Genomic DNA, 288,358 nt, shown 5'->3' on the forward strand with positions numbered 1-288,358 from the left:
CAATAAGGGAGTTTTGGCGAGAAGAATAGGCTTTTCATGCATGTGATCAGATCGTATTTTATTATAAACAACCAACATTCGATAGAGATTTCAGAATAAATATACTTTTCTTTCGATTAGAGATGTTAGGCTGTTCGCGTTTGACCTTGTTTACGAGCATATGCAAAGAATGGATGAAGATTCCGCTTCCATTATCCTTCATCGGTTAAATAAACAACTACGTTTGAGGATTAATTGATAGAATTAAGATTAGATGCGATTGGCTTCTTTATTTCGTATCATGGACCTGAGAGAAGAATTTGGATTAGCTAAAGTGATAAATGCTAACGTCATTTGCTGCAATGGTCCAAAATGCGGAGACGGCTGCAAGATAAAACGATCACGTTTCACGCTTCTAAAATGTATACATTTTTAATTTTACTCGGAAATTATAGTCTATCCAATGCAGTTTGACAGTAGGTAACAAACGTAACCACAAGCACACAAATTACATTTTAGTGAATACAACTGATCCATTTGAGTTTTTACATACGTAGTATATTTCTGCGCTGTGAAAATTAAGATTGTGAATTGAATAAATCAAGGATTCATTCGGTTTTGTCTACATAGATCTGTGAGGTCCCAGCTCTTTTATAGTTGCCACTGGCCTCTTCTGGAATACTGCTCAATCGCATGGAACGTTCCAACATACATTCATTTTAGAAGGGCCTTGTTATTCATCGTTCAGGCTGAATTGAGGGAATGAAAGACCATCTCTACATTCTTGACGTACTTTCACAGGCTATGTTTATTTATGCATTTGGGTTCCTCTGCTGAGATCGATCATGATACCTTATGCCGAAATGTCCGATCCAGAGTTTCCATTTATGATGTACCAGAATAAATAAATTGGAAGCTCAACGTAAATAATTTACGATAGTTTTAAGTTAGAGGGCCCGAGTTTCCGACAAGATAGGAACGCGGCATTACTTGTCAGGGGTAGCTCGCTTGCTACTAGGGAAAATGCATATGAATGCCCTTGTAATTACGACAAGGAAACTCGGGTATACTCTCATGGACAACGATCCTGGCCGCGATTTCGGCCGTCAATGTTGGATTTCTTATTGCGTTCACTCGGAACACGTGAACGGTCCAAGACATTCCTCCGATCAATCCGACATGACGTGAACGCGGCAGCCATTAGAGAGATGCTGTAGCGCACGTCAACCTTACCAAGTGTATTTCTATAGTCTGAAAAAGCTCATCAGAATAATTACACAACTAATAAAATAATTTCACACTAGTTTCCAAGTTATTTCCACCCTCTTATAAACCGATAGGTTGATTTCTATAGAACGTTATTGGGAAGTTGGATTCCTGTAGAGAAGATAACCTTTGTTCCGTGGTCCGTGCAACACAAAGGCTGTCTTCAATACTATATTGTGTACTAGCGAGGAACAGGCTACATCGACCAATAGTCATGTCACATGACCTTTGGTCACTTAACCATAGCGCCAAACCAAGCAATAGGCCCTGGAACTCTCCCCACTCAGAGCTGAAATGTGGCAGGGAAGAACTTACAACATTAGTAGTTTTAATCATATTAATAAACAAATCATTGCAGTCATTGTACCATATGACATTTTCATGTTGGGGTAGAAATGTAATTTACAAAAAAATGAAAGTATAATAGGGTCAAATAAAAAAATTACTTCACTTGGTCAGGAGTAATTTTTAATGGTCTCCTTGGTTTTAAAACAGGAACAAATTGTTGTGTAACACCGGAAGGTATCAAAGTGCTAACACAAAATAAAAAATGGATGCAGCCATGGTGTTTTGCATGGTCTCTTTAACACAAAGGAGAAAAAAAAATGTTTTCAGCATAACTGTTACATGCATGTCATGTCAGTTCCATTTAAATAATAAGACCATTCCATATTTATTAAGACTTCAGAGCCATTTACGGTCCCAAATGGCATCACATGCTCACAAAATACTATTCATTTTTGCTTAAGTAATGAACAATGAGTTGTTTTAACAGAAACATATCCTAGGCATCTGGTTGTCCAATGCTTAAATCTGTAAGGGCAAGAATGTATAATTTCTTTATGTAGTTAACTGCTACTCCAGCTTAGATATTTATACTGATTAGGTAGAAGTTATAGCTAGACATCTTTTAGATTACATCGTAGAGAAAGATAACACATTTACCCTCAAAGCAGTTTTAAAAATGACACAAAACATTTCACTTGTGTAAACCATTAATAATCAGCAAGAGTACCTGTGCAAGCATCAAGCCCGGCAGCTTATTTTAACCCATACAATGAGTTCCTCACACTTATTTTTACGCCAAACCCCCAAGTCCAGGAATTATAACTCAGAGCAAGCCGAGTCGACCTTATCCTTTTTTGCAAGAACAGAAAATGGAGAAAAAAAAACTCCAAAACAAATGTAAAAAAAAAACAACAGTGATTGTGCGAAATGTTGATGGCATGCCACCGATTATATATGGCCTGGACGGATGCACATAAAAGCAATGGACGGCCATGACGTCAGTATGTAGTGTTATCATTTCTAAGGGGCAGGGTCTTTGGGGAAGAATGTCGCATACATACATGTGTATACATATACACATTAGTTTACACATCGACGCAATGGTAAAGTTGTCAGTAAAGCTCTCCTTACTGACAAGCAGTAACTTTCACAGGAAGATCCTACATCTAAAAAGGATTATTACATTTATATATTTTGCTGCTTGAATTACAATAACAGTATTTAACAAACACCAAAACACTAGGTTCTATCCTTGATTTTTTTTTTTCAATACACCAAATCATATTTTAATTTGGGAGTCAGAATTATGGGATGCCATGAACTTCCAGCTTCATAAAAATTGGATACCATTCTCTCATACAGTAATGGTCATCCCTCTTAAATAGCTTAACTGTTCAAACTGGCTTCAAAATTGTCGGTTTGAGTAACCAGTCCCTTCCTCTCGACATGAGCAACTCTAAACACATCTCTTCTCCAGTCAGTGGCTCAGACAGGGAACAGAAAAAAAATGGCTGAATGTTCACCTTGGTGGTTGGGTCATGTCTGGTTGTTTTACTCTTTTTTTCATTTTTTATTTTAAGTTGTTGCGTTTGCATGCTGAGACCCTTCTGCTGTTAGGGGGATGCTGCCCTCTGCTGGTTGCCTCTGTGGCATTGCACAGCCCTGCACCTCCACAGCTGGTTTAGTCCCTCAGAGCAGCTTCAGACTTCCAGTGACATTGTTCACCATCTCCTCCTCCCCAACGATTGCCAGGACAGTGCGTGAGCCGGCTTCCACCTGACAAAAAGCCGGAGGTCATAGAATTTAGATTGCGTGGGGATAGGAATAGGTTGCCCTCGCAAAAAAAGGTGGGTGGGAAACCAAGGAAGACTAGGCATGACATTTATTGACATAACTCATTAATTTGCTATTAAAATGAGAAGTTTACACAAAATCCAGAAACTCCCAAGCGATTGCTTATATTGAAACTAGTTCAGTGGAGTTTCCCCTCTCTCCTTGTAGTGCTGTCCTTAAAACTAGGGATGCACGATATATCGGTATCAGCCGATATTAGCTAAAAATGTAAATATCGGTCGATGTCTAGTTTAAACGCCCCGATGTGCAAAACCATTATCAAAGCTGACGTGCATACCTATATAACGTAGGTACATGACACAATGACGGCACGTAAAATGTTGCGCTATACATGCAACACACCATTCTTAAACTAGCCCACAATGTCTGCTGTGTGGATCGAGCAGTCACAAGTCGAGCAGTCATTTGAAAGAGTAAAAAAATAATAATCTGCGATACAACTCAAAGGCCAAACCCATTAAAGCCAAGATAATGGAATTCATTGCCCTTGACAATCAACCGTTCTCTGTCGTGGGTGATGTCTTTCGCCGACTGGCGAAGCACCGGTACACAACCAAGTGCGCTATTCTTCAGATGTTGCCCTACCGGAGTTAAACAGTAATAGCGTCATTGCTATTCGCTTCATGACATACATACTATGAAACGCCATTTGGGTCTTTGCTTGTCAAAAAATATACAGTAGCACTGTCAAAGCTGTACAAAAAAAGTCTGCAAACAAGCAAACACCGGCCACGAACGACGTGTTTACAATACTGCGTTGGTAATGAAGCATAATTTGTTCGACCGCAACTTCTGGGGTAGCTAGCTTTAGCTTGGTACCTAGCTAGCATCAATACAACCAGCCTGAAAACAATGACCAGTAGAACCTGCAGTCATTTTCATTATTCTTAGCAATGATAGGAATCCTTGTGAGTATTAGCTAGGTTGCCACTTGTTGTTCGCCTATTGAAATTGAACTTAATGAAAAGAAATAGCTAGCCAGCTACTTTACACTGTTGCCCAAAGCTAACGTTATAAGCAGCCAGCTCGCTTCATCTGGCTAGCGAGGCTCGACCACACCGGGTTTTGTGTTATGAAGCTAGCCACAATAAGGATTAGCCACAATAGTGGACTTTGTGGATAGTGTCACAGATGGGTCCGACCACCACTGATCAAATAAGAATGGTCTTATAAATTAGGGATATTTTAGATGACAGCTAACTAACTACAGCTACTGAAACAGATTGTCATTTTGCTATGTTTTTAGGGAAGAACATTGTTTGCATCCATGAGCATCCTTTTTTTTTAATGACCAGCACTGTAGGTGCGCGAGACAACTTGACCAGCATCATAGCATACATATCAATGAATCGTTGTGACATATGAAATATGAGTGAGTGTAATCAATGTGTAATAACTACATAAAAAAAATGTATGAACCCGTTAAATTATTATGTGACATGCAGTCATATTCAGGTCCAAACACGTCCAATAGTGTTATTTGACACGTCCAATAGTGTTAAACAGTATATTTTTTTGACACGCAAAGACCCAAACGGCGTTGAATATCAATCCTGGTTGAGAATGAAACGACTGAACAACGAAACAGCACAGCAACTAAGTGAAAGAAATAGGTTTTGATTGTTTTACTGGTAATGGGGACATATGTAATTGCCAACAAAATAACTTTTTGGTCAGTGTGTGTGTAAACTTTATTTAACCAGGCAAGTCAGTTAAGAACAAACTCTTATTTACAATGATGGCCTACCCCAGCCAAACACGGATGACGCTGGGCCAATTGTGCGCCGCCCTATGGGACTCCCAATCACGGTCGGATGTGATACAGCCTGGATTCGAACCAGGGACTGTAGTGATGCTGAGTACGTGTGTGTGTTTTAACTATACTAGAATGCTTAAAAAGGCCGCAATGCTCCAAAAAAATATATCGGTATCGGGTTTTTGGCAAGGAAAATATTGGATATCGACCAAAAATGTCATATCGGTGCATCATTACTTGAAACAGCTGCATAAACAGGTCACATGACTCCTGACGTTGCTGGATGCAGACCTCACTCTGCTCGGTTGCCAGGGAATTCATGACTCAGAAATCCGTGAAGTGTGGACAAATTTGTTTTATTGAAAGCTTATGGGCAGAATGAGCCATTTGTCAGAAGTACTAACGGTTTTGAGTCAGGAAATGTGTACTTTACCAACTAAAACATTTGCGATTACTTAAAATAATTATAATGCAGCCGACTGCCACAGCAGCAGAGATGGGTAACAGCACATGGGCGCTCTCTGGGGTAACAGGAGCAGTTTGCGGCCCTAAATCTGGCCTCCTGTAAAAAATGTAATCTGTATTCCCCCCAAAAAACGAATTGGAGACGCACCCCTGTTCCAGCTGGGCCAAATGGACAGTTATCTAACGAGTTATTAGCCTAGATAAGCAATCATTCAATGAAGTTAAGTTGATCATAAACCTGATCAGGACTGTTTGTGGGTTTATGTTTTCACATTAGCCCAAAACACTATATAGCCTATGTTGATTTATCACAATGTTTTTGGGATATTCTATCCTGCAATGCAAGGTGACAATGTCCATCGTCTCTCGAAGTAGCAGGGTCTCCCCCACAAGGGCGCACATGTGCAGTTGTTACTCATTTCCGCTGCTGTGGCAGTTGGCTCCATAAAATAATCGCAAATGTTTTAGGTGGAAAAGTACACATTTCCTCACTCAAAACCGATTTCTGTATAAAGAATTCACTGGCAACGAAGCAGAGCGAGGCCTGCATCCAGCAACGTCACGAGACACGTGACCCATTTTTGCAGCTGTTTCAGTACAGCAGTCCAGGGAGAGATGAAATTATATTTGTCACATGCTCTGAATACCATGAAATGCTTGCTTACAAGACCTTAACCAACAATGCAGTTAAGAAAAGAAAGTTGAGAAAATACTTACTAAGTTAGAATAAAATAATCACTTGACTTTCTGGATTTTGGGTCAACGTCTAATTTATGCAGATTATTATATTTAACCTGTTGGGTCTAGGGGGCAGCATTTGCACGTCTGGATAAAAAAAATGTACCCGATTTAATCTGGTTACTAATCCTACCCAGTAACTAGAATATGCATATACTTATTATATATGGATAGAAAACACTCTAAAGTTTCCAAAACTGTTTGAATGGTGTCTGTGAGTATAACAGAACTCATTTGGCAGGCAAAACCCTGAGACATTTTCTGACAGGAAGTGGATACCTGATGTGTTGTATTGAGTTTAAACCTATCCCATTGAAAAACACAGGGGTTTAGGAATATTTTGGCACTTCCTATTGCTTCCACTAGATGTCACCAGCCTTTACAAAGTGTTTTGAGTCTTCTGGAGGGAGATCTGACCGAACAAGAGCCATGGAACGGTGATGTCCCATTAGACACCTGGCGCGCTACTTCATGTTGGGTACCCTCGTTCCAATACGTTATAAAAGGCTATGCATTCGTCCACCTTGAATATTATTCATGTTCTGGTTAAAAAAGGCCCTAATGATTTATGCTATACAACGTTTGACATGTTTGAACGAACGGAAATATATTTTTTCCCCTCGTTCATGACGAGAAGTCCGGCTGGCTTACATCATGTGCTAACGAGACGGAGATTTTTGGACATAAATGATGAGCTTTTTTGAACAAAACTACATTCGTTATGGACCTGTGATACCTGGAAGTGACATCTGATGAAGAGAATCAAAGGTAATGGATTATTTACATAGTATTTTCGATTTTAGATCTCCCCAACATGACGTCTAGTCTGTATCGCAACGCGTATTTTTCTGGGCACAGTGCTCAGATTATTGCAAAGTGTGATTTCCCAGTAAGGTTATTTTTAAATCTGGCAAGTTGATTGCGTTCAAAAGATGTAAATCTATAATTCTTTAAATGACAATATAATATTTTACCAATGTTTTCTAATTTTAATTATTTAATTTGTGACGCTGACTTGACTGCCGGTTATTGGAGGGAAACGATTTCCTCAACATCAATGCCATAGTAAAACGCTGTTTTTGTATATAAATATGAACTTGATAGAACTAAAAATGCATGCATTGTCTAACATAATGTCCTAGGAGTGTCATCTGATGGAGATTGTAAAAGGTTAGTGTATCATTTTAGCTGGTTTTATGGTTTTGGTGACCCTGTCTTTGACTTGACAAAACATTACACACAACTCTTGTAAATGTACTGTCCTAACATACTCTAAATTTATGCTTTCGCCGTAAAACCTTTTTGAAATCGTAAAACGTGGTTAGATTAAGGAGATGTTTATCTTTCAAATGGTGTAACATAGTTGTATTTTTGAAAAATTTGAATTTTGACATTTATTTGGATTCAAATTTGCCGCTCTTGAAATGCACCTGCTGTTGATGGAGTGCACCACGGGTGGCACGCTAGCGTCCCACCTAGCCCCAAGAGGTTAACGCTGGAAGTGTATTTTTCCCCTTGTCATCTACAGAAAATTGTGAACATAAATCTCTTGTAATATCAGTCATTCTTTTCTCACTTTGTGTGAACTTCTGTGGTAGTGTAAAACGACCTTACCTAATCATTATGTATCAACACATTATCAGGGGCACTGCAACCTGTTTTAACAAGGCAATGTTTGCCAAGGTTGGCATATGTCAACAAAAGCAAGCTATGTGTGGACATCTGTCAACCAGCAGTTGACCTATTCAGTGTTTATGTACAGCTTATAACATGTTATGGGGTGCCCTTCATAGACTATTGACCATTTTTAATTGGCTGTTGCAATCTTTGTCAACAAGTTCATTCATTTGTTTTTAAGTCTTAGTGAACGCATCCGTCCCTCAAGTGTCATTTAACAGTTTCACTTTGCAATGGTTTTGTATCAAAGTGTGAAACGCTTACCTACCTAAATCACAGTCGTCATTAAGACATGTTAAACTAGGCGAACACGGCCCGCCCTGCCAAATCGTTCTCTTCAAATAATGCCTTCTGAACAACAGGCAGCCACAGCAGTGTCAACAGTACAGTCTATGGCATTGGCAGCCCTACTGATAGTCAAACTCAATACTAATAATGGCTGTGCGTGTCCCTGTAAGCAGGTGCTACTGACTTACGTGGAACCGTAATGGTGGTGTGTGCACCTGTGGAACCATAATTGTGGCACATGTGCCTGTAAACAGGTGCAGCAGTGTAGCCGCAATGGAGGCGCATGTCTCACCTGGGTGCGTCCGGCATCCTGGACCAGGTATGTGGGCAGGCTAAGGCTCATGGCCAGGGCCTGCAGCTCCAAAAGGTGGGCCATGTTGGTCCCCTGCACCACCACCTTCTTCGCCCTGCACACCACACAAACACACATGTCCTTCTGTGCATACTGTAGAACAGCCAGATGGTGGCATTGCCATTACCAAACATCATTATGGTGTTTTAAAAGAGTCTGGCTGTCTTTATCTGATCAGCAGTATGAAGTCTCAACTAATGCCCTAATGAGGAAGTGGCCCAGTCCTTACCCGCCATGGTCCCACTTCCAGGCCATCTCCCTCCAGCTATTCTTCTCCTGCAGGGCCTGGTAGAGCCCCACGGCTGCGTGGCCCACCTGCGCAGCCAGCTATACAACAAACACTTTCAGTTAGAAGAAATAATTTTTTTTTTTTTTTTTAACACATTAGCAATATGGGATTTTTTTGTGCACCTGGTTCACACAAACTACACCAAAACAAGCATACTAGCTCAACAAAACATCACATTCCAACCCTTTTTCTTAAAGCTCAGACACACCGGGGCCTCCCGAGTGGCGCAGCCGTCTAAGGCACTGCATCGCCGTGCTAGAGCCGTCACCACAGACCCGGCTTTGATCCCGGGCGGCATCATAACCGGCCGTGATTGGGAGTCCCATAGGTCGGCGCAAAATTGATCTAGCGTCGTCCGGCTTAGGGGAGGGTTTGGCTGGGCTTTACTTGGCTCATCGCGCTCTAGCAACTCCTTGTGGTGGGCCGGGCACCTGCAGGCTAACCTCGGTCATCAGTTGAACAGTGTTTCCTCCTACACATTGGTGCGGCTGGCTTCCAGGTTAAATGGGCAGGTGTTAAGAAGCGCAGTTTGGCGGGTAATGTTTCGGAGGACGCATGACTTGACCTTTGCCTCCCAAGCCCGTTGGGGAGTTGCAAAGACCTTAAAGTTGTCAGCCAGTCAAGCGACTTAACTACCTAGCAATTTTAACTAGAAAGATGACAAAATAACTTAATTCACTCTCCATAACTCCATACCACCAGTGCCAGCCCATAGCCAAATGTTTAGCTAGCTAGCGCAACATAGCTAGTGACACTGCAGTAACAGGCAGCTGTTTCATGGAAACTAGCTAATTGTGATTTAATTATGTCAATACTAGCTACAGTGGTTAACTAGCTTGGATGAAGTATTTAGTGTTGTGTGCAATGCATCTGTGCACTTAACTAGCTACCATTCCCATAGACAACATTGCATATGAAGTATGACTGGCTCATCCAAGAATTTAAGACAAAAATGCCCTCTTTTTCCTTTTTGTTGTCACTCCAGTTGGCTACCCCACGTCGGGGATTGTGCTTTCCGATTGGCTCAAAGTCAAGTTGTTGGCCACGGACGAGCATTGCGAAGTAGAAGCGCTAAGTTCGTCACGCAGCAGGTACCGCTTTTGTTCTAGCAAGAGAAGGAACGGCCTCCCACTGTGATAAGTAGCTATCCGCAGTCAGACGGTGTTTCATGCTTTACACTGACCTTTCCCACACCCATGGCCAGGTCCATGTTCACCACAAACACCATCTTGAACATGAGGTCGTCGTCTCCTTCCTCCTGAGGGGACGAGAAAGCGAGAACGAGAGACATTCAGGGTGGGCTCAGACATGATACAGGAGAGGTAATGTACCAACTTGTACCTGTGCAAACTAAGGCTAGCTTATGGGCACCTCATTCTCCAGCTTGTTAAAGTAGTACATGGCAGCCTCCTCAGCAGACACGTTTCGGGTGTGCAAGAGTGCCTGTGGAGGAGTAGACATGGAAAATGTCAAAAAATAAGGACTTTGAATAGATCTGTATTGGGTGGATTAGCAAAGTCAATCATAAGTACAGCACTCCTTAGTCATTATGAATGCATTAGTAAGTAGAGAAAGATATTTCATTAGCGAACAGAGATTATCAAAAAGGAAATTTGCACAATATACTGCAGATCATCTCTCAGGAAATGTAAGAGAACCTCTATACAGTAATTAACCCACTTGCTTAGCAGCCTCCTCAGGGATGTCCAGCTCTCGCAGCTGCTGCAGGTACACAGGGTTGACCTCCTGAGAGCCAGAGCCTGGGCCCGTCTGCTGTTGCTCGGAGGGCTCCATAGTTAGCTGGAGCAGGACCACATTGGATTAAAGTTAGTTTAATACGTTGCGGCATTAAAATAAATAAATATGTACAGTACATTGTTGCATATTTCTTCATTTTACATTTTAGTCATTTAGCAGACGCTCTTATCCAGAGCGACTTACATCTTCAACAGTTATGTTGTGTAGCAACAAGTAGCTGGGTCTTGATCCCAAATTAACTGAAGACTGGCACCATGTAAAAGTGTGTACTTTCAGTGCCTGTCTTTCCTGTGCACCATGAATTATGGTAGATTAGCTACTATTATGACAACACCCTAGCAATCTAAATACACTCAACACAAATATAAAACGCAGCATGTGAAGTGTTGGTCCCATGTTTCATAAGCTGAATTAAAAGATCCCAGAAATGTTCCATGCGCACAAAAAGCTTCTCAAATGTTGTGCACAAATGTGTTTACAGCGTGCAATTGGCATGCTGACTGCAGGAATGTCCACCAGAGCTGTTGCCAGAGAACTTTGTTAATTTCTCTACCATAAGCCGCCTCAAACGTTATTTTAGAGAATTTGGCAGTACGTCCAACCGGCCTCACAACCGCAGACCACGTGTAACCATGCCAGCCCAGGACCTCCACATCCGGCTTCTTCACCTGCAGGATCGTCTGAAACCAGCCACCCAGTCAGCTGATGAGACTGTGGGTTTGCACAACCAAATAATTTCTGCACAAACTGTCAGAAACAGTCTCAGGGAAGCTCATCTGAGTGCTTATCATCCTCCCCAGGGTCTTGAACTGACTTTAGTGGACAAATGCTCAACTTCGATGGCCACTAGCACACTGGAGAAGTGTGCTCTTCATGGGTAAATCCCAGTTTCAACTGTACCAGCAGAAAGCAGACAGCATGTATGGGGTGGTGTGGGAGAGTGGTTTGCTGATGTCAATGTTGTTAACAGAGTGCCTCATGGTGGCAGTGGGGTTACGATATAGGATTGCATTGTATCGATGGCAATTTGAATGCACAGAGATACCGTGACGGCCATTCATCCTCCACCATCATTTCACGTTTCAGCATGATAATGCACTGCCCCATGTGGCAAGGATCTGTACACAATTCCTGGAAGCTGAAAATGTCCATGGCCTGCATACTCACCAGACATGTCCTCCATTGAGCATGTTTGGGATGCTCTGGATCGACATGTATGACAGCGTGTTCCAGTTCCCGCCAGTATCCAGCAACTTCACACAGCCATTGAAGAGGAGTGGGACAACATTCCACAGGGCACAATCAACAGCCTGATCAACTCTATGTGAAGATGATTTGCGCTGCATGAGGCACATAGTGGTCACACCAAATACCGACTGATTCTGATCCACGCCCGTACTTTGTTTTAAAGGTATCTATTCCCAGTCATGTGAAATCCATAGATAAGGGCCTAATATATTTATTTAAATTGACTGATTTCCTTATATGAACTGTAAATCTGTGAAATTGTTGCAGATTGGTTTATTTTTTTGTTCAGTTAAGGATCTAGCTAGCAGACTGGCCTAAAGGGCAGACATTGACAGCTAGTTAGGCATTGACACACCTCGAAGCTAGTTAACAAAGTGCTCTTACCAGTAGTTTACTGATATCCTAGTTAACTACCTAAATCATAATTATGTTGATATCACAATTACAGTGATAACCTAATTAGATACATAACCGTTAGATATCTGTCTATCTGTAAGCTACGTTAGGTAGTTAGCCATTTAGCTACTCTGTCTCGGTAATTGACAACGGTTAGGGTTAGCTAATTTCATATCATGACGGAACAAATTCTCAAAGTGGCAACTCGATTGTGGGATGGCAGCTAGGTAGTTAGTTATTTAACGATGACCACAAGACGGTAGCTAGTTTGTTAGTTAATGCCAAATAGAAAACAAACCGTAGCTAAAATAGCCAAGCTAAATTAACTAGCAGGCATTAAAAAATATTATTGAACAGTACGTTAGCTAACAGCTGATTGCATTTGCTATCTTGTAACATATTTTGTTTGCTAGCTATGTATTATTTGATTTCCCTGCAAGCTCTTAACGTAGCTAACTAGGCAATGTAGCTAGCTTACTGTAAAGATTGCGCCAGCCACTCCTACCTGCGTTGCGTAGCTAGCTTGTTAGCTACAATCCTTTGAATTAGTGGGATGGGAGTGCTTGCTTGCAAACCAATATCCACTCTCGCCTTTCACTGCGATGAAGCCAGGTTGTTGACTGCAGGTGACTTGTTCATGAAAAGATGGGCGTGTTGTGGTTTCACGTCTTTACACCATTTTGGGCAAGGTTCGCTCTTTTCGTTGTACGGTACCGGATTGCGTCAGTATTAAAGTCCCCCTCACATCCGGTTCTACAAAAAGTATGGATCGTGTGAAACAAGAGCATCAATTATTTCCTCCGTCAGAAATGTCTAAACGTTTCGTAACGAAACTTCGTTGAAGTAGTTTCCCATGCATGTTGCTTGGGAACATGTTGACCGCCCTCACTGATTTATGTTGCATATGGTGTGTGAAGAAATGAGGTAGAGATTATTTCTGGTTCATGACCAACTAAGTGAAAGGACACTGCTTTTGTCAGATTATACTTTTTGTAAAATAAAAAATCAGTTATTGTCATGACGTCTTCCATTCCACATTTCCTCGCACTGGTCTGAAAACAATATGGTGGATGTCTACCAATTTGCTCTCGTATACTGCTCCAAGTATTTAATGTCAGTGTTGACAAAGAAGAAACAAGTAATATACAAATTCCCTTCACTTTAAATCTACTCCATATGAGACAGATGTAGACAAACACAATATGATTTTACAAATACTTTATTACCTCACCCTATGTAGGAATTTACACTCTTATTAAACTGCAGGTTAAGTTGCTACAAGTTACATTATTCAATCATTATATACAACTATATTAACAGACAAAATAAAAATCAACCTTAAAAAGTGCTCCTTGCAGAGCCTGCTCTACATAGCTGAATTTATACAGCCTAACAATAGTTTTCCTTCAAATGACCACCACCTGCTCTCTTCACCATTATTAGGCTTCATACATAATACTAGTCTACATTGAAAGCGTATGACAATACAAATTGTCCATTGAAAAATAGTGTGATGTTAACCAATAAGCTACTATGACTCGTTTATGCTGTGCAATCTAGGGACAATGGCGGTGAACAGGAAAATGCATCAAACTGGAGAACCCACACAATAGCATGCAACGCATAAACTACATACACTTTCATCTCTTCAAAATTATTATCAAAATAGGAGGACAAAACTGACCATTTGATTGGGTTTTACAGTTAAATGACCAATCTGCTGACTCATTGTCAGCCTCTTATTGGTCACTACTCACTAGAAAGCCAACAGTGCACCTGCCAACAGTGCACCCTGTAGCTCAGTTGGTAGAGCATGGTGTTTGCAACGCCAGGGTTGTGGGTTCGATTCCCAAGATGGGCCAGCACAGAAAAAAAATAAATGTATGGAATTGTATGAAATGTATGCATTCACTACTGTAAGTCGCTCTGGATAAGAGCGTCTGCTAAAATTACTAAAATGTTAAAAAATAAAGATATAGCCTACCACATGGGTTGTGTCAAATGTCTTCATCAGTTATGTGTCGTTAACATACATGCAACACCTCCCCAATTGGTGTGATAACGTTCTTGGTACAAATATTTAATCACAACTTCAAACCATCAAGCTCTGTGGGATAGAATGATTAGTCTAGGGGTCCGTCCCAAATGGCACCCTATTTCCTACATAAGGCTCTAGTCAAAAGTAGTGCACTATATATAGGGACTAGGGTGCCATTTGGGATACGCAGTAGTGTAATAGAGAATGCAGAGGTGAGCAAATTATGAATAACACAACCCATGGGTAAATCATAAGAAAACGAGTTTCAGTAAAGTTCAGAAATGGCAATGTAGTTATAATTCTAATACTTAATCAAACGTTGCAAAATGTGACTAGGTCAAAGTATCTTCTGTGAAACTTCATGGACAGTTAATACAGCAGTGTTAGAGAACAAGTTCAACAAACGTAGGAGCTGTCACCATCTTGTGTTCAATAGAATAACTGCAATACACATATCAACGGAGCAGTTGCCAATTGTCAGATAAATAGGCTACCTCACAACAGCACAAACGGAGATAACATGGTTCAATAGACTTTTCTTGGTTGAAAACAAAAAGATATGTTAAAAATGTACAACACGGAAAGCTGTATGAACGTACACCATAAAATACTGTATGACACATGTTTTAAATATATACAATTCTACAGTTGAGATTTGTTTGTTTAATCTCTGATCTAGTGTCCCTCCAGTGACTGTTACCCTTTAAAAACATCAAAACATTCACACGGTCACCTATTTACAGTACCTTTTGAAAAGACTGCTTCTTTGCGTTCAGTACCATTCTTTCTTTAGTCCTGCAGAGAGCGAGCTGCAGCCTCTTTCCGAGAGCTGTTCATTTCAACTCTGACATTATCATCTTTCTCCCATTCAATACCATAAAGAGGAACACAGATTTGTATGGACTTGGGAGCTACCTGAAAAAGTGGAATGGCAATAATTACACATTTTAAAAAAACATTAAAAAACAGAAGTCGTCTCAAGAGTGTCATGATTGAGAACTCTGGTGTGTGTGTGTGTGTGTGTGTGTGTGTGTGTGTGTGTGTGTGTGTGTGTGTGTGTGTGTGTGTGTGTGTCTGTGTCTGTGTGTGTGTGGTAAACTCCAAAAGATACTACGTGTACTTATGATTTGGACGGATATGGAACAAAGCTACTGTTTTGACATAAAGAGAGTCAGAGGGAGAGAGCAATCTGGTTTAACCTAGCAGACAAACCGCGAAACACAAGAAAAAGCTTCAGGGTTAAAGAAATAAGAGGATAACTTGAGTTTTCAGGTGAGTAAGAGGAGGTAGAGAGCACCGATAACTATAAGACTCAAGCCCCTAGGAAAGGTACTGTATGCAACTGCATTAATTGGTGACAATGTAATATCTAGAGAATGGTTATTAAATGCTAATAAAACTTTTCACTCCACATTTCATGTGGAAAGGGATGTTGAGTCTTGATTGCGGGGAAAAACCAGAATGGTCCCTTCCATCTCTCGCTCACACTTGCTCTCCATCTAGCTACAACCACCATTTTGATAGACATAACAGACTTCCTTTCATTCATTCATTCATATGAGACTTCAGATTGTTGACTTCAGCACGTTTCCATTGACACATCATGTCACGTCTGGATCTCCCAAGCCCCTTCTTCTAGTTCCACAGAGAGTTCTACAAGAGATGCAGATGCCACAACGTGGTCCAACTCAGGGCTGAAGGGTGAACGGGTGGAACATACAAACAAAGGCTCCTCGTCTGTTTGTGTGTGTGTCTCCCTTTACCTTTCCTCCTGTCTTGTCCACAGTGGACAGTCTACCACCACCTCTAGAGAGTTTCATGTGTTCAGCAGCCCAATACACCACATCCCCTTTTCAAACCCCTGGGTGACTGTTGTGTGTGAACAACAGTCACTCATTGCTCCTTAATGTGGAAAAGGGGTGGGGTGTTTGGGGTCCTTACCCCTAGAACCATACTTCCCCTCTTCTGACAGGAGGGGGATTGTGTTAATCTGTCTACTGGTCCGGTCTGTCCACCCTCCTAACCCACCCCCTTTGAGTTTCCCTCCCCCACTCCTGTGGGTGTCTTAATGTGATCCCCTCTGCCGGCGTGGTCTTGGTCAGTGGTTTCACTGTCACAAGTCAGTGACTTTGTTCTCTACGGCTGCAGCGATCTGCTGGAGCCGGCAGCCCAGCTGCATCTTTTGGGCCGTGCTGTCCTCTTCTAGGGCCCCGATGATCTGAGAGAGAGCGAGGAAGGGATGGAGAGGGATGAAGAGAGAGAGAGAGAGAGTTAGATGGAGGGAGAGACGGAGCTGGAGTGAGTGGAGTGAGAGACAGATGTAAGGTAAACCAAAGACACAGCTCTGATGTGTCATTCCATCCAACCACACAAGAGATAATGAAAACTCACCTGGTCATAGTACTTGTTGATGTACTTGTACAACTCGTGCAGGGCAACAAGGTAATTCAACTCGCCTGAGTAATTCTGGAAAAAAACAAAAAACATTTTCACTTAAAGTCACAACAAATAAATAATACGCACCCACTTAAATGTGCTAATAGAGGTTCCATTAAAGCTGGTTCTATTAACAATAGGATGTATTTAAAGTGTTCTAGGCATACATTGCTTTAAAGTATAGGCCCACTCTGAAAAGTCCAAAGTTTTACAGCTTGTGCTGAATGAATGATCACTAGATCAGCTATATTCACGGTAATAGGGGTGACAGTAATAAAAAAAAAAAAAAAATTTTAAAATGAGATACAAACTGCAATTTGTAACTTTTTGGGCGACCCAACCAAATTCACATAGAAATGTGAGTTATAGATAGGTCACTCTCATTGAAAGCAAGTCTAAGAACCAGTATATCTGTTCTAAGTGCGCTATTTCTATGCTTCCCATTCTTCCATTTCATTTTTCAAACAGCTGAAAATAAAATATTTTTTTGGTTATGGAAAATATATTTCACAGCTGTTTAGATGGTACAATGAGTATCTACACTATACTTGCTTGTTTTGTGAAATAAACTTAAATTAGGCAAACTATTGGAATATTAGCAACGAGGAAATGGCAAAGCGATTTCTGCATAGTGCACCTTAAACAATAGGACAAAGTACCAGGGGATGGAACCAAAATTATTTTCCAATTGTGTTGTTCAGAACAGAACCATTATTTTTTTGGTTATGTTCCACTGTTCCGACCTGCAAAATAAAGTTCTGAACCGGTTTAAACCCCCCAAAATGTAACGGTTTATAGTTCCTTTCTGTTCCTTTTTAAACCTCTGAAATCGTCAACTTTAAAAAAACCATTTATCTCGATTATTAAATTACTTCAATCTTCAGTGAGGATAGAGCAGCTTGTTATGGAGCGGGCAAGCTATAGCCTAGTTCTTTACAGTGCCTTCAGAAAGTAATGTATTCATACTCCTTGACTTATTCCACATTTTGTTACATATTCAAAATGAATTAAATAGCTTTTTTTTCACACATCTTCACACAATAACCCATAATGACAAAGTGAAAACATGTTTTTAGACATTTTTCTAAATTTATTGAAACTGAAGTACAAAAATCTCATTTACATAACTATTCACAGGTGCATCCAATTTCCTTTGATCATCCTTGAGACTTCACTACAACTTGATTGGAGTCCACCTGTGGCCAATGGCCAATTCAATTATTTGGAAATGATTTAAATAGAAACAGACCTGTCTATATAAGGTCCCACAGCTGACAGTGCCTGTCAGAGCAGAAACTATACCATGAAGTCCAAGGAACTGTACATAGATCTCCGGGATAGAATTATGAGGAGGCATATATCTGGGGATGGGCATAAAACAATTTCTAGAGTGTTGAAAGTTTCTGAGAGCACAGTGGTCTCCATCATTGGGAAATATAAAAAATATGAAACTACCCACTCAGCTGTCTGATCAAACTGAGCCACCGGGCAAGAAGGACCTTTGGTCAGGGAGGTGACCAAGAACACAATGACCACTCTGACAGAACTACAGAGTTCCTTGGCTGAGCTGGGAGAACCTGCCAGAAGGACTATAGTCTCTACAGCACTTCACCAATCTGGGCTTTATGGGAGAGTGGGCAGACGGAAGACACTCCTGAGAAAAAGGCACATGGTAGCATGCCGGGAGTTTGCAAAAAGGCACATGAAAGACTCAGATCATAAGGCACACGATTCTGTGGTCTGATGAGACAAAAATTGAACTCTCTAGCCTGAATGCAAAGAGCTATGTCTGGAGAAAACCAGGCACAGCTCATCACCCGTCTAACACCATCCCTACCGTGAAGCATGGTAGGTGGCAGCATCTTGCTATGAGGATGCTTTTCAGCAGCAGGGACTGGGAGACAGGTAAGGATAGAGGAAACAATGAATGGAGCCAAATACAGGCAAATCCTTGATGAGAACCTGCTTCAGAGTGCAAAGACCTTAAACTGGGGCAAAGATTTACATTCCAACAGGACAATGACCAAGCATACAGCCAAAGGAATGGTGGAATGGCATCAGAACAGGAATGTGAAAGTCCTTGAGTGGCCCAGCCAAAGCCCAGAATTGAATCCCATTGAAAATCTGTGGAAAGACTTGAAGATTGCTGTTCACCGCCGCTCCCCATCTAATTTAAGAGCTTGAGAAAAATTGCAAGGAAGAATGGGCGAAAACCCCCAAATCCAGATGTGCAAAGCTGATAGACATACCCAAGACGACTCAAATCTGTAATCGCCGCCAAAGGTGCTTCTACAAAATGTATTGAGTCAGGAGTGTAAATACTGCAAAAAATTCTAAAAACATGTTTTCATTTTGTCATTATGGGGTATTGTGTGTAGATTGGTGAGAAAAAAAAATATATTGAATGTCATTGACCTTCCGAGAGTTGGTTTAATGTTGGACCAAGCTTGTGTGTGCAGAGCGGCACCAGAATTAAAAACGTCTTACCTTTTTGTAGTTAATTCAATGTGAAACGTGATAACTATAGTATCCTTAACTAGCATTGAAAAAGTTAATCCATTCTTGTCTAATTAAAAATCTCCTTAATTTCTGAATCACACTTGTAAAGTCAATGGCCTACAGTAACCTACGCTTCGGAGGGGGAGGGGCAGGTAGTCTACACACTGGCAAAGATTTTTAGCTGGCAGGAAGACACTGGAATACGTTTCTGAGTGACATAGTGAGGCGCTTTGTTGCAGGACTGAAAAAAATGCCCTGAACGTAAAAGAACGTTCTTAACCGGTTCCAATGCTTTTAAAATAACGGTTCTCTTCCAGAACTTTCGTTCCCTGAACTTGATCCAACCCCTGAAAATAACCAATTAAAAGAATAGTAAACTCAAATGTAATTTTTTTTTTGGATTCATCAATAAATGTCAAGTTGAAGGTAGAGCACTTTTAGTAGAGTGCAAAAACTGTGACGATGATGCGTTTGAGTGAACAGTGTTTTACTGAATGAATAAAGTGAAGTAAAAGACCAACCCTGGATAGTTCTGCTAGAGCGGAGTTCATCTCCTGGTCACTGGCAGAGATGGTCTGTCTGATGTCAGCGTAGTACCTTTCCACCATCTGCTTGTAACGGGGGATATCTCTGGCATAAAGCAGTTTGTTTATTGGTGAATCCTAGAGAGAGACAGAGAACGTGAGGGTGAGAGAGATTACCAGTTGTAAAGAATCACCTCCACAGTTTCCCATGGCCCAGTCAACTCCTCCCCAGACGGGTTGGGTTAAATGTGGAACACACATTTCAGTCGTACAACTGACCAGGTATCCCCATTCCTTTCCCCCCTCTCGCTCACCCTGCCCAGTTTATGCTCTGAGGTGGTGCAGGAGTCCATGAAGGTCTGGGAGATGACCGTTAGCACGGCGTCCACGTGGTCCGAGGGCTGGACGTCAAAGATAAACTGGGGGTTCTTTACAATGTTGATCCAGAACCTCAGGGGCAAGCTGGACGGAGGGAATGAGGGAGGGAAAGGGAGTTACATGTATGGATAAGAACTGTTATGTTCATATGTTACATATATCATCCAACCACATTATAACGTAAACACACATACACGCATGCAAGGACACAGACGTGGATGGTCTCAGGAATCTGTGTGTGTGTGTGTGTGTGTGTGTGTGAGTGTGTACCTGTTGGTCTTCTAGATGTGGAAGGAATCAGGATGTGTGTGTGTGAGTGTGTACCTGTTGGTCTTCTAGATGTGGAAGGAATCAGGATGTGTGTGTGTGAGTGTGTACCTGTTGGTCTTCTAGATGTGGAAGGAATCAGGATGTGTGTGTGTGTGTGAGTGTGTACCTGTTGGTCTTCTAGATGTGGAAGGAATCAGGATGTGTGTGTGTGTACCTGTTGGTCTTCTAGATGTGGAAGGAATCAGGATGTGTGTGTGTGTGTGTGAGTGTGTACCTGTTGGTCTTCTAGATGTGGAAGGAATCAGGATGTGTGTGTGTGTGTGAGTGTGTACCTGTTGGTCTTCTAGATGTGGAAGGAATCAGGATGTGTGTGTGTGTGTGAGTGTGTACCTGTTGGTCTTCTAGATGTGGAAGGAATCAGGATGTGTGTGTGTGTGTGTGTGTACCTGTTGGTGTTCTAGATGTGGAAGTAATCAGGATGTGTGTGTGTGTGTGAGTGTGTACCTGTTGGTCTTCTAGATGTGGAAGGAATCAGGATGTGTGTGTGTGTGTGTGTACCTGTTGGTCTTCTAGATGTGGAAGGAATCAGGATGTGTGTGTGTGAGTGTGTACCTGTTGGTCTTCTAGATGTGGAAGGAATCAGGATGTGTGTGTGTGTGAGTGTGTACCTGTTGGTCTTCTAGATGTGGAAGGAATCAGGATGTGTGTGTGTGTGAGTGTGTACCTGTTGGTCTTCTAGATGTGGAAGGAATCAGGATGTGTGTGTGTGAGTGTGTACCTGTTGGTCTTCTAGATGTGGAAGGAATCAGGATGTGTGTGTGTGTGTGTACCTGTTGGTCTTCTAGATGTGGAAGGAATCAGGATGTGTGTGTGTGTGTGCGCATGTGCGCATGTATCCATGTACATGCATGTGTTTGTCTGTGTGTTTGCTTGTACACACTCGTGAGTGTGTGTGTGTGTGTGTGTACCTGTTGGTCTTCCAGATGTGGATGGTCTCAGGGTCGGTGTGTGTGTGTGTGTGTGTGTGTGTGTGTGTGTGTGTACCTGTTGGTCTTCCAGATGTGGATGGTCTCAGGGTCGGTGTGTGTGTGTGTGTGTGTGTGTGTGTGTGTGTGTGTGTGTGTGTGTGTGTGTGTACCTGTTGGTCTTCCAGATGTGGATGGTCTCAGGGTCGGTGATGGCGTGGTGCTGCGCCTGGTCGTCCAGCAGGTCAAAGAAGTACTTGACGGCCAGCGGAACGGGACGACTGGTGGACAGGATCACCGTGAACAGGTCGTCCACAAACTTCTGCAGAGTGCCCTGTGGAGGGAGAAGGTTAGGGGTTTTGCGCAGTTTTGAAAGTCAATGTGGGAGTGTATGTGTGTAGTAATAATTCATTATAATTTGAGGGGTGATTATGTTTGTCCTGTTACACACTTGTGGAAATGAGTTCTCCAACCCAGAGACACCCGGAGGGAGTGGGGTCACAGCCAGGGTCACAAGTACCCAGAGACACCCGGAGGGAGTGGGGTCACAGCCAGGGTCACAAGTACCCAGAGACACCCGGAGGGAGTGGGGTCACAGCCAGGGTCACAAGTACCCAGAGACACCCGGAGGGAGTGGGGTCACAGCCAGGGTCACAAGTACCCAGAGACACCCGGAGGGAGTGGGGTCACAGCCAGGGTCACAAGTACCCAGAGACACCCGGAGGGAGTGGGGTCACAGCCAGGGTCACAAGTGTCCAGCGCCCCTGGAGAAATTGGGGTCAAGTGCCTTGCTCAGGGCACAGCGACAGATGTTTCACCTTGTCGGCTCTGGTATTCAAACCAGTGACCTATCAGTTACTGGTCTAACCTCCAGGCTACCTGCCGTGTGTGTGTGTCTACAGTATCTGCCGGGCGTGTGTGTGGGTCCAGTATCTACCTTCATGGAGAGCAGACGTGTGAGGTAGATCTCTGGTATTGCCTTGGCCCTCTCCCTCACGCTGCCGCGGCGGTGCTTGGGTAGCTCAGGCTCCTCGCCGGCCTTGACCAGGTGCCACAGCCTCACCCCGCCCTCGTCTGCATCCTCCAGCATGGGCGTCTCTGAACGGGGGAGGAGGACAGAAGAAAGGAGAAAGGGCCATTTAAAATGTTACATTATTTGACATATTTCACAAAAGTGAACATTTCAGTCAACGTTTCAGCCTAGTGGCCTTTCTCAAGATGAGATGCATCCATACTTATTCTACAAAAACTGGAACAACAAGACATTTCCCAGAGAGAGTGGAACTAAAATGCAAGTGCAACTCACTTTCACCTGCCACGTAGTCGTGGTTGTCGTGGTGGATGTGTTTGCTGTGGCGCGGGACCAAAGCCACTGTCGCGCCATCTGCAACCTGAAACACAACCACAACAGTGTTAGACATCTCTCATGAATACAATACAGATGCACTATGAAGGCTTATGAATGCTTTGTGAATGCTTATGAAGGGTTAATGAAGTGTAATACCATTAATAAAGGCTTAGAAACATGAATTAGATACAATCTTAAAACCACTCTGAATGCTTTACGGAGTGTTATAAACTCTTTATAAAGCTTTACGACTGCTCGATGTGGGTGCAGACCTTGTAGTGTTGGAGTGTGTTGAGGCGTTTCCAATTGCCCTGGACAATAGACGTCAGGTCTTCATCAGACAGGATCAGATGACCTGCTACACCAGACCTCCACTCTGAAACACACACAGTATGTTAGACAGGCCTATACACAGAATGTTAGACAGGCCTATACACAGAATGTTAGACAGGCCTATACACAGAATGTTAGACAGGCCTATACACAGAATGTTAGACAGGCCTATACACAGAATGTTAGACAGGCCTATACACAGAATGTTAGACAGGCCTATACACAGAATGTTAGACAGGCCTATACACAGAATGTTAGACAGGCCTATACACAGAATGTTAGACAGGCCTATACACAGAATGAAACAGAACACTATTATAATACACTATACATCACTTTAGGCTCAGTCACTACCAAGTAACATTCATCAGATCCGGTGAGTGAGTGAGTGAGTGAGTGAGTGAGTGAGTGAGGGAGAGGTACGCGTCGGCGTGAAAGTGTGTGTGTGTGTGTATGTCTGTGAGCGTCTGCATGCACATCTTCCCAGAGGTGGGACCAAGTTACTATTATTCAAGTCACAAGGTTCGAGTCTCAAGTCAAGTCCACGTCGTGCATTCTAACAGCAAGTCAAGTCCACGTCGTGCATTCTAACAGCAAGTCACGTCCACGTCGTGCATTCTAACAGCAAGTCACGTCCACGTCGTGCATTCTAACAGCAAGTCAAGTCCACGTCGTGCATTCTAACAGCAAGTCACGTCCACGTCGTGCATTCTAACAGCAAGTCAAGTCCACGTCGTGCATTCTAACAGCAAGTCAAGTCCACGTTGTGCATTCTAACAGCAAGTCAAGTCCACGTCGTGCATTCTAACAGCAAGTCACGTCCACGTCGTGCATTCTAACAGCAAGTCAAGTCCACGTCGTGCATTCTAACAGCAAGTCACGTCCACGTCGTGCATTCTAACAGCAAGTCAAGTCCACGTCGTGCATTCTAACAGCAAGTCACGTCCACGTCGTGCATTCTAACAGCAAGTCACGTCCACGTCGTGCATTCTAACAGCAAGTCACGTCCACGTCGTGCATTCTAACAGCAAGTCAAGTCCACGTCGTGCATTCTAACAGCAAGTCACGTCCACGTCGTGCATTCTAACAGCAAGTCACGTCCACGTCGTGCATTCTAACAGCAAGTCACGTCCACGTCGTGCATTCTAACAGCAAGTCACGTCCACTTCGTGCATTCTAACAGCAAGTCAAGTCCACGTCGTGCATTCTAACAGCAAGTCACGTCCACGTCGTGCATTCTAACAGCAAGTCACGTCCACGTCGTGCATTCTAACAGCAAGTCAAGTCCACGTCGTGCATTCTAACAGCAAGTCAAGTCCACGTCGTGCATTCTAACAGCAAGTCACGTCCACGTCGTGCATTCTAACAGCAAGTCACGTCCACGTCGTGCATTCTAACAGCAAGTCACGTCCACGTCGTGCATTCTAACAGCAAGTCACGTCCACGTCGTGCATTCTAACAGCAAGTCACGTCCACGTCGTGCATTCTAACAGCAAGTCAAGTCCACGTCGTGCATTCTAACAGCAAGTCACGTCCACGTCGTGCATTCTAACAGCAAGTCAAGTCCACGTCGTGCATTCTAACAGCAAGTCACGTCCACGTCGTGCATTCTAACAGCAAGTCACGTCCACGTCGTGCATTCTAACAGCAAGTCACGTCCACGTCGTGCATTCTAACAGCAAGTCACGTCCACGTCGTGCATTCTAACAGCAAGTCACGTCCACGTCGTGCATTCTAACAGCAAGTCACGTCCACGTCGTGCATTCTAACAGCAAGTCACGTCCACGTCGTGCATTCTAACAGCAAGTCACGTCCACGTCGTGCATTCTAACAGCAAGTCACGTCCACGTCGTGCATTCTAACAGCAAGTCAAGTCCACGTCGTGCATTCTAACAGCAAGTCAAGTCCACGTCGTGCATTCTAACAGCAAGTCACGTCCACGTCGTGCATTCTATTAGCAAGTCACGTCCACGTCGTGCATTCTAACAGCAAGTCACGTCCACGTCGTGCATTCTAACAGCAAGTCACGTCCACGTCGTGCATTCTAACAGCAAGTCACGTCCACGTCGTGCATTCTAACAGCAAGTCACGTCCACGTCGTGCATTCTAACAGCAAGTCACGTCCACGTCGTGCATTCTAACAGCAAGTCACGTCCACGTCGTGCATTCTAACAGCAAGTCACGTCCACGTCGTGCATTCTAACAGCAAGTCACGTCCACGTCGTGCATTCTAACAGCAAGTCACGTCCACGTCGTGCATTCTAACAGCAAGTCACGTCCACGTCGTGCATTCTAACAGCAAGTCACGTCCACGTCGTGCATTCTAACAGCAAGTCACGTCCACGTCGTGCATTCTAACAGCAAGTCACGTCCACGTCGTGCATTCTAACAGCAAGTCACGTCCACGTCGTGCATTCTAACAGCAAGTCAAGTCCACGTCGTGCATTCTAACAGCAAGTCAAGTCCACGTCGTGCATTCTAACAGCAAGTCACGTCCACGTCGTGCATTCTAACAGCAAGTCAAGTCCACGTCGTGCATTCTAACAGCAAGTCACGTCCACGTCGTGCATTCTATTAGCAAGTCACGTCCACGTCGTGCATTCTAACAGCAAGTCACGTCCACGTCGTGCATTCTAACAGCAAGTCACGTCCACGTCGTGCATTCTAACAGCAAGTCACGTCCACGTCGTGCATTCTAACAGCAAGTCACGTCCACGTCGTGCATTCTAACAGCAAGTCACGTCCACGTCGTGCATTCTAACAGCAAGTCAAGTCCACGTCGTGCATTCTAACAGCAAGTCACGTCCACGTCGTGCATTCTAACAGCAAGTCAAGTCCACGTCGTGCATTCTAACAGCAAGTCAAGTCCACGTCGTGCATTCTAACAGCAAGTCAAGTCCACGTCGTGCATTCTAACAGCAAGTCACGTCCACGTCGTGCATTCTAACAGCAAGTCACGTCCAGTCTTCAAGTTGTCAAGTCAAGTAAAAATATTAATCTTTAAGTCAAATTTTCACGTCAAGTGAAAAACTAAATCCATACATGCAATAACTTGTTCAACTCCAAATCTTTGTCTATTTATTGAGGCTACCAGACATCCCTTTTCATGATTTTGTCTTCTCTAATTGTAAAATATGAACCATGTCGCTGGCACAAGGCAGGTTAATTTACAGGTCTTGATCCAATGGTGAATGTACCATATCATACCAAATATACATGGGAAATAGCCCAAAATAAATATCCTCTGTACCAGGCTTATTAACCAGTCCTATCTGAACGGACACAGGTAGTGGGCAAGACTGTACAGCCTCCCCTTGTGAAACCACATGGAATCTGTCTAACAGGAGCTCCAACAGGTAGGCCTACATAATAACATTATTATTAGAATATTACAAACACTTGGCCCCCAGGACCATAGAATTACACAATTGGCAAATACAACCAGTAAACAGGTTCTACAATGTAAAAGGCAATTTCTACATTGGTACAGTCGGCTTAATCACATATAATTATTTATAATGATATTTCTTTCAGCACGCATTATTTTCTGTTATTCTGACTCCAAAGAGATCTACTGTGTGTACTGAGGCCGTGCGCTCCTATTACGCACAACCAAAATGACAGAGACACACGGAACTCCGACAGAACACGGGAAATATCAACAAAGGAAACCATACATTGAATTAAATAAACAGAACTTCTACCTCATGAGTCTTGCGAACGTTCATGTGTGCTTTAAACATCGCGCCCACTCAGAGCAGGGTAAGAAATGTTTGGCTAAATTAAAATGCATCGTAGGCCTATTAGACATGAAACAGAAATGTCCACATGTTGCAAGAGGTACGGGGATGAAATGATGAATCGCTAGTAGTTATTTTAGTATTAAATGGAATATAGATTTACCACATAGGGCCTGTGCATTTAGCAAAAGCAAACATTTGAACAAGAGAAAAAAGCAATCTCCACTGGTGGGAGTTTGGAGAGCATCTTCCCACAGTAGGCTTATAATTCATTTTAACAACAAATTCCAAATGCTAGCTTAAGTTAATTCTACATTTCAAGTAATTATTACATACCAAAAGAGCTTTAAGGCCTATGCAAGTAATTGTTGCCCCATTACTGGTGAGCTTGCAAAGTAAACAGTTAATATTATTGATCGCCAAACAATTTTTGGAGCTGCATATTTATTTATTATGGCAATCCTCTCTCCCTACAATTTGAAGTTTGAGCTTCACCCGATCCAATAGCTGTACAGAAAATCAGCAATCTGTTTGCTAGCTCACCCGACCTGTGTTGATTGACAGTTTGCTGGTCCAATCAGAGCGCAGAGTGTGCATTTCACTAACCTATCTGTTGCAACTTGCATGTTTTTTTTTTTTACAAGGGCGATGCTGTGGCACCTGTCTCTGGTTGCGTGTAGAGTAATGCCACAAAATGAGTGACAAAACATTACAAAACCTGGAGAGATAATTTCAAGTCATCAGCTTCAAGTTAAAGTCGAGTACCAGGTCTTGAGGCTTCAAGTCCAAGTCAAGTCATTTTATTTTCTATCAAGTCGAGTCTCGAGTCATCAAATTTATGACTCGAGTCCGACTCGAGTCCAAGTCATCTGACTCGAGTCCACAACTCTGCATCTTCCTGTGTGTGTGTTCCTCACCCAGGTCCAGAGAGTCTGTGTGTGTGTGTGTGTGTGTGTGTGTTCCTCACCCAGGTCCAGAGAGTCTGTGTGTGTGTGTGTGTGTGTGTTCCTCACCCAGGTCCAGAGAGTCTGTGTGTGTGTGTGTGTGTGTGTGTGTGTGTGTGTGTGTGTGTGTGTGTGTGTGTGTTCCTCACCCAGGTCCAGAGAGTCTGTGTGTGTGTGTGTGTGTGTGTGTGTGTGTGTGTGTGTTCCTCACCCAGGTCCAGAGAGTCTGTGTGTGTGTGTGTGTGTGTGTGTGTGTGTGTGTGTGTGTGTGTGTGTTCCTCACCCAGGTCCAGAGAGTCTGTGTGTGTGTGTGTGTGTGTGTGTGTGTGTGTTCCTCACCCAGGTCCAGAGAGTCTGTGTGTGGCCGGTGGGAGAAGGAGGTGCCCTTGTAGACCTGGTCCAGGAGTTTCTCCTTCACCTGGGTGATGGTGTCTATATCCAGCACCTTGGAAGGAAGCAGCTGCATCTCATTCACCCCCCCACCCTGCATCAACACGTTCAGGGTCTGGGAGAGAGGGGGGGGGGGGGATGATGAGCTTTCAATCACTCACTAAACACACGTCCCTGGATGGTCTTTACATCTATTTATCTCTGGTTTGTGTGGTTAGACTGAGTCCCGCTTGTGAACCAACACTGGACTTTTCCCCCCTTACCAGCTCTGACTTAGCTGATAACTACTGTAGGAATTGAGGAAAAATGTACTCACTATGACTGAGATATGTGGTTGTCTCACTTAGCTATCTTAAGATAAATGCACTAACTGTAAGTCGCTCTGGATAAGAGCGTCCGCTAAATGACTCAAATGTAAAAAAGAACGTGTATGAGTTGTGTCTGAACGTGTGAATGTGTGTGTTTGTCTTTGTGTGTCCGTATGAGTGTGTGGATCCTCACCAGGGTCTTGTACTCAACATCCTCTCGGAGCAGACGGTTGTCGTTGAGCGTGTATTTGGCCTTGCCCGTCACAGCGTCCACCGGCCCCTTGTCCACCTGGTGCTTGATAGCTCTGAACAACATGTAGAGAGACTCGCCTGCAGAGTCCTGGAGAGAGGGGGAGACAACAACAGTTAGCATCATGCTAGCGAAACAGGTAAACAGTCAGTATAATGCTAACAAATCAGGTAAACAGTCAGCATAATACTAACAAATCAGGTAAACAGTCAGCATAATGCTAACAAATCAGGTAAACAGTCAGCATAATGCTAACAAATCAGGTAAACAGTCAGTATAATGCTAACAAATCAGGTAAACAGTCAGCATAATGCTAACAAATCAGGTAAACAGTCAGCATAATACTAACAAATCAGGTAAACAGTCAGCATAATACTAACAAATCAGGTAAACAGTCAGCATAATACTAACAAATCAGGTAAACAGTCAGCATAATGCTAACAAATCAGGTAAACAGTCAGCATAATACTAACAAATCAGGTAAACAGTCAGCATAATGCTAACAAATCAGGTAAACAGTCAGCATAATGCTAACAAATCAGGTAAACAGTCAGCATAATACTAACAAATGTATGTAAACAGTCAGCATAATACTAACAAATGTATGTAAACAGTCAGCATAATACTAACAAATGTATGTAAACAGTCAGCATAATACTAACAAATCAGGTAAACAGTCAGCATAATACTAACAAATCAGGTAAACAGTCAGCATAATACTAACAAATCAGGTAAACAGTCAGCATAATGCTAACAAATCAGGTAAACAGTCAGCATAATACTAACAAATCAGGTAAACAGTCAGCATAATACTAACAAATCAGGTAAACAGTCAGCATAATGCTAACAAATCAGGTAAACAGTCAGCATAATGCTAACAAATCAGGTAAACAGTCAGCATAATACTAACAAATGTATGTAAACAGTCAGCATAATACTAACAAATGTATGTAAACAGTCAGCATAATACTAACAAATGTATGTAAACAGTCAGCATAATACTAACAAATCAGGTAAACAGTCAGCATAATACTAACAAATCAGGTAAACAGTCAGCATAATACTAACAAATCAGGTAAACAGTCAGCATAATACTAACAAATCAGGTAAACAGTCAGCATAATACTAACAAATGTATGTAAACAGTTGGCATCATGATAACCAATCCGGTAAACAATTAGCATCATGCTAACAATCATTGTCCTGGGAAAGACGAGGAGACATGACATTTACCAACATGCTAAAAATGTATTCCTCCATTTTGCCTGCTAATGAATGCTAATGCTAGTAGCCATTTTGACCCAGGTAAGATAGCAAAGTCTGCATAAAACTGGCATGGACAACATAGCCAAGATTTACAACGCTGGAATAAAGCCTAGAGCTAGTCGGAATTCTTTCAAAGTGCATCCTTCCTTCCTTGAAGTCATTACTGAACAGGTGAAAGCCATGTGCTGGCGTCCTTTCATTTCTGTCCAAGTGGCTAAACAGTGATCACTTCCAGGATGTACTCGGTCCTGACACGACTCATGTGGAACACAGCGAGGGACAGCTGTGACATACTGCTCTGGATAAGAATACTAGAAATACAATATTCGCACAGAAAGGGGTTGAGCTTTGATTGGTTCTCTTAAACGCTTTTTTCTGTCCTTAGAGGTTTGGACCTCACTTTGTTTGGATGTGAAAGTCTAACAGTTGTATTAGAAGGGGTGCGGTGCCCTTGGGGTCAGTTTGTGGTTGTACATGTGGGTGTTGGAGTGACAAATACACAGAGGAGAACCAAATCAGTAAAAAAAGAACAGCCCTTTTCATTAACCAACATTTCGTGCCATCAACATCAAGGAACCTTTCCAGACTCTGAAGTCAGGAAGACTGAGATTGGTGTCAGCCAGACGAATCGTTTCCTCCTCTGTGTGGAAGTAATTCCTGTGGACCGACTCACCCTGAGGAACGCATAGAGGCTGATGGACATCCAGTTGGTCAGCAACTTCTCCACCACTGTCTCCGTTCTGTAAAGCAAAAAATCACTTACACATATTGTCTCTCCTACACACAATGACCTGCACCCCCCCACACACCCTGACCTACACCCCCCCCACACACACCCTGACCTGCACCCCCCCACACACTCTGACATACAACCCCGCACACACACCCTGACCTACAACCCCCCACACACACCCTGACCTACACCCCCCCACACACCCTGACCTACAACCCCCCACACACACCCTGACCTACACCCCCCCCACACACACCCTGACCTACACCCCCCCCACACACACCCTGACCTACACCCCCCCCCCACACACCCTGACCTACAACCCCCCACACACACCCTGACCTACACCCCTCCACACACACACACACACCCTGACCTGCACCCCTCCACACACACACACACACCCTGACCTGCACCCCCCCACACACACACACACCCTGACCTGCACCCCCACCACACACCCTGACCTGCACCCCCCCACACACCCTGACCTACAACCCCCCACACACACCCTGACCTGCACCCCCCCCACACACCCTGACCTACACCCCCCCCCACACCCTGACCTACACCCCCCCCCACACACACACCCTGACCTGCACCCCCCCACCCACACACACCCTGACCTGCACCCCCCCACCCACACACACCCTGACCTGCACCCCCCCACCCACACACACCCTGACCTGCACCCCCCCACACACACACACACCCTGACCTGCACCCCCCCACACACCCTGACCTGCACCCCCCCCACACACACCCTGACCTACACCCCCCCACACACACCCTGACCTGCACCCCCCCCACACACACCCTGACCTACACCCCCCCACACACACCCTGACCTACAACCCCCCACACACACCCTGACCTACACCTCCCCCACACCCTGACCTACACCCCCCCCACACACACACACCCTGACCTGCACCCCCCCCACACACACACCCTGACCTGCACCCCCCCCCACACACACCCTGACCTGCACCCCCCCCCACACACATCCTGACCTGCACCCCCCACACACCCTGACCTACACCCCCCCCACACACCCTGACCTGCACCCCCCCACACACCCTGACCTACACCCCCCCCCCCCACACCCTGACCTACACCCCCCCCACACACACCCTGACCTGCACCCCCCCACACACCCTGACCTACACCCCCCCACACACCCTGACCTACAACCCCCCACACACACCCTGACCTACACCCCCCCACACACCCTGACCTACAACCCCCCACACAAACCCTTACCTACACCCCCCCACACACACCCTGACCTGCACCCCTCCACACACACCCTGACCTACACCCCCCCACACACCCTGACCTACAACCCCCCACACAAACCCTTACCTACAACCCCCCACACACACCCTGACCTGCACCCCTCCACACACACACACACCCTGACCTGCACCCCCCCACACACACACACACACCCTGACCTGCACCCCCCCACACACACACACACCCTGACCTGCACCCCCACCACACACCCTGACCTGCACCCCCCCACACACCCTGACCTACAACCCCCCACACACACCCTGACCTACACCCCCCCCACACACCCTGACCTACACCCCCCCCCACACACCCTGACCTACACCCCCCCACACACCCTGACCTGCACCCCCCCACACACCCTGACCTACACCCCCCCCACACCCTGACCTACACCCCCCCACACCCTGACCTGCACCCCCCCACCCACACACACCCTGACCTGCACCCCCCCACCCACACACACCCTGACCTGCACCCCCCCCCCCACACACACCCTGACCTGCACCCCCCCCCACACACACCCTGACCTGCACCCCCCCCACACACCCTGACCTGCACCCCCCCACCCACACACACCCTGACCTACACCCCCCCACACACCCTGACCTACACCCCCCCCCCCACACACCCTGACCTGCACCCCCCCCACACACACACACACCCTGACCTGCACCCCCCCACACACCCTGACCTGCACCCCCCCCACACACCCTGACCTGCACCCCCCCACACACCCTGACCTACACCCCCCCACACTCCCTGACCTACACCCCCCCCACACACACACCCTGACCTACACCCCCCCACACCCTGACCTACACCCCCCCCCACACACACACACACCCTGACCTGCACCCCCCCCCACACACACACCCTGACCTGCACCCCCCCCCACACACACACCCTGACCTGCACCCCCCCCCACACACACACCCTGACCTACACCCCCCCCACACACACACCCTGACCTGCACCCCCCCACACACTCTGACCTACACCCCCCCCCCACACCCTGACCTACACCCCCCCCACACACACACCCTGACCTACACCCCCCCACCCACACACACCCTGACCTGCACCCCCCCACCCACACACACCCTGACCTGCACCCCCCCACCCACACACACCCTGACCTGCACCCCCCCACCCACACACACCCTGACCTGCACCCCCCCCCCACACACACCCTGACCTGCACCCCCCCCCCCCACACACACCCTGACCTACACCCCCCCACACACACCCTGACCTACACCCCCCCCCACACCCTGACCTACACCCCCCCCACACACCCTGACCTGCACCCCCACACACACCCTGACCTACACCCCCCCACACACCCCCCCCACACACACCCTGACCTACACCCCCCCACACACACCCTGACCTACACCCCCCCACACACACCCTGACCTACACCCCACACACACACACCCTGACCTACACCCCCCCCCACACACACACACCCTGACCTACACCCCCCACACCCTCTCCATCCCTTCCTATCTTACCTCCGCAGCATGAGTTTAGGGTTCTTGACCACGTACTGCTCCACCAGGTCATTGAGCAGGGTCTTGAGGATGTCTGTGAAGTACTCCAGTTTACCATGCAGCGCTACCGTCAGGAGAGAGGCCACGTAGGCCCGGTCCCTTGGTGAGAACGTCCGCTGGCTCTCTAGAGTATGGATGAACTGGTAGGGAGGTGGAAGAGGAACAACAGAGTGAGAGATAAAAATGAACAGCTAAATATCTCTCCCATTATATTTCAACCAGGGGAGGCTGGTGTAGTGAAGAGGATGGTTCCCCTCCATTATATTTCAACCAGGGGAGGCTGGTGTAGTGAAGAGGATGGTTCCCCTCCATTATATTTCAACCAGGGGAGGCTGGTGTAGCGAAGAGGATGGTTCCCCTCCATTATATTTCAACCATGGGAGGCTGGTGTAGTGAAGAGGATGGTTCCCCTCCATTATATTTCAACCAGGGGAGGCTGGTGTAGTGAAGAGGATGGTTCCCCTCCATTATATTTCAACCAGGGGAGGAAGGTGTAGTGAAGAGGATGGTTCCCCTCCATTATATTTCAACCAGGGGAGGCTGGTGTAGTGAAGAGGATGGTTCCCCTCCATTATATTTCAACCAGGGGAGGCTGGTGTAGTGAAGAGGATGGTTCCCCTCCATTATATTTCAACCAGGGGAGGCTGGTGTAGTGAAGAGGATGGTTCCCCTCCATTATATTTCAACCATGGGAGGCTGGTGTAGTGAAGAGGATGGTTCCCCTCCATTATATTTCAACCAGGGGAGGCTGGTGTAGTGAAGAGGATGGTTCCCCTCCATTATATTTCAACCAGGGGAGGCTGGTGTAGTGAAGAGGATGGTTCCCCTCCATTATATTTCAACCATGGGAGGCTGGTGTAGCGAAGAGGATGGTTCCCCTCCATTATATTTCAACCAGGGGAGGCTGGTGTAGCGAAGAGGATGGTTCCCCTCCATTATATTTCAACCAGGGGAGGCTGGTGTAGTGAAGAGGATGGTTCCCCTCTGTAATTTCAGTAACAAACAAAAAACGTATTGAGGAATCCCCCTTGTTATAAAATTATACCTGTGTCTATTATAGGCTACCGCTACACAGTTTCAAAACCATAGAAATATAATCCATAGAATGGGCTTGGAACCTCTAATTCTGGTAATTTGACTGGTAAACTCATGGGTGCATTTGCAATGGCTAACTGGTATTGTGATGAGATCTGATGCTGGATTGCCATGGTACAATATGATGCTAACTAATGTGGCTCATGCAATGCAATGTATTTTTTGTAATGTCAGTTGAGTTGACTCAACAAATCACAGCACAGATTGATGGGTACGTTTCCTGCTTTTACTTCCTGCTTTGCTCCTATGGGTACACCAGTCCACCCATTTTGCCATCATTGACTTGGGAGGCCTTTTCTATGGATTCTATTTCTATGGTTCGAACCCTCCCGAGTGGCGCAGCGGTCTAAGGCCTGCATCTCAGTGCAAGAGGCGTCACTACAGTCCCTGGTTCGATTCCAGGCTGGATCACATGCGGCCGTGATTGGGAGTCCCATGGGGCGGCGCACAATTTGCCCAGTGTCGTCCGTGTTTGGCCAGGGTAGGCCGTCATTGTAAATAAGAATTTGTTCTTAACTGACTTGCCTAGTTAAAGGTTAAATAAATAAAAAATACATGTTTAGTATTGCCAGGTGAGGTCAGCTACCAATATTCTTCAATGCATTCATACCTTGCCTGCTTTCCTTCAAAAAAACTTGTCTAAATCAAACTTGTTTTAGACTATCAAGAGTCCAATAACATAGTAAGAATCGGTTCTTTCGCCAATCGTCATCACTGCCCCCCTACCTTAGTGAGGAAGAGTTTGCTGTTGAGCAGGTTAGAGAGCTGCACCAGGCCCTGCTCCACTGTGGCCCGCCGACTCTCCTGCACGTCCAGATCCCTCCGCAGGGGCGACTCGCGGTGGCCCGGGAAAAAGATCCGCTCGGCGTAGCGCCGGTAGTCCAGGAAGGGGATGCCCGAGCCCACCAGGTCACTGGACATGTCCATCATCTCCGTCATCAGGTCTAGGGGAGCAGGGTCAGGAGTTCAAAGGTTAAGGGGGTGTAACTTCTTATTTTTTTTATTAACCCACCCCCCCTATTCAGAGGACACATATCTTGTTGGTTTTTTTACAGCTTTTGTGCTACATTTTACATTCATGGTACTTTTATATATAATCACATAATACATTACCAAACATAAGCTCATTAATGCTGTCGTTCTGCCCCTGAACAAGGCAGTTAACCCACAGTTCCTAGGCCGTTCTTAATGTTCTTAACTGACTTGCCTAGTTAAATAAAAGGTTAAATAAAGAATAAAATAAATAAAAAATAAAATCCCAACTCTCAGTCACTCTCAGCCCATCCCACCTATCATCATAGACCACCCTCATTTGGTTTCCATGTGCCATGTATTTTTCAATTGTGCTGTGATGTTTTACATACATGTTGAACCTTTCTAATAGTATAGAATCCACATGAAACATTTTCCTACGACTATTATTACATTATTTATTGACTGACTATGGCTTTCCAAATCGACCAACACTGCTATATGTAAGGTTCATTTTAAGTTAATGTTGTGATTTTTTAACCATTCCTGAACCTTGTCTTCCCTGTGGCTCAGTTGGCAGAGCATGGCGTTTGCAACACCAGCATGGTGTGTGCAACGCCAGGGTTGTGGGTTCGATTCCCACGGGGGGCCAGTACAAAAAAAAAAAATGCATGGTATGAAATGTATGCATTCACTACTGTAAGTTGCTCTGGATAAGAGCGTCTGCTAAATGACTAAAAATAATAATAATAATTTAAAAAAGAACCTGTAACCAGAAACAAGCTACATAGGGGCAATAACAGTATAAATGATCTAGTGATTCTGTCTCTTCGCAGCAAATCTACAGAGCTAAGATTGTTGTATGCCCCATAAATATATATTGCCACCATTCTGTTGGTGGCAAGAATTGTGTAAAATAATTTAAATTGAAACACTAAGTGTTGAATCAAGTGTTTTTTGTACCAGTTCATAAACCATGTGACATGGAATCGGTACATCGAAAATCTCTTCCCATTTATTTTGCAACCTGTATGGTGCAGCTGTCAACATTTTTTCCTCAAATGAAACTGGTACATTTTTCTATTTATGCCAGTTCCTTTCAGCCAGTTTGTATCTTTAATATATGGCAGGCAAACAAGTTCTCTACCTGCTCCCTTTTCCCCCTGCCTCCTCCATTTTTGTGGTAATGCTGCAAACAGTTGGTTGTAAGATTGGATTGAGCAGACATTCCCATATATTTTCCATAGCTGCATGTGACATAAATCCTCCCTTTATATTCATAATATAATTAATAAATATAATCCAATTGAAGATTTTTTTCCATAAATAATGCATTTTTATTTATCAGTATATTTGAGTTTGACCATAACATTTGTTCTATCTTTTCTGGAGGATAAAACTGAAATTGTAACCAGCTTTGTATAGCTTGTTAAAGAAAGGGCGATACTTTCAACAAAATGTAATTTCAATTAGCCCGAAATGAGGTGTAATCTGTATAAAAGAAAAAAGGCAATTTTTAAACAAAGGATGAGCCTTTCTTAATAATCTACCGGATAACTATTTTGGGTTTAAGTATAATTTATGTATGAGTGAAGCGTTTAGTGAGAGATTTAAAGCTTTAATATTTAATCATTTTACTCCCCCAAAATCATATTCATTATATAAATTAGGCACGTTTAATTTTGTCTGGCTTAGCATTCCAAATAAAATGAAATATTTTTAGCTCATATGATTTTTAAAAACGAGTTGTCTGGAGTAGGTAGTGCCATTAGTAAGTAAGTAAACTGTGATAAGACCAAAGACTTAATCAATGTGATTTTTCCATAAAAAGAGAAGTATTTATCTATTTAGAATAGGATCTTAACTATTTTTGCAAACATTCTATTGAAATTGATTGTGGTAAGTTCATTTATATTTTTTGAGATGTGAATACCAAGTTTGTCTAACTTCACCATCCGCCCATTTTAATTGGTAAACTACAACGTAGTGTAAACACTTTTTTTAATGATCCAATACGTAATATGACACACTTGTCATAATTAGGTTTTAGTCCAGAGAGGCTAGAAAAGTTATCAAGATCTTCAATGAGACTGTGTAGGGATCCAGATTGCGGACTTAAAAAAACTTGAATCATTGGCATACATTGACACTTTTGTTTTTATCCCCTGGATTTCTAACCCCTTGATGTTCTTGTTGGATCTAATTTTAATAGCAAGCATTTCAATGGCCATAATAAATAAATATGGAGACAACGGACAGCCTTGTTTTACTCCTCTTAAAAGCTCAATACTTTCTGAGAAGTAACAATTATTTACTATTTTACATCTGGGGTTGCTGTACATAACTTAAACCATTGTATAAGAGATTTACCGAAATGAAAGTAATGAAGGCATTTATATATAAATTCTAGTAGTACTTTAACGCCTTTTCAAAATCTGCTATAAAGACCAGGCCTGGTATCTTTGGTGTTTCATAGTGTTCAATTGTTTCAAGTAATTCTCGTATATTATCGCCAATATATTGTCCATGTAAAAAACCTGTCTGATTAGGATGAACAATATCTGGTAAAACCTTGTTCATTCCATGTGCTATGCATTTCGCCAGGATTTTCACATCACAACCTTGAAGTGTAAAAGGCGTCCAGTTTTTTTTAAATGGACTGGATCCTTAAACTTACCACCTGGATCCTGTTTTAGTAGTAATGAAATCAGACCTTCTTGTTGAGTACCTGAAACGCTACCATTTGCATAAGACTGAGTACATCAAAAAAAGGTCTGAAATCTCTCTACTGGTATATCATCAAGCCCTGGTGTTGTTCCAGACTGAAAATATTTAATTGCCTAAAAAAAGTTCCTCTTCTGTAAGTTGGCCTTCACACAGGTCTTTCTGTAAATTTGTTACATTTTACATTATTATTATTATTATTATTATTATTATTATTATTATTATTAGGAAAGAAATATTCCACTTAACATCATTCAGTGTAAATGGAGGAGCTTAAAATATTTTGCTTCCTCTTTCAAAATAGAATTTGGTGAATCATGGTTGACTCCATTTGTAATGAGTTTATGTAAATTCTTTTTGGTAGCATTTCTATGTTGAAGATTCACAATTTTCCATCCAATTTGCTTTATTTTTGTAATACATTATACTTGATTGTTCTTGAATAAATACCTCCAATTCCTTTTGTTTTTCCTCTAACCTATGTTGTGCCTCTACAGTTCAGTTTCCATTACCATCTACCTACACTGTTACTTCCTCTATTTCCTTTATTAGTCTAATCTCTTTTAACCTAAACCGCTTTTGTTTTAATTATGAGTATTGTATTGTATGGCCTCTAAAAATACATTTAAAAGTGTCCCATACAAGGGGGTGTGACCTTGCTCGGAACATGTGCCAATCAAAAAAGGTCTGACTTTTATTTGTTTTGTTTATTTGGATCCCCGTTAGCTTTTGCAGAAGCATAAAATCCAATAAAATTGTATTTGTCGCATGCTTAGGAAACAACAGGTGTTCCCAACAATGCAGAGAGAAAAATAGAAAAATAATAGAAAGATAATAAGAGGAGGAATAAATACAACAATAAATAAACAGGAATAGTTACAAGAGCAGCTACTTTCTGTGGTCCAATAAACTAAACATGACAAGTAACAAAGCACTGATACACAAGGACAGTCACACACATTTTAAATAAAACGATATACAAACAATACAACTAAAAACAATAAAACAAAAAAGTATGTGTGTGTTAGAGAGTGTCTGTGTGTGTCCACTCACAGTCCCCGCCACTCCAGTGAAAGTCAGTGGAGAAAAGAGGCCCCTTAAAAAGGCTATACTTTTGGATTTTAAGCTAAAGGGTCAACTAAATGAACAGATATATTGTCCAGAAGTTACCTCATTGGACAGAAAGGGGCACACACTCCCCCCCACAACCATGAGAAACATCCCTCGGGGTGCTCGACTCATGGTTTTTAATGTTGTCAATGTTATTGTAGAGCCAGGTTTCCACACTTTGGTCTGGACAATAAAGTTTATTATAGTCCAACTGAACGATGGACTGCTGACGTTGAAACTAGATGATGAGAATTGTGTTATTGCTTCAAAAGCAATGAATGTTGACATTGGGCGAGGAGTGGGGCCAAAATTAAACTTGTTATTGTCAGAAGCCCACTGAGTGGAATTTGAAGACATTTTATACGCACAGGGATTATATGATGAGATCATTTTATTAAAAAAGTTAAAAAACAAAATGGATCCATCCGCGTCAAGGATAAATAAACACACAGGGGGTTCTCAAGCATCTCGTTTTTCTATTTTTCCTAGCTTCTAGCAGAGTTCTATCAGGGTTCACAAACTGAAAGGATTGGATATTCTAGCAGAGTTCTATCAGAGTTCACAAACTGAAAGGATTGGATATTCTAGCAGAGTTCTATCAGAGTTCACAAACTGAAAGGATTGGATATTCTAGCAGAGTTCACAAACTGAAAGGATTGGATATTCTAGCAGAGTTCTATCAGGGTTCACAAACTGAAAGGATTGGATATTCTAGCAGAGTTCTATCAGGGTTCACAAACTGAAAGGATTGGATATTCTAGCAGAGTTCTATCAGAGTTCACAAACTGAAAGGATTGGATATTCTAGCAGAGTTCTATCAGAGTTCACAAACTGAAAGGATTGGATATTCTAGCAGAGTTCACAAACTGAAAGGATTGGATATTCTAGCAGAGTTCTATCAGGGTTCACAAACTGAAAGGATTGGATATTCTAGCAGAGTTCTATCAGGGTTCACAAACTGAAAGGATTGGATATTCTAGCAGAGTTCTATCAGGGTTCACAAACTGAAAGGATTGGATAGGTGAGAAATATAGAAAGATCCTGCTACTCTCCTATTGGGGGGTTAGTAATATATTAAAATGTCTCTCTTCCCATGTCTCTCCTATTGGGGGGTTAGTAATATATTAAAATGTCTCTCTTCCCATGTCTCTCCTATAGGGGGGTTAGTAATATATTAAAATGTCTCTTCCCATGTCTCTCCTATTGGGGGGTTAGTAATATATTAAAATGTCTCTCTTCCCATGTCTCTCCTATTGGGGGGTTAGTAATATATTAAAATGTCTCTCTTCCCATGTCTCTCCTATTGGGGGGTTAGTAATATATTAAAATGTCTCTTCCCATTTCTCTCCTATTGGGGGGTTAGTAATATATTAAAATGTCTCTCTTCCCATGTCTCTCCTATTGGGGGGTTAGTAATATATTAAAATGTCTCTCTTCCCATGTCTCTCCTATAGGGGGGTTAGTAATATATTAAAATGTCTCTTCCCATGTCTCTCCTATTGGGGGGTTAGTAATATATTAAAATGTCTCTCTTCCCATGTCTCTCCTATAGGGGGGTTAGTAATATATTAAAATGTCTCTTCCCATGTCTCTCCTATTGGGGGGTTAGTAATATATTAAAATGTCTCTTCCCATGTCTCTCCTATTGGGGGGTTAGTAATATATTAAAATGTCTCTTCCCATGTCTCTCCTATTGGGGGGGGGGGGGGGGTTAGTAATATATTAAAATGTCTCTTCCCATGTCTCTCCTATTGGGGGGGGGGGGGGGGTTAGTAATATATTAAAATGTCTCTTCCCATGTCTCTCCTATTGGGGGGGGGGGGGGGGTTAGTAATATATTAAAATGTCTCTTCCCATGTCTCTCCTATTGGGGGGTTAGTAATATATTAAAATGTCTCTTCCCATGTCTCTCCTATTGGGGGGTTAGTAATATATTAAAATGTCTCTTCCCATGTCTCTCCTATTGGGGGGGGGGGGGGGTTAGTAATATATTAAAATGTCTCTCTTCCCATGTCTCTCCTATAGGGGGGTTAGTAATATATTAAAATGTCTCTTCCCATGTCTCTCCTATTGGGGGGTTAGTAATATATTAAAATGTCTCTCTTCCCATGTCTCTCCTATTGGGGGGTTAGTAATATATTAAAATGTCTCTTCCCATGTCTCTCCTATTGGGGGGGGGGGGGTTAGTAATATATTAAAATGTCTCTCTTCCCATGTCTCTCCTATTGGGGGGTTAGTAATATATTAAAATGTCTCTTCCCATGTCTCTCCTATTGGGGGGTTAGTAATATATTAAAATGTCTCTCTTCCCATGTCTCTCCTATTGGGGGGTTAGTAATATATTAAAATGTCTCTTCCCATGTCTCTCCTATTGGGGGGTTAGTAATATATTAAAATGTCTCTCTTCCCATGTCTCTCCTATTGGGGGGTTAGTAATATATTAAAATGTCTCTTCCCATGTCTCTCCTATTGGGGGGTTAGTAATATATTAAAATGTCTCTTCCCATGTCTCTCCTATTGGGGGGTTAGTAATATATTAAAATGTCTCTCTTCCCATGTCTCTCCTATTGGGGGGGGGGGGGGGGGGTTAGTAATATATTAAAATGTCTCTCTTCCCATGTCTCTCCTATTGGGGGGTTAGTAATATATTAAAATGTCTCTTCCCATGTCTCTCCTATTGGGGGGGGTTAGTAATATATTAAAATGTCTCTTCCCATGTCTCTCCTATTGGGGGGGGGGGTTAGTAATATATTAAAATGTCTCTTCCCATGTCTCTCCTATTGGGGGGTTAGTAATATATTAAAATGTCTCTCTTCCCATGTCTCTCCTATTGGGGGGTTAGTAATATATTAAAATGTCTCTCTTCCCATGTCTCTCCTATAGGGGGGTTAGTAATATATTAAAATGTCTCTCTTCCCATGTCTCTCCTATTGGGGGGTTAGTAATATATTAAAATGTCTCTCTTCCCATGTCTCTCCTATTGGGGGGTTAGTAATATATTAAAATGTCTCTTCCCATGTCTCTCCTATTGGGGGGTTAGTAATATATTAAAATGTCTCTCTTCCCATGTCTCTCCTATTGGGGGGTTAGTAATATATTAAAATGTCTCTCTTCCCATGTCTCTCCTATTGGGGGGTTAGTAATATATTAAAATGTCTCTCTTCCCATGTCTCTCCTATAGGGGGGTTAGTAATATATTAAAATGTCTCTCTTCCCATGTCTCTCCTATTGGGGGGTTAGTAATATATTAAAATGTCTCTCTTCCCATGTCTCTCCTATTGGGGGGTTAGTAATATATTAAAATGTCTCTTCCCATGTCTCTCCTATTGGGGGGTTAGTAATATATTAAAATGTCTCTCTTCCCATGTCTCTCCTATTGGGGGGTTAGTAATATATTAAAATGTCTCTCTTCCCATGTCTCTCCTATTGGGGGGTTAGTAATATATTAAAATGTCTCTCTTCCCATGTCTCTCCTATTGGGGGGGGGGGGGGGGGGGGGGGTTAGTAATATATTAAAATGTCTCTTCCCATTTCTCTCCTATTGGGGGGGGGGGGGGGGGTTAGTAATATATTAAAATGTCTCTCTTCCCATGTCTCTCCTATTGGGGGGTTAGTAATATATTAAAATGTCTCTTCCCATGTCTCTCCTATTGGGGGGTTAGTAATATATTAAAATGTCTCTTCCCATGTCTCTCCTATTGGGGGGTTAGTAATATATTAAAATGTCTCTCTTCCCATGTCTCTCCTATTGGGGGGTTAGTAATATATTAAAATGTCTCTTCCCATGTCTCTCCTATTGGGGGGGGGGGGTTAGTAATATATTAAAATGTCTCTCTTCCCATGTCTCTCCTATTGGGGGGTTAGTAATATATTAAAATGTCTCTTCCCATGTCTCTCCTATTGGGGGGGGGGGGGTTAGTAATATATTAAAATGTCTCTTCCCATGTCTCTCCTATTGGGGGGGGGGGGGTTAGTAATATATTAAAATGTCTCTTCCCATGTCTCTCCTATTGGGGGGTTAGTAATATATTAAAATGTCTCTTCCCATGTCTCTCCTATTGGGGGGTTAGTAATATATTAAAATGTCTCTTCCCATGTCTCTCCTATTGGGGGGTTAGTAATATATTAAAATGTCTCTCTTCCCATGTCTCTCCTATTGGGGGGTTAGTAATATATTAAAATGTCTCTTCCCATGTCTCTCCTATTGGGGGGTTAGTAATATATTAAAATGTCTCTCTTCCCATGTCTCTCCTATTGGGGGGTTAGTAATATATTAAAATGTCTCTTCCCATGTCTCTCCTATAGGGGGGTTAGTAATATATTAAAATGTCTCTCTTCCCATGTCTCTCCTATTGGGGGGTTAGTAATATATTAAAATGTCTCTCTTCCCATGTCTCTCCTATTGGGGGGGGGGGGTTAGTAATATATTAAAATGTCTCTTCCCATGTCTCTCCTATTGGGGGGGGGGGGGTTAGTAATATATTAAAATGTCTCTCTTCCCATGTCTCTCCTATTGGGGGGTTAGTAATATATTAAAATGTCTCTCTTCCCATGTCTCTCCTATTGGGGGGTTAGTAATATATTAAAATGTCTCTTCCCATGTCTCTCCTATTGGGGGGTTAGTAATATATTAAAATGTCTCTCTTCCCATGTCTCTCCTATTGGGGGGTTAGTAATATATTAAAATGTCTCTCTTCCCATGTCTCTCCTATTGGGGGGTTAGTAATATATTAAAATGTCTCTCTTCCCATGTCTCTCCTATTGGGGGGTTAGTAATATATTAAAATGTCTCTCTTCCCATGTCTCTCCTATTGGGGGGTTAGTAATATATTAAAATGTCTCTTCCCATGTCTCTCCTATTGGGGGGTTAGTAATATATTAAAATGTCTCTTCCCATGTCTCTCCTATTGGGGGGTTAGTAATATATTAAAATGTCTCTCTTCCCATGTCTCTCCTATTGGGGGGGGGGGGGGGGGGGGTTAGTAATATATTAAAATGTCTCTTCCCATGTCTCTCCTATTGGGGGGGGGGGGGGGTTAGTAATATATTAAAATGTCTCTTCCCATGTCTCTCCTATTGGGGGGGGGGGGGTTAGTAATATATTAAAATGTCTCTTCCCATGTCTCTCCTATTGGGGGGGGGGGGGGGGTTAGTAATATATTGAAATGTCTCTCTTCCCATGTCTCTTCCTCCCTCATATCACATTTCTCTGTCTCTTTCGGGGAGATTCAGGTGTGTTAGTGCTGGGCTGGAACAAAATCCTGTACACTGTACCTCCAGGACCAGAAGTGCCCAACCACTGTTCTATTTAGACTGTCTGCTGTGGTGTGTGACTGAACTGGGAACTCTTTCTTGTCACTTCTCTGACAATATACCACGGTCTCTCTCTATATCCCTTGAACTCTGCCTGTGGGGGAGAAGGTTGGTGCATTGAAATATAATGCATCTGCTTGTACCTCCTAGTTATGGGAACCCTCAATGTGGCCATTGCCTTGAATGGGGATGTGGGTTCTAGTAATTCTATTTTTATGGATTAGTTAGTGTTGGGGTCTGACCTGTGAACTCCTTCTTGCAGCGGTCTCTCACACTGGTTTCCAGGTTCTCCAGTTGGATCTGAACCTTCTTGTAGTCCTTCAGAGCCTGTTTACTCTTCCTCCTGTTAACATGCACACACACACACACACACACACTAGAACTGTACTCACATCCCAAGATACAGAAGGTTCACGTAAACAAATACCTGTGCACACACACATACCTGTAGATGAGCACTATGATGAGGACAATGAGGGCTAGGATGGAGGCCCCCACACCCACTCCTACCTGGGCCTCCAGGGGGAAGGTGGACAGGCTGAGGATGTCGTACTGCACCGTGCCCAGGGAGAAGTTCAGGTTGCCCATGTGGACCTGGAACACACACAGACAAATCTGCTATGGCGCTAGAGTGTACAAGCTGGGGTTAGGGTTAATTAGCCTCAAATGGGGTGAGGGAGCCAATTGAGACTACTGAGATGTGTCAACCGTGCTTTTATCAGAAAACCTTACTGTCGACTCAGTCCTCCCATTTTTATTTCCTCAATGTCTCTCTCTCTCTCTCAAAGCGCATTGGAGGACAAGGTCCGAGGGAGGGACCTTGGATCCTCTCCTCCAATGCGGCTTGAGAGAGAAGTGAGAAACGGAGGAAACAAGGTTTTTAGACACAGCCCTATTGTGTTGGAATGAATGCTCTTGTCTATCTTGTGTACTGTAATGTGTATGTTTGTCCTCGGGACAGTGCGTACAGGAACAGAACTGCAGAGGCGGAGGTGGACTCACGGTGAACTCGGGCAGCGTGTCGGCACCCTCACGTTTCCTGCCACTGCTGGGGGGTCCCGGGAAGGGCTGCTGGGGTGGGGGCTCGCAGTACAGGTGGTTCCTGGTCAGGGTCTTCACAGCACACACCCCCTCCCCCACCAACACCACCACCTCCTCTTTAGAGATGGCCAGGTCCAAGTTCTCACCCTAGGGAGGGGGGAGAGAGACATAGAAAGAGATAGAAAGATGGGGAGTATGAGATGAAAAGAGGGCGAAAGAGAGAGAAGATATTACCACATTGAGCATCATGCTGGAATTAAAACTTCTGTATTCCTTTTCTTTGGAACATTCCTCTACTTCCCCAACGTGCAGGTCTATCTTTCATGGGAGTCTAGCCTTCCACTAAACAGACAGGGGGATAGAATAAAAGCGTTTTACTGGCGACTGCAACTTTCAGCTGCAAGGTCTTCCAGTTGAGTGGAAAGTCTTGCAATAAAATATAGAAATAAGACATAATTTCCATTCTATCCCCTTGTTTTGGCTTTATAGTAGTAGCTAGCGGGTAATGCTAACCTCCAGCTGTCAACTGAACATGCTGTTAGCCTGAAGCTGGCTAGCCTCCAGCAGCTTATTTATCAAGTTGAGAGAGTAGCAGCTAGCGGATAATGCTAACCTCCAGCAGCTTATTTAACAAGTTGAGAGAGTAGCAGCTAGCGGATAATGCTAACCTCCAGCAGCTTATTTAGCAAGTTGAGAGAGTAACAGCTAGCGGATAATGCTAACCTCCAGCAGCTTATTTAAAAGTTGAGAGAGTAGCAGCTAGCGGATAATGCTAACCTCCAGCAGCTTATTTAATAAGTTGAGAGAGTAGCACCTAGTGGATAATGCTAACCTCCAGCAGCTTATTTAACAAGTTGAGAGAGTAGCAGCTAGCGGATAATGCTAACCTCCAGCAGCTTATTTAGCAAGTTGAGAGAGTAACAGCTAGCGGATAATGCTAACCTCCAGCAGCTTATTTAAAAGTTGAGAGAGTAGCAGCTAGCGGATAATGCTAACCTCCAGCAGCTTATTTAACAAGTTGAGAGAGTAGCAGCTAGCGGATAATGCTAACCTCCAGCAGCTTATTTAACAAGTTGAGAGAGTAGCAGCTAGCGGATAATGCTAACCTCCAGCAGCTTATTTAACAAGTTGAGAGAGTAGCAGCTAGCGGATAATGCTAACCTCCAGCAGCTTATTTAACAAGTTGAGAGAGTAGCACCTAGTGGATAATGCTAACCTCCAGCAGCTTATTTAACAAGTTGAGAGAGTAGCAGCTAGCGGCTAACGCTAACCTCCAGCTGAATAAAGCTTCCTGGGTTGTAGCGGTAGGGCTTGAGGGGCTCCTGCTGGTTGAGCGGGTGCAGCACGGGGTTAGGCTCGTAGCTGAAGGCCCCCTGGGGGCTGACGGCACCAAACGGGAAGCGCAGGTTGTCCAGGAGGAAGGCCACGTCCACCTGCGAGCCCCACACAGAGGGCTCCACTGCCGGGCTCCGGCACAGGATCAGACTGGACGAGTTGACCTCGCAACGCTCCATGTACTGGTGGAGGGAGATAGAGAAGAGGGGGAGGGGTAAATCAATCCCTCAATCAAATGCATTTATAAAGCACTTTTTACATCAGCAGTTGTCACAAAGCACTTTTAAATATCCCAAGAATGAGGGCAGCAGGGCAGAAACTACTAGTCTGTTCAACCTCTCTTTCGTATCGTCCGAGATTCCTAAAAATTGGAAAGCTGCCACGGTCATCCCCCTCTTCAAAGGAGGTGACACTAGACCCAAACTGTTACAGACCTATATCCATCCTGCCCTGCCTTTCCAAAGTCTTCGAAAGCCAAGTTAAGAAACAGATCACTGACTTTTTCGAATCCCACCGTACCTTCTCCACTGTGCAATCCAGTTTCCGAGCTGGTCACGGGTGCACCTTAGCCACTCAAGGTCCTAAACAATATCATAACCGCAATAGGTAAAAGACAGTACTGTGCAGCCGTCTTCATCGACCTGGCCAAGGCTTTCGACTGTCAATCACCGTATTCTTATCGGCAGACTCAACAGCCTTGGTTTCTCTGATGATTGCCTCGCCTGCATCACTAACTACTTCTCAGATAGAGTTCAGTGTGTCAAATCGGAGGGCCTGTTGCCCGGACCTCTGGCAGTCTCTATGGGGGTACCACATGGTTCAATTCTCGGGCCGACTCTTTTCTCTGTATACATCAATGATGTCGCTCTTGCTGCGGGTGATTCCTTGATCCACCTCTACGCAGACGACACCATTCTGTATACATCTGGCCCTTCTTTGGACACTGTGTTAACAAACCTCCAAACAAGCTTCAATGCCATACAACACTCCTTCCGTGGCCTCCAACTGCTCTTAAACGCTAGTAAAACTAAATGCATGCTTTTCAACCGATCGCTGCACGCACCCGCCCACCCGACTAGCGTCACTACTCTGGACGGTTCTGACTTAGAATATGTGGACAACTACAAATACCTAGGTGTCTGGCCAGACTGTAAACTCTCCTTCCAGACTCATATTAAGCATCTCCAATCCAAAATGAAATCTAGAATTGGCTTCCTATTTCGCAACAAAGCCTCCTTCACTCACGCTGCCAAACATACCCTCGTAAAACTGACTATCCTACCGATCCTAGATCATTTACAAAATAGCCTCCAACACTCTACTCAGCAAACTGGATTCAGTCTATAACAGTGCCATCCGTATTGTTACCAAAGCCCCATATACTACCCACCACTGCGACCTGTATGCTCTCGTCAGCTGGCCCTCGCTACATATTCGTCACCAGACCCACTGGCTCCAGGTCATCTATAAGTCTTTGCTAGGTAAAGCTCCACCTTCTCAACTCACTGGTCATCATAACAACACCCACCCGTAGCACGCGCTCCAGCAGGTATATTTCACTGGTTGTCCCCAAAGCCAACACCTCCTTTGGCAGCCTTTCCTTCCAGTTCTCTGCTGCCAATGACTGGAACGAATTGCATAAATTGCTGAAGTTGGAGACTTATATCTCCCTCACTAATTTCAACAGCTTACCGATCGCTGCAGCTGTACACAGCCCATCTGTAAACTTTTTTTTCTCTTTTGCACACCAGTATTTGTACTTGCACATCATCATCTGCACATCTATCACTCCAGTGTTAATCTGCTAAATTATAATCTCTTCGCTACTATGGCCTATTTATTGCCTTACCTCCTTCCACACACTGTATATAGATTTTTCTGTTGTTATTGACTGTACTTTTGTTTATCCCATGTGTAACTCTGTGTTGTTTGTGTCGCACTGCTTTGCTTTATCTTGGCCAGGTCGCAGTTGTAAATGAGAACTTGTTCTCAACTGGCCTACCTGGTTAAATAAAGGTGAAATAAAAAAATATTTAAAAAAAGTTACAATATTACTCCTTAGAATAGATTCTACAAAATACAGGAGAAAGATACATTTCATCTATACAGTCCTGAAACACAATCACCACCCAGTCCCCTTCCCCCACCACCCAGTCCCCTTCCCCCACCACCCAGTCCCCTTCCCTTACCACCCAGTCCCCTTCCCTCACCACCCAGTCCCCTTCCCCCACCACCCAGTCCCCTTCCCCCACCACTCAGTCCCCTTCCCCCACCACCCAGTCCCCTTCCCTCACCACCCAGTCCCCTTCCCCCACCACCCAGTCCCCTTCCCCCACCACCCAGTCCCCTTCCCTCACCACCCAGTCCCCTTCCCCCACCACCCAGTCCCCTTCCCCCACCACCCAGTCCCCTTCCCTCACCACCCAGTCCCCTTCCCTCACCACCCAGTCTCCTTCCCCCACCACCCAGTCTCCTTCCCCCACCACCCAGTCTCCTTCCCCCACCACACACTCTACTTCCCCCACCACACACTCTCCTTCCCCCACCACACACTCTCCTTCCCCCACCACACACTCTCCTTCCCTCACCACACACTCTCCTTCCCTCACCACACACCTGTATGATAGAGCAGACTGGGTCCCCAGGGCAGTTGGGCTCCGGTACGATCCTGCGATGCCTCCACAGCACCTTGTCCTCCATCTCATGCTCCCTTTCTCCTCCACTCCTCCTCCTCCTTCTCCTCTGGGGGATGGACTCCCAGGGGAACACAGTGACCAACATGTTAGGTTGCTGTACCACATCCAGGTTGTGACCCGACACGAAGATCAGACGGCCACCGCTATACACAGAGAGGGGAGGAAATGTCACAAACCCATAGAAATACAATTACTACAACAAAAAGGTTGTGGCCTAACACAAAGAGCAGACACCCACCTTTACACACACAGAGAGGGAGGAGATGTGTCACAACACCTGTATGAGTGGGCCAGGGACACTGAATTTAGGCTTAAAAATCCTTCTTTAACCTGTGTCCTCCACTTCATCTACACTGATTGAAGTGGATTTAACAAGTGACATCAATAAGTGATCATAGCTTTCACCTGGATTCACCTGGTCAGCCTGTCATGGAAAGAGCAGTTCTTAATGTTTTGTTCACTCAGTGTACCATTTGTATGTATGAGTGGGGCCAGGGACTCTTAGATGGACCAGACAGACACCGCTACACACAGAGATAAGGAGGACAATGTTTCATCATGAATGTAGAAATATAACTACTAGAATGGTAATTCCCATTCAAGTTAATGTTCTGTGATGGTCAGCCTGCGGCCATATTGAGTGTCCACTCGAGTGTTTCAGCCCAGTGGGGTCAAGTCCACTCAACTTCACATCATTTTTATCAAGACGTTCCCTTAAGCGAAGTTCACGTAAACCAACTTCAGTTCACTTCAAGTGACGCATCTATAGATCTGTAAGAGGTTACACACACACACACACACACACACACACACCTGAGGAAGCTCTTGGCGGGCGCGGCCTGGGTGATGTTGGGGTTGGGGGTAAAGCGGTAGGCTGAATCGTGAAGGTGGCGCTGGCTGTTGCCATAGTGAAGCGTCACGCGGTGATCGCCAGTCCTGTTGCTGCTGCCCGTCACACACACCACACTGTCATCCTGGGCCTCTGATAAACTGGGGAGGAGGAGAGGAGAGGAGGGGGGAGAGAGGAGGGGGGGAGGAGAGAAGAGGAGGGGGGGAGAGGAGGGGGAAGGAGAGAAGAGGAGGGGGGGAGGAGAGAAGAGGAGGGGGGAGAGAAGAGGGGTGGGGAGGAGAGGAGGGGAGAGGAGAGAAGAGGAGGGGGGAGAGAAGGGGTGGGGAGGAGAGAAGAGGAGGGGGGAGAGGAGGGGGGGAGGAGAGAAGAGGAGGGGGGAGAGAGGAGGGGGGAGGAAAGAAGAGGAGGGGGGAGGAGGGAGGAGAGGAGGGGGGAGGAGAGAAGAGGAGGGGGGGAGGAGGGAGGAGAGGAGGGGGGAGGAGAGAAGAGGAGGGGGGAGGGGGGAGGAGAGAAGAGGAGGGGGGAGGAGAGAAGAGGAGGGAGGAGGGGGAGGAGAGAAGAGGAGGGGGGAGGAGAGAAGAGGAGGGGAGGAGAGAAGAGGAGGGGGGAGGAGAGAAGAGGAGGGGGAGGAGAGAAGAGGAGGGGGGAGGAGAGAAGAGAAGGGAGGAGGAGAGAAGAGTGAGAGTAGTAGAAAACAGCAGTACAGCACAGTGAACAGGATCATGTATCTGTCTCTCTCTTTATGTGTGTTCATGAGTGACTTTCATAATCACTCACATGACACATCGCACTCCTCCCACGGTGACAGTGATGTCAGAGGGGTGTCCCGTGAGCAGGTTCCTCCCAGTGATGGTCAGGGACGTGCCCCCCGCCTTGGGACCCCTCTGGGGGGACACCTCCATCACAAACGGATCCTGGTAGCTGAACCTCTGGCTGGAGAGGCCAAACTCTCCCCCGCTCACTTCTACTGATACTTGGCCCGTCTTCTCTCCCCCGCTGGCTTTGGTCTTACACACAATCCTACAGAGGACACACACACACACAGATATAGGATAATTATGAATCATAGTAATCACACACATGTCGACCCCCTCCCCCACCTAACACAGAGACACACACCATGGCGCCAGGTAGTCTAGTGGTTAGAGCGTTGGACTAGTAACCAAAAGGTTGCTAGATGGAATCCCTGAGCTGACAAGGTAATAGTTTGTTGTTCTGCCCTGATCAAGCCAGTTAACCCACTGTTCCCCGGGTGGTGAAGACATGGGTGTAGATTAAGGCAGCCCCCCGCACCTCTCTGATTCAGAGGGGTTGGGTTAAATGCAGAAAACACATTTCAGTTGTACAACTGACTAGGTACCCCCCTTTCCCTTTCACAGTCCATACCTGGAGGAGACCTCGTAGAGGTGGGGGATGACAGAGCAGGAAACCCCGGCCACAGTGACAGAGTGCAGGATGTCCTCAGCCTTCTGGCCCAGGTTGGACCCTGAGATGGTCAGAACGGTTCCCCCCTCCACCAGTCCAGACAGGGGCTCAATCTAACACAGACGTATAAAACACACAATAAGACTACAATAGTAATTCCAGAGTTATATCTCTATAAATGATTCTGGTTCATTCCATTAAGTTAAGCCATAAATATTGTAGTGAAAACCAACTAAGAGAATTGCATCTGTCACACTTATGTCATTATGACACTATGTCAAGTGTTAAAAAGTGTTGTGTGTTAATACAATGATAGAGTTCTTGACGGGGGGCACGGTACTCACGGCATGGATGACGGGGGCGGGGCAGGTCTGTTCAATGGGCTCGCTGCAGGAGTCTCCGTACAGACAGGTGGACTGGTCCCCTCCACACCACACACAGCCATACTTCTGGTCCGCCGTGTGACACCGGCTACAGTCAGAACGCCCCACCGAACAGTTGTACAGAGTCACTAGAAGGGACAGGAAGAGAGAGTTATAGAGACTGTGAGAGAGATAGCGTGACTTAGAGTTTACAGTATGTTGAATGAGTGTAGAGTTAAACATTAAGCAACAATAGTCATTTAGAGAGCGAGAGAACAGTCAGAGAAAGAGAAAGTTAATACAGTCAAAGAGAGAGAGATAACAGTCATAGAGAGACAATACATTCATTAAAATAGAGAGATAACAGTCAGAGTGTGAGCGAGAACAGTCATTAAAAGAGAGATAATACAGTCATAGAGAGAGACAATACATTCATTAAAATAGAGAGTTAACAGTCAGAGAGTGAACGAGAACAGTCATTAAAAGAGATAATACAGTCATAGAGAGAGACAATACATTCATTAAAATAGAGAGTTAACAGTCAGAGTGTGAGCGAGAACAGTCATTAAAAGAGAGATAATACAGTCATAGAGAGAGACAATACATTCATTAAAATAGAGAGTTAACAGTCAGAGAGTGAACGAGAACAGTCATTAAAAGAGAGATTACAGTCAGAGAGAGCGAGATAAGTCAGAGAGAGAGATAATACAGTCATTGAGAGAGAGAGAAAATACCGTCATTAAAAGAGAGAGTTAACAGAGAGAGAGATAGCGAGAGATAATACAGTCATAGAGAGAGATAAGTCATTGAGAGAGAGAGAATGAGATAATACAGTGTCATGACGTTGCCCTCTTTGGGTACAGCGAGCACCATCCCCCTCTCCCTCTCTATACCCTTTCACCAGGCTCTGTAAGAGAGGTCGTAAATTCCTATGAGGAGATCCTCTCCTCATTGCCACAGTATAGAGAGAGAGTGAGTTTCATAGAGAGGACAAAGGAATTTCTTCCACCTCACAGAACTGGAGGTCCGAACAGTATTTATGTTCTGGAGAAGGTATAAAAGATCGGTGAAGAATCCAGCTACGAACTGGTCCGTTTGGTACAATTTTGTGACACTCATGAGAGACAATACGGCCACATTACCATAACGCTGTTTATACAATAGCCTCAGCTATGAGGCGTACATCTAATTGTTGTATAAAATAAATGATTGGGGATGGAACTGTTTGTGAAATTGTGTAATGTGATTTTGGACTGTTTAATGAAGGAAACTCCAATTCCCTTTGGAGTTTAACTAAATCAGAGGACCGCCCATGAGCACAGTTATGGTCTGGCGTCATGGGACAGGCCCTTTTCTGCTCTTCCGAATAAAACCCCCACCTAGGTTTTCTATCACCAGACCAGCTTACCTCGATAACGAGAGGGCCAAGGTTTGAGAGGAGACCAGCTTACCTCGATAACGAGTGGGCCAAGGTTTGAGACCATGCATTTCTCTTGATGAACTTTTAACCATACCATGTGGTTAAACTCTTAGACTATCGATTCCGACAGAATAAGAACAAGTCTGATATTAATTACTAGTCTGCAGCTAGGAATTCGGTATCATTGAATGCAAAGACCGACAACCGCCGAAACAGCTATTCTATAACGACATGAATGAACGTTACTCTGAACTATCCATTCTAACCACGACAGAGAGAGAGAGAGGGCGGACAGACTCTCCAACAGAAACAAACTTTTCAGCAGAGATCCCGACGACACACTGAGCGTAAATATATATATTGACTGCAATTGTTCCCGAATGAGTGAGCGTTCATGTGCAAAGGATTAGCATTTCAATTGCTATAATTATCAACTCTGTAGTGCCTTCTCAGCTGACCCCCACTCCCCTTTTGTCTAACAAGTCGCCATGCCGGTTTAGCCCACTAGGGCACATTCTCCTATCATTTCTTTGTAACCATATCTACTGTTTGTTATGCATTTCTGTGAATTACTTGGTAAGTAAATAAATTATTTTAAGACAATTGATGTATGGATGACTCATAGTGAAGACTGGGTTCGTGCAGATAACCAACAATTTACGACGTTTGGAATGAGACTAACGTTAGGTAAATAATAATTCATTAATTTGAAGACTAATTGATCAGATCTTAAAATATCTGAAAGTTATATTAGGAAAATTACAACTTTGTAATCTGAATATTTTCCTTGGTGCCCCGACTTCCTAGTTAATTACAGTTACATGATTAATCAGTTTGATCACGTAATAATAACTACAGAGAGTTATTTGATAAATAGGTCTTCAGTTTTAATGATGCCAAAGACACAACAGTCATTGAGAGAGAGAGAGATAATACAGTCATTGAGAGAGAGAGAGAGAGAGAGAGAGATAATACAGTCATTGAGAGAGAGGGAGAGAGAATACAGTCATTGAGAGAGAGAGAGAGAGAGAGAGAGAGAGAGAGAGAGAGAGAGAGATAATACAGTCATTGAGAGAGAGAGAGATAATACAGTCATTGAGAGAGAGATAATACAGTCATTGAGAGAGAGAGAGAGAGATAATACAGTCATTGAGAGAGAGATAATACAGTCATTGAGAGAGAGAGAGTTAGAGATAATACAGTCATTGAGAGAGAGAGAGAGAGATAATACAGTCATTGAGAGAGAGAGAGAGAGAGAGATAATACAGTCATTGAGAGAGAGAGAGAGATAATACAGTCATTGAGAGAGAGAGAGAGAGATAATACAGTCATTGAGAGAGAGAGAGAGAGATAATACAGTCATTGAGAGAGAGAGAGAGAGATAATACAGTCACTGAGAGAGAGAGAGAGAGAGAGAGAGAGATAATACAGTCATTGAGAGAGAGAGAGATACAGTCATTGAGAGAGAGAGAGATACAGTCATCATCAGAGAGAGAGAGAGAGAAATACAGTCATTCAGAGAGAGAGAGAGAAAATACAGTCATTGAGAGAGAGAGAGAGAAAATACAGTCATTGAGAGAGAGAGAGAGAGAGAGAGAGAGAGAGAGATAATACAGTCATTGAGAGAGAGAGAGAGAGAGAGAGAGAGAGAGAGAGAGAGAGATATAATACAGTCATTGAGAGAGAGAGAGAGAGAGAGAGAGAGAGAGATAATAGTCATTGAGAGAGAGAGAGAGAGAGAGAGATAATACAGTCATTGAGAGAGAGAGAGAGATAATACAGTCATTGAGAGAGAGAGAGAGAGAGAGAGATAATACAGTCATTGAGAGAGAGAGAGAGAGAGAGAGAGAGAGAGAGAGAGAGATAATACAGTCATTGAGAGAGAGAGAGAGAGAGAGATAATACAGTCATTGAGAGAGAGAGAGAGATAATACAGTCATTGAGAGAGAGAGAGAGAGAGATAATACAGTCATTGAGATTGAGAGAGAGAGAGAGAGAGATAATACAGTCATTGAGAGAGAGAGAGAGAGAAAATACAGTCATTGAGAGAGAGAGAAATACAGTCATTGAGAGAGAGAGAGATACAGTCATTCAGAGAGAGAGAGAAAATACAGTCATTGAGAGAGAGAGAGAGAGAAAGAGAGAGAGAAAAGACAGTCATTGAGAGAGAGAGAGAGAAAGAGAGAGAAAATACAGTCATTGAGAGAGAGAGAGAGAGAGAAAGAGAGAGAGATAATACAGTCATTGAGAGAGAGAGAGAGAGAGAGAGAGATAATACAGTCATTGAGAGAGAGAGAGAGAGAGAGAGAGAGAGAGATAATACAGTCATTGAGAGAGAGAGAGAGAGAGAGAGAGAGAGATAATACAGTCAGAGAGAGAGAGAGAGAGATAATACAGTCATTGAGAGAGAGAGAGAGAGAGAGATAATACAGTCATAGAGAGAGAGAGAGAGAGAGAGAGAGAGAGATAATACAGTCATTGAGAGAGAGAGAGAGAGAGAGAGAGAGAGAGAGATAATACAGTCATTGAGAGAGAGATAATACAGTCATTGAGAGAGAGAGAGATAATACAGTCATTGAGAGAGAGAGAGAGAGAGAGAGAGAGAATACAGTCATTGAGAGAGAGCGATAACAGTCATTGCGAGAGAGAGATAATACAGTCATTGAGAGAGAGATAATACAGTCATTGAGAGAGAGAGATTATACAGTCATTGAGAGAGAGAGAGAGAATACAGTCATTGAGAGAGAGAGAGAATACAGTCATTGAGAGAGAGAGAGAGAATACAGTCATTGAGAGAGAGAGAGAGAATACAGTCATTGAGAGAGAGAGAGAGAATACAGTCATTGAGAGAGAGAGAGAGAATACAGTCATTGAGAGAGAGAGAGAGAGAGAGAATACAGTCATTGAGAGAGAGAGAGAGAGAGAGAATACAGTCATTGAGAGAGAGAGAGAGAGAGAGAGAGAGAGAGAATACAGTCATTGCGAGAGAGAGATAATACAGTCATTGAGAGAGAGAGAGAGAGAGAGAGAGAATACAGTCATTGAGAGAGAGAGAGAGAGATAATACAGTCATTGAGAGAGAGAGAGAGAGAGATAATACAGTCATTGAGAGAGAGAGATAATACAGTCATTGAGAGAGAGAGATAATACAGTCATTGAGAGAGAGAGAGATAATACAGTCATTGAGAGAGAGAGAGAGATAATACAGTCATTGAGAGAGAGAGAGAGATAATACAGTCATTGAGAGAGAGAGAGAGATAATACAGTCATTGAGAGAGAGAGAGAGATAATACAGTCATTGAGAGAGAGAGAGAGAGAGAGAGAGATAATACAGTCATTGAGAGAGAGAGAGAGGGAGAGAGAGAGAGAGAGAGAGAGAGAGAGAGAGAGAGAGAAAATACAGTCAGAGAGAGAGAGAGAAAATACAGTCATTGAGAGAGAGAGAGAGAGAGAATACAGTCATTGAGAGAGAGAGAGAGAGAGAATACAGTCATTGAGAGAGAGAGAATACAGTCATTGAGAGAGAGAGAGAGAGAGAGAGAATACAGTCATTGAGAGAGAGAGAGAATACAGTCATTGAGAGAGAGAGAGAATACAGTCATTGAGAGAGAGAGAGAGAGAGAGAGAGAATACAGTCATTGAGAGAGAGCGATAACAGTCATTGCAAGAGAGAGATAATACAGTCATTGCGAGAGAGAGATAATACAGTCATTGCGAGAGAGATAATACAGTCATTGCGAGAGAGAGATAATACAGTCATTGTGGGAGAGATAATACAGTCATTGAGAGATAACCTGTCTGGGCGAGTCAACAGCCAGTGGAATCGCGTGGCGCGAAATACAAATACCTCAAAAATGCTATAACTTCAATTTCTCAAACATATGACTATTTTACACCATTTTAAAGACAAGACTCTCGTTAATCTAACCACATTGTCCGATTTCAAAAAGGCTTTACAGCGAAAGCAAAACATTAGATTATGTCAGGAGAGTACCCTGCCAAAAATAATCACACAGCCATTTTCAAAGCAAGCATATGTCACTAAAACCAAAACCACAGCTAAATGCAGCACTAACCTTTGATCTTCATCAGATGACACTCCTAGGACATTATGTTATACAATACATGCATGTTTTGTTCAATCAAGTTCATATTTATATCAAAAACCAGCTTTTTACATTAACATGTGATGTTCAGAACTAGCATACCCACCGAAAACTTCCGGTGAATTTACTAAATTACTCACGATAAACGTTCACAAAATACATAACAATTATTTTAAGAATTATAGATACAGAACTCCTTTATGCAATCGCGGTGTCAGATATTAAAATAGCTTTCCGGCGAAAGCACATTTTGCAATATTCTGAGTGCATAGCCCGTCCATCACGGCTAGCTAATTTGACACCCACCAAGTTTGGGACAACCTAAACTCAGAATTACTATTATAAAAATTGGATTACCTTTGCTGTTCTTCGTCAGAATGCATTCCCAGGACTTCTACTTCAACAACAAATGTTGTTTTGGTTCCAAATAATCCATAGTTATATTAAAATAGCTCCGTTTTGTTCATGCGTTCAGGTCACTATCCGAAGGGTGATGCGCGAGCGCATTTCGTGACAAAAAAAATCAAAATATTCCATTACCGTACTTCGAAACATGTCAAACACTGTTTAAAATCAATTGTTATGCTATTTTTCTCGTAAAATAGCGATAATATTCCGAACGGGCAACATTGTATTCATTCAAAGGCTGAAAGAAAAAAATTGAGAATTCTCATGAACGCGCATCTCCAGTGTCACTGTCCCCAGCCTGACCACTCACAAAATCTCCTGCCGTTCTTCGCCCAGAGACAGGAGACACGTCATTCCACTTTCTGGCGCCTTCTGAAAGCCAATGGAAGCCTTAGAAAATGTCACGTTACAGCAGAGATGCTGTATTTTCAATAGAGATGCAACAGAAGGAAAACAAATTGTCAGACAGGGCACTTCCTGTATAGAATCTTCTCAGGTTTTGGCCTGCCATATGACTTCTGTTATAGTCACAGACACCATTCAAACAGTTTTAGAAACTTTACAGTGTTTTCTATCCAAATCTACTAATTATATGCATATTCTCGTTTCTGGGCAAGAGTAGTAACCAGTTTAAATCGGGTTCGTTTTTTATCCGGCCCTGCAAATACTGCCCCCTAGCCCCAACAGGATAATACAGTCATTGAGGGAGAGAGATAGAGAAGCTCATAGAAAACAGAATGCTCTGCGTGTAAACAAATCACACTTGTGCTATCCGTGTCGTTGGGGAATGGTGTGAAAACTGAAAAGGTGAGAACAGTCTCTTGGGACAATATGCCATATGTCTGATACAGAAGCTTAAAAGAAAAACATGGAAAACCTTGTTATGGCTGAGAGCAACAACACAGCTGTCTGGGCTGGCTGCAGCTGTTCCCCAGCACTGTGGGTCTGGGACTCACCGTACAGGTCATGAGAGCTGTCCACGTGGAAGGTGTCCCGCCTCTTTACATACACCATGGCGTTGTACTCATCCACTGGAGCGGAGTAGGAATACTGCGGCGAGAAGTAGAGTTGTTAAAGTTTTCACAGACACTTGAATTGAGTACTAAAGTTTCCACAGAAACTGTCAGTGAGTTGGATGTGATAGTCTGACCTGGTGCAGCTGACAGGTGATGTCAAAGAGAGACGGGTTAGTCTCATCCATTTCCACATAGGCGTCTACCACCACCGTCTGCCCCTCGATCACAAACACACACTCGTAGTCCAGGTCTGTGTCCTGCACACACATTGGACCAGGTTACAACAGAATCAAATGCATTGTTTTTCTTTCTAGTTCCTGAATCCTGCAGTTTTCCTCGACCATAGTGTAGACACCCAGGTGGTGTGTGTGACTGAGCACATGTGTTACCTGGAACAGGTGGAGGTTTCTGGCGAGTAGTGTGATCTTCCTCGCCACTCGGACTGGTAACAGATGAGAACCCTGGACCTTCTCCACACAGGGGCAGGCAGACGAGCCCCACCTCACATAGGAGCCCTCGTCCCCCTACACACACAGCACTGTTAGATAAATACACGTACACATTCACAACGACACACTCCAACCAACACAAGGTATCGCAATTTTCTGTTTCTCTCATCAACCCATAAACTATTGGCTGTTATACATATTAATGAGGTCCTAAGCTTCTTCATGTAATACTACTGTTAAAATGGCCTATCAAATAATAAAACGGATCAAAACATTAACCAAAAGACAACTGCTCCAGTTTTTGCTCTCGCAGCCATTTTTTCGGATCGATTTCCAAAAGCAATGTCAACCATGTCAACGAAAGCAAAACACGGTGAGGAAAAGCAATGGGATAAGGGGAGAGCTGTGATTCTGACAACTGGTGTCAGAAGTGGGATTCTAGAGCTGTGTCCAGTTAAGAGCTGGAAGCACGGTGGCCGTCGAAGCTTCGGATGAATTTCCAACTCACCGGCAGGAAGGTGTCGGACGAGTCATACTGGTAGTCCAGCTCTGAGTCGGCGTCCAGGAGCTGGGGATAGGCCGAGCCCGAAAGGAAGTGGTCAGCGGCCTCTCCATCCCCTGACAGCACGCTGGCGGCCGAAAACGTGGTGGATGTGTCGTTCTCTACCGCCGTGTCCTCCACTTCCTCCCTGGGCCAGAGAAGCACTTCTGGCTCAGGACCATGGCCCTCGGTGTCGGTGGGGTGGAGGTGGTCTAGCGGGAGTGGGGAGGGGGCCTCTGTCAGGTCCAGGTGGAAGGGGAGATCTGAGTCGACCGGTTCCCCCAGGGGGAAGGGGGCTGGGAGAGGGTAGCTGACGGGTGTGGACTGGACCTCCATGGGGGGCTCCGCCAGACTCAGGGCCTTGTCCAGTTCCTGAGGGGGGGATGCAGTAACCACTTCCAACGGGGATGTCTTGGGCGGGAACGCCAGGGGGATTAGAGTGGCGAGATCATCGGATGGCTGCCCGTCTTCGGTCATAACCGTCGCCACCTCAGTTTCCGCGTCAAGCTCCACGTTGCCAGGGGTAACCACGGGGCTTCCAGTTTCACTTTCAGCCTCTGCAACAAGCTCTTCTGCGGTTGTTTGCTCCTTTTCCTCACTGGTTGTGGTCTCAGGTATGGGCGTTGTAGCTTCGGCTAACGTTGTAGGGGGAAGAATGGTGGGGGCCTCAGTCGGCATAGCAGGGTTGGGCGGTGTAGTCGGCTCCGGTGTGGTGGTTGTAGACAGGGTTGTTGTTGTAGGCTCCTGGGCGGTAGCTATGGTGGTAGGGGCTTTGATTGATGTAGTCGTGGCGATAGTTGTTGTGGTAGGTGTAGGGGGTGCTGCTGTTGTAGTTGTTGGGGTTGTTGTTGTAGTTGTCGGGGGTACGGTTGTTGGGGCCACTGTTGTGGACGGGGAAGTCGTTGTTATAGTAACGGCTTTGGTTGTGGGAGGAGCCGGGGTGGGGAGTTTGAACTGGGTGGTGGAAGGGTGGGGGTAAAGGGGGAAGACATGGGGGAGAGGGTGAGACAGAAATAAACAAACAAACGACTAAAGAAAACTGATCAAATAAACAAACTCATAAGTTGACTGAAAAACCCAAATCAGATGTGAAACGTCTCCTATACGTTGCCAGTATTACCATCAATGATGACAACTAATGCACTTGGTTGGCGACAGGCAAAATGGAGATGATCGTTAGTTATATTGGATGTTTGTTTTGGGACATGAGGTGCAGTGAAAATAAGTGTCTGGTTATTAATGGCTCCCAACATTCTGTTTTGCCACGTTAGAGACCGTCTTTTCCTCAACCATCTACAATGGATTGGCCCCAAACAGCCTAGATTTACCATGCCATACTAGGGTGCATTAGGTGGACCAAACTCTACAGCGAACGATATAGCGAGTGTGGGCAACATTCCTCTCTTTTCTTCTGTCTTGACCTCAAGTGCAACATGCTTTCGATCTCGAGCTAACTGACCATTGTCGCAAGGTGTGTGACTTACGTGTTCATTATAGATGATAACCCCCTCGTCACAGGTGGGCTTGTGGGTACAGGTGTGCTGGTGGACACACCAGTTGCAGCCCCAGCGACTCAACACACAACCACGGCAACTAGGAGGAGAAATAGAGGGAGGGGGGTAGAGAAAGAGAGGGGGGGATTGGGATAAGAGAGATAGGGAAAGAGAGGAGGAGAGAGTAAGAGGGGGTGGAGAGAAAAAGAAAGGGAGAGGGTATTGAAAGAAACAGAAAGGCTGTTAGAAAATACAAATGGGAGGAGGGGAGAGCAAGCTTGGCACACAGGGTAATCCAATTTCTGGCAATCTAGGACAAGTGGTAAAAAGGGTCATGTAATTGAATCTAGTGGCGGGTTCCTTATTGAAGTGCTCTGAACAAGGTGCCAGGAAAGGAAAGGAGAAAGGTAATTGAGTGAGTGCATGTGCAAACACCATAGAGATGTCACTGCCCATGCAATCATAGTCTTTTGTGGTCAAGTGTCCACTCTATGCATCTCTATGGCTAACACAGCCAAATGGATGCAGTTAATAAAGGTATTACAAGATATTATAGCTTGACAAGTCACTCCTATGGCCAGATATTCCACTTCTGCCTTCTGAGAATTCGTAGGTGAGTGAGTAAACCCCTTCTACCATCAGTCCTACTAGCCAACGCGCAATCATTGGATAACAAAATGGATGAGCTCCGATCAAGGATATCCTACCAACAAGACATTAAAAACTGTGATATCTTATGTTTCACCGAGTCGTGGCTGAACGACATGGATAACATACAGCTGGCTGGGTTTTCGGTTCATCGGCAAGATAGAACAGCTGTCTCTGCCACAAGGGGTGGCAGTCTGTGTCTATTTGTAAAAAACAGCTGGTGCACGAAGTCTCAAGGTTTTGCTCGCCTGAGGTAGAATATCTGATGATAAGCTGTAGACCACACTTTTCACCAAGATAGTTTTCATCTATATTTTTTGTAGCGGTCTATTTACCTGCTTACAAGCAAAAACTAAAGCAGCACTATTTTGCTAGCACAGACTGGAATATGTTCCAGAATAAATGCATAGATGAAGTCATCCCCACAGTGATCGTACGTACATACCCCAACCAGAAGCCATGGATTACAGGCAACATCCGCACTGAGCTAAAGGTTAGAGCTGCCGCTTTCAAGGAGCGGGACTCTAACCCGGACGCTTATAAGATATCTCGCTATGCCCTCCGACAAACCATCAAACAGGCAAAACAGGACTAAGATTGAGTCGTACTACACCGGCTCCGACGCTCGCCAGATGTGGTAGGGCTTGCAAACTATTGTGGACTAAAGAAGGGAAGCACAGCCGCGAGCTGCCCAGTGACACAAACCTACCAGATGATCTAAATTACTTCTATGCTCGCTTCAAGGCAAGCAACACTGAAGCATGAATGAGAGCATCAGCTGTCCTGGACGACTGTGTGATCACACACTGTGTAGCCGATGTGAGTAAGACCTTTAAACAGGTCAACATTCACAAGGCTGCAGGGCCAGACGGATTACCAGGACGTGTAGTTCGAGCATGCGCTGAACAACTGGCAAGTATCTTCACTGACATTTTCAACCTCTCCCTGTCCGAGTCTGTAATACCAACATGTTTTAAGCAGACCAGCATAGTCCCTGTGCCCAAGAACACTATGTAACCTGCCTAAATGTCTACCGCCCCGTAGCACTCACATCTGTAGCCATGAAGTGCTTTGAAAGGCTGGTCATGGCTCACATCAACACCATCCCAGAAACCCTAGACCCACTCCAATTTGCATACTGCCCCAAAAGATCCACAAATGATGCAATCTCTATTGCACTCCACACTGCCCTTTCCCACCTGGACAAAAAGAATGCTAATCATTGACTACAGCTCAGAGTTCAACACCATAGTGCCCTCAAAGCTCATCACTAAACTAAGGACCCTGGGACTAAAGTGGTGATCCTAACTGCCCAAAGACAGGGAATTTTTACTAGGATTAAATGCCAAGAATTGTGAAAAACTGAGTTTAAATGTATTTGGCTAAGGTGTATGTAAACTTCCACTGTACATATTACCTTGACTAACCGGTGCCCCTTCACATTGACTCTGTACCGGAACCCTCTGTATATAGCCTCGCTACTGTTATTTTATTGTTGCTCCTTAATTATAATTATTTATTTTTTAAAACTGCATTGTTATTTAAGGGTAAGCATTTCACTGTAAGGTGTACACCTCTTGTATTCGGCACATGTGAGAAATAACATTTGATTTGATCACCAGCTGTATCCCAGAGAGAGAGCGAGCGAGACACAGAGAGAGAGAGCGAGCGAGACACAGAGAGAGAGAGCGAGCGAGACACAGAGAGAGAGAGCGAGCGAGACACAGACAGAGAGAGCGAGCGAGACACAGACAGAGAGCGAGCGAGACACAGACAGAGAGCGAGCGAGACACAGACAGAGAGCGAGCGAGACACAGACAGAGAGCGAGCGAGACACAGACAGAGAGCGAGCGAGACACAGACAGAGAGCGAGCGAGACACAGACAGAGAGCGAGCGAGACACAGACAGAGAGCGAGCGAGACACAGACAGAGAGCGAGCGAGACACAGAGAGCGAGCGAGCGAGACACAGAGAGCGAGCGAGCGAGACAGAGAGCGAGCGAGCGAGACAGAGAGCGAGCGAGCCAGACAGACAGAGAGCGAGCCAGACAGACAGAGAGCGAGCCAGACAGACAGAGAGCGAGCCAGACAGACAGAGAGCGAGCCAGACAGACAGAGAGCGAGCCAGACAGACAGAGAGCGAGCCAGACAGACAGAGTGCGAGCCAGACAGACAGAGTGCGAGCCAGACAGACAGAGAGCGAGCCAGACAGACAGAGTGCGAGCCAGACAGACAGAGTGCGAGCCAGACAGACAGAGTGCGAGCCAGACAGACAGAGTGCGAGCCAGACAGACAGAGTGCGAGCCAGACAGACAGAGTGCGAGCCAGACAGACAGAGTGCGAGCCAGACAGACAGAGTGCGAGCCAGACAGACAGAGTGCGAGCCAGACAGACAGAGTGCGAGCCAGACAGACAGAGTGCGAGCCAGACAGACAGAGTGCGAGCCAGACAGACAGAGTGCGAGCCAGACAGACAGAGTGCGAGCCAGACAGACAGAGTGCGAGCCAGACAGACAGAGTGCGAGCGAGACAGTGCGAGCGAGACAGTGCGAGCGAGACAGTGCGAGCGAGACAGTGCGAGCGAAACAGTGCGAGCGAAACAGTGCGAGACAGACGGAGTGCGAGCGAGACAGACGGAGTGCGAGCGAGACAGACGGAGTGCGAGCGAGACAGGCGGAGTGCGAGCGAGACAGACGGAGTGCGAGCGAGACAGACGGAGTGCGAGCGAGACAGACGGAGTGCGAGCGAGACAGACGGAGTGCGAGCGAGACAGACGGAGTGCGAGCGAGACAGACGGAGTGCGAGCGAGACAGACAGAGTGCGAGCGAGACAAACGGAGTGCGAGCGAGACAGACGGAGTGCGAGCGAGACAGACGGAGTGCGAGCGAGACAGACGGAGTGCGAGCGAGACAGACGGAGTGCGAGCGAGACAGACGGAGAGCGAGCGAGACAGACGGAGCGAGCGAGCGAGCGAGCGAGACAGACGGAGCGAGCGAGCGAGCCAGACGGAGCGAGCGAGCGAGCGAGCCAGACGGAGCGAGCGAGCGAGCGAGCCAGACAGAGCGAGCGAGCCAGACAGAGCGAGCGAGCGAGCCAGACAGAGCGAGCGAGCGAGCCAGACAGAGCGAGCGAGCCAGACAGAGCGAGCGAGCCAGACAGAGCGAGCGAGCGAGCCAGACAGAGCGAGCGAGCCAGACAGAGCGAGCGAGCGAGCCAGACAGAGCGAGCCAGACAGACAGAGCGAGCGAGCCAGAGCGAGCGAGCCAGACAGAGCGAGCCAGACAGAGCGAGCGAGCCAGACAGAGCGAGCGAGCCAGACAGAGCGAGCGAGCCAGACAGAGCGAGCGAGCCAGACAGAGCGAGCGAGCCAGACAGAGCGAGCGAGCCAGACAGAGCGAGCGAGCCAGAGCGAGCGAGCCAGAGCGAGCCAGACAGAGCGAGCCAGACAGAGCGAGCCAGACAGACAGAGCGAGCGAGCGAGCCAGACAGAGCGAGCCAGACAGAGCGAGCCAGACAGAGCGAGCCAGACAGACGGCGAGCCGCGAGCGAGCCCAGACACGAGCGAGCCAGACAGAGCGAGCCAGACAGAGCGAGCGAGCGAGCCAGACAGAGCGAGCCAGACAGAGCGAGCGAGCCAGACAGAGCGAGCGAGCCAGACAGAGCGAGCCAGACAGAGCGAGCGAGCGAGCCAGACAGAGCGAGCCAGACAGAGCGAGCGAGTGAGCCAGACAGAGCGAGCGAGCCAGACAGAGCGAGCGAGCGAGCCAGACAGAGCGAGCGAGCCAGACAGGGCGAGCGAGCCAGACAGGGCGAGCGAGCCAGACAGACAGAGCGAGCGAGCCAGACAGAGCGAGCGAGCGAGAGAGCGAGCGAGCCAGACAGAGCGAGCGAGCCAGAGCGAGCGAGCGAGCGAGCCAGACAGAGCGAGCCAGACAGAGCGAGCCAGACAGAGCGAGCGAGCGAGCCAGACAGAGCGAGCGAGCCAGACAGAGCGAGCGAGCCAGACAGAGCGAGCGAGCCAGACAGACAGAGCGAGCGAGCCAGACAGACAGAGTGAGCCAGACAGACAGAGTGAGCCAGACAGACAGAGCGAGCCAGACAGACAGAGCGAGCGAGCGAGCCAGACAGACAGAGCGAGCGAGCCAGACAGACAGAGCGAGCCAGACAGACAGAGCGAGAGAGACAGACAGAGCGAGCCAGACAGACAGAGCGAGCCAGACAGACAGAGCGAGCCAGACAGACAGAGCGAGAGAGACAGACAGAGAGAGCGAGACAGACAGAGCGAGCGAGACAGACAGACAGACAGACAGAGCGAGCCAGACAGACAGACAGACAGAGCGAGCCAGACAGACAGACAGACAGAGCGAGCCAGACAGACAGACAGAGCCAGACAGAGCGAGCCAGACAGACAGAGCGAGCCAGCCAGACAGACAGAGCGAGCGAGCCAGCAGACAGACAGAGAGAGCCAGACAGACAGAGCGAGCCAGACAGACAGAGCGAGCCAGACAGACAGACAGAGCGAGCCAGACAGACAGAGCGAGCCAGACAGACAGACAGACAGAGCGAGCCAGACAGACAGACAGACAGAGCGAGCCAGACAGACAGACAGAGCGAGCCAGACAGACAGACAGACAGAGCCAGACAGACAGAGCGAGCGAGCCAGCCAGACAGAGCGAGCGAGCGAGCCAGACAGACAGAGCGAGCGAGACAGACAGACAGAGAGAGCGAGACAGACAGACAGAGAGAGCGAGACAGACAGAGAGAGCGAGCGAGACCCAGACAGACAGACAGAGCGAGCGAGCCAGACAGACAGACAGAGCCAGACAGACAGACAGAGCCAGACAGACAGACAGAGAGAGCGAGCGAGCGAGCGAGCCAGACAGACAGACAGACAGAGCGAGCCAGACAGACAGACAGAGCAAGCCAGACAGACAGAGCGAGCCAGACAGACAGAGACAGACATGTGACATGTGAGAAATAAAATTAGATTTGATCACCAGCTGTATCCCAGAGAGAGAGCGAGCGAGACACAGACAGAGAGTGAGCGAGACACAGACAGAGAGCGAGCGAGACACAGACAGAGAGCGAGCGAGACACAGACAGAGAGCGAGCGAAACACAGACAGAGAGCGAGCGAGACACAGACAGAGAGCGAGCGAGACACAGACAGAGAGCGAGCGAGACAGAGAGCGAGCGAGACAGAGAGCGAGCGAGAAAGAGCGAGCGAGCCAGACAGAGCGAGCGAGCCAGAGCGAGCGAGCGAGCCAGAGCGAGCGAGCCAGACAGAGCGAGCGAGCGAGCCAGACAGAGCGAGCGAGCCAGACAGATCGAGCGAGCCAGAGCAAGCGAGCCAGACAGAGCGAGCGAGCCAGACAGAGCGAGCGAGCGAGCGAGCCAGACAGAGCGAGCGAGCGAGCCAGACAGAGCGAGCGAGCGAGCCAGACAGAGCGAGCGAGCCAGACAGAGCGAGCGAGCCAGACAGAGCGAGCGAGCCAGACAGAGCGAGCGAGCGAGCCAGAGCGAGCGAGCCAGACAGAGCGAGCGAGCCAGAGCGAGCGTGCGAGCCAGACAGAGCGAGCGAGCCAGAGCGAGCGAGCCAGACAGAGCGAGCCAGACAGAGCGAGCGAGCCAGACAGAGCGAGCCAGACAGACAGAGCGAGCGAGCCAGACAGAGCGAGCCAGAGCGAGCCAGACAGAGCGAGCCAGACAGAGCAAGCCAGACAGAGCGAGCCAGACAGAGCGAGCGAGCGAGCCAGACAGAGCGAGCCAGACAGAGCGAGCGAGCGAGCCAGACAGAGCAAGCGAGCCAGACAGAGCGAGCCAGACAGAGCGAGCGAGCGAGCGAGCCAGACAGAGCGAGCGAGCGAGCCAGACAGAGCGAGCCAGACAGAGCGAGCGAGTGAGCCAGACAGAGCGAGCGAGCGAGCCAGACAGAGCGAGCGAGCGAGCCAGACAGAGCGAGCGAGCGAGCCAGACAGAGCGAGCGAGCGAGCCAGACAGAGCGAGCGAGCCAGACAGAGCGAGCGAGCCAGACAGAGCGAGCGCGCGAGCCAGACAGAGCGAGCGAGACAGACAGACAGACAGAGAGAGCGAGACAGACAGAGAGAGCGAGCGAGACCCAGACAGACAGACAGAGCGAGCGAGCCAGACAGCGCGGCCGCGACAGACAGAGCCAGACAGACAGACGGAGAGCGGCGAGCGAGCCAGACAGACAGCAGCAGAGCGAGCCAGACAGACAGACAGAGCGAGCCAGACAGACAGACAGACAGAGCGAGCCAGACAGACAGAGCGAGCCAGACAGACAGAGACAGACATGTGACATGTGAGAAATAAAATTTGATTTGATCACCAGCTGTATCCCAGAGAGAGAGCGAGCGAGACACAGACAGAGAGTGAGCGAGACACAGACAGAGAGCGAGCGAGACACAGACAGAGAGCGAGCGAGACACAGACAGAGAGCGAGCGAAACACAGACAGAGAGCGAGCGAGACACAGACAGAGAGCGAGCGAGACAGAGAGCGAGCGAGACAGAGAGCGAGCGAGAAAGAGCGAGCGAGCCAGACAGAGCGAGCGAGCCAGACAGAGCGAGCGAGCCAGAGCGAGCGAGCCAGACAGAGCGAGCGAGCCAGACAGAGCGAGCGAGCCAGACAGAGCGAGCGAGCCAGACAGATCGAGCGAGCCAGAGCGAGCGAGCCAGACAGAGCGAGCGAGCCAGAGCGAGCGAGCGAGCGAGCCAGACAGAGCGAGCGAGCCAGACAGAGCGAGCGAGCCAGACAGAGCGAGCGAGCGAGCCAGACAGATCGAGCGAGCCAGAGCGAGCGAGCCAGACAGAGCGAGCGAGCCAGACAGAGCGAGCGAGCGAGCGAGCCAGACAGAGCGAGCGAGCGAGCGAGCCAGACAGAGCGAGCGAGCGAGCCAGACAGAGCGAGCGAGCGAGCCAGACAGAGCGAGCGAGCCAGACAGAGCGAGCGAGCGAGCCAGAGCGAGCGAGCCAGACAGAGCGAGCGAGCCAGCGTGCGAGCCAGACAGAGCGAGCGAGCCAGAGCGAGCGAGCCAGACAGAGCGAGCCAGACAGAGCGAGCGAGCCAGACAGAGCGAGCCAGACAGACAGAGCGAGCGAGCCAGACAGAGCGAGCCAGAGCGAGCCAGACAGAGCGAGCCAGACAGAGCGAGCGAGCGAGCCAGACAGAGCGAGCGAGCCAGACAGAGCAAGCGAGCCAGACAGAGCGAGCCAGACAGAGCGAGCCAGACAGAGCGAGCCAGACAGAGCGGGACAGACAGAGCGAGCGAGCGAGCGAGCCAGACAGAGCGAGCGAGCGAGCCAGACAGAGCGAGCCAGACAGAGCGAGCGAGTGAGCCAGACAGAGCGAGCGAGCGAGCCAGACAGAGCGAGCGAGCGAGCCAGACAGAGCGAGCGAGCGAGCCAGACAGAGCGAGCGAGCCAGACAGAGCGAGCGAGCGAGCCAGACAGAGCGAGCGAGCGAGCCAGACAGAGCGAGCGAGCCAGACAGAGCGAGCGAGCGAGCCAGACAGAGCGAGCGAGCGAGCCAGACAGAGCGAGCCAGACAGAGCGAGCGAGCGAGCGAGCCAGACAGAGCGAGCCAGACAGAGCGAGCGAGCGAGCCAGACAGAGCGAGCCAGACAGAGCGAGCCAGACAGAGCGAGCGAGCGAGCCAGACAGAGCCAGACAGAGCGAGCGAGCGAGCCAGACAGAGCGAGCGAGCCAGACAGAGCGAGCGAGCCAGACAGACAGAGCGAGCCAGACAGACAGAGCGAGCCAGACAGACAGAGCGAGCCAGACAGAGCGAGCGAGCCAGACAGACAGAGCGAGCGAGCCAGACAGACAGAGCGAGCGAGCCAGACAGACAGAGCGAGCCAGACAGACAGAGCGAGAGAGACAGACAGAGAGAGCCAGACAGACAGAGCGAGCCAGACAGACAGAGCGAGCCAGACAGACAGAGCGAGAGAGACAGACAGAGAGAGCGAGACAGACAGAGCGAGCGAGACAGACAGACAGACAGACAGACAGACAGAGCGAGCCAGACAGACAGACAGAGCGAGCCAGACAGACAGACAGAGCCAGACAGAGCGAGCCAGACAGACAGAGCGAGCCAGCCAGACAGACAGAGCGAGCGAGCCAGCAGACAGACAGAGAGAGCCAGACAGATAGAGCGAGCCAGACAGACAGAGCGAGCCAGACAGACAGAGCGAGCCAGACAGACATACAGAGCGAGCCAGACAGACAGAGCGAGCCAGACAGACAGAGACAGAGCGAGCCAGACAGACAGAGCGAGCCAGACAGACAGAGACAGAGCGAGCCAGACAGACAGAGCGAGCCAGCCAGCCAGACAGAGCGAGCGAGCGAGCCAGACAGAGCGAGCGAGCGAGCCAGACAGACAGAGCGAGCGAGACAGACAGACAGAGAGAGCGAGACAGACAGACAGAGAGAGCGAGACAGACAGACAGAGAGAGCGAGACCCAGACAGACAGAGAGAGCGAGACCCAGACAGACAGACAGAGCGAGCGAGCCAGACAGACAGACAGAGCCAGACAGACAGACAGAGCCAGACAGACAGACAGAGAGAGCGAGCGAGCGAGTGAGCGAGCCAGACAGACAGACAGACAGACAGAGCGAGCCAGACAGACAGACAGAGCGAGCCAGACAGACAGAGACAGAGCGAGCCAGACAGACAGAGCGAGCCAGACAGACAGAGACAGACATGTGACATGTGAGAAATAAAATTTGATTTGATCACCAGCTGTATCCCAGAGAGAGAGCGAGCGAGACACAGACAGAGAGTGAGCGAGACACAGACAGAGAGCGAGCGAGACACAGACAGAGAGCGAGCGAGACACAGACAGAGAGCGAGCGAGACACAGACAGAGAGCGAGCGAGACAGAGAGCGAGCGAGCGAGACAGAGAGCGAGCGAGCGAGACAGAGAGCGAGCGAGCGAGACAGAGAGCGAGCGAGACAGAGAGCGAGCGAGACAGAGTGCGAGCGAGACAGAGAGCGAGCGAGACAGAGAGCGAGCCAGACAGACAGAGTGCGAGCCAGACAGACAGAGTGCGAGCCAGACAGACAGAGTGCGAGCCAGACAGACAGTGCGAGCGAGACAGTGCGAGCGAGACAGTGCGAGCGAGACAGTGCGAGCGAGACAGACGGAGTGCGAGCGAGACAGACGGAGTGCGAGCGAGCCAGACGGAGCGAGCGAGCCAGACGGAGCGAGCGAGCCAGACGGAGCGAGCGAGCCAGATGGAGCGAGCGAGCGAGCGAGCCAGACGGAGCGAGCGAGCCAGACGGAGCCAGACCGAGCGAGCCAGCCAGCCAGCCAGACAGCCAGCCAGACAGACAGAGCGAGCCAGACAGAGACAGAGCGAGCCAGACAGACAGAGCGAGCCAGACAGACAGCCAGAGCCAGACAGCCAGCCAGACCGAGCCAGCCAGCCAGCCAGCCAGACAGACAGACAGCCAGCCAGACCGAGACAGACAGACAGACAGACAGACAGACAGACAGACAGACAGACAGACAGACAGACAGACAGACAGAGCGAGCCAGACAGAGCGAGCCAGACAGAGCGAGAGAGCGAGACAGACAGACAGAGAGAGCCAGACAGACAGAGCGAGCCAGCCAGCCAGCCAGACCGAGCGCGCAGCCAGCCAGCCAGCCAGCCAGCCAGACAGACAGACAGACAGACAGACAGAGCCAGACAGAGTGAGCCAGACAGACAGAGCGAGCCAGACAGACAGAGTGAGCCAGACAGACAGAGCGAGCCAGACAGACAGAGCGAGCCAGACAGACAGAGCGAGCCAGACAGACAGAGCGAGCCAGACAGACAGAGCGAGCCAGCCAGACACAGAGCGAGCGAGCCAGCAGACAGACAGAGCGAGCGAGCCAGACAGAGCGAGAGAGCGAGACAGACAGACAGAGAGAGCCAGACAGACAGACAGAGAGAGCCAGACAGACAGACAGAGCGAGCCAGACAGACAGAGCGAGCCAGACAGACAGAGCCAGACAGACAGAGCGAGCCAGACAGACAGAGCGAGCCAGACAGACAGAGCGAGCCAGACAGAGCGAGCCAGACAGAGCGAGCCAGACAGACAGAGCGAGCCAGCCAGACAACAGAGCGAGCCAGCCAGACAGACAGAGCGAGCGAGACAGACAGACAGAGAGAGCGAGACCCAGACAGACAGACAGAGCGAGCGAGACAGACAGACAGACAGAGCCAGACAGACAGACAGACAGAGCGAGCCAGACAGACAGACAGACAGACAGACAGAGCGAGCCAGACAGACAGACAGAGCGAGCCAGACAGACAGACAGACAGAGCGAGCCAGACAGACAGAGCGAGCCAGCCAGACAGACAGAGCGAGCGAGCGAGCCAGACAGAGCGAGCGAGCCAGACAGAGCGAGACAGACAGACAGAGAGAGCGAGACAGACAGACAGAGAGAGCGAGACAGACAGACAGAGAGAGCGAGACAGACAGACAGAGAGAGCGAGACCGACAGACAGAGAGAGCGAGACCGACAGACAGAGAGAGCGAGACCGACAGACAGAGAGAGCGAGACAAACAGACAGAGAGAGCGAGACAGACAGACAGAGAGAGCGAGACAGACAGACAGAGAGAGCGAGACAGACAGACAGAGAGAACGAGCGAGACAGACAGACAGAGAGAACGAGCGAGACAGACAGACAGAGAGCGAGCCAGACAGAGAGCGAGCCAGACAGACAGAGAGCGAGCCAGACAGACAGACAGAGAGCGAGCCAGACAGACAGAGAGCGAGCCAGACAGACAGAGAGCGAGCCAGACAGACAGAGAGCGAGCCAGACAGACAGAGAGCGAGCCAGACAGAGAGACAGAGAGCGAGACAGACAGAGAGACAGAGAGCGAGACAGACAGAGAGACAGAGAGCGAGACAGACAGACAGAGAGCGAGCCAGACAGACAGAGAGCGAGCCAGACAGAGAGACAGAGAGCGAGCCAGACAGAGAGACAGAGAGCGAGACAGACAGACAGAGAGAGCCAGACAGACAGACAGAGAGAGCCAGACAGACAGACAGAGAGAGCCAGACAGACAGAGCGAGCCAGACAGACAGAGCGAGCCAGACAGACAGAGCGAGCCAGACAGAGCGAGCCAGCCAGACAACAGAGCGAGCGAGCCAGACAGACAGAGCGAGACAGACAGACAGACAGAGAGAGCGAGACCCAGACAGACAGACAGAGCGAGCGAGCGAGACAGACAGACAGAGCCAGACAGACAGACAGACAGAGCGAGCCAGACAGACAGAGCGAGCCAGACAGACAGACAGACAGACAGACAGAGCGAGCCAGACAGACAGACAGAGCGAGCCAGACAGACAGACAGAGCGAGCCAGACAGACAGAGCGAGCCAGCCAGACAGACAGAGCGAGCGAGCGAGCGAGCCAGACAGAGCGAGACAGACAGACAGAGCGAGACAGACAGACAGAGAGAGCGAGACAGACAGACAGAGAGAGCGAGACAGACAGACAGAGAGAGCGAGACAGACAGACAGAGAGAGCGAGACCGACAGACAGAGAGAGCGAGACAAACAGACAGAGAGAGCGAGACAGACAGACAGACAGAGAGAGCGAGACAGACAGACAGAGAGAGCGAGACAGACAGACAGAGAGAACGAGCGAGCCAGACAGAGAGCGAGCCAGACAGACAGAGAGCGAGCCAGACAGACAGAGAGCGAGCCAGACAGACAGAGAGCGAGCCAGACAGACAGAGAGCGAGCCAGACAGACAGAGAGCGAGCCAGACAGACAGAGAGCGAGCCAGACAGAGAGACAGAGAGCGAGACAGACAGACAGAGAGCGAGCGAGACAGACAGAGCGAGCGAGACAGACAGACAGAGCGAGCGAGCCAGACAGAGCGAGAGAGCGAGACAGACAGAGCGAGAGAGCGAGACAGACAGACAGACAGAGCCGCAGACAGAGCGAGCCAGCGAGCCAGACAGAGCGAGCCAGACAGACAGAGCGAGCCAGCCAGACAACAGAGCGAGCGAGCCAGACAGACAGAGCGAGCGAGACAGACAGACAGAGAGAGCGAGACAGACAGACAGAGAGAGCGAGACCCAGACAGACAGACAGAGCGAGCGAGCCAGACAGAGCGAGCGAGCGAGCGAGCGAGCCAGACAGAGCGAGCGAGCGAGCGAGCGAGCCAGACAGAGCGAGCCAGACAGACAGACAGAGCCAGACAGACAGACAGACAGAGCGAGCCAGACAGACAGACAGACAGAGCGAGCCAGACAGACAGACAGACAGAGCGAGCCAGACAGACAGACAGACAGAGCGAGCCAGACAGACAGAGCGAGCCAGCCAGACAGACAGAGAGAGCGAGACAGACAGACAGAGAGAACGAGCGAGACAGACAGACAGAGAGCGAGCCAGACAGAGAGACAGAGAGCGAGACAGACAGACAGAGAGCGAGCGAGACAGACAGACAGAGCGAGCGAGACAGACAGACAGAGCGAGCGAGACAGACAGACAGAGCGAGCGAGACAGACAGACAGAGCGAGCGAGCCAGACAGACAGACAGAGAGAGCCAGACAGACAGACAGAGAGAGCCAGACAGACAGAGCGAGCCAGCCAGCCAGCCAGCCAGCCAGCCAGCCAGCCAGCCAGCCAGCCAGAGCCAGAGCCAGACAGCCAGACAGACAGAGCGAGCCAGACAGACAGAGCGAGCCAGACAGACAGAGCGAGCCAGACAGACAGAGCGAGCCAGACAGACAGAGCGAGCCAGACAGACAGACAGAGCGAGCGAGCCAGACAGACAGAGCGAGCGAGCCAGACAGACAGAGCGAGCGAGCCAGACAGACAGAGCGAGCGAGCCAGACAGACAGAGCGAGCGAGCCAGCAGACAGACAGAGCGAGCGAGCCAGCAGACAGACAGAGCGAGCGAGCCAGACAGAGCGAGAGAGCGAGACAGACAGACAGAGAGAGCCAGACAGACAGAGAGAGCCAGACAGAGCGAGCCAGACAGACAGAGCGAGCGAGCGAGCGAGACAGACAGAGCGAGACAGACAGACAGAGCGAGCGAGACAGACAGACAGAGAGAGCGAGACAGACAGACAGAGAGAGCGAGACAGACAGACAGAGAGAGCGAGACCCAGACAGACAGAGCGAGCGAGCCAGACAGACAGACAGAGCGAGCCAGACAGACAGACAGAGCCAGACAGACAGACAGACAGAGCGAGCCAGACAGACAGACAGACAGAGCGAGCCAGACAGACAGACAGACAGAGCGAGCCAGACAGACAGACAGACAGAGCGAGCCAGACAGACAGAGCGAGCCAGCCAGACAGACAGAGAGAGCGAGACAGACAGACAGAGAGAACGAGCGAGACAGACAGACAGAGAGCGAGCCAGACAGAGAGACAGAGAGCGAGACAGACAGACAGAGAGCGAGCGAGACAGACAGACAGAGCGAGCGGCAGACAGACAGAGCGAGCGAGCGCAGCGAGCGAGCGAGACAGACAGACAGAGCGAGCGAGCCAGACAGACAGACAGAGAGAGCCAGACAGACAGACAGAGAGAGCCAGACAGACAGAGCGAGCCAGCCAGCCAGCCAGCCAGCCAGCCAGCCAGCCAGAGCCAGAGCCAGACAGCCAGACAGAGCGAGCCAGACAGACAGAGCGAGCCAGACAGACAGAGCGAGCCAGACAGACAGAGCGAGCGAGCCAGACAGACAGAGCGAGCGAGCCAGACAGACAGAGCGAGCGAGCCAGACAGACAGAGCGAGCGAGCCAGACAGACAGAGCGAGCCAGACAGACAGAGCGAGCGAGCCAGACAGACAGAGCGAGCGAGCCAGCAGACAGACAGAGCGAGCGAGCCAGCAGACAGACAGAGCGAGCGAGCCAGCAGACAGACAGAGCGAGCGAGCCAGACAGAGCGAGAGAGCGAGACAGACAGACAGAGAGAGCCAGACAGACAGACAGAGAGAGCCAGACAGACAGAGAGAGCCAGACAGACAGAGAGAGCCAGACAGAGCGAGCCAGACAGACAGAGCGAGCGAGCGAGCGAGACAGACAGAGCGAGACAGACAGACAGAGCGAGCGAGACAGACAGAGAGAGCGAGACAGACAGAGAGAGCGAGACAGACAGAGAGAGCGAGACAGACAGAGAGAGCGAGACAGACAGACAGAGAGAGCGAGACAGACAGACAGAGAGAGCGAGACCCAGACAGACAGAGCGAGCGAGCGAGCGAGCGAGCCAGACAGAGCGAGCGAGCGAGCGAGCGAGCCAGACAGAGCGAGCGAGCGAGCGAGCGAGCGAGCCAGACAGACAGAGCCAGACAGACAGAGCCAGACAGACAGACAGACAGACAGACAGACAGCAGCAGAGAGAGAGAGAGAGAGAGAGAGAGAGAGAGAGAGAGAGAGAGAGAGAGAGAGAGAGAGAGAGAGAGAGAGAGAGAGAGAGAGAGAGAGAGAGAGAGAGAGCGAGCAAGCCAGACAGACAGACAGACAGACAGAGCGAGCCAGACAGACAGAGCGAGCCAGACAGACAGACAGAGCGAGCCAGACAGACAGACAGAGCGAGCCAGACAGACAGACAGAGCGAGCGAGCCAGACAGAGACAGACAGACAGAGCGAGCGAGCCAGACAGAGACAGACAGACAGAGCGAGAGAGCCAGACAGACAGAGCGAGCGAGCCAGCAGACAGACAGAGCGAGCGAGCCAGCAGACAGACAGAGCGAGCGAGCCAGACAGACAGACAGAGCGAGCGAGCCAGACAGACAGAGAGAGCGAGACAGACAGACAGACAGAGAGAGCGAGACAGACAGACAGACAGAGAGAGCGAGACAGACAGACAGACAGACAGAGAGAGCGAGACAGACTGACAGACAGACAGAGAGAGCGAGACAGACAGACAGACAGAGAGAGCGAGACAGACAGACAGACAGAGAGAGCGAGACAGACAGACAGACAGACAGACAGAGAGAGCGAGACAGACAGACAGACAGAGAGAGCGAGACAGACAGACAGACAGAGAGAGCGAGACAGACAGACAGACAGAGAGAGCGAGACAGACAGACAGACAGAGAGAGCGAGACAGACAGACAGACAGAGAGAGCGAGACAGACAGACAGAGAGAGCGAGACAGACAGACAGACAGAGAGAGCGAGACAGACAGACAGACAGAGAGAGCGAGACAGACAGACAGACAGAGAGAGCGAGACAGACAGACAGACAGAGAGAGCGAGACAGACAGACAGACAGAGAGAGCGAGACAGACAGACAGACAGAGAGAGCGAGACAGACAGACAGACAGAGAGAGCGAGACAGACAGACAGACAGAGAGAGCGAGACAGACAGACAGACAGAGAGAGCGAGACAGACAGACAGACAGAGAGAACGAGCGAGACAGACAGACAGAGAGCGAGCGAGACAGACAGAGCGAGCGAGACAGACAGAGCGAGCGAGACAGACAGAGCGAGCGAGACAGACAGAGCGAGCGAGACAGACAGAGCGAGCGAGACAGACAGAGCGAGCGAGCGAGACAGACAGAGCGAGCGAGACAGACAGAGCGAGCGAGACAGACAGACAGACAGAGCGAGCGAGACAGACAGAGCGAGCGAGACAGACAGACAGACAGAGCGAGCGAGACAGACAGACAGAGCGAGCGAGACAGACAGAGCGAGCGAGACAGAGCGAGCGAGACAGACAGACAGAGCGAGCGAGCCAGACAGACAGACAGACAGACAGAGCGAGCGAGACAGACAGACAGAGCGAGCGAGCGAGACAGACAGACAGAGCGAGCGAGCGAGACAGACAGACAGACAGACAGACAGACAGAGCGAGCGAGACAGACAGAGCGAGCGAGACAGACAAAGTGAGCGAGCGAGCGAGCCAGACAGAGCGAGCGAGCGAGACAGACAGACAGAGCGAGACAGACAGACAGAGCGAGACAGACAGAGACAGACAGAGCGAGCGAGCCAGAGCGAGCCAGAGAGCGAGCCAGAGCGAGCCAGAGAGCGAGCCAGAGAGCGAGCCAGAAAAATTGTGAGAATGTAAAATAGGGAGAGAGAGTCCTAAAGAGAGCAGAGAGGAGAGAAAGAGATAGGGAGAGAGAGTCCTAAAGAGAGCAGAGAGGAGAGAAAGAGATAGGGAGAGAGTCCTAAAGAGAGCAGAGAGGAGAGAAAGAGATAGGGAGAGAGTCCTAAAGAGAGCAGAGAGGAGAGAAAGAGATAGGGAGAGAGTCCTAAAGAGAGCAGAGAGGAGAGAAAGAGATAGGGAGAGAGAGTCCTAAAGAGAGCAGAGAGGAGAGAAAGAGATAGGGAGAGAGAGTCCTAAAGAGAGCAGAGAGGAGAGAAAGAGATAGGGAGAGAGAGTCCTAAAGAGAGCAGAGAGGAGAGAAAGAGATAGGGAGAGAGAGTCCTAAAGAGAGCAGAGAGGAGAGAAAGAGATAGGGAGAGAGCGAGAGTGGGTAACAGAGGGAGAGATAGGTTAACTCACGGGACGCTCCCAGACAGCTGCTTGACGGCAGTACAGTCGTAGAAGGTGAACTCTGTCGCCGTGACGACCACGTCACCGAAGCGCAGGGACAGGGTGACCGTGACAAAATCTGAGGAGAGAGAGAAACGGAGAGAATGAGAAAAGAGAAAAACAATAAATCATATGAAATGTTACGTCTTACCTCCTTAGGATCCCTACCCAACACAGTGCCAAGCCTTCTAAAAAGAATATGTGAAAATATTTGTCTTATGAAGATTTGAAAATGAGTGTGAGACTTGACCATGTCTGTATGTCTGAAAAAAAGCACTGTTGTTCAGAACAGTTTGAGGAGGTCGAGAACAGGAGAGTGATGGGTTGTGTCCCAAATGGCACCTTATTCCCTATGGGCCCTGGTCAACAGTAGTACACTACAGTACCTTCTGAAAGTATTCAGACCCCTTGACCCTTTCCACATTTTATTACATTACAGTAATCTACACACAATACCCCATAATGACAAAGCGAAAACAGATGTTTAAACATTTCTGCAAAAAACAAAAATACCTTATTTACATAAGTATTCAGACCCTTTGTTATGAGACTTGAAATTGAGGTCAGGTGCATCCTGTTTCCATTGATCATCCTTGAGATGTTTCTACAACTTGATTGGAGGCCACCTGTGGTAAATTTCAATTGATTGGACATGATTTGGAATTCACACACCTGTCTATATAAGGTCCCACAGTTGACAGTGCATGTCAGAGCAAAAACAAAGCCATGAGGTTGAAGGAATTGTCCATAGAGCTCTGAGACAGGATTGTGTCGAGGCACAGATCTGAGGAAGGGTACCAAAACATTTCTGCAGAATTGAAGGTCCCCAAGAACACAGTGGCCTCCATCATTCTTAAATGGAAGAAGTTTGAACCACCAAGACTCATCCTAGAGCTGGCTGCCCGGCCAAACTGAGCAACAGGGGAGAAGGACCTTGGTCAGGGAGGTGACCAAGAACCTGATGGTCACTCTGACAGAGCTCTGGAGTTCCTCTGTGGAGATGGGAGAACCTTCCAGAAGGACAACCATCTCTGCAGCACTCCACCAATCAGGCCTTTATGGTAGAGTGGCCAGACGGAAGACACTGGTCAGTTAAAGGCACATGACAGCCCGCTTGGAGTTTGACAAAAGGCACCTAAAGACTCTCAGACCATGAGAAACAAGATTCTCTGGTCTGATGAAACCAAGATTGAACTCTTTGGCCTGAATGCCAAGTGTCACGTCTGGAGGAAACCTGGCACCATCCCATGGAGAAAAGTACAGAGAGATCCTTAATGAAAACCTCCAGAGCACTCAGGACCTCAGACTGGGGAGAAGGTTCACCTTCCAACAGGACAACAACCCTAAGCACACAGCCAAGACAACGCAGTAGTGGCTTCTGGACAAGTCTCTGAATGTCCTTGAGTGGCCCAGCCAGAGCCCGGACTTGAACCCGATCGAACATCTCTAGAGAGACCTGAAAATAGCTGTGCAGCAACGCTCCCCATCCAACCTGACAGAGCTTGAGAGGATCTGCAGAGAAGAATGGGAGAAACTCCCGAAATACAGGTGTGCCAAGCTTGTAGCGTCATACCCAAGAAGACTCAAGGCTGTAATCGCTGGCAAAGATGCTTCAACAAAGTAAAGGGTCTGAATACGTATGTAAATGTATATATATATATAAAAACTTTTTAACTGTTTTTGCTTCGTCATTATGGGGTATTGTTTGCAGATTGATGAGGGAAAAAACCATTTCATTTTAGAATAAGGTTGTAACCTAACAAAATGTGGAAAAAGTTAAGGGGTCTGAAAACTTTCCAAAGGAACTGTATAGGGTGCTGTATGTAGGGAATAGGGTGCCATTTGGGATATAAACAGAGTGTTCTTTGCCGAGTTGAGAGACATAACAGAGTTGTAATGAAATCCATCTGCAGCTACAAAGCCTAAACAGCCCAAAGTGAAGAATTCAGGTCTGTTGAACTCACTGTGTGAGCAACACTGACAGAGACACACATGTACCTTGGCATAGATGCTACAAGTGTCTGGAACTCTAGGTGAGGGATGCGACACCATTCTTCTAGGGGAAATTCTTATTCTTGGGTTGAGATCTGGTGACTGATACAGCCATGGCATATGGTTTACATCATTTTCATGCTCATCAAAGCATTCAGTGATCACTTGTACCCTTTGGATGGGGGAGTTGTCATCCTATGGGGGCATAGCCATTGTAGCCAAAATATAATGGCAAAATAATGGGCTGCCTGGCATTTTGCTTAATTAACTCAGGAACCACACCTGTGTGGAAACATCTGCTTTCAATATACTTTGTCTCCCTCATTTAGTCAAGTGTTTCCTTTATTCTGGCAGTTACCTGTACCCTCACTTGCCAAGTACACACACTTAGCACTCATTTGTACACATAAAAAGTATTTTTCCTTGGAGCTGGGTTACTGTATGCAATTAGATTTTATCAATTCACAATCTTGACGTTTTAAGGTGATCTTCCTTGTTTTAATCACCCTAATTGTAAGTCGCTCTAGATAAGAGAATCTTAACTAGACTTAAACCGACTTAACGTCTTGACTTAATTGTTGAGACCATGAACTAAACCATGATAACATCCCATGACTGGACTCGTTACTCCTGAGATTCTATCCGAACCATCTGCAGATCATACAAACGCCCACACGCTCGCACAAACGCACAGATCTCCCTGTAATACATGTGGGATCAGTGCAAGTCTCTCTCTATTCACTAATAACCCCAGGCAGATGGGCCTAACTACCTAACCCTCACGTTAACAACCTAACCCTCACGTTAACAACCTAACCCTCACGTTAACAACCTAACCCTCACGTTAACAACCTAACCCTCACGTTAACTACCTAACCCTCACGTTAACTACCTAACCCTCACGTTAACAACCTAACCCTCACGTTAACTACCTAACCCTCACGTTAACAACCTAACCCTCACGTTAACAACCTAACCCTCACGTTAACTACCTAACCCTCACGTTAACAACCTAACCCTCACGTTAACTACCTAACCCTCACGTTAACAACCTAACCCTCACGTTAACTACCTAACCCTCACGTTAACAACCTAACCCTCACGTTAACAACCTAACCCTCACGTTAACTACCTAACCCTCACGTTAACTACCTAACCCTCACGTTAACTACCTAACCCTCACGTTAACTACCTAACCCTCACGTTAACTACCTAACCCTCACGTTAACTACCTAACCCTCACGTTAACTACCTAACCCTCACGTTAACTACCTAACCCTCACGTTAACTACCTAACCCTCACGTTAACAACCTAACCCTCACGTTAACTACCTAACCCTCACGTTAACTACCTAACCCTCACGTTAACTACCTAACCCTCACGTTAACTACCTAACCCTCACGTTAACTACCTAACCCTCACGTTAACTACCTAACCCTCACGTTAACTACCTAACCCTCACGTTAACTACCTAACCCTCACGTTAACTACCTAACCCTCACGTTAACTACCTAACCCTCACGTTAACTACCTAACCCTCACGTTAACTACCTAACCCTCACGTTAACTACCTAACCCTCACGTTAACAACCTAACCCTCACGTTAACTACCTAACCCTCACGTTAACTACCTAACCCTCACGTTAACTACCTAACCCTCACGTTAACTACCTAACCCTCACGTTAACTACCTAACCCTCACGTTAACTACCTAACCCTCACGTTAACTACCTAACCCTCACGTTAACAACCTAACCCTCACGTTAACTACCTAACCCTCACGTTAACTACCTAACCCTCACGTTAACTACCTAACCCTCACGTTAACTACCTAACCCTCACGTTAACAACCTAACCCTCACGTTAACAACCTAACCCTCACGTTAACTACCTAACCCTCACGTTAACTACCTAACCCTCACGTTAACTACCTAACCCTCACGTTAACTACCTAACCCTCACGTTAACTACCTAACCCTCACGTTAACTACCTAACCCTCACGTTAACTACCTAACCCTCACGTTAACTACCTAACCCTCACGTTAACTACCTAGCCCTCACGTTAACTACCTAACCCTCACGTTAACTACCTAACCCTCACGTTAACTACCTAACCCTCACGTTAACTACCTAACCCTCACGTTAACTACCTAACCCTCACGTTAACTACCTAACCCTCACGTTAACTACCTAACCCTCACGTTAACTACCTAACCCTCACGTTAACTACCTAACCCTCACGTTAACTACCTAACCCTCACGTTAACTACCTAGCCCTCACGTTAACTACCTAACCCTCACGTTAACGTTAACTACCTAACCCTCACGTTAACGTTAACTACCTAACCCTCACGTTAACGTTAACTACCTAACCCTCACGTTAACTACCTAACCCTCACGTTAACTACCTAGCCCTCACGTTAACTACCTAGCCCTCACGTTAACTACCTAGCCCTCACGTTAACTACCTAGCCCTCACGTTAACTACCTAGCCCTCACGTTAACTACCTAGCCCTCACGTTAACTACCTAGCCCTCACGTTAACTACCTAGCCCTCACGTTAACTACCTAGCCCTCACGTTAACTACCTAGCCCTCACGTTAACTACCTAACCCTCACGTTAACAACCTAACCCTCACGTTAACAACCTAACCCTCACGTTAACAACCTAACCCTCACGTTAACAACCTAACCCTCACGTTAACTACCTAACCCTCACGTTAACTACCTAACCCTCACGTTAACTACCTAACCCTCACGTTAACTACCTAACCCTCACGTTAACTACCTAACCCTCACGTTAACTACCTAACCCTCACGTTAACTACCTAACCCTCACGTTAACTACCTAACCCTCACGTTAACTACCTAACCCTCACGTTAACTACCTAACCCTCACGTTAACTACCTAACCCTCACGTTAACTACCTAACCCTCACGTTAACTACCTAACCCTCACGTTAACTACCTAACCCTCACGTTAACTACCTAACCCTCACGTTAACAACCTAACCCTCACGTTAACTACCTAACCCTCACGTTAACTACCTAACCCTCACGTTAACTACCTAACCCTCCGACGTTAACTACCTAACCCTCACGTTAACTACCTAACCCTCACGTTAACTACCTAACCCTCACGTTAACTACCTAGCCCTCACGTTAACTACCTAACCCTCACGTTAACTACCTAACCCTCACGTTAACTACCTAACCCTCACGTTAACAACCTAACCCTCACGTTAACTACCTAACCCTCACGTTAACGTTAACTACCTAACCCTCACGTTAACTACCTAACCCTCACGTTAACTACCTAACCCTCACGTTAACTACCTAGCCCTCACGTTAACTACCTAACCCTCACGTTAACTACCTAACCCTCACGTTAACAACCTAACCCTCACGTTAACAACCTAACCCTCACGTTAACAACCTAACCCTCACGTTAACTACCTAACCCTCACGTTAACTACCTAACCCTCACGTTAACTACCTAACCCTCACGTTAACTACCTAACCCTCACGTTAACTACCTAACCCTCACGTTAACAACCTAAGCCTCACGTTAACAACCTAACCCTCACGTTAACTACCTAACCCTCACGTTAACAACCTAACCCTCACGTTAACTACCTAACCCTCACGTTAACTACCTAACCCTCACGTTAACAACCTAACCCTCACGTTAACTACCTAACCCTCACGTTAACAACCTAACCCTCACGTTAACTACCTAACCCTCACGTTAACAACCTAACCCTCACGGCCTGAGAACCACAACAAACCTCCTCTCTTCAGGAATCATTTTCATGGGAACCAGGGAGACAGATGGGGGGGTGAGAGATGGGGGGGAGACAGATGGGGGGGTGAGAGATGGGGGGGAGACAGATGGGGGGGTGAGAGATGGGGGGGGTGAGAGATGGGGGGGTGAGAGATGGGGGGGTGAGAGATGGGGGGGTGAGAGATGGGGGGTGAGAGATGGGGGGTGAGAGATGGGGGGTGAGAGAAAAAAGTGGATGGAGGGAGGGAAGAAAGGGGGACAAGATAGGAGTTCACTAGTGCGTGTGCATGAACAGTTAATGTCCATAATGCATCAGAAATGACTAACCAAAACAAATCGATTGCTCCAAGCATACAACGAAACTAAACCGCACTATCCCAGGCCAAACCAAACCGCACTATCCCAGGCCAAACCATACCATGCTTTCCCAGGCCAAACCATACCATGATTTCCCAGGCCAAACCATACCATGATTTCCCAGGCCCAAAGATAGAAGCCTGCATGAAACACACGTGATGAATGAGTTGAATGATGAGCTCGCCAGGCTGGCGGACATGGAGATTACTCCCTGCAGTGTAAACTGGGAGACAAAGAGGATTGGGATCCAACATACATCTGCTCTGTAAGGACACTGTACCTACTGCTGCCTGTATAACACAACACACACTTTAACGAACTACTGAGAGACAGGTCCTTACGTTTAACACTTCATTAAAATGATGACGTGTGCCCCTGTGCGTGCGTGTGTATAAACAGTATAGAGAAGCAAGTTCCATGCCTAGTACCCATCTTGCCCCCTTGGAACTCACCTTGTCCAGGGGGCCCAGTCAGCACCCTGTGGGGGTCAGGGGAGAGGCAGGTGACCCCAATGTCTGTGACTGTGGCAGGACTCTCAGAGTTGTGAAAGAAACAGGAGTACGACTTGTCCTCTTCTAGGACGGCCAGGCCCAGGACTGAGAGAGAGATCTGAGGGAGGTAGGGAGAAGATGTAAGAGAGAGAGAGAGCGAGAACGAGCTGGCTCAGATCTGCAAGGAGAATGTATATGATAACCATCTCTGATCTCCTGTGACACTGGACGTAAAACAAGCAAACACTGCCAGCCAGGATCCAGCCAGGATCCAGCCAGGCTAAAACTAACCCTCACACAGTGTGAACATGAAGGAACAACCCTGTATAAAAGCATGTGCTCACATACCCATGTACTTGAACACACACGCATGCACGCACACACACATACGCACAGACACACGAACACACAGACATACACTTCTCTTCTCCTGCCGGCTGATGTTCGAGGGGCTGAGGGAGTGGATGGTGAGGCACTGCTGCTTCATGTCGAAGCTCCACAGCCACTGGCCTGCCTGGGCCCCGCGTGAACACTGAGCCTGCAGGCCACACCTACATACCAACATGTTAATATCATCTCACATACTGAAACATACATTACCATCGCCCAGACACAATACATGATCATACTATACTTTATTGATACTAACATATTATTATACACTCAGTGGCCAGTTTATTAGGTACGCCACTACGTTCACAGAAATCATTACGTGGCCATGGCTTGCTTTATAAAGCTTTGAGCATGGTATGATCGTTGGTGCCAGGCAAGCAGGTTCCAGTATCTCAGAAACGTCTGGCCTCCTGGGCTTTTCACACACAACAGTGTCTAGAGTTTACAGAGAAAGGTGCAACAAACAAAAACATCCAGTCAGTGGCAGTCCTGTGGGAGAAAACAGCTGGTTGATCAAAGAGATCGAAGGAGAATGGCAAGAATCGTGCAAGCTAACAGGTGGGCCACAAACAGGCAAATTATGGCACAGAGCGACACCTCAGAACGCACAACTAGTCAGTCGTTGTCAGGGATGGGCTATTGCAGCAGACGACAACATCAGGTTCCACTCCTATCAGCTAAAAATAAGAAGCGGCTCCAATGGGCACATGATCCCCAACACTGGACAACTGAGGAGTGGAAACACATCGCCTGGTCCAACGAATCCAGGTTTCTGTGGCTTCAAGCTGAAGGCAGAATCAGGACTTGGCGTAAGCAGCATGAGTCCATGACTCCATCCTGCTTGTTAACGGTACAGGCTGGTGGCGGTGGTGTAATGGTGTGGGGAATGCTTTCCTGGCTCATGTTAGGTCCCTTGATACCAATTGAGCAATGTTGCGATTCCCAAAGAATTCAGGCTGTTCTGGAGGCAAATGTGGGTCCGACCCGGTACTTGATAGATACCTAATAAACTGGTCACTGAGTGTAAATCATAATGTATACATACATTATATTATCATACAATAATAGATGCATCATTACATTCACTATAGATACAAAAGTTGCTGACAGGTGTATGAAATCGAGCACACAGCCATGAAATCGCCATAGGAAAAATTTGGCAGTAGAATGGCCTTACTGAAGAGCTCCGTGACTTTCAACAAGTCAGTTCGTCACATTTCTGCCCTGCTAGAGCTGCCCCGGTCAACTGAAAGTGCTGATTTGAGAAGTGGAAACATCAAGGAGCAACAACAGCTCAGCCGCAAAGTGGTATGCCACACAAGTTCACAGAACGGGACTGCCGAGTTCCAAACTGCCTCTGGAAGCAACGTCAGCACAATAACTGTTTGTCGGGAGCTTCATGAAATGGGTTTCCGTGACTGAGCAGCCACACACAAGCCACAAGCACCATGTACAATGCCAGGCATCGGCTGGAGTGGTGTAAAGCTCGCCGCCATTCGACTCTGCAGCAGTGGAAACGCATTCTCTGGAGTGATGAATCACGCTTCACCATCTGGCAGTCCGACGGACGAATCTGGGCTTGGCGGATGGTAGGAGAACGCTACCTGCCCCGATGCATAGTGCCAACTGTAAAGTTTGGTGGAGGAGGAATAAATGGTCTGTGGCTGGTTTTCATGTTTTCTGGCTAGGCCCCTTAGTTCCAGTGAAGGGAAATCTTAACGATGTAGCATTCAATGACATTCTCAACGATTCTGTGTTTCCAACTTTGTGGAAACAGTTTGGAGAAAGCCCTTTCCTGTTTCAGCACATAAAGCAAGGTCCATACAGAAATTGTTTGTCAAGGTTCGTGTGGAAGAACTTGACTGGCCTGCACAGAGCCCTGACCTCAACGAATACCTTTGAGATTAATTGCAACGCTGACTGCGAGCCAGGCCTAATCACACAACATCAGTGCCCAACCTCACTAACGCACGTGGCTGAATGGAAGTAAGTCCCCGTAGCAATGTTCCAACATCTAGTGGAAAGCCTTCCCAGAAGAGAGGAGGCTGGTATACCAACTCCATATTTTGGTAATGTTGTGTACATACAATGTACTATCAGCATAGCATACTGTTACAGAAATAGTACATACTTAGAATACACTGAGTGTACAAAACATAAGGAACACCTTCCTAATATTTAGTTGCATCCCCTTTAGCCCTCAGAACAGCCTCAATTCGTCTGGACATGGACTCGACAAGGTGTCGAAAGCGTTCCACAGGGATGCTGGCCTGTGTTAACTGCAATGCTTCCCACAGTTGGCTGGATGTCCTTTGGATGGTAGACCATTCTTAATACACACGGGAAACTGTTGAGTGTGAAAAACCCAGCAGCATTGCAGCTCTTGACACAAACAGGTGTGCCTGGCACCAACTACCATACCACCTTCAAAGGCACAATATTTGGCATTGCCCATTTACCCTCTGAATGGCACACATACACAATCCATGTCTCAAATGTCTCCTCCCCTTCATCTACACTGATTTGAAATTGATTTAACAAGTGACATCAATAAGGGATCATATCTTTCACCTGGATTCACCTGGTCAGCCTATGTCATGGTATGAGCAGGTGTTCTTAATATTTTGTACACTCAGTGTATATTATTATTATGTCATAATGTAATGGATACATAATTGTCTTTACATCATACCACTATAGCACAGGAGGGGGAGAGAGGGGGGAACAGAGGGAGGGAGAGGGGAAATGGAGAGTCCGAGGGAGGTAGAATGGGAGGAGTAGAGGGGGCAGAAGGAAGTACGAGAAAGGAGGAAGAATGGGAGGAGGAGGAAGAGGAGGAAGAGAAGAGCAACAGGGGAATCAGGGCCAAAGGGGTGATGGGAGAAATATACATTGACTGACTTTCCTTGTTTTTTAATGAGACATCCTGATTGGTTTGAAATGGAGAAGAAAATAGGAAAATGTGAAAGGAAGACAGAAATAACAGAGAGAGCGGAGGGCGAGACCGGTGGTCAAGGTGCAGGACAAAAAGGGAGAGGGAGACATGAGGGGGAAACGAGGGGGATGAGGGAGAGAGGAACAGATGGTAGTAATCCTGCTGAGTAAACAACTAACTGAAGCTTTTAAGATGACTTGGCAAAGATTCTGGTCAGAACAAGGAGCTGTGCCAGCATTCTGTTGTTGTTGCTGGGCCGATGACTTCCTAGTATGTTGTTGCTGGGCCAATGACTTCCTAGTATGTTGTTGCTGGGCCAATGACTTCCTAGTATGTTGTTGCTGGGCCAATGACTTCCTAGTATGTTGTTGCTGGGCCAATGACTTCCTAGTATGTTGTTGCTGGGCCAATGACTTCCTAGTATGTTGTTGCTGGGCCAATGACTTCCTAGTATGTTGTTGCTGGGCCAATGACTTCCTAGTATGTTGTTGCTGGGCCAATGACTTCCTAGTATGTTGTTGCTGGGCCAATGACTTCCTAGTATGTTGTTGCTGGGCCAATGACTTCCTAGTATGTTGTTGCTGGGCCAATGACTTCCTAGTATGTTGTTGCGGGCCAATGACTTCCTAGTATGTTGTTGCTGGGCCAATGACTTCCTAGTATGTTGTTGCTGGGCCAATGACTTCCTAGTATGTTGTTGCTGGGCCAATGACTTCCTAGTATGCTGTTGCTGGGCCAATGACTTCCTAGTATGTTGTTGCTGGGCCAATGACTTCCTAGTATGTTGTTGCTGGGCCAATGACTTCCTAGTATGTTGTTGCTGGGCCAATGACTTCCTAGTATGTTGTTGCTGGGCCAATGACTTCCTAGTATGTTGTTGCTGGGCCAATTACTTCCTAGTATGTTGTTTATGTGCTTAGTTGTGAGTGTATGGAGAAAAGCCTGGGTTTGGCTACTGTAGCTACTACTCAAACGATTGCCCACTTAAATAAAAGTTCAATAAAATTAAAAGATGCACTTTGCAGAAATCGCTCTGCCATATCCTGGTTGTTAAAATTCTAATAGTTTGCCTAATTTCAGTTTATGTGACAAAACATGCAATGTATAGTGTAGAGAATCATTCTACCATCTAAACCGCTGTGAAATATATTTTCCATAACCAACAATATTGTATTTTCAGCTGTTTGAAGCTGGTGTACAAAACCGAAAGTTAAAGACGCAAAAACTAAACTTAAAAAACAGAAAGCATTGAAATAGCACACATAGAACAGACCTACTGCTTCTTATACGTGCTTTTAATGAGAATAAACAATCGATAACTCACTTTTCTATGTGAATTTTGTCAGGTCGCCCAAAAAGTTACATATTGTACATTAGCCTTAAAACATGAGCAATACCTACGACTATCTACTGTATTTGACATAATTTCTCACATACGCCAGCATGAGAGGTACCACAAACACCTTCTCTGACTGCGTTGTGCCCAGCCATAATATCTAGGGCCCTGAGTTTTCCTAGGCCACAACTGACCAGGGAAACCTCTGGCTCTAGTTTGATATGTTGACCCTTTAACCAGGGCCAGGGTTGGGCGGATTACTAAATGTAATTGGTTACTGATTACATATGACTTGACAATAAAAGTAATTAGTTAGCTAATCCATTGGATTACTCAGAGTGAGTGGCTTACCTCCCCTCCAGGACACACCATCCACAGTAGGGGTCGTGGGCAGACAGACAGGCTTGGCAGTCCAGGTGTTCGTGGCACTCAGCCACTGGCCTCTTCTGGAGCTATGGCCCCAACAAAACAACAGGCAATATTCAGTCATTATGTGCAACGCATGGTAAACAATGAGACCCATTTCGGACACAGAACTATTGCCCAAAACTGTTGCCACTTACCTGATAGATAAAAGGATTGGATAGAAATAAAGCAATGTGGTGAAAATGTTGCAGAGTCTATGAGGACTTTGCATGGAGCCATTACTATAAACTGAACCTGGTCTCAATAGAGCCGTGGACGACTTGACCACTGTGCCGGTGTGAAGGGAAGAAATTAAAGTTGTTGTGTTGGTAGTGTACTGTTGGTGTCAGAAGTGGGATTCATGTGTGACAAACTGCCAATGAGCAGAGGAGTTGGCAGGATAGCACCAACAAACAGATCTAGGACCAGGCTAGTGTACTGTACCATGGTGGACGTCATGATGAAAAGATGCTCCTCAGACTGATCCAGGAGCAGGTCAGAGCTGATGGCCGCGTTGGCCTGGATGGAGATGACGGCGTACTCCTCCACCTCACCGTTAGGGCCCAGAAACACCTGGAAAACAAACATTCAAATAGTTAAAAAACCTATTAGGTACATTTCATTAAAGCAAACAGATAAAGGAGTACAGAACTAGGGTCACTCGTATGAAAAGAAAACATGCACACATTGCTCCAATAGGGTTAGCCAACTTTAGGGAATTGTAAAGTGGGATAATTATTTTAATTTTATTTAACCTTTATTTAACTAGGCAAGTCAGTTAAAAACAAATTCTTATTTACAATGACGGCCTACACTGGCCAAACCCAGACCATACTGGGCCAAATTGTGCACTACCCTATGGGACTCCCACTCACGGCCGGTTGTGATACAGCCTCGATTCGAACCAGGGTGTCTGTAGTGATGCCTCTAGCACTGAGACGCAGTGCCTTAGACCGCTGCGCCACTTGGGAGCCCAATCATTAGCGAGGATCGCTACAATATTATAGAATCTATAGATTCTATTTGTAAAAATGTATCAGAAACTCTATTTGAGTGTGTTATATAAAATGTTTCAATTGCAACACCTACAAATGATCCCTTATCAGAAACATCTGTTTAATTTGTTTTCCCAAATACCCACTCAACATACTCCTAGTTCTAGAATTCACCAGCCAGGGAGACAAATAGCATGGTCAGTTCAATTTAGCCACTAGGAACAACAATCATGCTACATAGAATTACGTTGGTGTTTGAGTTTAAATGGTAAAACATCATCAGTCCTGAAAGCATAGAAAGATGGACGGTTCTGTTTGGATGATTTGGGATGCCAATCTAAATGTTTGTCTTGAGAAGGTCAACTGGCTACACAGTATTAGTTTGTGGCAATTAGATGTTGTTCACTCAGTCATCTCCCTCACTCTCTCTTTCCAATATGGGTTTATTTTTTATTTTCATTTGACCTTTATTTAACTAGGCAAGACAGTTAAGAACAAATTCTTATTTTCAATGACGGGGACAGATTTTTACCTTGTCAGCTCGGGGATTCAATCTTGCAACCTTTCGGTTACTAGTCCAACGCACTAACCACTAGGCTACCTGCAGCCCGTGTGTGTGTGTGTGTGTGTGTGTGTGTGTGTGTGTGTGTGTGTGTGTGTGTGTGAGAGAGAGAGCCTACACGTGTGCGCGCATGCAACTGTTGCAATATTATTTCAATCCGTATGTATATTTCTTCAAAATACGCAGAGATTTGCCTTGGCATTCCATGAAAAGAAAGTCCAATACAATGTGTCGAAGCCCAACGCTTTCTCCCCTTTGAAGAGGGAGAATCTAATTTAAAATATGTTTCATGTCTGGCAACCCGTCTGGCCTGTCTGTTCTGTGGAGTTACCATGTTAGGGGACTAATAGTTCTTTAGTGTGGGCTAAATGGCTGTTATAAAGAGCCTGGACAGTCTAAGCCTTTGACGAACGCTGGAATAAAAAATAAAAAAAATAAAACAGCTGGGTGATTCTCACGAAACCAGTTTTAAAAGGTCCGCAGCAAATTCAGTTACAAAACCATGATGCATCTGCAAAAATCAACTATCATTCTGAAGACTAAGATGTCTAGTTTTTGGGAAAGTATCTTATTTTACACAGAATTGTGTACATTTTCACCCCAAATTCTCATTACCGAAATGCCTTCGGATTAAATTCTCGGGTTACGTTTTACAAATTTACGTTAGGTTTTTCTAACTAATTTCAATAAAACACAAAATATTTTGGTATAGTTTCATGTTCCTGTAAAATAAAAAAATAAATGTATTTACCCATGATGCATTCAAATAATCAAAGCTTGATGAGTTGGTTATTTGAATAAACTGTGTAGTGCTAGATCAAAAACCAAAATGTGCACTAAATACCTCTTTCACTGCTAATTCACCTAGCAGGTGTCAGTCATGTGCAGACCTTGGTTCAAATACATGGGTATTTAGGTATTTGTTATTTAAAATATTTCCATTCTTTTTCTTTTTTTCAAATAATGTGGTGCCGAATAAACTACTTCATTTAAAAGTATTAGAAAATATTTAATTAATTTCCTATTAATAGCTTACTATTTGAAACTATTTTCAAATACATTATTTCAAATACCCCTAGGACCAAACAGACCAGGGTTCAAATGCATGGGAGTATTTGATATTTTTTTAATGAAAAATACACTTGTCGATGTATTTGAGTATTTTCAAATACATGCCAATACTTTTTGTAAGTGTATTCCCAAATACATCCCAATACATATATTTTTTGAATCTACGTAACAATACTTAGTAATTGAAATAGTATTTGAACCAGCTCTGATCATGTGCTGTAATATGCTACATCCCAGAGGCATACTGTATATAGTCTGGGACTACAGTAAGGAGGACAGTAGCAACAATGAGTGACAGAGTCATCATACACGCATCTGGTGACCGTGACATTCACACAATTCGGTAGTGTGTATGCATGTGTGTATGTGTGTATGTGTGCGTGTATGTGTGTATGTGTGTATGCGTGCATACGTATGTGTGTGTATGCATATGTATGTATGCATGCATGATAGTCTATGGAAAGAGAATAGGGCATTCTATTTAGAACTCTGCTGTCTTTGCCATCTATTTGCCAGTCAGTGATGACTGTGCCCTGAACACACACTGTGTGAGACTCAAACACAAAACCCTGAGTCATGGAGTCCTAGTTAGCCAGACATCATGAAGAATGGCCCCATTGGCCAGTGGTGTTGTTATGTGGTCAGTGTGTAAAAATATTGTTAAAGGGTGTCATTGTGCTCCCTGCTCTGCTCCACCCCAGTCACAACCGCAATGCAGCCATTGACAAAAATGAAACAAAGTGCAAATTGTTAGCGCTAGTCACTACTCCCAGTGAGAGTCTGGGAGTGAGAGAACTCGCTGTTACTAAGAACTCGCTATGCCTAAATACTCTGATACGGCGTCCTTGTCTTCGCTGACAGTTGAACGGACTGGATGGATTTAAACTACTGAGATGTCCCCTATGAGCCCCCGCCACATCACCCACTCAAATTCCCATGTCTGGGTGATATAAACTCAACCCTTGGCACTAATGCATTTCAAGACCATATTTGAAGTGGGTTGTTTTTGTATTTTCCCAAGCCCTCTATGTTTAGCACTACCATGTTATGTTAACCCAAGGCCTCTGTATGTATCACTACCATGTTATGTTAACCCAAGGCCTCTGTATGTGTCACTACCATGTTATGTTAACCCAAGGCCTCTGTATGTATCACTACCATGTTATGTTAACCCAAGGCCTCTGTATGTGTCACTCCCATGTTATGTTAACCCAAGGCCTCTGTATGTGTCACTACCATGTTATGTTAACCCAAGGCCTCTGTATGTGTCACTCCCATGTTATGTTAACCCAAGGCCTCTGTATGTGTCACTCCCATGTTATGTTAACCCAAGGCCTCTGTATGTATCACTACCATGTTATGTTAACCCAAGGCCTCTGTATGTGTCACTCCCATGTTATGTTAACCCAAGGCCTCTGTATGTGTCACTACCATGTTATGTTAACCCAAGGCCTCTGTATGTGTCACTCCCATGTTATGTTAACCCAAGGCCTCTGTATGTGTCACTCCCATGTTATGTTAACCCAAGGCCTCTGTATGTATCACTACCATGTTATGTTAACCCAAGGCCTCTGTATGTATCACTACCATGTTATGTTAACCCAAGGCCTCTGTATGTATCACTACCATGTTATGTTAACCCAAGGCCTCTGTATGTATCACTACCATGCTATGTTAACCCAAGCCCTCTATGTTTAGCACTACCATGTTATGTTAACCCAAGCCCTCTATGTTTAGCACTACCATGTTATGTTAACCCAAAGGTGTGTTATCCCCCTCTTTTCCACCTCTCTTATTTACACAGGGTGTCGTCTACATCAGAGGCCGGTACAGGGTGTCGTCTACATCGGAGGCCGGTACAGGGTGTCGTCTACATCGGAGGTCGGTACAGGGTGTCGTCTACATCGGAGGCCGGTACAGGGTGTCGTCTACATCGGAGGCCGGTACAGGGTGTCGTCTACATCGGAGGCCGGTACAGGGTGTCGTCTACATCGGAGGCCGGTACAGGGTGTCGTCTACATCGGAGGCCGGTACAGGGTGTCGTCTACATCGGAGGACGGTACAGGGTGTCGTCTACATCGGAGGCCGGTACAGGGTGTCGTCTACATCGGAGGCCAGTACAGGGTGTCGTCTACATCGGAGGACGGTACAGGGTGTCGTCTACATCGGAGGCCGGTACAGGGTGTCGTCTACATCGGAGGCCGGTACAGGGTGTCGTCTACATCGGAGGCCGGTACAGGGTGTCGTCTACATCGGAGGACGGTACAGAGTGTCGTCTACATCGGAGGACGGTACAGGGTGTCGTCTACATCGCAGGACGGTACAGGGTGTCGTCTACATCAGAGGACGGTACAGGGTGTCGTCTACATCGGAGGCCGGTACAGGGTGTCGTCTACATCGGAGGACGGTACAGGGTGTCGTCTACATCGGAGGCCGGTACAGGGTGTCGTCTACATCGGAGGACGGTACAGGGTGTCGTCTACATCGCAGGACGGTACAGGGTGTCGTCTACATCGCAGGACGGTACAGGGTGTCGTCTACATCGGAGGACGGTACAGGGTGTCGTCTACATCAGAGGACGGTACAGGGTGTCGTCTACATCGCAGGACGGTACAGGGTGTCGTCTACATCGGAGGACGGTACAGGGTGTCGTCTACATCAGAGGACGGTACAGGGTGTCGTCTACATCGCAGGACGGTACAGGGTGTCGTCTACATCGGAGGACGGTACAGGGTGTCGTCTACATCGCAGGACGGTACAGGGTGTCGTCTACATCGCAGGACGGTACAGGGTGTCGTCTACATCGGAGGACGGTACAGGGTGTCGTCTACATCGGAGGACGGTACAGGGTGTCGTCTACATCGGAGGACGGTACAGGGTGTCGTCTACATCGGAGGACGGTACAGGGTGTCGTCTACATCGCAGGACGGTACAGGGTGTCGTCTACATCGGAGGACGGTACAGGGTGTCGTCTACATCGCAGGACGGTACAGGGTGTCGTCTATATCTGAGGCTGGTACAAGGTGTTGTCTATATCTGAGGCTGGTACAGTGGATGTAGGAATATCCCTCCTAGTGTGTATGATTAATAATAGTGTCAGTCTACGCTGCCCTTCTATCAGTGCACTGGTTGATGTTGGACCAACGCTGCCTTTCTCTGTTGTGGTTTACAAACAATACAGTAATACGTCTTACGAAACAGGACAAAAAAGAAAGAAAGCAAGCGGTGAAAAAAATATATAAGAACAGCCAAAGAAAAGAGAGAAAGAGCAGATTTCTCATTGTCCATAACAGTACAAGTGTTATCTGGCACATCCAGGGAAAAGCAGATGCATTAGTTAGTTACCTGGTCCAGTTGGTCCGGTTTGCTCTAGCTATTATTTCTGGAATGTTGACTTCAGTCTGCGCTACTATGGAAGGGTAAAATGTCTGATCTCTTGCATATGTACTTGTTTGTCTGTCTGGCTAGTTTTCTGTGAATATCTGTCTAGGTCTACGTAGGGGCTGAGGTTATTCAGGGCTGATCAAAGGCTCACTTAATGCAATGGAATGTACTGAAATGTACCGTATACAAAATGTACTGTATAACATACAAGACACAGAAACAACCAGCAGAGAACATGTCCAGCCAGGTCCTGTTTTGAAGGTGTACAACATATTGAGGACACCTTCCTAATATTGAGTTGCTCCCCCATTTGCCCTCAAAACAGCCTCAATTCGTCTGGACATGGACTCTACAAGGTGTCGAAAGCGTTCCACAGGGATGCTGGCCCATTTTGACTCCAATGCTTCCTACAGTTGTGTCAAGTTGGCTTATTGTCCTTTGGGTGGTGGACCATTCTTAATACACACAGGAAACTGTTGACCGTGAAAAACACAGCAGCTTTGCAGTTCTTGACACAAACCAGTGCGCCTGGCACCTACTACCATACCCCGTTCAAAGGCGCTTACATTTTTTGTCTTGCCCATTCACCCTCTGAATGGCACACATCACAATCCATGTCTCAATTTTCTCAAGGCATAAAAATCCTTCTTTAACCTGTCTCCTCACCTTCACCTACACTGATTGAAGTGGATTTAATAGGTGACATCCATAAGCGATCACAGCTTTCACCTGGATTCACCTGGTCAGTCTACATCATGGAATGAGCAGGTGTCCTTAATGTTTTGTACACTCAATATAAATCGCTCCATTAGTTTTATCATCGCGATTGTCTCTACCTTGCGCAGGTTTCCCTTGGAATCCCCCAGGAAGGCGATTGTATGTCCCGCCCTCACGCTGACGGCCACAGCGGTGAGACGGGCGGTTGGGCTGTCCAATATGGGCTCGGCTTCCACAGCCACCCGGCTGGCCATTGGACTGGGGGTGTGGTCTGAACCACATGGGTAGGCATCCAGGGTGTTCTATAGTTCAAGAGGGAAATAATTAGAAAATTGATTTAATTTAGAGATGTATGGACACAATTTATTAAAGTAGGTGCAATTTATCAACTTCATTATGATAAATATTACCAGCTTATGAGTTCCTGCAACAAAAACAATAGGGGTCAAGTAATAAACATTGGGATCCAACACTGTTGATAGGTATGTGTGTTGATGGTTTTATGTGGTGTTGGTGTATTGTTACTATTTGTAACAGAGTTTATGTTCACGGAACTAGAGCTAGCCTAGCATTAGCACATCTCCCATCCCTCCATCTTCCTCCCTCTCACACACACACCCCCTCTATCCATCTCCCTCCCACACACACACACACACACACACACACACACACACACACACACACACACACCCTCTATCTATCTCCCTCCCTCACACACACACACACACACACACACACACACACACCCTCCCTCCCTCCCTCCCTCTCACACACCCACTCCATTTATCTCCCTCCCTCCCTCTCACACACCCACTCCATTTATCTCCCTCTCACATACCCATCCTTCTATCCATCCATCCTTCTATCCATCCATCCATCCATCTCCCGCCCTCTCACACACCCACTCCATTTATCTCCCTCTCACACACCCATCCATCCATCTATCCATCCATCCAGCCATCCATCTCCCTCCCTCTCACACACACACCCTCCCGCCCTCTCACACACCCACTCCATTTATCTCCCTCCCTCCCTCTCACACACCCATCCATCCATCTATCCATCCAGCCATCTATCCATCCAGCCATCTATCCATCCATCTCCCTCCCTCTCACACACCCACTCCATCCTTCTATCCATCCATCTATCTATCTCCCTCCCAATTAAATTCAAGTGGCTTTATTGGCATGGGAAACATATGTTAACATTGCCAAAGCAAGTGAAGTAGATAATAAACAAAAGTGAAATAAACAATAAAAATGAACAGTAAACATTACACACAGTTCCAAAAGAATAAAGACAATACAAATGTCATATTATGTATATATACAGTGTTGTAACAAATGTACAAATGGTTAAAGTCCCAAAAGGAAAATAAATTAGCATAAATATGGGTTGTATTTACAACCATAAAGGGCAATGGGTTCTATAACTGATTCAAGTATTTTTAGCCAGATCCTAATTGGTATGTTGAAGTTAATGTTCCTTTTGATGGCATAGAATGCCCTTCTTGCCTTGTCTCAGATCGTTCACAGCTTTGTGGAAGTTACCTGTGGTGGTGATGTTTAGGCCTCCCTCTCACACACCCACTCCGTCTCTCTCACACACACACGTTTCTCCTCATTTCCTCTCTCTTCCTCCCTGTCCCGTCTGCTTCCCTGTTGCAATCTCCCTCGTTCCGGTCTCAGCGGTGGGTGACTTCATCCATCCTTGTCAGTCCTGGTTAAATGTGGCCCTCTCACTAAGGCTAATGTTACGATCGATTCCCCCCCTTACAATCCTATTACATTATCCTACTGTGTCCTAAATGGCACCCTATTCCCTTTGTAGTGCACTACTTTTGGAAGGGCCCATAGGGCTCTGGTCAAAAACAGTGCAATAAATAGGGAATAGGGTGCCATTTGGGACACAGCCCCACCAAACTAATGTTCCCCGACCCCATCGGAAGGTAAACAGCATTCAGGGGTCAGAGGTTAAGACCTCTTCTGTGTCCTCTATGGGGTGTATCATTAAATACACTGTGGCTCAGTGCCCACCCACTGAAGTCGGAGCGGTAGTCGTACACACACACACACACACACAACGGGGTCATTACGAGAAAGTCATCTAATTTAATTCCACAAATAGAAGGATTACATTTGTCCGTACTAAAATATCAAATTCAATTTCATTGAATTTCTAACATGGAGGTCACGTCGCAGAAGCTGAATGACCCTGGAAGCAACCAATCTAGTAGTAGAATTACAGTAAATCCTAAAGACATTCTGACTTGGTAAGAAACAACATCTTTATCGGTATATGTAGATTAAACGCAGTTCCACTAATTTACAGTCCCCTATTTGCCTGGTAACTTAAGATGGTGACAGCATACATGGTATATTATCATCACTTCATAATAGTCTAATTCTACCACTAGATTTAAGTAGCTTTATGTATCAATTGCATGCCATGTAATTTCCTAATAATTTGTCCTGTCCAGGTGAACAGGACAAATACATAAAGCAGGAGCAGACGATAAAACAAGGATCAGGCTGCTTACCATTTGGCCTCCAAATAGTTACAAAATGTTAGATTTTTAGAAGCAAGCACTGGAAGGTACCCACTGTTGCCTCATGACCTCCTCATACTAGGTAGCCTAAATAGCAGCAATAAAAGGATTGTAAACTAAAGTGCTAAAATTAGGCAAGCAGTGTTCAAATACTATTCTAAATCATTTCCAATACTTCACCGAGGCTCGATTGGAACTAATAGAATAGTCGCAAAACGGCAAACCCTGTCCATCTGGCACTTCAGACAGGTTAAAGCAAACGCTAAAAGATTTAGAAAGATTTCAAACACAATTTGAACCCAGGACTGAATAAAATAAGGACCTGGCAAGTCAATCTACTCACCGACGGCAGGTTGGCGCAGTTGGATTTGACTTCGTACTCGATGTAGGCCGCCTCCCCCCCTCCCTCGGCACGACCGAACTGTGTGTAGCACAGGTCCCTGGTGGAGTTGATCCTGTGGTCCAGATCGTCCAGGTTAAACATGCAGAGAGCCGAGTCCTCACTGGGCCGATGGGTGGAGAACACCCCCAGGAGCACCTCGGCTTGCCCAGCTTCGCCCCCACTGCCCCTGGGTGGTAGACCAAGGCGGACAGCCTGGAGCAGGTTGTAGCTCTTACCGGCCGCCGAGCGACAGGCCAGAGGAACTTCCACGTACGAGTAGTAGGCCTGGTCATCCAGGCAGATGCGCGACACGTAGGTACGGTACTCGCGCGACTGGGACTTAAGGTCACGCCGGTAGAAAAGGAAGTAGACGTGCTGGCGCTGGGCAAAGGAGGCCACGAAGTGGTGGTCGTACTCCGAGAGGCGGCCCGCCACCGATAGCTTTGCAGTTTCTTCGTAGGAAAAGATGGGCTCCTGGGCTAGGTTGCGCGTGGAGATAGGTGGGTGGCTGCTGGTGTAGCCGCGACCCACAAAGAGCACGGGCTGGCGGTCAGGGCGGGAGCGCACCACCAGGCCCACCGTGCTCACGTTGGGGTGGTTGGCTGCCACGTACTGCGTGTCCACAGGCCGCTCGGCTGAGAACAGCACTGTACCCACAGAGTCTAAACTCCGCTTCTGGCAGATGCCCTGGTTGATGCTGCCACATGTGATCAGTTCCATAGAGTAGGGGTCCACCAGCAGGAGCTTGTTGTGATTGCTGGTGGGCCGCGCCTGTGGGCAGTTGCCCTCGGTGACGGGTGGCAGGCACTCACGGCTGTCCGTCACGGGTCCGGTGTCGAACTGGAGCTCGGCGGTCAGGTGGCGGTCCAGCTGGAAGAGGCGGTCCTGCGCCCCCACGTAGACACGTCCCACCACAGGGTCCGGGTGCAGGGTCATGTGCTCAAAGAGGGTGTCGTTGCGGGTAAAGGTGGGGTAGGGGGAGGAGGCCCAGGCCAGGCCATAGGAGGGCCAGCCAGCAGCTAGCAGCAGCAACAGTACTGGGGCTATCACCGGGACAGAGAAACCACGTCGCACCTTCCCCGGAGCCATGGCAACCAATCTGGCAACCCAGGAGAGAAAGCAAGGGATTCACACACACTTTACAACCTAGATAGATAACATACAGTATATAGATATGAGAAACATGAATATTCACGTCATTTAACTTCAAGTCACTAATGGTAAACTATACATTTATGAACAAAACAAGCCACCAAATATACTGATAAACTACATCTTATACCTAGATTAATGAATCAGAAAAATTTTCCCTCACCATTTGTTTCCAACAATGTGTTACAGAGGCATGTCACCCCTTGACCTCCCAGCAGCTTGGTTTGGTTAAAAACACCTCTCCTATGGCACCAATCTGTAAAACAAAGAGACAAATGGTTAATATCTCTGTAAACCAAGGAACACCAGTTCCAAGTGCAATTCGAAACCAATAACGCACTTTTACCACATAAAATGGTACAATCAAGCCACACATAAAAAAACATTTCCCCCGTCAGCGCATTTTCATGACAAATTGGGGAAAAGTCCAAATTACCCCCAATATCACAAAAACACCCACTGCATTGTGTACTTTGCATTGCCCAAACACCTCGTGTTAGCAACAAGTGTTAACACCAACACTAGAGTTAGCATGCTTCTTACTGAACAAATCCCTTCCTAATGCAAACACAAACGTAATGCAGAAATAATTAGTCATTTAATCCTGCTCCCGAAGTTACACACGTGACCAACCAGGGTTCGTCTCCAGCGCTTTACCTGAATGAATGATCCTAAAGCCTAGACGTCTTGGGTAAATCTCATGTCTCATTCCAAACCACCTCTATCACAATACTATAGTTGTGCACTGTGTGTTGTCTTGATAGTCTGTTTGACTAAATGGAGATCATTGGAAGGCATTCCCATTGAAATGCAAGTCAGACCTGCCTTTGCTCAGCAACATCGTTTTCACTGGCCTGGGAAGCCCTTCTTAGCACAAGCCAGGTCAAGTAGTGTCACACAGAGAACTTTCAGTACACCTACTTTCAGCCCTCCCCATTGCTAGGCTACGAGGCAAAAACACTTCATTTGAGCACAGTCACTAACACCCCTGGACACTTTCACCACAGTCATTCCTGGCACCAACAGACAGTCTGTCTTAAATGGCACACTATTCCCCATTTACCATAGGGCACTGGTCAAAAGTAGTGCACTATATAGGGAATAGGGTGCCATTTGGGACACATCCTCTCTCCACTTCTCCCTCTCCACTAACTGACGGCACCAGAGGCAAAGTCTCTCTTGATTGATGCCTTAGTTAGTGAAAATTACCAGAACATTCAAAACATGCAATCCAAACATTGAGTCGGGATTCGGAAGGAAGATAAGAGACTGACAAACACGAGCCAAAATACAGACCCTCCCCTTTGACCTGGCGAAAGAACAACAAGAACCACAATAGAACCAATAGAATTGCTGTAGAAGAACAAACCCTGCCCACCTGGCACTCCAGGCAGGCTAAAGCAAACGCTAAAAGTATTTGAAAGATTTCATATGGCATTTGAGTCCAGGCTTGTTTGTGGGCGTGACTCTTGTTTGACTTGGAAATTACTTCCTTTTCCTGAAGCAATAATCCAATCAGGCTAAACTTAATTCCAAGTTTTTTTGATATACGGGAACAGATGAATGGAGTGGTGATTAAATTCTGGTAGTCAGATATCGAAATCTGATTTCCGCTCCAGGGGAAGTGATTTTTTTTGTCTTTAGCCGGCGGGTTAGGTATCACTGTGTGAAAGGAGAGAGGTGAGGAATTGTGTGCTTGTAATTGGTTTATCTGTAATGTTTCATTCACCTTAGTGTAACGGAGTATTCCTTTCCCCTCTGTCTCTCTGCTGAATAGAGTGGACACAGAAGCTAATGCACTAGATTCCTTGTTGCGGGTAAAGGTGGGGTAGGGGGAGGAGGCCCAGGCCAGGCCATAGGAGGGCCAGCCAGCGGCTGGCAGCAGCAACAGTGCTGGAGCTGTCACCGGGACAGAGAAACCACACCACACCATCCCCGGAGGCATGGCAACCAATCTGGCAACCCAGGAGAGAAAGCAAGGGATTCACACACACTTCACAACCTAGATAGACAACATCTCAGAAGACCTAAGACTAAGAATTGTTGACTTGCATAAAGCTGGAAAGGGTTACAAAAGTATCTCTAAAAACCTTGATGTTCAGCAGTCCACATTAATACAAATTGTCTTGCTACTCTCCCTAGGAGATGCCATCCTGCAAAGATGACTGCAAGAGCACAGCGCAGAATGCTCATTGAGGTTAAGAAGAATCCTAGAGTGTCAGCTAAAGACTTCCAGAAATCTCTGGAACATGTTAACATCTTGGTTGATGAATCCACGATACGGAAGAAGCCACTGCTGTCCAAAAACAACAACATTGCTGCAAGTCTGAAGTTTGCAAAAGTGCACCTGGATGTTCCACAGCGCTACTGGCAAAATATTCAGTGGACAGATGAAACTACAGTTGAGTTGTTTGGAAGGAACACACAACACTATGTGGAGAAAAAAAGGCACAGCACACCAACATCAAAACATCATGGTTTGGAGCTGCTTTGCTGCCTCAGGGCCTGGACAGCTTGCTATCATCTATGGAAAAATGAATTCCCAAGTTTATCAAGACATTTTGCAGGAGAATGTAAGGCTTTCTGTCCGCCAAATGAAGCTCAACAGAAGTTGGGTGATGCAACAGGACAACAACCCAAAACACAGAAGTAAATCAACAACAGAATGACTTGAACAGAAGAAAATAGGCCTTCTGGAGTGGCCCAGTCAGAGTCCTGACCTCAACCCGATTGAGATGCTGTGGCATGACCTCAAGAGAGCGGTTCACACCAGACATCCCAAGAATATTGCTGAACTGAAACAGTTTTGTGAAGAGGAATGGTTCAAAATTCCTCCTGACCATTATGTCGGTCTGATCCACAACTACAGAAAACGTTTGGTTGAGGTTATTGCTGTTAAAGGAGGGTCAACCAGTTATTAAATCCAGCGATTCACATACTTTTCCCACCCTGAACTGTGAATGTTTACACGGTGTGTTCAATAAAGACATGAAAACATATAATTGTTGGTGTGTTATTAGTTTAAGCAGACTGTGTTTGTCCATTGTTGTGACCTAGATGAAGATCAGATCAAATTTTATGACCAATTTCTGCAGAAATCCAGGTATTTCCAAAGGGTTCACATACTGTTTCTTGCCACTGTACATGCTTTTTTGTGTTTGTGAGATGTTGCCATTCTCTCATTGGTCGTATGGCCCTTGGATACAGTAAAGGTCGCCATGGATAAAGCCTGGATTTCAGGCATTGTGCCAATCGAGAAATAAGGGCCAGGAGACAAACCCTAATTGGTCCAGACAGGGTCCATTAACCAGGACAGGAGGAAGTCCACTGGTCTGGGCCAAGCTAAATGACCAGGCGACTATGGAGCATTCCTGGGAGGCCTTCATCTGTTTAATGGAGTTAACTCCCACACACAACCACCATCTCATTCAAACCCAAATCATTTCCCCAACCGATAGGGGAGAGAGAGAGACACTGCAAGAGAGAGAGACCTAGAGACATTACCACAAACCAGTGCTCGCAAGCTTCAGTGCTCCCTGAGAACTGATGGAATGCGACTAATGATAAGCCACAAATGGAGGGAGCTAGAAAGAGAGCGAGAGAGGGGGTAGGGTAGCCATTAATTAAAGGGCCTACCCATAATGCCCCATTTGACAGCCACTCATTCACAGACCGGGGGAGAGCTGGAAGAATAGAGCAGGTTTCTAATTAGTGACCAATTACTGTTTACATAAAACACCCAAACAGTGGTCTGTGGAAAAAGGACTCCCACCCATCCCACTTTTTAATTTCTCTCAAACACACACACTTGTAATAAACAGTCCTCCTCTGCACTTCAAACAAATAAACAGACATTCACCCCCCCCCCCCCCCCCCCCCAGTACACACACAGAGCATTCCCTGGTCTGGGCAGAAAAGTGGGACTTACCAGATCTGGAGAGTGCAGTCGGCCATCTGCAGTCAGTCAGTCCCCAACATCAACAAACAGTGTTTACAAAGGATGCTTTAGTGGCCTTAGAAACTGTGTTCAATTACACAAACACTGAGGTCAATGTCCCCCCTCCACCCGTTTGCAGTGCAACTGTTACAGCACACACACACACACACACACACACACACACACACACACACACACACACACAAGGCTTGGGCGGTATACCGTATATTGAGGTATTTGGCAAAAGCCACGGGATGGTTTTTCTACACCATCAATTTATACATTTGAATATTTACTTACTTTTTAAGTAAATACCTGCAGTTAACTTGTACAATACGTTAGGAGATAAAGAAGATTGCATTTTTCACTTCACCGGTCACATCATTTGTAATTATGAAGATTACTGGTAGTCACCAGTCACATGTTTAGTTTACAAGCACACAATGAGGAGATACTGGAGCCTTGAGTCACTCACTGGTGTGCAGCATGCACCAGGTGATCTAATTACACTATGGAATTCACTAAATGTTTTCCAGCTAGATACCTAATAACTATTAACTTAACTGTCTAAAATGTGATAAATGCTCTGCAGTTGTGCATTTGGTTTGCTGATTTAGTAGCTAGTTAGCTATCTAGCTAAGTGGATAGCTTCTTCCAAAATCAAGCATTCGCTTGTTAACAGCCGAGAACCCCCTCCTGGATCAAAAGCCTTGCTGGCTAATATTTGTTTTGTGCGTGCAACAAATTAAGTAGCATTTTTAGGTTACAATGCATTCGGAAAGTATTCAGACCCCTCGACTTTGTCCACATTTTGTTAAGTTACAGGCTTATTCTAAGGCTTATTGTTTTTTCCCGCTCATCAATTTACACACAATACCCCATAATGACAAAGCAAAAACAGTTTACAAATGTATTAAAATGTATTCAACTGAAGTATGACATTTACATAAGTATTCAGACCCTTCACTCAGTACTTTGTTGAAGAACCTTTGGCAGCGATTACAGCCTTGAGTCTTCTTGGGTATGACACTACAAGCTTATTCTCTGCAGATTCTCTCAAGCTCTGTCAGGTTGGATGGGGAGGGTCCCTGCACAGCTATTTTCAGGTCTCTCCAGAGATGTTCAATCGGGTTCAAGTCCGGGCTCTGGCTGGCCCACTCAAGAACATTCAGACTGGTCCTGAGCACTCTGGAGCAGATTTTCATCAAGGATCTCTCTGTACTTTGCTCCATTCATCTTTCTCACTAGTCTCACAGTCCCTGCTGATGAAAAACATTCCAACAGCATGATGCTGCCACCACCATGCTTCACCGTAGGGACGGTATTCGCCAGGTGATGACCAGTACCAGGTTTCCTCCAGATGTGACGCTTGGCATTCAGGCCAGAGTTCAATCTTGGTTTCATCAGATCATCTTGCTTCTCATGGTCTGAGAGTCTTTAGGTGCCTTTTGTCAAACTCCAAGCGGGCTGTCATGTGCCTTTTACTTAGGAGTGGCTTCCATCTGGCCACTCTACCATAAAGGCCTGATTGGTGGATTGCTGCAGAGATTGTTGCCCTTCTGGAAGGTTTTTCCATCTCCAGAGGAGCTCTGTCAGAGTGACCATTGGGTTGTTGGTCACCATCCGAACAAAGGCCCTTCTCCCCCGATTGCTCAGTTTGGCCGGGCAGCCAGCTCTAGGAAGAGTCTTGGTGGTTCCAAACTTCTTCCATTTAAGAATGATGGAGGCCACTGTTCTTGGGGACCTTCAATGCTGCAGAAATGTTTTGGTACAGTTCCCCAGATCTGTGCCTCGCCACAATTCTGTCTCAGAGCTCTATAGACAATTCCTTCGACCTCATGGCTTGGTTTTTTCTCTGACATGCACTGTCAACTGTGGGACCTTATATAGACAGGTGTGTGTCTTTCCAAATCATGTCCAATCAATTGAATTTACCACAGGTGGACTCCAGTCAAGCTGTAGAAACATCAAGGATGGTTAATGGAAACAGGATGCACCTGAGCTCAATTTTGAGTCTCATAGTAAATGGTCTGAATACTTATGTAAATAAGTTTCTTGTTGTCTTAAAACCTGTTTTTCGCTTTGTCATTATGGGATATTGTGTGTAGACTGATGAGGAAAAAAATTATTAGAATAAGACTAACGTAACAAAATGTGGAAAAAGTGAAGCGGTTTGAATACTTTCCGAATGCACTATATGCCAGACAAATGTTCGCAATGCATTTGTTTGCATTTAGTTAGCATTCTCTATGGGATTTTACATGTACTTGATAACATTGCGAACCTTCAGATTACAGAGTATCAGTGGGGTTTGAAAAAAAAGTGCCGGTATTACCGAAAATCCCGGGATGGCACAAGGTCTGTATGAAGGTATGACAATCTGGATACAACCCAAGCCTAACGCACACACAGCAGTGATATACAAGCTGCTATAACCATTAGGGGAAACTGGTAAAGGCTAGCTGACGAGGGTCAGTGTGTTAAATAGGCAAAGCATCAAGTGGCGTGAGCGGGGAAATTACGACATGATAAGTCAGAGCCTCGGGTAAGCTCATGTCTGATCACGCCCCTGTGTTTTGATTGGGATATAAGACATGTCAGACAGAGACCTGTAGAGCAGCTTCCATTTAGAAGGGACAAACTTATCAGGGGTGTGACTAAAGGGATGTGACTGACTGGCATGCCAACCCAAACTCCTAACCCTGGGAGACCCCTAATAAGGGTCCAAGAATATCACCTGGATACACCAACAAATGTTCCTAAAACCTCATCTGGGAGTCAAATAAAGTTCTGGGACACTTCCCCAGATGGTCCAAGGAGGTCATCTGGGGGTCCAAGATGGTGACCTGAGATACTTCACCAGCAACGTATCCCTTCCAACTCAACATACTTTGGGATTCTTGGGTGTGAGACTACAGTAGATGATACAGATGTTCAGTGTCCTGCCGTATGCAGTATCTCACCAATGACGTTATCAAAACAACTCATATCTGTGACAGCACACACCTAGTCTTACCATTATTACTCATGAGTTTAATCTTTGACAGGGCATGATGTTTATTTTGAATGTAATTGCCCAGGTGTTAACGTGAATACCTTGTATGATGTCAGTGTTTGTGAGAAAAGTACTGTATAAGTTAACGACACTACTCTGTGTGCAGTTCAAGTAGCCTTTTCGTTATCAATGTGCTTCCAACCTTTCCTTCTACGACTAAACTGAGCTGAGCCATGTTACAATGGTATGCTTTTTCTTTTGTGCATCAGACTTGACTCGTTCCAAAACTCTTGAAAGAGCCGAGTGGTGTTCCACCGTTTCATTTATAATATCAACATGTTAATCACCATCAGCCCATTTATAAAACACTATGAGAGATATTTCACTCTGAGTAAGTCATAACATTATCGTCTACAGAGGTATCAGGTTATCAATATCGCTCAATACAAGCTACAAAAGCCTAGAGATTGGCCGAGTTCCTGTATGTATATCTTTTGTTCAGTACAAGTCGTGTCAAGGCTTCTGACACAGCCTTTCCAGACTGAGTTGGGTCCCAATATAAGTGGTGTCCCACTAATAACTGTTCTCCTGCCTGCCTGTTGGTGCATTGCTGACAATAAGTTATTTATAGAGAAACCCCCAACAATGACCGCCGAACTGAAGAGAACACATTCCTCCTCGGTAACTCAGTTGATGAACTCTCAGAGGGAGATAACTGCCCGTGCGTTCTTCCAGAAAGTTATTATCTCCTGGTACAAGACTTCAAAAATTAACATGAAACTCACTCTGTGGAGACGGATTTTCATAATTAGCCCCCTTTAGTGAGTCGTTTGTTCTAACAGTATTGGACATGTCCCACTGCTCTGAGGAGAGACACTTGTTACTAGGAGAGAAGATGGAAGTTCCCATGGCTATTAAACAAGTGTGACGAATATTCGGGTGACACAGAGGCTCGGTTGAGGGGATCCCCCCCATCTTTACGGGGGACAGATCTGGGCGTGACACATGAGAGCTTTGCTCAAACTGCTGCTCCCTCTATGTTGAGTTCACAGAAGTTCATGTTCAAACAGAAAGAGCCTCAATGGTCCTTGACACTTCTCTAAACCAGCTAACCAGATGTTCATCTGGAAACCTATGAATTTGAGATCTCAAAATAGAAATGAAAACAAATAATTTATGTTGGGAGTGGGGACAGTTCAGGTGGGGACAGCCACATCTGAAATCAGATGCTGGGGTAGATAGTAAGCAGAGTGAGACCAACTGTCAATCAGAGGAGGTATTTTATACTGATTCCAACAGCCGCCAGGAAGTGATGAGGTGTAGGCCTGACACTCATGGGAGTTTATCTCCACCCAAATAGAGACAGGTGGATGTCATCGCAACACATTGAAAAGGATCTACTGTCTGTTACCACACCATAACAAGCCTGTCAGAGGATTCATCTGTGATTTAGCTGAGATCTCTCACACACATACACACTTGGGCCAACTCTTCTACCCCAAGTTTGGACATTGTTTGGGTATGAGAGGGTGCATTCCAGGGCTGTAAGTGTCCAGCCAGCTGTCTCCATAGAAATTGCATAGCGTAAGGGTTTTATTTGTCACTAGAACACCACAGCTCAGAATGGCCCCTAAGATTCAGTCTCTCTGACTTCATCTACACCAGAAATCAACTACAGTTGAAGTCGGAAGTTTACATACACTTCAACTTCAAAACTCGTCTTTCAACCACTCCACAAATGTCTTGTTAACAAACTATAGTTTTGGAAAGTCGGTAGTAATTTACAGATTATTTCACTTATAATTCACTGTATCACAATTCCAGTGGGTCAGAAGTTTACATACACTAAGTTGACTGTGCCTTTAAACAGCTTGGAAAATTCCAGAAAATAATGTCATAGCTTTAGAAGCTTCTGATAGGGTAATTGACATCATTTGAGTCAATTGGAGGTGTGCCTGTGGATGTATTTCAAGACCTACCTTCAAACTCAATGCCTCTTTGCTTGACATCATGGGAAAATCAAAAGAAATCAGCCAAGACCTCAGAAAACTTATTGTAGACCTCCACAAGTCTGGTTCATCCTTGGGAGCAATTTCCAAACGCCTGAAGGTACCACATTCATCTGTACAAACAATAGTACGCAAGTATAAACACCATGGGACCACGCAGCCGTCATACCGCTCAGGAAGGAGACGCGTTCTGTCTCCTAGAGATGAACGTACTTTGGTGCGAAACGTGCAAATCAATCCCAGAACAACAGCAAAGGACCTTGTGAAGATGCTGGAGAAAACAGGTACAAAAGTATCTATATCCACAGTAAAACGAGTCCTATATCGACATAATCTGAAAGGCCGCTCAACAAGGAAGAAGCCACTGCTCCAAAACTGGCAAAAAAAAGCCAGACTACGGTTTGCAACTGCATATGGGGACAAAGATCGTACTTTTTGAGAAATGTCCTCTGGTCTGATGAAACAAAAATAGAACTGTTTGGCCATAATGACCATCGTTATGTTTGGAGGGAAAAGGGGGAGGCTTGCAAACCGAAGAACACCATCCCAACTGTGAAGCACGGGGGTGGCAGCATCATGTTGTGGGGGTGCTTTGCTGCAGGAGGGACTGGTGCAATTCACAAAATAGATGGCATCATGAGGTAGGACAATTATGTGGATATATTGAAGAAACATCTCAAGACATCAGTCAGGAAGTTAAAGCCTGGTCGCAAATGGGTCTTCCAAATGGACAATGACCCCAAGCATACTTCCAAAGTTGTGGCAAAATGGCTTAAGGACAACAAAGTCAAGGTATTGGAGTGGCCATCACAAAGCCCTGACCTCAATCCTATAGAAAATTAGTGGGCAGAACTGAAAAGGTGTGTGCAAGCAAGGAGGCCTACAAACCTGACTCCGTTACACCAGCTCTGTCAGGAGGAATGGGCTTGTGCAAGGCTACCCGAAACGTTTGACCCAAGTTAAACAATTTAAAGGCAATGCTACCAAATACTAATTGAGTGTATGTAAACTTCTGACCCACTGGGAATGTGATGAAAGAAATAAAAGCTGAAGTAAATCATTCTCTTTACTATTATTCTGACATTTCACATTCTTAAAATAAAGTGGTGATCCTAACTGACCTAAGACAGAGAATTGTTGCTAGGATTAAATGTCTGGAATTGTGAAAAACTGAGTTTAAATGTATTTGGCTAAGGCATATGTAAACTTCCGACTTCAACTGTTGATCCTGCCGTGGGCTGATTTCTTCTTGAGAGGATGGACATAATTACAAATCATTTGGAGACTGCAAATTGACCACAAGAAGCCCAAACAGATATAATATTTAACTAAAACATAATGTCAAACCATGCTTTAACTTGTATATGATCACATATCTCGCCGTTATGCGTGGGAATACTTTGAAACAGATTAAAAAAATAAAAAAATCACTTGGAGCTGATTTGCTGGTGTTATTAGTCTTTTGTCGAAGAATAAAAAAATAAAAAGCTTTTTATTTTCTTTTGCTCTGAGAACATGAAATGAAATCACCAGTTGTGGGACCCTGAAAAGCAGAGAGATGAGTCCATGTTGATCAAGCCAACATGCATGTGAAGAGATGGTGGAGGTAAAAATGACAGTTCCTGTTCTACAGTAGGGTAGTCAGGAAGAGTCAACGTGATTGTGTTTGACTGTATAACTACTGTGTGTGTGTGTGTGTGTGTGTGTGTGTGTGTGTGCGCGCACTTACAGCAGGTGTATAAGTACAGCATGTGCGAGTATTGTTTGGGAACGAGTCATTCCATGTGCGAACGTTTGTGTGTGCGTACATTGGCATGTGTGTGCGCAGAGTGTGTGAGTGAGTGTATAATTCCATTGTTGTCCAGAGGAGACAGTCATTCTGCCACAATACAATAGCAGGGTGGGGACATTGACATAGGACAGAGACGTCAAATACAGACAAACAGTGACTCCCACCCTGTCATTAGACACAGATGCATCTGAAATGACATCCTATTCCCTGTATATTACACTCCTTTTGACGAGGGCGAAGGGAATAGGGTGCCACTTCAGACACAAACGCCAACCCTTTCATTAGACACTAAGGCCCAGTGCTCCTAGACTGCATTTAACTGCTTAAGGGTCTGACCAATACAAATGAAGGCCTTGATAGTTCAAAGGCCCCTAAACAGTGATAATGGAACAGTCTTGGTTAGATAGGGGAGGGCAGACAGAGAGGGGAGGAAGGAACCAAAGCAATCATTAAAACAGGGGTGGAGCTTTGTCATCATGTATTACCAGACAACCAGGTGACACAAACAGGTCTGGGAGGGAGGGAGACACAGACAGACAGACAGACTAGAGAGAGACAGACTAGAGGGAGACACAGACAGACAGACAGACCAGAGAGAGACAGACTAGAGAGAGACTTGAGGGAGACACAGACAGACAGACAGACTAGAGAGAGACAGACTAAAGAGCGAGAGACTAGAGCGCGAGAGACTAGAGCGAGAGACTAGAGCGAGAGACTAGAGCGAGACTAGAGAGAGACACTAGAGCGAGACTAGAGAGAGACACTAGAGCGAGAGACTAGAGCGAGAGACTAGAGAGAGACACTAGAGCGAGACTAGAGAGAGACACTAGAGAGAGAGACTAGAGAGACACTAGAGAGAGAGACTAGAGAGAGACACTAGAGAGAGACACTAGAGCGAGACTAGAGAGAGACTAGAGACACTAGAGAGAGACACTAGAGAGAGACACTAGAGAGAGACACTAGAGAGAGACTAGAGAGAGAGAGACTAGAGAGAGAGAGACTAGAGAGAGAGACTAGAGAGAGAGACTAGAGAGAGAGACTAGAGAGAGAGAGACTAGAAAGAGAGAGACTAGAGAGAGAGACACTAGAGAGAGAGACACTAGAGAGAGACTAGAGAGAGAGAGACTAGAGAGAGACTAGAGAGAGAGAGACTAGAGAGAGAGACACTAGAGAGAGAGACACTAGAGCGAGAGAGCGAGAGACACTAGAGCGAGAGACACTAGAGCGAGAGACACGAGAGCGAGAGACACGAGAGCGAGAGACACGAGAGCGAGAGACACGAGAGCGAGAGACACGAGAGCGAGAGACACGAGAGCGAGAGACAAGAGCGAGAGAGACTAGAGCGAGAGAGACTAGAGCGAGAGAGACTAGAGCGAGAGAGACTAGAGAGAGAGAGACTAGAGAGAGAGAGACTAGAGCGAGAGAGACTAGAGCGAGAGAGACTAGAGCGAGAGAGACTAGAGCGAGAGAGACTAGAGCGAGAGAGACTAGAGCGAGAGAGACTAGAGCGAGAGACTAGAGCGAGAGACTAGAGACTAGAGCGAGACACTAGAGACTAGAGCGAGACACTAGAGACTAGAGCGAGAGACACTAGAGCGAGAGAGACTAGAGCGAGAGACACTAGAGCGAGAGAGACTAGAGCGAGAGAGACTAGAGCGAGAGAGACTAGAGCGAGAGAGACTAGAGCGAGAGAGACTAGAGCGAGAGAGACTAGAGCGAGAGAGACTAGAGCGAGAGACACTAGAGCGAGAGACACTAGAGCGAGAGACACTAGAGCGAGAGGCACTAGAGCGAGAGGCACTAGAGCGAGAGGCACTAGAGCGAGAGGCACTAGAGCGAGAGACACTAGAGCGAGGGACACTAGAGCGAGGGACACTAGAGTGAGAGACTAGAGACTAGAGCGAGAGACTAGAGACTAGAGCGAGAGAGACTAGAGCGAGAGAGACTAGAGCGAGAGACACTAGAGCGAGAGACACTAAAGCGAGAGACACTAGAGCGAGAGACACTAGAGCGAGAGACACTAGAGCGAGAGACTAGAGAGAGAGAGACTAGAGAGACTAGAGAGACTAGAGAGACTAGAGAGAGAGAGAGAGACACTAGAGAGACTAGAGCGAGAGACATTAGAGAGACTAGAGAGAGAGACACTAGAGAGACTAGAGAGAGAGACACTAGAGAGACTAGAGAGAGAGACACTAGAGAGACTAGAGAGAGAGACACTAGAGAGAGAGAGACACTAGAGAGACTAGAGAGACTAGAGCGAGAGAGAGACACTAGAGAGACTAGAGAGACACTAGAGAGAGAGAGACACTAGAGAGACTAGAGAGACTAGAGCGAGAGAGAGACACTAGAGAGACTAGAGAGAGAGAGAGAGAGAGACACTAGAGAGACTAGAGAGAGAGAGAGAGACTAGAGAGACACTAGAGAGAGAGAGACACTAGAGAGACACTAGAGAGAGAGAGAGAGACACTAGAGAGACTAGAGAGACTAGAGCGAGAGAGAGACACTAGAGAGACTAAAGAGACTAGAGAGAGAGAGAGACTAGAGAGAGAGAGAGAGAGACTAGAGAGACTAGAGAGAGAGACCAGAGAGAGAGACCAGAGAGAGAGACACTAGAGCGAGAGTGACTAGAGCGAGAGTGACTAGAGGGAGAGAGACTAGAGCGAGAGACAGTAGAGCGAGAGACAGTAGAGCGAGAGACTAAAGACTAGAGCGAGACACTAGAGCGAGACACTAGAGTGAGAGAGACACTAGAGAGAGACACTAGAGCGAGAGAGACACTAGAGAGAGACACTAGAGCGAGAGAGACACTAGAGAGACACTAGAGCGAGAGACACTAGAGCGAGAGAGACTAGAGCGAGAGAGACGAGAGCGAGAGAGACGAGAGCGAGAGAGACTAGAGCGAGAGACACTAGAGCGAGAGACACTAGAGCGAGAGACACTAGAGCGAGAGAGACTAGAGCGAGAGAGACTAGAGCGAGAGACACTAGAGCGAGAGACACTAGAGCGAGAGAGACTAGAGCGAGAGAGACTAGAGCGAGAGACTAGAGCGAGAGACTAGAGCGAGAGAGACTAGAGAGGGAGACTAGAGCGAGAGGCACTAGAGCGAGAGACACTAGAGCGAGAGACTAGAGCGAGAGACACTAGAGCGAGAGAGACTAGAGCGAGAGAGACTAGAGCGAGAGAGACTAGAGCGAGAGAGACTAGAGCGAGAGACTAGAGCGAGAGACTAGAGCGAGAGACACTAGAGCGAGAGACACTAGAGCGAGAGACACTAGAGCGAGAGACACTAGAGCGAGAGAGACTAGAGCGCGAGAGACTAGAGCGAGAGACTAGAGAGAGAGACTAGAGAGACTAGAGAGAGAGAGAGAGAGACACTAGAGAGAGAGAGAGAGAGACACTAGAGAGAGAGAGAGAGAGACACTAGAGAGACTAGAGAGAGAGACACTAGAGAGAGAGAGAGAGAGACACTAGAGAGACTAGAGAGAGAGAGAGAGACTAGAGAGACACTAGAGAGAGAGAGACACTAGAGAGACTAGAGACACTAGAGAGAGAGAGACACTAGAGAGAGAGAGACACTAGAGAGACTAGAGAGACACTAGAGAGAGAGAGACACTAGAGAGACGAGAGAGAGACTAGAGAGACACTAGAGAGAGAGAGACACTAGAGAGACACTAGAGAGAGAGAGACACTAGAGAGACTAGAGACACTAGAGAGACTAGAGAGACTAGAGAGAGAGAGACACTAGAGAGACTAGAGAGCCTAGAGAGAGAGAGACACTAGAGAGACGAGAGAGACACTAGAGAGACACTAGAGAGAGAGAGACACTAGAGAGACGAGAGAGACACTAGAGAGACTAGAGAGAGACACTAGAGAGACACTAGAGAGAGACTAGAGAGACTAGAGAGACACTAGAGAGAGAGAGACACTAGAGAGACGAGAGAGACACTAGAGAGACTAGAGACACTAGAGAGACTAGAGAGAGAGAGACACTAGAGAGACTAGAGAGACACTAGAGAGAGAGAGACACTAGAGAGACACTAGAGAGACTAGAGAGAGACACTAGAGAGACACTAGAGAGAGAGAGAGAGACTAGAGAGACTAGAGAGACACTAGAGAGAGGGAGACACTAGAGAGACGAGAGAGACACTAGAGAGACGAGAGAGACACTAGAGAGACTAGAGAGAGACACTAGAAAGACTAGAGAGAGAGAGAGAGAGAGAGACACTAGAGAGACTAGAGAGACTAGAGCGAGAGAGAGACACTAGAGAGACTAAAGAGACTAGAGAGACTAGAGCGAGAGACTAGAGAGAGAGAGACTAGAGAGAGAGAGACACTAGAGCGAGAGAGACTAGAGCGAGAGTGACTAGAGCGAGAGACAGTAGAGCGAGAGAGACTAGAGCGAGAGAGACTAGAGCGAGAGTGACTAGAGCGAGAGACAGTAGAGCGAGACACTAGAGTGAGAGAGACACTAGAGAGAGACACTAGAGTGAGAGAGACACTAGAGTGAGAGAGACACTAGAGTGAGAGAGACACTAGAGAGAGACACTAGAGCGAGAGACACTAGAGCGAGAGAGAGACACTAGAGAGACACTAGAGCGAGAGACTAGAGCGAGAGAGACTAGAGCGAGAGAGACTAGAGCGAGACACTAGAGCGAGACACTAGAGCGAGACACTAGAGCGAGACACTAGAGCGAGACACTAGAGCGAGACACTAGAGCGAGAGAGACTAGAGCGAGAGAGACTAGAGCGAGAGAGACTAGAGCGAGAGAGACTAGAGCGAGAGAGACTAGAGCGAGAGACTAGAGAGAGAGACTAGAGCGAGAGACTAGAGAGAGACACTAGAGAGAGACACTAGAGAGAGACACTAGAGAGAGACACTAGAGAGAGACACTAGAGAGAGACAGAGCGAGAGACTAGAGCGAGAGACTAGAGCGAGAGACTAGAGCGAGAGACTAGAGCGAGAGACTAGAGCGAGAGACTAGAGCGAGAGACTAGAGAGAGACACTAGAGAGAGACACTAGAGAGAGACACTAGAGCGAGACACTAGAGCGAGAGACTAGAGAGAGAGAGACTAGAGAGAGACCAGAGAGAGACACTAGAGCGAGAGACTAGAGAGAGAGAGACTAGAGAGAGACCAGAGAGAGACCAGAGAGAGACACTAGAGAGAGAGACCAGAGCGAGAGACCAGAGCGAGAGAGACCAGAGCGAGAGAGACCAGAGCGAGAGAGACCAGAGCGAGAGAGACCAGAGCGAGAGAGACCAGAGCGAGAGACTAGAGAGAGAGACTAGAGCGAGAGACTAGAGAGAGAGACTAGAGAGAGAGAGACCAGAGCGAGACAGACCAGAGCGAGACACTAGAGCGAGAGACTAGAGCGAGAGACTAGAGCGAGACTAGAGCGAGACTAGAGCGAGAGACTAGAGAGACTAGAGAGAGACACTAGAGCGAGAGACTAGAGAGAGAGACACTAGAGCGAGAGACTAGAGCGAGAGACTAGAGAGACTAGAGAGAGACACTAGAGAGAGAGACTAGAGCGAGAGACTAGAGCGAGAGACTAGAGCGAGAGACTAGATAGAGACACTAGATAGAGACACTAGAGAGAGAGACTAGAGAGAGAGAGACTAGATAGAGACACTAGATAGAGACACTAGAGAGAGACTAGAGAGAGAGACTAGATAGAGACACTAGAGAGAGAGACTAGAGAGAGAGAGACTAGAGAGAGAGAGACTAGAGAGAGACACTAGAGAGAGACACTAGAGAGAGAGACTAGAGAGAGAGACTAGAGAGAGACACTAGATAGAGACACTAGAGAGAGACTAGAGAGAGAGACTAGAGCGAGAGACTAGAGAGAGAGACACTAGAGAGAGACTAGAGCGAGAGAGACACTAGAGAGAGACTAGAGAGAGAGAGACTAGAGAGAGACTAGAGCGAGAGAGACACTAGAGAGAGACTAGAGCGAGAGACTAGAGCGAGAGACTAGAGAGAGAGACTAGAGAGAGACTAGAGAGAGAGACTAGAGCGAGAGACTAGAGAGAGAGAGACACTAGAGAGAGACACTAGAGAGAGACACTAGAGAGAGACACTAGAGAGAGACACTAGAGAGAGACACTAGAGAGAGACTAGAGAGAGAGACTAGAGCGAGAGACTAGAGAGAGAGACTAGAGAGAGAGACTAGAGAGAGACTGCGATACAGAGAAACAGACTATGCAAACGGTCCAGTCATCATACAGTCAGTCATATTACCACATACATAGTTATATTACAAGTACACTCCATCAACCCTCCCCAGTGTGAAGCTCCACGACAACCAAATGAACACAGCCAGTGTGAACTACCAGTAGGTGGCACTATAACATGTGACCCATAGGAGAGTCTATGGCGTGCCTATAAGGAAATCTTGGAGGGTCCAGTCTAGACTGGCACTTAAGACTGTGCTAATAATATACACAACCTAGGATGACACCGACCACGTTCACATGCACACAGTATTCTGGACAGTAGCTCATATCCCGCTTTAGGTCTTATTCAAGATAAGCTGTTAACATGCACCTTTGATATCCCGTTCACGAGTAACCATGAATAAACAGAAAATTCCAAATTGAAATTCATAAGGGTTAAATGGAACAATAACTGAAATATGGACACTGACTGTAGGCCTATAACCTCTTACATGTAGAATATAATATTAACTCCTGCTGAATTACGCATTTTTTGCATATAAATGATAGAACAACATGTTCATTCTGTGCCTGGAACAGGAGAAATATGATATCTTTCTTTCAGCATCTCTTGACAAAATGACACTTATGCAAGCAGACAGTATTTCAACCGCACAAAATATGCAACAAAGACCAACTGAAGCGTATTAAGCGTATTTAAGCGTATTTCATCATTTCCTCAGCTTTTCATTTCCTTAAAACCGTTCAAAATGATGACATTTAGACATTTTACACGGGGACCAATCTTACCACTGTTTTGGATTTATTGGCTTTTCTCCCCTATCCCTAAACGAAACGGACAACTTTACCGGTGTTAACTAACTCATTTATTCATTCCATCGATGTAAGACATTGTGCTGAGCACTACTTTATTTAGGCATCTGGGGCAACAAGTTACGATAGAAGAGAAGCTGCATGTATCAAACTATAGTTGACAAACAAATAGCCTTCCAAATGTCGAAAATTATAATATGGCCTACAAAAAGTCAGAAATTCTAAGCAGAAACCTGTCTAAATTAGGGGAGAAAGCAGCCTGTAGGCATACGGTCCTGTATCAGCAAAATATATGAAGGAATTATTATGGTGGATGGAACTGGGCAAGTAACCTACTTTTTGAAGTGACTTGTTTGACAATCAGATGAAAACACCACACAACATCCATGATATGAAAATCTGAGCCTGTTGCAGACAGCGAAAAACAGTAAAGGGGATGAGATGTTAACATGCTACAGTATCCTGTCTCAGATCAACATATCCCAGGCTTTTATCCAGGTTTCTCATAACTGGCATGTCCTACACAGTTCACACACCGGAAAACATCATCTGGAAGAGACACGTGGATCAACTGTTGCCAGGAACCAACCTCAGAGATGACTCATGTCAAGTGACAAACCAAGATCAGCTACTGGAGACCTACCATGACTACGAGCTATCACCTGAACATCCACTGCAGCAACCTACAAATGTGGAAAGTGCTCCAGACTCACCTGAACCAGCCAGAGTGCCTACTCAGGGTACTGTTGCACCCCAGTCTGGGCATACACCATCACCACACAGACTCAGAGATAATGTGACTGTAGACTCACCTGTACGTCGTCATTACCCTGCAAGAGAAAGACGACCCCCTGACAGGTTGACTAGTTAGTTCAGACTAACCTCCGACATTGGAGCAGAATACACCACAGGGTTAAGTCTGAGAACTGAGGCAGTTTACTCTCTTTCCCTATTTTAGAAAAGGTTATTCTGAAAAGTTTATTTATTTACATTAACAGAACTGTTATGTTAAAAAGAAAACAATATGCAAAACAGTGAATATTTACTTTTTCCTTATCAAAAGTAAATGGGGAGGAATATGTTATGTATTGATATTCTAGTTTTGTCCCTTTAGGGCACCTGTAACCCCCCCTTGCTTGCCTACATTGAAATGCATGGAATGTTCTTCCTGTGAAACGCATTAAACAATGCCCACATTCATTTCTACTCCCATCTCATGTCCTTATATTAGTTGTATAAGTAATACAGTGTGCTATATAACACTACCAGTCTGCTGGTGATTACTATTACTAGCCTACCAGTCCCGGACAGGGCTAAGGGAGGACAGGTTTGTACCACTTTGTCAGCAGTCCACATGCACTCACACATACACACGTGGCAGGAGGTGTTTGGATCATGCTTGGGAATCCAGACACACACACACACACACACACACACACACACACACACACACACACACACGAGATAGAGATGGGCAAACTAGTTATTCAGCCTTTGTAAACATTTCACCAATAGGGCTGTTCTGCAGAGGGCACACTATCATCAGTAATTACCATCAGTAAGTTCAACAGATCACTAGTCTGACACCTCAACAGATAACCCATCGACAAATCCCTGTTTATGACCTTATACAGTAATACCATGTCACTGGTGTTTGTTTCTCAGCGTGTGGTGAGTCACAGTAAGCTGTGATATCTAGTCTCAACATGCTGAGGCATGACGACACACATGTCCAGGACAAAGTCCACTGGCTAGGACTATTGGACAGATTGAAGGAAGCCCCAAAATAGTGTGTTTGTGCGTGAGCGTTTTCATAGGTGTGTGTGCTTTTATTGAGCAATGTGTGTTTTCATGGAGCTATGCTTTCAGAGGGAAATTACAGCTTGTGTTTTTACATGCTGATTATGGCAGGGAGAAACATTTGCACATATTCGGAAAGAATGTGCAACCTTCGCTGACACGGGGGGAGAAGCTGGAAAAAGTGACCGAGGGCCACTTTTCTCTCTGGTCATTTTCATCACGATAGAACATACCAGCCACTATATAAATATGACCAAGTACCAGCTATAAGTTGAGGCTAACGGTTAGCAGTTAATGCTATAACGCTACCATTAATTTAGCCCTAAACGCAGCCATTGTAATAAGCACTTGTCAGGAATACAGTGACAACATTGACCACAGCTTGGTTTGGAATAGCCTACTTTATATCACCGAAAGGGAAAAAAAATTGCAGTAGGGTTTTCTGTCATGATAACACTAAGAAAACTTCTCTAGATACTTTAATGCAGGCAAACTTAAATCAGTTTTACAAAATGTTTACCACCATGTGACATGTGCAACCAGGGAAAAAAATCCTAGACCACCTTTACTCCACACACAGAGATGATTACAAAGGCTAGAGCTGCCGCTTCAAGGAGCGGGAGACGGATGCTCCGGACGCTCATAAGAAATCCCGCTATGCCCTCAGACTAACCATCAAACAAGCAAAGCATCAATACAGAATTAAGATTGAATCCTACTACACCGGCTCTGACGCTCGCCGGATGTGGCAGGGCTTGAAAACTATTACGGACTTCAAAGGGAAACCCAGATGTGAGCTGTCCAGTGACATGACCCTACCAGACGAGCTAAATGCCTTTTATGCTCGCTTCGAGACAAGCAACACTGAAGCATGCACGAGAGCACCAGCTGTTCTGGATGACTGTGTGATAACATTCTCAGTAGCCAATGTGAACAAAACCTTTAAACAGGCCAACATTCAAAGCCGCTGGGCCAGACGGATTACCAGGATGCGTACTCAATGCATGCGCGGACCAACTGTCAAGCGTCTTCACTGACATTTTTCAACCTCTCCCTGACCGAGTCCGAGTAATACCTACATGTTTCAAGCAGACCAGCATATTCCCTGTGCCAAGGAAGCGAAGGTAACCTGCCTAAATGATTACCGCCCCGTAGCACTCACGTCAATAGGCATGAAGTGCTTTGAAAGGCTGGTCATGGCTCACATCAACAGCATCCTCCCGAACACCCTAGGTCCACTCCAATTCACATACCACCCCAACAGATCCACAGATAACACAATCTGAAATCGCACTCACACTGCCCTTTCTCACCTGGACAAAAGGAACACCTATGTGAGAATGCTGTTCATTGACTACAGCTCAGCGTTCAACACCATAGTGCCCTCGAAGCTCATCACTAAGCTAAGGATCCTGGGACTAAACACCTCCCTCTGCAACTGGATCCTGGACTTCCTGACGGGCCGCCCCCAGGTGGTAAGAGTAGGCAACAACACGTCTGCCACTCTGATCCTTAACACTGGGGCCCCACAGGGGTGTGTACTTAGTCCCCTCCTGTATTCCCTGTTCACCCACGACTGCATGGCCAAACATGACTCCAGCACCATCATTAATTTTGCTGACGACAACAGTGGTAGGCCTGATCATCGACAACGATGAGACGGCCTATAGGGAGGAGTTCAGAGAACTGGCAGTGTGGTACCAGGACAACAACCTCTCCCTCAATGTGAGCAAGACAAAGGAGCTGATCGTGGACTACAGGAAAAGGCGGGCCGAACAGGTCCCCATTAACATTGACGGGGCTGTAGTGGATCGGGTCGAGAGATTCAAGCTCCTTGGTGTTCACATCATTAACGAACTATCATGGTCCAAACATACCAAGACAGTCGTGAAGAGGGCACGACAAAATGTTTTCCCGCTCAGGAGACTGAAAAGATTTGGCATGGGTCCCCAGATCCTCAATTTTTTTTTACAGCTGCACCATCGAGAGCATCCTGACTGGTTGCATCACCGCCTGGTATGGCAACTGCTCGGCAGCTGCGTACGGCCCAGTATATCACACTGGGGCCAAGCTTCCTGCCATCCAGGACCTATATAATAGGCGGTGTCAGAGGAAAGCCCATAAAATTGTCAGAGACTCCAGGCACACAAGTTATAGACTGTTTTCTCTGTTAACACATGGCAAGCGGTACCGGAGCATCAAGTCTAGGACCAAAAGGCTCCTCAACAGCTTCTACCCCCTATCCATTAGACTGCTGAACAATTCATAAAAATCACCACCAGACAATTTACATTGACCCCCAACCCCCTCCCTTTTGTACACTGCTGCTACTCGCTGTTTGTTACCTATGCATAGTCACTTCACCCCCACCTACATGTACAAATGACCTCAACTAGCCTGTACCCCTGCACACTGACTCGGTACCGGTGCCTCCTCTATATAGCCTCATTATTGTTATTCTTATTGTGTTCCTTTTTATTATTGCTTTTTATTTTTGCCTACTTGGTAAATATTTTCTTCTTCTTGAACTGCACTGTTGGTTAAGGGCTTGTTAGTAAGCATTTCACGGTAAAGTCTACACTTCTTGTATTCGGCGCATGTGGCAAATAAAGTTTGATTTGAAGAAGCCATATGGTATTTGAGAGTGAAATGTTGCGGGAAGCCTTTTGTTATTTATTGCACTAACTACTGCTATGTATCGAGCTACTGTGCAAAACACTAAGTAAATAGAAACCAATAAATGACCGACTTATGTACTTTAAATGCATATTTAATTTGCATACTCAAGCCAAATCCACATTTTCAAACAGAAACAACAAGCATTATTTAGCATTCAACCATCTCCCTGTGCATGCGACAAACATCTTTATTCATGAATGCTTAGTCCTTGAATAATGAATTAATTCCAAGCCTGATAGTTGTTTTGTGAGTCACAGAGAGATGCTCTTTGATGATGGTTGAAAGACTTCATGGGGTGGTGTGATGAGAGAGAGATTTTTGGTTAGACCGCCTGTCGTCCACACACACCCTCCCACACACACAGTTTGACAGGCCTCCTGTAGGTGCTGTGTGTAGGTGCTGTGTGTTTAATCAGACATCTTCATCATGCCAAAGTGCTGTGTGTTTAATCAGACATCTCATCATGCCAAGGTGCTGTGTGTTTAATCAGACATCTTCATCATGCCAAGGTGCTGTGTGTTTAATCAGACATCATCATGCCAAGGTGCTGTGTGTTTAATCAGACATCATCATGCCAAGGTGCTGTGTGTTTAATCAGACATCTTCATCATGCCAAAGTGCTGTGTGTTTAATCAGACATCTTCATCATGTCAAAGTGCTGTGTGTTTAATCAGACATCTTCATCATGTCAAAGTGCTGTGTGTTTAAGCAGACATCTTCATCATGTCAAAGTGCTGTGTGTTTAATCAGACATCTTCATCATGTCAAAGTGCTGTGTGTTTAATCAGACATCTTCATCATGTCAAAGTGCTGTGTGTTTAATCAGACATCTTCATCATGTCAAAGTGCTGTGTGTTTAAGCAGACATCTTCATCATGTCAAAGTGCTGTGTGTTTAATCAGACATCTTCATCATGTCAAGGTGCTGTGTGTTTAATCAGACATCATCATGTCAAAGTGCTGTGTGTTTAATCAGACATCATCATGTCAAAGTGCTGTGTGTTTAATCAGACATCTTCATGTCATGGTTCTGTGTGTTTAAGCAGACATCATCATCATCATGTCATGGTGCTGTGTGTTTAATCAGACATCTTCATGTCATGGTTCTGTGTGTTTAAGCAGACATCATCACCATCATGTCATGGTGCTGTGTGTTTCATCAGACATCATCATGTCAAGGTGCTGTGTGTTTAATCAGACATCTTCATGTCAAGGTGCTGTGTGTTTAATCAGACATCTTCATGTCAAGGTGCTGTGTGTTTAATCAGACATCTTCATGTCAAGGTGCTGTGTGATTGATGCAGTAAGTGAGTGATGCAACAATGCTATTAGAACGCTGTATACACACTAGGGAAGATGGGAGGCATGCATCGCTCTCGTCTGTATTCATAAAGGCTCAGAGTAGTGCTGAACCAAGATCAGTTTAGCCTTTTCAAGCATATTGAACCAGAGGGGAGACCTCATCCCAGATCAGCACTACAAGGGGTGTGAATGTGTACGTGAAAGAGAAGGCTGTATAAAAATATCAATCACCGTACTGAGAACCAGACAGACAGTGAGAGCGCTAGAGAGAACCAGACAGACAGTGAGAGCGCTAGAGAGAACCAGACAGACAGTGAGAGCTAGAGAGAACCAGACAGACAGTGAGATCGCTAGAGAGAACCAGACAGACAGTGAGAGCGCTAGAGAGAACCAGACAGACAGTGAGAGCTAGAGAGAACCAGACAGACAGTGAGATCGCTAGAGAGAACCAGACAGACAGTGAGAGCGCTAGAGAGAACCAGACAGACAGTGAGAGCTAGAGAGAACCAGACAGACAGTGAGAGCGCTAGAGAGAACCAGACAGACAGTGAGAGCGCTAGAGAGAACCAGACAGACAGTGAGAGCTAGAGAGAACCAGACAGACAGTGAGAGCGCTAGAGAGAACCAGACAGACAGTGAGACGCTAGAGAGAACCAGACAGACAGTGAGAGCTAGAGAGAACCAGACAGACAGTGAGACGCTAGAGAGAACCAGACAGACAGTGAGAGCGCTAGAGAGAACCAGACATACAGTGAGAGCGCTAGAGAGAACCAGACAGACAGTGAGATCGCTAGAGAGAACCAGACAGACAGTGAGATCGCTAGAGAGAACCAGACAGACAGTGAGAGCGCTAGAGAGAACCAGACAGACAGTGAGAGCGCTAGAGAGAACCAGACAGACAGTGAGATCGCTAGAGAGAACCAGACAGACAGTGAGAGCGCTAGAGAGAACCAGACAGACAGTGAGAGCGCTAGAGAGAACCAGACAGACAGTGAGAGCGCTAGAGAAAACCAGACAGACAGTGAGATCGCTAGAGAGAACCAGACAGACAGTGAGAGCGCTAGAGAGAACCAGACAGACAGTGAGACGCTAGAGAGAACCAGACAGACAGTGAGACGCTAGAGAGAACCAGACAGACAGTGAGAGCTAGAGAGAACCAGACAGACAGTGAGAGCTAGAGAGAACCAGACAGACAGTGAGAGCTAGAGAGAACCAGACAGACAGTGAGAGCTAGAGAGAACCAGACAGACAGTGAGAGCGCTAGAGAGAACCAGACAGACAGTGAGATCGCTAGAGAGAACCAGACAGACAGTGAGAGCTAGAGAGAACCAGACAGACAGTGAGAGCGCTAGAGAGAACCAGACAGACAGTGAGACGCTAGAGAGAACCAGACAGACAGTGAGATCGCTAGAGAGAACCAGACAGACAGTGAGAGCGCTAGAGAGAACCAGACAGACAGTGAGAGCGCTAGAGAGAACCAGACAGACAGTGAGATCGCTAGAGAGAACCAGACAGACAGTGAGAGCGCTAGAGAGAACCAGACAGACAGTGAGAGCGCTAGAGAGAACCAGACAGACAGTGAGACGCTAGAGAGAACCAGACAGACAGTGAGATCGCTAGAGAGAACCAGACAGACAGTGAGAGCGCTAGAGAGAACCAGACAGACAGTGAGCGCTAGAGAGAACCAGACAGACAGTGAGATCGCTAGAGAGAACCAGACAGACAGTGAGAGCGCTAGAGAGAACCAGACAGACAGTGAGCGCTAGAGAGAACCAGACAGACAGTGAGAGCGCTAGAGAGAACCAGACAGACAGTGAGATCGCTAGAGAGAACCAGACAGACAGTGAGATCGCTAGAGAGAACCAGACAGACAGTGAGATCGCTAGAGAGAACCAGACAGACAGTGAGATCGCTAGAGAGAACCAGACAGACAGTGAGAGCTAGAGAGAACCAGGCAGACAGTGAGAGCTAGAGAGAACCAGACAGACAGTGAGAGCTAGAGAGAACCAGACAGACAGTGAGAGCTAGAGAGAACCAGACAGACAGTGAGATTGCTAGAGAGAACCAGACAGACAGTGAGATTGCTAGAGAGAACCAGACAGACAGTGAGAGCTAGAGAGAACCAGACAGACAGTGAGAGCTAGAGAGAACCAGACAGACAGTGAGAGCGCTAGAGAGAACCAGACAGACAGTGAGAGCGCTAGAGAGAACCAGACAGACAGTGAGAGCTAGAGAGAACCAGACAGACAGTGAGAGCTAGAGAGAACCAGACAGACAGTGGGATCGCTAGAGAGAACCAGACAGACAGTGAGATCGCTAGAGAGAACCAGACAGACAGTGAGATCGCTAGAGAGAACCAGACAGACAGTGAGCGCTAGAGAGAACCAGACAGACAGTGAGAGCGCTAGAGAGAACCAGACAGACAGTGAGCGCTAGAGAGAACCAGACAGACAGTGAGATCGCTAGAGAGAACCAGACAGACAGTGAGAGCGCTAGAGAGAACCAGACAGACAGTGAGAGCTAGAGAAAACCAGACAGACAGTGAGAGCGCTAGAGAGAACCAGACAGACAGTGAGAGCTAGAGAGAACCAGACAGACAGTGAGATCGCTAGAGAGAACCAGACAGACAGTGAGAGAGCTAGAGAGAACCAGACAGACAGTGAGAGCTAGAGAGAACCAGACAGACAGTGAGAGCTAGAGAGAACCAGACAGACAGTGAGAGCTAGAGAGAACCAGACAGACAGTGAGAGCGCTAGAGAGAACCAGACAGACAGTGAGAGCTAGAGAGAACCAGACAGGCAGTGAGAGCTAGAGAGAACCAGACAGACAGTGAGATCGCTAGAGAGAACCAGACAGACAGTGAGATCGCTAGAGAGAACCAGACAGACAGTGAGCGCTAGAGAGAACCAGACAGACAGTGAGAGCGCTAGAGAGAACCAGACAGACAGTGAGATCGCTAGAGAGAACCAGACAGACAGTGAGATCGCTAGAGAGAACCAGACAGACAGTGAGAGCGCTAGAGAGAACCAGACAGACAGTGAGAGCTAGAGAGAACCAGACAGACAGTGAGAGCGCTAGAGAGAACCAGACAGACAGAGAGCGCTAGAGAGAACCAGACAGACAGTGAGATCGCTAGAGAGAACCAGACAGACAGTGAGAGCGCTAGAGAGAACCATACAGACAGTGAGAGCGCTAGAGAGAACCAGACAGACAGTGAGATCGCTAGAGAGAACCAGGCCAGCTACGTAGGGTGTTACGGGAACTGTGTAGTGAAGTGAATGAGGGACGGCCCTAGGAAGAAATAAATATTTCCCAGCAGCAGCAGACAGCAGCTCTGCCTCTGACACAGCAGGAAAAACAAGCAGCCATTTATAACGTCTGGGAGAGGGGACGACAACACGGCAGAGGACAGATGAAAGGAGAGAAGGATGAGAGAGGAGGAGAGGAATGATCAGACGAGTTACTCCCTGAAACTTCAGAAGCGTAAAGAGATAGAAATGAAAAGTTCAACAAAGTGGACAATATCACGACTGACTTTAAAGTTACATTTCTAATTAGTGTGTTTATATCTGTTTACACACAATGCTACACGGCCTGATTCACACCGTAGGGCCTAACTCAGCAGAGCGGTGCTGTACTGGCCTGGATACACCACCATAGTTACAGGAACAGTGCTGGAAAAGCACAGCGTCAGCCCTAGTAATGTTATGGATTTTGAAGAGCTTCTGAAGAGATTTACTTGCTCTTTTTCGTCACCACAGTTGATCTATAAGAGTCGGTCTGGTGAGGTACGCATTTCCAGACTGTAGCATTACCCGACTGTAGCATTACCAGACTGTAGCATTACCAGACTGTAGCATTACCAGACTGTAGCATTACCAGACTGTAGCATTACCAGACTGTAGCATTTACAGACTGTAGCATTTACAGACTGTAGCATTTACAGACTGTAGCATTACCAGACTGTAGCATTTCCAGACTGTAGCATTTCCAGACTGTAGCATTTCCAGACTGTAGCATTTCCAGACTGTAGCATTACCAGACTGTAGCATTACCAGACTGTAGCATTTCCAGACTGTAGCATTTCCAGACTGTAGCATTACCAAAGACCCCTAGGACACACGCACTAAACGATGTATGGTCAAGCCCTCTGCTTTCACACACACACACACACACAACTAAACGATGTATGGTCAAACCCTCTGCTTTCACACACACACACACACACACACACACAACTAAACGATGTATGGTCAAGCCCTCTGCTTTCACACACAACTAAACGATGTATGGTCAAGCCCTCTGCTTTCACACACACACACACACACACACACACAACTAAATGATGTATGGTCAAGCCCTCTGCTTTCACACACACAACTAAATGATGTATGGTCAAGCCCTCTGCTTTCACACACACACACAACTAAATGATGTATGGTCAAGCCCTCTGCTTTCACACACACACACACACACACACACACAACTAAATGATGTATGGTCAAGCCCTGAAGGCAAACATTACACACTCTGTTATACCACACCAAGGAACATACAGTCAAATGTGATGAATAACACACACACACACACACACACACACACACACACACACACACACACAGTGCATTAAAACACCCCAACTCTGGTCCCAGACTCTCCCTCTCATGATGTCAGCAGACTAGGAAATGGAACTGACTGAATAACAAAGGGACAGTGATGGAGCAAAAGAAAGTCAGATATTACAGTACAGCACCATATTCTCCATTAACTGGAGAGCTGCTGACGTAGTTACTCTTTAATGCTTAAGCCAAAGTGGTGTCCATATTCAGCACGTTGGCATCAAAAGGCTGACATTAGTAAAAATTATAGCGATTATTCAGTCTATTAATTCTACTTTTTCCACTCCACTTCATGCCGGTAAAGCCAAAAAGCATATGGCTATAAAACTTGCTTAGGGGAATTAGTTTACTGTCACAATGTCAAATGTTGCCCATCCATTTGCATGGGAGTGGAGGGCCTTGGTAATGGCCCTTTCAACCATTTTTATGTCACTTGAAAATACTTTGACATGCTTGGATTTGTGCGGAACAAGGCAGACCGTAAAGCAGCTAAAGGATCACACACACACACAAGTTCTGAAACACTGAACAACTGGTCCATAAATTCATTTCCGACCGACCGTGGACCAACCCATCCCCCTCTGGAACTAAAACACACTGGACTAATCCTCTTTTCAGGGTGGTGGACTACAGAAGTATTTTCCTCAGAGCTGAAGTGAAGCTACTGGCTGATAGTAGCTCAATAATGAGCTGCTGCACTTCAGGAGGTGTAAAAAGGCAGCGTTTAAAAGGCGTACAGTTGGTTTGATTTCTACCTTGAACTTCTTGCAGGGCTGTGGGTGTGACCATAAGGTAGGGCTTGGACTCCTATGGTGAATAGGCCTACCAACTACACAGACGTTATAGGTTTCTGTCAGACTGGCTGCCTGGGGAATAACAACAGAGTGAGAGAGAGCGAGAGAGAGCGAGAGAGAGCGAGAGAGCGAGAGAGAGCGGAGAGAGAGAGAGAGCGAGAGAGCGAGAGAGAGCGAGAGAGCGAGAGAGAGAGAGAGCGAGAGAGAGAGAGAGCGAGAGAGAGAGAAAATGTTAAGTGTGAGAGCTCTTTAGGCCCCCTGAATGCTGCATGTGTAAAACACACCCATTGACAAAGGGCCCCTTTGTCTTGCTGTCCAAACATCGCTTTTCCATAACGATCCCTTCATTAAACGCAGGGGGTGAGGTGCCCAGCGAGCGCCATTGCATAAACTTCCAGGGGTGAAAGTGATGCCGTAAAATAGTGGGGGGCCAGCGCAACCTTAGCAGCAGAAACAGGAGTTACTACCATAGGCTGTTGAGATAGCTGGGTCGTATTCATCAGGGCACACCGTATCAAAACGGACAACAAAACAATCATTCTTATTGGTTAATGTTGTCCGCAACTTCTAGAGTCCGTTTTCTTCCGATTGGTACGTTATGAATACGACCAAGAATGCGTCTAAATCATCTAAAATGGCTTTCCGTGGTCATCTGTGACTCGTTTCAGGAAGCTAGGCACATGTCGCACGTCACTACTTCACAGGAGAGGCATTTGAACGTAAAAACACGTCTTTTTTGGCATAAATGCCTTCTGGAACCTGTGAACTTTCATGTGCTTTAATAAATAACATGTATTCCATCCATATATACAAATAAAATTATTACAATTTGGAGCCTAGTTGGTTTAGCCACGGGAAAAGAAAGAAACCTTCCAGCTAGCCATGATTGGCTGAGATAATGGATGGGCTGGACATGCCGGGAGATGAGTTTGGATTGGTCTGCGATGGAACATGCTTCTGTCTATAACATAAGCAGCTCAGTATGTGTTGATAGTCCTTTCTACCGCGCCATTTTTTAAAGATATAACATTAACCATCAAGAACTACAAAGTTCTTACTTTTCTCAACATTGATGCCCTGAATTTAGCAGGCGCTATCGACAGATCAGTTAGAAAAAGTGATGGGTTACTTTCCGTAGATGCCACGGTCAGTGTTAACCGGAGTGACTTGACACAACGCTGGCCAACCAAGATGTAGCTACAAACAAAACAGAGTTAAATGGTTCCAGTCTGCCATGAAGCGTTCAGCCATTTATACGGTTAAGAGTCTGGCTTCATTTTCAGATATTATACATTTCTAATGTTCAGAAAGTCATTTTCATTGCAAGTTGAAGCGTACTGTTAGCTAGCTAGCGAATGTTACATGTATGATCTTGTAGTAATGTTATTTGAATCAGAAACCCATTTGCATTGCTAGTTACAGCTTAATGTTAGCTAGCTAACATTGAACCTAGTTGGTTAGCTCTTTAGCTACTTGCAGATACTTACTACAGCTATAACAATGTTTGTATTGATAGTAGTATGAGTTGGGATTATGCCGGTTCATTATCTAGCTAGCTATACGTCTAAACAAAAGACTCCACTTCGCCAGATGATTTATGACCCATCAAGTTAGCCCGGTGTGTCTGGGGGTGATTACGGTCATCTATTGGATTTTCATGTCTGGAGAATAATGACCCATCCACATAGCTAGATGTGGCTGGGGGTGGTTACGTTCATCTATTGTATTTTCATGTCTAGAAAATAATGACCCATCCACTTAGCTAGATGTGGCTGGGGGTGGTTATGGTCATCTATTGTATTTTCATGTCTAGAGAATAATGACCCATCCACTTAGCTAGATGTGGCTGGGGGTGGTTATAGCATTTCCTTCACATGACCCATCAATTTAAAGAAATGTGTCGGGTAAGCTTCATCTAATAATAAAATATTTGTATCTTACACTTTGTTTTTGATATTACTAACCATTTCACTGTACCGTTTACACCTTCTGTATCCTGTGCATGTGACAAATAAACTTTGATGGTAATGTGAGGAACAACATGACCTGTACCAAAGTCAGATTAGGATATAGGCCAAGGACTAGATAAAGTGTATTTTTACCTGGAGTTTTTCCTTATTGTAGGCTACTAATTGTACCACTGTAAGTCTTGAAATCTTTGGTTGTTTACTAAACTACGCACTCCATTTAGCACATGGCCTCACGTGAATCCTTAAAGAGATGGGTGGGACTAAGGCATAAGTGGGTGTGATCGATGCTGAATGGGTGTAACCAAAGAAGGGCTCTCCAGTAGGTGTACCAAAACATTCACGGGGCATTTTCTCAAAAGTGGGGTTACAAGTTTATCATCAACTTTCAAAGCAGAATTACTTTCCCCATTGTTCCTCAACTGTAGTGTATGATATACCATTCTGTAGCTCTGAGTCTCTACTTTTATCTAATATAAAATACACAATTTCAAATTTTGCTACATAAGACCGAATCGAGGCGGTCGGTCACACCTAATTCCACTTCATAGTTACAGGAAATAGCGTTCACTTGTCCAGCTCTTTCACATCAGTGCCGATTTAGAACAGGAGACGAGGAGAGGAATCCACTTTAGACTATTGAGATGCAGCCCTGTGGAGAAAAATCCAAGTGTTTACTGTAGCTCGCTAAAGTTAAGGTGGGCCGCTGAAACAAGATGGATGTTAATTAAAGAGGGCAAAGAATCTGGTTACTTGCAAAATACGTAACCTCAACAGTCTTCCCTGTGGCTCAGTTGGTAGAGCATGGTGTTTGCAACGCCAGCATGGTGTGTGCAACTCCAGGGTTGTGGGTTTGATTCCCACGGGGGGCCAGTACAAAAAAAATAATAAAATCATGAAATGTATGCATTCACTACTGTAAGTCGCTCTGGATAAGAGCATCTGCTAAATGACTAAAATGTAAATTCAGTGTGATATCGAAACAGACAGAAATTACACTAGATCAAAGACAAACCAATGTCATTTACATGAAGAGTTAGAATTCATTTAGAAAATGTCTAGCTAACTGGACAGGGACAACCACCAAAACAAGCTCAATTGCCATGAAGAAACTATTAAATCTCTCCAGTATCAACAATGCATCCATTCACTAGAATGCAGGACACGTGCCTTCTTGGTAGACTAGTGGAGTCAGTCTGTGTGTTTCTCTCCAGTGAAAACACACAGGGCACATAGGGATGAATGTTGACCTTCACACATCCTTATTTATTCCCCTAAGGACTCTCTTTGCCTTGGTCTGCCAAATGCCACGGATTCCTGGAGCTTTGAATCATTTTCTGGAGCCCTCTCTGTGGCTGGCTGGTGCAACAGTCTCCCTAACCCAGCCTCAGTGCACTCTGTCTTGGTATGGATAAGTTCATCCACAGTCTTTGTCCTGTACCACAACCTCCACTTCTTTCTATAAAGTGTGTGTGTGTGGTTGTGCTGGGAACAGACAGACGTCAGGGACCCATGGTCCAGGCCAAGTGACAGAGAACTTAGAGGTGAAAACATGGATTCCCTATTTCATCCGTCTCCTTTCTCTCCCTTCCTTCCCTCCCTTGTTCATCAGATTCCCAGATGGCCCTGTTGAGCAGATGGCTGTTGGATGGTGAAGAGCATGGATTTCCTACATCATAACTAGGCACTCCCACGTCAAAGCTCAACACACACTTTCGCATAATATTGTACACACAGACACACCTCTCATATACTGTACACATTACACAAACATAGACATTCCACATTCCAGTCCACAGCCAATAAAAGGTACTTCCTTATCTCCCTATAAAAATATAGTAAGATTTTATTGGTCACGTACACAGTTTAGCAGATGTTATTTTGGGTGCAGCAAAATGCTTATGTTACTGGCTCCTAACAATGCAGTGAAATGTCAAAACAGGTACACAAGAAAATACATTACAAAAACAAAGCAATCAAGAAATGTCAGAATAAATCCAATATGTAAATATACCAACAACAAACAAACCACGGGAAGTAGTTTGGGGGGGGGGGGGGGGGGGGGGGGGGTTGCCCGCGCTGCAGACGGTTATATCCAACTGTCTCAACGTCAACAGTGAAGAGGCGACTCTGGGATGCTGGCCTTCTAGGCAGAGTTGCAAAGAAAAAGTCATATCTCAGACTGACCAATACAAATGAAATATTAAGATGAGCAAAAAAACAGACACTGGACAGAGCCTCCTGGAGTCGCCTCTTCACTGTTGACGTTGGGCCTGGTGTGTTGTGGGTACTATTTAATGAACATGCCAGTTGAGGACTTGTGAGGTGTCTGTTTCTCAAACTAGACACTCTAATGTACTTGTCCTCTTGCTCAGTTGTGCATCGGGGCCTCCCACTCCTCTTTCTATTCTGGTTAGAGCCAGTTTGCTCTGTTCTGTGAAGGGAGTAGTACACAGCGTTGTATGAGATCTTCAGTTTCTTGGCAATTTCTCACATGGAATAGCCTTCATTTCTCAGAACAAGAATAGACTGACGAGTTTCAGAAGAAAGGTCTTTGTTTCTGGCCATTTTCAGCCTGTAATCGAACCCACAAATTCTGATGCTCCAGATACTCAACTAATCTAAAGAAGGCCAGTTTTATTGCTTCTTTAATCAGTACAACAGTTTTCAGCTGTGGTAACATAATTGCAAAAGGGTTTTGTAATGATCAATTAGCCTTTTAAAATTAAAGACTTAGATTAGCTAACACAACGTGCCATTGGAACACAGGAGTGATGGTTGCTGATACTGGGCCTCTTTACACCTACAGTGAGGGAAAAAAGTATTTGATTCCCTGCAGATTTTGTACATTTGCCCACTGACAAAGAAATGATCAGTCTATAATTTTATTGGTACAGAATAACAACAAAAAAATCCAGAAAAACACAAACACAAAAATGTTAGAAATTGATTTGCATTTTAATGAGTGTCCCACCTTGCCCAGGGAGGTTAATGTGAGAGAATTGTATTTCTGTTTAAAGTTTCACCAAGTAATCGGCACGCCCCCATGAACAGACAGGACCTGGCGTCATGAGACAGCCTTTTTCTGTTATTCCGAATATAACCCCCACCCAAGGTTTCTATCACCAGACCAGCTTGACTCGATAACGAGAGGGCCAAGGTTTGACCATGCATTCCTCTTTCTGAATTTGTACTTTGGTGTGAAAAGTGCAAAGCAATCCCAGAACAACAGCAAAGGACCTTGTGAAGATGCTGGAGGAAACGGGTACAAAAGTATCTATATCCACAGTAAAACGAGAGCTATATCGACATAACCTAAAAGGCTGCTCAGAAAGGAAGAAGCCACTGATCCAAAACCGCCATAAAAAAGCCAGCATGTTGCTTCAATATATCCACATAATTTTCCATCCTCATGATGCCATCTATTTTGTGAAGTGCACCAGGCACTCCTGCAGCAAAGCACCCCCACAACATGTTGCCGCCACCACCGTGCTTCGGCTTGCAAGCCTCCTCCTTTTTCCTCCAAACATAACGATGGTCATTGTGGCCAAAAAGTTCAATTTTTATTTCCTCAGACCAGAGGACATTTCTCCAAAAAGTACGATCTTTGTCCCCATGTGCATTTGCAAACCGTAGTCTGGCTTTTTTATGGCGGTATTGAAGCAGTGGCTTCTTCCTTGCTGAGCGGCCTTTCAGGTTATGTCGATATAGGACTCGTTTTACTGTGGATATAGATACTTTTGTACCCGTTTCCTCCAGCATCTTCACAAGGTCCTTTGCTGTTGTTCTGGGATGAATTTGCACTTTTTCGCACCAAAGTACGTTCTTCTCTAGGAGACAGAACGCATCTCCTTCCTGAGCGGTATGATGGCTGCGTGGTCCCATGGTGTTTATACTTGCATACTATTGTTTGTACAGATGAACGTGGTACTTTTAGGCAGTTGGAAATTGTTCCCAAGGATGAACCAGACTTGTGGAGGTCTACAATTTATTTTCTGAGGTCTTGGCTGATTTCTTTCGATTTTCCCATGATGTCAAGCAAAGAGGCACTGAGTTTGAAGGTAGGTCTTGAAATACATCCACAGGTACACCTCCAATTGACTCAAATGATGTCAATTAGCTTATCAGAAGCTTCTAAAGCCATGACATAATTTTCTGGAATTTTCCAAGCTGTTTAAAGGCACAGTCAACTTAGTGTATGTAAACTTCTGACCCACTGGAATTGTGATACAGTGAATTATAAGTGAAATAATCTGTAAACAATTGTTGGAAAAATTACTTATGTCATGCACAAAGTAGATGTCCTAACCGACTTGCCAAAACTATAGTTTGTTAACAAAAACATTTGTGGAGTGGTTGAAAAACGAGTTTTAATGACTCCGACCTAAGTGTATGTAAACTTCCGACTTCAACTGTATTCCTTAATTCCATTATTTTAGGTTGTGTGTATTGTTGTGAATTGTTAGATATTACTGCATAGTTGGAGCAAGAAACACAAGCATTGCGCTACACCCGTAATAACATCTCCTAAACATAAAACGTGATTTGATTATTCTAAGCATGGTCAGAGATGATACACATTGCCTGGCTACCCAGACTCCTTGCTCCAGCCAAACGCTAAGCCCTCGGACGTTAGTTTCTTCACCGCCTTGAGTCTGGATCAGAGTACCTCCCTATACAACTTCTAGAACGCAAACACATTCTAAAGTTCTGATTGGTCCCAGACTGATGGGTTGGACCAGGGCCAGGACACACGTGGGTAAAGAGGCTTTTAGAAAATGTGTCACTGGCTTTGATACTTAGAGATGATCCAGTCGCCGATGCCTTTGTTTTGAATTACACCGCTCATTTTGACGTCGCCACAAACGACTTAAAAGATGGCAGTCTCAGACTGAAGTATGTAGCGAGCATAGAGCAGCAGAAGAGTTCAGTTTGAGTCGTCAAGATACCACACCCAAACAGCACACGGAGAGGGGGACAGACAACGTAAAAGTGTGTGTGTGTGCACACTAGACATCACTCCCCAGTCAAGTCTCACACCTCCACTAGAACAGTCCCATTCATCACAGTATCCCAGACAGGACAAGGGTCACACAAAAACACACACCTCATTAAACAGGAATGCAAGAGACAACATCAACCGTCAGTCTAGTACAGTGCAGCTCACATCATAAACATGGTCTCTCTGACCGGACCTTGGAAGGAACACCCTCCTCCTCCTCCCTCCTCCCTCCTCCTCCTCTCCTCCTCCCCCTCCTCCTCCTCCCCCTCCTCCTCCTCCTCCTCCTCCCCCAAGGATGAGGTGGGAGGATATTTACTCAGATTGAAAAGGAATGTGTCTTGTAGACTTGTTTACGTGCTGCTGTGCAGTTTGTTGCTAACCTTTTTAATTACCGTTTTATATTCCCCCCCGCTCGTTCAACTTTTTCACCCCGGACGTTTTATCTTGACCTGGTTCTACAGGACCTCCACCAGCTGAAGCTAAGTAGTAACATTAACATTATGCCTTCTAATTGCAGTCACTGTTCTCATAATCTACAGGAGAACGATGGCCTTACGGCGAGGACAGCCGTGCTGCAAGCCCAGCTACAGACAAGATCATTAGGAAAGGGTAATTTAAGTGTACGAAAGGATGAAACAGCATCTGTGCCACCAATGAGTACAGATAGTAGTATAAATCCCCTCTCACAGTCCCCGCAGCCGGACAACTTTCTAATGGCTTCTGGAAGGAAATGCTGTAGGAATGCTCAACCGGTGTCGCTCATTCAGTTGACAAACTTTCAACCGGTTCTCCCCATTAAGCAGCGGGTCGGGGTCAAAGGCCGCGCCTTCTCTGGTCTCTCCTCCTCCCGTTACGGGGTCTGAGACGCCGAAGCCTCCCACCATTAGCTCTGACAAATTGAAAACCCTAGTCATTGGCGACTCCATTACCCGCAGTATTAGACTTAAAACGAATCATCCAGCGATAAAACACTGTTTACCAGGGGGCAGGGCTACCGACGTTAATCTGAAGATGGTGCTGGCTAAAGCTAAAACTGGCTGGTGTAGAGAGTATAGAGATATTGTTATTGTTAGGATGAAACAGTCAGAGGTCACCAAGCGCAACATAGCTTCAGTGTGTAAATCAGCTAGAAAGATGTGTCGGCATCGAGTAATTGTCTCTGGCCCCCTACCAGTTAGGGGGAGTGATGAGCTCTACAGCAGAGTCTCACAACTCAATCGCTGGTTGAAAACTGTTTTCTGCCCCTCCCAAAATATAGAATTTGTAGATAATTGGCCCTCTTTCTGGGACTCACCCACAAACAGAACCAAGCCTGGCCTGTTGAGGAGTGACGGACTCCATCCTAGCTGGAGGGGGGCTCTCATCTTATCTATGAACATAGACAGGGCTCTAACTCCTCTAGCTCCACAATGAGATAGGGTGCAGGCCAGGCAGCAGGCCTTTTGCCAGCCTGCCAGCTTAGTGGAGTCTGCCACTATCACAGTCAGTGTAGTCAGCTCAGCTTTCCCCATTGAGACTGTGGCTGTGCCTCGACCTAGGTTGGGCAAAACTAAACATGGCGGTGTTCACCTTAGCAATCTCAATGGAATAAAGACCTCCTCCATTCCTGTCATTATTGAAGAGATTGTGATATCACATCTCAAAATAGGGCTACTTAATGTTAGAGCCCTCACTTCCAAGGCAGTTATAGTCAATGAACTAATCACTGATCATAATCTTGATGTGATTGGCCTGACTGAAACATGGCTTAAGTCTAATGAATTTACTGTTAAAAATGAGGCCTCTCCTCCTGGTTACACCAATGACCATATCCCACGCGCATCCCGCAAAAGGTGGAGGTGTTGCTAACATTTCCGATAGCAAATTTACATTTACAAAAAAAAAGGAAACAAAGACAGTTTTCGTCTTTTGAGCTTCTAGTCATGAAATCTATGCAGCCTACTCAATCAATCACTTTTTATAGCTACTGTTACAGGCCTCCTGGGCTGTATACAGCGTTCCTCACCGAGTTCCTATCGGATCTTGTAGTGATGGCAGATAATATTCCAATTTTTGGTGAATTTAATATTCACATGGAAAAGTCCACAGACCAACTCCAAAAGGCTTTCGGAGCCATCATCGACGTACTCACTGCCACAGTCATACTCTGGACCTAGTTTTGTCCCGTGGAATAAATGTTGTGGATCTTAATGTTTTTCCTCATAATCCTGGACTAAGGGACCACCATTTTATTACGTTTGCAATCGCAACAAATAATCTGCTCAGACCCCAACCAAGGATCATCAAAAGCAATGCTGTAAATTCTCGGACAACCCAAAAGATTCCTAGATGCCCTTCCAGACTCCCTCCACCTACTCAAGGACATCAGAGTACAAAAATCAGTTAACCACCTAACTGAGGAAATCAATTTAACCTTGTGTAATACCCTAGATTAGAGGTCGACCGATTATGATTTTTCAACGCCGATACCGATACTGATTATTGGAGGACCAAAAAAAGCCGATACTGAAAAAAAAAAACAATTTTATTTGTAATAATGACAATTACAACAATACTGAATGAACACTTATTTTAACTTAATATAATACATCAATAAAATCAATTTAGCCTCAAATAAATAATGAAACATGTTCAATTTGGTTTAAATAATGCAAAAACAAAGTGTTGGAGAAGAAAGTAAAAGTGCAATATGTGCCATGTAAAAAAGCTAACGTTTAAGTTCCTTGCTCAGAACATGAGAACATATGAAAGCTGGTGGTTCCTTTTAACATGAGTCTTCAATATTCCCAGGTAAGAAGTTTTAGGTTGTAGTTATTATAGGAATTATAGGACTATTTCTCTCTATACGATTTGTATTTCATATACCTTTAACTATTGGATGTTCTTATAGGCACTTTAGTATTGCCAGTGTAACAGTATAGCTTCCGTCCCTCTCCTCCCTCCTACCTGGGCTCGAACCAGGAACACATCGACAACAGCCACCATCGAAGCAGCGTTACCCATGCAGAGCAAAGAGAACAACTACTCCAAGTCTCAGAGCGAGTGACGTTTGAAACGCTATTAGCGCGCACCCGGCTAACTAGCTAGCCATTAATATGGTCGAATCCGGAAACTTTCATCTCAAAATCAAAACGTTTTTCCTGTCAGTGAAATACGGAACCGTTCCGTATTTTATCTAACGGGTGGCATCCCTAAGTATAAATATTCCTGTTACATTGTAAAACCTTCAATGTTATGTCATAATTACGTAAAATTCTGGCAAATTAGTTCGCAACGAGCCAGGCGCCCCAAACTGTTGCATATACCCTGACTCTGCGTGCAATGAACGCAAAATGACACAATTTCACCTGGTTAATATTGCCTGCTAACCTGGATTTCTTTTAGCTAAATATGCAGGTTTAAAAATATATACTTCTGTGTATTGATTTTAAGAAAGGCATTGATGTTTATGGTTAGGTACAGTCGTGCAACGATTGTGCTTTTTTCGCAAATGCGCTTTTGTTAAATCATCCCCCGTTTGGCGAAGTCGGCTGTCTTTGTTAGGAAGAAAGAGTCTTCACAGTTCGCAACGAGCCAGGCGGCCCAAACTGCTGCACATTCCCTGACTCTGTTTGCAAGAGAACTGACACATTTTCCCTAGTTAAAAGAAATATTCATGTTAGCAGGCAATATTAACAAAATATGCAGGTTTAAAAATATATACTTGTGTATTGATTTTAAGAAAGGCATTGATGTTTATGGTTGGAGCAACGTGTACCTAAGCGAATATATGCAATGCAGGACAGGCTAGATAAACTAGTAATATCATCAACCATGTGTAGTTAACTAGTGATTATGATTGATTGATTGTTTTTTATAAGATAAGTTTAATGCTAGCTAGCAACTTACCTTGGCTTCTTACTGCATTCGCGTAACAGGTAGGCTCCTCGTGGAGTGCAATGTAAAGCAGGTGGTTAGAGCGTTGGACTAGTTAACCGTAAGGTTGCAAGATTGAATCCCTGAGCTGACAAGGTAAAAATCTGTTGTTCTGTCCCTGAACAAGGCAGTTAACCCACCGTTCCTAGGCCGTCATTGAAAATAAGAATATGTCCTTAACTGACTTGCCTAGTTAAATAAAGGTCCATAGAAATGTTTTTTTTAAAATAAATAAATTTAGTCCAAAAATACCGATTTCCGATTGTTATGAAAACTTGAAATCGGCCATTCCGATTAATCGGTCGACCTCTACCCTAGATGCAGTCACACCCCTAAAAACAAAAAAACATTTGTCATAAGAAACTAGGTCCCTGTTATACAGAAAATACCCAAGCTCTGAAGAAAGCTTCCAGATAATTGGAAAGGAAATGGCGCTACACCAAACTGGAAGTCTTCCGACTAGCTTTGAAAAACAGTACCGTGCAGTATCGAAGAGCCCTCACTGCTGCTCGATCATCCTACTTTTCCAACTTAATTGAGGAAAATAAGAACAATCCAAAATGTATTTTTGATACTGTCGCAAAGCTAACTAAGAAGCAGCATTCCCCAAGAGGATAGCTTTCACTTCAGCAGTGATAAATTCATGAACTTCTTTGACTAAAAGATCATGAACATTAGAAAGCAAATTACAGACTCCTCTTTAAATCTGCGTATTTCTCCAAAGCTCAGAGTCTGCACAACACTGTCAGGACCTACGATCAAGGGAGACACTAAAGTGTTTTAGTACTATATCTCTTGACACAATGATGAAAATAATCATGTCCTCTAAACCCTCAAGCTGCATACTGGACCCTATTCCAACTAAACTACTGAAAGAGCTGCTTCCTGTGCTTGGCCCTCCTATGTTGAACATAATAAACGGCTCTCTATCCACCGGATGTGTACCAAACTCACTAAAAGTGGCAGTAATAAAGCCTCTTGAAAAAGCCAAACCTCGACCCTGAATTTTTTTTTTAAACGATCTCCCATTCGTCAAAAAATTTGAAAAAGCTGATGCGCAGCAACTCACTGCCTTCCTGAAGACAAACAATCTATACGAAACGCTTCAGTCTGGTTTTAGATCCCATCATATCACTGAGACTGCACTCGTGAAGGAGGTAAATTACCTTCTAATGGCATCAGACTAAGGCTCTGCATCTGTCCTCGTGCTCCTAGACCTTAGTGCTGCTTTTGATACCGTCGATCACCACATTCTTTTGGAGAGATTGGAAACACAAATTTGTCACCACGGATGAGTTCTGGCCTGGTTTAGATCTTATCTGTCGGAAAGATAACAGTTTGTCTCTGTAGATGGTTTGTCCTCTGACAAATCAACTGTACATTTTGGTGTTCCTCAAGGCTCCGTTTTAGGAGCACTATTGTTTTCACTATATATTTTACCTCTTGGTGATGTCATTCAGAAACAAATGTTAACTTTCACTGCTATGCGGACGACACACAGCTATACATTTCGATGAAACATGGTGAAGCCCCAAAATTGCCCTTGCTAGAAGCCTGTGTTTCAGACATAAAGAAGTGGATGGCGGCAAACTTTCTACTTTTAAACTCGGACAAAACAGAGATGCTTGTTCTAGGTCCCAAGAAACAAAGAGATCTTCTGTTGAATCTGACAATCTTGATGGTTGTAGACTCGTCTCAAATAAAACTGTGAAGGACCTCGGCGTTACTCTGGACCCTGATCTCTTTTTTGATGAACATATCAAGACTGTTTCAAGGTAAGCTTTTTTCCATTTACGTAACGTTGCAAAAATCTAAAACTTTGTCCAAAAATGATGCAGAAAAATTCATCCATGCTTTTGTCACTTCTAGGTTAGACTACTGCAATGCTCTACTTTCCAGCTACCTGGATAAAGCACAAAATAAACTTCAGTTAGTGCTAAACACGGCTGCTAGAATCTTGACTAGAACCCCAAAAATGGATCATATTACTCCAGTGCTAGCCTCTCTACACTGGCTTCCTGTTAAGGCTAGGTCTGATTTCAAGGTTTTACTGCATTACATGGGCTTGCTCCTACTTATCTTTCCGATTTGGTCCTGCCGTACATACCTACACATACGCTACGGTCACAAGACGCAGGCCTCCTAACTGTCCCTAGAATTTCTAAGCAAACAGCTGGAGGCAGGGCTTTCTCCTATTGAGCTCCATTTTTATGGAATGGTCTGCCTATCCATGTGAGAGACGCAGACTCGGTCTCAACCTTTAAGTCTTTATTGAAGACTCATCTCTTCAGTAGGTCCTATGATTGAGTGTAGTCTGGCCCAGGAGTGTGAAGGTGAACGGAAAGGCACTGGAGAAACGAACCGCCCTTGCCGCCTCTCTGCCTGGCCGGTTCCCCTCTATCCACTGGGATTCTCTGCCTCAAATCCTATTACAGGGGCTGAGTCACTGGCTTACTGGTGCTCTTCCATGCCGTCCCTAGGAGGGGTGCGTTACTTGAGTGGGTTGAGTCACTGACGTGATCATCCTGTCCGGGTTGGCACCCCCCCTTGGGTTCGTGCTGTGGGGGAGATCTTTGTGGGCTATACTCGGCCTTGTCTCAGGATAGTAAGTTGGTAGTTGAAGATATCCCTCTAGTGGTGTGGGGGCTGTGCGTTGGCAAAGTGGGTGTTTGGCCCTGTCCGGGGGTATCGTCGGACGGGGCCCACAGTGTCTCCCTACCCCTCCTGTCTCAGATTCCAGTATTTATGCTGCAATAGTTTATGTGTCAGGGGGGCTAGGGTCAGTGTTATATCTGGACTATTTCTCCTGTCTTATCCGGTGTGAATTCAAGTTCTCCCCCACCCCCAGGACCATGCCTCAGGACTACCTGGCCTGATGAGTCCTTGTTGTCCCCAGTCCACCTGGTCGTGCTGCTGTTCCAGTCTCAACTGATCTGCCTGCGGCTATGGAACCCTGACCTGTTCACCAGACGTGCTACCTTGTCTCAGACCTGCTGTTTTCAACTCTCTAGAGACAGCAGGAGCGGTAGAGATACTCTGAATGATCGGCTATGAAAAGCCAACTGACATTTACTCCTGAGGTGCTGACCTGTTGCACCCTCTACAACCACTGTGATTATTATTTGACCCTGCTGGTCATCTATGAACATTTGAACATCTTGGCCACGTTCTGTTATAATCTCCACCCGGCACAGCCAGAAGAAGACTGGCCACCCCTCATAGCCCGGTTCCTCTCTAGGTTTTGGCCTTTCTAGGGAGTTTTTCCTAGCCACCGTGCTTCTACACCTGCATTTCTTGCTGTTTGGGGTTTTAGGCTTTGTTTCTGTACAGCACTTTGTGACATCAGCTGATGTAAGGGCTTTATAAATACATTTGATTTGATTGGCATTTCTAAGACTGCGTCGGAAAAAGGTCCATAAGCTCTGGTCAAAAGTAGTGCAGTGTATAGGGAATAGGATGCCATTTGGGACGCAAACCTACAGTTAATAATTAGCCAAGCTAAAATTATCATTGTGTGTGTCCTGAGGTATACTGAAATTAAAATCCAGTAATTTTATTTATGGCAGTTTCAAAAGAGCAACACCAAGGCTCTTCCTCAATACATCTCTCCTCGATTCCTTCTCAAAATGCATTGGGGAAGAGTGTCCAAAGGGAAGGACCTTGGACCTTCTCCTCCAATATGGCTGAGGAGTTGAGTAGAGAGGATGCGAGGAGTTGCGGAAAGACAAACTGAGATAGGCTGGTGGCCTTGGCGCTGATACTCTGACCTTGTGCCCTTTGACACTATGTTTTGGCATTGTATATAGATATAGGTAAAGCCTGAGGTCTGGTTAAATATTGCTCCTAATGTGATCAATATTAGTGATCATATGCTGTCAGGTACACAGCTGCCCAGCAGCAGATAACCAGTGGGGTCAGATCCTACACACACACACACACACACACACACACACACACACACGCTCCTCATCAATCACAACAAAGCCAGCGGAGGTTAAAAAAAAGACTCCAGTCGACCCTCTCCATTGGGATTGAGAGGAAATCCATACAAGGTCCAGTCATTAAGTTAACCAAGGTGGAATTCCCCATCCTCTTCCCACCCATCCATCCATCCGTGTACCAATGGTCCAGTCCACTCATCTCCCTAAGGGAGCAGTCAACCAGGAGAAGAGGGGGTGGGTCTGGGGTGGAGACAGGCCATGACGGATGAGCCACCCCAACAGCTGGGTCCCAATGAAAAGACACTGGTCCCATATTCCAACATAGGGAAGAGGTGGCCTCCAAAAAGGGAGAGGAAGAGATTCAGACAGAAAGAGACACAGAGGACGGGGGAAGAGAGAGAGCGAGACACAGAGGACGGGGGAAGAGAGAGAGCGAGACACAGAGGACGGGGGAAGAGAGAGAGCGAGACACAGAGGAACTGGGGAAGAGAGAGAGCGAGACACAGAGGACGGGGGAAGAGAGAGAGCGAGACACAGAGGACGGGGGAAGAGAGAGAGCGAGACACAGAGGACGGGGGAAGAGAGAGAGCGAGACACAGAGGACGGGGGAAGAGAGAGAGCGAGACACAGAGGACGGGGGAAGAGAGAGAGCGAGACACAGAGGATGGGGGAAGAGAGAGAGCGAGACACAGAGGAACTGGGGAAGAGAGAGAGCGAGACACAGAGGACGGGGGAAGAGAGAGAGCGAGACACAGAGGACGGGGGAAGAGAGAGAGCGAGACACAGAGGACGGGGGAAGAGAGAGAGCGAGACACAGAGGACGGGGGAAGAGAGAGAGCGAGACACAGAGGACGGGGGAAGAGAGAGAGCGAGACACAGAGGACGGGGGAAGAGAGAGAGCGAGACACAGAGGACGGGGGAAGAGAGAGCGAGACACAGAGGACGGGGGAAGAGAGAGAGCGAGCACGAGAGAGCGAGACACAGGAAGACCAAGAAAAGGAAATAAAAACAGAGAGAGAAAGACTGACAGAGAAAGACGGAGCAATAGACGACTGAATTATCATGATAACAATAAATTCATCACATTAATGTGCACCAGTTTTTTTACATCACCCTTAAAACTACGACTTGAATATTGTAGCTATCAATTGTCCAGTTAGCAATAGCCCATATTAATAGACTTCATATCAAACGTCACATTCCTTATCAGAAAAATGTCCTCGATAAATAGTCAGTTCGCTCTGTATCGATCATTTTCGGTTTATCGTCCCAGCTCTATTGTATGAGAATAGGGGTCTAGGCAAGAGGGGCTTTCTTGTCCCTTCTGTTCCAATCAGCTCTATTTAAAACACAATGGACACCCCTCCAGCATCCCAGCCCCTCCTGCTGACCACAAATAGGACTCTGTGTGTGTGGAGGTTTGGCGGGATGCTGGAAGCTGAAAGAAAGAAAAGGGGGTCGGGGAGCGCACATGCACACACACACACAAATGTAAACCTACCCACGCAGACACAGTATGGACCTCGGTCCCCACAGGGTCACTATAACATCATGTAGGAGCCAGATCTGTCACACTCTTCTCCTGTTAACACAGACAGGCAGATCTAGAGGGGCATTGAGCCACACCCACCCACCCACGCTATCTATCTATACTACACACTGTCCTACCTAGACAGCCATCTATCTATACTACACACTGTCCTACCTGGACATGCCATCTATCTATACTACACACTGTCCTACCTGGACATGCCATCTATCTATACTACACAGTGTCCTACCTGGACATGCCATCTATCTATACTACACAGTGTCCTACCTGGACATGCCATCTATCTATACTACACAGTGTCCTACCTGGACATGCCATCTATCTATACTACACACTGTCCTACCTGGACATGCCATCTATCTATACTACACAGTGTCCTACCTGGACATGCCATCTATCTATACTACACAGTGTCCTACCTGGACATGCCATCTATCTATACTACACAGTGTCCTACCTGGACATGCCATCTATCTATACTACACAGTGTCCTACCTGGACATGCCATCTATCTATACTACACACTGTCCTACCTGGACATGCCATCTATCTATACTACACACTGTCCTACCTGGACATGCCATCTACTATACTACACACTGTCCTACCTGGACATGCCATCTATCTATACTACACAGTGTCCTACCTGGACATGCCATCTATCTATACTACACAGTGTCCTACCTGGACATGCCATCTATCTATACTACACAGTGTCCTACCTGGACATGCCATCTACTATACTACACACTGTCCTACCTGGACATGCCATCTACTATACTACACACTGTCCTACCTGGACATGCCATCTACTATACTACACACTGTCCTACCTGGACATGCCATCTATCTATACTACACACTGTCCTACCTGGACATGCCATCTACTATACTACACACTGTCCTACCTGGACATGCCATCTACTATACTACACACTGTCCTACCTGGACATGCCATCTATCTATACTACACACTGTCCTACCTAGACAGCCATCTATCTATACTACACACTGTCCTACCTGGACATGCTATCTATCTATACTACACACTGTCCTACCTAGACAGCCATCTATCTATACTACACACTGTCCTACCTGGACATGCCATCTACTATACTACACACTGTCCTACCTGGACATGCCATCTATCTATACTACACACTGTCCTACCTGGACATGCCATCTACTATACTACACACTGTCCTACCTGGACATGCCATCTATCTATACTACACAGTGTCCTACCTGGACATGCCATCTATCTATACTACACAGTGTCCTACCTGGACATGCCATCTATCTATACTACACACTGTCCTACCTAGACAGCCATCTATCTATACTACACACTGTCCTACCTGGACATGCCATCTATCTATACTACACACTGTCCTACCTGGACATGCCATCTATCTATACTACACAGTGTCCTACCTGGACATGCCATCTATCTATACTACACAGTGTCCTACCTGGACATGCCATCTATCTATACTACACAGTGTCCTACCTGGACTTGCCATCTACTATACTACACACTGTCCTACCTGGACATGCCATCTACTATACTACACACTGTCCTACCTGGACATGCCATCTACTATACTACACACTGTCCTACCTGGACATGCCATCTATCTATACTACACACTGTCCTACCTGGACATGCCATCTACTATACTACACACTGTCCTACCTGGACATGCCATCTACTATACTACACACTGTCCTACCTGGACATGCCATCTATCTATACTACACACTGTCCTACCTGGACATGCCATCTATCTATACTACACAGTGTCCTACCTGGACATGCCATCTATCTATACTACACACTGTCCTACCTGGACATGCCATCTATCTATACTACACACTGTCCTACCTGGACATGCCATCTATCTATACTACACACTGTCCTACCTGGACATGCCATCTATCTATACTACACACTGTCCTACCTGGACATGCCATCTATCTATCTATCTATCTACACACTGTCCTACCTGGACATGCCATCTATCTATCTACACACTGTCCTACCTGGACATGCCATCTACTATACTACACACTGTCCTACCTGGACATGCCATCTACTATACTACACACTGTCCTACCTGGACATGCCATCTATCTATCTATACTACACACTGTCCTACCTGGACATGCCATCTATCTATACTACACACTGTCCTACCTGGACATGCCATCTATCTATACTACACACTGTCCTACCTGGACATGCCATCTATCTATACTACACACTGTCCTACCTGGACATGCCATCTACTATACTACACACTGTCCTACCTGGACATGCCATCTACTATACTACACACTGTCCTACCTGGACATGCCATCTATCTATACTACACACTGTCCTACCTGGACATGCCATCTATCTATACTACACACTGTCCTACCTGGACATGCCATCTATCTATCTATCTATACTACACACTGTCCTACCTGGACATGCCATCTGTCTATACTACACACTGTCCTACCTGGACATGCTATCTATCTATACTACACACTGTCCTACCTAGACAGCCATCTATCTATACTACACACTGTCCTACCTGGACATGCCATCTACTATACTACACACTGTCCTACCTGGACATGCCATCTATCTATCTATACTACACTGTCCTACCTGGACATGCCATCTATCTATCTATACTACACACTGTCCTACCTGGACATGCCATCTACTATACTACACACTGTCCTACCTGGACATGCCATCTATCTATACTACACACTGTCCTACCTGGACATGCCATCTATCTATACTACACACTGTCCTACCTGGACATGCCATCTATCTATCTATCTATACTACACACTGTCCTACCTGGACATGCCATCTGTCTATACTACACACTGTCCTACCTGGACATGCTATCTATCTATACTACACACTGTCCTACCTAGACAGCCATCTATCTATACTACACACTGTCCTACCTGGACATGCCATCTATCTATCTATCTATACTACACACTGTCCTACCTGGACATGCCATCTATCTATCTATACTACACACTGTCCTACCTGGACATGCCATCTATCTATCTATACTACACACTGTCCTACCTGGACATGCCATCTATCTATCTATACTACACACTGTCCTACCTGGACATGCCATCTATCTATCTATACTACACACTGTCCTACCTGGACATGCCATCTATCTATACTACACACTGTCCTACCTGGACATGCTATCTATCTATACTACACACTGTCCTACCTGGACATGCCATCTATCTATACTACACACTGTCCTACCTGGACATGCTATCTATCTATACTACACACTGTCCTACCTAGACATGCAACATAGCTACAGTAACCATTATGGACACGTCATTCTACAGCAGCTCATTCACACCGACATGCTAAAGTAGACTGTTGGTTTGTGTCGACACCATTTCTTAGAAAGTCAATGATTATTAAATGTGTTGATCAGAGCTTTCAAAGTGATTTTGAGGAGGGTTCTATGAAAAGTCATTCTGGTACAGAAAAACGATGGAGAGAGGCTACGTTCTCCTAAAGCAGACCCTCGGATCTTTGTGTTTAAATAGATAAATAAATAAAGACCGGTAACAGATGCTGAGACTGATAATTACACACGCCTTCTGCTCCTCCAATTCCCTAGCGTCTTCATTAATCTCTCTTCATCACGGTCCAGCCTCGTTAGCAGAGCCTTGTTCAGCAGTTCTTGAGATACAATATAAAGACGGTAATCATAACAGCGCATCAACACACTGAAAACAGTCCAGATTCCTGACCAGCCATGTCTGCACGCCCAACCTCCCCAAATCACCCTTGCCTTTATTATCAGATAGAAACAACCCTCGGCATGGCACTACGACAGCTACCCACCTCACTCACACACGGGCCATTTCACATACAGTAAATAAAACTGTGGGAATGTAGTGTAAGACAGTCCTCCTATGACCCAGGTTGGGTGGCCCATAAGTCCTCATATGACCCAGGTTGAGTGGCCCATAAGTCCTCACATGACCCAGGTTGGGTGGCCCATAAGTCCTCATATGACCCAGGTTGAGTGGCCCAAATCAAGGCTTCCTGAAGTCCTCACATGACCCAGGTTGAGTGGCCCTAATCAAGGCTTCCTGAAGTCCTCATATGACCCAGGTTGAGTGGCCCTAATCAAGGCTTCCTGAAGTCCTCATATGACCCAAGTTGAGTGGCCCTAATCAAGGCTTCCTGAAGTCATCATATGACCCAGGTTGAGTGGCTATTTGGCTAAGGTGTATGTAAACCTGACTTCAACTGTATATAACAACTCTGCCTAACTGCAGAAAAACTAGAATATACTGTTTTGAAAAACGAATTGTTCTGGGAAATATACATTATTGATTACTGTATATAGAAAAAAATGCTACAGTTCTCTTTTAAGACACATTTAACATTCATTATTTAATTTCCCAAGGAGGACATTCCAGATAAATATTTTAAGCTCAACCAAAACAGACTAGAAAGTCTTCATAGAGCCGCTCAGCCCAAAAACAACAAAGACCAACCCACAAACAAATAAACAAAGGCGAACAAAACCACAGCGGTCGTTCTGCAAGGTCGGCACATTTTCCCATATTAATACATTTGAATAGCAAAACCAACCACAATGCAGGCTGTGACCCAGTTGAGCTGCCAAGGGCACAATCCAACCCCTATTGAAGTATTTCTGGAGTAACATTTGAACATATGTAGGAAGCTACGTCAGAAAGAAATGGCTGAATGAACAGCTGAATAGCTCATGTAGTGTTAAACTACTAGATGTCTTACAGAGTTCCAGTACTTGACCCTGGCAGTACTTGACCCTGGCAGTACTTGACCCTGGATGAATTCCTCAGAGACTGTACTGTATCTTAAGTGGCTTTCACACTACACAATATCCACCATGAATTTCATATTTGGTACATCTCATTTTTAGGAAGTCCAGGTCATTCCAAATGAATAGCTGGGCAAAATATGAGCAATGTGAATACACACACACACACAAACACAAACATTGACATTTAGCAGAAGTTTTTATCCAAAGCAACTTGGTCGTGCGTGCATACCTTTCCATCTATACGGTGCATTTGGAAAGTATTCAGACCCTTCACTTTTTCCACATTTTGTTACGTTACAGCCTTATTCTAAAATTGATTAAATGTATGTTTTTCCTAAACCTTCACACAATACCCCATAATGACAAAGCGAAAATAGGGTCAGACATTTTTGCAAATTCATAGAATTTCTTTAAACTGAAATACCTTATTTACATAAGTATTCAGACCATTTGCTATGAGACTCAAAATTGTACTCAGGTGCATCCTGTTTCCATTGATCATCCTTGAGATGTTTCTACAACTTGATTGGAGTCCACCTGTGGTGAATTCAATTGATTGGACATGATTTTGAAAGGAACACACCTGTCTATATAAGGTCCCACAGTTGACAGTGCATGTCAGAGAAAAAAACAAGCCATGAGGTTGAAGGAATTGTCCGTAGAGCTCTGAGACAGGATTGTGTCGAGGCACAGATCTGGGGAAGGGTACCAAAACATTTCTGCAGCATTGAAGGTCCCCAAGAACACAGTGGCCTCCATCATTCTTAAATGGAAGAAGTTTAGAACCACCAAGACACTTCCTAGAGCTGGCCGCCTGGCCAAACTGAGTAATTGGGGGAGAAGGACTTTGGTCAGGGAGGTGAACCCGACGGTCACTCTGACAGAGCTCCATAGTTCCTCTGTGGAAACGGGAGAACCTTCCAGAAGGACAACCATCTCTTCAGCACCCCGCCAATCCGGCCTGTATGGTAGAGTGGGCAGATGGAAGGCACTCCTCAGTAAAAGGCACCCTACAGCCTGCTTGGAGTTTGCCAAAAGGCACCTAAAGACTCTCAGACCATGAGAAACAAGATTCTCTGGTCTGATGAAACTGAGATTGCCCTCTTTGGCCTGAATGCCAAGCGTCACGTCTGGAGGAAGCCTGGCACCATCCCTACGGTAAAGCATGATGGTGGCAGCATCATGCTGTGGGGATGTTTTTCAGCGGCATGGACTGGGAGGCTAGTCAGGATCGAGGGAAACATGAACAGAGCAAAGTACAGAGATCCTTGATGAAAACTTGCTCCAGAGCCCTCAGGACCTCAGACTAGAGTGAAGGTTCACCTTCCAACAGGACAACAACCCTAAGCACACACCCAAGACAACGCAGGAGTGGCTTCAGGACAAGTCTCTGAATGTCCTTGAGTGGCCCAGCCAGGGCCCGGACTTGAACCCGATCGAACATCTCTGGAGAGACCTGATAATAGCTGTGCAGCGACGCTCCCCATCCAACCTGACAGAGCTCGAGAGGATCTGCAGAGAAGAATGTGAGAAACTCCCCAAATACAGGTGTGCCAAGTTTGTAGCGTCATACCCAAGAAGACTCAAGGCTGTAATCGCTGGCAAAGATGCTTCAACAAAAGAACTGAGTAAAGGGTCTCAATTCATATGTAAAAACATTTTTAATACATTTGCAAAAATGTCTAAAAACTGTTTTTGTTTTGTCATGTGGTATTGTGTGTGGATTGATGAGGGGAAAAAATGATTTAATCAATTTTAGAATAAGCTGTAACATAAAATGTGGATAAAGGGGTCTGAATACTTTCCGAATACACTGTAGGTGGCCCAAGCAGGAATGCGAAACCTTTGGTGCTGCAAGTGCTTTGCTCTACCAACTGAGCCACTATGGTCTAACAACTGGCAACACAGAATGGTTCTACGCGAGCCGTTTCAGGGCTGGCCCAACCGGATGCACAATTGCAAACCTGTCAAGGGATTTACCCAGTTCTTCCATTTCAAAGCCTTTGACAGTGCAGGATATTTAAGTCCCCTGCATCAAAGGTGAGGAACCAATCTTAAAACCACTACCCCTCCAATGTCTAATACCCTGTAGAATTTTCTGTACTTGAGCAACGGAGCATTAGACACAAAAATGTTTTGATAAAGAGGGAAGTCTACTCTACAGCCCTCGAGCATCAACAGTTGGCCATGTGAACGTCACAGAAACAGTCAAGTGGTGATTACGATTCCAGACTGTTTCCGCGGAGCGGGAAGAAGAGAGGGATGGATGGAGGTGACATTGGCTGACAGGGAACGGAGGACAACCTCTGAAGGAGTGTTACCTCTCCCGCTCTCTTTGATTTGGCCAAATGCATTACAGCCGGACATCGTTTGTGAGACGGAGATTAAAAGGGACATGATTTGATTACTTCTGCCTGCTTGTTATGAATACTGCTCCGTCGCTGAAGGAAAGTCACCTTACTCTACAAAGAGACTATGTAGATCGAGACTGCTGATTACATGACGGCTGTATATTAACTCTTTCAGGTATGAGGTCATGCAGAAAGACATGGCTGAAGGCAAAGCAGAAGAAAAAAATTACTTAGAGGCTAATTTCTTCATTCAAGGTTTTGTTGCAGAGGCCTGAAGGCAAGGGTTGTAGCAATACTAACATCAGTTGAAGTGTGTGTGAGTGTGTGTGTGTGTGTGTGTGCGTGCGTGTTTACACAAGTCTGAGTGACGAAGTGGTTTGGTATTTGTTCCTTTAGGCTTGGTTTCAAAACTGCCTGCCATGGTCAGGCTGGAGTTGAACAGGACTGCCAAAGGAACAAAGCTGCCATCATGGATCTTAGCATGGAGTCCAGTTACACAAAATACCATTTTAAAATCAATAGACCTGACCGAAACAATACATGGTGAGTAGAATGAGCAGATTGAGCTCCACCATACTTTGCATCTCATTTCCCTAGCCCTGAAATCACAGGACACAGTTCAGAACAACACAGTTCAGAACAACACATTTCCACATCTGCTGTACCTTAGTAACATCATTGATCGTATCTATTCTCTCTCTCGTGGTATAAGTACTGTTGCTGATGGTTCCTAAAAGACCAATCCTAAAGTCAATTGTGCAATGGGTTTTAAATGACACCATTACACGCTCTGATTGTGATAGCACTGAGGTTATAATAGTGTCTAGACCAGGTGTGTGATGTTCAGGGAGTCTCTCTCTGCTGGGGGTAAAGTTCAGGCAGGCAGGCACACACCCACCTCCCCTGCAGTGTGGCTGCTGGTTTCCTGTCTGCTCTGGCTGATCATTTCCCTGTAATGTGTGTGTGTGTGTGTGTGTGTGTGTGTGTGTGTGTGTGTGTGTGTGTGACATAGTTACCATAAAATCAGTCCCCTCCCAGACAAATCCCAGTGAAAACGTCGACAATAATAAGACACTCAGAAGGCACACGCTCCAAGGCCACGGGAAGTACTGTTTAAACAGAGCTCAAATCACAGGCTTGGCTGAGGGCTGCTACAGCCATAGGGACCGTACTGAGACGTAAGGGCACTAATGGAGACAAAAGGTTACTCAGTGATAATCTGCGTCAGCGAGCCACTGACAAATGTCTGCTTTACGTTTCCTCAAGGTTTTCTTCCGCGTTTTCCGGAGCATTTTTCTAACCAGGCAACGAGAAAGACTAATAGTGGAAAGGGTTTACTAAACTGAGAACAAAATGTTTTTATCACAGTGACAACTGTTGCCTTAGAATAGAGGGAGTCCAAAGGGTGCTGATGAAAAGGGTCTGAACGGCCAGTGTTTCCCCAATGTTTGGCTTTTGTGTGAAAAAGTTTAATAATGGGGTTAGGACAGAAATAAAAAGACGGGAATAAAACACATATGGTTGCTGTGACATAATGGTGGTTGCTTTACCACAAGGGCCACGAGGAGAGGTTAGTGGAGGAGTAAACCGCTCACATACACACTACGACCCTCCTTCCTCGTACGCACCCACCCCCCGCCTTCAATCCTCCCCCTCCACTTCCTCCCCCCCCCCCACCCACCCGGCCAGCCTGGGAAGAAATAGTCCCTGATCCGATTCCACAATGTAATCAGAACACTGAGCTTTGTGGGAGCTAGTGCTCCTAGCTGGCAAAGTGGCAACTTGGACTGGGTGGAATCAAGAGGCAAGTTTACATAACCAAGGTCAGCATGGGAGGAAGAAATAAAATAATCCTTGGCTGGGCCAAAAAAGGCAAAGAGAAGGAAGGAAGGCTAACCAAAGGGAAATATGAAAACAAACGGATAAACGCTACTGTAGGAGGGCCCTTTGGTCCTCAAAGCAGCCAAATCCTCTGGTTTGGGGAGGTAATTGGGACCAGACATCGACACTTGACATAGCTGCTGAATGCGTTGGGATGCGGTCGATGGAAGTGGACTTGTCACCAGAGGGTAGAAAACTCCAATCCCAAGCCCTGAGCTATTTGCATAATTAAGATGAATTAGAGGAAATGTCTTGAAAGTCTAAACGGTTATTCCTGTTGCCACAATGGGCACTACCCCCTTTACATTAAGACTTTCTACCAAAATAAATGCCCAAAATGGTCTTTGGGATGATGTGGGCAGGATGTCTGCTCACTCCTTTCTACATGTGTGACAGCAAACTTAGATATCTCGTTTTTAAGACCAAATTGAGAAACTGTGGATGGCTATGGCGTGGAGGCCATGTTTTATTGTGTGAGCATAGCGTTCCATTCCCACAGTATTCCTTCCTGTCAGTCATGCACCCATTCTCCCATATCAGAAACAGACAAAGACTTCGGGTTCTTACCTGTAGAAACACAAGTTCTACTATTCCTTCTCTGACATTGCAAACATCCCAGAATTCCACTTGCTTGTCCCCCATGTACACCAGTCCAAACCTGAAGAAGGAGAAGAGAGGAGATTAAAATCAACAAAAGACATTGATGCTGAGAACAAGCAAAGAAAATATTTTACAGGTCTGCACTACCAGCATATAAGAAAACATAGAAGTAAAAAGAAATGCATTTAGTTAATAGTGAAAGTACTTGCTACTAGGCTACAGAATATCCTATTATGAATACATTATCATATTGCTAAAAGGCTCAGAAGAGCAATCACTTGAAGGCTGCTACATATGCAATTATATGCTAATGATCCTTCTCCCACTGGCCAGAGCTAAACTTATGGAATTGTTTAGCTTGAGTCATACATCACCATCATTATTCATACTGCCCAGGTGAGGCCTGCAGGATTAGGTCAAGGCAGCCTTTGTCGGAGGTGCTACTAAGATGTCTTTGGCAAAAATCAAAATGAACAGATTTCTTAAATTATCTTGGATTAATTCTGACCATTTTGAGGAAGTGTATACTGGCTACGGCATCTCAAAATTGACAAACAGTACTATTGCCGCATTTTTTCTCATTTTTCAAGTGAAGGTTAATCATCCAGAGAAAACAGAGCAGGCCAGAGTAAATGGCAGTAATTAAACTGACTACCACTTAACCCTACTTAACAGTGTGATTTCGCAACGCCAAACAAAAATGGATCAAAGACTGACCAGACGAAACAACTTCAAAGGTGGTTTACCAGACCCAGATTAAATAGGTACTTTTCCTGTTGAATATCTCATGTATAAGTACAGTAACGTACACACAAATATACGTTTTGAGCAAAAATAGGCATTGTTTTTAGACACAAGTACAAACTTCATGGAGTAGGACATTCAAGGAGGTCTGATGGTGCCCACTGATGTCATCGGCCTCCCCCCCCCCCCCCACGTCAGAGTACACCTGGACCACCTATTGAGATGTGCGTTTTGTTAAGTAAAATCAGGTGATATGAGCTGAAAAGGCGACTGGAGTAGGACTTTAAGCTTATTCCCAGACTAAAAATCACATTGTGCACCTTGACTATGCATTTTAGGTGATTGTAAGGAATGTTATTCACTTCTGCAAAGGAGTTAAAAAAGACAGCCATTGTCAAGGAATACTGCCTGTAAACAGCGCCAACATTCGGTCAAACCTGGAGAATCTCCATAAATCCCTACAGGTAGTAAAAAGACAGTGGTAAGTAAACAATATGTTTCTGCCCGGGGTCTGTACTGTAGTAGCATCTGCTGTCTTAGCATTTTGTCATCGCCATGGCGACACATTTAAAACCCTGAGGCCTTTCGCCAGCTGAGCCCTGGCTCATTCGTGAAACTTCCCATTTCTGGATCTGTCAGGTCATGCCGCGCAACGCTTCCCTCAGGTGAGGCAAGCACAGACCCAAGGGAAAACCTGAGCTGCTAGGTCAGTGATAAACGAACCATTCATTCATCACTACCTAGACGCTGACTGCTAGAGCCTGAGTTGACGTCTGAATGAAGACAAATGGATCTACAGTATATTGGATATTGTTTGGTTCATCGTTTTGACCTGAATGTTTATCTTCATGCAGTTTGGTGGAGGCTGAAATGGAGAACGTTGTCATCTTTTTTGTTCTCCCCATAAGACTTTCCATTCAGGGATTAGTAGAACAATGGTCCCTCAGGTCAAGAAGACAGAAGAATAGCTAGATAGTGTAAACCTTTATCACAGATCTACACTGTGTGCACATCTTGCATTGTCAGCTGTTGACTACCTCTGACAGGAAGTAAATGGTATAACGTAGGGTTGGGCTTGATGGAACTGACTACCTCTGACAGGAAGTAAATGGTATAACGTAGGGTTGGGCTTGATGGAACTGACTACCTCTGACAGGAAGTAAATTGTATGTTGTAGGGTTGGGCTTGATGGAATTGACTACCTCTGACAGGAAGTAAATTGTATGTTGTAGGGTTGGGCTTTATGGAATTGACTACCTCTGACAGGAAGTAAATGGTATTTTGTAGGGCTGGGCTTGATTGAATTGTGTAAAGGCACTTGTGAAACACCACCATTCACTTTAATTTAATGGAGGTTTTAAGCAGGATGCTTTTAAGTCTTAAAAAAAGTGGAACTGACAGTGTTTTAACTACCTTGCAGATATGAAACAGACAATCAGTCAAAAATATCTAATTCCCAGTTTCTCGTCTGAGTGTGCCACAGAGTAGAAGAACTGATGAATTTACGAACACCGGGTGAATATGACTGGTGTCAGTAAACGTAGGCAAAACAAGTCATTGTTAGTGAGGAATGCTCTAGATCACATATAAACAGCCTAGCTAACTAGCTCTGCTAGGGTGAGTAAAATGGTCAGAATGAGGTGTTCTCTTATTTGTGTCTGGAAGTAGCTAGCTAGCAAGCTAGCCAACTTTAGCCAGTTAGCTTGGGCGCTTGGTTGCAGGCAAGCTGCAGAAGGACGAGTAGGCTACAATTTCCCATTGTTTATCAGTGCAATGTTGACGGGCAACTAGCTGAAACCGTTTATCTAATGTTCCTTCGTTAGATTTTAGCTCATCTTGCTCTGGCTAGCATTAATTGTCAATCTTGTTGTTGATGTGCATAACTGAAGGATAGAGTCTACCTTTTCATGGTTGTTTGATCAATAGGACTCAAATGTAAGAGGACTCTGTGGTATTTACATATTTGCAGAAATCCATTCAGGTGTATTTTGTAGCTTTCGGTGAATGCGTTCTAATGATCTAAAGTCATGCTGTTGCAACTGCCTGTAAATACACAGTCCAGTTCAAAGTGAAAGATGGCAGGCCCGTGTGGCAAATGGCTTGTTTGTATAAAGGCCTACTGTAGTTCTGGTATGGTGCACCAGTCTGCGTAGACTCCGGTCCTGGACAAGACAGAAGTTTTTATTAAGTTCTATTTACTGCAGTGTCTATTAATTGTCCAAATGCTTCACCACTCTATATTGCTATAGTTATTTTCACAAATGCTTTAGTATATGTAAATCACAAACATTAAGAATTCATGAACACTTAGATAACATCATTTTCAAGTTCTTGCTTGTCAGATAATTTTATAAAAAGAGTCATATTCTTCCTGGGGGTGTATATGAACAGATTTCATGTTGCTAAAATGCTGTCAGTTCCAATTTAATGTAACTGTCCAGTGGGCTCCCGAGTGGGGCAGCGGTCTAAGGCACTGCATCCTGGTTTGGTTCCAGGCTGTATCACAACCGGCTGTGATTGGGAGTACCATCGGGCGGCGCAGAATTGGCCCAGCGTAGTCTGGGTTAGGGTTTGGCCGGGGTAGGCCGTCATCAGAGCGGCAGGTAGTCTAGTGGTTAGAGCGTTGGGCCAGTAACCGAAAGGTTGCTGGATTGAATCCCCGAGCTGACATGGTAAAACTCTGTCGTTCTGCCCCTGAACAAGGCAGTTAACCCACTGTTCCCCAGTAGGCCATCATTGTAAATAAGAATTTGTTCTTAACTGACTTGCCTAGTTAAATAAAAGAAATTTTTATGAAATATGACTTATAATGAATTACAATATGCGTGAAATAACTACATTTTTGGAAGGGAAACTAACTGTTAAAAAAAACAGCAATCCTGTGTTGGAATGGTGTGGTCGTACCGTACCGACAGAATGGTGTGGTCGTACCGTACCGACAGAATGGTGTGGTCGTACCCCAACGACAGAATGGTGTGGTCGTACCCCAACGACAGAATGGTGTGGTCGTACCCCAACGACAGAATGGTGTGGTCGTACCCCAACGACAGAATGGTGTGGTCGTACCCCAACGACAGAATGGTGTGGTCGTACCCCAACGACAGAATGGTGTGGTCGTACCCCAACGACAGAATGGTGTGGTCGTACCCCAACGACAGAATGGTGTGGTCGTACCCCAACGACAGAATGGTGTGGTCGTATACGGGTCAATAAAAATAGTCATGCGAGTAGACCACTGATTGGCCAGCTCATTATCCTCTATGAGGAAATAGCAAGCATTTTTAATGGGGTTTTTGAAGTGGTTTTTTTCTCTCCAATTTATGCTTTGGCCACAAATACGAGTATAGAATGAGTCAACAACATTATTTATTTCAATACGAGTGAGAGTTTCACTGGACAGTTACCTTAAAATGGGTACAATTGTGGCCATGAAATGGATTTCACCCCTGCCAAAAGTGGGGGTGGGGGGGTCACCAGCACTAAACAGAGGGGTAATTGTACCCTCCCTCACACACACACACACACACACTTTGGGCGGGTGACATCACACTCATTGTACTAAAAGCCCTCTCAGACATGACCGGCGCTCCAAATAAACAAGGCCTTTTCTAACTGGGCCGAATGGAACACACACTCAATGTAAATCAGGTCAGACGTACAGAGAATTACAAAAATAATAATCACTGCCACACCACACGGGGCTTCAGAAACAAGTTGTCTGTAAACAGCCTGGGGGAAAACCACACGGGACTTCAGAAACAAGTTGGCTGTAAACAGCCTGGGGGAAAACCACACGGGACTTCAGAAACAAGTTGTCTGTAAACAGCCTGGGGGAAAACCACACGGGACTTCAGAAACAAGTTGTCTGTAAACAGCCTGGGGGAAAACCACGCGGGACTTCAGAAACAAGTTGTCTGTAAACAGCCTGGGGGAAAACCACACGGGACTTCAGAAACAAGTTGTCTGTAAACAGCCTGGGGGAAAACCACGCGGGACTTCAGAAACAAGTTGTCTGTAAACAGCCTGGGGGAAAACCACGCGGGACTTCAGAAACAAGTTGGCTGTAAACAGCCTGGGGGAAAACCACACGGGACTTCAGAAACAAGTTGTCTGTAAACAGCCTGGGGGAAAACCACACGGGACTTCAGAAACAAGTTGGCTGTAAACAGCCTGGGGGAAAACGTGGATTCGTCATAGCAACTTCAAACCTTCAATATAAAGGCTGCTGTGAGAAAATGGGACTTCAAAAGAGGACATTCTAAAACATAGTTCCCATAATCATCGGCAAACTAAATAAATATTGAAAATGAGCATATGATCTGTTCATTGACTATAAGAGTCATGAGATAAATCTCAACGATGTTCTTGTAAAAATATTGGCCAGCTATGCGCACACACACACACACAACCAGCTTGTCTATTCTTCCTCTACGATGGGTTTGGAACACACACACACACACACACAACCAGCTTGTCTATTCTTCCTCTACGATGGGTTTGGAACACACACACACACACACAACCAGCTTGTCTATTCTTCCTCTACGATGGGTTTGGAACACACACACACACACACACACACACAACCAGCTTGTCTATTCTTCCTCTACGATGGGTTTGGAACACACACACACACACACACAACCAGCTTGTCTATTCTTCCTCTACGATGGGTTTGGAACACACACACACACACACACACACACAACCAGCTTGTTTATTCTTCCTCTATGATGGGTTTGGAACACACACACACACACACACACACACAACCAGCTTGTCTATTCTTCCTCTACGATGGGTTTGGAACACACACACACACAACCAGCTTGTCTATTCTTCCTCTACGATGGGTTTGGAACACACACACACACAACCAGCTTGTTTATTCTTCCTCTACGATGGGTTTGGAACACACACACACACACACAACCAGCTTGTCTATTCTTCCTCTACGATGGGTTTGGAACACACACACACACACACACAACCAGCTTGTCTATTCTTCCTCTACGATGGGTTTGGAACACACACACACACACACACACACACAACCAGCTTGTCTATTCTTCCTCTACGATGGGTTTGGAACACACACACACACAACCAGCTTGTCTATTCTTCCTCTACGATGGGTTTGGAACACACACACACACACACACACAACCAGCTTGTCTATTCTTCCTCTACGATGGGTTTGGAACACACACACACACACACAACCAGCTTGTCTATTCTTCCTCTACGATGGGTTTGGAACACACACACACACACACAAAACCAGCTTGTCTATTCTTCCTCTACGATGGGTTTGGAACACACACACACACAACCAGCTTGTCTATTCTTCCTCTACGATGGGTTTGGAACACACACACACACACACACACACACACAACCAGCTTGTCTATTCTTCCTCTACGATGGGTTTGGAACACACACACACACACACAACCAGCTTGTCTATTCTTCCTCTACGATGGGTTTGGAACACACACACACACACACAACCAGCTTGTCTATTCTTCCTCTACGATGGGTTTGGAACACACACACACACACACACACACACACACACAAAACCAGCTTGTCTATTCTTCCTCTACGATGGGTTTGGAACACACACACACACACACACACAACCAGCTTGTCTATTCTTCCTCTACGATGGGTTTGGAACACACACACACACACACACACACACACACAACCAGCTTGTTTATTCTTCCTCTACGATGGGTTTGGAACACACACACACACACACAACCAGCTTGTCTATTCTTCCTCTACGATGGGTTTGGAACACACACACACACACCCAGCTTGTCTATTCTTCCTCTACGATGGGTTTGGAACACACACACACACAACCAGCTTGTCTATTCTTCCTCTACGATGGGTTTGGAACACACACACACACACACCCAGCTTGTCTATTCTTCCTCTGTGATGGGTTTGGAACACACACACACACACACACACACACACACACACACACACACACACACACACACACACACACACACACACACACACACCCAGCTTGTCTATTCTTCCTCTGTGATGGGTTTGGAACACACACACACACACAGCTTGTCTATTCTTCCTCTGTGATGGGTTTGGAACACACACATTCCCCTAACACATAAAAACTGAAATAGCACAGTGTCATCCAAAGCAACAATGCCATCATTTGAGTGGTTAAGGTGTTGCTCTTAACTTCCACAGACAGTGCTCCTTTGGCCCTGGTGGGGCTACAACTAAATACATACTGTTTTCATTTTCCCTGTCAAGCAGAAGATAAAAGGGTCCCAAATATAACCTCACAACATCCTGTCCAAAAGGCCTTGCCCTCTCCAGCCACTTGGCACGTGGCTGATGCTATCCTGATTGCTTCCTTCCCTAACTAACAATAGGTTATCGGCTCCCCAGACTACACAAACGCTATGTCTATGCAGGCACAGTCCTCCAAAACAAATGTAATAAAGGGCTGAGACTTCAGTTTCTTAATAAGAGTACACTATATAGCATCGTGGGTGAGTCAGAGGGGCCCACTGGCAATTTGTGGAGCCAGCCTACTTCACATTATCAAAAAGAGAATGTTCATTGGAGCCCTAATTCTGAAGTCATGTGAAGCACTAACCAGAATTACTCATGTTACTTCATAATAACAACTGGGAGAGAATGGGCCCCTCCACTCACTTTGATGAGATAGAAAGTCATTCAGCCCTATGACAGCGAACTCATTAAGTTGAATTGTGTTTTCAGTCAAAACGATGAGCGTTAGCCTATATTTGTATGGCTACTTCATTAAGTTTCCACTGCATATCTGTAATGGGAGTAAGCCCATCATTTTAATCCCACAATGACACGTGGTGTTTGTGTGCAAAATCTCCCATTCACATCAACGTGTTTCAGTAAGTGGAAAAGAACACATTAATGTGCAGTCTAGGGCACGCACGCACGCACGCACGCACGCACGCCTGGGCTATCAGTTAGGTCTCACCTGCCTTCTTTTCTAACTCCCAGGATGAGACGTTAACGTCCCTCTAGCTGTCCTACCCCACCCACCCTCTCCTCCACGCCTCGATGGTTTCTCAGACCCTCGCCCTTCTCTACATGCTTGAAGGGCTGGCCCGTCCCCGCCGCCTGTCTGAGTCTTCCTCACATCTCCAGAGATCACAACAGAGAAGCATTCCAGAGTCTACGGAGTGAAAAGAACAGTGTTGTTCATGCGGTTGTGTTGTGTCAGGCCCTGGCCTTACTGACCTACAACCAAACGCACAGCTCTGGTTCAGCGGATATCATTCCAGTCCTGTTCCAAGCAGCATGCTACATCTGCAAATAAAATTAAAATCAATACAGTCAAATACTTACAAGCCCTTAACCAACAATGCAGTTAGGAAAATAAAGAGAATATTTACTAAATAAAGTTTAAAAAAATTTTTTTTAAAGAACAATGCGGCTATATACAGGGCGTACCGGTACTGAGTCAATGTGTGGGGCTACAGGTTAGTCAGGCTATATACAGGGGCTACAGGTTAGTCAGGCTATATACAGGGGCTACAGGTTAGTCAGGCTATATACAGGGGCTACAGGTTAGTCAGGCTATATACAGGGGCTACAGGTTAGTCAGGCTATATACAGGGGCTACAGGTTAGTCAGGCTATATACAGGGGCTACCGGTTAGTCAGGCTATATACAGGGGGTACCGGTTAGTCAGGCTATATACAGGGGGTACCGGTTAGTCAGGCTATATGAAAACCATTTCCTCAAGCTTGAGGTTAAGATCAGCACATGTTCCATTATAATGTTTGAATGTAAAAACTTGGAGGAGAAATCAAAGAGCCATCGCTCAAGTCATTGAGACCAGTGGTAACGAGAGACTCCTAGTAAAATGAGACCACGGCTTGTCGACAGACTTCTGCTATCTAGGACATGTGGTCGTGGGCGTGTCAGTCGATGGGAAACGGATTGACTGTCGAAGCTCTATGGGGAGGTTCAGGGTCATCGAGGAAGTGGCTATTTCAGCGATGTCTATAAGCTCTAGAAATAGCATTTCAATTGTTGGTTACCGTTGATAAGCATTGATAATTGACTACTGTTTGCGTCTTCACCTTGAGTGATCTAGAAAAAAGTAAGGATGTTTTGATACCAGGATGGCAATATTTTTTCCATCACATTAATGTAAACAAAGCACACAAAACTCTTTGGTCCTTTAAAAACCCGTTGTATGTAAAATAGTGTGTACTATAGCTTGGAAAATAAATGTGACTCGATGAAAACAATGATGTTTGTTTCTAACATTAGGGCTGCTTTCCTAAAGAAATTAAATCAGTTTTGGTTTCCATGCCACGATACTAACGAGTATTGCGATGCTGGTATTATCCCGACCCTGGTAGAAAGCATTAGCTGACGCACACCCAAATGTTTTAGAGAAGCTGACTAACGAAGAGTAAACTGTAGAAAAAGAAAGTCGCACACTCTATACATGCTCCCAACTATTTAATGGGTAAACCTAATACCCAACACTATTTAAATGGGTAAACCTAATACCCAACACTATTTAATGGGTAAACCTAATACCCAACACTATTTAATGGGTAAACCTAATAACCAACACTATTTAATGGGTAAACCTAATAACCAACACTATTTAATGGGTAAACCTAATAACCAACACTATTTAATGGGTAAACCTAATAAGCAACACTATTTAATGGGTAAACCTAATAACCAACACTATTTAACCTCTCTAGGGTAGAGGGCAGTATTTTCACATCCGGATAAAAAATTTACCCGATTCAATCTGGTTATTACTCCTGCCCAGAAACTAGAATATGCATATAATTGTTTGATTTGGATAGAAAACACCCTAAAGTTTCTAAAACTGTTTGAATGGTGTCTGTGAGTATAACAGAACTCATATGGCAGGCCAAAACCTGAGAAGATTGCATACAGGAAGTGCCCTCTCTGACCATTTCTTGGCCTTCTATAGCCTCTTTATCGAAAACAGAGGATCTCTGCTGTAACATGACATTTTCTAAGACTCCCATAGGCTCTCAGAAGGCGCCAGAACGTTGAATGATGACTCTGCAGTCCCTGGCTGAAAAACAGTAGCGCATTTGGATAGTGGTCGATCTGAGAACAATGAAACGGGGGCACGTGTGCACGTGAAGAGTCAATTTTCTTCTTTGAACGAAAACAACTTCTCCCGGTCGGAATATTATCGCCATTTTACGAGAAAAATCACATAAAAATGTATTTTAAACAGCGTTTGACATGCTTCGAAGTATGGTAATGGAATATTTAGAATTTTTTGTCACGACATGCGTCCGCACGTCACCGTTCGGATAGGGACCTGAACGCACGGACAAAACAGAGGATATTTGAACATAACTATGGATTATTTTGAACCAAAACAACATTTGTGGATGAATTAGAAGTCCTGGGAGTGCATTCTGACAAAATACAGCAAAGGTAATCCAATTTTTCTTATAGTAATTCTGCGTTTAGTGAACGCCAAACTTGGTGGGTGTCAAATTAGCTAGCCCGTGATGGCGAGCTATCTACTCAGAATATTGCAAAATGTGCTTTTGCCGAAAAGCTATTTTAAAATCTGACACCGCGATTGCATAAAGGAGTTCTGTATCTATAATTCTTTAAATAATTGTTAGGTTTTTTGTGAACGTTTATCGTGAGTAATTTAGTAAATTCACCGGGAGTTTTCGGTATGTTTGCTAGTTCTGAACGTCACATGCTAATGTAAAAAGCTGTTTTTTGATATAAATATGAACTTGATTGAACAAAACATGCATGTTTTGTATAACATAATGTCCTAGGAGTGTCATCTGATGAAGATCATCAAAGGTTAGTGCTGCATTTAGCTGTGGTTTTGTTTTTTGTGATATTATATGCTAGCTTGAAAAATGGGTGTCTGATTATTTCTGGCTGGGTACTCTGCTGACATAATCTAATGTTTTGCTTTTGTTGTAAAGCCTTTTTGAAATCGGACAAATGTGGTTAGATTAACGAGAGTCTTGTCTTTAAAATGGTGTAAAATAGTCATATGTTTGAGAAATTTAAGTTATAGCATTTTTAAGGTTTTTGAATATCGCGCCACTCGATTCCACTGGCTGTTGACTAGGTGGGACGATTTCGTCCCACATACCCGAGAGAGGTTAATGGGTAAACCTAATAATCAACACTATTTAACGGGTAAACCTAATAACCAACACTATTTAATGGGTAAACCTAATAACCAACACTATTTAATGGGTAAACCTAATAACCAACACTATTTAATGGGTAAACCTAATAACCAACACTATTTAATGGGTAAACCTAATAACCAACACTATTTAATGGGTAAACCTAATAACCAACACTATTTAATGGGTAAACCTAATAACCAACACTATTTAATGGGTAAACCTAATAACCAACACTATTTAATGGGTAAACCTAATAACCAACATTTTGGCAACACAGTGCCTTCTTCACCTTGACTGGTAACAAACAAGTGCAGTCCTATTTCAACCCTCATCAATGATGTCTTGTCCCAACACTCATTGCTCAAGTGAAGATTCAATAAAAATGCAAATGTTGTAAAATTCTGTCGTGTGGACAACAGTCAAGACTTCTGACTCAAACCCACTGGTGTCAGTTCAGCTACAACTAACCTGTCCTCCTGAGTACAAAATAGATCAATTAACTTAGCTGGATCCACCAGACAGTTCAGAGTATACAGAGACTAAGGCCCATACACTGAAACATGAGCTGCCAATGACCATGCCAGCTACATTCACAGGCAACACAATAAAACCCCTTTCATTGTATCTCAGCCCCCGGAGATCTGTGTTCGTGTTCACGACAAGTGGGTGTTTTTATTTTCAACCCACTTCCTTACATTTTTTGGGTTAACCCCTAAATCTGTGGAATGTGCTCGACTGAAACTGTCACTGTGTGCTTGGATGGTACAAAAATAAAGGCATAACGGAAGAATAGGTCAAGGTTCTCTCTCATGTTTATGTTCTCCACCCAGCCTGTATATTTGCATATGAAGACATAAACAAGTGTTCACTTTGCACAAACTTTGGAATACTTTGATGGTCACAGACCAAAACTAGTGTCCATTAAACACTGTGATTTTGCAAGAAGTACGCACCAAGTGTGTGTGTGTGTGTGTGTTTTTAAAGGATACGCATGTGATGTCTGAGTCCTGACAGTCACCTTCTGCTACCAGAATTCCCTCCAGCTCCAGCTTATTAGGCCAGCTGTGCTGAAGACATCTGATGCTGTGTGTGTGTGTGTGTGTGTGTGTGTGTGTGTGTGTGTGTGTGTGTGTGTTTCCAAAATACTGGCAATAAGGAATTCAAGCTTCATAGAAAGTGGTTTTGAGGACAAGTTAGACCTCTTTGTAGGAAATAAATAATTCACTCTCCTCTTTGTGGTGGTGTAGCAACTCAGGCATTTAGGTAAGAAAAACAACCAAGACACTCGGTTTCCCTGTTAACATGACCAAACCCAATTCCAACACATTTTAACAGTGAATCTGTCTGATAAATACTTTAAACCAGGGAAATAATGTTTAGGCAACTCTGAAGTCATACTGACTGGATCCCAGACAATTATTCATGGCTTTAGCTTTACGTGAGAGAAACTAACTTTACAGTAAATCATACGCTGATCAGCATTTTGTTAGGATTTGGTCCCTAAAGAAGATAACACGACAAAGTGGGTTAAAACACTTTATAGCCTTCAGTCATTATATCAAAACATAACCAACATGACTTGACAGAGAGTGTGGTGGGTAGGTGACGAACCATGACTGAAATCTATTGTTAGCCAGTGGTTCATCAAAGAAAAATGCAAATAGCACAGACCCCACCCCCTTCATTCAGTCAAGTTGAGCTGGTCTATTGTAAACAACGCCTCACGTCCCTCACCAGAACACCCCAATCATCTGAAATGGGAGAGGGGACGTTATGCTATAAAAGGTTTAATTGTTTAACAGCTCCCTCTCTAAGCTTTGCTCCTGCTGGGCACGGCGTGAACCAAACACCAACTGTATTTCCCTCCTCTCGCTCTGTCCCAGGGGGGGTTATAGCCCGACGGGATCTGTGAACACCTACTGGCTACGAGATGGCCTGGCCTAAGACTCCACCTCCTCCAGCTGATCAATGGCAGCTATCTGCCAATATAACTGGAGGACGGAGAGGGGAGGAGCCAAGCCAACACACAACAAAGTCACTCTGACCTCTTCTCAACAGCTTCCCACAGGTTAGCCCAGCCTGCGCCAAGCCAAGCCAGACACCTCGGGCTATTCCATGCTAATGTCCCGACTAGCAAATACAGAGGACAACAGATAGAAGTTGGGGGGGTTCGTTCTCAGGGCGACAGAGAGAAGGTAGGCAACTTCAAAACACAGGTGTTTAATGCCACTCCATTTGCTCTGTTCCAGCCATTATTATGAGCTATCCTCCCCTCACTAGCCTCCACTGCTACATATTCTACATGCTATTTCCGGCACTAGGCCTTCACTACAGTATATTATCTTTTTATCTAACTAGGCAAGTCAGTTCAGAACAAATTCTTATTTGACAATGACAGCCTTTTCCCCGTCGTTGTAAAAGCAACATTTTAAAGCTTCATTTTTTTTTGGGGTGTAGCAGTCAGTAAATTAACTACTGTATTTTATACCATCTATTGCACCTTTCTTATGCCGCTCTGTCATTGCTCATCCATATATTTATATGTATAAATACTTATTCCACTCCGTTACTTAGATTTGTGTGTATTAGGTAGTTGTTGGGGAATTGTTAAATTACTTGTTAGATATTACTGCACTGTTGGAACTAGAAGCACAAGCATTTCGCTACACTCGCATTAACATCTGCTAACCATGTGTATGTGACTAATAACATTTGATTTGATCTGACCAATTAAGAACTCAAGCAACCCACCAGCATTTCACATCCTTTTACCGAGGTGAGATTGAGCTGAAATGGTTCGGTGTGACCCATGGCTGGTCTTCCAGTGTTGTGTGCACTCCAATGAAGAAGCAACCCTCCCTCCACACACACTTTGCCCTCCCCTCCCTTAGATTAGGCCATTGGGGTGGACCAGGCAGGTGGAAAAGCTTATTCTTGGTAAGTAGAAAAAAAGCCTTGAGCCTACCATGAATAATATAGAGAGAGAGTGTAGTGAGCTTTTTACGAAGCTGCCTGTAGGTTCTGCTGGTGTAGTGGACACAAAGGGCCGTAGTCTGCTGTAAGCCATGCCTGCAGGTTCTGCTGGTGTAGTGGACACAAAGGGCCGTAGTCTGCTGTAAGCCATGCCTGTAGGTTCTGCTGGTGTAGTGGACACAAAGGGCCGTAGTCTGCTGTAAGCCATGCCTGTAGGTTCTGCTGGTGTAGTGGACACAAAGGGCCGTAGTCTGCTGTAAGCCATGCCTGTAGGTTCTGCTGGTGTAGTGGACACAAAGGGCCGTAGTCTGCTGTAAGCCATGCCTGTAGGTTCTGCTGGTGTAGTGGACACAAAGGGCCGTAGTCTGCTGTAAGCCATGCATGCAGGTTCTGCTGGTGTAGTGGACACAAAGGGCCGTAGTCTGCTGTAAGCCATGCCTGCAGGTTCTGCTGGTGTAGTGGACACAAAGGGCCGTAGTCTGCTGTAAGCCATGCCTGCAGGTTCTGCTGGTGTAGTGGACACAAAGGGCCGTAGTCTGCTGTAAGCCATGCCTGTAGGTTCTGCTGGTGTAGTGGACACAAAGGGCCGTAGTCTGCTGTAAGCCATGCCTGTAGGTTCTGCTGGTGTAGTGGACACAAAGGGCCGTAGTCTGCTGTAAGCCATGCCTGTAGGTTCTGCTGGTGTAGTGGACACAAAGGGCCGTAGTCTGCTGTAAGCCATGCCTGTAGGTTCTGCTGGTGTAGTGGACACAAAGGGCCGTAGTCTGCTGTAAGCCATGCCTGCAGGTTCTGCTGGTGTAGTGGACACAAAGGGCCGTAGTCTGCTGTAAGCCATGCATGCAGGTTCTGCTGGTGTAGTGGACACAAAGGGCCGTAGTCTGCTGTAAACCATGCCTGTAGGTTCTGCTGGTGTAGTGGACACAAAGGGCCGTAGTCTGCTGTAAGCCATGCCTGTAGGTTCTGCTGGTGTAGTGGACACAAAGGGCCGTAGTCTGCTGTAAGCCATGCATGCAGAGTTTGCGAACTGTTTAGCCTATAAGCAAAAGGCCCTCGTCGAATGAGGGTTATGAACAAGCATTTATTTCAGCGTTAAGATAAATGTTTGACAAAGACCTGTCACTACAATACATAGAGCAATAGGTGACAGATGCCATCTACAGAGGGATCAGAGATGGGCCTAGATTCTGGTGTGATTTAGAGACACATTTCCAAAGACATGATACATGTGATATGTTCACTAACCCAAAATAAAGTCACAAGAGATGAAGGACTCATGGTTATTCTATAAATATTCTGTCAACACTAGGCCTACAAGAGAACCATGAAGGCTGTACAAATACAGTGAGAAACTGACAATGTTGGGTAAAATATAGGCATATATTTTAAAACACACACCACACACACACACACACACACACACAAATGATTACCACCCCGTAGCACTCACGTAGGTAGCCATGAAGTGCTTTGAAAGGCTGGTCATGGCTCACAAAAGCATCCTCCCAAACACCCTAGACCCACTCCAATTCGCATACCGCCCCAACAGATGATGCAATCTCTATTGCACTCCACACTGCCCTTTCCCACCTGGACAAAAGGAACACCTATGTAAGAATGCTGTTCATTGACTACAGCTCAGCGTTCAACACCATAGTGCCCTCAAAGCTAATCACTAAGCTAAGGATCCTGGGACTAAACACCTCCCTCTGCAACTGGATCCTGGACTTCCTGACAGGCCGCCCCCAGGTGGTAAGGGTAGGTAGCAACACATCTGCCACGCTGATCCTCAACACTGGAGCTCCCCAGGGGTGTGTATTTAGTCCCCTCCTGTATTCCCTGTTCATCTACGACTGCTTGGCCAAACACGACTCCAACACCATCATTAAGTTTGCTGACGACACAACAGTGGTAGCCCTGATCACCAACAACGATGAGACAGCCTATAGGGAGGAGGTCAGAGACCTGGCAGTGTGGTGCCAGGACAACAACCTCTTGCTGAATGTGTGAAAGACAAAGGAGCTGATCGTGGACTACAGGAAAAGGAGGGCCGAACAGGCCATCATTAACATTGACGGGGCTGTAGTGGATCGGGTCGAGAGTTAACCTGTTTAGGATCGGGGGCAGTATTTTCACGGCCGGATAAAAAAACGTACCCGATTTAATCTGGTTAATACTCCTGCCCAGAAATGAGAATATGCATATAATTGTTTGATTTGGATAGAAAACACCCTAAAGTTTCTAAAACTGTTTGAATGGTGTCTGTGTATAACAGAACTCATATGGCAGGCCAAAACCTGAGAAGATTCCATACAGGAAGTGCCCTCTGACCATTTCTTGTCCTCCTTTAGCCTCTTTATGGAAAATAGAGGATCTCTGCTGTAACGTGACATTTTCTAAGGCTCCCATAGGCTCTCAGAAGGCGCCAGAACGGGGAATGATGACTGCAGTCCCTGGCTGAAAAACAGTAGCGCATTTGGATAGTGGTCGATCTGAGAACAATGACACGGGTGCGCGCGTGCGAAGACACCATTTTCTTCTTTCAGTCTTTGAATGAAAACAACGTCTCCCGGTCGGAATATTATCGCTATTTTACGAGAGAAATCGCATAAAAATTTATTTTAAACAGCGTTTGACATGCTTCGAAGTACGGTAATGGAATATTTAGAATTTTTTTGTCACGATATGCGTCGGCGCGTCACCCTTCGGATTGTGTCTTGAACGCAAGAACAAAACGTCGCTATTTGGATATAACTATGGATTATTTGGAACCAAAACAACATTGAGTGTTGAAGTAGAAGTCCTGGGAGTGCATTCTGACAAAGAACAGCAAAGGTAATCCAATTTTTCGTATAGTAAATCTGAGTTTGGTGAGTGCCAAACTTGGTGGGTGTCAAAATAGCTAACCTGTGATGGCCGGGCTATCTACTCAGAATATTGCAAAATGTGCTTTCACCGAAAAGCTATTTTAAAATCTGACACCGCGATTGCATAAAGGAGTTCTGTATCTATAATTCTTAAAATAATTATGTTTTTTGTGAACGTTTATCGTGAGTAATTTAGTAAATTCACCGGAAGTTTTTGGTGGGTATGCTAGTTCTGAACGTCACATGCTAATGTAAAAAGCTGGTTTTTGATATAAATATGAACTTGATTGAACAAAACATGCATGTATTGTATAACATAATGTCCTAGGAGTGTCATCTGATGAAGATCATCAAAGGTTAGTGCTGCATTTAGCTGTGGTTTTGGTTTTTGTGACATTATATGCTAGCTTGAAAAATGGGTGTCTGATTATTTCTGGCTGGGTACTCTCCTGACATAATCTAATGTTTTGCTTTCTTTGTAAAGCCTTTTTGAAATCGGACAATGTGGTTAGATAAAGGAGAGTCTTGTCTTTAAAATGGTGTAAAATAGTCATATGTTTGAAAAATGGAAGTTTTGGGATTTTTGAGGAGTTTGTAATTCGCGCCACGCCCCATCATTGGATATTGGAGCAGGTGTTCCGCTAGCGGCACATCTAGATGTAAGAGGTTAAGTTCCTTGGTGTCCACATCACCAACAAACTATCATGGTCCAAACACACCAAGACAGTCGTGAAGAGGGCACGACAAAACCTATTCTCCCTCAGGAGACTGAAAATATTTGGCATGGGTCCCCAGATCATCAAACAGTTCTACAGCTTCACCATTGAGAGCATCCTGACCTGTTGCGTCACCGCCTGGTATGGCAACTGCTCGACATCTGACCGTAAGGCGCTACAGAGGGTAGTGTGTACAGCCCAGTACATCACTGGGGCCAAGCTTTCTACCATCCAGGACCTATATACTTGGCGGTGTCAGAGGAAAGCTCAAAAAATTGTCAAAGACTCCAGTCACACAAGTCATGGACTGTTCTCTCTGCTCCCACACGGCAAGTGGTACCGGAGCACAAAGTCTAGGACCAAAAGGCTCCTTAACAGCTTCTATCCTCAAGCCATAAGACTGATGAACAATTCATCAAAATGACACCAGATTTACATAGACGACCCCCCCCCCCCCCAATTTGTTTTTTACATTGCTGCTACTTGCTGTTTATTATCTATGCATAGTCACTTTACCCCTACCTACATGTACATATTACCTCAACTAACCTGTACCCCTGCACATTGACTCGGTACCGGTACCCCCTGTATATAGCCGTGTTGTTACTTTTTATTTTTTTCGTTAATTTAGTAAATATTTTCTTAACTCTATTTCTTGAACTGCATTGTTGGTTAAGGGCTTGTAAGTAAGCATTTCACGGTAAGGTCGACACGTTGTATTCGGCGCATGTGACAAATAAAGATTTGAGGACTGGGGAATGCAGTGCAGTCCCCCCCAACTTAAACAGAAAGGCCATGTTCTCACAGCAATAGACCGTTCCCTCAGCAGTGGATGTCCTGGTTGCGCTTAGCAACAAGAGAACATTCCCGCAACAGGGTATATCCTGGCAAATGGTTGCCAGGAAACACCTTGCTCTATGGGCAGGCACACACACACACACACTTCACACTGTATTAACTATAGCTTTGGACTTAACTCCTGACATGCTCCCTTTAGAGAGATGACACACGACCTTTCACCTTTGACCGTTTAGGAGTGTGAACTAGCAGGAAGTGTCATCGGGGATACATGCAGGCTGTCCCACCTTGGCACGTCAGCCCTGTGTCCAGCAGCCACACACTGACACCAGTGATGCAGTGGTCAAAAACTAAGTGGTTGTTGGGGGGGACTTTGGGCCGGTGGCTGAGAGGTTGCTGGTTCAGGTCTCTGATTTGACTGGGTGGGGATATGTCGACGTGCCCTTGGGCGGGTGCTTGACCCTGGTTGCTCCTGTGGGTCTCTCTGGATGGGAGTCTGCTAGATGACTGAATGTAATGTCAATGTTGAGCGGCTTCACTGCAAGTAGATTGTATGTTTTAAATTCAATAAAATACATTTAATAATAATAATAATAATAATAAGTGGGCAAACGCTGATTGCAGTAAACTGCGTTTACCCTCCACTATGCCACTGACCAACACAGAGAGACACACAAGTCCATTTCAGAATAGGTCAAATTGAGACGACCAAAATAAATCCCACACACCCTCCCCTTATCCAACCTTAAGCAGCCAAAGTGCAAAACTAGTTAACAGTCCAGTCCAACATTGGTCCTTTTCTCTCCGTGACAACCCTCTTTTCCCAGGATAGAGCGGATCCCCCCAGGGGGTTAAGATGTGTGTGTGGGGGGCCATCTTTGGCAGTGATCTTGAGAAAAAAGGGTGTATCTGGGGAAACCGAGCGCTCCCCATTTTCCAAGGACTCCATGGTTCCCACTTAGCAATGGCAGGCAATCCGAAAAACGCTTTTCACACCGCCCGCCTATCGGCCTGCCAAACCAACAAGAACCTGGCGAATGTCACCATACCAGATGCCTCTTGTATTGTTTCCTGGGAGTCAAAAGCCACATGAAGCTCCCTGATGTCATTTAGATTATATTTCACAAGCGTTTTAATATCCATTTACATCAAATCATGAGTTGCCAGTGAATAGCCACTTGTCTAGCGTTGGCGAAAAGCAAGAACCATTCCGTGTAAACAAAAACAAATATCCCACGCTAATAATCAAAATTACCACAACCCCAAAATATCGATCGAAATCAATATTTACATTGCAAAGGAATTTGAAAAAGCTCATATAGGCCCATTGTAAGGTGCACCGATGCCGAAGAACACTAAAAACACAGAACTTTCCAAGCTTCGAAGTTCAGACTTTGGAGAAGTTCTGCCCTAGTTTCTGGGTCTTCAGCAGGTTCCAGATGGTGGACACTCCCCTCTACCACACCCACTCACCTACCTATCCCTCTGTGGAGGAGTAGAGTCTGCAGCCAGTCAACACCAGCTGTTCTCCCACAGTCAGTACAGACACACAGTTCAGACAGAGCAAAGCCAAACATATCCTCCCTTCTCTTCCACACCCCTCCCACTATCCTTGCACATCCAGACCTATAGCTCACCCCACTCCATCCCTCCCCTCCACTTCCCCCTTGTTGGCTGGCCTTTTCAACCTTCTGTAACAAAGGACGCCAGTGCCGCTTTCCCTCTCTAGCCCCCTGCAGAGAGACCAGGCCACCCTTTCCCTCTCTAGCCCCCTGCAGAGAGACCAGGCCACCTTTTCCCTGTCTACCCCCCTGCAGAGAGACCAGGCCACCCTTTCCCTCTCTAGCCCCCTGCAGAGAGACCAGGCCACCTTTTCCCTGTCTACCCCCCTGCAGAGAGACCAGGCCACCCTTTCCCCTCTAGCCCCCTGCAGAGAGACCAGGCCACCCTTTCCCTGTCTACCCCCCTGCAGAGAGACCAGGCCACCCTTTCCCTGTCTACCCCCCTGCAGAGAGACCAGGCCACCCTTTCCCCTCTAGCCCCCTGCAGAGAGACCAGGCCACCCTTTCCCTGTCTACCCCCCTGCAGAGAGACCAGGCCACCCTTTCCCCTCTAGCCCCCTGCAGAGAGACCAGGCCACCCTTTCCCTGTCTACCCCCCTGCAGAGAGACCAGGCCACCCTTTCCCTGTCTACCCCCCTGCAGAGAGACCAGGCCACCCTTTCCCCTCTAGCCCCCTGCAGAGAGACCAGGCCACCCTTTCCCTGTCTAGCCCCCTGCAGAGAGACCAGGCCACCCTTTCCCTGTCTACCCCCCGCAGAGAGACCAGGCCACCCTTTCCCCTCTAGCCCCCTGCAGAGAGAGAGAGGAGAGTAGAGAGAGAAAGAAAGAGAAAGACCCTCTCTCCTTCCCTCCCTCTCTACTGCACCAGTTGTCTCGACCTCTGAATACTCGGGTATGAAAAGCCAACTGACATTTACTCCTGAGGTGCTGACCTGTTGCACCCTCGACAACCACTTATTATTTGATCCTGTTGGTCATCTATGAACATTTGAACATCTTGGCCATGTTCTGTTATAATCTCCACCCGGCACAGCCAGAAGAGGACTGGCCACCCCTCAGAGCCTGGTTCCTCTAGGTTTCTTCCTAGGAGTTTTTCCTAGCCACCGTGCTTCTACATCTGCATTGCTTCCTCTTTGGGGTTTTAGGCTGGGTTTCTGTACAGCACTGTGTGACATCTGCTGATGTAAAACGAGCTTAATAAATACATTTGAAAGAGAGAATGAAGCCTAGAGAGAGAAAAAGACAAAGACTAGAGAGAGAGACTAGAGAGAGTGAAAAAGACTAGAGAGAGAAATTAACCGGCAATATTCATTCAAAAAAACAGCCCAATAAATTCTACAACATTAACCAATCGTACAGATGGGCTCCAAACAGTGCAGAGAGATTCATTGAAACATTGAACTCAAATGAAATGATGAACTCTATACAGTTTTTCAATAACTCACAATACCAAAACAATAAAGATGGTGTCAATTCGGCTACTCAAAACATCAACTTCATATTCCAAAAAGCAGCATCGAAAGCAAATTTGAGAAAACCAAAGAAATGCAACATCAGAAACAAAAAACAAAATGTTTCTGAAAAATGGTTTGATAATGAATGTAAAACAATTAGAAAACACCTAAGACAAATGAAAAACATAAGCAGCAAAACAACCCAGAGCTACGATATGAATACTTTGAAACTCTGAAACAGTATAAACAAACACTGAAATGCAAGAAATTGAATTATACCAACAAGACACTTGATGAAATTGAAAATGCAATTGACAAAAATCAGTTCTGGGACATGTGGAACAATTTAAGCACAACAAAGCCACAAGATTTAGCCATACAAGATGTAGGAATCTGAAACTTATTTTGATCATCTATACAAAAACATTCCACAGAAAGACTTACAACAGAACCAACTACAAATGAAAGAAAAATGTAACATCCTTGAATCAGTCATTAAAAACCACCAAAATCCATTAGATTACCCAATAAGAACTAAATGAAAAGCTCAAATCTATAAAATCAAATTAGGCTTGTGGTCTAGATAACATCAGAAATGAAATGCTGAACAACAGCACCTGAGTTGCAAAATGCTGTGCTTAAATTGTTCAACATGGTTTTAACTTCTGGCTGCTTCCCTGATGTCTGGAACCAGGGGCTCATCTCCCCTATCCACAAAAGTGGAGACAAATCAGACCCCAATAATTACAGGGAAATGTGCGTAAACAGCAACTTGGGAAAGGTTCTCTGTGGCATTGTTCGAATTCAAAACTTTCTTCAAGAAAAAAAATGTAATAAGTAAATGTCAAATTGGCTTTCTCCCTAACCATCGCACTACTGACCATATATACACCTTACACACACTAATTAATAAACACGTCCACCAAAAAAAAGGAGGGCAAAATCTTTGCTTGCTTTATTGACTTTAAAAAAGCATTTGATTCTATTTGGCACAAAGGGCTATTCTACAAAATTCTCCAAAGTGGGCTTGGTGGTAAGGTGTAAGACTTAATAAAATGTATGTACACAGAAAACAAGTGTGCAATAAAAATCTAAAACCAAAGAACAGAATTCTTTTCACAACGTCGAGGTGTGAGACAAGGCTGCAGTTTGAGCCCAAATCTTTTCAACATTTATATCAATGAATTAGCAGACATGTTGGACCATTCTGCAGCCCCAGGACTCACACTATTTGACACAGAGTTGAAATTTCCAAAAAACGAAAATCATGATTTTCCAGAAAAAACCCAGATGTCAGAAACACAAATATAAATTCACCCTGAACAACACCATCATTGAACACACAAAAAATTACACCTACCTTGGTCTGACCATATCTGCATCGGGAAACTTTAATATGGCAGTGAACGCACTCAAAGAAAAAGCCTGCGGAGAATTGTATGTAATAAAAATGAAATTATTCAAAATCAACATTCCAATTAGAATTTGGACTAAAATATTTGACAGTGTAATCCTACCAATGGCTCTTAACGGAAGTGAGGTTTGGGGGCCACTCAATAAACTTGACTTTAAAATGTGGGACAAACATCCAATTGAAGCCCTACATGCAGAATTCTGTCAGAAAATCCTACAAGTTCAGAGAAATACACCAACTAATGCATGTAGGGCAGAATTGGGCCGCTTTCCAGTAGTAATGAAAATACAGAAAATATCATTACAATTTTGGCTACATCTAAATTCAAGTCCAAATTCAAGTCTGCAATTTAAAGCACTTCAAACCCAAGAGCTGAGCCCAGAAACGAGCCCTCTCAGTCAGCTGGTGTTGGACCTCGCCAACCAAGCTGACACCAGCACTGCTTCAAAAGAAAGAATTCCAATAAACAAAATCATAAACCAATCAAAGGACTCAAACGAAACAAAATCCCAAAGCCGACTAAATTGCTATCTGACCCTAAACAGAGAATTTGAATTGGCTGATTATCTCTACTCTGTCAGAGATACGAAGCAGAGACAGATCCTTACTGAGTACAGGCTGAGTGACCACCGATTGCAATAGAAACCGGCAGACATAAAAAGACATGGCTACCCAAAGAGGAGCGTGTATGTGGTCACTGCACGACAGGAGAGGTAGAGACAGAGATGCACTTTCTCCTTTACTGTGATAAATATTCCTCACTAAGAGATTTATTATTCACAGAAATGACTACATTTATTTCAAATTTTAACTTATTAAACCCAGAGGAAAAAGTAAAAATACTCATAGGCGAAGGAGCAATGGCTCCTCTTGCAGCCAAATATGTATTTTCCTGCCATAGCCTGAGGGACACTGAATAATAACATCTGCATAGTAAGCAGTAACTTACTTATTATTACTATTATTATTGTCGTTTATCATTTCAAATAGTAGTGGTATGGGTGGTAATGGTAATGATAGCAGTTTAGTGATGGTGGTGGTAGTAGTAGTGGTAATGATGATGGTAGTTGTAGTACTGATGTAATGGTGAAGATGACAGTTATTTAATTAGTTATAGTTTCATTTTCCATATTTAGATTTTTAGATTTAATTTTGTATTATTATTTACTGTCATTTTATATTATTACTTGTTATTGTAAATCATTTTATTACAATGTATATTGTATGCATTGTTGCTTTGGCAATATTAACACAATGTTTTTCATGCCAATAAAGCAGCTTGAATTTGAGAGGCGAGAGCGAGAGCGACGTGAGAGATTAGAGCGAGAGCGACTAGAGCGAGAGCGACTAGAGCGACTAGAGCGACGAGAGCGACGAGAGCGACGAGAGCGACGAGAGCGACGAGAGCGGCGAGAGCGGCGAGAGCGGCGAGAGCGGAGAGAGCGACTAGAGCGGCGAGAGTGACTAGAGCGAGAGCGGCTAGAGCGAGAGCGACTAGAGCGACTAGAGCGAGAGCGGCTAGAACGACTAGAGCGAGAGCGGCTAGAGCGACTAGAGCGGCTAGAGCGACTAGAGCGACTAGAGCGACTAGAGCGGCTAGAGCGAGACAGACTAGAGCGACTAGAGCGAGACAGAATAGAGAGACTAGAGCGACTAGAGCGAGAGAGACTAGAGTGAGACAGACTAGAGAGACTAGAGCGACTAGAGACTAGAGCGACTAGAGAGACTAGAGCGAGAGCGACTAGAGCAACTAGAGCGAAATAGAAGAGAGACTAGAGCGAGACAGACGAGAGATTAGAGCGACTAGAGCGACTAGAGCGAGAGAGACTAGAGCGAGACAGACGAGAGAGACTAGAGCGAGAGACGAGAGAGACGAGAGGGAGACAGACAAGAGAGACGAGAGCGAGACAGACGAGAGAGACGAGAGCGAGACAGACGAGAGAGACGAGAGCGAGACAGACGAGAGAGACGAGAGCGAGACAGACGAGAGAGACGAGAGCGAGACAGACGAGAGAGACGAGAGCGAGACAGACGAGAGAGACGAGAGCGAGACAGACGAGAGAGACGAGAGCGAGACAGACGAGAGAGACGAGAGCGAGACAGACGAGAGAGACGAGCGACGAGAGCGACGAGAGCGGCGAGAGCGGCGAGAGTGGCTAGAGCGAGAGCGGCTAGAGCGAGAGCGACTAGAGCGACTAGAGCGAGAGCGGCTAGAACGACTAGAGCGAGAGCGGCTAGAGCGACTAGAGCGGCTAGAGCGACTAGAGCGACTAGAGCGAGACAGAATAGAGAGACTAGAGCGACTAGAGCGAGAGAGACTAGAGCGAGACAGACGAGAGACTAGAGCGAGACAGACGAGAGACTAGAGCGAGACAGACTAGAGAGACTAGAGCGACTAGAGAGACTAGAGCGAGAGCGTCTAGAGCAACTAGAGCGAAATAGAAGAGAGACTAGAGCGAGACAGACGAGAGATTAGAGCGACTAGAGCGACTAGAGCGAGAGAGACGAGAGAGACGAGAGCGAGACAGACGAGAGAGACGAGAGCGAGACAGACGAGAGAGACGAGAGCGAGACAGACGAGAGCGAGACAGACGAGAGAGACGAGAGCGAGACAGACGAGAGAGACTAGAGCGAGACAGACGAGAGAGACTAGAGCGAGACAGACGAGAGAGACTAGAGCGAGACAGACGAGAGAGACTAGAGCGAGACAGACGAGAGAGACTAGAGCGAGAGCGACTAGAGCGACTAGAGCGAGAGCGACTAGAGCGACTAGAGCGAGAGCGACTAGAGCGACTAGAGCGAGAGCGACTAGAGCGACTAGAGCGAGACAGACTAGAGCGACTAGAGCGAGACAGACTAGAGCGACTAGAGCGAGACAGACTAGAGCGACTAGAGCGAGACAGACGAGAGCGACTAGAGCGAGAGCGACTAGAGCAAGAGCGACTAGAGCGACTAGAGCGAGAGCGACTGGAGCGACTAGAGCGACTAGAGCGACTAGAGCGAGAGCGACTAGAGCGAGAGCGACTAGAGCGAGAGCGACTAGAGCGAGAGCGACTGGAGCGACTAGAGCGAGAGCGACTAAAGCGACTAGAGCGAGAGCGACGAGAGCGAGAGCGACGAGAGCGACTAGAGCGAGAGCGACTAGAGCGAGAGCGACGAGAGCGACTAGAGCGAGAGCGACGAGAGCGACTAGACCGAGACCGACGAGAGCGACTAGACCGAGACCGACGAGAGCGACTAGACCGAGACAGACGAAAGCGACTAGACCGAGACAGACGAGAGCGACTAGACCGAGACAGACGAGAGCGACTAGAGCGAGACAGACTAGAGCGACTAGAGCGAGACAGACTAGAGCGACTAGAGCGAGACAGACTAGAGACAGACTAGAGCGACTAGAGCGAGACAGACTAGAGCGACTAGAGCGAGACAGACGAGAGCGACTAGAGCGAGACAGACGAGAGCGACTAGAGCGAGACAGACGAGAGCGACTAGAGCGAGACAGACGAGAGCGACTAGAGCGAGACAGACGAGAGACTAGAGCGACTAGAGCGACTAGAGCGAGATAGACGAGAGACTAGAGCGAGACAGACGAGAGATTAGAGCGACTAGAGCGACTAGAGCGAGAGAGACTAGAGCGAGACAGACGAGAGATTAGAGCGACTAGAGCGACTAGAGCGAGAGAGACGAGAGATTAGAGCGACTAGAGCGAGAGCGACTAGAGCGAGAGCGACTAGAGCGAGAGCGACTAAAGCGAGACAGACTAGAGCGACTAGAGCAAGAGCGACTAGAGCGACTAGAGCGACTGGAGCGAGAGCGACTAGAGCGAGAGCGACTAGAGCGAGAGCGACTAAAGCGACTAGAGCGAGAGCGACGAGAGCGACTAGAGCGAGAGCGACGAGAGCGACTAGAGCGAGAGCGACGAGAGCGACTAGAGCGAGAGCGACGAGAGCGACTAGACCGAGACAGACGAGAGCGACTAGACCGAGACAGACGAGAGCGACTAGACCGAGACAGACGAGAGCGACTAGACCGAGACAGACGAGAGCGACTAGACCGAGACAGACGAGAGCGACTAGAGCGAGACAGACTAGAGCGACTAGAGCGAGACAGACTAGAGCGACTAGAGCGAGACAGACTAGAGCGAGACAGACGAGAGCGACTAGAGCGAGACAGACGAGAGCGACTAGAGCGAGACAGACGAGAGCGACTAGAGCGAGACAGACGAGAGCGACTAGAGCGAGACAGACGAGAGCGACTAGAGCGAGACAGACGAGAGACTAGAGCGACTAGAGCGACTAGAGCGAGATAGACGAGAGACTAGAGCGAGACAGACGAGAGATTAGAGCGACTAGAGCGACTAGAGCGAGAGAGACTAGAGCGAGACAGACGAGAGATTAGAGCGACTAGAGCGAGAGAGACGAGAGATTAGAGCGACTAGAGCGACTAGAGCGAGAGAGACTAGAGCGAGACGGACGAGAGAGACTAGAGCGAGACGGACGAGAGAGACTAGAGCGAGCCAGACGAAAGAGACTAGAGCGAGCCAGACGAGAGAGACTAGAGCGAGCCAGACGAGAGAGACTAGAGCGAGCCAGACGAGAGAGACTAGAGCGAGACAGACGAGAGAGACTAGAGCGAGACAGACGAGAGAGACTAGAGCGAGACAGACGAGAGAGACTAGAGCGGCGAGAGCGACTAGAGCGACTAGAGCGACTAGAGCGAGACAGACTAGAGCGACTAGAGCGAGACAGACTAGAGCGACTAGAGCGAGACAGACTAGAGCGACTAGAGCGACTAGAGCGAGACAGACTAGAGCGACTAGAGCGAGACAGACTAGAGCGACTAGAGCGAGACAGACGAGAGAGACTACAGACATGAGCGACTAGAGCGAGACAGACTAGAGCGACTAGAGCGAGAGAGACTAGAGCGAGAGAGACTAGAGCGAGAGAGACTAGAGTGACTAGAGCGAGAGCGACGAGAGCGACTAGAGCGAGAGCGACGAGAGCGACTAGAGCGAGAGCGACGAGAGCGAGACAGACGAGAGCGACTAGAGCGAGACAGACGAGAGCGACTAGAGCGAGAGCGACTAGAGCGAGAGCGACGAGAGCGACTAGAGCGAGACAGACGAGAGCGACTAGAGCGAGAGCGACGAGAGCGACTAGAGCGAGAGCGACGAGAGCGACTAGAGCGAGAGCGATGAGAGCGACTAGAGCGAGACAGACGAGAGCGACTAGAGCGAGACAGACGAGAGCGACTAGAGCGAGACAGACGAGAGCGACTAGAGCGAGACAGACGAGAGCGACTAGAGCGAGAGCGACGAGAGCGACTAGAGCGAGAGCGACGAGAGCGACTAGAGCGAGAGCGACGAGAGCGACTAGAGCGAGAGCGACGAGAGCGACGAGAGCGACTAGAGCGACGAGAGCGACTAGAGCGAGACAGACGAGAGCGACTAGAGCGAGACAGACGAGAGCGACTAGAGCGAGACAGACGAGAGCGACTAGAGCGAGACAGACGAGAGCGACTAGAGCGAGACAGACGAGAGCGACTAGAGCGAGACAGACGAGAGCGACTAGAGCGAGACAGACGAGAGCGACTAGAGCGAGACAGACGAGAGCGACTAGAGCGAGACAAACTAGAGCGACTAGAGCGAGACAGACTAGACAGACTAGAGCGAGACAGACTAGAGCGAGAGCGACGAGAGCGACTAGAGCGAGACAGACGAGAGCGACTAGAGCGAGACAGACGAGAGCGACTAGAGCGAGACAGACGAGAGCGACTAGAGAGAGACAGACGAGAGCGACTAGAGCGAGACAGACGAGAGCGACTAGAGCGAGACAGACGAGAGCGACTAGAGCGAGACAGACGAGAGCGACTAGAGCGAGACAGACGAGAGCGACTAGAGCGAGACAAACTAGAGCGACTAGAGCGAGAGCGACGAGAGCGACTAGAGCGACTAGAGCGAGACAGACGAGAGCGACTAGAGCGAGACAGACGAGAGCGACTAGAGCGAGACAGACGAGAGCGACTAGAGCGAGAGCGACGAGAGCGACTAGAGCGAGAGCGACGAGAGCGACTAGAGCGAGAGCGACGAGAGCGACTAGAGCGACTAGAGCGAGAGCGACGAGAGCGACTAGAGCGAGAGCGACGAGAGCGACTAGAGCGAGACAGACGAGAGCGACTAGAGCGAGACAGACGAGAGCGACTAGAGCGAGACAGACGAGAGCGACTAGAGCGAGACAGACGAGAGCGACTAGAGCGAGACAGACGAGAGCGACTAGAGCGAGACAGACGAGAGCGACTAGAGCGAGACAAACTAGAGCGACTAGAGCGAGACAGACTAGACAGACTAGAGCGAGACAGACTAGAGCGAGAGCGACGAGAGCGACTAGAGCGAGAGCGACGAGAGCGACTAGAGCGAGACAGACGAGAGCGACTAGAGCGAGACAGACGAGAGCGACTAGAGCGAGACAGACGAGAGCGACTAGAGCGAGACAGACGAGAGCGACTAGAGCGAGACAGACGAGAGCGACTAGAGCGAGACAGACGAGAGCGACTAGAGCGAGACAGACGAGAGCGACTAGAGCGAGACAGACGAGAGCGACTAGAGCGAGACAGACGAGAGCGACTAGAGCGAGACAAACTAGAGCGACTAGAGCGAGACAGACTAGAGCGAGAGCGACGAGAGCGACTAGAGCGAGAGCGACGAGAGCGACTAGAGCGAGAGCGACGAGAGCGACTAGAGCGAGATCGACGAGAGCGACTAGAGCGAGATCGACGAGAGCGACTAGAGCGAGAGCGACGAGAGCGACTAGAGCGAGAGCGACGAGAGCGACTAGAGCGAGAGCGACGAGAGCGACTAGAGCGAGAGCGACGAGAGCGACTAGAGCGAGACAGACTAGAGCGACTAGAGCGAGACAGACTAGAGCGACTAGAGCGAGACAGACTAGAGCGACTAGAGCGAGACAGACTAGAGCGACTAGAGCGAGACAGACTAGAGCGACTAGAGCGACTAGAGCGAGACAGACTAGAGCGACTAGAGCGACTAGAGCGAGACAGACTAGAGCGAGACAGACTAGAGCGACTAGAGCGACTAGAGCGACTAGAGCGAGACAGACTAGAGCGACTAGAGCAAGACAGACGAGAGAGACTACAGACATGAGCGACTAGAGCGAGACAGACTAGAGCGAGAGACTAGAGCGAGAGACTAGAGCGAGAGACTAGAGCGAGAGACTAGAGCGAGAGACTAGAGCGGGCAGAGCGGAGACGAGCGAGAGACTAGAGCGAGACAGACGAGAGCGAGACTAGAGCGAGACAGACGAGAGCGACTAGAGCGAGACAGACTAGAGCGAGACAGACGAGAGCGACTAGAGCGAGACAGACGAGAGAGACAGACGAGAGAGACAGACTAGAGAGACAGACGAGAGAGACAGACGAGAGAGACTATAGCGAGACAGACGAGAGAGACTATAGCGAGACAGACGAGAGAGACTATAGCGAGACAGACGAGAGAGACTATAGCGAGACAGACGAGAGAGACTAGAGCGAGACAGACGAGAGAGACTAGAGCGAGACAGACGAGAGAGACTAGAGCGAGACAGACGAGCGAGACTAGAGCGAGCGAGACGAGAGAGACTAGAGCGAGACAGACGAGAGAGACTGGCGGCGCGAGCAGCCGGACTCGAGCGAGACAGACTCGAGACTCGAGCGAGACAGACTCGAGCGAGACAGACTAGAGCGAGACAGACTCGAGCGAGACAGACTCGAGCGAGACAGACTCGAGCGAGACAGACTCGGCGGCAGACTCGAGCGAGACAGACTCGAGCGAGACCGAGCGAGACTCGAGACTAGAGCGAGACAGACTCGAGACTAGAGCGAGACAGACTCGAGACTAGAGCGAGACAGACTCGAGACTAGAGCGAGACAGACTCGAGACTAGAGCGAGACAGACTCGAGACTAGAGCGAGACAGACTCGAGACTAGAGCGAGACAGACGACGAGCGAGACAGACGAGAGCGAGAGCAGACGAGAGCGGAGACAGACGAGAGCGAGACAGACTCGAGACTAGAGCGAGACAGACGAGAGCGAGAGCAGACGAGAGCGAGACAGACGAGAGCGAGACAGACGAGAGCGAGACAGACTAGAGCGAGACAGACTAGAGCGAGACAGACTAGAGCGAGACAGACTGAGAGCGACTAGAGCGAGACAGACTAGAGCGACTAGAGCGAGACAGACTAGAGCGACTAGAGCGAGACAGACTAGAGCGACTAGAGCGAGACAGACTAGAGCGACTAGAGCGAGACAGACTAGAGCGACTAGAGCGAGACAGACTAGAGCGACTAGAGCGAGACAGACTAGAGCGACTAGAGCGAGACAGACTAGAGCGAGACAGACTAGAGCGACTAGAGCGAGACAGACTAGAGCCAGACAGACTAGAGCGAGCGAGCGAGACAGACTAGAGCGAGCGAGACTAGAGCGCGAGCGAGACTAGAGCGCGAGCGAGACTAGAGAGCGAGCCTACAGCGAGCCTACAGCGAGCGAGACTAGAGCGAGCCTAGATCCTAGAGCGAGCGACTAGAGCCTAGAGAGAGCGAGACTAGAGCCTAGAGCGAGCGAGACTAGAGAGCGAGAGAGACTAGAGCGAGCCTAGAGCGAGCGAGCCTAGATCCTAGAGCGAGCCTAGAGCGAGCCTAGAGCCAGCGAGACTAGAGCCTAGAGCGAGCGAGCGAGACAGACTAGAGCGAGCGAGACAGACTAGAGCGAGCGAGACAGACTAGAGCGAGCGAGACAGACGAGAGAGACTAGAGCGAGACAGACGAGAGAGACTAGAGCGAGACAGACGAGAGAGACTAGAGCGAGACAGACGAGAGAGACTAGAGCGAGACAGACGAGAGAGACTAGAGCGAGACAGACGAGAGAGACTAGAGCGAGACAGACGAGAGCGAGAGAGACGAGAGCGACTAGAGCGAGAGCGACTAGAGCGAGAGCGACTAGAGCGAGCAGCGACTAGAGCGAGACAGACGAGAGAGACTAGAGCGAGACAGACGAGAGAGACTAGAGCGAGACAGACGAGAGAGACTAGAGCGAGACAGACGAGAGCGAGACAGACTAGAGCGACTAGAGCGAGAGACTCGAGCGACTAGAGCGAGAGACTAGAGCGACTAGAGCGAGAGATTCGAGCGACTAGAGCGAGAGACTAGAGCGACTAGAGCGAGAGACTAGAGCGACACAGACTAGAGCGACTAGAACGACAGACTAGAGCGACTAGAGCGAGACAGACTAGAGCGAGACAGACTAGAGCGACTAGAGCGAGACAGACTAGAGCGACTAGAGAGAGACAGACTAGAGCGACTAGAGCGAGACAGACTAGAGCGACACAGACTAGAGCGACTAGAGCGAGACAGACTAGAGCGACTAGAGCGAGACAGACTAGAGCGACTAGAGCGAGACAGACTAGAGCGACTAGAGCGAGACAGACGAGAGCTAGAGCGACTAGAGCGAGTCAGACGAGAGACTAGAGTGACTAGAGCGACTCAGACGAGAGACTAGAGCGACTAGAGCGAGACAGACTCGAGCCTAGAGCGAGACAGACTCGAGCCTAGAGCGAGACAGACTCGAGCCTAGAGCGAGACAGACTCGAGCGAGACAGACTCGAGCCTAGAGCGAGACAGACTCGAGCGAGACAGACTCGAGACTAGAGCGAGACAGACTCGAGCGAGACAGACTCGAGCGAGACAGACTCGAGCGAGACAGACTCGAGCGACTCGAGCGAGACAGACTCGAGCGACTAGAGCGAGACAGACTAGAGCGACTAGAGCGAGACAGACTAGAGCGACTAGAGCGAGACAGACTAGAGCGACTAGAGCGAGACAGACTAGAGCGACTAGAGCGAGACAGACTAGAGCGACTAGAGCGAGACAGACTAGAGCGACTAGAGCGAGACAGACTAGAGCGACTAGAGCGAGCGAGACAGACTAGAGCGAGCGAGCGAGACTAGAGAGCGAGCCAGACTAGAGAGCGAGCCAGACTAGAGAGCGAGCCAGACTAGAGAGCGAGCCAGACTAGAGAGCGAGCCAGACTAGAGAGCGAGCCAGACTAGAGAGCGAGCCTAGAGCGAGCGAGACTAGAGCGAGCGAGACTAGAGCGAGCCTAGATCCTAGAGCGAGCGACTAGAGCCTAGAGCGAGCGACTAGAGCCTAGAGAGAGCGAGACTAGAGCCTAGAGCGAGCGAGACTAGAGCGAGACTAGAGAGCGAGAGAGACTAGAGCGAGCCTAGAGCGAGCGAGCCTAGATCCTAGAGCGAGCCTAGACCTCCCTACGAGCCGAGCCTAGAGCGAGCCTAGAGCCTAGAGCGAGCGAGACTAGCGAGCGCTAGAGCGAGCGAGACTAGCGAGACAGACTAGAGCGAGCGAGACAGACTAGAGCGAGCCAGACTAGAGCGAGCGAGACAGACTAGAGCGAGCGAGACAGACGTAGAGACTAGAGCGAGCGAGACAGACGAGAGAGACTAGAGCGAGCGAGACAGACGAGAGAGACTAGAGCGAGCGAGACAGACGAGAGAGACTAGAGCGAGACAGACGAGAGAGACTAGAGCGAGACAGACGAGAGAGACTAGAGCGAGACAGACGAGAGCGACTAGAGCGAGACAGACGTAGAGCGACTAGAGCGAGACAGACTAGAGCGACTAGAGCGAGACAGACTAGAGCGACTAGAGCGAGACAGACTAGAGCGACTAGAGCGAGAGACTAGAGCGAGAGCGACTAGAGCGAGAGCGACTAGAGCGACTAGAGCGAGAGCGACTAGAGCGACTAGAGCGAGACAGACTAGAGCGACTAGAGCGAGACAGACTAGAGCGACTAGAGCGAGACAGACTAGAGCGACTAGAACGAGAGACTAGAGCGAGAGACTAGAGCGAGAGACTAGAGCGACTAGAGCGAGAGACTAGAGCGACTAGAGCGACACAGACTAGAGCGACACAGACTAGAGCGAGACAGACTAGAGCGACTAGAGCGAGACAGACTAGAGCGACTAGAGCGAGACAGACGAGAGAGAGACTAGAGCGAGACAGACGAGAGAGAGACTAGAGCGAGACAGACGAGAGAGAGACTAGAGCGAGACAGACGAGAGAGAGACTAGAGCGAGACAGACGAGAGAGAGACTAGAGCGAGACAGACGAGGAGAGACTAGAGCGAGACAGACGGAGAGCAGAGCGACTAGAGCGAGACAGACGAGAGCGACTAGAGCGAGACAGAAGAGAGAGACTAGAGCGAGACAGACGAGAGAGACTAGAGCGAGACAGACGAGAGAGACTAGAGCGAGACAGACGAGAGAGACTAGAGCGAGACAGACGAGAGAGACTAGAGCGAGACAGACGAGAGAGACTAGAGCGAGACAGACGAGAGAGACTAGAGCGACTAGAGAGAGACAGACTAGAGAGACTAGAGCGACTAGAGAGAGAGACTAGAGAGACTAGAGCAGAGCGAGACAGACGAGAGAGACTAGAGCGAGACAGACTAGAGAGACTAGAGCGAGACAGACGAGAGAGACTAGAGCGACTAGAGAGAGACAGACTAGAGAGACTAGAGCGACTAGAGAGAGAGACTAGAGAGACTAGAGCGAGACTAGAGCGAGACAGACGAGAGAGACTAGAGCGAGCCAGACGAGAGAGACTAGAGCGAGCGAGACAGACTAGAGTGACTAGTCGCTCTGGATAAGAGCGTCTGCTAAATGACTTAAATGTAAATGTAAATGTAGAGCGAGACAGACTAGAGCGAGCGAGACTAGAGCGAGCGAGACTAGAGCGAGCGAGACTAGAGCCTAGAGCGAGCTTAGAGCCTAGAGCGAGCCTAGAGCGAGCGAGCCTAGAGCGAGCGAGACTAGAGCGAGAGAGACTAGAGCGAGAGAGACTAGAGAGACTAGAGCGAGCGAGACTAGAGCGAGCCTCGAGCGAGCGAGACTAGAGCGAGCGAGACTAGAGCGAGCGAGACTAGAGCGAGCGAGACTAGAGCCTAGAGCGAGCCTAGAGCCTAGAGCGAGCCTAGAGCCTAGAGCGAGCCTAGAGCCTAGAGCGAGCCTAGAGCGAGCCTAGAGCCTAGAGCGAGCCTAGAGCCTAGAGCGAGCGAGAGCCTAGAGCGAGCGAGACTAGAGCGAGCGAGACTAGAGCCTAGAGCGAGCGAGACTAGAGCGAGCGAGACTAGAGCGAGCGAGACTAGAGCCTAGAGCGACTAGAGCAAGAGCGACTAGAGCGAGCGAGACTAGAGCGAGAGAGACTAGAGAGACTAGAGCGAGTGAGACTAGAGCGAGCGAGACTAGAGCGAGCGAGACTAGAGCGAGCGAGACTAGAGCGAGCGAGACTAGAGCGAGAGAGACTAGAGCGAGCGAGACTAGAGCGAGAGAGACTAGAGCGAGAGAGACTTGAGCCTAGAGCGAGACTTGAGCCTAGAGCGAGACTTGAGCCTAGAGCGAGACTAGAGCGAGAGAGACTAGAGAGACTAGAGCGAGTGAGACTAGAGCGAGCGAGACTAGAGCGAGAGAGACTAGAGCGAGAGAGACTAGAGCGAGCGAGCCTAGAGCGAGCGAGCCTAGAGCGAGCGAGACTAAAGCGAGCGAGACTAAAGCGAGCGAGACTAAAGCGAGCGAGACTAAAGCGAGCGAGAGTAGAGCCTAGAGCGAGCCTAGAGCGAGCGAGCCTAGAGCCAGCGAGCCTAGAGCCAGCGAGCCTAGAGCCAGCGAGCCTAGAGCCAGCGAGCCTAGAGCCTAGAGCGAGAGAGACTAGAGCCTAGAGCGAGAGAGACTAGAGCCTAGAGCGAGACAGACTAGAGCGACTAGAGCGAGACAGACTAGAGCGACTAGAGCGAGACAGACGAGAGACTAGAGCGACTAGAGCGACTAGAGCGACTAGAGCGAGACAGACTAGAGCGACTAGAGCGAGACAGACTAGAGCGAGACAGACGAGAGCGACTAGAGCGAGACAGACGAGAGCGACTAGAGCGAGACAGACGAGAGCGACTAGAGCGAGACAGACGAGAGCGACTAGAGCGAGACAGACGAGAGACTAGAGCGACTAGAGCGACTAGAGCGACTAGAGCGACTAGAGCGAGATAGACGAGAGACTAGAGCGAGACAGACGAGAGACTAGAGCGAGACAGACGAGAGATTAGAGCGACTAGAGCGACTAGAGCGAGAGAGACTAGAGCGAGACAGACGAGAGAGACTAGAGCGAGCCGGACGAGAGAGACTAGAGCGAGCCAGACGAGAGAGACTAGAGCGAGCCAGACGAGAGAGACTAGAGCGAGCCAGACGAGAGAGACTAGAGCGAGCCAGACGAGAGCGACTAGAGCGAGACAGACGAGAGCGACTAGAGCGAGACAGACGAGAGAGACTAGAGCGAGACAGACGAGAGCAGACTAGAGCGAGACAGACGAGACAGACTAGAGCGAGACGAGACTAGAGCGAGACAGACGAGAGCGACTAGAGCGAGACAGACGAGAGCGACTAGAGCGAGACAGACGAGAGACTAGAGCGACTAGAGCGACTAGAGCGACTAGAGCGACTAGAGCGAGATAGACGAGAGACTAGAGCGAGACAGACGAGAGACTAGAGCGAGACAGACGAGAGATTAGAGCGACTAGAGCGACTAGAGCGAGAGAGACTAGAGCGAGACAGACGAGAGAGACTAGAGCGAGACGGACGAGAGAGACTAGAGCGAGCCAGACGAGAGAGACTAGAGCGAGCCAGACGAGAGAGACTAGAGCGAGCCAGACGAGAGAGACTAGAGCGAGCCAGACGAGAGAGACTAGAGCGAGACAGACGAGAGAGACTAGAGCGAGACAGACGAGAGAGACTAGAGCGGGAGACGAGAGCGAGACAGACTAGAGCGAGCAGACGAGCGAGACAGAGCTAGCAGCGAGAGAGACTAGAGCGAGACAGACGAGAGAGACTAGAGCGAGACAGACGAGAGAGACTAGAGCGAGACAGACGAGAGAGACTAGAGCGAGACAGACGAGAGAGACTAGAGCGAGACAGACGAGAGAGACTAGAGCGAGACAGACGAGAGAGACTAGAGCGAGACAGACGAGAGAGACTAGAGCGACTAGAGCGACTAGAGCGACTAGAGCGAGACAGACTAGAGCGACTAGAGCGAGACAGACTAGAGCGACTAGAGCGACTAGAGCGAGACAGACTAGAGCGAGACAGACTAGAGCGACTAGAGCGAGACAGACGAGAGAGACTACAGACATGAGCGACTAGAGCGAGACAGACTAGAGCGACTAGAGCGAGAGAGACTAGAGCGAGAGAGACTAGAGCGAGAGAGACTAGAGCGAGAGCGACGAGAGAGACTAGAGCGAGAGCGACGAGAGCGACTAGAGCGAGAGCAGACGCAGAGCGACGAGAGCGAGACAGACGAGAGCGACTAGAGCGAGACAGACGAGAGCGACTAGAGCGAGAGCGACTAGAGCGAGAGCGACGAGAGCGACTAGAGCGAGACAGACGAGAGCGACTAGAGCGAGAGCGACGAGAGCGACTAGAGCGAGAGCGACGAGAGCGACTAGAGCGAGAGCGACGAGAGCGACTAGAGCGAGACAGACGAGAGCGACTAGAGCGAGACAGACGAGAGCGACTAGAGCGAGAGCGACGAGAGCGACTAGCGCGAGAGCGACGAGAGCGAGAGCGACGAGAGCGACTAGAGCGAGAGCGACGAGAGCGACTAGAGCGGAGGGAGCGACGAGAGCGACTAGAGCGAGAGCGACGAGAGCGACTAGAGCGAGACAGACGAGAGCGACTAGAGCGAGACAGACGAGAGCGACTAGAGCGAGACAGACGAGAGCGACTAGAGCGAGACAAACTAGAGCGACTAGAGCGAGACAGACTAGACAGACTAGAGCGAGACAGACTAGAGCGAGAGCGACGAGAGCGACTAGAGCGAGAGCGACGAGAGCGACTAGAGCGAGACAGACGAGAGCGACTAGAGAGAGACAGACGAGAGCGACTAGAGCGAGACAGACGAGAGCGACTAGAGCGAGACAGACGAGAGCGACTAGAGCGAGACAGACGAGAGCGACTAGAGCGAGACAGACGAGAGCGACTAGAGCGAGACAGACGAGAGCGACTAGAGCGAGACAAGACGTAGAGCGAGACAGACTAGAGCGACTAGAGCGAGCACAGAGCGACTGAGCGAGCGACTAGAGCGGAGCGACGAGAGCGCTAGAGCGAGAGCGACGAGAGCGACTAGAGCGAGAGCGACGAGAGCGACTAGAGCGAGATGCGACGAGAGCGACTAGAGCGAGAGCGACGAGAGCGACTAGAGCGAGAGCGACGAGAGCGACTAGAGCGAGAGCGACGAGAGCGACTAGAGCGAGAGCGACGAGAGCGACTAGAGCGAGAGCGACGAGAGCGACTAGAGCGAGACAGACTAGAGCGACTAGAGCGAGACAGACTAGAGCGACTAGAGCGAGACAGACTAGAGCGAGACAGACTAGAGCGACTAGAGCGAGACAGACTAGAGCGACTAGAGCGAGACAGACTAGAGCGACTAGAGCGACTAGAGCGAGACAGACTAGAGCACTAGAGCGACTAGAGCGAGACAGACTAGAGCGAGACAGACTAGAGCGACTAGAGCGACTAGAGCGAGACAGACTAGAGCGACTAGAGCGAGACAGACTAGAGCGACTAGAGCGAGACAGACTAGAGCGACTAGAGCAAGACAGACGAGAGAGACTACAGACATGAGCGACTAGAGCGAGACAGACTAGAGCGAGAGACTAGAGCGAGAGACTAGAGCGAGAGACTAGAGCGAGAGACTAGAGCGAGAGACTAGAGCGAGACAGACGAGAGAGACTAGAGCGAGACAGACGAGAGAGACTAGAGCGAGACAGACGAGAGCGACTATAGCGAGACAGACGAGACGAGACTAGTAGCGAGACAGACGAGAGAGACTATAGCGAGACAGACGAGAGAGACTAGAGCGAGACAGACGAGAGAGACTAGAGCGAGACAGACGAGAGAGACTAGAGCGAGACAGACGAGAGAGACTAGAGCGAGACAGACGAGAGAGACTATAGCGAGACAGACGAGAGAGACTATAGCGAGACAGACGAGAGAGACTATAGCGAGACAGACGAGAGAGACTATAGCGAGACAGACGAGAGAGACTAGAGCGAGACAGACGAGAGAGACTAGAGCGAGACAGACGAGAGAGACTAGAGCGAGACTAGAGCGAGCGAGACGAGAGAGACTAGAGCGAGACAGACGAGAGAGACTAGAGCGAGACTAGAGCGAGCGAGACAGACTCGAGACTCGAGCGAGACTAGACCGCGACTCGAGCGAGACTAGACCGCGACTCGAGCGAGACAGACTCGAGACTCGAGCGAGACAGACTCGAGACTCGAGCGAGACAGACTCGAGACTCGAGCGAGACAGACTCGAGACTCGAGCGAGACAGACCGAGACTCGAGCGAGACAGACAGACTCGAGCGAGACAGACAGACTCGAGCGAGACAGACAGACTCGAGCGAGAGACTACGAGCGAGACAGACTCGAGACTCGAGCGAGACAGACTCGAGACTCGAGCGAGACAGACTCGAGACTCGAGCGAGACAGACTCGAGACTCGAGCGAGACAGACTCGAGACTAGAGCGAGACAGACTCGAGACTAGAGCGAGACAGACTCGAGACTAGAGCGGCAGACAGACTCGAGACTAGAGCGAGACAGACGAGAGCGAGACAGACTCGAGACTAGAGCGAGACAGACGAGAGCGAGACAGACTCGAGACTAGAGCGAGACAGACGACCGAGCGAGACAGACTCGAGACTCGAGCGAGACAGACTCGAGCGAGACAGACTCGAGCGAGACAGACTCGAGCGGCAGACAGACTCGAGCGGCAGACAGACTCGGCGAGACAGACAGACTCGAGCGAGACAGACAGACTCGAGCGAGCAGACTACCGAGCGAGACAGACTCGAGACTAGAGCGAGACAGACTCGAGACTAGAGCGAGACAGACTCGAGACTAGAGCGAGACAGACTCGAGACTAGAGCGAGACAGACTCGAGACTAGAGCGAGACAGACTCGAGACTAGAGCGAGACAGACTCGAGACTAGAGCGAGACAGACTCGAGACTAGAGCGAGACAGACGACCGAGCGAGACAGACTCGAGACTAGAGCGAGACAGACAGACTCGAGCGAGACAGACTCGAGACTAGAGCGAGACAGACGACGAGCGAGACAGACTCGAGACTCGAGCGAGACAGACTCGAGCGAGACAGACTCGAGCGAGACAGACTCGAGCGAGACAGACTCGAGCGAGACAGACTCGAGCGAGACAGACTCGAGCGAGACAGACTCGAGACTAGAGCGAGACAGACTCGAGACTAGAGCGAGACAGACTCGAGACTAGAGCGAGACAGACTCGAGACTAGAGCGAGACAGACTCGAGACTAGAGCGAGACAGACTCGAGACTAGAGCGAGACAGACTCGAGACTAGAGCGAGACAGACTCGAGACTAGAGCGAGACAGACTCGAGACTAGAGCGAGACAGACTCGAGACTAGAGCGAGACAGACGCGAGACTAGAGCGAGACAGACGAGAGCGAGACAGAGTCGAGACGAGAGCGAGACAGAGTCGAGACTAGAGCGAGACAGACGAGAGCGAGACAGACGAGAGCGAGACAGACGAGAGCGAGACAGACGAGAGCGAGACAGACGAGAGCGAGACAGACGAGAGCGAGACAGACGAGAGCGAGACAGACTAGAGCGAGACAGACTAGAGCGAGACAGACTAGAGCGAGACAGACTAGAGCGACTAGAGCGAGACAGACTAGAGCGACTAGAGCGAGACAGACTAGAGCGACTAGAGCGAGACAGACTAGAGCGACTAGAGCGAGACAGACTAGAGCGACTAGAGCGAGACAGACTAGAGCGACTAGAGCGAGACAGACTAGAGCGAGACAGACTAGAGCGACTAGAGCGAGACAGACTAGAGCGACTAGAGCGAGACAGACTAGAGCCAGACAGACTAGAGCGAGCGAGCGAGACAGACTAGAGCGAGCGAGACTAGAGCGCGAGCGAGACTAGAGCGCAGCGAGACTAGAGAGCGAGCCTACAGCGAGCCTACAGCGAGCGAGACTAGAGCGAGCCTAGATCCTAGAGCGAGCGACTAGAGCCTAGAGAGAGCGAGACTAGAGCCTAGAGCGAGAGAGACTAGAGCGAGCCTAGAGCGAGCGAGCCTAGATCCTAGAGCGAGCCTAGAGCGAGCCTAGAGCCTAGAGCCAGCGAGACTAGAGCCTAGAGCGAGCGAGCGAGACAGACTAGAGCGAGCGAGACAGACTAGAGCGAGCGAGACAGACTAGAGCGAGCGAGACAGACTAGAGCGAGCGAGACAGACGAGAGAGACTAGAGCGAGACAGACGAGAGAGACTAGAGCGAGAGCGAGAGCGACGAGAGCGACTAGAGCGAGACAGACGAGAGCGACTAGAGCGAGACAGACTAGAGCGAGACAGACGAGAGCGACTAGAGCGAGACAGACGAGAGCGACTAGAGCGAGACAGACGAGAGCGACTAGAGCGAGACAGACGAGAGCGACTAGAGCGAGACAGACGAGAGCGACTAGAGCGAGACAGACGAGAGCGACTAGAGCGAGACAGACGAGAGCGACTAGAGCGAGACAGACGAGAGCGACTAGAGCGAGACAGACGAGAGAGACTAGAGCGAGACAGACGAGAGAGACTAGAGCGAGACAGACGAGAGAGACTAGAGCGAGACAGACGAGAGAGACTAGAGCGAGACAGACGAGAGCGAGAGAGACGAGAGCGACTAGAGCGAGAGCGACTAGAGCGAGAGCGACTAGAGCGAGACAGACGAGAGAGACTAGAGCGAGAGACTAGAGCGAGAGACGAGAGAGACTAGAGCGAGAGACTAGAGCGACTAGAGCGAGACAGACTAGAGCGACACAGACTAGAGCGACTAGAACGACAGACTAGAGCGACTAGAGCGAGACAGACTAGAGCGAGCAGACTAGAGCGACTAGAGCGAGCAGACTAGAGCGACTAGAGCGAGACAGACTAGAGCGACTAGAGCGACAGACTAGAGCGACTAGAGCGAGACAGACTAGAGCGACATAGAGCGACAGCAGACGAGAGACTAGAGCGACTAGAGCGAGACAGACTCGAGCGACTAGAGCGAGACAGACTCGAGCCTAGAGCGAGACAGACTCGAGCGACTAGAGCGAGACAGACTCGAGCGACTAGAGCGAGACAGACTCGAGCGAGACAGACTCGAGCGAGACAGACTCGAGACTCGAGCGAGACAGACTCGAGCGACTCGAGCGAGACAGACTCGAGCGACTCGAGCGAGACAGACTCGAGACTCGAGCGAGACAGACTCGAGCGACTCGAGCGAGACAGACTCGAGACTCGAGCGAGACAGACTCGAGCGAGACAGACTCAGAGCGAGACAGACTCGAGCGAGACAGACTCGAGCGAGACAGACTCGAGCGAGAGACTCGAGCGAGACAGACTCGAGCCGAGAGACTCGAGCGAGACCGAGACTCGAGCGAGACAGACTCGAGCGACTCGAGCGAGACAGACTCGAGCGACTCGAGCGAGACAGACTCGAGCGACTCGAGCGAGACAGACTCGAGCGACTCGAGCGAGACAGACTCGAGCGACTAGAGCGAGACAGACTAGAGCGACTAGAGCGAGACAGACTAGAGCGACTAGAGCGAGACAGACTAGAGCGACTAGAGCGAGACAGACTAGAGCGACTAGAGCGAGACAGACTAGAGCGACTAGAGCGAGACAGACTAGAGCGACTAGAGCGAGACAGACTAGAGCGACTAGAGCGAGACAGACTAGAGCGACTAGAGCGAGACAGACTAGAGCGACTAGAGCGAGCGAGACAGACTAGAGCGAGCGAGCCAGACTAGAGAGCGAGCCAGACTAGAGAGCGAGCCAGACTAGAGAGCGAGCCAGACTAGAGAGCGAGCCAGACTAGAGAGCGAGCCTAGAGCGAGCGAGACTAGAGCGAGCGAGACTAGAGCGAGCCTAGATCCTAGAGCGAGCGACTAGAGCCTAGAGCGAGCGACTAGAGCCTAGAGAGAGCGAGACTAGAGCCTAGAGCGAGCGAGACTAGAGCGAGACTAGAGAGCGAGAGAGACTAGAGCGAGCCTAGAGCGAGCGAGCCTAGATCCTAGAGCGAGCCTAGAGCGAGCCTAGAGCCTAGAGCGAGCGAGACTAGCGAGACAGACTAGAGCGAGCGAGACAGACTAGAGCGAGCGAGACAGACTAGAGCGAGCGAGACAGACTAGAGCGAGCGAGACAGACTAGAGCGAGCGAGACAGACTAGAGCGAGCGAGACAGACTAGAGCGAGCGAGACAGACGAGAGAGACTAGAGCGAGACAGACGAGAGAGACTAGAGCGAGACAGACGAGAGAGACTAGAGCGAGACAGACGAGAGAGACTAGAGCGAGACAGACGAGAGAGACTAGAGCGAGACAGACGAGAGAGACTAGAGCGAGACAGACGAGAGAGACTAGAGCGAGACAGACGAGAGAGACTAGAGCGAGACAGACGAGAGAGACTAGAGCGACTAGAGCGAGACAGACGAGAGCGACTAGAGCGAGACAGACGAGAGAGACTAGAGCGAGACAGACGAGAGAGACTAGAGCGAGACAGACGAGAGAGACTAGAGCGAGACAGACGAGAGAGACTAGAGCGAGACAGACGAGAGAGACTAGAGCGAGACAGACGAGAGAGACTAGAGCGAGACAGACGAGAGCGACTAGAGCGAGAGCGACTAGAGCGAGAGCGACTAGAGCGAGAGCGACTAGAGCGACTAGAGCGAGAGCAGACTAGAGCGACTAGAGCGAGACAGACTAGAGCGACTAGAGCGAGACAGACTAGAGCGACTAGAGCGAGAGACTAGAGCGACTAGAGCGAGAGACTAGAGCGACTAGAGCGAGAGACTAGAGCGACTAGAGCGAGAGACTAGAGCGACTAGAGCGAGAGACTAGAGCGACTAGAGCGAGAGACTAGAGCGACTAGAGCGACACAGACTAGAGCGACACAGACTAGAGCGACTAGAACGAGACAGACTAGAGCGACTAGAGCGAGACAGACGTGAGAGCGACTAGAGCGAGACAGACGAGAGAGAGACTAGAGCGAGACAGACGAGAGAGAGACTAGAGCGAGACAGACGAGAGAGAGACTAGAGCGAGACAGACGAGAGAGAGACTAGAGCGAGACAGACGAGAGAGACTAGAGCGAGACAGACGAGAGAGACTAGAGCGAGACAGACGAGAGAGACTAGAGCGAGACAGACGAGAGAGACTAGAGCGAGACAGACGAGAGAGACTAGAGCGAGACAGACGAGAGAGACTAGAGCGAGACAGACTAGAGAGACTAGAGCGAGACAGACGAGAGAGACTAGAGCGACTAGAGAGAGACAGACTAGAGAGACTAGAGCGACTAGAGAGAGAGACTAGAGAGACTAGAGCGAGACTAGAGCGAGACAGACTAGAGCGACTAGAGCGAGACAGACGAGAGAGACTAGAGCGAGCGAGACAGACTAGAGCGACTAGAGCGACTAGAGCGAGCGAGACAGACTAGAGTGACTAGTCGCTCTGGATAAGAGCGTCTGCTAAATGACTTAAATGTAAATGTAAATGTAGAGCGAGACAGACTAGAGCGAGCGAGACTAGAGCGAGCGAGACTAGAGCGAGCGAGCCTAGAGCCTAGAGCGAGCTTAGAGCCTAGAGCGAGCCTAGAGCGAGCGAGCCTAGAGCGAGGAGACTAGAGCGAGAGAGACTAGAGCGAGAGAGACTAGAGAGACTAGAGCGAGCGAGACTAGAGCGAGCCTCGAGCGAGCCTTGAGCGAGCGAGCCTCGAGCGAGCGAGACTAGAGCGAGCGAGACTAGAGCGAGCGAGACTAGAGCCTAGAGCGAGCGAGACTAGAGCCTAGAGCGAGCCTAGAGCCTAGAGCGAGCCTAGAGCCTAGAGCGAGCCTAGAGCCTAGAGCGAGCCTAGAGCGAGCCTAGAGCCTAGAGCGAGCCTAGAGCCTAGAGCGAGCGAGACTAGAGCGAGCGAGACTAGAGCGAGCGAGACTAGAGCCTAGAGCGAGCGAGACTAGAGCGAGCGAGACTAGAGCGCGAGAGCTAGAGCCTAGAGCGACTAGAGCGAGAGCGACTAGAGCGAGCGAGACTAGAGCGAGCGAGACTAGAGCGAGAGAGACTAGAGCGAGCGAGACTAGAGCGAGCGAGACTAGAGCGAGCGAGACTAGAGCGAGAGAGACTAGAGCGAGAGAGACTAGAGCGAGAGAGACTAGAGCGAGAGAGACTAGAGCGAGAGAGACTTGAGCCTAGAGCGAGACTTGAGCCTAGAGCGAGACTTGAGCCTAGAGCGAGACTAGAGCGAGAGAGACTAGAGAGACTAGAGCGAGTGAGACTAGAGCGAGCGAGACTAGAGCGAGCGAGACTAGAGCGAGAGAGACTAGAGCGAGAGAGACTAGAGCGAGAGAGACTAGAGCGAGCGAGCCTAGAGCGAGCGAGCCTAGAGCGAGCGAGCCTAGAGCGAGCGAGACTAAAGCGAGCGAGACTAAAGCGAGCGAGACTAAAGCGAGCGAGAGTAGAGCCTAGAGCGAGCCTAGAGCGAGCGAGCCTAGAGCCAGCGAGCCTAGAGCCAGCGAGCCTAGAGCCAGCGAGCCTAGAGCGAGAGAGACTAGAGCCTAGAGCGAGAGAGACTAGAGCCTAGAGCGAGAGAGACTAGAGCCTAGAGCGAGAGAGACTAGAGCCTAGAGCGAGACTAGAGCGAGCGAGACTAGAGCCTAGAGCGAGACTAGAGCGAGCGAGACTAAAGAGCGAGACTAAAGAGCGAGCGAGACTAGAGCGAGCGAGACTAGAGCGAGCGAGCCTAGAGCCTAGAGCGAGAGAGACTAGAGCCTAGAGCGAGAGAGACTAGAGCCTAGAGCGAGACTAGACTAGAGCGAGCGAGACTAAAGAGCGAGACTAAAGAGCGAGCGAGACTAGAGCGAGCGAGACTAGAGCGAGCGAGACTAGAGCAAGCGAGACTAAAGAGCGAGCGAGACTAAAGAGCGAGCGAGACTAAAGAGCGAGCGAGACTAAAGAGCGAGCGAGCCTAGAGCCTAGAGCGAGCCTAGAGCCTAGAGCGAGCGAGCCTAGAGCGAGCCTAGAGCCTAGAGCGAGCGAGACTAGAGAGTCTAGAGCGAGAAAGACTAGAGAGAATAGAGCGAGAAAGACTAGAGAGAATAGAGCGAGAAAGACTAGAGAGAATAGAGCGAGAGAGACTAGAGCGAGACAGACTAGAGCGAGAAACGCGAGAGAGAGGGCGAGAGAGAGAGCGGGCGAGAGAGCGGGAGAGAGAGAGCGGGCGAGAGAGAGAGAGAGAGCGGGCGAGAGAGCGGGAGAGAGAGAGAGCGGGCGAGAGAGAGAGCGGGCGAGAGCGAGAGAGAGCGGCGAGAGAGAGCGGGCGAGCGAGAGAGAGCGGGCGAGAGAGAGCGGGCGAGCGGGCGAGAGAGAGCGAGAGAGAGCGGGCGAGAGAGAGAGAGAGAGCGGGCGAGAGAGAGAGAGAGAGCGGGCGAGAGCGGGCGAGAGAGAGAGCGGGCGAGAGAGAAAGAGAGCGGGCGAGAGAGAAAGAGAGAGCGGGCGAGAGAGAAAGAGAGAGCGGGCGAGAGAGAAAGAGAGAGCGGGCGAGAGAGAGAGAGAGAGCGGGCGAGAGAGAGAGAGAGAGCGGGCGAGAGAGAGAGAGAGCGGGCGAGAGAGAGAGAGAGCGGGCGAGAGAGAGAGAGAGCGGGCGAGAGCGAGAGAGAAAGGTGAGAGAGAGAAAAAGTCCCCTCATCCAGCTGGTCCTGGGGCTGAGTTCACAAACCTGTTCTACTAACACACTGAAGCCTCAGGACCAGAACATCCAATCAACCAGAATAAACCAAATTACAACACAGTCAAAACAAAACTACATTGCTTATTGGGAAACACAAGCACAAACACAAAGCAAAATGCAGTGCTATCTGGCCCTAAATCGACAGTACACCGTGGCTAAATATTTGACCATGGTTACTGATCAAAACCTTAGAAAAACTCTGACAAAGTACAGGCTCAGTGAGCACAGCCTTGCCATTGAGAAGGGTAGACACAGGAAAACCTGGCTCCCTGTAGAGGAAAGGCTGTGCAGCCACTGCACAACAGCAGAACCTGAGAGAGAGCTGCATTTCCTGACAAAATGTCAAAAATATAAAATAATTAGAGAGTGTCATTTCCCCAAATTTGAAACCCTTATTCAAGGTTTCAAAGACCTCTCTGATGAGGATAGGCTACCCGTCCTGTTGGGGGAGGACGCAGAGAGCTGTGTGTTGGCAGCGCACTACATTGCTGCCTGCCATAAGATGAGGGACAGTGTCTGACAGACCAATAAACCTGCACGTCCTCTACTGTATGCTTATTGTTATTGTTCAATGTATGGTTATTTTGACCCTTGGTTATTGTTGTCCCGTTGACAAATTGTTACGTCATGCCAATAAAGCGAATTGAATTGACAGAGCGAGAGAGAGAGACAGACTAGAGCGAGAGAAGAGAGAGAGAGAGAGAGAGAGAGAGAGAGAGAGAGACAGACTAGAGCGAGAGAAGAGAGAGAGACAGACTAGAGCGAGAGAAGAGAGAGAGAGAGACGGACTAGAGCGAGAGAAGAGCGAGAGAGAGAGAGAGAGAGACAGACTAGAGCGAGAGAAGAGCGAGAGAGAGAGAGACAGACTAGAGCGAGAGAAGAGCGAGAGAGAGAGAGAGACAGACTAGAGCGAGAGAAGAGCGAGAGAAGAGCGAGAGAGAGAGACAGACTAGAGCGAGAGAAGAGAGAGAGAGAGAGAGACAGACTAGAGCGAGAGAAGAGCGAGAGAGAGAGAGAGACAGACTAGAGCGAGAGAGAGAGAGAGAGAGAGAGACAGACTAGAGCGAGAGAAGAGCGAGAGACAGACTAGAGCGAGAGAAGAGCGAGAGAGAGCGAGAGAAGAGCGAGAGAGAGGGAGACAGACTAGAGCGAGAGAAGAGCGAGAGAGAGAGACAGACTAGAGCGAGAGAAGAGCGAGAGAGAGAGACAGACTAGAGCGAGAGAAGAGCGAGAGAGAGAGACAGACTAGAGCGAGAGAGAAGCGAGAGAGAGAGACAGACTAGAGCGAGAGAGAGAGAGAGACTAGAGCGAGAGAAGAGAGAGAGCGAGAGAAGAGAGAGAGCGAGAGAAGAGAGAGAGAGAGACAGACTAGAGCGAGAGAAGAGAGAGAGAGAGGAGAGCCAGACTAGAGCGAGAGAAGAGAGAGAGAGAGAGAGCCAGACTAGAGCGAGAGAAGAGAGAGAGAGAGAGCCAGACTAGAGCGAGAGAAGAGAGAGAGAGAGAGCCAGACTAGAGCGAGAGAAGAGAGAGAGAGAGCCAGACTAGAGCGAGAGAAGAGAGAGCGAGAGAAGAGCGAGAGAGAGAGAGAGCCAGACTAGAGCGAGAGAGAGCGAGAGAGAGAGAGAGCCAGACTAGAGCGAGAGAAGAGAGAGAGAGAGAGCCAGACTAGAGCGAGAGAAGAGAGAGAGAGAGAGCCAGACTAGAGCGAGAGAAGAGAGAGAGAGAGAGCCAGACTAGAGCGAGAGAAGAGAGAGAGAGAGAGCCAGACTAGAGCGAGAGAAGAGAGAGAGAGAGAGCCAGACTAGAGCGAGAGAAGAGAAGAGAGAGAGAGCCAGACTAGAGCGAGAGAAGAGAGAGAGAGAGAGCCAGACTAGAGCGAGAGAAGAGAGAGAGAGCCAGACTAGAGCGAGAGAAGAGAGAGAGAGCCAGACTAGAGCGAGAGAAGAGAGAGAGAGCCAGACTAGAGCGAGAGAAGAGAGAGAGAGCCAGACTAGAGCGAGAGAAGAGAGAGAGAGCCAGACTAGAGCGAGAGAAGAGAGAGAGAGCCAGACTAGAGCGAGAGAAGAGAGAGAGAGCCAGACTAGAGCGAGAGAAGAGAGAGAGAGCCAGACTAGAGCGAGAGAAGAGAGAGAGAGCCAGACTAGAGCGAGAGAAGAGAGAGAGAGCCAGACTAGAGCGAGAGAAGAGAGAGAGCCAGACTAGAGCGAGAGAAGAGAGAGAGCCAGATTAGAGCGAGAGAAGAGAGAGAGCAGACTAGAGCGAGAGAAGAGAGAGAGACAGACTAGAGCGAGAGAAGAGAGAGAGACAGACTAGAGCGAGAGAAGAGAGAGAGACAGACTAGAGCGAGAGAAGAGAGAGAGACAGACTAGAGCGAGAGAAGAGAGAGAGACAGACTAGAGCGAGAGAGAGAGAGAGACAGACTAGAGCGAGAGACTAGAGCGAGAAAGGCGAGAGAGAGAGAGAGACAGACAGACTATAGCGAGAGAAGAGAGACAGACTAGAGCGAGAGAAGAGAGAGACAGACTAGAGCGAGAGAAGAGAGAGACAGACTAGAGCGAGAGAAGAGAGAGAGACAGACTAGAGCGAGAGAGACAGACTAGAGAAAGGCGAGAGAGAGAGAGAGACAGACTAGAGAAAGGCGAGAGAGAGAGAGAGACAGACTAGAGAAAGGCGAGAGAGAGAGAGAGACAGACTAGAGAAAGGCGAGAGAGAGAGAGAGAGACAGACTAGAGAAAGGCGAGAGAGAGAGAGAGAGACAGACTAGAGAAAGGCGAGAGAGAGAGAGACAGACTAGAGAGAGGGAGAGGTTATGATAAGATGAGCTCCTGCATTTTTTGCATGTTATATAAAAAAAAAAAATATCGATTTAGAGTTAGATAAACTTGGATTTTTTGTCAGGAACATATACAGGATGCTACCCTCTACAACATTACCTTCACTCCAAATCAAAACCTACAACCTGATTTTGGACAGAATAACCTGGAAGGTTTACAGCTACCAAAGATTATTATTCCAACACTATACAGCAAGTGCTCTGGAAAATAACAGAAACCTGAAAACACCATCCAACCTGGAACTGAGTGAGTAATGTTTAGTCTGAAGCTAGATTTTATTTCCAAAAGCCAAGAAGAAAAATACATGACATTCATTTAGCATTCAGTTCTTATAAAGTAAGGCTGCCAAGCGCGATACAACTTCAATTAGCACTGACGTGTTAAGTGAGAGGTGCCAAAGCCCTTTAGCCCAACAATGGCAGGAGAGTGGAACAGTCAACTCCAACCAAATGGAGAGGCCTTAGAAGCTGCCTCCCGCTGTTCAGAGGTCATTAAATACAGTACTCTGTGTATGTAAAGAATGATAAGACACAAAAAGATCACAAAATGAAGCTCCTTATGGAAAATCAAGAGACACTTTTTGCTGACTATTATAAAAATGAAAACATCAGCTACCTCATCTTCCACACAGACCATCCCCTGGCATGGCACAGTGCTATATTAACCAGATCATCCCCTGGCATGGCACAGTGCTATATTAACCAGACCATCCCCTGGCATGGCACAGTGCTATATTAACCAGACCATCCCCTGGCATGGCACAGTGCTATATTAACCAGACCATCCCCTGGCATGGCACAGTGCTATATTAACCAGATCATCCCCTGGCATGGCACAGTGCTATATTAACCAGACCCTCCCCTGGCATGGCACAGTGCTATATTAACCAGACCATCCCCTGGCATGGCACAGTGCTATATTAACCAGACCATCCCCTGGCATGGCACAGTGCTATATTAACCAGACCATCCCCTGGCATGGCACAGTGCTATATTAACCAGACCATCCCCTGGCATGACACAGTGCTATATTAACCAGACCATCCCCTGGCATGGCACAGTGCTATATTAACCAGACCATCCCCTGGCATGGCACAGTGCTATATTAACCAGACCATCCCCTGGCATGACACAGTGCTATATTAACCAGACCATCCCCTGGCATGGCACAGTGCTATATTAACCAGACCATCCCCTGGCATGACACAGTGCTATATTAACCAGACCATCCCCTGGCACAGTGCTATATTAACCAGACCATCCCCTGGCATGGCACAGTGCTATATTAACACAGACCATCCCCTGGCATGGCACAGTGCTATATTAACCAGACCATCCCCTGGCATGGCACAGTGCTATATTAACCAGACCATCCCCTGGCATGACACAGTGCTATATTAACCAGACCATCCCCTGGCATGACACAGTGCTATATTAACCAGACCATCCCCTGGCATGGCACAGTGCTATATTAACCAGACCATCCCCTGGCATGGCACAGTGCTATATTAACCAGACCATCCCCTGGCATGGCACAGTGCTATATTAGCACACTACCCCACTGCTAAGAGGTGGGGGGGGGGGGGGGGGGGTGGAAACAAGGGGTGGAAACTCAGGATACTAGACAACGAGGACTCTGAGTCAGTATTGGTACAGGGCAACCCCAAACAGTTTCAGCTGGACTTTCACCTAATTAAAGAATTAGCCCAGCAGGAGAAGCTCTCCCTTGAGACAGATACCCCCACCCCGAGTGGGTCAGACCAGACCTCTTCGTTATATAACCCCACAGACCAGCAACCCCCAGACCTCTTCATTATATAACCCCACAGACAAGCAACCCCAAGCAGAAGGTCAACCTCCCAGCACAGTGTACTACTCCCTCATTGAAATGAAGGATACATTTACCCAGCTGGAGGGAAGACAGGTGGAGCTGGAACAGCAGGTGATTACACTCCAGTCAGCACAGACCCAGACAACAACACCCCCTTAACCAGACCCAGACAACAGTCCAGCACAACAACACCCCCTTAACCAGACCCAGACAACAGTCCAGCACAACAACACCCCCTTAACCAGACCCAGACAACAGTCCAGCACAACAACACCCCCTTAACCAGACCCAGACAACAGTCCAGCACAACAACACCCCTTTAACCAGACCCAGACAACAGTCCAGCACAACAACACCCCTTTAACCAGACCCAGACAACAGTCCAGCACAACAACACCCCCTTAACCAGACCCAGACAACAGTCCAGCACAACAACACCCCTTTAACCAGACCCAGACAACAGTCCAGCACAACAACACCCCCTTAACCAGACCCAGACAACAGTCCAGCACAACAACACCCCCTTAACCAGACCCAGACAACAGTCCAGCACAACAACACCCCCTTAACCAGACCCAGACAACAGTCCAGCACAACAACACCCCCTTAACCAGACCCAGACAACAGTCCAGCACAACAACACCCCCTTAACCAGACCCAGACAACAGTCCAGCACAACAACACCCCCTTAACTTCTTTGGGATAGGGGGTGGTATTTTGACGTCCAGATGAAAAGTATGCCCAAAGTAAACTGCCTGCTACTCAGGCCCAGAAGCTAGGATATGCATATAAATCGGTAGATTTGGATAGAATACACTAAAGTTTCTAAAACTGTTAAAATAAAGTCTGAGTATAACAGAACTGAAATGGCAGGCGAAACCCAGAGGACAAACCATAAAAATAAAACAATTCAGCATACCACTGATTTCGATGGCTGGCACTTTTATAATAGGGTGAAATTGTCCCCGATTGCAGTTCCTAGGGCTTCCAGTAGATGTCAGTCTTTAGAGTTTCAGGCTGGTTTTTGGAAAAAAGAGGGAGAAGTTGTAGTTTTTCTAAGTGGCTCCCATTTTGGCTGTAGTGTTTCTAAGCGCATGACCGACAGAGCGCATACTTTTTGTATATCTCCGGTAAAGACAAAGATTCTCCATCTTAAATGTGATGATCGTTTATTTGCATATTAGGGAACCTAAGGTTTGATTATAAAAATGTATTGACTTGTTTGGATAAGTTTATTGGTAACGTTTGGGATTCATTTTGTATGCATTTTGAAGGAGGGAAACTAAACTGAGTTTTTATGGATATAAAGAAGGACTTTATCGAACAAAAGGACCATTTGTAATGTAACTGGGACCTTTTGGAGTGCCAACAGAAGAAGATCTTCAAAGGTAAGGCATATATTATATCACAATTTCGGACTTCCGTGTCGCAACTCCCTGGTTGAAAATGATTTGTTATGCATTTGTGTGCTGGGCGCTGTCCTCAGATAATCACATGGTTTGCTTTCGCCGTAAAGCCTTTTTGAAATCTGACACGGCGGCTGGATTAACAACAGGTTAAGCTTTATTTTGATGTATTGCACTTGTGATTTCATGAAAGTTTAATATTTATAGTAATTTAATTTGAATTTCGCGCTCTGTAATTTCACCGGATGTTGGCCAGATAGGACGCTAGCGTCCCAATGATCCGCAAGAAGTTAACCAGACCCGGAAAGCTGAAGGTGGAGAGAGACATATCTGCACTCTGGTGAGACAACTTCAACAATATAAAAAGCAAGAGAAGAACAGAGCACTAGAGGAGAGGATCAGACTGTTGGAGGAGAGGGTGAGGGGGATGGCGTGTGACAGAGAACAACCCACTAGAGAGGTGGCCCCCCCACAGAGAAGCCAGCAGAACAGCCCTCCTCAGCTCCCGACAAAAGTCGGGACACCACAGCAGAAATCCACACCAGACTCTGACCACGTCGACAACACAGCAGAACAGACAAATGAAGAACCCCAAGCCCAGTGATCTCACCCCCTCTGAGCACCCCCCGTCAGCCACCCTGACAGCCCTCCCGACAACCTCCCCGAAACCCACTGAGGACACAGAGACAGATTGTACTCCTTATGGACTCAAATGGGAGATATATACAAGAAAATAAACTTTTTCCTCAAACACAATGTGTCTAAACTCTGGTGTCCAAACACCCAGCGCGCCCTAGACCTTCTGTCTGGGGACCAACTAGGGTCACCCAGCCACATAATAATACACACAGGCACAAACGACCTGAGAGCACAGCAGGGAAGGGTGGCCACAGCTCTCAAGGGAGCAATTGAAAAATCATATTCTACTTTCCCCAATGCACAAGTGGTTATCTCCACCCTGATACCACGAAAACACTTCCACCCTGCTACCATACAGCGTGTAAACGCAAGTATTTCCCGTGACTGTGCCACAAAACCAAATATTTACCTGGCCCACCACTCCACCCTGGACTTGAACAGCCTCTATGACCAGGTCCACCTATACAAGGCAGCAGTGCCCACCTTCGCCCGGACTCTAAAGGATATCGCTCTCAAACACTTCAACACAGGAGCAACAGATCAATAGACACTCTGCCCAGACCAGTGAGACCCTCTCCCAGACCTGTGGGACCCCCCCAGACCTACACATAGAGGAACCACGCCAAGAGGACCTACATCCAGACTACAGCCCCACCAGACCCATCCACACACCCCCCAGATCTACACATAGAGGACCCACCCCGAGAGGACCTACATCCAGACCACAACACCACCAGGCCCCCCCACCCCCCAGACCTACACCTAGAGGACCTACATCCAGACCACAACACCACAAGGCCCCCCCCACACCCCAGACCTACACATAGAGGACCTACATCCAGACCACAACACCACCAGGCCCCCCCTCCCCCCAGACCTACACATAGAGGACCTACATCCAGACCACAACCAGACACATCCCCCCCAGACCTACACATAGAGGACCTACATCCAGACCACAACACCACCAGACACCCCCCCCCCCCCAGACCTACATATAGAGGACCTGCATCCAGACCACAACACCACCAGACACCCCCCCCCCCCCCCAGACCTACATATAGAGGACCTGCATCCAGACCACAACACCACCAGACACCCCCCCCCCCCAGACCTACATATAGAGGACCTACATCCAGACCACAGCACCACTAGACACATCCCCCCCCAGACCTACACATAGAGGACCTACATCCAGACCACAACACCACCAGACACCCCCCCCCCAGACCTACATATAGAGGACCTGCATCCAGACCACAACACCACCAGACACCCCCCCCCCCCCCCCAGACCTACACATAGAGGACCTACATCCAGACCACAACAACACCACCAGCCCCCCCCACCCCCCAGACCTACACATAGAGGACCTACATCCAGACCACAACACCAGACACATACACACCAATCAACACCCCCCCAAGTCAACCATGCCCTCCCCCCATTTAGGCCCCCTCAGATCAGACCTATGCCCCTCCTGCCCACCCCATGCACCCCACCCCCGCAAAGAGGGCCTCAACATGGAAGTCACACATACGCCCAGGCCGTGAACAGGAAAACAGGCCCAACCCCCACTCTTACACTAGCCCAAGCCAATGGCATGTACCAGATGCTCAGCAGGCTCTGCTCACGCTTACTGGCCTGAGGCCAAACCACACAACCAACAACATTGGACACTATATGGAACACAAAGCCTTCACCATCTCATCCTGGAATATCCAAGGCCCGAGGTCATCTGCCTTTGTCCTAAAGAGCAGGAACCCGGACTTCAAAGAAATCGGAAATACAGACATTGTCATTCTATAAGAAACCTGGTATAGAGGAGACGGACCCACTGGTTGCCCTCTAGGTTACAGAGAGCTGTTAGTCTCATCCACCAAACTACCAGGTGTGAAACAGGGAAAGGACTCAGGGGGTATGCTCATTTGGTATCCATTAACTTAACCTCTCTAGGGTAGGGGGCAGTATTTTCACGGCTGGATAAAAAAAACGTACCCGATTTAAACTGGTTACTACTCTTTTCCAGAAACGAGAATATGCATATAATTGGTAGATTTGGATAGAAAACACTCTAAAGTTTATAAAACTGTTTGAATGGTGTCTGTGAGTATAACAGAACTCATATGGCAGGCCAAAATCTGAGAAGATTCCATACAGGAAGTGCCCTCTCTGACCATTTCTTGTGCTTCTGTGGCATCTGTCGAAAATACAGGATCTCTGCTGTAACGTGACAATTTCTAAGGCTCCCATAGGCTCTCTGAAGGCGCCAGAAAGTGGAATGAGATGCTGTCTCTGAACTAGGTACAGGAGCGCTGTTTGTGAGTGGTCAGGCTGGTGGCTCAGAGACAGGAGATGCACGGCCCCGAGAAGTGGCCATGTTTTTCTTTCAGCCTTTGAACGAAATTATTTTGAACCAAAACAACATTTGTGGTTGAAGTAGAAGTCCTGGGAGTGCATTCTGACGAAGAACAGCAAAGGTAATCCAATTTTTCTTATAGTAATTCTGAGTTTAGCGAACGCCAAACTTGGTGGGTGTCAAATTAGCTAGCCCGTGATGGCGAGCTATCTACTTAGAATATTGTGCTTTTGCCGAAAAGCTATTTTAAAATCTGACACCGCGATTGCATAAAGGAGTTCTGTATCTATAATTCTTTAAATAATTATGTATTTTGTAAACGATTATCAAGAGTAATTTAGTAAATTCACCGGAAGTTTGCGGTGTGTTTGCTAGTTCTGAACGTCACATGCTAATGTAAAAAGCAGTTTTTTGATATAAATATGAACTTGATTGAACAAAACATGCATGTATTGTATAACAATGTCCTAGGAGTGTCATCTGATGAAGATCATCAAAGGTTAGTGCTGCATTTAGCTGTGGTTTGGGTTAATGTGACATTATATGCTAGCTTGAAAAATGGGTGTGTGATTATTTCTGGCTGGGTACACTCCTAACATAATCTAATGTTTTGCTTTCGCTGTAAAGCCTTTTTGAAATCGGACAATTTGGTTAGATTAACGAGAGTTGTCTTTAAAATGGTGTAAAATAGTCATATGTTTGAGAAATTGAAGTTATAGCATTTCTAAGGTTTTTGTATTTCACGCCACTCGATTCCACTGGCTGTTGACTGGGTGGGACGATTTCATCCCACATACCCGAGAGAGGTTAAAACAGGAACATTTTACATTTAGTTAGAAATTCAAAAAGGAAATGATCTCAACGGAGAAAAATGTCCTCCTGTGTGCTACCTATATCCCCGACTAGAATCCCCATACTTTAATGAAGACAGCTTCTCTATCCTGGAGGGGGAAATCAATCATTTCCAGGCCCAGGGACATGTACTAGTCTGTGGCGACCTAAATGCCAGAACCGGACAAGAACCGGACACCATCAGCACACAAACACCTGCCTGGAGGTGACAGCATTCCCTCTCCCATATGTCCCCCTAGGCACAACTATGACAACATAACCAACAAAAATGGGTCACAACTCCTGCAGCTCTGTCGCACACTGAGTATGACTATGTACAATGGTAGGCTTCGAGGGGACTCCTAAGGTACACCTATAGCTCATCTCTTGGCAGTAGTACTGTAGACTACTTTATCACTGACCTCAACCCAGAGTCTCTCAGAGCGTTCACAGTCAGCCCACTGACACCCCTATCAGACCACAGCAAAATCACAGTCTACTTGAACAGAGCAATACTCAATCATGAGGCATCAAAGCCAAAGGAACTGAGTAATATTAACTTAAGGTATAGGGGGCAGTATTTTCATTTTCAGATGAAAAGCATGCCCAGAGTAAACTGCCTAATACTCGGCCCAGAGTCAAATATTTGCATATTATTAGTATATTTGGATAGAAAACGCTCTGAAGTTTCTAAAACCGTTTGAATGATGTCTGTGAGTATAACAGAACTCATATGGCAGGCAAAAACCTGAGAAAATTCCAAGTGGGAAATCTGAGAATTGTAGTTCTACTTTTGAATCCCTAACGAAACTACAGTGTCTGTGGGGTCACGTTGCACTTCCTAAGGCTTCCATTGGCTGTCAACAGCCTTTAGAAATGTGTTTCATCCTTCTCCTGTTACTGGGCAGAAAATAGGAGCTCAGTCAATGAGTGGACTGCCTATGGACAAAGGACTTGCTGATGCACGAGCCCGCCAGCGCGCCATTCCTTCTTTTTCTTCTTGAATGAATACGCCATTGTCCGGTTGGAATATTATCAACGTTTTATCTTAAAAAGACCCTAAGGATTGATTGTAAACAACATTTGACATGTTTCTACGAACGGTAATGGAACTATTTGACTTTTCGTGTCTGGATTTACGCTCACGCGTTATGCTTTTGGATAGTGATCTCAACGCACGAACAAAACGGAGGTATTTGGACATAAATATGGAGTATTTCGTACAAAAATAACATTTCTTGTGGAAGTAGGAGTCCTGTGAGTGCATTCTGACGAAGATCAGCAAAGGTAAGAGAATATTTATAATACTAATTCTGAGTTTAGTTGACTCCAGAACTTGGCGGGTATCTGTATAGCTTGCTTTGATGGTGAGCTATGTACTCAGAATATTGAAAAATGTGCTTTCTCCGTAAAACTATTTTAAAATCTGACACAGCGGTTGCATTAAGGAGATGTATATCTATAATTCTTTCAATAACCGTTGTAAATTTTAATCAACGTTTATGATGAGTATTTTTGTAAATTGATGTGCACATTCACCGTTAGTTTTGGTGGGAATACATTTCTGAACATCACGCGCCAATGTAAAAAATAAAAATGGGTTTTTTGGATATAAATATGAACTTTATCTAACAAAACATGCATGTATTGTGTAACATGAAGTCCTATGAGTGTCATCTGATGAAGATCAAAGGTTAGTGAATATTTTAGCTGTATCTTTGGTTTTTGTGATGCATGTCCTTGCTTGGAAAATGGCTGTGTGGTTTTTCTTGTGAAGTTTATGTCCTAACATAATCTAGTTTTATGCTTTCGCCGTAAAGCCTTTTTGAAATTGGACAATGTGGTTAGATTAACGAGAAGTTTATCTTTAAAATGGTGTAAAATAGTTGATTGTTTGAGAAAATGAAATTTTTGCTGTTTTGTATTTCGCGCCATGCTATTTCACTGGCTGTTGAATAGTGTGTCCCGCAGGTGGGACGGTAGCGTCCCACATAGCCCTGAGAAGTTGGGCTATGTACTTGGGCATCTCCGGCGCGGCCCACGCTTGGATTGCGTCCTACCTGACAGGTCGCTCCTACCAGGTGGCGTGGCGAGAATCTGTCTCCGCACCATGCGCTCTCACCACTGGTGTCCCCCAGGGCTCTGTTCTAGGCCCTCTCCTATTCTCGCTATACACCAAGTCACTTGGCTCTGTCATATCCTCACATGGTCTCTCCTATCATTGCTATGCAGACGACACACAATTAATCTTCTCCTTTCCCCCTTCTGATAACCAGGCGGCGAATCGCATCTCTGCATGTCTGTCAGACATATCAGTGTGGATGACGGATCACCAGCTCAAGCTGAACCTCGGCAAGACGGAGCTGCTCTTCCTCCCGGGGAAGGACTGCCCGTTCCATGATCTCGCCATCACGGTTGACAACTCCCTTGTGTCCTCCTCCCAGAGTGCTAAGAACCTTGGCGTGATCCTGGACAACACCCTGTCGTTCTCCACTAACATCAAGGCGGTGACCCGATCCTGTAGGTTCATGCTCTACAACATTCGCAGAGTACGACCCTGCCTCACACAGGAAGCGGCGCAGGTCCTAATCCAGGCACTTGTCATCTCCCGTCTGGATTACTGCAACTCGCCCCCCCCCCTTAAAAGATTTAGATGCACTATTGTAAAGTGGTTGTTCCACTGGATATCATAAGGTGAATGCACCATTTTGTAAGTCGCTCTGGATAAGAGCGTCTGCTAAATGACTTAAATGTAAATGTAAGTTAAGAAATGCTATAGATGAAAGGAATGTAGTTCGGAAACCTACCAAAAAACAATTAGGCAACAACAAATTCAATCCCTTTGACAACTTCCTGGACAAAACATTCCACTGTAATAATTAAGGTGTAAACTTCGCAGTAGAAAATATTAACAGTATATTTGACCTCTCAGCTTCCCTATGAAATCTAAAAATCTCAAATAGAAAACCGAAGAAAATGAACAACAATGACAAATGGTTTGATGAAGAATGCAAAAATCTAAAGAAAGAAATTGAGAAACCTGTCCAACCAAAAACAGAGAGACCCGGAAAACCCGAGTCTATGCCTTCACTATGGTGAATCACTAAAACAATACAGAAATACACTATGGAAAAAGAAGGAACAGCACGTCAGAAATCAGCTCAATGTAATTGAAGAATCCATAGACTAACCACTTATGGGAAAACTGGAAAACACTAAACAAACAAAGATTTATCTGTCCAAAATGGAGATGTATGGGTAAACCACTTCTCCAATCTTTTTGGCTCTATAACAAAGAACAAACCGCAAAGACATATACATGATCCCATACAAATCTTAGAATCAACTATTAAAGACTACCAGAACCCACTGGATTCTCCAATTACCTTGAATGAACTACAGGACAAAATAAAAACCCTCCAACCCAAAAAGGCATGTGGTGTTGATGGTATCCTCAATGAAATGATGAAATACACAGACAACAAATTCCATTTGGCTATAGTAAAACTCTTTAACATCATCCTTAGCTCTGGCATCTTCCCCAATATTTGGAACCAAGGACTGATCACCCCAATCCACAAAAGTGGAGACAAATTTGACTCCAATAACTATCGTGGGATATGCGTCAACAGCAACCTTGGGAAATTCTCTGCATTATCATTAACAGCAGACTCATACATTTCTTCAGTGAAAAAAATGTACTGAGCAAGGGTTGACTTTTTATCAAATTATTGTACGACAGACCACGTATTCACCCTGCCCACCCTAATTGACAAACAAACAAACCAAAACAAAGGCAACGTCTTCTTATGCTTTGTTGATTTCAAAAAAGCCTTCGACTCAATTTGGCATGAGGGTCTGCTATACAAATTGATGGAAAGTGGTGTTGGGGGGAAAAACATTCAACATTATAAAATCCATGTACACAAACAACAAGTGTGCGGTAAAAAAAAAAAAAAGAACTGGCAAGAAAATACATTTCATCTCACAGGGCCGTGGGGTGAGACAGGGATGCAGCTTAAGCCCCACCCTCTTCAACATATACATCAATGAATTGGCGAGGGCACTAGAAAAGTCTGCAGCACCCGGCCTCACCCAGTCAAATGTCTGTTTGCTGATGATCTGGTGCTTCTGTCACCAACCATGGGAGAGCCTACAGCAGCACCTAGATCTTCTGAACAGATTCTGTCAGACCTGGGCCCTGACAGTAAATCTCAGTAAGACCAAAATAATGGTGTTCCAAAAAAAAGGTCCAGTCGCCAGGACCACAAACACAAATTCCATCTAGACACCTTGGCCTAAACATCAGCGCCACAGGTAACTTCCACAAAGCTGTGAACAATCTGAGACAATGCAAGAAGGGCATTCTATGCCATCAAAAGGAACATTAACTTCAACATACCAATTAGGATCTGGCTAAAAATACTTGAATCAGTTATAGAACCCATTGCCCTTTATGGTTGTGAGGTCTGGGGTCCGCTCACCAACCAAGAATTCACAAAATGGGACAAACACCAAATTGAGACTCTGCATGCAGAATTCTACAAAAATATCCTCAGTGTACAACGTAGAATACCAAATGCATGCATGCATAGCAGAATTAGGCCGATACCCGATAATTATCCAAATCCAGAAAAGCGCCGTTAAATTCTACAACCACCTAAAAGGAAGCGATTCCCAAACCTTCCATAACAAAGCCATCACCTACAGAGAGATGAACTTGGAGAAGAGTCCCCTAAGCAAGCTGGTCCAGGAGCTCTGTTCACAAACACAAACACACCCCACAGAGCCCCAGGACAGCAACACAATTGCACCCAACCAAATCATGAGACAATTACTTGACACATTGGAAAGAATTAAAGAAACAGAGCAAACTAGAAATGCTTTTTGGCCCTAAACAGAGAGTACACAGTGGCAGAATACCTAACCAATGTGACTGACCCAAACTTAAGGAAAGCTTTGACTATGTACAGACTCAGTGAGCATAGCCTTGCTATTGAGAAAGGCCACCGTAGGCAAACCTGGCTCTCAAGAGAAGACAGGCTATGTGCACACTGCCCACAAAATGAGGTGGAAACTGAGCTGCACTTCCAAACCTCCTGCCCAATGTATGACCATATTAGAGACACATATTTCCCTCAGATTACACAGATACAAAGAATTCAAAAACAAACCCGATTTTGATAAACTCCCATATCTACTGGGTGAAATACCACAGTGTGCCATCACCACAGCAATATTTGTAACCTGTGGCCACAAGAAAAGGTCAACCAGTGAAAAACAAACACCATTGTAAATACAACCCATACTTAGGCTTATTTATTTTCCCTTTTGTACTTTAACCATTTGTACAACACTGTACATACAGTTGAAGTCGGAAGTTTACATACACTTAGGTTGGAGTCATTAAAACGTATTATTCAACCACGCCACACATTTTTTGTTAAACTATAGTTTTGGCAAGTCGGTTAGGATATCTACTTTGTGCATGACAAGTCATTTTCCCAACAATTGTTTACAGACAGATTATTTCACTGTATCACAATTCCAGTGGGTCAGAAGTTTCCATACACTAAGTTGACTGTGCCTTTAAACAGCTTGGAAAATTCCAGAAAATGATGTCATGGCTTTAGAAGCTTCTGATAGGCTAATTGACATAATTTGAGTCAATTGGAAGTGTACCTGTGGATGTATTTCAATGCCTACCTTCAAACTCAGTGCCTCTTTGCTTGACATCATGGGAAAATCTAAATAAATCAGCCAAGATCTCAGAAAAATTATTGTAGACCTCCACAAGTCTGGTTCCTCCTTGGGAGCAATTTCCAAATGCCTGAAGGTACCACGTTCATCTGCACAAACAATAGTACGCAAGTATAAACACCATGGCACCATGCAGCAGTCATACCGCTCAGGAAGGAGATGCGTTCTGTCTCCTAGAGATGAACGTACTTTGGTGCGAAAAGTGCAAATCAATCCCAGAACAACAGCAAAGGACCTTGTGAAGATGCTGGAGGAAACAGGTACAAAAGTATCTATATCCACAGTAAAACGAGTCCTATATCGACATAACCTGAACGGCCGCTCAGCAAGGAAGAAGCCACTGCTCCAAAACCGCCATAAAAAAGCCAGACTACGGTTTGGACACACAACGAGAGAGAGAGAGAGAGACACACAACAGAGAGAGAGAGAGAACACACACGAGAGAGAGAGACACGACAACGAGAGAGAGAGAGAGAGAGACACACAACGAGAGAGAGAGCACGACGAGAGAGAGAGACACACAACGAGAGAGAGAGAGAGAACACACAACGAGAGAGAGAGAGCACACGAGAGAGAGAGAGAACACACAACGAGAGAGAGAGAGCACGAGAGAGAGAGCACGCGAGAGAGAGAGAAGAGAGACACGCAGAGAGAGAGAGAGACGAGAGAGAACACACAACGAGAGAGAGAGAGAGAGAACACACAACGAGAGACAGAGAGAGAGAGAACACACAACGAGAGAGAGCACACAGACGAGAGAGACACACAACGAGAGAGAGAGGGGAGAGAGAGAGAGAACACACAACGAGAGAGAGACGCGAGAGAGAGACGACGAGAGACACACACGAGAGAGAGAGAGAGAGAACAGAGAGAGAGAGAGACAGAGAGAGAGAGACACACAGCGAGAGAGAGAGAGAGAGAGCACGCGAGAGAGAGAGAGAGAGAGAGACACACAGCGAGAGAGAGAGAGACGAGAGACACACAGAGCGAGAGAGAGAGAGAACACACAGCGAGAGAGAGAGACACGCGGGGCAGGGCGGAGAGACACGCAACGGAGAGAGAGAGGCGACGGAGAACAGCAACGGGGAGAGGGGCACGCAGCGGAGACACACAGCGAGAGAGAGCACAGGCGACGAGAGGGGGCACACAGCGAGAGCGCGCGAGAGCGAGAGAGAGGGCGAGCGAGAGAGAGGGGGAGGGCACGCGGACGCAGGGGGGCAACGAGGGAGAGAGAGCACACAACGAGGGAGAGGCGGGAGAGGGGGACACACAGCGAGAGAGGGGACACACGCGAGGGAGGAGAGACACACGGCGAGAGAGAGAGGGACACAGCGAGGGAGAGACGCAGAGAGACACACAACGAGGGAGAGAGCAGCGAGAGAGACACACAGCGAGAGAGAGCACGCAGACGAGAGACACACAGCGAGAGAGAGAGAGCACACAGCGAGAGAGAACAGGCACGGAACGAGAGAGAGAGAACGAGAGCGAGAGACGAGAGAGAGAGAGACACACAACGAGAGCACGAGAGAGACAAGCAGAGACGCAGCAGAGAGAGACACACAACGAGAGAGAGAGAGAGACACACAAGCAGAGAGAGAGACACACAGCGAGAGAGAGAACACACAACGAGAGAGAGAGAGCAGACGAGAGAGAGAGACACACACGAGAGCGACGAGAGAGAGAGAACACACAACGAGAGAGAGAGAGAGAGAGAGAGAGAGAGAGACACACAGACGAGAACGCACGACGAGAGAGAGAGAGAGAGAGAGAGAGAGAGAACACACAACGAGAGAGAGAGCACACAGACGAGAGAGAGAGAGAGAGAGAGAGCACACAACGAGAGAGAGAGAGAGAGAGAGAGAGAGAGAACACACAACGAGAGAGAGAGAGAGAGAGAGAGAGAGAGAACACACAACGAGAGAGAGGAGAACACACAACGAGAGATGAGAGAGAGAGATGAGAGAGAGAGAGAACACACAACGAGAGAGAGAGAGAGAGAGAGAACACACCAACGAGAGAGAGAGAGACACACAGAGCGAGAGAGAGAGAGAGAGAGAGAGAGAGAGAGAGAGACACACAACGAGAGCGAGAGAGAGAGAGAGAGAGAGAGAACACACAACGAACGAGAGAGAGAGAGAGAGAGAGAGAGAAACACAACGAGAGCGAGAGAGAGAGAGAGAGAGAGAGAGAGAACACACAACGAGAGAGAGAGAGAGGAGAGAGAGAGAGAGAACACACAACGAGAGAGAGAGAGAGAGAGAGAGAGAGAGAGAGACACACAACGAGAGAGAGAGAGAACACACGACGAGAGAGAGAGAGAGACACACAGACGAGAGAGAGAGAGAAACACACAACGAGAGAGAGAGAGAGAGAGAGAGAACACACAACGAGAGAGAGAGACCTCTTCGCTGGCCATGGCAGAACACTGACATTCCTGTCTTGCAGGAAATCATGCACAGAACGAGCAGTATGGCTGGTGGCATTGTCATGCTGGAGGGTCATGTCAGGATGAGCCTGCAGGAAGGGTACCACATGAGGGAGGAGGATGTCTTCCCTGTAACGCACAGCGTTGAGATTGCCTGCAATGACAACAAGCTCAGTCCGATGATGCTGTGACACACCACCTCAGACCATGATGGACCCTCCACCTCCAAATTGATCCCACTCCAGAGTACAGGCCTCGGTGTAACGCTCATTCTTCCGATGATAAACGTGAATCCGAACATCACCCCTGGTGAGACAAAACCGCGACTCGTCAGTGAAGAGCACTTTTTGCCAGCCCTGTCTGGTCCAGCGACGGTGGGTTTGCGCCCATAGGCGACGTTGTTGCCGGTGATGTCTGGTGAGGACCTGCCTTACAACAGGCCTACAAGCCCTCAGTCCAGCCTCTCTCAGCCTATTGCGGACAGTCTGAGCACTGATGGAGGGATTGTGCGTTCCTGGCGTAACTCGGGCAGTTGTTGTTGCCATCCTGTACCTGTCCCGCGGGTGTGATGTTCGGATGTACCGATCCTGTGCAGGTGTTGTTACACGTGGTCTGCCACTGAGAAGACGATCAGCTGTCCGTCCTGTCTTCCTGTAGCTCTGTCTTAGGCGTCTCACAGTACAAACATTGCAATTTATTGCCCTGGCCACATCTGCAGGGACCCTGGGCATCTTTCTTTTGGTGTTTTTCAGAGTCAGAAAGGCCTCTTTAGTGTCCTAGGTTTTCTGTGACCTTAATTGCCTACCGTCCGTAAGCTGTTAATGTCTTAAAGACCGTTCCACAGGTGCATGTTCATGAATTGTTTATGGTTCATTGAACAAGCATGGGGAAACAGTATTTAAACCCTTTACAATGAAGATCTGTGAAGTTACTGGGATTTTTAGAAATGATCTTTGAAAGACAGGGTCCTGAAAAAGGGCCGTTTCTTTTTGCTGAGTTTAGAAAGTTGTAGACCGATATAAGGCTGATTTAACGCGTTAGCACCAGAACTGCAATTCTATTTATTCTGTTCTCCACACATTACATACAATCATCTATTACCATGTGTTCCCTATGGTTTAGTACAGCAGAAGGCCTGTTGTCTTCTGTCATTCCCAGAAAAACAGCAGCTTCTGATTGATATCTAGAGAAAGATCATCTTTGATAGCTGCCATGTAGCAAGATACAAAGATCTCAAATGGTTGAAATGTAGTAGAGGCTGGCACTGGGTAATCTGATTCTGAAACCCACCCCACCCCCTCTTTTAGGGGGATTTTGCTTTGTGCCACCAGCATATTGTCCTTAATCTTGTTGCATTCGTTGGCTTGCAAAGACCTGACCATTCTGATAAGGTTACTGACTTAATGCCCACTGACATAATTAAATAGAGTATTTCATCTGCCCATGGACATGGAGGGGCAAGGCCACTTTAAAGCAAAAGCAGCCATCACATATATTACAAGGCCGGCTGTCCTTTTCAACCAGTTGTATTTCCATCTACATTGGATAGATTTGCGCCAGTCTAATGGATAAGGGGCAAACACACCCGACCGATTTTTACCAAAAATCAGTCAGTGAAAGGCCGTCAGCTGTAGGTGGTTTCAACATTTAGAATCGGGAAAGAATCTGTCGGAGTCGGCTTGCCAAAAGGAAACAAGAAAGTGTTTTTAGTATGACACCTTCAGACTTTCATTGGTGGTTAAAAACCATAGGATTACCTTGGGTAGAACCAGCAGGTTGTTGTGAACTCAGTTTGTTGATTAGCAAAAAACTACTAAGGACCTATTAAATCACCCTTTAACAAGTTTTTCCAGGATTTAGTCAAAAACACCATTCATTTTTGACAGCAAGTCATCCCCAAAATGTTAAGATTGCAAAACATAAAATCTCAAAAAGGCACATTCCTTCAAACATACTTTGTCTTTGCAGGGGAAAACAATGATCAACATTGGTCTATTCCAATAACAAAGCCCTTTCGGCTGATCAGGGCTGTGAATTTGTGCCTCTATCATCACACGATATGGCACTTTGTGATGACAGCTCTGTCCTGACCGAGTGCACTCTGCCGCAAGACACCGTTTAATCAACGCCGTTACTGATGATCTACTGCCATCCCCACCCGGTCGCAGTTTATCAAATCTCTCTGACGCAGCCCGTCCTTGACATCTCCCCACCTGTTAATTACCAGACCGGCAGGATAAATGTCAAGACGATTGCTAAACAAGACAAATCACGAACGCGTCTATCCCCTCGTCAGACAGCGTCCGCCCGCCTACTCGCCCTTGCTGTGGACGACCTGACAGACGGACATATTGACTTAAGGACTGACTGAAAGACTTGCTGACTGGCTGAAGGACTGACTAAACGAGGGGCTGACTGAAGGACTGAGACTGACTATCTGAAGGACGTCTGACAGACTGAAGGGCGGACGGGCTGACTGAAGTACTGACTAACTGAAGGACGGCTGACAAACAATGGCTGACGGACTGGGGCTGACTGAAGTACTGACTAACTGAAGGACGGCTGACAGACTGAAGGACTGACGGGCTGGGGCTGACTGAAGTACTGACTAACTGAAGGACGGCTGACATACTGAAGGACTGACGGCTGACTGGCAGGAGGACTGACGGGCTGACGGACTGAAGTACTGACTAACTGAAGGACGGCTGACAGACTGAAGGGCGGACGGGCTGACGGACTGGGGCTGACTGAAGTACTGACTAACTGAAGGACGGCTGACAGACTGAAGGACTGACGGGCTGGGGCTGACTGAAGTACTGACTAACTGAAGGACGGCTGACATACTGAAGGACTGACGGCTGACTGGCAGGAGGACTGACGGGCTGACGGACTGAAGTACTGACTAACTGAAGGACGGCTGACAGACTGAAGGACTGACGGGCTGACTGGCAGGAGGACTGACGGGCTGACTGGCAGGAGGACTGACGGGCTGACTGGCAGGAGGACTGACGGGCTGACTGGCAGGAGGACTGACGGGCTGACTGGCAGGAGGACTGACGGGCTGACTAACCAACTGATGGACTGTGAATTGCTACTTTGAGGACATTTGGTGGCAGTAGGACTGATGAAAAGGTGTTGACACCACACATTCGTTCTCGCCCGTACAGCTGCCAGCCATGGAGAACAAGTGGCCGACACCCATCCCCCTTCAGTCTTTGACCCCTTAACAGTTACAGGGTGTCTGAGATGACACTAGCACCATTTACTGGCAGAGAGGAGTGATCTTATCCTCATTACTGATATCCTCGCTTTCACAAACTTTTATAGAAGTCTTAAGCATTGATACCCATTTAAAGAGATGTTCTCCAATGATTTTATAACTGTTCCTGTTGAAAAGCGATATGACAAGTATAAAACCAAAACAGTACACACATTAAAAAGGAGGGGAAAAAAACATTTAGAAAAATAATGTTGTTTAGACAACTGCAAACCTCAAGGATTAGGGCAGTCAAGGAGTTGGTCTGATGGGAATCCGGGACGTCGTCGGCCCCCACCAGGGTTGAGGAACTATAGAACAAAAGAGGAAAGCCCCCCCACTAGTGTCGTGTCATACCAGCACCACCTGAGATCAAATCAAATTCTATTTGTCTCATGTGTCACTTACAAGCCCCTAACCAACAATGCAGAAGAAAATACCTTAAAAATGTTATTGCCTTTTGTTATGCAAATCTGGTGAAAATGAGACTGGGGGGGCTTTAACTCAACTGGAGGCAATTAGTGTAGTCGGTCATGCATACTGCACCTCTGTGGTTTAATCTGATGAAATAATCCATCACCACCCATATTGAATCTACAGTGTTCAAAACATTAGGAACACCTGCTCTTTCCATGACAGACTGACCAGGTGAAAGCTATGATCCCTTAATGAATGTCACCACCTGTTAAATCCACTTCTAATTAGTGGAGATGAAGGGGAGGAGACAGAATAAAGGCTTTTTAAACCGAGAGACAGTTGAGACATGTGTTCCATTCGGAGAGTGAATGGGCAAGACAAAAGATTTAAGTGCCCTTGAACGGGGTATGGGAGTAGGTGCCAGGCGCACCAGTTTGAGTGAGTGAAGAACTGCAACGTTGCAGGGTTTTTAATTGTACCTTTATTTAACTAGGCAAGTCAGTTAAGAACAAATTCTGATTAACAACGACAACAACAACGACCTACCAGTGGGTTAACTGCCTTGTTCAGGGTCAGAATGACAGATTTTTACCTTGTCAGCTCGGGGATTCGATCCAGCAACCTTTCGGTTACTGGCCCAATGCTCTAACCACTAGGCTACCTGCCACCCACACACTTGACAGTTTCCCCACAAAAAATGGCCCACCACACAAAGGACATCCAGCCAACTTGACACAACTGTGGGAAGCATTGGAGTCCATGCCGTGATGAATTGAGGCTGTTCTGAGGGCAAAGGGGGTACAACTTTTACGCTACTGCTACTCTCTGTTCATCATATACGCATAGTCACTTTAACCATATCTACATGTACATACTATCTCAATCAGCCTGACTAACCGGTTTCTGTATGTAGCCTCTCTACTGCTACTCTCTGTTCATCATATATGCATAGTCACTTTAACCATATCTACATGTACATACTATCTCAATCAGCCTGACTAACCGGTTTCTGTATGTAGCCTCTCTACTGCTACTCTCTGTTCATCATATATGCATAGTCACTTTAACCATATCTACATGAACATACTACCTCAACCAGCCTGACTAACCGGTGTCTGTATGTAGCCTCTCTACTGCTACTCTCTGTTCATCATATATGCATAGTCACTTTAACCATATCTACATGTACATACTATCTCAATCAGCCTGACTAACCGGTTTCTGTATGTAGCCTCTCTACTGCTACTCTCTGTTCATCATATATGCATAGTCACTTTAACCATATCTACATGAACATACTACCTCAACCAGCCTGACTAACCGGTGTCTGTATGTAGCCTCGCTACTTTTATAGCCTCGCTACTATATATAGCCTGTCTTTTTACTGTTGTTTTATTTCTTTACTTACCGATTGTTCACCTAATAGCTTTTTTTCACTATTGGTTAGAGCCTGTAAGTAAGCATTTCACTGTAAGGTCTACACCTGTTGTATTCGGCTCACGTGACAAATAAACTGATGTGAAACGTAATATTAGGATGGTGTTCCTAATGTTCTGTACACTCAGCGTATTGAGAGTTTATGGTGACATCAGGAAGGGCATTGATCTACAATTCATATCATTCTTTCTATTCGAACAGCAAGCCAAACTGGTGAGGGGCTGAATCACAACGGAATATGGAACTAATCAACAGGCATTATAATATATATTCCATGACAACTATTCCCAGTGGAACCAGGGACTAAGGGGCTTCCTCAGCCCTCATCTGGCACTCTTCAGAACTTTCTGGCACATGACATGTCAAGCCTCAAAAGGTCAAACAGTTCACACAAAATGCTACCATTTATACATGGCATCAAGCGTAATATTACAAGTCAAGACTGCGGTCTATTCTTGTCTGACTCAGTCTAGGTACAAGTGCTGCACAGCTACCACAAGTCTGCATACAATGACACTCATTCACAAAGAAAACTTGCCACATATGCAAGCCTTGGTGACTACTGTCTTTGTGACTGTTACACACAGGGAAAAAAAAGGGATTTAAAAAATATATAAATTAACAAATTCAGTCCCAATTAGCCACACTGCCAGTCCGCCATGAAACAATCATGAAAAGCAGTGATGTTGTTCAACCTCCTATAATAGCAGTCAGCTTCAAGCGTTAGAGCTTCCACCGTTGGGGAGAGAAATGTGCCTATGTCCCCCTTTTAAAAAAGGTCATTTCCCTTTGATTTATTTATGACTGAAGACAAATTTAGCGATCCATGCCCTGTTAGTCATTTGACCTCCATGCTAAAACACCCTGCACCGGCCTCCCGATACAGACGGCAGCCTGCACCGGCCTCCCGATACAGACGGCAGCCTGCACCGGCCTCCCGATACAGACGGCAGCCTGCACCGGCCTCCCGATACAGACGGCAGCCTGCACCGGCCTCCCGATACAGACGGCAGCCTGCACCGGCCTCCCGATACAGACGGCAGCCTGCACCGGCCTCCCGATACAGACGGCAGCCTGCACCGGCCTCCCGATACAGACGGCAGCCTGCACCGGCCTCCCGATACAGACGGCAGCCTGCACCGGCCTCCCGATACAGACGGCAGCCTGCACCGGCCTCCCGATACAGACGGCAGCCTGCACCGGCCTCCCGATACGGGAAAATACACCAAAAGTATGTGGACACCTGCTCGTCGAACATCTCATTCCAAAATCATGGGCATTAATATAGAGTTGGTCCCCCCTTTGCTGCTATAACAGCCTCCACTCTTCTGGGAAGGCTTTCTACTAGATGTTGGAACATTGCTGCCGTGAACTGCTTCCATTCAGCCACAAGAGCATTAGTCAGGTCGGGCACTGATGTGAGGCCTGGCTCACGCATTGTTGTTCCAATTCATTCTAAAAAGTGTTCAATGGGGTTGAGGTCAGGGCTCTGTGCAGGCCAGTCAAGTTCTTCCACACCGATTTCGACAAACTATTTCTGTATGGACCTCGCTTTGTGCACGGGGGCATTGTCACACTGAAACAGGAAAGAGTCTTCCCCAAACTGTTACCATAAAGTTGGAAGCATCAAAATCTTCTAGAATGTCATAGTATGCTGTAGCATTAATATGTCCCTTCACTGGAACTAAGGAGCCCGAACCATGAAAAACAGTCCCAGACCATTATTCCTCCTCCACTAAACTTTACAGTTGGCACTATGCATTTGGGCAGGTAGCGCTCTCCTGGCATCCTCCAAACCCAGATTTGTTCGTCAGACTACCAGATGGTGAAGCTTGATTCATCACTCCAGAGAATGCGTTTCCACTGCTCCAATGGTGGTGAGCTTTACACCACTCCAGCCGACACTTGGCATTGCGCATGGTGAGATCTTGTGTGCAGCTGCTCGACCATAGAAACCCATTTCATGAAGCTCCTGGCGGAACAGTTCTTGTGCTGACGTTGCTTCCAGAGGCAGTTTGGAACTCGTAGTGAGTGTTGCAACTGAGGACAGACAATTTTTCATCAACAGCCCCTTTTTGTGAGCTTGTGTGGCTTAACACTTCGCGGCTGAGCCGTTGTTGCTCCTAGACGTTTCCATTTAATAACAGCACTAACAATAACAGCACTTACAGTTGACCAGGGCAGCTCTAAAAGGGCAGAAATTTGACAAACTGACTTGTTGGAAAGGTCGCATCCTATGACGGTGACAGGTTGAAAGTGACTGAGCTCTTCAGTACGGGCCATTCCACTGACAACGTTTGTCTATGGAGATTGCATGCTCAATTTTATACACCTCTCAGCAACGGGTGTGGCTGAAAAGGCCAAAACCACTTATTTGAAGAGGTGTCCACATACTTTGGCCATGTAGTGTAAGTGATGCTTTATAGAGAAATTGATCGTGTAAAATACTTAGTCTTTCTAGCCTATCAAGGAGGTTTAGGGCCTACTATTAATAACCAAAAGTGAAAGCCGTGTTTACCGTGAAAAAGATTGCACACACAAAAATGTAAATCTGCAGACTAAACTAAAATCAAGAAAATAACGAGCTCCTTTAACAGTTGTGATAGAGTTGCATTTTTAAAGAATGATCTAGTTATTACAGTGCATTTAGAAAGTATTCAGACCCCTTCACTTTTTCCACATTTAGTTACATTACAGCCTTATTGAAAAAAAAACTGGTTTAGATAATTTAGCAAATGTATTAAAAAAAATACTTCATTTACAAAAGTTTTCAGAACCTTTGCTATGAGAAATTGAGCTCAGGTCCATCCTGTTTCCATTGACCATCATACACACCTGTCTATATAAAAAGGTCCCACAGTTGACAGTGCATGTCAGAGCAAAACCAAGCCCTGGGGTCAAAGGAATTGTCAGTAGGGCTCAAGTCACAGATCTGGGGAAGGATACCAAAAAATGTCTGTAGCATTGAAGGTCCCCAAGAAAACAGTTGCCTCAATCACTCAAAATGGAAGAAGTTTGAACCACCAAGATTCTTTCTATAGCTGGCCGCCCAGCCAGACTTGAGCAATCGGGGGAGAAGGGCCTTGGTCAGGGAGGTAACCAAGAACCCAATGGTAACTCTGACAGAGCTCCAGAGTTCCTCTGGGAGAACCTTCCAGTAGGACAACAATCTCTGCAGCACTCCACCAAGCAGGCCTTTATGGTAGAGTGGCAAGACGGAAGCCACTCCTCAGTAAAAGGCATATGACAGCCCATTTTGAGTTTGCCAAGAGGCACCTAAAGGACTCTGACCATGAGAAACAAGATTCTCTGGTCTGATGACCAGAACCTGAATGCCAAGCGTCACAATCTGGAAGAAACCTGGCACCATCCCTACGATTAAGCATGGTGGTGGCAGCATCATGCTGTGGGGATGTTTTTCAGTGGCAGGGACTGGGAGACTAGTCAGGATCAAGGGAAAGATGAATGGAACAAAGTACAGAGAGATCCTTGATGAAAATCTGCTCTAGAGCACTCAGAACCTCAGACTGGGGTGAAGGTTCCCCTTCCAACAGAACAACGACCCTAAGCACACAGCCAAGACAACGCAGGAGTGGCTTCAGGAGAAGTCTCTGAATGTCCTTGAGTGGCCCAGCCAGGGCCCGGACTTGAACCCGATCAAACATCTCTGGAGAGACCTGATAATAGCTGTGCAGCGACGCTCCCCATCCAACCTGACAGAGCTTGAGTGGATCTGCAGAGAAGAATGAGAGAAACTCAGCAAATACAGGTGTGCCAAGCTTGTAGTGTCATACCCAAGAAGACTCAAGGCTGTAATAGCTGCCAAAAAGTACTTCAACAAAGTACTGAGTAAAGGGTCTGAATACGTATGTAAATGTGATTTCAGTTTTTATACATTTACAAAACTGTTTTTGCTTTGGCCGTTATGGGCTATTGTGTGTAGATTGCTGAGGGGGGGGGGGGGGGGGGGGACAATCCATTTTAGAATAAGTCTAACGTAACAAATGTGAAAAAAGTAAAGGGGTCTGAATACTTTCCGAATGCACTGGACATGCCGGGTCGACCAAGAAGTTCAATGGGCAATCAATATCAAGATAGGATATTCCATGTGGTTTAAGGGTTTATGGCGCTGGTCTTAACTTAATCTGTCACTTCAGTTATGAGGGCAGCTATGAGCTTAAAAGAACAGATGACCATCATCTGAAGAATGGTAGGTTACAGAGTCTGTTAACCCCGAGGGATGCAAAGGTCACACATTCACTCTCACGGACTGCTCTTCTGTCTAAATTTGCCATGGATGATGCTGTTGGATAAATGAATATCAAAATACACACACATTTAGAAAGAAAAATGACATGGTAGAAAACATCATGCCCCGGACTTGAACTTTGACCTTCTAATAACTGTCCCAACCTAACTCTATACACAACACTTAAAATAATCACTGCTTACCTTTAGACTAAATACCAAGGTCGATCCTTTCACATGCCTTTCTCCTTGTCATTTTGTGACACCTTTATTACTTGACAAGCATCTAAAGAACCGTCTAACAATTGGTTAAATACTTAGCCTTAACAAGACAGCCAATAGTAGTAAATCTACTGAATTCCATCAAAGCATGTTATTTATCCCACATTTGGTTGAGTGGATTGCCTGTGTGTGGAGGGAGGGGGTGCATGACTGTAGCTCAGTGACACCTCCAATAGAAATGCTTCTGTCAAGCCACATACTGGGACACAAACGGTGTAACAGATCAAACACCTGTGAACGTGTTACTTAGGGATCAGTGAGTCAACGAGCCGAATAAGCAGGTTGACGATGCTTGAGATCTCTTGAAGAGGAATTCTTCATCACCATTACTCACTCCCTCCATTTTTGTTCAATCTGTCTCCAAAATCAAAGTTTGATACACTGGTTACATTGCCAGTAAGTTCTTCAACATAGCCATGAAAGTTGTAATTCCTGTCTGAAAACCCCCCAGACATGATAATGATATAAGTATGATCTATACAATAATGCCACCGGAGAAGTGACGTGCAGACTGCAGGGTAGAGCAACGACGCCTGCAGGACTCAGACCAAATGGTCTGGAAAAACAGAACGAGCAGTCCTGTTCTGGTTCAATGAACAACCTTCCATGGGCTTTTACTGGACCTCAAGTACTTGTGTGATACTTATACAGGATACTATGGATCCATTTTCAAGAATTGCAACAACGTATCACAAGGCAAGAAGTAGATGTTACAATGTACACTAGCAAATGGCAACATTTGTTACCCAACTAAGAATATGTTTCTAGTGACATTGTAGCCGCCACCTAAAAGTAGTGTGGTGACAATTTGACGCCAGATAGCCTAATGCAAAAGACAACTGGGTTGTAATAGCCTAGTGATAGTACATAACGTTACCACACAGGTCTATTTACGCACTCAAAACTTTTACACGAAAACTCATTTTACATCGCAAAATTGTATTCCATAAACCGAGTGTGCTTCCGACGTGAGTAGGGTTGGTCACATTCAACCTGCTAGGTAACCCCTATTTGTAGTAACTATGAAACACTGGGTTTTTCCAGGCTCAAAAGTAGGTTCTCACTTGGCCAGGAGCCATGGAAGTAACACAGCTCAGAACTCTTCACTCACCTTCAATTCTTATAACAGACGTTTCATTCCACGACCTGCAACTTCGTGCAAGTGTTCAGTGCCCTTCCCTGGGGGTGTCTTGTCCAATTTGTCCGCAACTTGTGCTTTTAAATCCAGACAAATCACAACGGTTCCAGGGTTAAGGAGAACACAAATTCCATTGTCGTTCAGGTTGGAGTTTGGTTGGTATTAGGTTGTTTCACGGTCCTCAGCTTTAGTAAAAGACCTGCGATGTTCCATGTACATTTCCCGGTGTAAAACCAACTAGTGCGCGCTCGTATTGATTTTCTTTTATTCTCAAATTGCACTGTGCGCTTTCTACGATTAGCACATGTACCCGGCGAATAGTGTCGAGAATGGATAGATTACCTCACGACAGCCCCCGATATGCGTAATGTGTTAAAGGGGCTTGGCCACACTGAAATATCCCGGTGACTGTCTGACCCCTCCTGATCAACCAACTTGGTTCTCTTAAAGGGGCAAAATATTACATTTCCAATACAATGGCACTGCTGTGAGAGTAGTAATGGTGTGAGTGCCTGTGCTGCTTTATGAACAGGATTCAACGAGCTATATCGGGTCGACGGGTAGCCTAGTGGTTAGAGCGTTGTTTTAGTAACTGGAGGGTTGCTATATCGAATCCCGAATCTGTCGTTCTGCCCCTGATCAAGGCAGTTAGCCCACTGTTCCTAGGCCGTCATTGAAAATAAGAATTTGAATTGGTTTTTAACTGATTTGCCTAGTTAAATCAAAACTAGGCAATATCAGATTTATCCACCAAAATCTGGAATATGTGAAATGTAGTTTACAAAAATGTAAATGCAACATGTAACAATTTAAAATATTTTACTGAGTTAAAGTTCATATAAGGAAATCAGTCAATTTAAATATATCCATTAGGCACTAATGTATGGATTTCACATTACTGAGCAGGGGTGCAGCCATGGGTGGCTGGGAGTGCATAATTCTCTAAAGCAATGTTGGAGGCGGCTAATGGTAGAGAAATTAAAATTCTATTCTCTGGCAAGGTTCTGGTGGACATTCCTGCAGTCAGCATGCCAATTGCATGCTCCCTCAAAACTTGAGACATCTGTGGTATTGTGTTGTGTGACAAAACTGCACATTTTAGAGTGGCCTTTTATTGTCCCCAGCACAAGGTGCACCTCAGTAATGATCTTTCTGTTTAATCAGCTTGCCAGGTGGATGGATTATCTTGGCAAAGGAGAAATACTCACTAACACGGATGTAAACACATTTGAGCACAAAATTGTTTAGAAATAAGCTTTTTGTGCGTATGGAACATTTCTCGGATCTTTTATTTCAGCTCATGAAACATGGGACCAACACTTTACATGTTACATTAATCATTTTGTTCAGTATAGGTAAAAGACACTCTTATCCAGATGGCGAATTGCCACTAAGGATTTACTCAACTGTTTTACCAAAAAGGCTCTAAATGGGGCCAAGGCCAGGCCACTGATACCTTTCAGCTGGCATTTGGGCTACATAACAATTCCACCTTCCACTGTTAACACCTCACAAAGCAACTGTGTTGAGGATGCAGAGGTTGCAGAGGTTGTTGCTCTTTATAATTGTCAGCCCTAGCTATGGAAACACAGTTCCCAAAATATAACACCAGAGCCTACATTAACATAATCACTGACGAAACATTGGTGCTGTATTGGGGAAAACCCTAAAGTGTGAATGCATTAATATAAGGATGCTGGAAAAAACACATTCAACTGACCTTTTTTTGTGAAACACTTGCACAGCGCTACTGTAAAAGGACATGTAAGAATACAGTAAACTAAAGTTGTCACATTCTCAAAAATGTAAATTTCTCTGCTAAAATGTGTCTTTTTATTACCATGTCAGTGTGACTCTACGTTACAATACTGTGTTATTTGGTCAGTCTGAAGTGATGTCATTTGCTCCATTTTGTTTGAATACAGAAAGGTCTAAACTTACAGACACACACCATACATATCAGTGGAGACCACACAGAGAACATAAAAACACCAGCACACACTCATCATCCTGAAGGAGGATTTTTCTCTGTCTCTCTATCCCCCTCTCCTGGAGAAAATAACTTTTTGTGTCCCCTCACACTTCCCCTTTAATGAAGATTAAACATAAATACACTGTAGTGTGATCTCAGCTAGGATTCAAAGGGCCCCTTCTCCGCCTCAATTCCCACACCCCACGCCACTCCCCAAAAGCCACTATTTAACTACACGCAAACAAGAGGATAGAAATGGGCTAATGAGGAAATGAGGCAACAAAGAGGGAGGGATTGAGAAATGAAACAACAACTTGATGAAAATAGATTAAAAAGAACAAATAAACACAGAAGGGGAGAGAGAGAAAGTGTGAGTGAGAGAGAGAAAGTGTGAGTGAGAGAGAGAAAGTGTGAGTGAGAGCGAGAAAGTGGAACTGCGGAGTATTTTCTTAATCCCCACTAGTTTGTCTGTCTGTCTGTGTGTGTGTGTGTGTGTGTGTGTGTGTGTGTGTGTGTGTGTGTGTGTGTGTGTGTGTGTGTGTGTGTGTGTGTGTGTGTGTGTGTGTGTGTGTGTGTGTGTGTGTGTGTTTGTGTGTGTGTGTGTGTGTGTTTGTGTGCATGTGTGCGTGTGTGTGTGTGTAAGCACCGGCTAGTATTCATGGCAGGGGGACAGAGTGAGGTGTGGTGGAAGGGGAAAGCTGGGTATGTGAATGAACATGCCTGTCTGTCAGGGGCTACACTCTGCATTCATGCCCCCTGAAACACTGAGCCATTCATCCAGCTCTCAGACTACCCCTCTGAATACCAACTCTGCCTTTCTGCAGAGTGAGAGGAGCTGGTTAAACCCAGGCCGGGGTGAGAGGAGGGGACAGACTCGGTGGGGGGATGGAGGGGGTCAGGGGGCAATACCCCCCCAACTTTCCTCCTCCTCGTTATGTTGATTCACAAAGTTGTTCAGGAGAAAGTCTTCAGTCACTGGGTTGTTTCACACTTGTGTGACCTGCAGGAATACATGCTTATGAAAGCCCAAGGTTTTTGAGGTAAACACACCATTCTGGCTCACGGCGTGATCACCTCCTGTGATCTAACGGATTCATGCCATCAAATTGTGAGGATTTTAAAAATCATTAATATGACGTTCATACAGAGGTGTATCTATCTAAGCTCCAAAGTCAAAACTCGAATGTCAGCTACTTTCTTTCTGCATTAAAAGCTGCTGTTTTTCTGCATTAAAAGCTGCTGTTTTTCTACATTAAAAGCTGCTGTATTTCTACATGAAAATCTCCTATATTTCTACATTCAAAGCTGCTGTATTTCTGCATTAAAAGCTGCTGTATTTCTACATTAAAAGCTGCTGTTTTTCTGCATTAAAAGCTGCTATATTTCTACATTAAAAGCTCCTGTTTTTCTGCATTAAAAGCTGCTGTTTTTCTAAATTAAAAGCTGCTGTATTTCTGCATTAAAAGCGGCCATATTTCTACATTAAAAGCTAAAATATGTCTACATTAAAAGCTCCTATATTTCTACATTAAAAGATCCTGTTTTTCTACATTAAAATCTCCTGTATTTCTGCATTAAAAGCGGTTGTATTTCTACATTAAAAGCTGCTGTATTTTTGCATTAAAAGTGGCTGTATTTCTACATTAAAAGCTCCTGTTTTTCTACATTAAAAGCTATTGTTTTTCTACATTAAAAGTGGCTGTATTTCTACATTAAAAGCTCCTGTTTTTCTACATTAAAAGCTGTTGTTTTTCTACATTAAAAGCGTCTGTATTTCTACATTAAAAGCTGCTGTATTTCTACATTAAAAGCTCCTGTTTTCCTACATTAAAAGCTGCTGTATTTCTACATTAAAAGCGGCTGTGTTTCTGCATTAAAATCAATTAATCAATCAAATGTGTTGATAAAGCCCTTTTTACATCAGCAAATGTCACAAAGTGCTGTACAGGAACCCAGCCTAAAATCCCAAACAGCAAGCAATGCAGATGTAGAAGCACGGTGGCTAGGAAAAACTCCCTAGAAAGGCCAGAACCTAGGAAGAAACCTAGAGAGGAACCAGGCTCTAAGGGGTGGCCAGTCCTCTTCTGGCTGTGCCGGGTGGAGAGTATAACAGAACATGGCCAATATGTTCAAATGTTCATAGATGACCAGCAGGGTCAAATAATAATCACAGTGGTTGTCGAGGGTGCAACAGGTCAGCACCTCAGGAGTAAATGTCAGTTGGCTTTTCATAGCCGATCATTCAGAGTTTAGAGACAGCAGGCGCGGTAGAGAGAGAGTCCTAAACAGCAGGTCCGGGACAAGGTGTTTTGGTGTTTCTGTATTTCTGCATTAAAAGCTCCTGTTCTGTTTTTCTACATTAAAAGCTGCTGTATTTCTACATTAAAAGCTGCTATATTTATGCATTAAAAGCTTCTGTTTTTCTGTACATTGAGATTGGACTTGTTAATGTAAAGCATCTGAATTGGCCAGACAGTCGTGTGTGTACATGTGTGTGTAAATAAAACTACAGCTTATTCTGCATCCACGGTATATGAAACACTGAGTGTGTCCTGGCATGGCTTGTGTCTTTGTACATCTGGCAACCCAGAGGTTGTTTGGACGGTTAATACCATCCAGACGAATGTGTCATAAACTAATCCCCCTCGTCCTAATCTCGATTAGTTTAGGCTAGAAAGCCAGAATATTTGATGAACAGTCCATTATCCTTTCATTAAGGGAGAACTGACCTAGTGCCCCTAGATAAAACAAGTTTTCATTATATTTTATCAAAGAATGCAAAGAAAGGATTGAAATGTATAGGTAAATGGGCTAAATCTCCCATAGAAGTTACACAAAGAAGTGAACCAACGTAGTAGGACACATCACATGATATGGTACAATTTCCTCTTCCTGCAAATACAAGTGGAGAGGAGATTCAACAACACCTGGAGGACATTGGAATTCAATAAAAATATTATTTATTGCTAAAAGTAGAAAGGTTCTTTAGCAATAAATAATTGTTTTACTTAATTCTGTAGTCCTCCAAGTGTTGCTGAATCTCCTCTCCACTTCAGTTTACTCCTCTATTCATGCACCTTGGTTGGGGAGCGAGGTCATGGCAATGATCCCTTCCTTTTGGGCCATGCAAATTGAAAAATAATCCATTTGTTTTTACACTGCAAAAAATGTTCTGAGACCGTCATATTAAAAGTGATATCTGTTGAGAACACATGTTTGAGAAAGAAACAGCATTTTAAAGCTATAGCACAATGTGGCTTGTTCACGAAGTAAGGAAGTTTTTATTTAACTAGGCAAGTCAGTTAAGATCAAATTCTTATTTTCGATGACGGCCTAGGAACAGTGGGTTAACTGCCTTGTTCAGGGGCAGAATGAAAGATTTGTACTTTGTCAGCTCGGGGACTCAAACTTGCAACCTTTAGGTTACTAGTCCAACGCTCCAACCACGTGCCCCAAATACAACAGGTGTAGACCTTACAGTGAAATGCTTACTTAAAGGCTCTAACCAATAGTGTATTAGGCAAACAATAGGTAAGTAAAGAAATAAAACAACAGTAAAAAGACAGGCGATATACAGTAGCGAGGCTATAGAAGTAGCGAGGCTATATACAGACACCGGTTAGTCAGGCTGATTGAGGTAGTATGTTCATGTAGATATGGTTAAAGTGACTATGCATATATGATGAACAGAGAGTAGCAGTAGCGTAAAAGAGGGGGTGGTGGGTGGTGGGTGGCGGGACACAATGCAGATAGATAGCCTGGTTAGCCAATGTGCGGGAGCACTGGTTGGTTGGCCCAATTGAGGTAGTATGTACATGAATGTATAGTTAAAGTGACTATGCATATATGATAAACAGAGAGTAGCAGCAGTGTAAAAAGAGGGGTTGGGGGGGGCACACAATGCAAATAGTCCGGGTAGCCATTTGATTACCTGTTCAGGAGTCTTATGGCTTGGGGGTAAAAACTGTTGGGAAGCCTTTTTGTCCTAAACTTGGCACTCCGGTACCGCTTACCATGCGGTAGTAGAGAGAACAGTCTATGACTGGGGTGGCTGGGGTCTTTGCCAATTTTTAGGGCCTTCCTCTGACATCACCTGGTGTAGAGGTCCTGGATGGCAGGCAGCTTAGCCCCAGTGATGTACTGGGCCTTACGCACTACCCTCTGTAGTGCCTTGCGGTCAGAGGCTGAGCAATTGCCGTACTAGGCAGCGATGCAACCAGTCAGGATGCTCTCAATGTTGCGGCTGTAGAACGTTTTGAGGATCTGAGGACCCATGCCAAATCTTTTCAGTCTCCTGAGGGGGAATAGGTTTTGTCGTGCCCTCTTCACGACTGTCTTGATGTGTTTGGACCATGATAGTTGTTGGTGATGTGGACACCAAGGAACTTGAAGCTCTCAACCTGCTCCACTACAGCCCCGTCGATGAGAATGGGGGCATGCTCAGTCCTCCTTTTCCTGTAGCCCACAATCATCTCCTTAGTCTTGGTTACGTTGAGGGATAGGTTGTTATTCTGGCACCACCGGCCAGGTCTCTGACCTCCTCCCTATAGGATGTCTCGTCGTTGTCGGTGATCAGTCGTGCCTGGCCGTGCAGTCGTGGGTGAACAGGGAGTACAGGAGGAGGCTGAGCATGCACCCCTGTGAGCTCCAGTGTTGATGATCAGCGTGGCAGATGTGTTGCTACCTACCCTTACCACCTGGGGGCGGCCCGTCAGGAAGTCCAGTTGCAGAGGGAGGTGTTTAGTCCCAGGGTCCTTAGCTTATTGATGAGCTTTGAGGGCACTATGGTGTTGAATGCTGATCTGTAGTCAATGAATAGCATTCTCACATAAGTGTTCCTTTTGTCCAGGTGGGAAATGGCAGTGTGGAGTGCAATAGAGATTACATCATCTGTGGATATGTTGGGGCGGTATGCAAATTGGAGTGGGTCTAGGGTTTCTGGGATAATGGTGTTGATGTGAGCCATACACTGACTGACTTTCTGAACAATATGTTTTTATTCATATTCAAAATGTAGTATTTCAACTGATGATGCAGTACAACTGAGAACAGTACAATGAGTCTGTCTGATATGTTGTATTTTGCATGTATTTTATTCAGGTGGAATCAAATATTACATGAAGACCAAAATATAACTGTTCATTTGGAATAAGAAGCAAAGATAAACAGTCTTTAGCTGCTTCGTTTTCTATATTTTATCACCATTTAAAAATAGCAGCAAAATTGTTATTAGTAAAATATGTATTTCCAGTGTTGTCATCTATGCAAAACCAAAATACACTGATAGAGGTCACTATTCAGCCTGGTCTCATAAACTAGACGTAACATAGTAAATATAATATGACACTCAAATTATTATGATATGTTATGTTTGGTATGGTTACATTAGATGGTTATTTAAGGCAAAATCGAAGTAGGGTGGTTGGTCGGGTGTATAACGCAAACATCTAGCAACCAAAGGTCACCAGTTCAAATCTTATCAGGTACAACTTGGGAATTTTAGCAACTTTTCAGCTAACCCTTCCCCTAACTCCTAAACTGAGATAATATATGCCATTCAGCAGATGTTTCTATCCAAGAGACTTACAGTCATTTGTGCATACATTTTACATATGGGTGGTAGCAGGAACTGAACACACTAACCTGGCATTAGAAGCGCCATGCTCTTCCCTCTGAGCTACAAAGCACCTGTAACCTTCAACCTAAACCCTAGCCTAGCTAACGTTAGCCAGTTACCTAACGTTAGCCAGTTACCTAACATTAGCCAGTTACCTAACGTTAACCAGTTATCTAACGTTAGCCAGTTACCTAACGTTAGCCATTTAGCTAACATTAGCCACCTAGATCGAATTTGTAATATATCATATATTTAGAAAATTTGTAACATATAATACCTTAACAAATTCGTAACATATTGTACGTTTTGTAAATTCATAACATATAATACAAATTATATTTCGTAACATATCATACATCCACAAATGAATACATACCATACGAAACGTAACATATCATACTAAATTAAATGTCTCGGATTTACGTACAGAATAATATGACATGCTCTGACACCAGGATGCAATATTTGACTAGTTTTACTACCTCAGACCTATTATTACCAGTACAGTAGGGTTAGGGGTAAAAACATGTTTCGGTCTCAGCTTATGACAAGACCTTAGGTAAGGTGATCACTGATACACTTGACAAAGTTCATACATTGGTTTAACAAATATATTGTTTATCATCTGACAGTGCATCGTGTCACTATCTGAATGGTACAGCCAGTGGTAGGACGGCAGAGCCAGGAGCGCTGCTTGTCTGAGAAGAGGTAGACAAAAATGTGCTTTTTAGAGGGGTCCTTACTGAAAATGAATTCAATACCTTCATTGTAATTTGTCATATCCATAAGGATGTTGCACACTTACACATTTCATCTATGCCTTTACGAGTAGATGCATACAAAAAGCAAATATGAACCGCCAAAGTTTTGTTTTGCGCAGTAACACAGCCAAACCACCCAAGATCATTGGCAGCTTCATCATTGACACTCTGATAATCAGGTGGGGGCTTAAAGGAGGAGGTGACATTACATAGAGTGAACCAATAACTTAGCCGCTCTTTGTATCTGTCCATGTAAGGTAATAATGAAAGACCCTTGGGTATAAAACTCAAGTGTCTCTCTGTAAATATGGAGAACATTTGTATTGTCCTGATTGTCCAACATTGTAAGTACCTGCCTATCTACTGAGTTCTAAATCAATTCTATTTATTTACATCAACTCATAAGTTTATCAAGACCACTCTAGGTAACTTTAAGTAAAGTGATGTTTTGGGAACACTTCACCTAACAGCAAACAAGTATTAATCTAATGCTTTGTTACTTTTTAATCAGCATGCATGAGCCCTTATGACTTATAAGGCTTATCTTATGTGTTATGCATTTCTATGTTGCAATTATCCAATGCTGTTATTTAGTCAGGATCATGACAAGATAATATTACATTACAGGTACTTATAACAAATCGTACAAGGTTATGTGACCACAGTAGGCCTGTCTGCATTAAGTCAATTGTTACAAAATGTGTTACTGTGTGTGACTAACCTAAAAACAATGACAGGAAAGTCAGTAGGCTCTATAGTCATGTCTGTTTCTCCACTGGTCTCTCCAGTGTTCTCCAGTCCACAGGCTCTCTCTGATCAAACTGTGACCAGAGTCGTCAGACCTGGGGACAAGGTCACTCTGTTCTGCAGTGTAGAACACAAGAACCAAACAGTGTGGTATGGACAACAGAGCAACAAGCTTCCCTTCGTCATCATCTCAGCCAAACAGTCTATTGTTAGCCCGAAGGAAGTTCTAAATCAATTCTACAAAGGCTTTAACAACCGATTCACCACAACGGTGGAATACAACCACTCCGTCAGTCTGACCATCGATAACATGACTGAGTCTTTTCTAGCACTTTATTATTGTACCTCAGGAGTTGGTGACAAAGCTGTTGTTGGATCAGGTCACATTACTGCATTTGATGGTACAGTATGTTCTCTTCAGCATCCCATTATGGTTTCATATTTGCTTCACTCAACTATTGACAATTGCATGAATTTTCTGTTGCATTTACACAGAGAATCTGGATGAGTCTTCAATATGTCTTCCTGAGTCTTCCGGGCAGTCCTGGGTGCTGATGGCCATTTTGTGTCCTCTCAGTTCTGCTGTCCTTGCTCTGCTCGCCTTTTTTGTACCTGGATGTTTTACAATAAAGGCAAAAGTTAATTCTCAAAACTTCAAACAATCTTTACGTATTATGAACATATTTTTGAACCAAAGATGTTAACATTTATTTTTTTTTATACTAGTTAATCAATATCACTGTATATTTACTACTATAACCCTAACACCTAAATGATTAGTTGTTTGATAGAAATTAAAATTAAACAAACTTATGACAACAGTTTCACAGTTTGTACCCACAGGAAAAAATGACCTGGACCGACCGAAAATAGATCAGGGAGACAACAACGATGTGCAGGTATGTCAGGATTTACTTTTACTTTATAAAATGTTGTTTTACAGGGACAGTGCACGTTAATGTAAAAGTGTAAAAGTGTCCGTTTTAGCCAGCCAGCAAATGTTTTAGTGAAATCTCTGGGCAGGTTATTAAAAACAATTAAAATTACAGTACAAACAGAGAATATAAGATAAAGGCTTCATTATACCCGTAGGAAAATATTGGTTGCGGCACAGTGCATACGTAAAAATAAAAAACACATAATCAGGCATAAACAAGGACATACAGTGTACTGACAGTAGGTAGAAAAGGTGCAATTCATGAGAGCTCAATGATCATCTTTACATTAAACACACTATACACATCTGTACTCTCAACTACAATGTCACCTCTAGGCTAGCCCATGGTCCTACACTTTTAGAAAAAAGTAAAGAACCTCAGCTGGGCCCAAAGGGAAAACCTTTGAATAACACGTTTTGGTTCCAGGTAGAATCCTTTCCACAAGGTTTCTACATGGAACTGAAAAGGGTTCTACCTTGAACCAAAAGGGTTATCCTACGGGGACAGCCAAAGAACCCTTTTTTCTACGAGTAGTTGGTTTTTTAAACATTCAGAAGCCTTATTGCCTCTGGGACAAAGAATTGCCAGGCTCTATTCCTTTTGTACCCTGCTGCCCTGTAACGTCTATCAGAGGGGTGTAGTTCAAACTCCTGATAAAGAGGATGTCTGAGGTCCATCAGTACCTTGTGGGTCGTAGTGAGGGCTCTTTTGTCATAAATGACCTCCAGACCTGTCTGCTTGAACCCCAGCACCTTACTTGTTACAGAGCTTACAATTTACCTTTGCATATTTCTCTGAGAAATGTCCATACCAGCAGATGATACAAAAAAAGGAAACAAACTTGTGGTTAATTGTCCACCACGATGAAATCAGGGAGGGTGCTGTAGATCGGTCTCTGGTCGTTTGTGCGTTCGTTTGAACGTTAGTCGCAAGCAATATCTCAGACAGCAAAGGGAAGATTTTGACTACACTTGGGTCAATGATCCGTCTTGCCATAGAGATCTAGCATTTACAAAATAACACTGATTGGCTTAAGGCGGGACCTATAGTAATTAACAGAAATGTGTTAGTCCCAAGCGATCTCAATTGGCCCAAGGGGGGCGCTGCATCATTTGTGGTGTACGACATGTTTACTGTTGTCTTGTTGATCATTGATCTCGTTCATTGATCACAAAGTTAAACTGTACTGTACAAAAACTAGGCTCCATCCATTTAAAAGTTAAATGCAAAGGCTTTGAATTGTGTATCTATGTTTAAACATGTAATAGCAGAATACACAAACCTATGCTTGTTTCAATTTAACAGGGAGGCGAGAAAGGAGAGCTTTACAGCATCGTAAGTTTCTCAAATAGAGATCACAGAGGCAAAGGGAAGAACTAACTAGTGTGATCCTATGTTTCTTTTATCTGCTGCAGTTGGAACATGCTGAAATGATATTTCTTAATGTTAGTACAGCCACTGGTACAGATATTGTTTTTCTGGTACTGTATTGTTGTAATTATATTTCCTCCTGTAAAATGTACATTGTTCTTTTGGTATGAAGCCCTTAATGCTCTTATCTGTCTTATTACATTCTAACATCTTCAGGAATAATGTTTTGAATTCAACTAATGTTATCTCAAAATGGTATGCAGCTTGCTGTCGATCAGAGACACAGGAGGGCGCCAAAACCTTATTCTACAACAGTGAGATTCAGACCAGGGGGGCGTACAGAATATTTCAAGTGCCCCAGAGTAGGAGTGCTGTTTTTGGATCCGTTTTTTCTTTTAGATCTCAATGAATAAGATTACATGGACGGGGGGAACTGATCCTAGATCAGCACTCTCCTACTCCACTCCATCTCCTCCAACTATTTTTCCATACAGGATCAGATAAGTAATGACAATACATGTATGAAAAGGTAAACCATTAGAAATTCTATGGAACATGATACTGTACTTTAGAGAAAGGGGATTAAATAAAAATACCATCATCACTACCAGAGGAGTCCTTTCCCTGACTGTATACACACACTGACTCTATACACACACTGGACCCTATCCACACACACTGGACCCTATCCACACACACTGGACCCTATCCACACACTGACTCTATCCACACACTGGACCCTATCCACACACACTGGACCCTATCCACACACTGACTCTATACACACACTGACTCTATACACACACTGACTCTATCCACACACTGACTCCATCCACACACTGGACCCTATCCACACACACTGGACCCTATCCACACACTGACTCTATACACACACACTGACTCTATCCACACACTGACTCTATACACACACTGACTCTATCCACACACTGACTCTATCCACACACTGGACCCTATCCACACACTGGACCCTATCCACACACTGACTCTATCCACACACTGACTCTATACACACACTGGACCCTATCCACACACACTGGACCCTATCCACACACTGACTCTATACACACACTGACTCTATACACACACTGGACCCTATCCACACACTGACTCTATCCACACACTGACTCTATCCACACACTGACTCTATACACACCCTGGACCCTATACACACACTGACTCTATACACACACTGACTCTATCCACACACTGGACCCTATCCACACACACTGGACCCTATCCACACACTGACTCTATACACACACTGACTCTATCCACACACTGACTCTATACACACACTGGACCCTATACACACACTGACTCTATACACACACTGACTCTATACACACACTGACTCTATCCACACACTGACTCTATCCACACACTGACTCTATCCACACACTGACTCTATACACACACTGGACCCTATACACACACTGACTCTATACACACACTGACTCTATACACACACTGACTCTATACACACACTGACTCTATACACACACTGACTCTATACGCACACTGACTCTATACACACACTGGACCCTATCCACACACACTGGACCCTATACACACACTGACTCTATACACACACTGGACCCTATCCACACACACTGACTCTATACACACACTGACTCTATACACACACTGACTCTATACACACACTGACTCTATACGCACACTGACTCTATACGCACACTGACCCTATCCACACACTGACTCTATCCACACACTGACTCTATACACACACTGACTCTATACGCACACTGACTCTATACACACACTGACTCTATATACACACTGGACCCTATCCACACACACTGGACCCTATCCACACACTGACTCTATACACACACTGGACCCTACCCACACACTTACACATACTTACACTGACATCCCAACACACACACTGGACCCTACCCACACACTCACACATACTTACACTAACATCCGAACACACACATGCGCACACATGCACACTGATGACACACACACGCTCACAAACACACACACATTCACCACATACGCTGTTGCTTCTGTCTATTATCTATCCCGATGCCTAGTTACTTTACCCCTACCAATATGTACATACAGTTGAAGTTGGAAATTTACATACACTTAGGTTGGAGTCATTAAAACTCGTTTTTCAACCACTCCACAAATTTCTTGTTAACAAACTATAGTTTTGGCAAGTCGGTTAAGACATCTACTTTGTGCATGACACAAGTAATTTTTCCAACAATTGTTTACAGATGATTTCACTTAAAATTCACTGTATCACAATTCCAGTGGGTCAGAAGTTTACATACACTAAGTTGACTGTGCCTTTAAACAGCTTGGAAAATTCCAGAAAATGATGTCATGGCTTTAGAAGCTTCTGATAGGCTAATTGACATCATTTGAGTCAATTGAAGGTGTACCTGTGGATGTATTTCAAGGCCTACCTTCAAACTCAGTGCCTCTTTGCTTAACGTCATGGGAAAAATCAAAAGAACTCAGCCAAGACCTCAGAAAAAATGTTGTAGACCTCCTCAAGTCTGGTTCATCCTTGTGAGCAATTTCCAAACACCTGAAGGTACCACGTTCATCTGTACAAACAATAGTACGCAAGTATAAACACCATGGGACCACGTAGCCGTCATCCCCTCAGGAAGGAGACGTGTTCTGTCTCCTAGAGATGAACGTACTTTGGTGCGAAAAGTGCAAATCAATCCCAGAACAACAGCAAAGGACCTTGTGAAGATGCTGGAGGAAACAGGTAGAAAAGTATCTATATCCACAGTAAAACGAGTCCTATGTCGACATAACCTGAAAGGCCGCTCAACAAGGAAGAAGCCACTGCTCCAAAACCGCCATAAAAAAGCCAGACTACGGTTTGCAACTGCACATGGGGACAAAGATCGTACTTTTTTGAGAAATGTCCTCTGGTCTGATGAAACAAAAATAGAACTGTTTGACCATAATGACCATCGTTATGTTTGGAGGAAAAAGGGGGAGGCTTGCAAGCTGAATAACACCATCCCAACTGTGAAGCACGGGGGTGGCAGCATCATGTTGTGGGGGTGCTTTGCTGCAGGAGGGGCTGGTGCACTTCACAAAATAGATGGCATCATGAGGCGGGAAAATTATGTGGATATATTGAAGCAACATCTCAAGACATCAGTCAGGAAGTTAAAGCCTGGTCGCAAATGGGTCTTCCAAATGGACAATGACCCCAAGCATACTTCCAAAGTTGTGGCAAAATGGCTTAAGGACAACAAAGCCAAGGTATTGGAGTGGCCATCACAAAGCCCTGACCTCCATCATATAGAAGATTTGTGGGCAGAACTGAAAAAGCGTGTGCGAGCAAGGAGGCCTACAAACCTGACTCAGTTACACCAGCTCTGTCAGGAGGAATGGGCCAAGATTCACCCAACTTATTGTGGGAAGCTTGTGGAAAGATACCCGAAACGTTTGACCCAAGTTAAACAATTTAAAGGCAATGCTACCAAATACTAATTGAGTGTATGTAAACTTCTGACCCACTGGGAATGTGATGAAATAAATAAAAGCTGAAATAAATCATTCTCTCTACTCTTATTCTGACATTTCACATTCTTAAAATAAAGTGGTGATCCTAACTGACCTAAGACAGGGAATTTTTGCTAGGATTAAATGTCAGGAATTGTGAAAAACTGAGTTTAAATGTATTTGGCTAAGTTGTATGTAAACTTCCGACTTCAACTGTATCTATCTCCATTTCCACGTAACCCTGCACATTGACTCGATTCTGGTGGGTCCCTGTATATAGCCAGGTTATTTTTACTTGTTTTTGTTATCCACTGGGTATTTATTCCTCATCACGATTTATATATATATTATTCTTTATATTTAATTCTACATTGTTGGAAAAGGACCCATAAGTAGGCATTTCACTTTGTCTTCACCTGTTGCTTACGAAACGTGACAAATAGAATTTTGTTTGATGTAGTTTTACTTGTCATGATTTCAGTTTTGTCTCTTTGTTAAAATATTCATGTAATAGTTGCTTGTTGGGATAAATGTGACATTTTATGCAATATAGGCAATTTTATTGAATTTAAATGACAATTCTCATACATAGATAGCAGCATAATCGTGGGAAGTAGGTGTGCTGAGGGTGCTGCAGCACCCCCTGAAAAATCAGAGTACTTTATAAAATTATTATTATTATTAAAAAAACAATAATCACAAAAGAAGTGCACAAGGCCTTTAATAGTCCTTTATTAGCAATATAGCTGTCTGCAGCGCCAGCGGGGGGCAAAACATTGGGTTGACATATCATGATAAAATGGCTGAGACCGACTGTGTGGAACCACAACCTCAAACCAAAGAAGGAACCACTGCCGTACTGCAGAAAGGCTAGCTTCCCCTGCTAGCTTCCCCTTCACTCTGACCACACCGCAGTTCTCAGTAATTCTGTTTCTGATTGATGATACTTCACGTCATTACGCTAGCTTTACAGTGCCTTCAGAAAGTATTCACACCCCTGACTTTTAAATGGATTAAATTGAGATTATGTGTCACTGGCATGCACACAATACCCCATAGTGTCAAAGTGGAATTCTTTTTTTAGATATATGTACAAATGAATTAAAATGAAAAGCTGAAATGTCTTCAGTCAATAAGTATTCAACCCCTTTGTTATGGCAAGCCTAAATAAGTTCAGGAGTACAAATGTGCTCAACAAGTCACATAATAAGTTGCATGGACTCATTCTGTATTCAATAATAGCGTTTAACATGATTTTGAATGACTACCCCATCTCTGTACCCCACACATACAATTATCTGTAAGGTAAACACCACAAAGACCAGGGAGGTTTCCAATGCCTCGCAAAGAAGGGCACCTATTGGGGGGGAAAAGGCAGACATTAAATATCCCTTTGAGCATGGTGAAGTTATTAATAACACTGTGGATGGTGTATCAATACACCCAGTCACTACAAAGATACAGGCATCCTTCTTAACTCAGTTGCAGGAGAGGAAGGAAACCGCTCAGGGATTTTACCATGATGCCAATGGTGACTTTAAAACAGTTACAGAGTTTAATGCCTTTGATAGGCGGAAACTGAGGATGGATCAACAACATTGTAGTTACTCCACAATACTAACCTAAATGACAGACTGAAAAGAAGGAAGCCTGTACAATAAAGAATATTCCAAAACATGCATCTTGTTTGCAATAATGCACTAAACTAAAACGGCAAAAAATGTGGCAAAGATATTAACTTTATGTTCTGAATACAAAGTGTTATGTTCGGGGCATGAAGAATAAAATAAAATAAAAAAGGGCAAATATTGTACAATGCAGATGTGCAAATCTCTTAAGAGACCTACCCAGAAAGACTCACAGCTGTAATCGCTGCCAAATGTGATTCTAACATGTATTGACTTGAACCCGATCAGAAAGTATTCAGTCCCCTTGACTTTTTGAACATGTTGTTACGTTACAGCCTTATTCTAAAATGTATTAAATAAATAAAAAATCCTCAGCAATCTACACGCAATATTCCCTAATTTCAGAGTGAATTTTTTATTTTTTTTTGCAAATTCATAAAATCATTTTAACAGAAATACACCATTTACACAAGTATTAAGACACTTTGCTATGGGAATCAAAATTGAGCTCAGGTGCATCCTGTTTCCATTGATCAACCTTGAGGTGTTTCTACAACTTGATTGGAGTCCACCTGTGGTAAATTCAATTGTTTGGACATGATTTGGAAATTCACGTATTATTTTCTTTTTTTATTATTTAATAAATTAGCTAAAATTTCTAACAACCTCTTTTTGCTTTGTCATTATGGGGTATTGTGTGTAGACAGATGAGGGGGAAAATAACAAAATGTGGAAAAAGTCAAGGGGTCTGAAGTACAGTACATTCAGAAATTATTCGGACATCTTGAGTTTTTCGATCAATCTACACGCAATACCCCATAATGACAAAGCAAAAACCGTTTAAAAAAAAATCTTTGCTGAATTATTACAAATAAAAAACAGAAATATCACATTTACATAAGTATTCAGACTCTTTACTCAGTACTTTGTTGAAGTACCTTTGGCAGCGATTACAGCCTAGAGTCTTCTTGGGTATGAGGCTACAAGCTTGGACCACCTGTATTTGGGGAGTTTCTCCCATTGTTCTCTGCGGATCTTCTCAAACTCTGTCAGGTTGGATGGGGAACGTCACTGCACATCTATTTTCAGGGATCTCCAGAGATGTTCGATCGGGTTCAAGTCCGGGCTCTGGCTGAGACACTCAAGGACATTCAGAGACTTGTCCCGAAGTCACTACTGCGTTGTCTTGGGTGTGTGCTTAGGGTTGTTGTCCTGCTGAAAGGTGAAACTTTTACCCCAGTCTGAGATCCTGAGCGCTCTGGTGCAGGTTTTCATTAAGGATCTCTCTGTACTTTGCTCTGTTCATCGTTGCCTCGATCCTGACTAGTCTCCCAGTCCCTGCCACTGAAAAACATCCCCACAGCATGATGCTGCCACCACCATGCTTCACCGTAGGGGTGGTGCCAGGTTTCTTCCAGACGTGACACTTGGCATTTAGGCCAAAGAGTTTCATCAGACCAGAGAATCTTGCTTCTCATGGTCTGAGAGTCTTTAGGTGCTTTTTGGGAAACTCCAAGCAGGCTGTCATGTGCCTTTCACTGAGGAGTGACTTACGTCTGGCCACTCTACCATAAAGGCCTGATTGGTGGAGTGCTGCAGAGATGGTTGTCCTACTGGAAGGTTCTCCCATCTCCACAGAGGAACTCTGGAGCTCTGTCAGAGTGACCATTGGGTTCTTGGTCACCTCCCTGACCAATGCCCTTTTCCCCACCGATTGCTCAGTTTGGCCGAGCGGCCAGGTCAAGGAAGAGTCTTGGTGGTTCCAAACTTCTTCCATTTAAGAATGATGGAGGCCACTGTGTTGTTGGGGACCTTCAATGCTGCAGAAATTTTTCGGACCCTTCCCCACATCTGTGCATCAACAGGATCCTGTCTTGGAGCTCTACGGATAATTCCTTTGACCTCATGGCTTGGTTTTTGCTCTGACATGCACTGTCAACTGTGGGATCCCTATGTAGACAGGTGTGTGTATTTTCAAATCATGTCCACTCAATTGAATTTACCACAGGTGGACTCCAATCAAGTTGTAGAAATAGGAGGCACTGAGCTCAATTTTGAGTCTTATAGCAAAGGGTCTGAATACTTATGTAAATAAAGTATTTCTGTTTTTTATTTTTAATAAATTTGCAAACATTTATAAAACCCTGGGTTCGCTTTGTCATTATGGGGTATTGTGTGTAGATGGCTGAGGATTTTTCCATCTTAGAATAAGGCTGTAACATAACAAATTGTGGAAAACGTTAAGGGGTCTGAAGGCACTGTATCTGTGACCAACAGATGCTTATCTGTATTACCAGTCATGTGAAATCCATGAGTTAGGGCCTAATACATATATTTCAATGTAATTATTTCCTTATATGAACTGTAACTCAGTAAAATCGCTGCATGTTGCGTTTATATTTTGGTTCAGTATATATAAAGTTTGATTTGATTGATGACATTACAGCTGTAGAAAATTAAATAAACTGTTATTTTGAGATGAGGACAAGTGAAGTTTTTCCATAAACTTTTAATTAATCATTTAGGATTTTATCACTTGACATATCAATCATATAGTGGGAAGGATCCTATAAATCAAGACTGAATGCCTGTAACACTCCAAATAAATTAATAATGTGCATTTGAAGATTTGTCTCTGGTCATGAAACTACAAGACAGACTCGATGTCTAAGAAAAGTCCATTCTGAATGTCAATAGATTTTTAGATTCATTCATCAATGACAACGGTCTAGAACTGAATTACCACTCAACTGTCTAGTATCCGGGTTAATCTGGTTAATGATTATATAATTGACTAAGTGTCTCTTTACTTGTAGAATGTTGACAGCTGTATAGAAAACATTGTAATGCTAAGATGCTCAAACTTAACTTAATAGCGACACTCACTGACACAGGATAAACTTTCTCCCTCATGCTGGCCCTGACCAAACCTGTGGGTTTCCCCTCAATATAGCTGCACTTCACCACATGGCCAGAATTACAGTGGTATTCTCCACTTTTAATGCTCTTATGCTCATCCTTGAAAAATACCATAAGGTCTCAAATAGACACCAAAGTCAACATACTGTACAAACAATTATCTAGGCTATGTAAAACAAAATAATTGTTTTGATCTACTGCTCTGCTAACTGGCTAGCCAAAGTGTAGTCAGTGGCTAGTTAAAACAGAGAAAGGGGACGTAAGAAATTCATGGCTTGGCCTTTGATCCTGCTGGTGAATGGTAGCTGACAATGTCAGCTAGAGATGACGTGCTGGAGCTTCCTGCAGGAATTTGTAGCTTGCTGAGATCTTCTCTGTTGCTAATTAGCATTTACATTTTTGGGGGATAAATTGGGGGGGAATATATTGATAAAACTCACCTTGTCCGAGAGAAAATTACACAGTTATCAAAACGTCACACCAAGGTAAGACTACACCAAACACAGACTTCATTTGAAGCGTTTGTAAAATTCACGATGTGAAAAAGACGCAAGGTTATATGGGTATTATGACGTGTCCACTGTGCTGGACTATTACAACACTAATTTAAAAACTATATTATGTTATTATATTATTATTACATATTGTGTGCCTGTGGGTGGGGGTTAGAGAGAAACAAAGAGAGAGAGGGAGTTAACATTGGGATTGGGTACAATCCTAGATCTATGATCAGGGGCAACTATTCAGGGTAAGGGGGTCCAGAGGCAGTGTAAAACACAACGGGACAGTTAGGGCAAGAGAGCATCCAGGAGAGAGAGAAGTCAGCACAGCATCAGGTGTTCCTTATGGGGCGCCGTAACAATGCTCCTCAGTTCTGATTTGTCAGCTCTTCTCACACCTAGGACAAGCATAGAAACATAAATAATAAAATGAGAGACAGAGAGTACAAGGGCTGTAACTCTGTGGGTAAAAAGACAGGAACATATCAAGCTGGTGTCGTGTGTGTACTTACCTCACTAGAGATCTTCCTTCAAACTCAATGACCTGAAGATTGGGGCAATGTAAGGGTTGAGAAGAGCTGCCTTCCTCTGGGCTACCTTGTCATGCACTTTGCCCAATCTTCAGGGTTCATTATTGGGTTGATTTGAACCAGGAATCTGTACAGCCATATATCCAATAAGGTTTATGAAATCAATTGACGCATTGGACAAATACAAATAAGACAGCTAGATACACATACTTCAAATCCTGCAAAATGATGGCGAGTGAACCGAGACACACAGGTTTGTGACAGCTAAGGACACTGTTTCCCAGTGTTGTTGCCATTCATGCTCTCCCCATTGAGTAGACTGTATCACAGTGACATCTAGATGGCTACCAATATTAGTTAATTCAAATCAAATCAAATGTATTTGTCACATACACATGGTTAGCAGGTGTTAATGCGAGTGTAGCGAAATGCTTGTGCTTCTAGTTCCGACCATGCAGAAATATCTAACAAGTAATATAACCTAACAATTCACAACAACTACTTTATACACACAAGTGTAAAGGAATGAATACGAATATGTACATAAAAATATATAAATGAGTGAAGGCCGAACGGCAGGCAAGATGCAGTAGATGGTATAGGGTACAGTATATACATATGAGATGAGTAATGTAGGGTATGAAAACATACAAAGCAGCATTGTTTAAAGTGCTAGTGATACATTACATCAAGATGGAAAGATGCAGTAGATGGTATAGAGTACAGAATATACATATGAGATGAGTAATGTAGGGTATGAAAACATTATATGAAGTGGCATTGTTTAAAGTGCTAGTGATACATTACATCAAGATGGCAAGATGCAGTAGATGGTATAGAGTACAGTATATACATATGAGATGAGTCATGTGGGGTAGGAAAACATTATATAAAGTGGCATTGTTTAAAGTGGCTAGTGATACATTTAATTACGTCAAGATGGCAAGATGCAGTAGATGGTATTAGCGTACAGTGTAAACAAATGAGATGAGTAATGTAGGGTAATAAAGTGGCGAGTGATAAATTGATTACATCATTTAATCCATTATTAAAGTGACTAGAGATGAGTCAGTATGTTGGTAACAGCCACTCTGTAACAGCTGTCTTCAGACATGGACCAAGGCGCAGCGGGAATGTGGATACTCATATTTTTAATGAATCAGAGTAAAGCATCCACAGGAAAACCAATAATAACTACGACAGGAACAGTCTTGCAGGCACACAAAACGCAATGCAAGAACAACTACCCACAACCCCAAAGAAAAACACACACTACTACATAGGACTCCCAATCAAAGGCAACTCAACACACCTGCCTTCAATTGGGAGTCCAATTACACCAACACAACACTTAACACAAACAAACCCCCCTGCCACATCCTTACCAAAACTAACACAGTTACGCCCTCTGCTGGTCAGGACGTGACAGTACCCCCCCCCCCCCTCAAGGTGCAGACCCCGGAATGCACCTAAAAGAAAAAACAAACCCCCAAACAACAAATAATATCCCCCTAAACAATAAGGGAGGGTGGCTGCCGTCAACGACGGCACTGTGCTACACCCTCCCTCCCCAACCCACCTATCCTGGAGGTGGCTCAGGTGCAGGACGTGGACCTCGCTCCACCTTCGGCGTCGCCCACTTTGGTGGCGCCGATAGCTGCGCCGGGCAGACGGGCCACTCGGGCTGACCCTGGCAGACGGACCACTCTGGCTGGGCCGGAAGACATGCGGGCCACTCTGGCTGGGCCGGAGGACAGGCGGGCCACTCGGGCTGGGCCGGAGGACAGGCGGGCCACTCGGGCTGGGCCGGAGGACAGGCGGGACACTCGGACTGGGCCGGAGGACAGGCGGGCCACTCGGGCTGGGCCGGAGGACAGGCGGGCCACTCGGGCTGGGCCGGAGGACAGGCGGGCCACTCGGGCTGGGCCGGAGGGCAGGCGGGGCACTCGGGCTGGGCCGGAGGGCAGTCGGGCCACTCTGGCAGCTCCAGGCAGTCGGGCCACTCTGGCAGCTCCGGGCAGTCGGGCCACTCTGGCAGCTCCGGGCAGTCGGACCACTCTGGCAGCTCCGGGCAGTCGGGCCACTCTGGCAGCTCCGGGCAGTCGGGCCACTCTGGTAGCTCCGGGCAGTCGTGCCACTCGGGCATCTCCGGGCAGACGGGCGGCTCTGGCAGCTCCTGACTAGCGGGCGGCTCTGGCAGCTCCTGACTAGTGGGCGGCTCTGGCAGCTCATTGACTGGCGGGCGGCTCTGGCAGCTCCTGACTGGCGGGCGGCTCTGGCAGCTCCTGACTGGCGGGCGGCTCTGGCAGGCAGCTCTGGTGACTCTTGACTGGCGGACAGCTCCGGCGACTCTTGACTGGCGGACAGCTCCGGCGACTCTTGACTGGCGGACAGCTCCGGCGACTCTTGACTGGCGGACAGCTCCGGCGACTCTTGACTGGCGGACAGCTCCGGCGACTCTTGACTGGCGGGCAGCTCCGGCGACTCTTGACTGGCGGGCAGCTCCGGCGACTCTTGACTGGCGGGCAGCTCTGGCGACTCTTGACTGGCGGGCAGCTCTGGCGACTCCTGACTGGCGGGAAGCTCTGGCAGCTCCAGACTGGCGAGGCTGGGCTGACACACTAGACGCCTGATGCGGGGGCTGGTACTGGACGTGCCAGCCTGGAGACACACACCTCAGGGCTAGTGCGGGGAGCTGGCCTGGGGCTCCATTCCTGCCCCGCAACACTGCCCTTGTGCCCCCCCAAAAAAAATTATTGGGGCTGCCTCTCGAGTTTACTTACCTCTTCCATAGCCCTGGAAACGCTCATCCTTAACTCCGCCCACGTCCATCCTTCCTCCTCGTTCGTCCGCTGCTTGGTCCTTTGGTGGTGGGTAGTTCTGTCACAATTGTCTTCAAGAATGGACCAAGGCGCAGCGGGAATGTGGATACTCATATTTTTAATGAATCAGAGTAAAGCATCCACAGGAAAACCAATAATAACCACGACAGGAACAGTCTTGCAGGCACACAAAACGCAATGCAAGAACAACTACCCACAACCCCAAAGAAAAACACACACTACTATATAGGACTCCCAATCAAAGGCAACTCAACACACCTGAATTCAATTGGGAGTCCAATTACACCAACACAACACTTAACACAAACAAACCCCACCTGCCACATCCTGACCAAAACTAACACAATTACGCCCTCTGCTGGTCAGGACGTGACACACTCAATGTTAGTGATGGCTGTTTAACAGTCTGATGGCCTTGAGATAGAAGCTGTTTTTCAGTCTCTCGGTTCCAGCTTTGATGCACCTGTACTGACCTCGCCTTCTGGATGTTAGCGGGGTGAACAAGCAGTGGCTCGGGTGGTTGATGTCCATGATGATCTTTTTGGCCTTCCTGTGACATCAGGTGGTGTAGGTGTCCTGGAGGGCAGGTAGTTTGCACCCGATGATGCGTTGTGCAGACCTCACTACTCTCTGGAGAGCCTTCCGGTTATGGGCGGAGCAGCTGCCGTACCAGGCGGTGATACAGCCCAACAGGATGCTCTCAATTGTGCATCTGTAAAAGTTTGTGAGAGTTTTTGGTGACAAGCCGAATTTCTTCAGCCTCCTGAGGTTGAAGAGGCGCTACTGTGCCTTCTTCACCACGCTGTCTGTGTGGGTGGACCATTTCAGTTTGTCCGTGATGTGTACGCCGAGGAACTTAAAACTCTCCACCCTCTCCACTACTGTCCCGTCAATGTAGATAGGGGGCTGCTCCCTCTGCTGTTTCCTGAAGTCCACGATCATCTCCTTTGTTTTGTTGACATAGAGTGAGAGGTTATTTTCCTGACACCACACTCCGAGGCCCTCACCTCCTACCTGTAGGCCGTCTCGTGGTTGTTGGTAATCAAGCCTAACACTGTAGTGATGTCTGCAAACTTGATGATTGAGTTGGAGGCGTGCATGGCCACGCAGTCCTGGGTGAACAGGGAGTACAGGAGAGGACTGAGAACGCACCCTTGTGGGGACCCAGTGTTGAGGATCAGCGGGGTGGAGATGTTGTTACCTACCTTCACCACCTGGGGGCGGCCCGTCAGGATGTCCAGGACCCAGTTGCACAGGGCGGGGTCGAGACCCAGGGTCTCGAGCTTAATGACGAGTTTGGAGGATACTATGGTGTTAAATGCTGAGCTGGTATTCCTCTTATCCAGATGGGTTAGGGCAGTGTGCAGTGTGATGGCGATTGCGTCGTCTGTGGACCTATTTGGTCGGTAAGCAAATTGGAGTGGGTCTAGGGTGTCAGGTAGGGTGGAGGTGTTATGATCCTTGACTAGTCTCTCAAAGCACTTCATGATGATGGAAGTGAGTTCTACGGGGCGGTAGTCATTTAGCTCAGTTACGTTAGCTTTCTTGGGAACAGGAACAATGGTGTCCCTCTTGAAGCATGTGGGGACGGCAGACTGGGATAAGGATTGATTGAATATGTCTGTAAACACACCAGCCAGCTGGTCTGGGCATGCTCTGAGGACTCGGCCGGGAATGTCGTCTGGGCCTGCAGCCTTGCGAGGGTTAACACGTTTAAATGTTTTACTCACGTTGGCTACAGTGAAGGAGAGCCCGCAGATTTTGGTAACGGGCCGTGTCAGTGGCACTGTATTGTCCTCAAAGCGAGCAAAAAAGTTGTTTAGTCTGTCTGGGAGCAAGGCATCGTGATCCGCGACGGGGCTGGTTTTTCTTTTGTAGTCCGTGATTGACTGTAGACCCTGCCACATACCTCTCGTGTCTGAGCCGTTGAATTGTGACTCCACTTTGTCTCTGTACTGACGCTTAGCTTGTTTGATTGCCTTGCGGAGGGAATAGCTACACTGTTTGTATTTGGTCATGTTTCCGGTCACCTTGCCCTGATTAAAAGCAGTGGTTCTCCGTTCAGTTTTGCGCGAATACTGCCATCAATCCACAGGTTTCTGGTTTGGGAATGTTTTAATAGACGCTGTGGGTACGACATCGGCGATGCACTTGTTAATAAAATCGCACACTGAGTCAGCGTATTCGTCACTATTGTTGTTGGCTGCAATGCGGAACATATCCCAGTCCACGTGATCGAAGCGTCGAATCTGATTGGTCGGACCAGCGTCGAACAGACCTGAGGGCGGGAGCTTCCTGTTTTAGTTTCTGTCTATAGGCTGGGAGCAACAAAATGGAGTCGTGGTCAGCTTTTCCGAAGGGAGGGCGGGGGAGGGCCTTATATGCGTCGCGGAAGTTAGAATAGCAATGATCTAGGGTTTTGCCAGCCCTAGTGGCACAATCGATATGCTGATAGAATTTGGGGAGCCTTGTTTTCAGATTAGCCTTGTTAAAATCCCCGGATACAATAAATGCAGCCTCAGGATATGTGGTTTCCAGTTTAAATAGAGTCCAATGAAGTTCTTTCAGGGCCGTTGATGTGTCTGTTTGGGGGGGAATATACACGGCTGTGATTATGATCGTAGAGAATTCTCTTGGTAGATAATGCGGTCGACATTTCATTGTCAGGAATTCTAAGTCAGGTGAACAAAAGGACTTCAGTTCCTGTATGTTGTTATGATCACACCACATCTCGTTAATGATAAGGCTGCTATCCTACTTGGAATATAATCCTGGGAGGGAAAGAAATTGGCCATGTTACTAGCTACCGCTGGGCTACACTGTTACAGCTGCCAGTGGCAAGCACACTATAAATCAAATCAAATATATTTATTAATCCCTTTTTACATCAGCAGATGTCACGAAGTGCTTATACAGAAACCCAGCCTAAAACCCCAAACAGCAAGCAATGCAGATGTAGAAGCACGGTGGCTAGGAAAAACTCCCTAGAATGACACAAACCTAGGAAGAAATCTAGAGAGGAACCAGGCTCTGAGGATTGGCCAGTCCTCTTCTGGCTGTGCTGGGTGGAGATTGTAAGAGTACATGGCCATTAAAGCCAGATCATTCTTCAAGATGTTCAAACAGTCATAGATGACCAGCAGGGTCAAATAATAATAATCACAGTGGTTGTAGAGGGTGCAACAGGTCAGCACCTCAGGAGTAAATGTCAGTTGGCTTTTCATAGCTGAGCATTCAGAGGTCGAGACAGTAGGTGCGGTGTAGAGATCGAAAACAGCAGGTCCGGGACAAGGTAGCACGTCCAGTGAACAGGTCAGTTTTCCATAGCCGCAGGAAGAACAGTTGAAACTGGAGCAGCAGTATGACAAGGTAGCACGTCTGGTGAACAGGTCAGGGTTCCATAGCCACAGGCAAAACAGTGTCCCTGTCCTACGATACCCCCGGCCCTGTCCGACGATACCTCCGGACAGGGCCAACCAGGCAGGATATAACCCCACCCACTTTGACAAAGCACAGCCCCCACACCACTAGAGGGATATCAACCAATTTACTACCCTGAGACAAGGCTAAGTATAGCCCACGAAGATCTCCTCCACCACACAAGCCCGAGGGGGCGCAATATGGGACAGGAAGATCATGTCAGTGACTCAACCCACTCAAGTCGAGTATAGCAAAAAAATCCTGGCACGACGTGACGCACCCCTCCTAGGGATGGCATGGAGGAGCACTTGTAAGCCAATGACTCCCCCCTGTAATAGGGTCAGAGGCAGAGAATCCCAGTGGAGAAAGGGGAGCCGGCCAGGCAGAGACAGCAAGGGTGGCAAGTCAGTCCAGGGCCTTGCCGCACCCCTGGGCCAGACTACACTTAATCATTGGACCTACTGACAAGATGAGTCTTCAGTAAAGACTTAAAGGTCGAGACCGAGTCTGCGTCTTTCACATTCCATAAAAATATAGTTCTATAGGAGAAAGCCCTGCCTCCAGCTGTTTGCTTAGAAATTCTATGGACAATAAGAAGGCCTGCGCCATGTGACCTTGGCGTTTGTGTAAGTACGTACGGTTGGACCAAATCGGAGAGATAGGTAGAAGCAAGTCTATGTAATGCTTTGTAAATTAGTAGTAAAACCATGAAATTAGCCTTAACAGGAAGCCAGTGTAGAGAGGCTAGCACTGGAGTAATATGATCAAATGTTTTGGTTCTAGTCAAGATAACTAGCAGCCTTATTAGCACTAACTGAAGTTTATTTAGCGCTTTATCCAGGTAGCCGGAGAGTATAGCATTGCAGTAGTCTAATCTAGAAGTGACAAAAGCATGGATGAGCTTTTCTGCATCATTTTTGTACAAAAAGTTTTTTGTACAAAAAGTTTCAGATTTTTGCAATGTTAAGATGGAAAAAAGCTACCTTTGAAATATTCTTGATATGTTTGTCAAGAGAGCTCAGGGTCCAAAGTAACGCCGAGATCCTTTACAGTTTTATTTGAGATCTACAACAAACATTTCTGTTTTGTCTGAGTTTAAAAGTAAAAACATTTCCGCCATCCACTGCCTTATTTCTGAAACACAGGCTTCTAGGGTAGGCAATTTTGGAGCTTCACCATGTTTCATCGAAATGTACAGCTGTGTGTCGTCCGCATAGCAGTGAAAGTTGACATTGTGTTTCCGAATGACATCACCAAGAGGTAGAATATATAGTGAAAACAATAGTGGTCCTAAAATGGAACCTTGAGAAACACCGAAAATTACTAATGATTTATCTGAGGACAAACCATCCACAGAGACTAACTGATATCTTTCAGACAGATAAGATCTTAACCAGGGAAGAACTTGTCTGTGTAGACCAATTAGGGTTTCCAATCTCTCTAAACTAATGTGGTGATTGATTGTGTCAACAGAGGCACTAAGGTCTAGGAGCACGAGGACAGATGCAGAGCCTTGGTCTGACACCTATAAAAGGTAAGTGTTTCGTATACATTATTTGTCTTCAGGAAGGCATTGAGTAAAAAAAAAAAGATTGAGTGCAATGGGAGATTCGATATAGTTCAAGGTTTGGCTTTTTCAGGAGAGACTTTATTACTGCCACTTTTAGTGAGTTTGGTACACATTCGAAGGATAGGGAGCCGTTTACTATGTTTAACATAGGAGGGAAAGCACCGGAAGTAGCTATTTCAGTAGTTTAGCTGGAATAGGATCCAGTAGGCAGCTGGAAGATTTACAGGCCATAGATATAGGATTAGAAAACTTGAGTGTCTCCATTGATCCTAGGTCCTGGCAGTTCTGTGCAGACCCAGGACAGCTGAGTTTTGGAGAAATATGCAGATTCAAAGAAGAGACCATAATTTGCTTTCTAATGATCATGATCTTCAGTTTATGAATTCATCACTGCTGAAGTGAAAGCCATCCTCTCTTGGGGAATGCTGCTTTTTAGTTAGCTTTGCGACAGTATCAAAAAGAAATGTTGGATTTTTTTTATTTTCCTCAATTAGGTTGAAAAAGTAGGCTGATCGAGCAGCAGTGAGGGCTTTTCGGTATTGCACGGTACTGTATTTCCAAGATAGTCACAAAACTTCCAGTTTGGTGGAGCGCCATTTCCGTTCCAATTTTCTTGAAGCTTGCTTCAGGGCTCTGGTATTTTCTGTATACCAGGGAGCTAATTTCTTGTGACAAATATGTTTTGTTTTTAGAGGTGTGACTGCATCTAGGGTATTATGCAAGGTTACATTTAGATCCTAGGTTAGGTGGTTAACTGATTTTTGTACTTCGATGTCCTTGGGTAGGTGGAGGAAGTCTGGAAGGGCATCTAGGAATCTTTGGTTTGTCCGATAATTTATAGTGCGGCTTTTGATAATCCTTGGTTGGGGTCTAAACAGATTATTTGTTGTGATTGCAAACATAATAAAATGGTAGTCCAATAATCCAGGATTATGAAAAAAACTTTTAGATTCACAATATTTATTACACAGGACAACTAGATCCAGGGTAGTGTACAACAACGGTGCACTGGTCATTCTCTAAAGTGCACTGGTCATTCAAATTGGCTTTAGCAGCTTGTGAGTAGTCTAACAGTCCACTACAACAAGGTTTATGTATAAAATTCAGCAGGTCAATGCACAAAAAAATCCCAATATGGGTAATATCTTTTGAACTGCTAGAAACAAGCAATTTTCTCTGTAGTAACGTTTATGGTGAAAACATTCCTGAACCTGCACTCAGTTTATTCTCTATATATGGCTGCGGTGTAGCCTACCTAAAAGCCTATCATCACAACAAATATTATCTGGGTGGGTTTTTTTCTAGGTTGCCAGGAAGATGTTTATGAGCAATTTAGAGCAGACCAGCTAGCTAAATTAGCTAAGGAAACATGCAGTAATTCAACATTGGGCAGAAATAAAGACACTTGGAAATGTACCTACCCAGCAACTGCTGAAAATATTATTCCACCTCACAGCCGCATCAAGAAGATATTTAATAAAATAGACTGAGCTTCATTCCGACAGCATGAGGTTGGCGTCTGAAACTGATCATTTGAATATACAATAGACATAAGCTATTAATGTAAAGAAATACAGAATGTTACAGTAATTTGTACAGGAGGCTTCCAATTACAGTAGAGTTTGCCAGCTTGTAGTCTTCAACATGGAAATGAGTTACCTCTGGTCTGTTCAGTCATCCCTATGTGAAAAATGAATGAATAGGTTTTTCAAAATAATAGGTTTTTGGAATAAACGCAGAAAAGAAGGTCAGAGGTTATCACAGACTTAGGAGATCTTATATATTTTCTTCTATGAGATAATAGCAGTCAGTTAACGTGACCTTTATGAATTATGAAGCCTTTATGTGCTTTGCTTTTTTTTAATTACATAAATTATTCAATATTCACTAAAAGTTACATTAGCTGATGAGATTATTGTCAGGTTGGTGGGTGTAGCTGGTGTATGAAGTCAGGCGCAGGAGAGCAGAGATGAGTGAAACAACGCACTATACTGTACTGGTGTATGAAGTCAGGCCCAGGAGAGCAGAGATGAGTGAAACAACGCACTATACTGTACTGGTGTATGAAGTCAGGCCCAGGAGAGCAGAGATGAGTGAAACAACGCACTATACTGTACTGGTGTATGAAGTCAGGCCCAGGAGAGCAGAGATGAGTGAAACAACGCACTATACTGTACTGGTGTATGAAGTCAGGCCCAGGAGAGCAGAGATGAGTGAAACAACGCACTATACTCGACAGCACAAAGTAAACAATTTACAAAATGCAAAAAGAACGGTTGCCACAAAGCATGGGTGATAAACAGCACCCGGTACAAACCAGCCAGAACATACCGACCTGAACAAATAACAATCACACACAAAGACATGGGGGAAACAGAGGGTTAAATACATGACCAGTAATTGGGAAATGAAAACCAGGTGTGTGGGAAAACGAGACAAAACAAATGGAAAATGACAAATGGATCGGCGATGGCTAGAAGACCGGTGACGTCGACCGCCGAACAAGGAGAGGCATCAACTTCGGCTGAAGTCGTGACAATTATCTCATAGAACAAAATGTATAAGATCTCCTAAAAACCCTACAAAAATGCCATACATTTTCTCCATAGGCTTTGTCCAACGAACCATGGTGGAGTTAATGCCTACAAAAAGACGGCATTACTATTTCTCTCTATTACAGTTAATAACAGTATTTTTCAGCATTTTACCCATGCTGAAAAACTGCTGTAAAACACATGTACAGTATTTTACTGTGCATTCTACAGTGTTATATATAGAAAAGTATTACAGTGTAGCTACAGTTACCCCATCTGGCTAGCTAGCTTTGATTTATTCCAATACATTTTTGGAGAAAAAAAATGTTTATATAGCTAGCTAGCTACGTTTTTATAGGCTCCTCACTATAAGTGTGCATCATATTCCCAGTTGACACCGCTAAAATGTATGTAATCTATACATATTTTTTCGCTAGCAAGCAAGCGTCATTTTTTCTCACATGCCAACAAATGCAGTCGTGTTGACTTAATTTGACATGTTGCGGCCACTGGAGTTTGAAATGTGACTACAGTTTGCATGTAATTGTGGGTCATATCAACCCTGCAAGTGATCAAAGTTTTTCAGTTGCTCCCTCAAGCTAAATCAATGCCAGGTGGGCAAACTATAGAGAATGGGAACGCCACTTAAGATGGCAATCGAATTGCAACCGGTTTCAACAGGGAAAGTGTCTAGTGCGAGGGCTGAGGGTGTGAAAATGATGTGATTGGACTGCAGCCAAGGTCCTGAATTTAGCGTTAGCTATCCTGCTACAGAGCTTTTTGGTGCAGAGAGGCGCGTGCTAGTGGTGAAAAACTCAAGGATTTATTTTGTCGACCCCAGACTATGCTTTCACAGTCAACTCTCTCTAGACTCCAACTTAGGGCTGGGCGATAAGGCCAAAATATTATATCACAATATTTTTCAAATTGTTGACAGTAATACAGTATTTGACTGCATTTTATGATTTTGAATAATAAAAGTTCTAAATACGCTTTAATGAGTAGTTGATGAACCTAGAGTGGAAACTCACACATACATTAAAAGTGATTACAATGGGTCTTTCTCCATTCTGATTGTTTTATACCAGGGGTCTCCAACAGGTCAATCGCGAGCTACCAGTAGCTCGCAGCCCACCTATGACTAGCTCGCCAATCAATTCTGAAAGTACATGTATTTTTCACGTATTCCACTGCAAACTGTCATAAACAAATCTCACAATGTATCAGACACCTCAAGCTCCAGGCTACTATCCAATCAAATCCACATTGATATTATCCCACCCCTAGTTAGCTACAATTGGCTTAAAAAAACAAACGTAACGCAAAATCTGCCGATATTGCCCATGCACTGTATGTCTGTGTGATGCATTTTGTGTATGGTAGATATTGTGTTATGTCAGTCTCTCATTCATTTCGACAATGATAACTGTCTTCTGAGTAGACAGAAAGACTTACCTCCCCGTTGGTTTCATTTAAAGAAAGAACAGGGAAAATTGAAGAAAATGCCCTAGCAACTAACCCTACACCCATTAAAACCTCACCACTATTCCACTCCTTGGCCCAGTCTGCTCTAACTGTCACGACTTCCGGCGAGGTCGGGTCCTCTCCTTGTTCGGGCGGCGGGCGGCGTCGCCGGTCTTCTAGCCATCGTCGATCCACTTTTCATTTTCCATTTGTTTTGTCTTGTTTTTCCTCACACCTGGTTTCAATTCCCTCATTTACTTGTTGTGTATTTAACCCTCTGTTCCCCCCATGTCTTTGTGTGGGATTGTTTATTGTAGTGCTTGTGCACGTTCCCCGGGAGCGCACAACGGGTTATTTTGTGCCCATTTATTCTTGTTGTTCTGGATGCCGTTGGTTTTGCTTAATAAATCTCCGGTTATTACCAAGTTCTGCTCTCCTGCGCCTGACTTCTCTGCTGCCCATTTCGCACCCGGCTACACTTACACCAGGCCAGCAGCCTGGGAGGACGGGACACTATCGTTCAACACAGATTGTAACTCCTCTGCAGTAAAATCTCGTACACCCAAGTAATTCTCTGCAACTGTCACCACAACATATATTTTCTGTGATTCATGTTCCATTTCTGCAATACAGTTGAAAACCATGGCTATGAATACTAAGAAGCCAACCTTACTGAAACACATTATTCCTATCACTCTCTTACATGCTGACCACACTGGCCGCATTGCGTGCGCAAGCATTTTAAAATCTATTTTACTCATACATGTTATTCAATCATTTCATCCAAACTACTCGTGCGTTCACGTAGCCAGGTGCTAAAATAGAACTTGGTTCAAGTCCTGCCTCTCCCATCTCCTCATTGGTTTTTAGGAGCATATGCCCACATTGGTGATTGAAAGATGAAGAGGTCCACACTCCAGTCCAGTTGGTTACAGTAATACACTTTAAAGATGGTTGCCAATGCCATATAAAATCCACAGAAGAAGACTGAACTAGGAAAGATTACTAGAAACTAACTAGGTTTCCCCTTTTAGTTGTGGATTAATTGTAGGAGTAGAGAACACACAGTTTTGTGTGACTCAAAATGGGTTGAAATTCTACAAAGATCCAGCAAAAAAAAGGACCTTGTACATTTCAGGTAAAATAACAACCCACTGTTTATATCCGAGGACAAATTGTCTAGAAACAGCAAGCTAGCTAGCTAAATATCCATTCATTTTTCGTATGTGTTTTGACCTGTCCCCAAATTAATATAGTTGGTTCAGAGTTTGTTTTGATATTTCAACCTGCATGTCCTGATGAATGGACTAAATCAACATGCGCGCGATGCCGTATTCCGGTGTAGTTACCATGTTAGGATCCCTCGCCCTGGACCCATCTTCCTCTACTACTCTCATCACTGCCTCAGCATACAACACCTTCTGTACTAATCTGATCCTAGCAACCTCAACCTGCCTTTCTCTCATCGGACACGTCTGATCTCCAGCACCATGGGTACCCGTACAGTCAACAAACACAGCTTCTTCCATCAATACTGAACATTCCTTTTTCTCATGCTCTCCTGAACACTTCTCACATGTAGGAATCTCCCTCCTGCTGCAACATGACCATAAGCTTGGCATCTATAACACTGTAATGGGTTCGGGACTAAAGCTCTCACGGGATAAGTGACACATCCTAACTTGATTTTGTTGAGTAAAGACTCTGCATCAAAACTTAGCAGGACAGACAGTGTCTTTGTTTCACCACACTCTCCACCGGGTGCCGCACCAAATGGTGGGAGTCACAGACACCTGGAATCTTCAATTTCAGTTGGTCCTCTTCAACACTTCATGCCACTCCAGTTATCACTTCTTTCAATGTAGTCCTGTTCTGGAGAGAAAACCAAGTCACAGGTCTTGTCCCTCTGGACAGAAGACACACAAACAAATAAGCACAAGTCCTTTTTGAGTTACTTTCACCAATTGAACAGTCCCCAACCTCTTCTCCACCCATCCTGACACCACATATGGATCAGCCAGAAGGCAAGGATCCATTCTCTCCAAAAATCTCACTTGTCATCATTGAGAGGAGGCCCTAGCACGATGGTCTTCACTAGGGTTGGGTGATGTCTGGAATGATACATTGTCCCACCGACCTGCCCAAACAGCGTTGATGAGTGTACTGTCTTTTTTTTACTCTGGATTTTTTTACTTATATGTTGATATGTGGTACCTGATACCTTTGAAAGGTTATTTGGAACCACACGTCATAGGCCTACTGTGTAATACGTGATACAAGACCCTTACAATGTTGATTAAAAACTATTTAAACTGAGACTGAGTGCACATGTTCAACATAGAAGCCAAAAATTCTAATTTTGTGTTTATTGTCCATTGTTCTCTCATATGCTAAATCAGAGAGTAATAATTACCTCTTCACCTGTTTGTCAGTTCTTGGGTTTCAGGCCAAACGATAAAAGTGAGCCAGCGGACCTGCTGAGCGAAGCCACTTGCAAAATATGTAAAAATAAGATAAGGGCAAAGGATGGACAGACTACAAATCTCTGTTAACATTTTCAAGTCCATCATCTCACCACATTTACTACTCTGGGACCTTGCGATAGCTGGGGCCTTTGCCAAGTCGACGAAATACAAGCGGGACAGTGTGTGATGGACACAATGCACATTTGCAGTGGTACAGTATTTGGCCAAAGAAATATGCCTTCAGAGAAATTGTCACGCTGTATAATGATAGGAGACAAGCGCAGGAATACGTAAACGTTTTTTTATTTTCTTCACCCAAACAAAAGAGCGAGGTGTAAATCTCTAAATAATACACGGGATGAGACCCGTAAAACAAGTGCAGCATAACACGTAGCATGGAAGCCGATACAACAGCACAGGTGCTCACAAGACCAACGGCCATGGTAACAATAACCAACAAGGACAATGGGGAACAGAGGGCACATATATACACATACTAATCAGGGGTAATGGGTACAAGGTGTGCGTAATGAGACAAGAAAGTCCAGGGTTGGTGGTAATGAATCCAGTTCAGTGACGCCTAGAAGGCCGGTGACGTAGACCTCGGGAGCTGGTTGGTGGTAATGAATCCAGTTCAGTACTGAGATCAAATGTTTCCTCAATAAGAAAATTGGCATATTGTCAGCCAAAACCAATCTCGTTCCATCTCCTTCCACTGCTGGCCACTGGGCTTCCTCTCATCACCATATTTGGTAGAGACAGAGCATTTGGTGTCTGTCGAACTATCAATGGTGCTTTCCCCAAAAGCTGGCTGAGAAGAGAAGCTCGGACTCGCTCAAAACTCGCACAACACTTCCTGATTATTGTCACGCCCTGACCATAGAAAGCTGTTATTTTCTATGGTAGAGTAGGTCAGGGCGTGACAGGTTTTTTTTTGTAGTTTAGTTTTTCTATGTTGTCATGTTCTAGTTTTGTATTTCTATGTTGGTTTTGTTTGGGATGATCTCCAATTAGAGGCAGCTGGTCCTCATTGTCTCTAATTGGAGATCATACTTAAGTAGGGTTTTTTTCTACCTGGGTTTGCGGGAGATTAGTGTATGTTTCTACTCTGTGTCACGGTTTGTTGTTTTTGTTCGTTCGGTTTATTTGTGTGTGTATTGCAAAGTTTCACAGTGAAAATAAAATGTGGAACGACACACACGCCACACTTTGGTCCGCTTCTCCTTACGACAACCGTGACAATTATGGTATAACTATATAATGAACAATAATTATAGGCTTAATAATAGTAGCCTAATAATAAGATAAAAAATAACATGTCTAATATAGGCTAATAGCCGAATAACAATATAGGCCTAATAACATAGCCTAGGCCTATAACAATAAAATCCTATAATAGGCTAATAATGATCATTGTTCCATAGCCTAATTGTTCTCATGCAAATTGCTTTTGACGCTCTCCGCTACATCTACAAACTACATTTGTACTTTTGCATTATGTTAATAGTAGGCTAAGTCTACCTACCTACCACATATTTATTGAAATGGACTAGGTAATTTGGCGTGATGCTCGGCTGTGCGCTGCTCAACTCCGGCGGTGCCAGTCATGTTCAAATAGGCAAAACTATAGTATGTAAGAAATGAATATCATGTCACATCACAATGTTGTCACCATCGATGATGGTTGTCAAACATCGTTGATTTCCGATTATATTGTAATATCGCCCAACCCAGGTAATTCATCCTCTCATCAGGTTAAATTTTTGAGGTACCGGTGTAATTATACATTTTTTTTGGTACTTTATGCCAATCTTTCTCACCACACCACTTCCCTCTACACTCAGCTCCTTTCCTTCTTCCTTGCTGTCCATTTCCACATCCCCACGCTCTTTCTGCTCCTTCATCCTCTGTATAGCAAACTATTCAAATATCTTGAATTTCAGGCATGCCACGTTGACTCAAAAAGCTCTCAAGAAAGTGCTCATGACTCTGTGGTCAAGCAACTGCTCTCTCCTTGAGTGACAGGGGGTAGCCAGGGTTTGGTATGGCAAGCGGCATGCAACAAGAGGAGAGGAAGAAAGACAACTCAAGTATCAAACTTGAATGAACTATAAAAAAACATTACACATGCCAGAGGTGATATCACATTTAACAAACCAAACATTGAGCATGGTTACATGCACACAATAACGATTATCAGAGTTGTGGACTCAAGTCACAAATTTGATGACTTCATAGAAAATAAAATAACTTCAGACTTAACTTGGACTTGGAGCCTCAAGGCTTTGACTTGAAACTGATGACTTGAAATTATCTGGCCAGATACAGGAGTCGCAGCATCGCCCTTGTAAAAAAAAAAACATGCAAGTTGCAACAGATAGGTTAGTGAAATGCACACTCTGCACTCTGATTGGACCAGCAAACTGTCAATCAACACAGGTCAGGTGAGCTAGCAAACAGATTGCTGATTTGCTGTACAGCTATTGGATCGGGTGAAGCTCAAACTTCAAATTGTAGGGAGAGAGGATTGCCATAATAAATAAATATGCAGCTCCAAAAATTGTTTGACAATCAATAATATTAACTGTTTACTTTGCAAGCTCACCAGTAATGGGGCAACAATTACTTGCATAGGCCTTAAAGGTCTTTTGGTATGTAATAATTACTTGAAATGTAGAATTAACTTAAGCTAGCATTTGGAATTTGTTGTTAAAATGAATTATAAGCCTACTGTGGGAAGATGCTCTCCAAACTCCCACCAGTGGAGATTGCTTTTTTCTCTTGTTCAAATGTTTGCTTTTGCTAAATGCACAGGCCCTATGTGGTAAATCTATATTCCATTTAATACTAAAATAACTACTAGCGATTCATCATTTCATCCCCGTACCTCTTGCAACATGTGGACATTTCTGTTTCATGTCTAATAGGCCTACGATGCATTTTAATTTAGCCAAACATTTCTTACCCTGCTCTGAGTGGGCGCGATGTTTAAAGCACACATGAACGTTCGCAAGACTCATGAGGTAGAAGTTCTGTTTATTTAATTCAATGATGTATGGTTTCCTTTGTTGATATTTCCCGTGTTATGTTGGAGTTCTGTGTGTCTGTGTCCTATGTCTCTATCATTGTTGTTGTGCGTAATAGGAGCATGCGGCCTCAGTGCACAGAGAACTCTTTGGAGTCAGAACGTTGAATAAGAGAAAAGGATTGTTCCATGTATGCATGGTGTTGAAATATCATTATAAATAATTACGTCTGATTAAGACTAATGTACAAATGTAACAATGGATGTGGAAATTCCCTTTATACTGAACAAAAATATAAACGCAACATGTGAAGTGTTGATGTTTCATGAGCTGAAATAAAAGATCCTAGAAATGTTCCACAGACACAAAATGATTATTTCTCTCAAATTTTGTGCACCAATTTGTTTATATCCTTGCTAATGATAATTTCTCCAATATAATCCATCCACCTGACAGGTGTGGCATATCAAGGAGCTGATTAAACAGCATATTCATTACACATGTGCACAATAAAATGCCACTCTAAAATGTGCAGCTTTGTCACACAACACAAAATCACAGATGTCTCAAGATTTGAGGGAGTGTGCATTTGGCATGATGACTGCACGAATGTCCACCAGAGCTGTTGCCAGAGAATTGAATGCTTTCAACATAGTTTTTGAGAGTTAGGCAGTACGTCCAGCCGGTCTCATAAACGCAGATCACATGTAACCACGCCAGTCCAGGACCTCCACATCTGGCTTCTTCACCTGCGGGATCGTCTGAGACCAGCCACCCGGACAGCTTATGAAATTGAGGAGTATTTGTCTGTAATGAAGCCCTTTTGTGTGGAAAAACGAATTCTGATTGGCTGAGCCTGAGTCCCAAGTGGGTGGGCCTATGCCCTCCCATGGCTGCGCCCCTGCCCAGTCATGTGAAATCCATTCATTACGGCCTAATGGATTTATTTTCATTTCATTTCCTTATATGAACTGTAACTCAGTAAAATCGAAGAAATTGTTGCATGTTGCATTTATTTTTGTTCAGTATAGCTAGATACTCACCGACTGTAGTTACATGTACAACACACATTACCTTCCTTAAAAGTAAACAGAAAACCAGCATAGGCTAACATATTGACCTGTGACCTTTTTATTGGCAAGTCTTTAGCGAGCTAGTCAGCTACTTTTTCACGTGGTGACATGCTAGCCAACGTTAGCCCACCAGTGAAGGGATATTTTGCTTGCTAGTTAACATTAACTCACCGGTAGTGTAGTCAGACTTGCTAGCTAATGTTAGGCCATGGCAAGGATAGTTGGTTAGCTAGCATGTCAACACTTACAAATGTCTGAATACACAAACGGTGAGCTAATGTTAAATAGCTAGCTAAATATCGCCTGGTAGGCTAGCTAGTTAGGCACCTTGGTTGACTAGTTAGCTACATTAGCTAAAGTTGGCTAGTTGGCTCACAAAGGACTTGTGGGCTCAATGTTTTCCCATACAAAACACAAACAATTTTGTTCCATGAGTGCATCTGTTGTACATGACTAATCAAATAACCTGTAGTCAGTTATACATGTCAGCATGGATGGAAATTAAGCTAGCCTGAGTCTAGTACTTGTCAGACTGGGCTAGTAGACAATGTGCCAAACTAGCCTGAGACAGCAATGAAATGGCTGGTAGAAAATGTGCCAAACTAGCCTGACACAGCAGTGAAATGTTGCCTTACAAACATCACATGCCACAGATTTAGGATCTGAATGTAGAAATCGTGGTCTGCTGGCCAGTGCCCAAAATCCGTATGTTACAGCGCTGCGTGTCAGTCCCTTTCAGACAATCCCTCTATTACTGTTGGTCCTCCTCATTGACCTCACAGCTGAGGGTTTTAACTTTCCTCTTGAGAATTAGAATCCGAAGTACAGTCGTATAGCTCATCGCAATACTTCACCTCTTAGGGCAAATAGTACCCTAGACTGTCCTGATCATCTAGTTGAGCATTCCAGATAATTCCTCCATCCCAACAGAAATGTCCCATCCACATAGTCAGATTTTAAATGTGCAGATAGACCAAGGCCCAGTCTATTTTACCATTACTATAGTCAAGGCTGTGGGTTATGGTAGATGAATATAGATGTTACCATTTTAGTAATCAACCTAGCTAGCTAGTCAAATAAAAGTTTTTTTGTCTTTCTGACGGGCGGACCGGAAACCTAATGACAACACTCAGGTTTGCAGCTGTCATTTTCCGTTGGGACAGAAAAATGGCCCTGTATTTACCAGAGAAGGTCATCCACCATGGCAGAAGAGAAAGATCCAGACTCATCCACCATAACCTATTCTAGGAGCCTATTGTTTGTGTATGATCTTTATTCATTGCTAACTTGTTTTTCAACAATGTCAGGTACATGCAGGTATGACTGCGTGAGAAATAATTAGAATATCAAATCAACTTTTATTGGTCACATGCACATATTTAGCAGATGTTATTGCGGGTGTAGCGAAATCCTTCTGTTTCTAGCTCCAACCGTGCACTATTATCTAAGAATTCACAACAATACACACAAATATAAAAGTAAAATTGGAATTGAGAACTATATAAATATTAGGATGAGCAATGTTGGAGTAGCAATGACTAAAATACAGTAGAATAGAATACAGTATATACATATGAAATGAGTAAAGCAGCATGTAAACATTATTAAAGTGACTAGTGTTCCATTATTAAAGTGGCCAGTGATTCCATGTTTACGTACATGGGGCAGCAGCCTCTAAGGTGCAGGGTTGAGTAACCGGGTGGTAGCAGGCTAGTGATGGCTATTTAACAGTCCGATGGCCTTGAGATAGAAGCTGTTTTTCAGTCTCTCGGTCCCCGGCTTTTATGCGCCTGTAAAAGTAAATTTGCTCGTCTGGTAGGCTCGTGTCACTGGGCAGCTCACGGCTGTGCTTTCCTTTGTAGTCTGTAATAGTTTGCAAGCCCTGCCACTGTAACCGATGTGAAATGGCTAGTTAGTTAGTGGTGGTGCGCGCTAATAGCGTTTCAATCAGTGACGTCACTCGCTCTGAGACCTGATGTGGTTGTTCCCCTTGCGTTGCAAGGGCCGCGGCTTTTGTGGTGCGATGGGTAACGATGCTTCGTGGGTGTCAGTTGTTGATGTGTGCAAGGGTCCCTGGTTCGAGCCCAGGTTGGGGCGAAGAGACGGAACCTACACTGTTACACCACATCCGATGAGCGTCGGTACCGGTGTAGTACGATTCAGTCTTTGTCCTGTATTGACGCTTTGCTTGTTTGATAGTTCGTCGGAGGGCATAGCGGGATTTCTTATAAGCGTCCAGGTTAGAGTCCTGCTCCTTGAAAGTGGCAGCTCTACCCTTTAGCTCTGTGCGGATGTTGCCTTTAATCCATGGCTTCTGGTTGGGTGTGTATGTACAGTGGGGGAAAATTTGTTTTGATCCCCTGCTGATTTTGTACGTTTGACCACTGACAAAGAAAGGATCCGTCTATAATTTTAATGGTAGGTTTATTTGAACAGTGAGAGACAGAATAACAACAAAAATATCCAGAAAAACACATGTCAAAAATGTATTTGACCCCCTCTCAATCAGAAAGATTTCTGGCTCCCAGGTGTCTTTTATACAGGTAACGAGCTGAGATTAGGAGCACACTCTTAAAGGGAGTGCACCTAATCTCGGCTTGTTACCTGTGTAAAAGACATCTGTCCACAGAAGCAATCAATCAATCAGATTCCAAACTCTCCACCGTGGCCAAGACCAAAGAGCTCTCCAAGGATGTCAAGGACAAGATTGTAGACCTATACAAGGCTGGAATGGGCTACAAGACCATTGCCAAGCAGCTTGGTGAGAAGGTGACAACATTTGGTGTGATTATTCGCAAATGGAAGAAACACAAATGAACTGTCAATATCCCTCGGCCTGGAGCTCCATGCAAGATCTCACCTCGTAGAGTTGCAATGATCATGAGAACGGTGAGGAATCAGCCCAGAACTACACGGGAGGATTTTGTCAATGATCTCAAGGCAGCTGGGACCATAGTCACCAAGAAAACAATTGGTAACACACTACGCCGTGAAGGACTGAAATCCTGCAGCGCCCGCAAGGTCCCTCTGCTCAAGAAAGCACATATACATGCCCGTCTGAAGTTTGCCAATGATCATCTGAATGACTCAGAGGACAACTGGTGAAAGTGTTGTGGTCAGATGAGACCAAAATGGAGCTCTTTGGCATCAACTCAACTCGCCGTGTTTGGAGGAGGAGGAATGCTGCCTATGACCCCAAGAACATCATCTCCACCGTCAAACATGGAGGTGGAAACATTATGCTTTGGGGGTGTTTTTCTGCTAAGGGGACAGGACAACTTCACCGCATCAAAGGGACGATGGACGGGGCCATGTACCGTCAAATCTTGGGTGAGAACCTCCTTCCCTCAGCCAGGGCATTGAAAATGGGTTGTGGATGGGTATTCCAGCATGACAATGACCCAAATCACACAGCCAAGGCAACAAAGGAGTGGCTCAAGAAGAAGCACATTAAGGTCCTGGAGTGGCCTAGCCAGTCTCCAGACCTTAATCCCATAGAAAATCTGTGGAGGGAGCTGAAGGTTTGAGTTGCCAAACGTCAGCCTCGAAACCTTAATGACTTGGAGAAGATCTGCAAAGAGGAGTGGGACAAAATCCCTCCTGAGATGTGTGCAAACCTGGTGGCCAACTACAAGAAACGTCTGACCTCTGTGATTGCCTTCAAGGGTCTTGCCACCAAGTACTAAGTCATGTTTTGTAGAGGGGTCAAATACTTATTTCCCTCATTAAAATGCAAATCAATTTATAACATTTTTGACATGCCTTTTTCTGGATTTTTTTTGTTATTCTGTCTCTCACTGTTCAAATAAACCTACCATTAAAATTATAGACTGATCATTTCTTTGTCAGTGGGCAAACGTACAAAATCAGCAGGGGATAAAATACTTTTTTCTCTCACTGTACAGTCACTGTGGGGACGACATCATCGATGCACGTATTGATGAAGCCAGTGACTGATCTGGTGTACTCCTCAAAACCATCAGAGGAATCCCGGAACATATTCCAGTCTGTGCCAGCAAAACAGTCCTGTAGCTTAGCATCACCGTCATCTGACCTCTTCTTTATTGACCCTCCTTTGATGTCCTCCTCTTCGTTATGTGTGCCCCACTTCTCAGACAACATCCCATCCAAGGACTGTGAACATCTTGAAATGCATTTGTTGTAAGAAATGTGCTATATATATTAAGTTTAATTTGATGACATTACAGCTGCAGAATATTTAATAAACTGTAATTGTCACATAAGGACAAGTGCAGTTTTCCATAAACTTTTATTTATAAGTTGGGATTTTATTACTTGACATATCAATCATATAGTGGATCCTTTAAATCAAGACTGAATGCATGTACCACTCTGAATAAATAAATAATATGCATTTGAAGATTTGTCATGCAACTACAATACAGGCTGGATGTCTAAACAAAGTCAATTCTGAATGTCAATAGACTTTTAGATTCATTCATCAATGTCAACATTCTAAAACTGAGTTATTAGTCATGGAAGTCTGGTATCCAGGGGTCATCTTTTTAATGATTATATAATTGACTAAGTGTCTCTTTACTTGTAGAATGTTGACAGCTGTATAGAAAACATTGTATTGCTAAGATGCTCAAACTTAACTTAATAGCTACACTCACCGACACAGTATAAACTTTATCTGGCATGCTGGCCCTGACCAAACCCGTGGGTTGCCTCTCACTGTAGCTGCATTTCACCACATGGCCAGACTTACAGTGGTATTCTCCACTTGTAATGCTCTTATGCTCATCCTTTAAAAATACCATAAGGTCTCAAATAGACACCAAAGTCAACATACTGTACAAACAATTATCTGGGCTATGTAAAACAAAATGATTTTTTTGTATATATTCCTCTGCTAACAAACTAGTTAAAGTATAGTCAGTGGCTAGCTAAAACAGATTAAGTTAATGGATTGGGCACAGAAGGTATCTGATCGCGCCGGTGAACGGTAGTTGACAAGTGTCAGCTAGAGATGATGTGCTGGAGATTCCTGCAGGAATGTGTAGTCTTGCTGAGGTCTACTCTGTTGCTAATTAGCATTTCAAATTCTTGAGTAAATTGAGGCGAATACATTGAGAAAACGAACCTTGTTCGAGAGAGAATTACGTGGCTATCAAAAGGTCACGCCAGGGTAAGCCTACATGAAACACAGACCTTATATGAAGTAGTTCTAAAATTCCAGACGCAAAAGTTAATGGGGAAAAAACGTTTAGATCCATTACCGGGTTTTACCAGTAGGTTTTATGTGTATTATGACGTGTCCACTGTGCCTGTCTATAGTGTGCAACTTACGTTTGCAATTCGGGGCAGTCCTGCATGTGGTCATCCGCCTTTGACATATTGTTTGTGTGACACTTTTGAATGTGGTTCAAAAGTGAAATAAAAGTATTTGAGTTTTTTGCCCCTGCCTACCGGAGTCCTTCTTGCTAACTAGACGGTGTCCTTCACTCCTGCTTGCCCTCACCGTCTTTAACAAAACAGACCGGTTGCACCCCGGTCTGCTGTGAGTCCTCCTTGCTAGCTAGGTAGCTGGAGCGACAGTGCGGGGAAAAGGAAAACTGTCTAGCTAGCTGCCATTATCGCCCCAGACCCTATCTAACGCCACCTACTGTACTGGAGCGCCCCCCATGCCTGTACTAAATGTATACTTGACCAAATGAAGTATAAAGAGGGGTTCCTACAGGTGCAGGAATGCCCCGTATTGCGGACCACAGTTGCACCCTTCTAGGAAATCTTGTTTATTTTGACCTTCGGCTCAAAAAACAGCTGAAACAGACCAGTCGATTTGCAATGACGTACTCGAACGTGCGCGTCCTCGCTATTCAGTGACAAAGATGGCGGCCGCCGCCGGTTCAGGTAATCTAATTTCCCGTTCACACATATGTGATATTCATTTGAGGAGCTTGTATTTTACGTTTAATTTAATAGCTATATTACATTCCGTTATGAAACAATCTCAAAGACATGCCACAATTCCCCGAGACATGTTTACTAGATGAATGTGGGTGAGTTAGGTCAGCCAGTATTGCTAGCTACTAACTAGCTAACGTTAGCGCAGTTTGCTCTTCTCCGACTATTTGTAACTCTCGACCAACTCACTTGGTGCATTTACAATATTACTTGATTCTGCCATAATTTGTATATAAAATATTGTATTTGTGTTTCTAGTGTGGTTTAGCCATCGTCTGTGTATTCGTCTAACTTACTAGCTAGCCTATTCAACTGCAGCGTCATGTTTCTACGCAGCTAACGACGCTAACATTACTAGTAACGTTAGCTGGTACCAGTGGCAGCTGAACCGAGACAACTTGAAAATCGAGCTTGGCAGAACTAGTATACATGTTTCGAATAACTGAAATAGCTAACTATAGCTGGCATCTGTCAAAATGCATTTCTCCAACTGTTTGTTAGCGGTTAGTTAAGTAAAACGGGGTGGGTATAATTTGTGGAACGTTCCAACAGGAATCTGTTCCAAAAACGTAGTAAAGTACAAAGTTGCCAACAAACAACGCATACAAAGAAGCACGATCAATTCACCTAGCTAACTAGCTGCCGAATAGGCATTAACTCACCACTTAGTTTATTCTTAATGTTTGTCCATAGGCTACCAGAGACATTTTTCGGAATAAACGTAGTCAGTGTAAACATAATGAAATAGCCCAGTCCCTACCCGGTATCTTATTCGGCCGCTATACAACTTTGGATGCGTTGTTTGTTGGCAACCTTGTTATTTATTTCGTTTTTGGAACAGATTCATGTTGGAACGTTCCACAAATTATACCCACCCCCCGCACCTCAATGATTCAGAGGGGTTGGGTGAAATGCGGAAGATGCATTCAGTTGCACATCTGACTAGGTATCCCCCTTTCCTTTTCGATACCTAACAAGCAAGTGCACTTTGGCCATCGTCTACACACCCACAACTTGAGAAAGTGATGGCTATGGCAATTGCATGTGTCAGATTCAGAGGTGTGTGGATAATATAGGCTAGCTAGTTACTTGGTTCCCACTAATTGTATTTGATTAGCTAACATACAATTAGCGGAGGAGGGTTGTGTTAAATGAATCGCTATCAAAATCCATAGAATTAGGCCTAGCTACATGTTTGCCTAACATTTTGATGAAAGGAATGGAACGATCTAAGAGTACTGCAGTATTGCTCTCACATTATAGATCCTAAGTGACTTAAACCTCTCAAGCATCATCCGGTTTTTAACTTTCATGTTTTCCTGTATAAACCATATTACAATGAACAGTATTTTCAACCTTGCTCCACACTTTGCATTTTTTATGAACAATTCAACAGAACCCATTGAGTAAACTTGGCACCCTAGTCTGTGTGCAGTGCAGTGAATTTTCAGTTTACATTGTAGTAACTACTAGAGATGTGTGGTTGAAAAATGTCTGCTTTGAACTTTGTATGTTTTAAAAGTCATCAAAGTTCCCCGTAACTTCCGGCTACTGGAGGAGCTGGAAGAGGGCCAGAAGGGTGTTGGAGACGGGACAGTGAGCTGGGGACTGGAGGACGATGAAGACATAATGCTGACTCGCTGGACAGGCATGATCATAGGGCCTCCCAGGGTAATGGAAAACCAACGACACACACACACACAAACGCCATAAGGCCTCTCAGGGTGACAGACCAAACACCATCACGCCACAGAAATCCTTGCTTAGTCAGTCCTGGTTTCCTCAATTCTTCTCAAGTGCATTGTATTTCCTTCTCTAAATTATAAGCGTTGGGGAAGTGAGAAAACAAGGACGTCGCAAACGGATTTGACAGCTAATGCCACTTTCTGACACAGCAACTGTCGCTTTTCACATCTATATCCACAGTTGACGATCAATATGGAATCACCTCTATTTTAACCCCAATTGAGGAATGGAAACATATGGAACATTTTGATTTTAGAGGATGAGCTGCTGCTCAATCATAGCCAAGAACACTGCTTCAGCTAAACCATGCACACCGCAGGTCAGCTCTAAACCATGCTCAAGTGGCAGGTTTGAAATCGCTAGCTAGTTAGTTAGCTGTTTGCACTAATAGCGGCCATCATGGTGTGATGTCACCCACCCTGAGACCTAAAGTAGTGTTGCCCTCACCCAACCAAAACCATCATTTTGTCAGCTTATGTCAGCATACATGTGTTTTTGTTGATGTTGCTTGTGAGCATGAACAAAGAGGATAAACATAGCATAAATCACCTTTCTCCCAGTGGAGGAACCGATGATTTACAGTGCCTTCGGAAAGTATTCAGACCCCTTGACTTTTTCCAAATTTTGTTACGTTAGTCTTATTCTAAAATGGATTAAAAAATAATAATCCTAAATCTGTCCACAATACCCCATAATGACAAAGCGAAAATAGGTTTTTAGAAAAATTAGAAATACTTTATTGTCATAAGTATTCAGACCCTAAGCTATGAGACTCGATATTGAGCACAGGTGCATCCTGTTTCTGTTGATCATCCTTGAGATGTTTCTACAACTTGATTGGAGTCCACCTGTGGTAAATTGATTGGACATTTGGAATCACACCAGTAGGTCCCACAGTTGACGGTGCATGTCTGAGCAAAAACCAAGCCATGAGGTCGAAGGAATTGTCCATAGAGCTCCGAGACAGGATTGTGTCGATGCACAGATCTGGGGAAGGGTACCAGAACATTTCCCGCAGCATTGAAGGTCCCCAAGAACACAGTGGCCTCCATCATTCTTAAATGGAAGACGTTTGGAACCACCAAGACTCTTCCTAGAGCTGGCTGCCCGGCCAAACTGAGCAATTTCGGGAGAAGGGCCTTGGTCAGGACAGAGTTCTAGAGTTCCTCTGTGGAGATGGGAGAACCTTCCAGAAGGACAACCATCTCTGCAGCACTCCACCAATCAGGCCTTTATGATAGTGGCCAGACAGAAGCCACTCCTCAGTAAAAGGAACCTGACAGCCCGCTTGGAGCTCAGACCATGAGAATCAAGATTCTCTGGTCTGATGAAACCAAGATTGAACTCTTTGACCAGAATGCCAAGCATCACGTCTGGAGGAAACCTGGCACCATTCCTACGGTGGATCATGTTGGGGGCAGCATGCTGTGGGGCTGTTTTTCTCTCTCCATCCAACCTGACAGAGCCCGAGAGGATCTGCAGAGATGAATGGTAGAAACTCCCCAAATACAGGTGTGCCAGGCTTGTAGCATCATACCCAAGAAGACTTGATGCTGTAATTGCTGCCAAATGGGCTTCAACAGAGTTCTGAGTAAAGGGTCTGAATACTTATGTAAATATGATATTTCAGTTTTTATTTTTTATAAATTAGCTAAAAATTCTAAACCGGTTTTTACTTTGTCATCGGGTGGTGTGTGTGTAGATTGATGAGGGGGAAAAAAGCTATTTAAAACATTTTTAAAATAAAGCTGTAACGTAACAATGTGAAAAGTCAAGTGGTCTGAATGCTTTCCGAAGGCACTGTGTGTATCTCTCTCTCTCACTCACACACACACACACACCATTGGGAGGAACACACCATGATCGCGACAGCAATATACTTGAAATGTAAAAATTCGAATTCTATTGGGATAGCCACAGGCGTTTTGCAAACAAAGGATGAAACATCCATGAGTCAAAGAATCACGCGCACCTCCGTTTTGCTGGTATTCAGCAGCCCAATAACAAGCTTACTTACTGTCATGGCTCACCGCTCATGATGATAACCAAGACCCAGTACCACGTGACAAATAAACATTGATTTGACAGCAACCCACTACCATGCAGGCTTTATCTTGAACCAAAACCTGTTTCAGGACTTAAATCTTGCCTTCTTTCTGATGTCTTTCTTCCAGACAATCTACGAGAACAGGATGTACAGTCTAAAGGTAGAATGTGGACCCAGATATCCTGAGTCTCCCCCTTTTGTCCGATTTGTGACCAAGATCAATCTGAATGGCGTGCACAACTCAAACGGTGTGGTAAGTCTCAGGTCATGCATGTCCTGTTGTTCAGGTTGGATTCAGCACCTTTTTGTATTTTGGAGTATGTGGCCGGAAGGCCTACAGCTTGAAAGGCACAGCGGATTCATTACCTACAGACGCAGGACTGGTTTTCCAGACCCAGATGAAGTCCTAAACTAAAAAGCACTTGAAACTCTACTGAACGTGGTTTTAGTCCAGGAATCTGCGTTTGAGCATCAACTTTCAGTAGACAGGCGAAGCGCTAGTACGCTTAACTGAAAGTATACTGTTTGTTTACAGTATACTAAAATTAGCTGTGTGTGTATATATCTCTCACACTCATTAAGTTTGTAGTATACAGTATGTTAGTATGAGTATTCGAACACAGCTTATGTCTTTTCCAAGTTGTGTGTGAGTCTTACATGGCTGTAACCTCCCCTCAGGTGGACACGCGGGCGGTGGCGGCACTGGCTAAGTGGCAGAACTCGTACAGCATCCGTGTGGTGCTGCAGGAGCTCCGGAGGCTCATGATGTGTAAAGAGAACATGAAGCTCCCCCAGCCGCCCGAAGGCCAGGTCTTCAGCAACTGAGCTCCCTGGCCCTGACGAGCCCTGCTATCCCTATTCTCCCTCACTATCTCCATCCAACACACACACACGTAAACCTACACATACAGTACATGCACTGATTCAATGCTTCCTCACATGTGCACACTCGCACGAACCCCCACACACAGCGTTACGTTCCCCTTATTTTTCTGAGACTCTCGAATACTCTGTTCTCACGTAAGCTCTTTTGCCAGGCCCCTCTCACCTTCTGTCCTAAATGCCATGCCCACTTCCCCTCTCTCCTCTCTCTCTCTCTCTCCTCTCTCTACTCTACTCTACTCTACTCTACTCTACTCTACTCTACTCTACTCTCACTCTCACTCGACTGAGATGGTTGCACAGGTGGACTCCACCCCCCCCATCATCTACCCAACTGTGCAGACCAGACATTACGATACAAATTACTGTACATCTTACTAATCTTTTTTTTTTTTTAATCTTTGTGTTCTTCATCCAGATTGTAAAATAACAAATTATCTTATTGAGTGTACCTATCTTATGTGTGTGCTGGATTCTTCAACCCAAGGGTGGTGGCATTTACTCTGTACTGTAGTGTGTAGCAGGGGTGGAAATCAAGATGACTTGCTGCGCCGCAAAAGAAAAGTAGATCCCATGGCCCCACTGAAATGTGGACAGTGAAGTTGCAACTGTTCTGCTCTTAATGTCGCTGCAAGAGTCTAGTTTTTATCTGATTCTGCTTGCCCTGTTGGACTACGCAGTGGCTTAGGATACACTGCATAGTCTTGCCAGGGTCTGTTTCTGAAATCAAAAAAGTGACCCCACCCTTAAGTTTTATTTTTTGAACCACTCTTGGTGAAACGGCTTGGGAGGGAATTAAAACGTTTATTGGTGTTTTTCAGGCTAGCATTGGTCTCAAACTGAGTAACCAGCTTCTCAATCCCGATTATGTGAATTTCTGGGCCTTGGCACGTGTACGGTACATGGGATTAGGCATTCAAAACAGTGTGTGTATCAACTGGGCACACTCGGGTCATCGCCCACTCCTATTTTAAACCTCTGGCCTCTCTGCCATGTGGTTTGTTACGCTTTGTGATTGAATGGGGAGGAAGTACATTTTGAGGGGAGGGGTTAAATTACATTGGGTTTCAAATACTTATCTTATGTGCTTGGCACCTTTTTCAGGTTCACATTACTAGGTGGAGAATGATGAGTTAGTTTTTTGTTTCATCTTTAGGGCTGACCTGTGTATGTTCGTTGAGGTTATCTCATACAGTGGGCCCACTGAATGCAATGTATGGCTTTAGATGTTTATTTTTTAACCGGTGTGATTCTGTAGTCTGGGTGATGGTGACTTGTGCATGGTTTTATTTGAATTAAACATAATTACTTTTGCATGTGTTTGTCTCCTTGTGATTCTCAATCCATTTCGGTATGGGCGGCATTCCATCGCACAGTGGAATGATAACATTGGCTCTACTCTAACCAACTGCATGTTTGAACTGAATTCAAAATAAGTGTATTTGAAATATCTAAAACGTCTATGTGTTATCACATGCCTTAGAATGTGCGTTTTTGTTGTGCAGGAACAATGTTAAGACGCTGAAGAGGTAGCATTCAGATTTTTTTTAAAGTATAGTTAATTTAATATATTTACCCTAATCTTAAATTTGCATCAGCATATTCTAAATGTTTTTCATTACCCTTTCATTAGCAGTTAAGTTTTATAGAGAGAATTATGGTGTATGCTACCAAACTTGAGGGTTCTGTTTTTCACTATCAAATTATATACAATGCATTCGGGAAAGTATTCAGAACCCTTCCCTTTTTCCACATTTTATGTGATAGCCTTATTCCAAAATTGATGATTTAATATTTTTATCTAATCCATCTACACACACTACCCCATAATGACAAAGAGAAAACAGGTTTTTAGGAATTTTCACAAATTTACAAAAATTAGAAAACATACCTTATTTACATATGGTATTTTTCTTTTCCATGAAAGGTGCATCAGGTGCATCCTGTTTCCATTGTTGATCCTTGATGTTTCTGAACTCGGCAAAAGAAGAAATGTCACTTTTTCAGGACCCTGTCTTTCAAAGATAATTTGTAAAAATCCAAATAACTTCAAAGATCTTCATTGTAAAGTGTTTAAGCACTGTTTCCCATGCTTGTTCAATGAACCATAAAGTAATGAACATGCACCTGTGGAACGGTCGTTAACTTCTCTAGGGTAGGGGGCAGTATATTGACGTCACAAATTAAACTTCCTGCTACTCAGGCTCAGATGGTAGGATATGCATATTATTAGTAGATTTGGATAGAAAACACTGACGTTTCTAAAACGGTTTCAATGATGTCTGTGAGTATAACATAACTCATATGGCAGGCAAAAACCTGAGAAAAATCCAACCGGGAAGTGTGGAAATCTGAGGTTTGTAGTTTTTCAAGTGATTGCCTATACAGTATACAGTGACTTAGGGTTCATTTTGCACTTCCTAAGGCTTCCACTAGATGTCAACAGTCTTTAGAATGTTGTTTCATGCTTCTACTGTGAATATGGAGAGAATAAGAGGTCCTGGAGTCAGATGAGTGAGAAAATGACATGAGCTCAGGCGCACACTCACTTGAGAGTTAGCTGTGTTCCTTTTCTTTTCTGAAGACATTGTAATTGTCCGGTTGGAATATTACTGAAGATTTATGTTAAAAACATCGTAAAGATTGATGCTATAAATTGTTTGACATATTTCTACAAACAGCTAGCGTCCCACATACCCCAGAGAGGTTAAGACACTAACAGCTTACAGACGGTAGGCAATTAAGGGCACGGTTATGAAAACGTAGGACACTAAAGAGGCCTTTCTACTGACTGAAAAACACCAAAAGAAAGATGTCCAGGGTCCCTGCTCATCTGCGTGAACGTGCCTTAGGCATGCTGCAAGGAGGCATGAGGACTGCAGATGTGGCCAGGGCGATTAAATTGCAATGTCCGTACTGTGAGATGCCTAAGATAGCGCTACAGGGAGACAGGACGGACAGCTGATCGTCCTCGCAGTGGCAGACCACGTGTAACAACACCTGCACAGGATCGGTACATCCGAACATCACACCTGCGGGACAGGTACAGGATGGCAACAACAACTGCCTGAGTTACACCAGGAACGCACAATCCCTCCATCAGTGCTCAGACTGTCCGCAATAGGCTAAGAGAGGCTGGACTGAGGGCTTGTAGGCCTGTTGTAAGGCAGGTCCTCACCAGATATCACTGGCAAAAACGACGCCTATGGGCACAAACCCACCGTCGCTGGACCAGACAGGACTGGCAAAAAGTGCACTTCACCGACGAGTCATTGTTTTGTCTTACCAGGGGTGATGGTCGGATTCGCGTTTATCGTCGAAGGAATGAGCGTTACACCGAGGCCTGTACTCTGGAGCGGGATCGATTTCGAGCTGGAGGGTCCGTCATGGTCTGAGGTGGTGTGTCACAGCAACATCCGACTGAGCTTGTTGTCATTGCAGGCAATCTCAACGCTGTGCGTTACAGGGAAGACATCCTCCTCCCTCATGTGGTACCCTTCCTGCAGGCTCATCCTGACATGACTCTCCAGCATGATAATGCCACCAGCCATACTGCTTGTTCAGTGCATGATTTCCTGCAAGACAGTAATGTCAGTGTTCTGCCATGGCCAGCAAAGAGCCCAGATCTCAATCCCATTGAGCACGTCTGGGACCTGTTGGATCGTAGGGTGAGGGCTAGGGCCATTCCCCCCAGAAATGTCTGGGAACTTGCAGGTGCCTTGGTGGAAGAGTGGGGTAACATCTCACAGCAATAAATGGCAAATCTGGTGTAGTCCATGAGGAGGAGATGCACTGCAGTACTTAATGCAGCTGGTGGCCACACCAGATACTGACTGTTACTTTTGATTTTGACCCCCCCCTTTTGTTCAGGGACACATTATTCCATTTCTGTTAGTCACATGTCTGTGGAACTTGTTCAGTTTATGTCTCAGTTGTTGAATGTTGTTATGGTCATACAAATATTTACACATGTTAAGTTTGCTGAAAATAAACGCCCGTTGACAGTGAGATGACGTTTATTTTTTTGCTGAGTTTTCAACTTGGAGTCCACCTGTGGTAAATTCAATTGATTGAACATGATTTGGAAAGGCACACACCTGTCTATATAAGGTCCCACAGGTGGCAGTGCATGTCAGAGCGAAAAACCAAGCCATGAGGTCGAAGAAATTGTTCTTTGACCTCATGAGACAGGATTGTGTTGAGGCACAGATCTGGAGAAGGGAACCAAAACATTTTCTGCAGCATGGAAGGTCCCCAAGAACACGGCCGCCCGGACAAACTGAGCAATTGGGGCAGAAGTGCCTTGGTCAGGGAGGTGACCAAGAACCCGATGGTCACTTTGACAGAGCTACATAGTTCCTCTGTGGAGATGGGAGAAACTTCCCGAAGGACAACCATCTCTGCTGCACTCCACCAATCAGGCCTTTATGGTAGAGAGGCCAGACGGAAGCACCTCCTCAGTAAAAGGCACATGACAGCCTGTTTGGAGTTCGCCAAAAGGTACCTAAAGACTCTCAGACCATGAGAAACAAGATTCTCTGGTCTGATGAAACCAAGATTGAACTCTTTGGCCTGAATGCCAAGCATCATGTCTGGAGAAAACCTGGCACCATTCCTACGGTGGATCATGTTGGTGGCAGCATGCTGTGGGGCTGTTTTTCAGCGGCAGGGACTGGGAGACTAGTCAGGATCGAGGGAAAGATGAACGGAGCAATGTACAGAGAGATCCTAGATTGAAACCTGCTGCAGAGCACTCAGGACCTCAGACTGGGGCGAAGGTTCACCTTCCAACAGGATAACGACCCGAAGCACACAACCAAGACAACGCAGGAGTGGCTTCGGAACAAGTCTCTGAATGTATTTGTGGCCCCGCCACAGCCCGGACTTGAAACCGATCGAAAATCTCTGGAGAGACCTGAAAATAGCTGTGCAGCGACGCTCCCCATACAACCTGACAGAGCTTGAGAGGATCTGCAGAGAAGAATGGTAGAAACTCCCCCAAATACAGGTGTGCCAAGCTTGTAGTGTCATACCCAAGAAGACTTGAGGCTGTAATCGCTGTCAAAGGTGCTTCAACAAAGTACTGAGCAAAGGGTCTGAATAGTTATGTAAATGTTTAATTTCATTTTTTTTTTATAAACTTGTTTTTGCTTTGTCATCATGTGGTATTGTGTGTAGATTAATTAGGGAGAAAACCAATTTAGTACATGTTCGAATAAGGCTGTAATGTAATAAAATGTGGAAAAAGTCAAGTGGTCTGAATACTTTCCGAATGCACTGTAAAATACATTTAACAACAATATAAAAAAAAATGCTATAGGAACACATATTAGCTTACATCTTCATTGTTTTTTTGTAACCATTTATAATTGAGCAATAAGGCCCGAGGAGGTGTGGTATATGGCCAATATACCACTACAAAGGGTTGTTCCTTTTTTTTATTTTTTATTAAACAGGTTTTTCTCATTGAGATAACATCTCTTTTCCAAGAGAGACCTGGTCCAATAGCAGCAGGGGGAACAACGTTTCAGACAAAACAACTTACATACACTAACACAACATTAAACAAAACTATAAACACACATACAGTACAACAAAAACATTTTAAGTAAAAAACACGAAAGTCTTGACTAAAAACAGCTGTCCTAAAGACAATTGCACTCTTCTATGATATATACATTGATCAAGTGTTTAAACTCCACCAACGAAACTAGATCATCACATTTTAAAATGTTCAAAAGAGAATTCCAGGACCACAGAGCTAAGTAACTAAAACTATTTCTACCATGACCTGTTCTCATTTTTGGTACTGTTAGAAGCAAATCAGGATGGGACCGTAATTGATACTTATTTACTGATCTAACTAAAAAAGAACAGAGATAAAATGGCATTTTACCCAATATGGCCTTATAAATCAGTGTATACCAGTGTTTAAGCCTACGCAAGGTCTATGACGACCAGCCAACAGCTCTGTAGAGATCACAATGATGTGTTAGACGTTTCTGATTTGTAATGAACCTGAGGGCTGCATGATACACTGAATCAAGTGCTCTCAGGGTAGTGGTTTAGGCCTGCATATATATATATATAACATCACTAAAATCTAAAACCGACAGTAATGTACATCGTACCAGCTCCTTCCTGGCCTCCAAAGAAAAACAAGCCTTATGCCGGTAATAAAAACCTATTCTCAGCTTGAGCTTCCTTATCAAGTTCTCTACATGAACAGTGAAGCTCAGCCTGTCATCCACCCACACACCCAAATATTTGTACACTTTAACTTGCTCTATAGTATGTCGAGCCAATGTAGCAATGACATGATTAGTAACATGCCTGGCATTTGAAAATACCATGCATTTTGTTTTACCCGAATTTAGAATCAGCTTTAAATCATACAGATTTTGTTGTATGATGTTAAATGCTCTTTGGGCATTTTCAAAAGCTAAAGATAAACTACTACGACTTGAATAAAGAACAGTATCATCTGCATAAAAATGAGCATCCGCTGTTTCAATAAGATCCCCAATGTTGTTGATTTACAAAATGAACAACAGTGGGCCCAAAATAGAACCTTGCGGAACACCTGAGCACACCACTATGGACTCAGATTTACAACCATCCGCCATTACACATTGTGTACGATTTGATAGGTAATTTATAAACCAATCTAGAGCATGACCAGTAATTCCACAACATTTTAACCTTTGCACTAACACAGC

The 288,358-nt window shown here is 46.1% G+C and overlaps 3 protein-coding genes across 4 annotated transcripts; 1 reads left to right on the forward strand and 2 right to left on the reverse strand.

The window, feature by feature from the left end:
• Window positions 1-1,691: 1,691 nt before the first annotated feature.
• LOC106583630 (putative peptidyl-tRNA hydrolase 2) lies at window positions 1,692-13,093 on the reverse strand. Of its 2 annotated transcripts, none has more exons than XM_014168026.3 (7): window positions 12,860-13,093; window positions 10,633-10,752; window positions 10,324-10,395; window positions 10,136-10,210; window positions 8,893-8,990; window positions 8,604-8,718; window positions 1,692-3,309 (listed from the first exon to the last, which is right to left on the reverse strand). In XM_014168026.3, exons 2-7 carry the CDS (start codon window positions 10,744-10,746, stop codon window positions 3,223-3,225), a joined length of 561 nt encoding a protein of 186 aa, XP_014023501.1. In that variant the 5' UTR covers window positions 10,747-10,752; window positions 12,860-13,093; the 3' UTR covers window positions 1,692-3,222. The 2 variants fall into 2 exon arrangements, with proteins under 2 accessions (XP_014023501.1, XP_014023502.1); XM_014168027.3 differs by having other exon boundaries at window positions 2,790-3,309; window positions 12,833-13,077.
• Window positions 13,094-13,557: 464 nt separating this feature from the next.
• LOC106583629 (plexin-B1) lies at window positions 13,558-232,593 on the reverse strand. The gene is made up of 37 exons (XM_014168018.3): window positions 232,101-232,593; window positions 156,610-156,700; window positions 101,810-101,902; window positions 100,456-101,593; window positions 97,684-97,866; window positions 91,280-91,408; window positions 90,782-90,882; window positions 86,185-86,317; window positions 85,728-85,884; window positions 79,111-79,219; window positions 61,976-62,084; window positions 60,459-61,445; window positions 59,891-60,025; window positions 59,636-59,758; window positions 59,442-59,535; window positions 52,534-52,700; window positions 52,151-52,302; window positions 51,542-51,784; window positions 50,728-50,904; window positions 49,835-50,057; window positions 47,155-47,400; window positions 45,845-46,030; window positions 45,288-45,436; window positions 45,085-45,185; window positions 35,450-35,667; window positions 33,590-33,768; window positions 30,717-30,783; window positions 28,721-28,867; window positions 28,169-28,334; window positions 23,085-23,188; window positions 22,771-22,855; window positions 22,402-22,562; window positions 21,638-21,798; window positions 20,166-20,313; window positions 19,849-19,989; window positions 16,784-16,858; window positions 13,558-16,610 (listed from the first exon to the last, which is right to left on the reverse strand). Exons 4-37 carry the CDS (start codon window positions 101,581-101,583, stop codon window positions 16,506-16,508), a joined length of 6,789 nt encoding a protein of 2,262 aa, XP_014023493.2. The 5' UTR covers window positions 101,584-101,593; window positions 101,810-101,902; window positions 156,610-156,700; window positions 232,101-232,593; the 3' UTR covers window positions 13,558-16,505.
• Window positions 232,594-276,887: 44,294 nt separating this feature from the next.
• On the forward strand, window positions 276,888-282,008 carry LOC100136508 (ubiquitin-conjugating enzyme E2 variant 1-like). Its single transcript, NM_001123616.1, is given in 4 exon segments — window positions 276,888-276,910; window positions 278,487-278,635; window positions 280,885-281,010; window positions 281,436-282,008. Coding segments are annotated over 4 exon segments (444 nt in total). The 5' UTR covers window position 276,888; the 3' UTR covers window positions 281,583-282,008.
• The last annotated feature ends 6,350 nt before the right edge of the window (window positions 282,009-288,358 follow it).

The sequence above is a fragment of the Salmo salar genome, chromosome 22 (assembly GCF_965601325.2).
Source record: "Salmo salar chromosome 22, fSalSal1, whole genome shotgun sequence".
NCBI classification, from domain to species: Eukaryota; Metazoa; Chordata; class Actinopteri; order Salmoniformes; family Salmonidae; genus Salmo; species Salmo salar.

Bases quoted from the DNA above. Each gene is read 5' to 3' on its own strand.
- LOC106583629 (XM_014168018.3), bottom strand. From the start codon at position 101,583: ATGGCTCCGGGGAAGGTGCGACGTGGTTTCTCTGTCCCGGTGATAGCC. The intron at 62,085-79,110 runs GTGAGTTAACCT...TTCTCCTCCTAG, and splicing joins CAGCTGTCTGGGAGCGTCCC to TTGCCGTGGTTGTGTGTTGA. The intron at 52,701-59,441 runs GTGAGTCCCAGA...TGTCCCTTCTAG, and splicing joins CAGCTCTCATGACCTGTACG to TGACTCTGTACAACTGTTCG.
- LOC106583630 (XM_014168026.3), bottom strand. From the start codon at position 10,746: ATGGAGCCCTCCGAGCAACAGCAGACGGGCCCAGGCTCTGGCTCTCAG. The intron at 10,396-10,632 runs GTGGGTTAATTA...ACTCCTCCACAG, and splicing joins CTGAGGAGGCTGCTAAGCAA to GCACTCTTGCACACCCGAAA. The intron at 10,211-10,323 runs GTGCCCATAAGC...TCGTCCCCTCAG, and splicing joins TTAACAAGCTGGAGAATGAG to GAGGAAGGAGACGACGACCT.